Source organism: Armigeres subalbatus, chromosome 1 (assembly GCF_024139115.2).
Source record: "Armigeres subalbatus isolate Guangzhou_Male chromosome 1, GZ_Asu_2, whole genome shotgun sequence".
Lineage (NCBI taxonomy): Eukaryota > Metazoa > Arthropoda > Insecta > Diptera > Culicidae > Armigeres > Armigeres subalbatus.
The window spans coordinates 29,912,015-30,200,372 of NC_085139.1; the positions used below are offsets into that span (position 1 = coordinate 29,912,015).

At 41.9% G+C, this 288,358-nt stretch overlaps 10 protein-coding genes, 2 long non-coding RNA genes, 5 other non-coding genes and 1 pseudogene across 20 annotated transcripts; 7 read left to right on the forward strand and 11 right to left on the reverse strand.

The window, feature by feature from the left end:
* The first annotated feature begins 15,362 nt into the window (after positions 1-15,362).
* On the forward strand, positions 15,363-33,277 carry LOC134206066 (uncharacterized). Its single transcript, XM_062681746.1, has 8 exons — positions 15,363-15,723; positions 23,750-23,907; positions 25,960-26,217; positions 29,977-30,225; positions 30,686-30,949; positions 32,474-32,533; positions 32,622-33,032; positions 33,098-33,277. The coding sequence occupies exons 1-8, from the start codon at positions 15,500-15,502 to the stop codon at positions 33,217-33,219; spliced, it is 1,746 nt and encodes a 581-aa protein (XP_062537730.1). The 5' UTR covers positions 15,363-15,499; the 3' UTR covers positions 33,220-33,277.
* A 3,514-nt stretch (positions 33,278-36,791) lies between these two features.
* On the reverse strand, positions 36,792-37,686 carry LOC134206067 (uncharacterized; annotated as a pseudogene).
* A 5,156-nt stretch (positions 37,687-42,842) lies between these two features.
* On the forward strand, positions 42,843-99,652 carry LOC134223450 (uncharacterized). Of its 2 annotated transcripts, XM_062702605.1 has the most exons (10): positions 42,843-43,732; positions 55,247-55,560; positions 55,626-56,214; positions 56,321-57,631; positions 57,729-58,542; positions 90,620-91,765; positions 91,835-94,360; positions 94,596-95,192; positions 95,263-95,677; positions 97,911-99,652. In XM_062702605.1, the coding sequence occupies exons 1-10, from the start codon at positions 43,131-43,133 to the stop codon at positions 98,630-98,632; spliced, it is 9,036 nt and encodes a 3,011-aa protein (XP_062558589.1). In that variant the 5' UTR covers positions 42,843-43,130; the 3' UTR covers positions 98,633-99,652. The 2 variants fall into 2 exon arrangements, with proteins under 2 accessions (XP_062558589.1, XP_062558581.1); XM_062702597.1 differs by having other exon boundaries at positions 90,620-94,360.
* LOC134223467 (uncharacterized) lies at positions 75,139-81,713 on the reverse strand. Of its 2 annotated transcripts, XM_062702621.1 has the most exons (3): positions 81,343-81,713; positions 76,184-76,918; positions 75,537-75,660 (listed from the first exon to the last, which is right to left on the reverse strand). In XM_062702621.1, exons 1-3 carry the CDS (start codon positions 81,363-81,365, stop codon positions 75,621-75,623), a joined length of 798 nt encoding a protein of 265 aa, XP_062558605.1. In that variant the 5' UTR covers positions 81,366-81,713; the 3' UTR covers positions 75,537-75,620. The 2 variants fall into 2 exon arrangements, with proteins under 2 accessions (XP_062558597.1, XP_062558605.1); XM_062702613.1 differs by having other exon boundaries at positions 75,139-76,918.
* Positions 99,653-106,026: 6,374 nt separating the features above from the next.
* LOC134206068 (uncharacterized) lies at positions 106,027-107,388 on the reverse strand. The gene has a single exon (XM_062681747.1). The coding sequence runs from the start codon at positions 107,386-107,388 to the stop codon at positions 106,027-106,029; it is 1,362 nt and encodes a 453-aa protein (XP_062537731.1).
* Positions 107,389-112,694: 5,306 nt separating this feature from the next.
* On the reverse strand, positions 112,695-113,941 carry LOC134208228 (uncharacterized). Of its 2 annotated transcripts, XR_009978561.1 has the most exons (5): positions 113,820-113,941; positions 113,504-113,759; positions 113,353-113,435; positions 112,994-113,272; positions 112,695-112,726 (listed from the first exon to the last, which is right to left on the reverse strand). It is a non-coding gene; the product is annotated as an uncharacterized LOC134208228 (long non-coding RNA). The 2 variants fall into 2 exon arrangements; XR_009978560.1 differs by lacking the exon at positions 112,695-112,726 and having other exon boundaries at positions 112,738-113,272.
* Positions 113,942-116,313: 2,372 nt separating this feature from the next.
* On the reverse strand, positions 116,314-148,021 carry LOC134208230 (uncharacterized). Its single transcript, XM_062684268.1, has 6 exons — positions 147,871-148,021; positions 147,701-147,807; positions 146,971-147,403; positions 117,706-119,748; positions 117,409-117,512; positions 116,314-117,314 (listed from the first exon to the last, which is right to left on the reverse strand). The coding sequence occupies exons 1-6, from the start codon at positions 147,940-147,942 to the stop codon at positions 116,630-116,632; spliced, it is 3,444 nt and encodes a 1,147-aa protein (XP_062540252.1). The 5' UTR covers positions 147,943-148,021; the 3' UTR covers positions 116,314-116,629.
* A 5,747-nt stretch (positions 148,022-153,768) lies between these two features.
* On the reverse strand, positions 153,769-155,706 carry LOC134206070 (uncharacterized). Its single transcript, XM_062681750.1, has 3 exons — positions 155,537-155,706; positions 154,469-155,139; positions 153,769-154,405 (listed from the first exon to the last, which is right to left on the reverse strand). The coding sequence occupies exons 1-3, from the start codon at positions 155,704-155,706 to the stop codon at positions 154,275-154,277; spliced, it is 972 nt and encodes a 323-aa protein (XP_062537734.1). The 3' UTR covers positions 153,769-154,274.
* A 3,518-nt stretch (positions 155,707-159,224) lies between these two features.
* LOC134223519 (gustatory and odorant receptor 22-like) lies at positions 159,225-160,752 on the reverse strand. Its single transcript, XM_062702692.1, has 2 exons — positions 159,425-160,752; positions 159,225-159,361 (listed from the first exon to the last, which is right to left on the reverse strand). Exons 1-2 carry the CDS (start codon positions 160,664-160,666, stop codon positions 159,242-159,244), a joined length of 1,362 nt encoding a protein of 453 aa, XP_062558676.1. The 5' UTR covers positions 160,667-160,752; the 3' UTR covers positions 159,225-159,241.
* A 3-nt stretch (positions 160,753-160,755) lies between these two features.
* LOC134223550 (putative hydroxypyruvate isomerase) lies at positions 160,756-182,907 on the reverse strand. Its single transcript, XM_062702727.1, has 4 exons — positions 182,443-182,907; positions 182,242-182,353; positions 161,254-161,429; positions 160,756-161,185 (listed from the first exon to the last, which is right to left on the reverse strand). The coding sequence occupies exons 1-4, from the start codon at positions 182,654-182,656 to the stop codon at positions 160,875-160,877; spliced, it is 813 nt and encodes a 270-aa protein (XP_062558711.1). The 5' UTR covers positions 182,657-182,907; the 3' UTR covers positions 160,756-160,874.
* On the forward strand, positions 177,171-177,647 carry LOC134223558 (uncharacterized). The gene is made up of 3 exons (XR_009982617.1): positions 177,171-177,274; positions 177,344-177,441; positions 177,515-177,647. It is a non-coding gene; the product is annotated as an uncharacterized LOC134223558 (long non-coding RNA).
* Trnag-gcc (transfer RNA glycine (anticodon GCC)) lies at positions 181,942-182,012 on the reverse strand. Its single transcript has one exon. It is a non-coding gene; the product is annotated as a tRNA-Gly (tRNA).
* Positions 182,908-203,767: 20,860 nt separating the features above from the next.
* Positions 203,768-207,156, forward strand: LOC134213652 (uncharacterized). The gene is made up of 3 exons (XM_062692907.1): positions 203,768-205,173; positions 205,288-206,717; positions 206,886-207,156. The coding sequence occupies exons 1-3, from the start codon at positions 203,878-203,880 to the stop codon at positions 207,154-207,156; spliced, it is 2,997 nt and encodes a 998-aa protein (XP_062548891.1). The 5' UTR covers positions 203,768-203,877.
* A 5,900-nt stretch (positions 207,157-213,056) lies between these two features.
* Positions 213,057-213,130, forward strand: Trnai-aau (transfer RNA isoleucine (anticodon AAU)). The gene has a single exon. It is a non-coding gene; the product is annotated as a tRNA-Ile (tRNA).
* Positions 213,131-214,821: 1,691 nt separating this feature from the next.
* Trnai-aau (transfer RNA isoleucine (anticodon AAU)) lies at positions 214,822-214,895 on the reverse strand. Its single transcript has one exon. It is a non-coding gene; the product is annotated as a tRNA-Ile (tRNA).
* A 1,773-nt stretch (positions 214,896-216,668) lies between these two features.
* Positions 216,669-216,741, forward strand: Trnak-cuu (transfer RNA lysine (anticodon CUU)). The gene has a single exon. It is a non-coding gene; the product is annotated as a tRNA-Lys (tRNA).
* Positions 216,742-222,587: 5,846 nt separating this feature from the next.
* Positions 222,588-222,658, reverse strand: Trnag-gcc (transfer RNA glycine (anticodon GCC)). The gene has a single exon. It is a non-coding gene; the product is annotated as a tRNA-Gly (tRNA).
* Positions 222,659-251,399: 28,741 nt separating this feature from the next.
* Positions 251,400-254,990, forward strand: LOC134208231 (neprilysin-4). Its single transcript, XM_062684269.1, has one exon. It carries the CDS (start codon positions 252,127-252,129, stop codon positions 254,890-254,892), a length of 2,766 nt encoding a protein of 921 aa, XP_062540253.1. The 5' UTR covers positions 251,400-252,126; the 3' UTR covers positions 254,893-254,990.
* The last annotated feature ends 33,368 nt before the right edge of the window (positions 254,991-288,358 follow it).

A 288,358-nucleotide genomic window follows, 5' to 3' on the forward strand; every position in this document is an offset into this window, starting at 1 on the left:
ACGAGCTGGGAACCGGTTTCATAGTGCTGGGAAAGATGTGCCAACACGTGATTGGGTGGCAGCCAATCAACGCAAGGATGTGCAAGCTGACCCGACCCGACGCCGAGCAAGAAGCGTTCTATGCACAGCTGGAGCAGACATACGATGGATGCCCAGGCCCACTGCTGGACGTCAAAATCGTCATCGGTGACATGAACGCTCAGGTAGGGAGGAAGGAAATCTATAGACCGGGCATCGGACCGGATAGTCTGCATACCGTATCGAACGACAACGGCCAACGATGCATAAAATATGCAGCCTTCCGCGGAATGGTAGTCCGAAGCACTTTCTTTCCCCGCAAGTATATCCACAAGGCCACATGGAAATCATCTAATCAAGTAACGGAACACCAAATCGACCACGTTCTAATCGACGGCAAATTCTTCTCAGACATCACGCACGTCCGCACTTACCGCAGTACGAATATTGAATCCGACCACTACCTCGTTGCAGTATGTCTGCGCTCAGAACTCTCGACGGTGTTCAACACGCGTCGGAGTCGTCCGCCGCGGCTAAACATTTGACGGCTACAAGACGGTAGACTAGCCCAAGACTACGCGCAGCAGCTGGAAGTGGCACTCCCAACGGAAGAGCAGCGTCTCTTGAAGATGGCTTGAGATATATTCGATCCGCCATTGGAAGCACCGCAACCGCTGCACTAGGCACGGTGACCCCGGATCAGAGAAACGACTGGTATGACGACGAATGTGAGCAGTTAGTTGAGGAGAAGAATGCAGCATAAGCGAGATTGCGGCAACACCGCACCAGGGCGAACGAGACACGATACAAACCGGCGCGGAACAGACAAAACTCGATTTTTCTGAAGAAAAAGCGCCAACAGGAAGATCGAGACCGTGAAGAGACGGAGCAATTGTACCACGCTAATAACGCACGAAAGTACTATGAGAAGTTGAACCGTTCACGTAAGGGCCACGTGCCACAGCCCCATATGTGTAAGGACATAACAGGGAACCTTCTTACAAACGAGCGTGAGGTGATCCAAAGATGGCGGCAGCACTACGAAGAGCACCTGAATGGCGATGTGGCAGACAACGGTGGCGGTATGGTAATGAACCTAGAAACACGCACGCAGGATATACGACTTCCGGCTCCGGATCTCCAGGAAATCCAGAAGGAGATCGGCCGGCTGAAAAACTACAATGCCCTAGGAGTTTACCAACTACCAGGAGAGCAGTTTAAACACGGTGGTGAGGCACTGGCTAGAGTGCTGCACTGGGTAATTACCAAGGTTTGGGAGGATGAGGTTCTGCCGCAGGAGTGGATGGAAGGTGTCGTGTGCCCCATCTACAAAAAGGGCGATAAGCTGAATTGTAGCAACTACCGTGCAATCACATTGCTGAACGCTGCCTACAAGATACTCTTCCAAATTTTATGCCGCCGACTAACACCAATTGCCAGAGAGTTCGTGGGGCAGTACCAGGCGGAATTTATGGGTGAACGCTCTACCACAGACCAGGTGTTCGCCGTACGACCAGGTGTTCGCCGTATTGCAGAAATGCCGCAAATAAAACGTGCCCACACATCATCTATTTATCGACTTTTAAGCCACATATGGTACAATCCATCGGGACCAGCTATGGCAGCTAATGCACGAAAACGGATTTCCGGATAAACTGATACGGTTGACCAAGGCGACGATGGATCGGGTGATGAGCGTGGTTCGAGTTTCAGGGGCATTCTCGAGTCCCTTCGAAACGCGCAGAGGGTTACGGCAAGGTGACGGTCTTTCGTGTCTGCTATTCAACATCTCTTTGGAGGGAGTAATACGAAGGGCAGGGATTGACACGAGTGGTACGATTTTCACGAAGTCCGTCCAGTTATTTGGTTTCGTCGACGACATTGATATCATGGCACGACATTGATATCATGGCATGAGAGGATGGAGGAAGCCTACATCAAACTGAAAAGCGAAGCTAAACGGATTGGACTAGTCATCAACACGTTGAAGACGAAGTACATGATAGGAAGAGGCTCAAGAGAGGTCAATGTAAGCCACCCACCACGAGTTTCTATCGGTGGTGACGAAATCGAGGTGGTTGAAGAATTCGTGTACTTGGGCTCACTGGTGACCGCCGATAACGATACCAGCAGAGGAATTCGGAGGCGCATAGTGGCTGGAAATCGTACGTACTTTGGACACTGCAAGACGCTTCGATCGAATAGAGTTCGCCGCCGTACCAAACTGACTATCTACAAAACGCTTATAAGACCGGTAGTTCTCTACGGACACGAGACCTGGACGATGCTCGTGGAGGACCAACGCGCACTGAGAGTTTTTGAAAGGAAAGTGTTGCGTACCATCTATGGTGGGGTGCAGATAGCGGACGGTACGTGGAGGAGGCGAATGAACCACGACTTGCATCAGCTGTTGGGAGAACCATCCATCGTTCACACTGCGAAAATCGGAAGACTGCGGTGGGCCGGGCACGTAGCCAGAATGTCGGACAGTAATCCGGTGAAAATGGTTCTCGACAACGATCCGACGGGAACAAGAAGGCGAGGTGCACAGCGGGCAAGGTGGATCGATCAGGTGGAGGACGATTTGCGGACCCTCCGCAGACTGCGTGGTTGGCGAAGTGCAGCCATGGACCGAGCTGAATGGAGAAGTCTTTTATGTGCAGCACAGGCCACTCCGGCCTTAGTCTGATAATAAATAAATAAATAATCAAAAATAGTTCCGGTGCTCCAAAAATTCTGAAAAATTGGGGTTAGGCTTAGCTTTCTATGAAGATTCAGAATATGTAAAAACATATACACTGGGGTCTCTTTTTACGCGGTTTTTAATTTTTACGCGATTTTTCGAAAAAGTCTTGAGATCACGTGAAAATTGTAAAAAGTTGATTTTTTTTTCGATTTTTGGAAAAGTCGTTTTTTACGCGGATTTCGGATTTTACGCGGTTTTCAAAAAAAATATTCTAAGTCTTTTTCAAGGGAAAACACTTAGAATATTTAATGGAGGTACGATGCTGGGTCATTAGAGCGAAGGCCGTCAGTCCCGAAGGCCACAGCCGTTAGGCCGAATGAGAAGTGAGAAGGAAGAAGTGAGAAGTGAGAAATGAGAAAAAAGGTGTAATATGTGAGATGTGAGAAGTGAGTAGCAAGAAGGGAGAAGTGAGAAGGGAGAAGTAAGAAGCGAGAAGTGTGCAGTGAGAAGCGAGAAGTGAGGAAGTGAGAAGTAATAAGTGAGAAGCGAGAAGTGAAAAGTGAGAAGTAAGATGTGAGAGGTGACAAGTGAGAAATGAGAAATAATTTGTGAGTGAGAAGCAAGAAGGGAGAAGTGAGGAGAGTGAAGTGACAGAGCGCTAAGTTAGAAATAAGAAGGAAGAAATGAGAAGTGACAAGTGAGATCCGAGAAGTGAATAGTGAGAAGCGAGTAATGAGATAAACATGTGAGATGTGCGAAGCGAAAACTGAGAAGCGAGAAGCGGTAGGTAAAAAGAGGAAAATGAGAAGTGATAAGTGAGAAGTGACAAATGAGAGATTAGATACGATAAGTAAGATTTAAGATAGAAAAAGTGGAAGCGAGAAGAGAGAAGTAGGAAGTACGCAGGGAAAAATGAGAAGTGTGAAGTAAGTAGTGTAAAGTGAGAAGTGAATAGTGAGAAGTAAGAAACGAGTGGTGTGACCCGAGAAACAAAAAATGAGAAGCGAGAAGGAAGAAGTAAAAAGTGAATGAGAAGTGAGAAGTGAGAAATAGGAAGGAGCAAATAACGTAAGACGTAATAACGTAAGTAAGAAAACGGTAGCGATAAGTGACATGTGAGATTTGGGAAGTGTGAAGTAAGGATGGTATGCGAGTAGTGAGAAGTAAAAGGTGAGCAGTGGAAAGTGATTTTTGAAAAGTGAGAAGTAAATAGTGAGAAGTGAGATGTGGGAAATCAGAAGTGAGAAAGGAGAAATGAGAAGTAATATGTAAGATGTAAGAAGTGAGAAACAAGAAGGGAGAAGTGGGAAGGCCGAAATGAGAAATTAGAAGTGAGAAGTAAGAAGCAAGAAGTGAGAAGTAAGAAGTGGGGAGCGAGAAGTGAGAAGTGCAAAGTGAGAAGTGAAAAGTGAGACGCGGGAAGTCAGAAGTGAGAGGCGAGAAGTGAATAGTGTGAAGTGAGAAATGAGATAAATATGTGAGATTTGAAAAATGAGAAGTGAGAAACAAGAAGTGATAAGTGAGAGCCGAGAAATGAGAAGCTATAAGTGAGAAGTAAGATTTAGAAGTGCGAAATTCGATAAGAGAAATGAGGTTTAAGATGTGAGAAGCGAAAAGTGATAAGTGAGACCCGAGAAATGGGTTGAAAGCGACAAATGAGAAGTGAAATTGGATAGTGAGAAATTCAAAACGAGGAGTGAGATGTAAGATGTGAGAAGTGAGAAACGAGAAGTGAGAGCCGAGAAATAGGTTGGAGGCGACAAATGAGAAATGAGAAATTCAATACGAGAAGTAAGATATGATAAGTGAGAAGCTAGAAGTAAGAAGCCAGAATTGAATGGAGAGAACTGGGTTGTGAGATGGGAGAAGTGAGGAGCGAGAAATGAAAAGTAGTAAGATGTGAGAAGAAAAGGCAAGAAGGGTGAAGTTAGAAGATAAAAGTGGGGAGTGGGAAGTAAGAAGTGAGAAGTGAGAATTGAGAAGCGAGAAGTGCAAAGTGAGAGGTGAGAAATTAACAGTGAGAAGTGAGAAATGAGATAAAGATGTGATATGTGAAAAGTGAGAGCCGTAAAATGAGAAGCTACAAGTGAGAGTGAGATTTAGAAGTGAGAAGTGAGACATTTGATACGAGTAGTGAGAAGTGAGAAACGAGAAGTGGTAAGTGGAAGCCGAGAAATGAGTTGTGAGAAGTGAGTTATGGGAAGTGAAGAGTGAGAAACAAAAAGCAATTTTTGAGATGTGAGTAGTGAGAAGGGACAAGAGAGAAGTTAGAAGAGAGAAGTGAGGTGAGTGAAGTGTGATGTGAGAGGTGAGAAGCAAAAAGTTGAGAAGTGAGAATCGAGAAGTGAGAGGCGAGAAATGAAAAGTGAGAGTGAGATGTAAAATGTGAAAAAATGAGATAAAGATGGGAGATGTGAGAAGTGAGAAGGGAGAAGTGTACCAAGCGAATTTGACGTCACACGTTTCATTGCTTGGATTGTAATCGAGGTGCTCGTTTAGTTACTCTAGTTGAGAGTTCGTTTGGCTACCCTCGTCTTCGCCTCAGCTCGTCTATAGAACCTACAGTGTCTATAATCTGGACTTTCCGATTTGGGTACAATATTTAGACCACTACCCGGGATGTGGATGGTCGTCGAGTAACTCGATAATATTATTGAGTTCGCAAGCGAAAGGCAGAACATCATCAATAAACTGAAACAGAACCAGCTGGCGTTCGAGTCGTAAGACAAGAACAGGACGCTTTTATCAGCCACCCGGGAGAAGCGAGAAGGCCAACAAAGGTGCCACAACTGAGGCCTTCTCCTTCCTTGGAACATCGACTATGGCAGAAGAGGCGATTGATTTCGCCCTGACGGCCAACGAGGAAAATATTGCGCCTAACCACAAACGGCTCAAGCAGCAAATTGGCGAAGGTGCTCAGAGCAAAGCCAAGCAGTAGGCGACAGTAGGCCATACCCCGAGCAGCACAAGTTAGACTATATTGGTTGCAGCAACTTGATTGTGACTGAATCCGGTCACATATAAGTTGCAGTAATCTATGTGGAACATGTGTGTTGCTAGGGACGTCGTCTTGACGGAGCAGATCGGGATGTAGTGATTCCCGAAGGGTGTTGACCCAAGAAGGCGACTTCTCGGCCCAAAAAAGCGAAATGCACCAACCAAACGCAAGTCGCCAGGCCGCAAGAGGGTATCTGCCGGCCAGTGCCATCGGCACAAGGGACCGAAAATCCCTGGCAGCTGGTCAGTAGCTCAAAGCGGAAGTCGAGCGCATCTCGATCCGCAAAAAAAGTTAAGGGCAGAGTAGAGTTCTTGCTGCTCAAAACCGATAAGCATAAGTACGCCGACGTCGATGCAGGCGACCGAAAAGCTTTCGGCGCTGGAACAAGACGCACGAAGCGTCAGACGCACCAAGACTGGTGAAATGGTCTTGGTGTTGAAACGTGGAGCTAGCGGGACTACTGGCCCAACCCCAGCAGCACACATGCTTCATATAGGTTGCTGCAACTCATAAGTGACCAGATTTAGCCACAATCAAGTTGCTGCAACCATTTGTGTCTGACTTCTCGGGAAGAGATCTTGGGTGACGGCGCCGAGATGAGGTCGTTAGGGACGGAAGTGACCTTCCAGTGCAAACAACTGGACGAGGTCACGAACGCGGACGACGTCGTCTCTGCCGTCAGGGCGCAGTGCGGTACAAAAGTCGTCTATTTGGCACGCAGCTAACCTACCCTAGTTAATGGAGCGAGGGATGTTGAAATCGGCTGGTCAGTAAGCTTAATAAGCAAACTGGACTGGTACTAATGGTGCTTATAGTCGGGACATATAAGTCCTACGACTTTAAGGGCCCAGACCGTAGCAACCTGCGTCGCCATTGTGGTTGGGAAGGGCACAAGGCGCAGGAATGCGATAAGTTACCAAAGTGTCCATTTGCCCCAGCAAAACGCAAGCATGTAATCACGTTATGGGTGGACCTCCGTGTCCCATCGGAGAGGAAAACAAGAAGAAGCCATGCAAGCAACACAGTTGAATCTTAACCTGTGGCAGTCGGTCTCGGAGTCGAGGACAGATGTCGCTCTCCGTTCCGACCCGTACAACGTCCCTAATTTGGGTCGTTATTTACGTGACTATTTTCGCTCGGAATTTATTCCATTATTTGCTCCAGGAATTTCTTGGAGAGACAAGAAACTATGCTGTGTACACATTATATTCTATCTACAATAAGGAACATGTACCATATATGTAACAGGTCGACAGACCTTTGGTTACGCGTGTAGATCTTAAAGCCTTACTTAAGGATTTGTTTTGATAGCCAAGAAATTAACCAATAGCCGAGGGTAACCAACCCCGGTGGGAACTATGGTCGTATGCTGACAGGGAAAGGGGGGTTTGCTCCTCTCCAAAGGTGCAAATCTTATTGAGCGTCTGTTCTCCATGTCAGGATCGGCTCACAACAGCGTCTGTTCTCCATGTTAGGAGCGGCTGATCATTGTCCGAGTGCCAGCAAGGGACACTAAGTGAAACTGTGCACCATGGTCCACCGGAAATAAGGAGGAATGGTACTCCGGAAATTTAGGGGGTTTGGTGTCAGGCCCTGCAAGCCAGCCAAAAAAAACTCACGCAACGAACAATCAACAAGAGAGTACGGACCGGAACCATCGGCGAAGACCACTGCAACGAAAAGGGACTAGCGATTGGAAACTCGGTTCGTGGAACTGCAAATCTCTCAACTTCATCGGGAGCACACGCATACTCGCCGATGTGCTCAAGGACCGTGGGTTCGGCATCGTAGCGCTGCAGGAGGTTTGTTGGAAGGGATCAATGGTGCGAACGTTTAGAGGTAATCATGCCATCTACCAGAGCTGCGGCAACACACATGCGCTGGGAACAGCTTTCATAGTGATGGGCGATATGCAAAGGCGCGTGATCGGGTGGTGGCCGATCAATGAAAGAATGTGCAGGTTGAGGATCAAAGGCCGGTTCTTCAACTTCAGCATAATCAACGTCCATAGCCTACACTCCGGAAGCACTGATGATGATAAGGACGCATTCTACGCGCAGCTGGAACGTGAGTACGACAGCTGTCCAAGCCACGACGTCAAAATCATCATAGGAGATTTGAACGCTCAGGTTGGCCAAGAGGAGGAGTTTAGACCGACTATTGGAAAGTTCAGCGCTCACAGGCTGACGAACGAAAACGACCTACGACTAATTGATTTCGCCGCCTCCAAGAATATGGCCATCCGCAGCACCTACTTCCAACGCAGCCTCCCGTATCGGTACACCTGGAGATCACCACTGCAGACTGAATCACAAATCGACCACGTTCTGATTGATGGACGGCACTTCTCCGACATTATCGACGTCAGGACATATCGTGGCGCTAACATCGACTCTGACCACTATCTGGTGATGGTTAAGGCCCAAATTACTGTAATCCAGTCATTGACAAGAAAACAGCCACGTGCTTGTACCACCCCCAGGAAAAAATCCGCCCACGGAGGAGAAAATGCATTCCCCAGCTGAATCGGGGAAGCACGCTTGTTTTAAAACTACATCAACATATAGTGGTGACTTCAATACATCCGTGGGATGCTTCATTTGAATGAATTTCGTAATAATATTTGAAAAAACTGCCTTTTGCAGAAAACATTGCAAAGTAGAAAAAATATTTTTCCAGGAGGGGAAACCGTCGATTTACTCTCACGCTCTCTTATACTTTGCAGATACTCGAAAATCATCGTTCAGTGTTGCGTGTTGATTTGTTCTATATGTTATGCTTGTTTTCTCGATATGTACGTAAACATCAAGCAATAATCTATGAAAATGATGCTTTTCATGCTATATATTGACATTAAATATTAGATATGAGCTAGAACTGTAAAAACGCAAGCATTCATAAGCAACGCAGGTTATTTATTTTTTCATAATTTAAGTGTTGATAATGTAATGTAATGCTAAAATAATATTGTAATGCTAAAACGGCATCACTTTTCATGTACACAGAGAGAAGACCGATCATATGGTCATGTAAACAATGCATTGAATCTGGACGAACATTTGAGAAGGTAGTCAGCTGCATCATAATTTTACATTCATGTAAAATGCATGTAGGAAATTGTGTAATTAGAAGAAGGATGCACAACAAATCAATCTCAGATGCATGTTTGAGGTTGTTTATGCGTATCACTATAAACTGTGCGCTGTACAGGTATTGAAAAGGACGTTAATATTTTGTGGAAATATATAGAGTTTGATACCTTTTGAAATGTTTGTGTACTTTGTACAAAATCAGATCTGTGCGAATGAGTAGGCTCTCCGCAAAAAAAGAAGCGAATAGCAAGAAAAAGAAGTCAATTTGATGTATGACATTTGAACCTTAAACTGCGCCCAAAACTATCCGTCATCAACAATGTTCGGTACCGACGACCGCCGCGGTACGACCTAGAGCGACTGAAGCAACCTGATGTCGCCACTGCATACGCGCAGCATCTCGAGGCAGCGTTGCCGGAAGAGGGTGAGCTCGATGGGGCCCCTCTTGAGGACTGCTGGAATACAGTCAAAGCAGCCATTAACGACGCAGCGGAGAACAACGTCGGGTATATGGGTCGAAGTCGACGGAACGATTGGTTCGACGAAGAGTGCAGATAGATTCTGGAGGAGAAGGACGCAGCGCGGGCGGTCGCGCTGCAGCAAGGTACCCGGCACAACGTGGAATGTTATAGACGTAAGCGGAGAAAGCAGACCCGCCTTTTTCAGGAGAAGAAACGCCGCCTGGAAGAAGCGGAGTGCGAGGAGATGGAACAGCTGTGCCGTTCTCAAGATACACGCAAGTTCTATCAGAAGCTCAACGCATCCCGCAAAGGCTTCGTGCCGCGAGCCGAAATGTGCCGGGATAAGGATGGGAGCATCTTGACGGACGAACGTGTGGTGATCGAAAGGTGGAAGCAGCACTACGAGGAACATCTGAATGGCGCTGAGATACAGGCAGTGAAAGTCAAGGCAGCGGAGGAGATTACTACGTCAGTTCAACGGACGATGAAAGCCAACCAGCCCCCACCTTGAGGGAAGTTAAGGATGCCATTCAACAGCTAAAGACCAATAAAGCAGCTGGTAAGGATGGTATCGGAGCTGAGCTCATCAAGATGGCCCCGGAAAAGCTGGCCACTTGCCTGTACAAACTGATAGTCAGAATCTGGGAAACCGAACAGCTACCGGAGGAGTGGAAGGAAGGGGTTATATGCCCCATCTACAAGAAAGGCGACAAACTGGAGTGTGAGAACTTTCGAGCGATCACCATCCCTAATGCCGCCTACAAAGTGATATCCCAGATCATCTTCCGTCGTCTGTCACCATTAGTGAACGAGTTCGTGGGAAGTTATCAAGCCGGCTTCGTTGACGGCCGCTCGACAACGGACCAGATCTTTACTGTACGGCAAATCCTTCAAAAATGCCGTGAATATCAGGTCCCAACGCACCATCTGTTCGTTGATTTCAAGGCGGCATACGACAGTATAGACCGCGTAGAGCTATGGAAAATTATGGACGAGAACAGCTTCCCTGGGAAGCTTACCAGACTGATCAAAGCAACGGTGGATGGTGTGCAAAACTGTGTGAAGATTTCGGGCGAACACTCCAGTTCGTTCGAAACGCGCCGGGGACTAAGACAAGGTGATGGACTGTCGTGCCTGTTGTTCAACATTGCGCTAGAAGGTGTTATGCGGAGAGCCGGGTGTAACAGCCGGGGTACGATTTTCAACAGATCCAGTCAATTTATTTGCTTCGCGGATGACATGGACATTGTCGGCCGAACATTTGCAAAGGTGGCAGAACTGTACACCCGCCTGAAACGTGAAGCAACAAAAGTTGGACTGGTGGTGAATGCGTCAAAGACAAAGTACATGCTTGTGGGCGGAACCGAGCGCGACATTAGTGCTGTGGAGCAAAATTGATTTTTTGAACCACCCTACTCATTATATTTCATTATATTCGATTTTTCAAGTGATCTTAATACCCTTCTTAGGGTGTAAGAAGGGTAAAAACGATGTTGGGTATAGAGTGCCCACTGCCCATGTACCGCGGATGACAGGGGCACAGAGAAACAGACGTCTCACTTAGAACGAAATGCAATCAAAATCATCGTCACGGAAACATTGCCGCCCAATACTGAAATCACTGTGTGTGGCCAAGCGGCAACCAGATGGCGGTAGTGCGCAAAGTCAAACACAAGCAAAATCGATGGAAGCGCCATCGGTGGCCGATTGACCACCTACAAAAAAATAAATCAACCGTTAAAAAGGTGAACGATATAACATGTGTTGAGTGCGACGTCTGTTTCTCTGTGACAGGGGTTTCACCCTCCTGGTCAATGCCGCGAGCCGAGGTTTCTAGCTTAACTTTTCAAAAGGACCTAAGTAACATTTTTTTCATGAATTAATTTGAATACTGCAATCAACAGCTTTTTTGTTGTTCTGTTGATTGTGCTATTCAAATTAATTCATGAAAAAAATGTTACTTAGGTCCTTTTGAAAAATTAAGCGAGGTTTATGCTTTATTCTATCCCGATGTGCTTTACTACAGGTGTGGGCCAAACCCCAAAGTAGTATTTGTTTATCGAAAATTCGCTCTTTTGAGAGCGAAACTCTCAGCTGGGTTGCCGAAGATGGCCGAAGGTGGCCGAATGTGACGTCACGTCTGGCACACTCAGTACAATTTTTATAACAGACGTGACGTTTCATTCTGCCCACCCACTGTGGGTGGCAATCAAGGGGTGGGGCGCAGAGCACAATTAAATTTGTGTTCATTTTATTCTTTGTCTCGGGAACTTTTTCAAATCGGCGTATGTAACATTTTGATCAAGCTGAGAAAATGAGCTTGAAAGTTTTCAGATTTCATTTTTATACCTATTTAGAAACTAATCATTTTTATTGCAATTGAATACACCTCAACGATACATTATGAAAAGGTTCATCGTCACTGACCTTGAAATCTGCACTGCGTGTGAACATTTCAGTTATTTTGATAAAATGTTACAATGTTACAACGTTCTGCAACAGATAAATCACATACGTCGTTTTGATACGTCAGTATGACCGAGGTCATGCTACTTTCGTCGAAATGTTACGCTGCTCCGTACGCTGCATTGTTGATACGTCGAAATGTTGCGTCAAGTTGAAACGTTTCACGCACATGCGACAAAAAATTGCAACACTTACAACACGACGTAACAACATTTGCTGCAGAAAAACAACGTAAAATGTTTTTCTTAACGAAAATCAGAATATTTAAGCGACATGCTTAATTTTGAAATCAGTGATGAAAAAGTACAAGCAGATGCACGTTTTAAACTATTTAGTTGTTCGAAAAAACTTTTTAAAGTACATTTTCTGCTAAGCGGTGTATGTGCAATATTTTCAACAATGATGTTACACCGTTTTGCAAAATATTGATTTACATTTTTAAAAACACATTTTCATGTAGCTTTGAAGATATACACATTTTTAGATGAATTTGATGCCATATGCTGTTGAAAACGGGTTTGTTTACAATTTGCGACATACGTCGTTTTGAAAAAGTACCCGAGTTGTGACTATTGTGCCACAGATTGTGTCACATTGTACCATAAAGTTGTGCCCCACCTTATTGTCGTAACTAAGAATCGTAAACACCGATTGCCTGTGTGCAATCTGCTCAAGGTTCGCCAACAGAATGACAACTTTTTCTCCGCCGCCAAATCACCTCAGCCTAATCCTTTCAATAACCGTCTCTTTCTCTCATACGGAGCAGTCACAGACTCGAACGATGCATTGCCCGCGAAGTGCTTGCGCTCGAAAAATGACATACACACAGTTACCTCACCGCCTTTCATTTCGTAAACAATCATCATCATCATCACTGATTCAAAATGAGCTCAACATACGAATAGATCCAGAATTCAAACTGAAATCAATTATCCCATTTTCATCTATGACTCATTGCTAACTATATCTACCACATTATCCTTTACCTCTACTCTTACAAGTAAAATAGCAGTCAATACTAAACAAATGTTTCAATAATTCGCAACTCAGTTATTTTATGTGTCTTCAAAATTCAATCCAAATCCATTCCAAACCCAATCCAAACTTTATTGAAATACAATTCAATCCAAATCCAAGCCAAATCCAATCTAAATTCAATCAAAATTCAATCCAAATAAAATCCAAATCCAAATGCAATATCAATCGAAATCTAATCTAAATTCAATCCAAATCCAAACCAAATTCAATTCAAATCTTATCCAAATCCAATTTAAAAAAAATCAAAGCTTATTCAAATCCAATCAAAACTAATTCAAATCTTATCTTAATCCGATCCAAATCCAATTAAAATCCAATCAAATTCCAATCCAAAACCGATCCAATCCAAATCCAATCCAAATTCAATCCAAATCCAATCTAAGTCCAATCCAAATCCATTCCAAATCCATTCTAAATCCAGATCCAAATTTAATCCAATGACAATCCAAATCCAATCCAAACCTTATCCAAATCCAATCAAAACTAATCCAAATCAATCTGAATCCAATCCAATTCGAATTCAATCCAAATCCAATCCAGATTAAAAACAGATCCAATCCAAAACCAATACAAATCCAAATCCAAACAAAATCTAAGCCAAATCCAATCCAATTCCAATCCAAATCCAATTTAAATCCAATCCAAAACCAACCCAAATCCAATCCAATCAAAATCCAATCCAAATCCAAATGGAATACAAATCTTATTCAAATCCAATCTAAATCTAATCAAAATCCAAATTCAATTAAAATCAGATCCAAACCCAATCAAAATCCAATCCAAATTCAAATCGAATACAAATCTTATCCAAATTCAATTCAAATCCAATCTAAATCTAATCGAAATCCAAATATGATTCTACTCAAATCCATTCCGAAAATCTAATCTAAACCAAAATGCATTTCAAATCCAAATGCAATCGAAATCCAATTCAAATCCAATCCACATTGAATTTGAATTATTCATATCATGTCATTTTTCTTTTTTTGTTATTTTTATCTTCTATTCTCTTATCACATACTTTGAAATTTTGTTTTCTTTATTCGACATTGAACTATTTACAGCCTACTCATCACGAGAAAATGTGTCATGATGAGCCTACTGATGGAACTCCTTTGCTTTGGTTTTGCATTTTTTTTGCTTTGGCCTCGGATCATTCACAGCCTACTCATCACCGCAACTGCGTCATGATGAGCCTACTGGAACTCCTTTACTGTTTTTTTTTTTTACACTTCAATTTTTTTTTGCTTTGGCCTCGGATCATTCACAGCCTACTCACCACCGCAACTGCGTCATGATGAGCCTACTGGAACTCCTTAATTTTGTTTTTCTTTATTCCAGTGCAAACTTTTTTTTTGCTTTGGCCTCGGAACATTCACAGCCTACTCACCACCGCAGCAGCGTCATGGTGAGCCTACTGGAATTCCTTAATTCCCATAACGCATAAACTGAATAGGCTTTCAAACGCCGTTCCCATGTAGAAACCACAACAATACTCACCGACTGCGCCAATTGTCGTAACTAAGAATCGTAAACACCGATTGCCTGTGTGCAATCTGCTCAAGGTTCGCCAACAGAATGACAACTTTTTCTCCGCCGCCAAATCACCTCAGCCTAATCCTTTCAACAACCGTCTCTTTCTCTCATACGGAGCAGTCACAGACTCGAACGACCCAGCAAACAATCTGTGAGATGTTAGACGCTGGTTAGAGACTGTTAGCTATGTTACTTCTCGAAAACATAACTAAAATATGTTTCCACTGGAACATCAATTCGATTCTATGCTTGTATGTTCGAATAAGTTGCCTGGACGCCATTTTATTTCGATTGAAAAAAACAGTCGTCTCGCCGCCGCGATTGCATCCGCCACCGGTAGAACAGAGAAAAAGTGTCTTTTCCAGCTTTTCGTCGTTCCGGATATCATTTATCGGTGAGAAAATCTATTAACATAATATAGGGCGAGAAGTGTAGTGTGGAGTGTTAAGTATAGGAAATCATTTTCCACTTTAAAGTGATTATTTGGAATTTTTCTGCTCCGATTTCGATGATGCGTACCTACCATGGCGGAAACGCGAAAAAATAGTTGTTGAGACAATTATGCGTGTTTATTCGACTGTTCAAGTTGGAAAAATATGTGACACACCGATGGGAACGAAAATGAATCTGCTTATAAGAAACATGAATAAAATTATGTGGATATGTTGGCCGTTCCCTTCCTTAGCCGTGTAGTAAAATGTGCGGAATGATTCAATTCCCGGTTCAGAAACCTCGCAGTTAGTAACGATGGAAGTGCATAATAATTACTAAGCTGCGAGGCGGGGGTGTAATGCCAGTAAAAAAGAAGTGATGGATTTAATAAAAGGTGGCTCAGTGAATTGCATTTTTGAGCTAGAAAAAATGTGTAGAAAATAAGCATGAAGAATTTTTAATAAGGCTTGTGCGTCGGGATTTATTAAAAAAAAAAGTATAATGGTGGAAATGTTGGGCACGGCAAAAACGAATTGTGTTCATAGAATGCTAAGCATCAACGTATTGAAGTTATATCTAGAGTAATGTTGCGTATAGTGGATGTTCACTAACTGGAATATTTTTAGCTGGGGCGCTATTCCACGGGGGCTTGTTAATTGGGGTGCGACCATTTACTAGCTTGGGGTGCAGTCGTGCTCCAATTAGCAAAAGATCACTGTATTACTGATTGTTATCCGTATGTAATTGTGCATATATCTACGGAATTACAGCAATGCAGCAGAGCAACAGCAGCAAAATTGGGTCGTCCGGTCAGCTTCCGGTCAAATCAACGGCCACCACTAGCACGATTCCGTTTCCGGAAAAACCCTGTTCAGGTACCGGGCAGACAGATTGCCACGGTCAGAATCGTCAGAATAGGTGCCGGGCCGGGATACCTAACAGTCGTGGTGTTGGTGATGAACGGTGCATGACCACGGATAAAGACACCGAGAACTGGTATGTAAAAAATAATGTATTCTCTTATAATTTACTAATATGGAACATTCGGTAACATCAATTTAAACATTCTAACATTATCTTATTCAAATACGAGGGGTGCGACACATCTAGATTTTGCCCATTTTAACGATATCAAAACACATCTTCATAAAATCTTCTTTAACGTTCTATCATTTTTTATCTGTGACATCTCCATCAATCTTCTCGTATCTTTTATCATCCTCTCGCATCTTTGCACACCGCTTGGCATCATCATTGTTGAAAGCGTCCTTTTGCATGAGTGTCGTCACAGCCAGTTATTCAAGTTAATTCAGGTATATTAAAATTATTCATGTATTTTTAAAACCATTTCAGTGGTTCAGCTTTTGATTTCTTTCTCCGTCCAACATCCAGTGAGAATAGGATTACAAAAACATACTACGGACTGCAATTTGTATTTTGAAACCGTAAATTATGTAGGTACTCCGGATTTAATTTTGTCTGTAGTTTAAAATATGTTTAGAAATATTTTGAATTAATACAACATTAGGTATAATATTTTTTTCATTTCAAGAGATTATTTATAATACAATTAAATCAATTCTAATTTAGGCCCAAACTATTTCATTGTTTACAGACTACAATTTGGCCCTAATAGTTCTTTTGTAAGCATTTACTCAATCATAAAGGCAATCTTGTCTCTACCCCATGCCGACAAATTTCCTAAGTTTACTTTTATCGCCTTATTGCCTTTCAACCTCATCGAATTTTTACTGTGGGTAGACTATTAGTCATGTAAAAGCATTCGTGGATATCAATTTAGACATAAAATCTTAAATTAAGTAATAACGAAATTATAAGAAAAGTCGAGTTACAACCTAACCAACCTCTAATCAATATTCAAAGGATTATTTAGGTTAAAATAAGGCATATTTCAGTTTCATCACCCTTTTCCATTATAGTGCATCTTCCTTCGTATTAATAATGTAAATATGATGCTTGTAAATGTCACAATCGTTGTTGGCGGTCTTGCTATTTTTGGTTGCTTTGCAGGCTATATGGCTGTATGTATATTGGAACACAGGTAGAATTTCTTCGTGAATGACTGAACGGCATTTAGACCTTCGTCCTTTCGCTGATACAATAGTGGTTGTTTTATTTTTTAACAATTTTCGAATCGTCTAACAGTTCCACACAATTTCGATGACGAACTAATCAAGTGTGTACCTTGGGCTACTTTCTTTTATGCCACCAGAGCATTAACGGTAGAAGTTTCCGCAAGGTCCTTCCAACGGTTCCTGGAATTCTGAAAATAATTAAAAAGTTTTATTAATACTGTATTAGGAAATCTAATAAAAATAATAATGATGAAGCAGAGATGCATTCTGAATAGAACATGAGCCAAGAGCGTGCCTTGGTACTCTTTGGAGGCTTTGCTAACTATGGAGGCTGAAAAACGTTCAATTAAGTAGTGATCCGTATTATGTTCTAACAAAGTGTTTCCTGTGCTCATTACATTTCAAAATTACTGCCCCAATTTTCCGATTCAATCGATTCTGAAATTAGTGGGACAAATTGACGCGAGTTTGATTGTTTCATCAAAGGTAACATGGGACAGTGATGCGTAGAACGGCAGATAATAAGTAGCGAGAAATGTGTAGCATTCCGACGCTTGAATATGTTTTTCTAGGATACGAGTTGCTACCTATGTTAGGTTAGTGCTCTTGAACAGTGTTCAGTATGTTGTGAACACGCATTCTCGTGTTCAAAATGCATCTCTGTGATAAAGGCTGAAACACGATTTAATCTATTATTGTCGGGATTCTAAACATCACCCTTATAACCTACTCGTAATACGCGGTTAATGACATATTGAACTTGGGATGAACTAGGTCTGTAATAAACAAGAATGTTTATCTTATAGTTGCCATACGAACTCCATTGAATAACCTTATGAAATTTTCCTAAGTTGGTTTCATGAAATTCTTACCATATTAATATATTATCCATATTTTTTCTTCGTAGTATGTATTTATTAAGACAAAGTTGATTAAATTTCATGTTTTAAATATTGCATTTATTCATCAATAGTTCTTGGTCGTTTGTTTTTGATTTTTTTGTTACATTCATTGCCTCATTTATAGTGTTATCCCTAGAAGTTTTCTTGTTACACCTCGACTTATAAGTTCTGTTCACTTAATTTCAGTTCTCTCAATGGGATGAAATGCCTCTTCGACAAAACAGCACCATTCATGTTGTCGGTTTCAATTAATAATTTAGAATCAATTAGGAAATAATTACAAATTTTACATTCACACTAAATTTGAAATCGTTATACACGGATGAGTAAATTATTCTAAAATCTCTATAAGAATTGTTTTTTGTTTCGCTAATTTTACCTACGCCTTATTACTTTATAATTTAGATAGTATAAAATTTTGGCATTGTGTTCTCGTTTATGAGCAAATCCCTTCTCGATATAAATTTATAATAACTCATTTTTCATTCAGCCTGATACGCCTTCTAGAGAGCCTCCGGGAAATAGGAATGGGGGAGGTTCCTTCATCAGTGCTGCCACCTGGAAAAGTTTAGAGAAAAAGTTGAACCATGGAAATTTGACATGGCATGGTATAGAAAATGAGAATTAAAATGTCTCTAGAACGTTAAAGATTTTTTTTTTATCAAACAATTTTAAGTTTGTGGGGTTAGAAATTCAGCAATCTTAATCATTAACTGCTTATGCGAAAAAAATATAAAAATCGAGATATCATGTCTATTTTGTGTGCTTTTAAAATTCTAACCCCGTAAAGCAAGATTTTGTTGAGAAACGTCCTTAATTTTTGTTTTATAACAAAAATATACTTCATTTCCTATACCACAACGTGTGAAATTTCAATGGTTCTATAGCAAACGTGGTGTTAGATTCCTCATCTTGTTGTTGACGAGCACGCAGTAGTCGAAAGCGGAAACGAAGTCACAGTAAAAGTTTTCGGAGATTCAGTGGTTGCTTCCGCTGGGCAGTTTTGACGTGACGTTCTAATAATTTAGCATTCTTTTTAATGCCCTGATCGCCAATAATACTGACAATCTCAGCCAAAGAATGCATCGCGAGAGAATAGTAAGAAACATGACGCCGACAGCCAAAACGTGGTCGACGGCGGTTTTATCCGGGAATTTCAACAAAACTTTCGGCGCACGTTGTCCTTTGGCTCCGGAACGGAATACCTGTATTTCTTTCTTCACCAGGTAAATGTTGCATACCTGACTTTTACCGAAGCATCTGCATACAGCGTCAAGCTTCGCTGCAGCACTAATCCAAGTTGAGTTGCTGCTTCTACCTTGCCACCTTTATATTGCTACTAATACCCAGAATGGTGGATTTGACTTGCCGCACAAGCCGGGAGCTTTACAGATCTTTTGTTTTATTCGAGAGCTCCATCGTGAGATGATTTGATTAAATTGTTTTAATATCGTTTAAACAACACTGGTGGTGGTTGTTGCTCCTGTTCCATAGCGCTAATAACGTGAGTTTTATTATGATCCAACTTATCATGCAGTTTCCTTTTTTTTGCACTTGCACAACGGCATCCGAGTCCTGTGGATTTCCTTCCGTTGCATAGCCCGAAAGCCTTCGTTTTCCCATCTTTTCTTTGCTTCAACTAATGCTTCTCTGACGCCTCGGTCACTTATATCCTGAGCCAACCCGAGAGCAAGAAAGTCTGCTTCTTTGGAATTGTACAAGAAGTTGCTTGGCTCTGATGGGACACATTAAATTCATGTACCCACTTAAAAACAATCAAAAGATTCTTCATGTGCAATTGAGCATCAGTCGGTGTCATTTTATCGAATTACACTTGGAACTGATCATGGGTGATGAATGACATCACAAATGCTACCTACTCCAGTCGGCAGAGGCATAAATTAATATTGCTAGCCCCAGCGATAAACATACATCTCAACTCCTTTTCGATACGACTCGGGTGATTAGTAGGAACCAGATGCTTGATGGCAGACAGTTTACGCTCCTCCTTCTGGAGTCGGCATTTCAGTGTTCCAAGGAAAAGCGATGGATGTTAAAGGAATTGTCGATTTTGGAAAACACAAATCGCTGATATTCAGGTTATGCGCCCCTGTGCCGCTCCTAATCTACTTCGTATTCTTGATAGTATGGCCATGGTCATGGACCTGCTGCGAAAGATGGGCATGTCAAAGATGGCAGATAGCGTATTCCATACACGATTCTATTCCTCCTAGCCTTTCTGAACAATAGACTGACCACATCATCCACCCATAGTTCTGACGATGCAACCGAGTATGTAGACGTGATGTAGATCGTAGCTTGTCGAATGGCTTTTCTATAATTCTTGAGCACAACGGAGTCGCAATAACTTTTTAGCTAATACATACTCCATGATCGGTCTCCATCTTTCTCAGGACGATTCTTGAACACCGTGTTCTATCGAGATAGTAGATTATAGGAGGGCTCATTCTATCCCCCGACTAAATTGATGATGGTCTTGAGAGTGCAGAGAGAAAATGGAATCCAACACTTTTGGATATTCTACGATGAGATTTTCGAAAATGACTACGGCCATCACCTTTTTCTCTTAACAGGTTTTCATAACAGCAATACAGCCTGAAATTAGAAGAAAGAAGAAGTTAGCATTAGAAAATCCACAATTCAATAAAATTGAATCAGACTCACTATCTGTCTTGTTCAGTTGGTTCGTTCATAGCATGACTATGTCATCCGTGGTTTGCTTGGATGTGTACAGATATCGTAGAGTAATTATTTATTCCTCCAAGTGCGTTTTGATTTTGGTCACCCCACACAATTTTCCAGGAATGGTTGTCATCATTGCACCAACTTTGTCGGATCGAAACGTCGTGTCCATCCAACTGCTCATAAATTCGCCTATCCAGCGCCATTCGGTGATTTCATGTTTTAGAAAGTGCGGCAAAATTTACTCTAGATGTACTGCGCCTCCGCAGCGTTATTCCGTGGAGTGTTCCGCGACATTCAATGTAGACTGAAATGCAGAAATTCCTCTTCCATCGACTGGTACTCTACGATCAACATCAACATTACTTCTCTCGTAATAATTTGGATACGCTTCCAGGACGATGCCGTAATCTTTCGTCTTTCTTCGACCAATTCGTTCTCAATCATTCCACCATCGAAACCAAATACGGTAAAATGATATCGGTGTGCAGCGCATTCCAGAACTTTACACACGGCTTCCAGGAGAGGCAAAAGCAAAAGATTTGCGAGAGTGACGTAATCACTGCGGTCGGAGGATTGAGTTTCACAGCAATCTCGCGAGCTTTTTTGGTGATTTGTAGAAGCGCTGCCGTCTGACGGTTTTCCACCTGGAACAAAAAATCAAATAAGAAAAAAGACAACCTTGATTGGTATGTAATTTCCGTTTCAAAAATAGAATTTAATTTTCTTTAAACAAGCTGAAAACGGTGATCGTTTGTTAGATTTATTATGAACACATAGTATAAACACATCGTTCATAGCTTAATAATTTAATTTAAATCTCTTACTGCTTTTAAACTAAAACAAGTAAGTACATAAGCTTACTCTATAGGTACTGGTCCGGATGAGTGGTTTTCAGCCGACTACAATTGCTATGAGGTAAGCGCCGAGGTTCCCAAGCCAGTGCTCGCAACTGATCCAATTTGGTGGAATAGCATGGTGGTGAAAATGTTCCATGGACCCGGACGAGGAACCGGAAGGTGGCATTCAACTCTCTATCACCTCCCATCCGAATTTTAACCAAATTGATCGGAACTTGGTTTTTGGTATGGCTTTTGCGATTGTAGTAGGTACTTTTTGAAAATTACAGTCAAACCTCCATGAGTCGATGTTCTATGACTCGATATCGACTCATGGAAGCAAATTTTGCTATGTTGAAAAATATTTTCTGGGTTACTGTGATGGTCCCTTCAAACAGCTTCCCAGGGATTTTCTATTCCACATCTCGATATTTCCATTAGTCGATGGTCCCTTCAATATCGACTCATGGAGGTTTGACTGTATTTGAATCAAATGCAAATTCCGAGACTACCGAAATGAAAAAACAAGAACAACCAAGCACGTTTTTCTTTCATATGAACACTTGTTGTTTCATAAGTTTTGCCTTATGATGTTTGTTCATAAGGAAACATATTGGGATTCATAAGGCATATGTATGTTATCATTACTTATGTTATCATTGCTTTCTGCAGTATAGTTTCACGTCTAGTAGTTTGGTAACTGTTGTTACACGTAAAAAAAATTAATGTTATTTATTATTAATATTTCTAATACCTTTTTGCCAAAGCAGGCGCCTAATGATATGTATAAGAAAAAACTTATACATCGCATTAGTCACATACATTCCGAAACTTATACTTTTCATTAACTTATGAATGTTATTAGCTTTTTGGTATGGGATCATTCATTAGGTGGCATAATAAAGAGTATAAGTATTTTCGAATGGTTTTTCGCCAAAACATATAAGGTTATTTTTTTACGTGTAGTTTATATTTCCCAAACGTTAGAATGGTATCAGGTTCTTCATTATTGACATAGTATGGATCTCTAATTAAAGCTTGAGATTTCAGCGTATTCAATTCTACTTATTTTCTTGAAACGACGGTGTAGATATTATAATACTTAGAAGGACTAGTCTATGTTGAATACTGGTAAATCTAAGTATTACGTAGTGGCAGCTATACACGAACATCGAATGCTTTTGGAATAATTAAAACGTTGAGTGTAGGGTTTCTTGGGGATGACATTCAATAGATCGACCCCAGTGTAATTCAAGCATTTAGTAAAGTCATTCAATCCATTGAAGTCTAATTATTTATGTATTCCTATTTTATGTACCACACCAAATCAATTAACAAACTAATTTCACTCCAAAATCGAACTTTTTATGAACTTTCTATGAATTATTTTAACCGGCAAGAGCGACTGAGATAGACGAAACCGAACGGAGAATACTCGCGGAGAAACGGCTTATGGGTAGAAGTGTAATAATACTTATAGGGTTTCGAAGCTGTTATAAAAAGTTGTGTTACTCGTTTGGTGATTCGTGTTGATTCGTCGCTTTTGACTAGACAAATTTAGATTTGTAAACAAGTACTTAAGGTCACTCCTGACGGAATCCAAGTTTCAAAGTGCTCGCGTTTTCGGGGGCACACCACTCGATACGGAAGCAACGCACAACTGTTATTTTTGTTGATTTAGTTTTGCTGCGTCGCAGCATGCGTAAACAAATAAAAATGACAGTTGTGCGTTGCTTCCGTATCGAGTGGTGTGCCCCCGAAAACGCGAGCACTTTGAAAGTAGGATTCCGTTAGGGGTGACCTTAAACATCAATAAAGACACAAATGGATATGCAACATATCATCAAACAGTTTGCTTTTAAACTTTATTTGACAAAAAAAAACTACTTCGAAATGATCCTACGAGCCGTTCAAATGAGTCGGCTCATTCAAGTGAATGTTTCGCTCTGAGCCGCTCGGTTAAATGAACCATTTTGCCCATCTTTGAACCATGATGCATAGTTCCATGAACCATGAACCATCTGCCTATCAAAAACTTTGCCTAACCGTCGCATACTGAATGTGATATTTTCTTGCTCTGAAAGCAGCTTCTGAGAAACCACCATCCAACCGTTCAAGTCCTTGACCTCTACCGACTATCACGCAGCAGACATTGCGTTGTGCCGTCTACCTCAACTTAAATTATTTCCGGAAGAATTCAACATTCGCTCTGGAGAACGTCTCCCATCATCGAAATAATTGAAATCGAAGGTCGAAAAAGAAGGCATCATCCGTGTCGACTCGAAAACGTCTATGAAGCAGTACCATCAATAGAGGTAATAAACCATAGAATATCGAAGAATATCGCTGTTCTCCTCGTGAGGTTGTGTAATATGTTTGAGGACGAGAACAAAAGGAACCGCAGCGACAATCTTCATCTATGTTTTATTACCTCTATTGTACCATCGTACAGTCATTTATGATAAATAATTTTCTATTTCAGCATGTATAATTACGAATTTTTGAACGCAGAACATGAAGAAGAAAACATGGAGCCAAAGCGAAAAAAGGGAAAAACGACGAAACCAATAGTGGTTGACTCTGCTACTTTAAACAAAATGCGGCTTACGTATGAGAGCATCAGACAAAAAAATGATTCAGGTATGTCGTGTAATTGATATCGCTAACACTAGTCGACAGTAAAATTGTATTCGTGCAGTATTTGAAGTTCACGACCTTTGAAATCGATTGCTGACTGGAAATAGCTGAATGATTGGGAAAATTCCGAGATTATTTGGTCTCAAAATAGGGGCGTTCGACGCTTCCTTGACGTCGAAGTCGCCTCGTCTCTTTTCAGCAACCTAGAGGAACAATTGATTTCAATTGCAGAACAAAGTGGAGAACGTAGAACATCTGTAATGGACTTATTTTAATAGTGAAGCATTCGCAATGGCTCAAGGAACTCACATATTAATTATTTATTTAGCTTGAGGCTGGGAGGGGGGGTGTGGCTTGCGGTATATAACAGTCGTCTCCAAGCCACTCAGAGTCTTCAGAGGATCCGGTTTCCCATCTGTTCGATCCATCTTTCTCGCTGTGCACCTCTCCTTCTTGTGCCCGTCGGATCGTTATCGAGAACCATTTTCACCGGGTTATTGTCCGACATTCTAACTACGTGCCCGGCCCACCACAATCTTCCAGTAATTCCAGTAATTCATTCGCCTTATATACGTTACGTTCGCCATCTGCACCCCCCATAAATGGTACGGTTTCCTTTCGAAAACTTCAAGTACGCGAGCATCGTCCAGGTCTCGTGTTTGTTACGGCGGCGAACTCCATTCAATCGGAGCGTTTTTCGGAGTCCACAGTACGTAAGGATTCCGCCACGATGCGTCTCTGAAATTGTCTGCTGGTATCGTTATCGTGAGCCCAATACACAAAGTTTTTTAAATTAAACTTCATCGAGAGTGTTACCAGTGACCTTTAGTATTACATCATATGCGAAGATTCCTGCTTACTACTTACTACCTACTACTTACGGCCCTTACGGAACCCATACTGGTTGCTTGATAGGCCACCAGCACACTATGTATAGGCGGACAATTAATTCAGGATCACCCTCTCTAGCAAATTACCAGTCATGTCTAGTAGGCAAAATGTTCTGTATGTCGAAGGGTCCCCCGGTGGTTTCCCGAGCTCAGGCAATAGCACCTACCTCTGCTTCGTTGGCTTCGTTGGAGGCAGCTATTAAAAATATATGGCTTGGCAAGAATCGCATGTTTAAGGACCAGGTTCGGAATTCCATCCGGACCAGGAGCCTAGTTTTGCAGCGACGATTAACTGACTCGTACGGTGTAGCGGGCCAGTACGATGAGTCATGTTTCGGAAACAACCCATCAACGATCCTGGCTAACATCTCCGGGGACTTTTCAGAAGGTGTGCTGGTCCTAGTCATCACTATCCTGTATGCATCCCCCACGGAGTGTCATTGCCATCCTGCACAGCTATTCAAAGCAGGCTCTTAATCTAATCAAAGCTCTGCTCGTTGTCTGAAACATTCGGCGCCTATCAGGCCTTTCTTTCTCGGTTCTAGCACTTGAGAATACATAGGTACAGCTATTTAGATGTGTTAGCAGATATGTTGGAATTGGCCCAACAGGTTTAGTTAGTCATAATAAATTGATGCACCACTGCATAAATGTACCATGCGTCGCCGTATGCTCTTTAGCTTACAAGATCATACAGTTTTCTAATATCCCTAAAAATACCCCTGCGGACATAAACATATCATATTGTCGAAATAAGTCGGTATTTTAACTTCTATAAACATAAAACATGCAAGTGACTTCAACGCCAAGGAAGCGACGAGCCCCACTATTTAGTGACCAAATAATTTCGGTATTTTCCCTATCAATCTGCTATCGCCAGTAAGTCTCAGTATTTTTGAGGCGTAAACTACAAATGCGGTATATGAGCATCAAAATGTACGTTTTTTCGATTTTCTCTTCAAATATAATAATATCACAAATAATGAAAATATTGACCATCGTGATAATATCATACATTTAATAAATTATTAAATATTAGGTCAAGTGAGTATCTGTAGTTCTTTTGTCTGTTATGTTCTAAGCTAACTAGACCAGACTAATTATGGAAAAACAGATGACTATTATGTTTGTGATAAAAATTTTAAATGACTCTAATGTATTTCAGAATTGCAGCCAAGCAAAATCCCACTGAGCGTTTCCGTTAAGCTGAAACCTTCCTGCGTCGCATATGATTGCCGTGTGAAGGCAGAACAAATGACCACCAGCTCTTCACTTGACCAAACATTACAAACCACAGCAAACACCTCGACCACCTCCGGCATATACAAACCCATGGCTGGTATTTCGGCTAGAGTGGATAATTGCGTCGAACAATTTTTAAGGACGAATACTTCGACTGCCGAACATGTGGCCAGTTTTACGGGTAACTATGTTGTATATCACATTAACAAACAAAAGTGTTGTTTAAGCAACAGAATGAAACAGTTCCGAAATTTTAAACAGGTTTATTATTACCATCGTTAAAGTTTCCTGAAATTATACATTTTTATCAGTTATTTTATAATTCAATTGTGGCATACTCAACTCACGTTTTATAATTTCTTTGCTATTGTTTTAACCCGGAAAAGAATGTCTGAGGCGCTTTGTAATGGTATACCTGTACAGAACATTTTCATATTTCACGCAATTAACGCACAATTCAAATTGTTTAAAAATTTATTAATTTAAAATTATGTTTAAAATTAATCAAATTAGAAATTAGGAATTAATTAGAGCAATAATATAAAATTCAATAATAATTGATGTCGTAGCCCGTGACTACAGTGTAGCTTAACCTAGGATTTTGTTCTGCAAAACACAATTCACATATAAAATTTAGTGCATTCAAATAGGATAATTATATGAGTTTTAACTTACTACTCGAATGGGGAAACAAATTAAGCTTTTAGCCTAGGTATAATAAATTCTTTCAATTGGATAAATTTGTAATTATATCAACTAGAGAACGTGAACATTCTCTCGCATTTAGCACTTATCATCAGTCCTATTGTTCTGCCTCGTCTTGTCAGTTGAGTTTTCAGTTTGGAGTTTGGATGTCACTACAGATGTCAGTGTCTATAAACCGGCACGCTATAATCGAGGTGCGATTATGTGTGAGGGGCGGTCGCCACACAAAAGTATGCAAGCCACTGCACTGCCCCCACTAGCATAACAGTCCTATTTGATTTTAATCACTTTTGAGTAAACGCAATAAATAGTGTTCGTTTAAAATGTACTACCAGAAATCATAATGAAAATTGCGATTTTTTATGTTTCATCAAATTTTATTATGACTCATCAATTTAGAGGTCGTTGAGCGTTTCTTTACAAAGCCATGTTGGTCAACGTCGGTTATGTGCTGGATCGTCAGGTACAGTAAAGCCAACACCATGCTCTCAAAAACGGTTGGAAGACAATTTAGAATGGATATCCCTCGGTAATTTTGAACATCATGAACGTTTCCAAATTTATGGATAGGTGTAATTAACGCATCTTTCCATCTTGAGGGGAAATAACTTTCTGCAAACGAGCGTCAATTCCAGTTCGAGACAGCACCACGATCGGTCGTGCTTTTCAAGTTTTCTTTCCATCGCCCGTTTTATCGTGTTTGCCTCGTCGCGTTGCCGTTCTTCTCTCCTGGTCTCGTTATGGAAGATTCAGTGGCTGACTCGGTCGCTGGCATGGTGACGAAACGCACCACACATGGAGGCGTGGGAAACCCCTTCCAAAAACATTCTGTCAAGCAACGTGTTCTCGTCGTTGCCACTTGACGTCGTGGAAATCCTCGAAGTCCACAAATATGAGTATTACACTCATGACCACCCCGGCACGAAGCCGGCCAATTATCAAGGCCAGAATGGTGGACCACAGAAATAACGATTTTTCGAATAAGATCCGCGCTCTCCCAGACTGTACTAAGGCATTCTGGAAAATGACCAAAATACTAAAATCCAAGCCAAATACTAATTTCACTTTAACCCAATTAGACAATAATGGCTCTAAGGATCGATTGTTAACTCCTGCAGAGAAGGTCGCTGAAATAGGTTGTCACTTCGTCAGCTCACATAATCTTGGGCAGAACATCGTCAGTCCACACGAAGCAGCCGTCAACGAGCATGCTAACAACATCTATTTGATTCCCAACGACTGTTCGGAGGAGTTGGAGATCTTAGCTGGCGAATTGACGGCCTATCTCAAATCATCGAAGAACACGAAGTCCCCAGGCTTCGACAGCATCCTGAATCTCGACCTCAAACATATGAGTGCTCCGTTCTTCGAGCACCTCTCGCTGATCTTCAATCAGTGTCTCAGACTCAGCTACTTCCCATCGACCAGGAAGTCAGCGAAAGTCATCCCCATTTTGTTTTTACAAAGAGAATGCACCTACGCACGACCCAGCATACGTGTTTAGTATTTGCCAAGCTACTACACGGAAGTGTATTGAGTGTGGGACTCGACCAGTCATATCATGACTGGTAATACCCTCTAAACTCACTTGGGCTCCGCCATCGTTTCCCCCAGGAACTGCCTCCCAGCATTACTTCTGGGGGATAGGCAGTACTTAATGTACTCACACACAGGCATTCACACCATTTGAGTCTTACTTGGATGCTCACACTGACGCTCCACTGCCATGCTTCGAGGTGACAATAGCGGTTACCCGCTACGACACTCCTGCCAGAGCATGAGCAGATCAATCACACCACTGCCGAAGCAGGGACACTCCCCATGCACCACATGTGCCCCGCTGACTCGCAGAGGCCATGGGGAGGGATCGTAAAGCCCTTGGACATAGCCCCTGCCGCCCCCACCATCTGGCCGGGTTGAAAACATTACATGAACGCATTGGTGAGTGTAAAGAAAGGTTTAGGGTCCGTTGCTTATCCACGGACCAAACTATGATTAGGGCGCTGGTACTAAATTAGGATATTCTAATTTATAGTGTATATAGAAAAGTTAGGTTATCAAATTGTAGTTTTACGATAAACCAAAAATCAGAGCCTTTAAAAGGTCATCTTGTCTTGTCATCATTACCTTGACATATCAAGGTAATTGCGAATTTTAAAAACCTAGGAAAGAAAAAAAATATTTGTGTATAGATGAAGGGCTTTTAAATGCCAACCACTTACAATGTATAAAAACATATTAAAATTTAAGTAAGCAAGCAAGCGATTTTATTTTTTTTTATATCTTTATTAGTGTGTTTTTTTTTAGTTAAATCTAAGTTCAACACAAAAAGCAGCGTCGTAGATAAAGCTAGCAATTTTTGATGAACGATGATGTAAGCTTATCCGATCCAGGTCCCGTAGATCCATCAACATCTAGTAGTTTTCTGCTTACGTTTCAATCATACAAAATCGTTTAACGATAATCTAACGAATAATGAATAACTCAGCAAAGTTTCAACAAGATCCGTTGAATTTTCAATGTATAAGAGTTTTTTGAAGGTGTAGATGCGATTTTAAACTTCAATGGCTATTAACTCCATATGCAAAAAAAACCGTATGTGACTGATATGCGAGTGGGGGTAGTAGTCTTTCTCCAAAAGTGTTCGTGATATCTTTGCCACAACTGAAATAATTGTTAGGCCCGATGCCCACGTAGCGTCTTTTCAACGCTGCGTGTACACTGTACACGGCGTTAAAAGGACGCATGTGTGCATCGGGAAAAAGCGGTAACGCAGCGTCGCCGCACCGATGCACACCTGCGTTTTTTCAACGCCACGTGCACGCAGCGTTGAAAAAACGCTACGTGGACATCGGCCTTTAATCATCCCAATTTTAATATGTACAGCTTTTGAGCCCGATGCCCACGAAGCGTCTTTTCAACGCAACGTGATCGCAGCGTTTAAATAACGCGTGTGCATCGGCGTGGCGACGCTGCGTTATCGCTTTTTCCCGATGCACACCTGCGTCTTTTTAACGCCGTGTTCACGCAGAGTTGAATTGACGCTACGTGGACATTGAACCTTACACTTCTAAAATGGCTTTGAAATTGAAACTTAATTTACAATTAATTTCCTGATAGGGAAAATGATCTTGTGTCAACTGGCACCCTTAGCTAGCTTGACCAAACTAATTATGGAAAACAGATGACTATTATGTTTGTGATAAAAATATTAAATGACTCTAATGTATTTCAGAACTGCAGCCGAGCAAAATCCCACTGAGCGCTTCCGTAAAGCTGAAACCTTCCTGCGTCGCATCGGATTCCCGTGTGAAGACAGAACAAATGACCACCAGCTCTTCACTTGACCAAACACTACAAACCACAACAAACACCTCGATCGCCGCCGGAATATACGAACCTTTGGCTGGTTTTTCGGCTAGAGTGGATAATTGCGTAGAACAACTTTTAAGGACGAATACTTCGACTGCCCAACCTGTGTCCAGTTTTCGGGTAACTATGTTGTATATAGGGCTTCGACTAATTGACATACATTTTTTTATAGACTTTTGAATTATACTAAACTTCTTTGTCACTTTTCAACTAAAAGCTTTATTACCAATTGTTACCAGAAGAATCATGATGTCAAAGATCACAGATTTTATTTTTCACTGGGAGTATGCGACGTTTCCTTTCAAAATATCTTTTATTGAGTGATAAAGCTCGTAGTCTGAATAAGCTATTAGAAGCCTAATGCAGTCCAACAGTTAACTGCTCTAAATACAAAATCTGAGACAAGAAATCGAAATTGCTACAAAATATCACGTGTCATTCTATTATTTGAATGATATTTCGGATTTCACGTTCCAGATTCCGATTTACAGCAATGATTCGTTATACATCGTTATAAGCATTTAAGCAAACAAATTACTGTTATGTGTGTGACTCAGTTTTATATATTTCAGAGCTACATCCAAGCAAAATTCCTCTGGGTGTTTCCGTAAAACTGAAACCTTACTCTGCTACATCTAATCGTCGCGTGGAGACAGAAAAATCAAACGCCAGATCTTCAGTTGATAAAGCAAAATCACTTGTAAAAACGACAAATAACTCGATCACCGCCAGCTTATACGAACTCAAAGCCGGGGTTTTGGATGATATTGGTGATCGCGAAGAAAAATGTTTATGGACGGATAGTTCGACCAGCGAACCTGAGGCCAGTTTTTCGGGTAACTATGTCTAATGGGTCTTCGGACAACTATAACTATGTAACTATTAAAGACGTCTATTGTTCATTAGGTCATCACATTATTACAATAACAGTCAAATTACTTCGAAATACTTAAATATATGTGCTGTAAGATTTAAGAGCCCCGCACACAGGATACGTTTGCGATGCGTTTGACACATTTCCCATGGGAAAACTGTCAAACGCAACGCAAACGTATCCTATGTGCGGGGCTCTTTAGCGTACACCAAATATGTTGCTATGTAACATCTTCGTATAATCATGAATAATGCATCTGAATGTTGTTTTCCCATGACAAGGATTATGATAACGCACAAACGCTACACTATAATCCATTGTTTTGAAATGATCTAGTGCTGATAACTGTTATAGTCAATACGGCATGCGAAAGAGAAAAAATAGGCAGCAACATTTCAAAAGGGCGTAACTGCTTTTGTAAACAAATGCTTCTTACGTCGCTTGTGGGCTCATTTCAACACCACTGATGGAAGCATCGAATACTCTTCTTTCATTAAATGACGCTGGATTGCGTGGGTAGGCACAAATTAGCTCACCAGCGACGTGAGAAGCTCTTGTTTACAAAAGCAGTTACGCCCTTTTGAAATGTTGGTGCCGAAATATCAATTGCTGCATTTAAAAACAGATGGGGTAATTTGTTCTACCATTAATAACATCTTCCTATAATCGTAACATTCTCAAAAGAGACTTTTTTTTTCTGTAGTTTCTCATTGTTATCAGCTGAAAGATCAGAAACATGTCAATTTCCGCTTTCATTGTTTTAAATTTTACATATTAATTAATTATTTTAGAGCGTGTTAGGGGAAATGCTACAAGGTTAAAAGACTATTATTCTTCCATTGACTTCCACTATTAACTTTTTATGAATTAACAGATGCGTATTTCGTTTTCTACTTGAAAACTTCTTGAAAAAGATTTTACCGAGCTGCAGAAATAAAAACTAATGCTAAGTTCAGACAAGGTAAGTGAATTGAACAAGTCGCTTGAATTGAACGCAACTCACCTGCTCTGTCAAAACGTAGCATAAGTGTGTACTGTTAGGCCGGAACAAATATAAATTTCTTCTTTTGTCCTACTGGTCTTTGGATAACGAAGGAGGTGGTACATAAAAATAAATCGTTAAATTGATAAAATCGTAAAACTCTTCAGTTTTCTTAAAGAATTTTCTGGAAAAGTTCAATATTTTATTAATTTTTTCAATAAAATTTTGAATTCCCCTTCAAATAATAAAATAAACCCACAAAAAATCGAGGGGGGTGGAGTCAGAAGAAGAGAATAATATTTGTTCATTGATAAAAATTCAAGGATCAATAATCCTGCGGATAACAATTCAATAATCAATAATCCTAAGTTGTAGCGGCCACCGACATAGTTTATTAAATATATTGTACGCTCAATTCTTAGAGCTATACTGGTATACCGTATATTATTATATATTATAATATAGATTTATGATTAAATATAACATAACTTTTCTTTATTTAAGGTCAACAAAAATCTTGCACAGTTTCCAGTTTTGATTTCATGGAGAAATTGAACAATATCAGTGAGTACAACTATTATAATATGATAAAACAACCCCTATAAAACTAATTTGAACGTAATATCTACATTTTGTTTTAACCAATTTACAGCAACACATTTGCAGACCATGGAGGTAAACATTGGTAGGAAACTAGATGCGGTAAACTCGAACGGCCAAACAATAAAGAGAATATTAGGAACGCTTAACGAGGAAATAAAAGGTATTAAGAAAAACCTCCCGAATGACGTCGACCCAGTTAAGATATGTTTTCCAATTACAAATGATGATACATTAATGGAACTTGATGTCGGTTTAAGAGAAGAAAATCGCGAAAAGGAACTGAGGCAGCTGTTCTTGCGTCAAGGGCGGCAGAGTATGTACGATTTTATGAGGGCGAATGTTGACAATATTTTTCGTAACACGAGCCGTTACACATATAGCGGCAAAGCGGCAGTCAACAGCCGCCATCATGACGATGTAAAAAATGCGAGTAACCTTAACATAGTTCGCATTTTACTGGGTGAGTAAATTTGCTCTCTCTTCTCTTGGACATTTTTCTAATGGTCTGATTTCCCGCTATTCCAGACGTAGCTATGGAGCTGTTCAAAGAATCGAGGGACAGCTGTATTCAAACGTTCAAGAAAGCGTTGCAGAATTTTAACGCTGCTAGGCACATGCAGGAAGTGCGCCACAAGCCGAACGAATGAATGGAAATCATCTCGAACCATCGATCACACGTTTCAAACAGAGAAATAAAAATAACAATTGTTGCACAAAGCGTGTTATTTTTTATTGCCTAGAAGTCAAACCGATAACCCAACACGGATCTCTATAATATATGTGGACTTTGATGTCAAGCTACTCTATATCAAGTGATATAGCTCACAGTTTTTTTTCTTCCTAAACAATGGAGTCAACAGACATCCTGGGTTGTCCAGGAAGTGCGGGATTAGGGATCACCTCCAGCAGCAAACGAGGGAGGCAGGACTACATCCTCGACCCGCTAAACCGTTTCCATTGCCGCCAAGCCCATAGTCCCTTCGGTACAACCAGAAAGTAATGCTTCAAAGGGGGGCCTTCATAGTGTGGAAGGAACATTGCCTTCCAGACTACGATCTATATCACTTGATATAGAGTAGCTTGGCATCAAAGTTCGCAAATCTAATTTTCACTGCAAATAATTCGTATGATGTCTCATGTCAAGATCCTCTATATCAAGTAGCTATATCACCAATCTGAACGTGGTCTTAGTCTAGACCAACATTTGAAAAGGGCGTAACAGCCAAAATTTATTCCTTCTGATTCCTCGTCTACATATAAAGCTATATATGTAGACGAAGAATCAGAAGGAATTAATTTTGGCTGTTACGCCCTTTTCAAATGTTGGTCTAGTAGTGGTCTGAACCTTTCTGAACGTGGTCTAAACAAATGCACAACGCTGACATAGACACAACTATCATAGGCTGGATACTTAGTGGAATAATTCTATGTAGACTAATATTCTGGGTAGTAGAGAGTTAGTTAAAATAAAAGGAATACATATTGCTCTTCCTAAGAGTATCGTTGAGGTTTCCAAGCACTGCCTTGTCTATTCGTCTGATGAGAATAATTAGGAACATCACAATGCATTGTGAGCCTAATTTGATGCAGGACATTTTGGGTTGAAAAATGCGTTCGAATGTTTCAATGTTTAGCTTAAAAGGGAAAGCTTACCCATAATGCTTAACTATTTGTAGGTAGCGGTGAAAGATTCTCACAAAAGTCATTTTGCGTAAAAAAAATATTATTCGATCCTTGGAACTGTGGCTAAGAAAACGAAAAATTGACGCTTTATGTGTATAACTTCCATATATTTTAATCGGGTACGTTGGTTCCTCATCAATAATTTGTTTTAATAATAATTTTTAATAATAATAATAATTTTTATGTCATATATGCCAAGAAGGAGAGCAAATAATACTATCTAGCTTGATTCTTGGAGCTATCAGCTATTGAAAGTGAATTTAGATTCTGGGGCCCCATAAAAGATATAAAAGGATTCCGATGAAAAAACTAAAAATATCATTTAATGGAGGCACTCTAGATGCTCAGTATTTGACTTAAATGAAGTACATATCAAAAGCATCATAACAGATTACCAGTATCTTCTATTCAATATAATTTTAGTTTATATGAAGTACCTATATGAACAGGAAGTGGCTCTACATTGAAAAATTCTTGTTTTAAGTCATTATTTCACTAACCCACAGGTACCTAATAAGAGCCTTTTCTGAAAGCATTCATATAATCTGTTACTAATAAATGTCTGGAAAAAATCATCTTCTCGAATATTTGTTTTCCAACTTCTGCTAGATACAATATGCGGTTACAGCTAGTACTGTCCTTAAGATTACGATCTTTATCACAAAATAAAGTATAATTTGATATGCAACAATAAAACGTAGTATACATCATCCCCATTGAAAATTGACATCAAGTATCATATGACATAGCCCGTACATAGTTTATATTGGATATAGAAGTTTCTTCAAGTACCGTAAAATGGGACGCAATGGACCGAATAGAAACTCCCTAAACTTAACAATACTTTAACTAAATTGTAAGCATATATAACATTCTTCGAGAAAAAGGCTTTTCACTCATTTAGATACTAAATGAGTGACACCAAGTGGTTACTAAGCTATTAACAATTAAAAATCAAGAAATTTGAGGAATATATAACACGTTTTTGTTTAGTACAAAAATTATTCTGAAAAAGTTGGTTGCAATTGCTTTTAAAGTGATAATTATGTACACTCCAAATAATCTGAACGTTGTTTCCACCTGAATTTTCAGGTACATTTTACGTGCACACGTAACGGAAAATGCTTCAGAAAATTCAGGTGAAAGTTACGTGTCCAGCACTGAAAATATCCTACACGCTAACAATATATTATTTTTCATGTGAATCGAACGTGTTTCACCAATCCGTATTTTCACTACCCATCCACGTCAAAGTAATAAACAATAAATATAAATTGACACCACTAGAAAATACTGTTCATTATTACGTGTTTTGAACATTGTTCTATATGGCAATTGAGATGGCAACGGTGAAGGAAATTACGCCAAGAGAAAATATCGGTTGAGCCGTGAAAGAAAAAAGTGAATGTCCTAAAATCAATAATAAAATTGTGGATTTGGTCTCAATAGCGTGATGGTAGCGTTCAGGTAAAATGTAAAGCAGAATCAATAGGACATTTAAATATTGCTAATACATAATTAGTAGTCTGAATACCCCATAAGGATGATGAAAGAATTTATTCTTTTGTCTTCACATACATAACAGCAAAGTCCCTAAATTTGATAGTGAATTTTGTTGGAAATTGCTCCTGTATATCAATCTATTTTTTTCCATTGAAACATCGAGAAAACATTGTTTATTGGTAAGTGTTTCTATTCGCCCCACTGCGGAGTGAATATAAATATCCAACAAAAAAAATATAGAATTAATGTATTTGAATGGCATTAGCTTCCATAATAAAGGAAGATGCCAGCCTTATTTTAGACAAACTGAATTGAATTTATAGACCGCAGTTATTTTCATACAACTTCAAATATACAAAGTACAAAGTGTTTCTATTCACACCGTTTTACGGTTAATTAACAGTTTTGTGTGATGTTTTCTGGTCCTATGAAATTACTTTTCAATTTATTTATGAATCATTTTTGTTAAAGCATCGAAAAAATGCTTAAAAAAGGAGGAAAAAAGGAATAGACCAAAGAATTTAAAAATTTAACCGCGTAAAAAGCGACACTGTCTAAATCATGTAATATCAAAATTCTGTGTAGTTAGACAAAAACCAACTCACCGTAATTTACGTAGTTCGTCAGTTTATATTATATAGTTCTCTCTATTCCAACAAGAACTTTATCAGGAATTCATTGACTTTCTGGTGGCGTTCAGCAACCACATCCACTGTCTGTTGTAGATCGGAAATTGTCGCTGACATGACGCTAACATAGTTCTCCGACAGCTGGTTAGACGCTTTCCGTGGGTTAAATGCTTTTCATCGGTTACACCTCATCCGCCCGTCTTGTGAGTAAATGGCCAATAGTTCCTTGACGCAATTGGCGTATCACAGCGTGTTCAGCGTGTGTCCTGATGATGTCCTCAGTCCTGATGAAGCCATTGCAATCATACAGATTTGCTATTTTCGCCAGTGCAGAAATTTCTCAGGATTCGGATGAGCATGCTGACTCGGAATGACAAATGTGCGTTTTAGGGTACTGTAACACTCCTAACGATTAACGATTTGTTTATTATAGCACTTCAAGTTTGTCGAAGATGTGTCCGCGTCGCGTTCATTAGTTGCAAGATCGATAAACTAAAACTTGACTTGAAATTAAATAGATCCCTTAGAACCAGCTTAGAACGAACAACCATCTGGAAAACGGCATGGTATCGAGACCAGTTGGCGTTAGCCGAGGTTCGTCCAGATGTTGATAATTTCTAAAACTTCTTCGACAAAAATAACGACCTATTCTATGAGCCCTATTACTTGTACCTACAGTTTGCTGGCCACGAGTACACACAACTTCCGTTTGTTCAAGTGAAGATTTAATTCCTGAGCAAAAACAATAGTTTTTTTTTATTATTTAGACGTGATTCAGAGAGAGCAATCCAATTTACCTTTCCGCTGTTACTTTCGAAGAAACTCGCCGGAACTAGTAGATTGAGATGACTATACTAGGGGCTATGCAGATAGCTAAAAACATCCTTGGCGGCCAATACGTGGATATCATTTCTGCAGTCCTGTAGCTTGCCATTTAAATCGCCTCCCATAGTATGTTTTTCCGGATCTTGTTTGACCGTAGCCAAGCGAATAGCCTTGCCTTGTATTTAAATGTGCGAAGAAAGACATTGACATCTGCTAGGGTACTATCGGAACGTTCTGTGGTCGTGGAACAAGCCGGTTGTCATCCCGAACAACGATGGGTGAAGAAGATGCACTTTGCTTTCACTTTATCGGAGCTTATTTGCGGAATATCACGAGCCGCTCGGGATGACCACTGCTGCTGGACGGAACTTTAACTTAATTTCCACGCACTGGCAGAAGCACTTAGATATATAAATAAAACTTATTGAAATACGGAAATCACTTAATTTTTTACCTTTTTTACATTCGGTTGTCATCGCATGACAACTGAATGTAAATAACCCAGCATAGTTTCCTTCACAGCATACACTAACAGCATCTAACAACCCACCGCAGAACATATATAACATTAGGCTCAAGTTAGGCTCACAGGTTATTCGAAATTAAAACATACCTAACAAAAGTGTGTCATTCTAGCGTAACTTTAGCCTCACTTTACCCTAACCGTTAGTGAGAAAATTAGGCTCACCATCTAACAGGTTACACGCACATTCGGGTCAAGTTAGAGTAACCTTCCTTGCTGGGGATGCATTGCCCGCGAAGTGCTTGCGCTCGAAAAATGACATACACACAGTTACCTCACCGCCTTTCATTTCGTAAACAATCATCATCATCATCACTGATTCAAAATGAGCTCAACATACGAATAGATCCAGAATTCAAATTGAAATCAACTATCCCATTTTCATCTATGACTCATTGCTAACTATATCTACCACACTTATGTCTAGATTGCTTTGAGAATAGGTCGTATGTGCAAAAGAGAGATTCTCTTTGTTCACGCTCTCTTTCGCTAATAGTTCGGCAAGTTTAGCATTTTCTGCTACATTTTCACTTTAGCACGCTAGACAAAGTTATTGTCTTTAGATATCTGCCAAAAATTCCAACATAAATTTGTGTATAGCTTTGTAATAATCGAAAGAGAATGTAACCGAAGAGAGGCTCTCTTTTGCACATACGACCTATTCTCAAAGCACTCCACTACTGAAAATCCACACATATTTATTGGCAAAAATCCATAGATTTAACTTATGATTTATATCAGCGCACACATAACCCTTCTCCACGCGAACTACTAATAAAATATATATCCAAATAAAGTTTATGTGTGATGTCGAATTAGCAATTATTTATTTTATGTGTGGTTCTATATCGATTATATTAGGGTGGCGCTATTGCAAAAATTTATAACGGCTTCACATATATCTTATATAGATATTTTTGGTAGTGTCTAGATGTATGACACTTTGTCATTTTGACAATCGGAAATTTCGGCAACATTTCCAAATGTCAACATCAAGCTGCCTCTCGCCGCGATTGAAAAAAAAAACAACAAAATCATGAACATATGCGAATGCGACGCGAATCGAATTAATGCAACGGAGGATCGTAAAACGTGCACAGGTAGGCTCGATGAATTGATTTCAAGTATCTGGGGCTTAACCGGAAACTGGTGCTTGGGGAGAAGCTGGACTGGATTGTAGCAGCGGTAACAAGTTGGTTCCGGATGAAAAGTACAACACGAAAGGTATTTATTAGCAATATAACTTTAGTGTTATTCTTTACATTTGAATAACGGGTTAATCGCTACTACAATCCGAAGAATTTAGCTATAATGCGGCTCACTTCGCAGCATCCGGAATTCCGGAAGTTCGGTGGTGACAAATGTGATGATAGGGTACAGTATACCCCCGCTGATCCGACAAATGTATGGCCGGACTATCGGGGTTTCTGTCGTTAATCCGACTGTCAAATCCATACAAATGAATCAAAACAAAATCACAGCACAAATTTGAAAACTGACAGCATAATGTGTTTAAATGGGTGTTGATACTTTTTAATCCGGAAAATTCCGAATAAGCGAGATCCGCACCCAAAAAAATCTGCACGTTGTTTCCACCTGAAAAAACACGTAGATTTTTTCCACCTGAAATTCGCGTAACTTTTACCTGATTTTCCGGTAGAATTCTTATTCTACGTGATAATCAGGTAAGTTCTACCTGAGTTAGCAGATAGAATTCACTGGACACGTAACTTTCACCTGAATTTTCTGAAGCATTTTCCGTTACGTGTGCACGTAAAATGTACCTGAAAATTCAGGTGGAAACAACGTTCATATTATTTGGAGTGCGGACTAACGAGTCGTCGGATTAGCGAGGTCCGGATAAGCGGGGGGATACTGTAGTAGATAAATATAAATATAAATCACACAGATATTCTCCGGCAGCGGCGGTTTCTCTCGTTAATCCGACTGTCAAATCCATACAAATGAATCAAAACAAAATCACAGCACAAATTTGAAAACTGACAGCATAATGTGTTTAAATGGGTGTTGATACTCTTTAATCCGGAAAATTCCGAATAAGCGAGATCCGGACTAACGAGTCGTCGGATTAGCGAGGTCCGGATAAGCGGGGGGATACTGTATTTAGATGGAACAAAAGTAGACATTCCGTTTGAGCGAGGGATTTGATTCAGGTTATATTTATTCTATGTCAAACAGTCATAAAGCTCGTCATTAGGACACCGCTTAAATCCTGTAAATTGATGAGTACTTCATTCATGCCAATGGGAATATGAATCAAGGAGCGTCCGATAGAAAGAGAACGATTTTAATAATGTTTTGTATTCGAATATCACCAGTGCAGGGGTTTCAATTGAATTTTATTATTATAAAACTGCCGCTGCCGGAGAATATCTGTGTGATTTATATTTATATTTATCTACTACAGTATCCCCCCGCTTATCCGGACCTCGCTAATCCGACGACTCGTTAGTCCGGATCTCGCTTATTCGGAATTTTCCGGATTAAAAAGTATCAACACCCATTTAAACACATTATGCTGTCAGTTTTCAAATTTGTGCTGTGATTTTGTTTTGATTCATTTGTATGGATTTGACAGTCGGATTAACGAGAGAAACCTCGATAGTCCGCACACTTAGAAAAAAATACCGAAGTTGGTAATTCGTTTACCGAATTCTCAACAGCTGAACGTTCGGTAATGAGTTCGGTAATTGAAAAAATTACAGAACGGTCGGTAAACTGCTTCGAAGAGCACAATTGTCAAATTTACCGACTTTTCGGTAAATTGTCTTTGCTGATTTTTCGGTAGTACGTTACCGAAAAACTGTAAATTAGAAAAACACGTGGTAGGAAAGCGATTTTAGTTTTGTTTGTTTTTTTTTTGCAGAAAGTTAAAGAAAACACTATTTGATATGAAATGAACGTTTTTATTCTCACCATATGGAATGCATTTGAGAAAGAATTCATTTGATTCATTTGAGAAAGAATTTAATTCATTTTAGAAAGCGTAATCACCTCTTCTGTTGCATTTTAAAATGCGGCACTGAATTAGAGCACTTGCTTCCAGCAAGTAACTCTCATGGATGCTGAAGAAAATCGTGTACAGTGATCGTTCGCTAATTGGGGCACGACCTCACCCCAACTAGCGAATGCCGTTCGCTAATTGGGGCGCTTTGACAAGCGTCAATGTTGTTTACTTTTTGCATTGAACAAAGGAAAATTTTACGCGCCAGAAAATATCGATCCCGCCAAACACGGAAACAAAACGTCAACGCGTTTTTGACATCAGATTCTGACGTTTAGCTGCTTTTTAATTGGGTTTCGCCCCAATTAGCGAACCCCCAACTAAAAAGCGCCCCAACTAGAAAAACCCCAATTAGCGAACGTTCACTGTAATGCCTTTGTCCGTTCAACTCTGCCAGTGGTCATCAGGTCACCAACTGAAAATGAAGGATGTTTATATATAAGCTTAATTGTACTATCTTTTTTCATTTTATTATATTTACCTCTCCATTGTACGCAATGTGCAATTAAAAAAAGCGCGGTGTCCACACTTCTAATTCCTCGAGCAACAAGACTGCGAAAAAATGGTAGATGTCACGTTCAACATTACCGAACTGACCAGCAATTTATGGAGTAAATTACCGAAACATCTGTTAATTGAAAATTTACATTATTTTTCGGTAATATTTTTGACAGCTCGTAATGGGGAGAATGCCAATTACCGAAGTTCAGTTCAAACCTATGTCAACAAACGAGAAATTACCGAAACAACGGTGAATTTTAAAATTACCGAACTGAACAGTGAAAAAAGTTACCGAAGTCAGAAGGCCTGTTTAAGTGTGCGGCCATACATTTGTCGGATCAGCGGGGGTATACTGTACTATGAATCGATTCGTCATTCTCACGTCCGAATGCAACTCATCGAAACTTAATTGAAATGGGTTAATTTGCATATATTTTTTTGACTCCTCTTTAATTATTGTGATGATCGATCAATTTTGAGGTTATGACCAGAAGGAAAACAAACGTATATGGCGTCTCTCAAACGTCACTCATCTCAATACGTCAAAACAGGTGAAAACAAGCGTTGGCAAGGTTGCCGGTATTTCATGTCCTGGATCATTCAAACGTCAAAAGTGTGCCGAGTGTGCCACACCAAGAGCCACACATGTGAATCAAATCCAACAAATGTGTGCTTGGAACATTGTGCTCAGCGTCCCACCCCTTGGTGGCAATGTTTACGTTATTTTTTCGACTACTACAGACATAGAGGACTTTGGCCCACACCTTTACTGAAGCACATCGATTCTATCCGCCGGACCTGGGAGGGAGCTCTCGATACTACACATCAAATAAATAAATATTGTTGTCAGGCAACAAGCAAATTTTCAACAAGAATAAATAATCAATGTAGGCGCCACCTGAAAAGACTAAATTTCGTTTTGTGTGTTATTGTTGTTTTATTGCCTTAGACAATTTTCTTGACGAGAGTTTTGCTCTCGGCTCGCACTGACATATCATGACAGCTAGATTTCGGCTCGGCTTGACACACACATTTTTTGAATCTGTTTCTCCCAGCCTATTGACATCCTATTGTTTAGCCCATCGCCAGATCGTAGCCAGGATGTCCCGGGCTATAATTTTTTTTCATACTGCGTTTCAATGATGACAGCGGTCTATGTCTATTGATGATGATGACACCGCGCTTGTCACCGGCTCGGTTTCTCCCTCCCAGCGCCGGACTATAAATTAAAGTGACTATAATTGACATCCGCGTACCCCTTGCAAAGCAAAACCAACAACAAGCGATACATTTGAATGACTCCTAAGTTTCGGTTGAGAAAAAAATGGTTCTTTTTTATTTTTTCCTATTGCATCGAGTTAATTTTTTTGTAAATCAAATCTTATGAAGAAAAGGATAACTTTAATAAGGTTTCGTCTAATATACATGTCGTCACTTTATGAAAGATTATCAATCCCAACTAAATTATTTGAATAACAGGTTCTTTTAGTATGTTACACTGCATATTGCTCAAAAAGTTGCTCAATTTGTGACAGCTCCCTCCGTTACTGGTGACAGCCAGCGCAGCCAACCGTTGCGCACACGAGACGAAAAATAAAAAATCCGAGACGGCAAAGACGAGTTTTCAGAGGTTCTTTGCGAGAGTCGACGACGACGAACTTTACTGAAAGTTAAAAAGTTATTTTTTCTCATTGTGCGCCTCGATAATTTTGATGTGTTTGCATCCGGAACGGGATTCGCGCCACCAGTTCGTTGGTTGAGTTTCGATTACAGTGAATTGTGCGACGATTTCCGGCGGCGGAAAAATTCGCGACTCGCGCGACGTCAGAAAGTCGGGTCTGAAGGTGCGGCGGCGCGGCGGTAAAAAAGATGTCTTCTGTCCTGCTACACCAGGAAGCCTCCTCGGCGATAGCGGCAGCCGTGCTGGATTTGCCGAACGGAACCAGCCCCGGCAGTCCCGGCGGCTGCCACGAAAAGGACATTTCCTACTGGCAGCGTTCGCTGGAGGTGCTATCGCAGAAAGTGATTGTTGGCGATTCGGTTGTTGTGAAGAAGGAGAAGAAGAAGGAAGAAGAGCAGGTGGACCAGGTACGGGATCAGCGGCAGAATTCTAGTGATGGCTCGCAACCGCAGGACTCCGATGGCGAGCCGCTGGATGCGGCCGTTCCGGTGGACTTTGTTGTGGGCGACGACGCCAATGCGATCGATTCGTGCTGCAGCGACGGTGGCAACTGCGATGAAGATAACGACGGGGAAGATGGCGATGACACTTCTTCTGAAGAACAACAACAACAACAGCAAAATCAGCAGCAGCAGCACGACAGCAACCTCTTCCGGCTGAGCTGCTGCTGTGGGGCCTGTTTTAATTACCGGGAAACTATCATTCAGCTGTTTGTGGAGGACTTCGAGTATAACACCCTGTGGGAGCGGCTGCAGTTGCTGATCAAGAAGTTCTACGACTTTATTCCGGAGTAAGTAGATGAAACTTTTGTGAATAAATTATTGTTTTGCGATACTGCGAAGCGATTCAGTGTATAGAATCATATTGGATTCTTATATTGGGTTTTAGCACATAGTTTTGAGCTTGTTCAGCTTTGTTTACATTCGATTTAGTGCTATTGTTATGTCGGATCCTAATTAAAAATGGTGCATTATTGTTATCATATTGTGCATTTGCTGACAAAATGAAAAATGCATAAGGGGTCACATCCGTAAACAACATTATTGTTTTTGTCACTACTTTAGGACTTTTCAGATGGTCCTGATAAAAATCGTTAATATTTAAAAACAAATCTTGAATAATCCACCTAGTGGTGAAGGTGCTTTTCTCATGCATGTTGAAAATTGAAATTTGGCCGACTTTGCATGAGTACCTATATATCTTGTATAGTAAATACAATGGAAACACTATTCCCAGGGAGTCAAGAATGTTTCCTACACCAGACCTAGAATCGAACTCGCCATCTCTGTCGAGTAAAATGGAGAAAATGTTTGAGTTCAAAAGATAAACTTGTAAAAAAGTTGGCAGCCGGAATCGGCCGATTTCATAGGGAAAAACGGTTGCAACCTACGCTTAGGAGATTTTATCACAGGCGTAGGTCACCATGTTAAATATCATTCTGACGAAATAATTTATTTAATAGTTGTTACGGCTCGGGGGTTGATTAGGACCTCTTTCAGCAATCTCTTGTTTGATGGTGATTGAGTAAGCTTTAAGCTGTAATAAGTTATAAATTTTAGTTTAACTTTTTAGGTTTAACTTACAATATAAGTCTTTCACTTCACTTCCCTCGCGGTAGCAATAGTTTAAGCTTTGTATAATAGCTGTAAGTTCACATAGTTTGTAAGGTGTTATGTTTAAGGATTTATTTCATTTGCGATTATTTACTTTTCTATAGTTTCTTTATATTTTAAGTTTAGTGTTTAGAATAATTATAGCTTTTAATTTAGAATCAAATGTAACGTGTTTTTCACCTTAGAGTATTTTTTCATTGTCCTTGTTCTATTGACATTCTATGACACATCTATCCTACCCTGTCACTGCAGCTGTCACAAATTGTCAAACAACCCTATTTAGCCTCTACTGTTACTACGCTGGGCTCTGTTGCCAACATGCCCCATCTATTTTGCACGAAGCTCCTTCAGCTATACCACTGTCAGGCTTTGGAACATCTAGAACAGCGAGTAGAGTCGCAGGCCGTTGAGTGATACTAGTGGACGTTTGAACATCCGCTTTTCGAACATAACAGTCTTTCCCAGGCTAAACTCGTACAATCTTTCCTCGCGTCCAGCTGTTCCTCATGCTATTCTGAACAATGACAAGCAAGTCTCCAACTTGCAATGGTCTGACTTCGTTGAACCACTTGGTACGTCGCGATATACAGGCAAGTATTCTTGTATCCACCTTGTCCAACCAAAATCGATCCAACATAATGCGTGCAAGGTTCCAATTGGACCGTTAGTCGGAACGGGGGTCGACGGGTTGTGACGCTGTTTGACATACACCTGAAGAGCTCAGGAGCAAGAAATGGTCAGTAGGTCAGGGGACGAGTGTTAACCATACTCTCTACTTCCATCAGCACCGTCAACAATGTTTCGTCGTCCGGATTTCTGCATACTGGTAAGAGCCACTTTTACGGAGCGAACAAGCCTTTCCCAGGTTCCTCCCATGTGGGGAGCATATGGTAGATTGAACTTCCACTGCGTATTGGCGTTCGTAAACGTACCGGCTAATGACGTGTTAATGTCAAGGATTTCTTTGCGAAGTTCACGACTTGCTCCTTGGAAGTTTGTCCCCTGGTCTGAACAGATTTCTATCGGAGCTCATCTCCGCGCAACGAATCGGCGAATGGCCATCTTGTAAGACTCAGTGCAGAGACTGCAAGCAACTTCCAAATGGATCGCACGAACAGTCAAGCACGTAAAGAGTGCCACCCAGTGGCGTAGCCACGGGGGTGGTTTTGGGTATAAAACCCCCCCCCCAGAGACAAAATTTTTGGAAGGAATTTTTTTTTTCGAAAAAAAAAATGTTCAGAAAACCCCCCCCAGACCAATTTTCTGGCTACGCCACTGGCCACCTATCGTATTGTATTACTGTGCCCGATCTTCACAGTTACTGGGCCAAAGTAGTCCAAACCAACAAACAAAAACGGACGAACGTACGGAGTCAGACGGACCGCTGGGAGTGGTTACACCAGAGCTACACCAATTGCAGCGAGCGACTACTTTTCGAAAAAGCACTTTTAGGACAGAAATAGATTACTTCTGTAATATCTCCTTCACCACGGTTCCCGCATTTGCATGGCGGTGTAAACGATGATAAAAATCTACTAGCAAAGTGGTCACATAATGTTCTTTGAGTAGAATCAGGAGAATCGTTGGAAATCCATTCGGCGTCTGTTTACTGTTGTTCCATACGAATCAACCCACCATCGCCAATAGTCGGGGACTTGTTGTAAATTTTGCGGCTTTTGTTGATTTTGAATTGTTGATTTTGGATGTAGGCCTCTCGTTACTCTTGTGATGATTCGCCCAACGATAGTTCACGCTGTGACCAGCTTTCTTCTTCTTCGTAAAGAAATGTTGGTCCTATAAACCAGCGGCTTTTCGGTCTTATGTCAGGCCCTGCGACCCATCATTTGGTGGCTTCATCAGCTACATCAATTGCGTATGGCGTCGTGGGTCTGATCTCAGCCAAGACAGTATTGTTGTCGCATCGCCCCAGAGAACAGAGCGTTGTATTTTTAATGTGTGGTGGTAAGCTACAGTTTTCAACAAGCGTGCTCCCAAAACAGCCGCTTGAAAATCCAGCCGTGGAATGGATAATGGTTTGAAGGGAGCCACCTTGGTTTTGGCAGACACTAAGCAACAATGAATGATTCCTCGATCAACGATCCGAAAGTATGCGCACTCTGCATATGCTGACTCACTGGCATCGACGAATATGTGCAATTCCAGTGACTCGTAAGCTTGAGACCCGTAGCCTGGAAAATAGCACCTGGGAATGATCACTTCCTTGAGATGCTTCAACTCCTGCGTCCAGGCCCTCCAACGAGTGAATGTATCTGCCGGAATCGGTTCGTCCCAGCCAATACCTGATCTCCATATCTCTTGCAGTAACACTTTCCCGTGAATTAAGAACACTGCAACTAAACCCATGGGGTCGAACACGCTCATTGCGAGACTCAGAGCTTCCCGCTTGGTTGGCACTATATCATCCAATATGAGACGTTGAAGGTTATCACGGAGTTGAATAGAGAAAGAGAATGTATCGTTCAGCGGTTGCCACGTCATCCCCATTATCCATAACAAAACGTTTAGTTGTGCCCTCTTTGCGTTCGCCAATTCGCTTGATCACTTCTGATGAACTTGCATTCCGGGGCCGCATCTCGAAACCTCCCTGTGCATGAACAGCTCTCACTTCTTGTGCTAGTTGAACCACTTCGTCGACTGTATCAACACTGCCCAAATAATCGTCGACGTAGTGGTTTTCTTTTATTGCCCTTGCTGCTTCCGAAAAGTATTTTGTATTTTCATCCGCGTTAACATTTTTTACATACTGCGGTGAACATTGAGCAGGAAGAACCAAATGTTGCCACGTCCATGACGAATACTTTTGGGGGTTCCGACGGACTGTATCGCAACAAAAACCGCTGCGCTTAACGGTCTTCCCGGGGGATTAACATCTGGTGGAACATCTCCCTGATATCTCCACTGATGATTTTTTTATGGATCCTGTACACCTCCGGTGGTGCAAAGGGCCGGCTTGAAAGATCTCCATCCTGAGCGTTGCTCGGCTATCGCTTTAACCTGTTGCCAGGTTAGATTTCGGTCGACTTCTTTTATTTCTTTATTGAGGCTTCGCCGCTATGATCCTCTGGGTCTGCCTCTGCTGCGATGTCCCGCTGGGTTCCAGTCTAATGCTTGTTTACAGATTTCGTTTCCGCCCCTACGTAGAGTGTGGCCGACCCAGCCCCACTTCCGATCCCGAATTTCAGTTGCTATCGGCCTCTGGTGACAACAACGATGGAGCTCGTTGTTTGAGATCCAGTTGTGAGGCCCCCAGGCCCGAATTATATACCGCAGGCATCTGTTAATGAACACCTGCTGCAGCCGTTGAGTGTTCTCCACTGATACACACCATGTTTCGCTAGCGCAGATTTTACGCTAGCACAGATTTTACGTTAGAGTTGAAAATTCGTATTTTGGTGCGTTCACTTATCTGCCTGTTTTTCCAGATATTTCTTAAACTCGCAAAGGCAGCCCTTGCTTTCTTTATCCGTGCGCCTATGTCGATCTTGGTACCGCCGTCTGACGCCATTTGGCTACCAAGATATTGGAAGCTTTCAACATTCTCCACTGGTTGCCGTGAAAGTGAGTCAGCATTTGCATTTCGGCGATTAAATTCAACGAGTGGGTACCAAACACACATGTAAGCGACTTGGGCCAACATGAGTCCTCTGTATGATAACGGCTTACTACGAGTCGGAGGGCGATTGGATCGCTCTAAATTGCCGTTTGCATTATCATTTCCGACATTCCCTGTAATAAAGAAAATGATTAGTGCGTTGCATGTAGAACATCTCCACGTTGAACAAGATGGTTTGATCAGTTTTATTCGCCAAAAATACTGGCTCCTGAACGCGAATCTATGTTTTCGTGGTAATCCCGTTGAAATCAAGCAGCTGATGGGGAATCTACCGTCGTCAAGAGTCATGCCATCACCACCTTTCGCAGTGACTGGGGTGGATTATGCCGGTCCGTTCCACGTGTGACAAGATTCACATCGTCCGAAGCTGATGAAATCGTACGTTGCGGTTTATGTATGTATGGCAACGAAGGCAGTGCATTTGGAAATTGTATCGGATTTATCAACTTACGTCTTCCTGGCGTCGAAGATTTGTTAGCAGAATAGGAATGGTACAGCAAATACATTCGGACTGTTCCTTCGGATAATCAGTGAAATTAGCACTAATAAACTATTTTTAACAAGTTTATTTAGCGATAAGGAAAGCGTAATGATCGCAATGCTGTACGTAAGATAACTAAAAAAAGTCCAAGCGCTGAGCCCTTTCACCAATCATACGTTTATACTCCCTTGCGGTGGGTTTTTCTAATAGGAGTCCCTCAATCCTTTTTCGCATGTCAGGCTTCGTCATTGAAAGGGAGATCAGCTATCTTTGTGGTCGCCCGGCGATAGACACCAGTGCTCGTGCGTACGTCAACTACTTTTGTAATGCCGTTATTGCCAGGGTAAAGTCGTCGGTCAGTTGTACTAGAGGGCGAGAGTTCAAAATTCCTTCTATTTGAATTATTGAGGAATTCATTTCCTCATAAGTAACTCTCGTTGAGTATCTTGTACAAGTGAGTTTTCATACACTTTACGTTTGCTTCCCATAACCCACCGTGGTGCGGTGCGCGTGGGAGATTAAACTTTCAAGTTATTCCTCGTGGTTAGCTGAAATCACTTATGCGCTGCTTCAAACACACACACACCACGTGATGCTAAATCCGCAGGAATTTCCTTTGTAGGTACTAGTTCCACTTAACAATCGGCATCAGGCTACGAATTTTCATCACTCGATTTCTCACAAATACTGGAGCCTTAAGGTTCCATTTTCTTATCCAACATAACACCTTAACACTATTTTCGAGTCGGCCCATAGCACCACCTTTTCGGTGTCAAATGTTAGAGCTTCGCACACTCATTTGTTCCGCACAAGTCTCGGGATAGGAATTTCTTCTATTTCGGCTCCAGGCTTCTCAACACGCTTTTGTTCCTTCATGGGGGCCACGCTTCCATACATCTTCACGCTTTGTAAATAAATGCAGCAGCGATACGCCATCATAGACGCATAGGCAAATCCGTGGAGTTCCTGTGTCATCACTCGTCGATTGAATGAAATGATACTGCAAAGCTCCGAACGCACCCTCATCCAGCTATGTAACTGATCTGCTGGCAGTTGATCATCCCAATTCGTCTTCTCGCTCGGCGCCAGGAAACCTAGCGGGTCGAACAACTTGGCTGTCTCGGACAACACTAATCGCTTCGTCGGTTCAGAGGCATTCTCATCAACTCGCTTTACTCGGAACATGAAGGCGTCCTCGGTTGGGTCCTACAAGATACCTAAGGTCTTGATTACACCGCTTTCATCGAATTTCAGCTGCTTTTCATGTGCGTGTGCCGGTATGTCTTCGAGAAGTGTGACGTTATTCGCACAGCACTTATGCAGTTCAAAACCTCCTCTGGCGAGTAGAGCTACCAAATCGCGTTGCAACTGTTGAGCATTCTGTAGTGTATCTGCGCCATCAACATCGTCCATAAAGAACGATTTCATTATCGCATCGTTTGCCGCCGGGAACTTTGGTGAGTTGCACGATTGCACGCGTAGCAAGGTACGGAGCTGCTGCTGTTCCGTATGTTACCGTGTTCATTTTTATTTCCTTCAGAGGCTCGGTCGTGCTCTCTCTCCACAGATGCACCAGCACCTGCCGATTCGAAACCTCACCATAATGTCGAATAGGGAAGGTTGCACGGTTGAGCCAACCATCGTTCAGAGAGAGCTCGGTGCTGCTTTTCGCAGAAGCATAGAACACAACCCTGAGTTTTGTGGTTGAACTATTCGGTTTCATTATGAAACGAAGCTATTTGTACCCACTACCGTTCAACAGCTTATCTACACTCCGGCGAGGAGCTTCCACGTCGCTAGGTCGAAGTAGGTGGCAGGTTCGTCGTTCGTTGACGATCGCTTTTCCCGAATAGCTGGTGCTTACAGTCTTGCAGTTGACTACGCATAAACCCACACTGGTTGAACCCACGGCCGAAACCACTGGTTGAAACGAAGCTATTAAACTCGGTCGGCACTCGGTCAGTTTCGAGCACGCCAGATGAACGGGCGTAGAAAGCTTTTAGTCGACTAGATTTTCCTGAGTGACCACCCTCGGGGTGGAAAACGCCGGATGAACGTCGTGTCCAGGCGATCGATAACTGACTAGGACCAATTTCGAGTGAGGTGCGCGTGACGACGTTTTGTGCATACGCTAGTTCACGCTAAGCTTTTCGAGCACGTGTTGGTTGATTGGTTGGTCTCCAAATAGCACACAGGAATCGATAACGGTCGTTCTGCTAGGCTGTAAGGGTTTGTATGGACCTGAACTGAAGGTCCCAAGCATTCGGGTCGGTTCGCAGTCCGAGTCAAGGCTCTTGCACCTCCACAGCTAACACCGCTCAAGGCTGGGTGCATCGAATCGTGTCCGCACCGACACCCCACGTCGAGTAGGGGTTCCTATTCAACGGGACTATTGAGATTCTTCCACTTTGGTTTACAATATTAGCCTTACCTGAGCCTAACTGGTTCTAGCCTAACACGTGGATTATTGAAACACGTGGATGATTTCAAAATACGAATGGTGCTGGGCACGAGAACTAGAAAGTCAAAGCTTAATTTACTAGGTTTCAGAAGCTTTTCTTACGATTTTACCTGCTCAAGTGGCTACACCAGTTGTCCCCAGCATGCTTACTATCTAGGGCTGCATAGCAATTTTGAGCAGTTGAAGCACGCCGCAGTACATTTGCATGAATTGTTTTTCATTTCATGTAGAATTTTAAAACTTAATCAAAATTATTTTTAATAATGTGAAATAGAACATTTCAATTAAATTTGTTGCGATGAATCTATTTAAATAACATACTGGTAAGAACATTTTATTCTACGGGTTTCATCAACGTAGCTGACTTTTAGTTGATACTAACAGATACTTTTGTGGTAGCGGACTTGACACGAGAAAAACCATTTCGCATCAACATGTTTTAGCATAGTTTGCAAAATATATATTAATCTATTTTCCTAATTGATCATATGTCATCCGATTCTAAGATTCTGAATTCTGATTCTGAATCTCCCAATTCTGTGCCAGGTACAAATTAAGATATCGAGACATCATTGAGCATAACTTGTGTCAAATAACAATAAACATGTTTTCAAAGCCAGGTGAACTTGCAAGTAGCTTTAAATAGAAATCAAATAAATCTGAATTCCGCACTATTTACGTGTGTCCAGATTTTCGATCATCTGAATTTTACAGAAACCTTTCATTCATCAAGTAATCGGAACATGAGAACATTCTTGACATTGTTAAATATTTTAGGTACCATCGTTCGAGGGTTCTTTTGACAAATCGGGGGCTACCTACTTTGGACATTTTGAATCAAGGGTTATAACGTAAATTACTCTGAAATTGTCATAATAAATTGTCGTGTTCCGTTTAATTTTTTTTAGAAAATCAAAAATCCAAAGTTGCCCCCGAAGTCAAAAGAAGCCTTGCACGACGGTAGCGTAAAGTACGTTGATATTCAGCTTATGTTCTGGAGTTAAAAATAAAGCAAATTTAAATTTTGCCGAACCCTAACTTGTATTGAAAGATTCCTCATTTCAGATCACTATATAACAACATTAGTTTGACCAGAAGTTGAACATTTAGCCCGTGGCAATACCATTTATGTTGTTTGCTGTTGGCCTACGTTACATCTATGAAGTGAGGAATTTATTTAATCATGCTGGTGCTTAAAACTCCGCAATGATGTGAACTTGACAGATTCCCTGAGTATAACAAAAAACTGAGCATGATGAAAATCGTTTCATGTCATCTAATGCTTATCAACGGGCCACATGTATTGTATATTCTGAAGTCCTTCACGGGCCGCAGGAAAAGTCTTCGAGGGCCGCATGCGGCCCGTGGGCCGCACTTTGGGGATCACTTGGCTACACGGTATTTATTTGCTTAGCACACTTTAGGTATCTCACTATAGATAACGCTTCACTAGTTTAACGACCAATTCGATACTATCGACAATCTATGGTCAAATGTCATTATAATACTCAAAGGGACTATTGTACCCCTCTGTATAGGGAACTCATCATAGGTAGGAAAAGACTACTCGGTGGACCGAGGATTAAAAAGATTTCCTTTTGAAATTTTGAATAATAGCATTCGATCCCTCTTTGCAAACCGTATTGCTCAAGTATAATCAAACGCACGTTTTAAAATATGCCTTTGGATGATCGGATGACTAGATGAATCGTTGTGAGTGGATCTCAATACAGTACGCGAATTAGGTAGGTGGCAGCACAAGCTTCCTGAAAGCTTTGTTTTATTTTTCCATGTTTCAGATAGTTTTATCCATGAATGAAATATGAAAAAGTAATTAGGGTATGACAAATTTTCGTTACAATTATACAATGATGAGGAAGATAATACGCCGATTCTGATTCATCTTCCGCTTCATTCACAATCCGACAGTGGTCTAGTGTCAGACACTCGTTAACAAAATCTACGTACATTCTCTTCGTTTCAGGAAATCGCTCAAACCGTCGTTCTAATGAGTGGAATCTTTTCTGCGCCCAAATTACACACATTGTCGTGTTTGATAGTCGCTCCATTTTGCTGATCGTCTATCGTCTTAAATCGTTGAAGTAACTCGCTCAGCTCATCATTGCCAGAGTCCATTTGGGTTTGCTGAACGCAGTCGCACCACCCATAGGTCCTCCTGCCTAACGAGCCTAAAGAGCTTTCCTGTAACACTGGCAACTCTGAGGCAATACAATATTTACCTGGTCGAAACAAATCAAAAAACAGCTCCGCACCTATCAACATGTCGATCAACGTGTCGAAGAACTTGGAATCTGCAAGTTCCAGTTCACTCGGAATCGGCTAGCTCGGTTATTAGGCCAGTGAAGGTGCAAAGAGCTTTTCAGTAACTGAAATATTGGGAATTATAAATCTCTTTGATTGAACACACTTTTTGGAACCAACCAGTTGGTCATCAACCTTCGTGTTTCCCAGGATTTCAATTCCATTTTTATGGTACAGTATGATTTACCGCAGAAAGGTTCTGGGCCAATAAATTGTGTGTTTGAACCTCGTTTTTGCGAACTCGCCTGCCTTTTCATTACCTGCAATGCCACAGTGTCCTGGAATGGATACCAAAACTACAAAATAAAGCTGCTGGCAGCATCTTACAGTTCTTGACAGCGACTGACTGGCAATAGGGAGTGAGTGCTAGTAATGGACCTCTTGGACCTGAATGGACCTGAAATTTACTTCAGTCGCTCCGCTTGAGCGAGCCTCTTGACAAATTGTACTTCTGCTGCACCAGATGGCAAGCTACAGGTATCAGCATCGTGTTTCGTACATAAAACTAGTTTAAACATTCATTTCTGCTAAAGCAAGCATTTTAAAATGATGTAGCTAGCATGCCCATTATGGCCACCCCTGGGTCCATAATACGCAACGTCGAGTTTGTTTATATACGTGTTATGGTCCCCCCCAGGGCCAGATTTAGGCGGGGGCCGGGGGGTGGGGGGGGGGCTGGGCCGTGGCCCCGGGCCCCCACAAATCTTATATATCAAAACCAACCTTTTTTGTACATTTTGGGGCCCCCACAAGCTGTCGGCCCCGGGCCCCCTTCCGGCTAAATCCGGCCCTGGTCCCCCCATTTGATTTACATGTTCTATTCCCACATGTTCCTTGTGTCTATTATGGACCCCCCTTGAGTGCTAGTAATGGACCCTTTAGCATATTTACATTTATAATTAAGTTAATAAGACTAAATTCCTGTTTCCCTCTTCATAACAAATGTATGACACTGCAGTACCGACGGAAGTTTGCAGAAAAAAGTCTATTCCAGCGTTTAATTTGAGATTTTGTTCAGGGGGTCCATTATACGCACGGGGTCCATTACTACCACTTATTACCTAGATAAAGTTACATTTTTTTCCTCTTTACAAGTCTCGTCTCAGCTTTGTATATGGATTCACTCTGATAAGCGATACGACCGGGCTATGTACTTAGCATGAACACTGCCCGCCCACCATGCATGCCAGACGGCATATGCAAACTATGGAGGATCTGCGTTTTTGACGACGGAAACGATGCGCAGCACTCTGTACTTACTTGCCCGATGGCTACTAAAAATTATGGAAGCTCGCACTTATTTCGACCGGAGCAAGGCGCAACACAAGCGCATGATCCATCGAATACCAAATAATGGAACTGTTCTGTTTTCCATCTCACTGAACGTATATTAATTGATCGCAGCTGCAAGTGAAACAAATCTCTGCATATGAATAATAATTATGAAATTACAAAATATCTGATCAACAGTCAATAGATGAAATGAAATCGAGTATCTTTAAAAATTTAATAAAATCACATACCGTCAATTGATCAAATGGGCTACCATTCCAATACTTTTGAATGCATGTAAAATTGAGTGACTGCATCTGAGGAATGATTTTTTTTGTTTTTTGAATGTGTTCTATCTGACTGTCAGCAAAAGCCATAATCTATTCTCAACCTCTAGACCCATTGTCACTCTTGTTGACGGTAAACCAATAAACGCTAAACAACAATTAAATTTCATCATGCTTATGACCCACATCGTAAGAGAATCAAAAATAAATTTCGACACTTCTTTGCCCTTACAGACAAAATGATTCGCTCCTCTTCAGCCGCTACATGGAACTGATGGACAAGTCATCCCTCAAGTGGCTCACGGACGGTCGGATCAACACCAAGAAAAACATTCAAATCTCACTCGGCTCCAACTTGCCCCTGTCGAACGAGATGACGTTCATTTTGGTGTTCAGCATGCTCTACACTCGCGATCCGCACCAACTGTTCGAACTGCTCTGCCTACAGCTGCGATCGATCGTGAAGGCCTACAGCCAGGGACTGCAGGATCTCATCACCGAGACCAGCGACGGTGAACTGCAGTACAACCCTACGGAGCTGCTCAATTGTAAGTGACCGTCGACCTATTTCCTTCACATGCAGGTGCGTTCAATGGTTGTCCCTAACTTTCAGATATTCTCGACGGTTACGATAAGCTGTGTCACTCGGCCAAGTCATTGTCTCCCTTGTTGTTCGAGCTTCAACGCGGCCATCTGCAGCAGTTCTCGCTAACGTGGTGTCTGATCAACAAGCGCATGTACCAACGGTTCGTGTACCTCGAGGTCCAACGGATCATTCCGGAGTGCATACTGAAGCTGAAGGAGCTGCTATTTGACGAGGAATACAAAACAATGGTGTACCGATTTATCCAGTTCGACGACGAAATGAACTCAACGTCGCAGATTTGGCGGGACGTGTGGTCTTTGTTGCATGACTACCACAAGGCGAAAGAGGATTCAGCCCGGAGAAAGCGCATCACCTCGGCTCACTCGCTTCTGGTGGCCGTGCGAGAGTCGGAATTCAACTTCGACGCGGAAGTTCTGCGCCAGAAGGAGCGTCCCATCGTGGAGTGGCTGGCTCTGGAGGATCGGCATTTGGTTTGGCAGTACGTTGTGCATTGCCTAAAGACGAAGTGGATCGCGTGTACAAATCCACGGATGGTGGCTTCCATTGAAAACATACAGTGCCGGAAGTGTAACTTCGCGCTGGCGACTCACTACGTGTAAGTATTTGGAATGTATGATTCGTTGATGACCAAAACGGCATTATTCTCTTTCGGGACGATCAAGTTGTACACCTCAGAAAATGATGCTATTTTCTCGTTTCAGTGAATGCAACTGCTGCACGTGTCTAATAGCCGGTGGAACCTGTTTGGGAAAATCCAAGGAGCAACTCTACTGCGCCAAGTGTTCTTTTTTCAAGAAACTGGACCGCGATTATCTGGACTACATTGGAGAATTTTTCAATAAACCGCTGAACGAAAAACAGGCCCTCGAAAGGAAGCACGTAAATGGCATGACAAATTCGTCCCAGTCCGGTGGCTCGTCGTCCAGTTCTATAACGGAAATCGCGTTACCAGATTCGTCCGAAACGGAGCTGCAGCAGCCGGCTGCCGAGCGTGGTTCCACTTCCTCGTCGTCGCCGGTAAAGGACGAGGACAATTCGAGTTCAACTGTGGTGGCTACCAGCAATGCATTGGCGGATAATACTAGTCTCTACCATATCTCGTGGGCTATCTTCAAACACCTACCGGATCGGGTACCGTACACATGGACGACGCTCGAGCCCAAACGATTTTGCATCTTCCAGAGCGAACCATGCAGGATCAATGCATGCCGGGTTGCGATCAATATCATCGCCATGCTCTACCCTTTGAACCTGTCCAAGTTTCTCATCAAGTCGTACCATCCCCTGAAGGAGGAGGAACGCAAGAAGATGGCCGAGAATTGGAACATCGATGTTAAGAACTTTATGCAGAGGTTCTGTGATGATATCAACAAACGTTGGCGAACGGAGGTAGCCGACCGGATCCATCCGCTGCACTTCCTCGATCTTCTCTGGGAATCGGACGATTCGGAGTCCGCTCTGCTAAGTGACATGGCATCCGCTTTCGCCGAGTGGTTCCTAATAGATTTCCAGTTTCCTCAGCGCAATGTCATCTATCAGTATTTCACTAAGTTCTTCTTGGCGAAGGGTACCGACATTGAGTTCGACATGAAGTGTTTCGAGAGCGTTTCCGGTTCGCGGTTATTCAACTGGAGCACACCTGCATCACCTTTGAGGCAGCTCATAGCCAACGACATGCAAACAAAACTGCTGGGCGTGAACTGGAGTAACATCTTGCCGGAAGATGCGCTGGCAGCAATCAACGGCGATGAGCTTCCGATCTCAGCCAAGCTTGAGGGAGTTACGACCGGGGGAGTGCTGGTGGCTACAGCTACTGGCACGGTAACCGGTGGCAGTTCAGCGGCAATGGCGGCTGCGGTCATTGAGCCGATCGTAAAACTTTGTAGCGATGATGGCGCCATCTGCAAGGACTGCAAGGAGTGTTTCACCGACACAGTCACCAAGTCGGAGATTTTTGAAAAGGAAATTAAGAAGCCGTTGGTCGAGGCACTGAAACTAGCGGCGAGTAACAAGTGAGTATTTTTCTTGCAAATGTAACTAAAAAAGTGCGGTTCCATTCAATTTCTCTGGTGATGAATTAAAATGTTTGTAATATTTCTCCTTTTACAGAATACTCGAAACGGAACTCAAAACGCTTCAAAAAGAGCACAGCATGCTAAAAGATATGGTGCGAGATTTGGAGCAAATACATGAGCAGAAACACAGCAGTATCACACAATGCGGCAATGGAAACAGTAGTAATAGTAACAGCAACACTGGCAACAGTAATACTAACAGCAGCAAATCAACGAGCACCGCTCCCAAAAACAATGGTAGCAACAGTGGCGGCTCTTGCGCTGAACATGGAAATAGCGCCCAAACGAAAAGTTTACCTCCTGCCAGGCTTGCAGAGATAGGTTTGTTGCCAGCAGGAACCCCTGGCGGGATACAGCTTAACAAAACCTGCGCTGCCGCCACTCCCGCTGTTAAAACCATTCTGAACCAAGCCACCAATACTCTCTCCAAGATCGTCCCGAAGGGCAATGCTTCCACAGGAGTAACCTCGCAGCAACCGACGGGCAAAGTGGTAACGAAAGCCACCAATACGGCGCCAAAGGCGTGTGCGGCTGGGGCTGCTACTGGGAGCGTAGCCACCACCACCACCAGCACCACTTCGGGTAAGGTAAGCTCAAAGTCTACCAGTACACATCCCTCGCCAGCCGGTACTGGTGTAGGGACATCTCCTGCGGGGGCAACAGCTGCAGCAGCTGCTGCCACCCCGTCGACGAGCGCCAGCAATGCTTCCGCGGGGCAACAACATCTTATCCAGTCGAAGGAGGAACACAAGAAAACCTGCCATCGGGGCGGCGCCAACGGTGGCGAGAAAGGGGACGGTTCCTGTGTGTGCTATTATTGCACATTGTTCGGACAGAGCGTTTGTTTGGTGAGTAATGACTATTACATATATTTGGATTTGTGAGTTATGATTGGGGTGGTATGTGAATCTTCTATGGGAATAGCGGATTTAGTTGATATTTTCCCTCCATAAACCAATCGCTTGATAACTATTCTACAAAATGATGTACAGCTGAATAACAATTTGATCAAAACAATATTGGAATATTGGTCTCGTAGCCGAAAGGTTACGACTGTTCGCTTTCCCAAGCGGATGATCATGGTTCGATCCCCAGACCCCTTCCAATCGCCTCTGTGCGTAACTTCATCTCTCTGAGGTGATGATATTCCACTGTGTGACGAATCCTGTGTGACACCACTGCCCTTCGGGGTTAATGCTTGGAATCCAGCATGTTTCTGAGTATAAAAGGCGTACGGATCCCTTGTGGAAACAACACCTTCTGGCTTAATATGCTTATAACCTATATGGTTCTCCCCTACAAGGGATAACCGCCTTGTGCGGAAAAAAAAGTACCCAGTGGCGGGTAGAAGAGAATTCTGGGGTTTATAAGAAAAAAAAGAAAAAAAAATCGCTTGATAACTATTCTACAAAATGATGAACAGCTGAACAAAAATTTGATCAAAACAATATTGGAATATTTTATTTTTTTCGATATGTATTTTTGGCATCATAAAAAATATTCAGGTATAAAGGGTATTTTTGGAATTTGATTCCTCAAATTGGGTATTATCAGCACCTGCATTTTTTGGCTCAATCTCCTGCTCCACATACGATCTTTCGCCCCCACACTACCTAAGTAAACCTCCTCAGGTGTCTTTTTTGTTTGTTTTTAAAGGTTTTAACTTTACAGTTATTCATCCTTACTTATTATTTAAATTATTATATTTTGGAAAGTAATTTTGATTCCCTTTAATTTAACCAGTTTCTCGCATAACTCCGAAAATAAAGCAATTTCCGAAAGTTTTATTAGCTGTAACATGAGATATATCCCTTACGCTTCTTCGCTGTGGAAACTGATATACCTATAGTTTTTTTTGTAAAATATGCATTTTTCAGGGTTGGCCAAATTAGGGGAGCCCTGCAGAAAGGGTTTCTGTGAGTCACATTTGTATGGCCTATCCTTAGTCTGCTTAATGTTCTTTGCTCGGTTTAGGGTCATTTGGCCGAATGCCATTTGGCCGAAAAGGTCATTTGGCCGAAGAAAGAAGAAGGAAAAAGGGAGAAGGAAGAAAGAAGAAGGAAGAAAGAAGAAGGAAGAAAGAAGAAGGAAGAAATAAGAACGAAGAAGGAAGAATGAAGAAGGAAGAAAGAAGAAGGAAAAAGGAAAACGAAGGAAGAAGGAAGAAGGAAGAAGAAAGAAGGAAGTAGGAAGAAGCAAGATGCAAGAAGGAAGAAGGAAGAAGGAAGAAAGAAGAAGGAAGAAGGAGGAAGGAAGAAGGAAGAAGGAAGAAGAAAGAAGGAAGAAGGAAGAAGGAAGAAGGAATTAGAAAGAAGGAAGAAGGAAGAAGGAAGAAGGAAGAAGGAAGAAGGAAGAAGAAAGAAGGAAGAAGGAAGAAGGAAGAAGGAAGAAGGAAGAAGGAAGAAGGAAGAAGGAAGAAGGAAGAAGGAAGAAGGAAGAAGAAAGAAGGAAGGAGAAAGAAGGAAGAAGTAAAAAGGAAGACGAGAGAAGGAAGAAGGAAGAAGGAAAAACGAACAAAGAATAAGGAAGAAGGAAAAACGAAGAAAGAAGGAAGAGGAAGAAACTAAGGAAGAAAGAAGGAAAGAAGAACTAAGAAAGCAGAAAGAAGGAAGAAGAAAGAAGGGAGAATAAAGAAGGAAAAATGAAGAAGGAAGCATAAAGAAGGAAGAAGGAAGGAGGAAGAAGGAAGAAGAAAGAAGTAAGAAGTAAGAAGAAGGAAGAAGGAAGAAGGAAGAAAGAAGAAGGAAGAAGGAAAAGGAAGGAAGAAAAACTAAGGAAGAAAGAACTAACGAAGAAAGCAGAAAGAAAGAAGAAGGGAAAAGGGAGAAGGAAGAAAGAAGAAAGAAGATAGAGGATGGAAAAAGAAGAAAAAGGAAGAAGGAAGAAAGAAAATAGAGGATGGAAAAAGAAGAAAGAAGGAAGAAGGAATGAGGAGGAAGAACGAAAGAGGAAGGAAGGAGGAAGAAGGACTACTCGTAAACTGAGGTAAATTTTTTTACTATTCGGCCAAACGGCATTCGGCCATACGACCCGTTCGGCCAAACGGCATTCGGCCAAATGACCTGACACCCTTCGCTCTGTTGCTACATTACGATCAATTCACGGAAGAGTGGAAACTTGTATGGTTCTTAGAAATCTTAAACTGTTATACCATTCGTTTTCCCATTGAAGACGGATGGCTTTTTTGCAGTATCGCAGTACATCTTCTTCGGGAATAGTAACTTCCATTTTGCGCCGTTGTTCCTTGTTTTGCTAATTTATCTGCCTTAGCGTTACTTTCTATACCGACATGCCCTGGAATCCAGCACAACACCACTAGCTTTGTCCTCAGTTCATTTTCTAGCTGTTGAATCCATGGGTGTTTAGAGTTGCCCTTCTGAAGCGCCTCCAATGCACTTACTGAGTCCGAGAAAATCACGGTTTTTTTCATTTTCTTGGCGAGGTGTTCAACGGCGTATAGGTCAGCCATTGCTTTTGTGAATAATATTGAACACTCTTTCGGTAATCAATTGAAAGGTTGTTATCGTCGTATGCTATGCCAAATCCTATGTTTCCTGCGTCGACGGAGCCGTCCGTGAAGGTTTTTTTTGGTGTGAATCAACTGTTGATAAATCTGGTTAGCATTGGCAGTCGGCTGCCCAACCCTGTACTCCGTACTGATCAATCAATGCTAGGCTTTTTGTCACACCAAGATCTTCATTTAACGCAAGGTAAACGAGCAATGTTAGGGAGTTCTGCTGGCCGGTGAGTTCTTCATAGTCGAATCTAGCTCTTCGAACGGAAGTGTAACTTCTGATAGTGATAATTGGTTCATCATCTTCTTATTGTTGGTTCGAATTCTGTCTACCACATAGAAGATGCTCCCTCTCCAATAAACGTATAGCTTTGAATATATATTGCTGAACTACTAGATGAGAGAAGGGTATTTGACCTGATTCTACCATAATCGATTCGACAGGGCTTGACCGAAAAACGCCAATCCGTTGGTTACTTGCAGCATTTTTTCTTGCTCCTCCACCCATGCCATTTCCGACTGTCTTTATTAAGTTTATTGCTGTCTGGCACTTATTTCGTATTTCTGCCACGCGTTTTCTAACAATTCATACAGCGGTCGACCAAAACACCTAAATTTCTCGCATACTGAACTTCTGAATATCTCGACGCTTGATGGACAAAACGGATGGACAAAAAAGGTGCATGAAGTTTGGTTTTTCGGTCTATATAGTCATCCCAATTTGATCGCTCCACTTGTCTATAGCATTTGCAGCTTTCTGTAGTCTTCTCCTCAGGTGTATATTTGCAGATTTCCGTTTACCCTTGCTAAAAAAACGTACGGTCTTTTGTTCGCAAATTACCTTAGTATTGTCCAGGTCTCATGTCAATGTGAGACCGGTAATGAGCATTTTGTAAATGGCCAATTTGGTGCAACGCCGATCTCTAGTCGTGTTTTTTTTTTCCAATTTCGTTTATTTGGTAGGCTCAGGCGTGTATAACACTTTACGGAGCCATTGTTCTTTGTGATATATACAATCAATATCATTTTATTATACGGTTAGTAAGAGGGGGGTAGAAGCCAGCGTACTCGTGGTGACTCGAGGTTAGTTAACAATGTTTAAGGATGGACGGGGCTTAGGATTTGGGATCAGGAAATTTCAGTTTCTCATCCGGGCATTTGGCGTCAGTGGCGATGTGGCGTGTCGTCGTGCTCGAGGAATGGTTCGACTGGGAGCATCTTCCGGATGGCAAGAGCTATGGGGCTCTACGGAACAAAAAGGCAGAGACAGAACAAAAAAAAACTTTAAAGAAAGAAAAAAAACAAAATGTTAGATTTTGATGTCAGAAGCACAAAGAAAACTATAAATGGCCTGCATATAGACAACATCACGATCTCCCAAAACACCGCGAACTTCCCTGAAGGGTTGTTTACCTCGGGCCACAAGGGTATCCAATAATTGCTCTCTGGAGGCGTCATTTTCCGAGCAGGACCAAACTACGTGATCGATGTCATCATAACCGGCTCCGCACCTACATAAGTTGCTATCGACAAGGTTTATTCTGTACAGATGTGCGTTTAGTGAATAGTGATTAGACATAAGTCTCGACATCACGCGAATGAAGCCTCGACTTAAGTCCTCACCTCTGAACCACGCTCGCCCAGAAACTTTTGGAACTATGGAAAATAGCCACCGTCCAAGTTCGTTGTGTGTCCAATTTCTTTGCCAACTTTGAAGAGTACTCTGACGGACTAATGGGAAAAACTCGTTGCTCGAGTATTGTCTATCATAAACTTCACCTTCCTGTGCGCCCACCTTTGCCAGCGAGTCTGCCTTCTCATTGCCGTAGATTGAGCAGTGAGATGGGACCCAAACAAAGGTAATCTTGAATGATCTTTCGACCAAAACACGCATCTGCTCTCTTATGTTTGTAAGAAAGTAAGATGCGTGCTTAACAGGTTTCATCGACCGGAGTGCCTCGATAGAACTAAGACTATCCGAGAAGATGAAATAATGGTCTACGGGCTGATTGGAAATTATCCCCAAAGCGAAGTTAATTGCTGCCAGCTCAGCAACATAAACCGAACACGGTTCCTGAAGTTTTCGGAAGGTGGTTGAATTTACATTGAAGACACCGAAGCCAGTGGATCCGTTGATGCGAGAACCATCAGTGAAATATCTGTTGTTGCAATTGACATGTTCATATTTTTCTGAAAAAGGGAGGAATAGATATTTGTCGAAGATGATCTGGTATTCCTTGAATAGCATGTTTCATGGACAGATCGTATACAATTGAGGAACTGTCGTTGGTGAAGTGAACTCGAGGTGGATTATAACACGGAAGACAAAGATCTGAAGAAATGTAGTTGAGATAGACTCTAAGGAATCTTGAACGACAAGTCAGTTCAAGCATTTTATCGAAGTTATCTAGGACAAGTGTGTTACTTGTTCCACATTTGATGAGTATTCTTAGTGAGAGCTCCCAGTAACGGTGCTTTAAAGGAGTGACTCCAGCAAGCACCTCCAGGCTCATGTTATGCGTCGAATGCATGCAGCCAAGGGCAATACGCAAACAACGATACTGAATTCGTTCCAATTTGATCAGGTGGCAATCGGCTGCTGAGAGGAAGCAGAAAGAGCCATACTCTAAAACAGAGAGAATAGTCGTTCTATAGAGTTTGATGAGGTCTTCCGGGTGAGCACCCCACCAGGTTCCGGAGATAGAACGTAGAAAATGGATCCTTTTCCGGCATTTTTGTATCAAATACTCAAAATGGAGTTTCCAAGTACATTTAGAATCAAACACGACCCCAAGGTATTTAGAAGATAAAGATTGGTTGATGTCATCATTCAACAGTTTTAGTTTCAGTTGAGCTGGGTACCGCTTCCTAGTAAACACAACCAACTGAGCTTTTGCGGTGAAAACTCGATCCCTAGATGTCTGGCCCAAACAGTCAGATTATCTAGGGTACTTTGCAATGGTCCTTGCAAGACAGCTGCACATGGACCTCTTAGAGAGACCACGGCATCATCTGCAAGTTGTCTGAGCGTGCATTGTCCTTCCAAACAATTGTCAATATCTTTAACATAGAAATTATAAAGCAAGGGACTTAAACACGATCCTTGGGGAAGGCCCATGTAGCTATTTCTGGAAGTTGTCAGAGTGCCGAGTGTGAAGTTCATTTGTTTTTCTGACAACAAATTATACAAGAAATTGTTCAAAATAACGGGTAATCCACTACTGTGCAGATTGTCTGACAGTACTTCTATGGAAACTGAATCAAAAGCGCCCTTAATATCCAAGAATACTGAAGCCAATTGCTCCTTGTGCGCAAAGGCCAGTTGTATATCTGAAGAAAGCAACGCTAGACAATCGTTTGTTCCTTTCCTTTTCGAAATCCAAACTGAGTATTTGAAAGCAATGCATTTTTCGACCCAATGGTCGACTCTTGAAAGGATCATTTTCTCCAATAATTTTCTCATGCATGATAGCATGGCAATCGGTCGGTATGAATTGTGATTAGACGCTGGTTTCCCAGGCTTTTGAATAGCTATTACTTTGACCTGTCGCCATTCAGGTGGCACAATGTTGTACTCCATGAAACAGTTGTACAGGTCAAGTAATCGTCTTTTGCGATATCTGGGAGGTTTTTAAGAAGATTGAATTTGATGTTATCGCATCCCGGAGCAGAGTTATTCGATGAAAGAAGAGACATAGAAAGTTCCAGCATTGTGAATGGTCCACCCAAAGAACCGGGATCAGTGACTGATTCTCGAAATAGCGGTTCTGCTGGTACGGAATCTGGGCAGACCTTTTTTGCGAAGTTGAATATCCATCGATTGGAGTATTCTTCACTCTCATTGGTGGAAATGCGGTTCCGCATGTTGCGAGCCGTTTTCCAAAGTGTTGTCATTGAGGTTTCTCGTGATAGTCCCTCAACAAAACGTCGCCAGTAGCTACGTTTTTTGCCTTGAGAAGGTTTTTGAGTTTTCTTTCGAGCCTCAAATACTCTTCAAAGCTCGGACCTTCCGTGTTTACGGAAGGCCTTGAAGGCATCAGATTTCTCAGAATATAACTTAGTACATTCATCATCCCATCCAGGAGTGGCTGGTCTTCTTATGACAGATGTACTTGGAACGCGTCGTTTCTGAGCTTCTAGTGCGCTTTTTGAATCAACTCAGTAAGGAATCGATATTCATCCAAAGGTGGAAGAGTATCAGTTGATTCAATACCAATTTTTACCGCCGATGCAAATTTTTGCCAGTCAATGTTCTTCGTGAGATCGAAAGGAACATTAACTGGCTCAGATTGTTGATAGCCACTCTTAATTGTGGTGACTATCGGCATATGGTCACTACCATGGGGATCTTGAATTACCTTCCACGTGCAATCTAATGATAGTGAATTTGAACATAAAGACAGATCAATACGGCTTTGTTGACCATTTGGTCCTATTCGAGTTACTTCACCAGTGTTCAAAATATTCAAATTGAAATCGTCACACAAATCATAGAAAATAGGCGCTCTATAATCGTCATACGTTTCGCCCCATCCAATACCATGTGCGTTCATATCACCCAATATCAATACTGGGGATGATAGGAGGGAGACTGCGCTCCAAAAATGTCGACGATTAATAGAGGCATTTGGAGGAATGTACACTGAAGCTATGCAAAGATCTTTATTCTTTACATTTATTTGGCAAGCGACGATCTCTAGGCCATTAACAGTCGGAATGGGAATTCTGTAGAAGGAGTAGCACTTTTGATCCCCAAAAGAACGCCACCATAATGATCATCCCGATCTTGGCGAATAATGTTAAAATCGTGGAAGTTGATTTCATCTTCAGAAGAAAGCCATGTTTCACAGAGTGCAAATATATCGCAATCGGAATTGCGAATCAAAAACTTGAACACGTCTAATTTATTTTTCAGACTATGACAGTTCCACTGCAGCACAGTGATTGTATCTTGGGTATTGGCCGTATTATCCATCGAAAGATACAATTCCTGCAAGAAGGGCCATGAAACAGTCAATTGCTTCAGATAACTTTCCACTGTTGGTATGAAAAGGTCAATGATAGGCCTCAATGAATTCGGAATATTGAATAAATTCAAAAAACGGTCCACAAGGTCCTTAAAGGAGATCAATCCTCGCTTGGACGGAATACTTTTACTAGAAGTGCGAATTACTTTTTTCTTTCGTTGATTCTCCTAGGCGGATGTTTCTTCGAAACATCGGATTTTAACAATGGCGGGAATGCCTTACTGCAACTAGGATCAAAAGAAGCAGTAGGGACAGGTTGCTTCGGGATTTTAAATAAACCCCATTACCTTCAGATTTTGCCAAGCTTTTATGGATGATTTTTGTTCTCTTGCGGCGCGATCCCGGGAAGACGGTTGCTTCCTCTTTTCGGGCACGTGTACCTCCGCAGGATCATCCATATCGGCTGCGTCAGAGTCCAATTCATCAATGGATATGGAATCATAATAATCACTTACACGAACGGTGGCTGAAATAGCAGTCGATGCAGTGGCTGTGGCGGATGTGTCTTGCGACTTAACCATTTCCGCATACGACTGCTTGGAGCGCTGTACCAACGAGCGCTTCACTTTTTGGGTGCGCTTTTGTACACCGGGCATTCCTGCAAACCATGGGGAGGATTCAAACCACAATAAGCACATTTTGTTGCCTGTTGCTGGCAGGACTCCTCCCTATGCCTTTCAGAACATTTGCCACAACGTGGTTTGTTGTCACAAAACTCGGCAGTGTGACCAAGTTGTTTGCAATTGGTACAATTAAATACCCTTGGCACAAAAAGACGCACCGGAAATAGCATGTTTTCAATATCAACATATTTTGGGAGCATCGAACCGGCGAACGTCACCCGAAGCGAACCTGACTTGGAATATACCTTCTTTCCATCTACCGTGGCTGCTGAATGCAATTCCTTGCAGTCCAGAATATCCACGGTAGACTCAATTGCATTCTTTAGGCGGCCTTTTCCCGCAAGTACATCCTTGCAAGTCAGGCTCGCTGCGTTGATCACACCTTCAATTTCGACCTCTCGCGAGGGGACATAAACCATATATTCAACATTGTACGCCCTGTCGCCAGCAATTTCATTCGCCACCTGGTATGTAGGTGCGGTGATGCGTAGTTTGTTCCTGTTGATCTGGCTAAAATCAAGCTTCGGAAAACGACGCGTCAAATCTCGTTTAATGCCGAGAAAATCTAGGCTTTTACTTTCTGCCGAAAGTAAACAACCCAAGGCCCAGGCGAAGCCGCATGGTACAATCGAGTGCGCCCTCCATTTTTAGCAGGCACATTGCCTTCTCCAGTCTCCTCCTCCATTCTCACCCCGCAAGGTGGAAGGATAATTTTGCTTATACTAACTTAGAACTAATAGCAAATTAGAAAAAAAACTTAAAAAAAAACTAATTCGATTAATTCTAAGCAGTCCCACTCTGTATCAAACAGAAGGGAGAACAATAAAAAGTTTTGCCACTTATCTGCCCCTGCTGCTGTAGGTAGCAGCAGTAGCAATAGCCTGCTTCACTGGCGTCGCCAGAAGCAGCTACTTCACTCGCCGACAGCGATCGCCTTGGATCCGTAGGTAGGAGCACCACACAATAGCCTTTTCACTACCGAACACAATCCGCGATGAGACACAGCACACACGTCTGGCTCGTTCGAACTATCGGCACGGAATGATCTCTAGTCGTGTTGAGTACTTTGAGTCAAAGTAAGTGCAATTTCCTACCATGATGCGTCTCTGGATTTCCCTGCTAACAATTATTTTTAAAACTGAATCTAGACAACAGTACCGGATCAATTTCATTTAAAACTACAATAACAAATATCACAAAATTCCCGGAAAAAAAATTTCAACGCGCATTTTATTTGAATAAACGGACAGTTTCGTTTTTCCCTTCTGCTTGTTTATTCCACCCAGTTCCACCCACCCACGTGATTTTGACGGTTGCAGTACAGTTGTATTGGTGAACCCGGTGCGAAACCGTGAAACAACACAGTGTGAACCCGACAGCTTTGGGGTTGGAAATAGTACTGTCCAATGAGCAGCTCGAAGTAGCTCGAAGTTGTTCCCGTCTTGCTCGTTCTTTTTTGTCAACAAATGGGCATGAGCAGGACAGGGAGAAACTTCGAGCTACTTCAAGCTCTCATTGGACAGCACTACTAGTGCGAACCTAGTTCCAACCTGAGCGAATAAAAAAACGTTTTGACAGCACTTAGTTTGGAACTGGTTCCAACCTAGGTTGGAACTTTTTAAAAACGAATTCGACACTAATATCTTTTAAACGCAACGGTCGATCGTTATCTAATTCAATAGTGATCTACAAGGCGTTACTACCTTTCGAATGCAACTTGTTGCGAGAAAATCGGTTTAGGATTAATATATGAAAAGTTGTCTAATGTTTTTCCTAGATTTTGTGCAAACACTTACACACACATACTCAGACACATACACACGGACAGACGGACATTTGCTCTGCTCGTCGAGCTGAATCGATTAGTATATAACATTATGGGTCTTCGAGACTTACATAAAAAGTTCGGTTTTCGGATAGAAATGAAACTTTGTTGTACGAGAAAACAAAACGTTCTGTTTCCATTAGTTCTTGCTTGGTCAAACTATATTGAGAAGAGGTGGGAATTTGCATTCGGTGCATGTAATTATGATGCGCTCTCTGGTCGAAGCTTATGCAAATGATGGATGAGGCAACCTCTCTTCCTGTGTATGCATTGCCTTAGTTTTGCTTGGTTGACAATCGTCATTCGGCTCAGTACCGTATACTTCATCGAATTCCTTATACTTTTCTCCTTCGAGTTGAGGTGTCGGTAGCCAAGGGATGTTGATGGTTTGGTCCTAAAAACCAACCTTGTGGAATTTGCAATTTGCATCATCGCATTTCTTCACCCAGAAATTAAAATTTTTTTTTAGATCAAATGCATTCAAGTGCATATAATAATTTTTTTTCATTTTCAAATGTTTCATTTTCACCTAGACGATTTTTAAACAATGAAACTCCAATAAATGCTAAGTTAGCTGACGCCATGAATCGTTCTGCTGGATTAATAAAAGAATCATTTGGAAGCGTGCGCACTGCACACAAAAAATCCAAGTCAAGCTTGAAAAATATAGCAATGTAACTCATCATCACCATGATGGAAGTCACATTATGATCAGGTCCTCCATCTGATCCGATAAACAACATTGGTCGATCGAGATCATCTTCCGAATATCGCGTGAGAAGTTCAGCAACATGTCTGAATGCAGTAGAGTGCTCGAATATGGCGCCTTTGTGGATGATGCACGGTTGTCCTACGTACCAAGCATTAGATAAATCCGTAGGAGGAATCAGTTTAATTGATATCGAAGGGGCTAGATGCTGTGGTATGTTATCGTGATCCAGTGGCGTAGCCAGAAAATTGGTCCGGGGGGGGGGGGGTATTTCTGAACATTTTTAAATTTCGAGGAGGTTCGAAAAAAAAAAAATTTCTGGGGGGGGGGGTTATGTCCAAAACCACCCCCGTGGCTACGCCACTGTCGTGATCTAAAGTGTTCAATCCTCGATTATCCAAACCTGCCTTAAGAGCTGAACGTTGTCTCCTTGTAGCACTAACTGGAGCGCCTTCAAATCCCACCGGAATTGCTGCTTTGTCATCCAGAAAGAAAACTAGACAAGAAGTAGGGTATCTGTTCCCATATTAATAACAGCCCATATATTAATCTCAACCGTCGATAAACCAAATAAAAAATCAATTTGATAACAATTTCTCACATCGTATGTACACAATAATGAATAGACCACCTTCTCCAATGTTTGGAATATTATTTAAAATTCCGTTTGAGTAATGTTTTAGTTCACAAGACTCAAATTATTAAAAACAAAATTATGAAACACATTCATTTTCATTTTCCTACCTCTGAACTGTTGATTTGATGCTCTGCTCGATTGCTACTAGCAGATTCATCTCATTTCACGCCGTTGTTTTCCACTCAATTTCCAGCTAAAATGAATGAATCCTTTCAAAATAAACTTCACAACACATAGAGCACATCACAATTTCACTATAAATATAATCATACTTGAAAAACTAACGCGATTTCCTATAGTTTGATATAGGTTTATTTCGAACAACGTCTAAATTATTCTTGTCCGTATTCCAAACTATTTACATGGCTTGCAGCATCGGCAAGGGTTGCCGACCTAAATTTTTATTTCAAAAATGCTTAAATGAACTTTTACTGTGGAATTCAACTCTCATGTTTGTAAAACAAGGTATATCGAAGAGATAAGCTATGATAAACATAAAATTAAACTGATAAGTTGGAAAACTACAACGAAAACTGGAATTTTGTAATTATATTTCAACTCAAATACAAAACATTGAAGAATTCGGCATCACTGCAATCATATCGTTACGTATACACACAAGTAATAGTGTGCGTATTTTATGTTGGAAACAGTATTATTGATATAGGTACAGGCATAGGATTAACTTTTTTTGAATGTTATTGAAATAGGTGCATGGCAGTGATAATGTTTTTTAGCTAAATACTCCTAAATTGAGATAACAATTTCATTTTTGAAGTTACCAAATTGTTATCAATTAAAAATGACGTGAGCCGAGCATAATTATTCTCATGTTTCTTGATTATTGGGTGAGAAATAAATGCATTTCATATGCGCATTGGCTTATTGTTATTGATATAGGAACAGATACCCTATCATGGAAACGTGTTAAATCAAGCATTTAGTTTCTAATAGATCATACCTGCCATAATTTTCATGAACTGAAATTGCTTTGATCCATAATGTTGATCAGGATGTGCTTTACGTTGCGTACGCACTTGCAATCCATATTTGATATCAAACCTACTATAGTAGTACCCCGTTGCTGACATACACACACAAGCTGTGGTCAAAACACCTCTCTCAGTTGAAGTCAGGCAGCCCACCTGTCGTCTTCCTTTCAGCGCTAGCACTTTTGATTTTTTGGTTTGCACCTATACAAATGTTTGTGATGAAAGCGACTCAAGTCGCAAGTGTCAATCTTTCGATCCGGATGTTTCAAATAGTTAATCAGCGTTCGACGAGGAACACCGTGCTGGATAGATGTTCGCTTCACCGGAATTCCGAATTCGGTTACCACTTTTATGGCCTCGGTCATGCTGACGGATGACCATTGTTTCCGCGTCGAAATTCGCTTATTCTTACGAACCATCATCGACCAGTCGCTTTGAAATCGTATAACAATAACAACAGTTTGACAATAATTACAATACGCTAAGAGAAGAATGAATTCTGTCATCAAAAGAAAAAGTAGAATCATGAAAAAAATTTCACAGCGAGGTATGGAATGCAGCTTTTAAAATAATTTTCAAAATTTCAAAATAAAATTTATTTATAAATAATTTATAGCATGAGATTATAATTTTTATTATATACATTATACATATATTAATTTGATTGTTAATGACAATGAAGTTTTTTCTTGAAATGATATCGGAGATGGTACTACTTTTAATCTTAATTGAATTTCTAATCTCGCATAATAAATCATTTTCAAAAAAATCTCTGTTTGTAATTTTTAAAATTATTTTCAATTCCATTGGCTATACCTTGCCGTGTTAAATTTCAGTGATTATACTTTTCCTCTGATGACAGCGTTCATCCACTTCTCCTCGCGTATTATTGTGTGCAAGGTTATGTTCAATCCAAAGTGCGATTCAAAGAGTGACCCTTTTGCCCCGGATCATCAATAGTACATTAAAATGCATATTATCGCAAAAAGGACATCACAAACAGTAGTGTTGTGTTGGAAATAGTAGTAATTATTGTAAACTTTTTTCCTACTTCGATAAACTCTAGCCAGCGGTTCTCAACCTTTTCCTTCCGTGGTACCCCTTCAGACCTTTGCATGGCTTGAGGTACCCCTTGGGTTTTTTAATTTATCTGAAGGCATGTAAAAGTGAATAATTGATTTTCGCTTGACTTCTATCAAACCGATTCATTCAATCGAATGAATTTTCAAAAAAAAAAAAAATTCCCTAGCAGCACAATTCAGACCAATTTGGTTGCAGAAACTATAATATGACTTGATTTGGTACCACATGAGTCACATAAACTCATCTATGACAAGTGTGCTAATCGGGTTTGGGCTTCCAACGATTTTACATACGAGAATAAACGTACTTCGACTTAGCAATTGTTAACTTTGCTAACACTAATAATTTTCCTTTTAAAGTGAGTTAACTTCAAATTGTTTCAATTTCATTATAACACGAATGCGTTACGAACAGAAAGTGAAATTTCAGACATCCTCAATAAAAGGGTGGAAATTGAGATGTTTGATGTTTAAAAACTTTCAATCTTCTGATGCAAGATCACGGAGGAGGCTTACTTGTCTACAACCCTGGGCATGGGATTTTCATAACTGGTTTTCGATATGAGTCATTTTTTATGCCTAGAGAGGTCAAATATGTACAGGGGCCAGACAAAAAAGTAAAGATAGAGGTCTATCTATAAATTTAACGAAATTCAAATTAACCTAACTTTGCATAAAACCGGAACAATCGAACGCAGAACGCAGGGAGGAGTAAGAGGTTTCTCTTTCGTTCTTCATAAATTTTGAAGTTTACTGGCTTTGTTGTTTTCTAATTTCTTTGCAGCAAGAAAGAGACAAAGCAGTCCGTGCAGTGCCCTATAAGTATAAAGCCTCTACTTATAGGGCACTGCACGGAAAAATCTCTTTCTCTTTCGTTCTTCATGAATTTTGACATTTACTGGCCTTGTTGTTTTAGAATTTCTTTGCAGCGATAGAGAGGCAAAGCAGCTACTATGTTCGTTTTGTAAAACAGTGCCAATTGTATCGATGTTTCAATTTTGAAGAAATTCGTGATGCACTCCTTTCTAAAAGTATGTCAAATTGACGCCCAGTTTTCCACAAAAAGCGTGGTAATTAGTTCCTTTTTGTCCTATATGGACAAAATGGATGTGATAGAATCCATTCCAAAGTTTACTGAGCAGATCCAATTGCCAATTGCAAAGTAGAAATTATGATTTAGTCAACATGCTTAATATTTTTGAAATTAAATTTTCAATAGGGGAAATGACGGCTTTGGCAGGTTTTGTTCTATTATTGTCAGGGTTTTTTTTATAACCAATTATGCTCAAATTTGGCCTAAAAAAGATATTTTAGTTACCAGATAAAGATTGTCGCTGTCGTCGCTATCCGGAACATCTTTTGCTGGCGAGGATAGGGGAGCTAAATGTCAAAGAAGGAAAATCCATACGATTTGACAGCTTGGTACCCAACATGTTCCGGACAGCAGAACAAAGGGAACCGAAGCGACAATCTTTATCTAGTAACTAAAATATCTTTTGGCCTAAACATTCTTTGCATATCAACGAATATTGTGGCCGAATTTCATAAAATTTGGTGAACAAAAACCCCCCTGACAATAATAGAACAAAACCTGCCAAAGCCGTCATTTCCCCTATTTCAATTGATGGAGTTTTTCCAAATGGGTTAAATATGTTTTGTCCTTAAGCTTTTGCACAGCTATAGAGATGAGTGACGTTTAGCGCTCGCACACTAATGTGCAATTCGTCATGTGTAAAAACATGTTTATTTTCCTTCTGCTCATAACCTCAAAAGTGATCGGGTCATCACAATGATTTCAAAAGAGTCAAAAAATATATGGAAATATACTCATTTTTACCCAATCTTTGCTGAGTTGCACCATCTAAGATGTTTGTTTTCCTTTTATCGCCACTCACACATTCGGACGTGAGAATCTCAATTGTAGAATATCACCGAGACCCAAACCCTAGGACTATGCTCTTTATCCAGGACCACAAATGTCCTCAATAAAAAAAAGATTCCGGTCCATCTGGTAGGTCATATGAACGGAATAGACTGAATAAAACCCAAATTTATCCACCAGTGGTGATTATGCCCACAGATAACAGATATTGAGGCTGGCATACGATACGTGTGTAAACATCCGCAACCGTTAATTCAAATGTATTTTTAATTGGGACCGCGTTTAGCAATCGATTGGAGATGGCGCAAGGATCATTGTTATTGATAACGCAGCCCGAATGCGGCTGTCAAATGCATTGGCTGCATTCGACGGTTGTTAATCAGCTGCGTCCGTATGTACTGCCGCAATCAGTTGAGTAGATGGCAGTAGTGGGCTAACGTATATCAATTCAAAAGTTTACACAGGATTTTCAATAAAATTTGTTCTAGCCTAAATATCTGTTATCTGTGTTATGCCTTTCTCGATTTAATGTGTTGAATTCGAACTAGTATGGTAAATGCAACGTAAATTGCCTACATTTTGGCGGTTAAAAGCTTTGATGCGATTATATCACGCTACTTAAGAATTACTCAACTATGAGAGTAATGGATTGCGTCACGGCTAAATTGATTAATGACTTAAGGCTCTATAAACCGTAATCAATCCGGTAATGACGATGATTTCATTCGAATCCGCACTAATACTAATAAAGTTTTGAACTAAATTCAACATTTTGGGGCTTTTTACGGACTTACCCTCCATCATAATATATTCATGGCATTTCCACATTAATTTTGCACTTTCCAAAACTAGCAATTACTGAGGAACTGCTGGAAAAACGCTGAAAACTGCGTTTTTCCTAAGCCGATATTCTTATGTTCATCGAACGCATACTAACGTTCGAACGTTCGAATCAAACACATACACACTCACTTGATTTTTCACTTGATTGTTTTCCCATTCTTTCCTTGATTTTATTACTCCTAAAACATATTCACTACCTAAGGTTCACATTTTTCTTCAACCTTGACTACCAATTAATTCACTTCACGCCCAAAAACTGTCGAAAACTGAGTTAAGGATTTCTTTTGGTAAAATGATTTTTTTAAAAAACTACACTTTAAACACTTTGTATTACAACACAAACTACCCTATGCACTGAACGTTATGTTGCCGCAGCTGCTACCGATGAAAAGAGGTCGAGCCGCGTGCTCGCGTTGGTTTTATTACTTATTCCGCTGACTCTGCATATCTCGTCCATTGCAACGTGTATTGACTGCGTGGCATGGACTGGTTATTCCTAACGGCTTCCCTCTTGGTTTGAAAGTCGTCCTCGACTTTCGGGTGTTTCTGGTTCTACTTGAGGAATAAGATGGTCTCCATGGTACGTGGCAGTTTTCAACGAATTCTTTCCCGTCTCCTGGGTTGTCTCCTGATAGCCATGTTGAATAGTGATTGTTGTCTTCCTGGTAACTAACGTTTTAACTATATAGCCTAGCGTAATTCCAATTGCTGCGAGGGTCGTAACTGATATAGAACCGAAGGATATCCAGTGGAGTAAACGAATCTTGGTGTGAATACTTTCGTTTGTAAGATTCAGATGTTGAATGTGGTCCCGATTCGCCATGTGGAGTTCCTGTAAGTATTCCAGAGGAATACGGTCTATTATATTAGTAACATTTACCTTTAGACCAGTAGTTGGGATGAAGGTCTTGCCGGGAATTTCCATATTGATGTTTGTAAACTGATCTCCGCCTAGGTTGATTGCGCAGTTCGAGAACTGGATAAGAAAAGATCCTTCGAGCTTGCTGTTATGCATACTGCAGTTAGATTTCAAGACGATACTCGCTTCGTTGATAATAATAGTGGCATCGTTGATTCTCTTGATAATATTGCGTCCGTAAACCTTTTCTACAGGGCAATTTGCCGATGATCCACTCATCAGTTTCTGGATACATTTTGGTGGTGGTTCGAGCTGTGAAGAGTGGCAAATAAACTGTTCTACCCTTTGCTCACACATTGACCTTGTAGAGAAGGAAGTAGTTCCGTTCAAATAGTAATGACTGTTCATTTGAATTCTGGTCCCATTCGATATGACAGGTTCGATTTGGTAAAGAGTATAGATTTCATTTGTAAGCTTGGGAACTCTCAATACATACTTGATGGATCCTTTGGTAGTTATTATGTATGCCCTCGCAATCTCTAATACGCTTTCTGCAGTGGCTACATCAAGTCCTTGAGTTCTAAGGAAGTCCTGGGCTGCAGTTAATTCAGTAAGGCTAATCAGGCGACTGCTAGGAATGTTCCATCGAGCCAAGGTTATGGCTTCTCCAATTGTCTCGATCTGTTGAGTCAGCTCGTCGATGTTGAATAATAGATTCACAGATGAGAACCCTTCGCTTAACTCTGATGATAGATTGTTGTTCTTTGAAATGAGTGCATTTATAACATACGTAATGTTCCTAATTCTTGTATCAAGTCCTGAATTGATTTTCATTTGATTGTTCTCCTGATTAATAATTGTGTTTATAGTCGCGTTAACTAGTCTTATGTCGTCAGCGTCTGGGCTGCCTGATATGTACTTCCAGCCTTTTCCTAAGGTATCCCATCTTTTAACTCGCCTTTCTGATGTTCTGATTTTCTTAAATGTTAATGACAATTTTTCAATCTTTGTTTTTATAATTGGATTCAGAATTCTATCGTGAATAATTTTTTCATGTGCTTTTGATGATAGTTCATTGATGACTTGTTCTATAGGCTCTAGTTCAATTGGGTGTATGATCCTCAGATAACTATTACATATTTTAGCGTTTCCTATAGGGATTATGATGATAGGGTTTTGCCTCACGTCATGTATGTAAATGTCTGCTTGTCCTGGTGTCAGCAAGAATAGTCTGGAAAGAAAGATTGTCTACATTACAAAATTCGTTTCAAATATTTTTTGTGCGTTTTGATGTTGTTTCTATCTGTTATTGTTTTAGATGTCTGATCTACTACTTCTGCTACTCTGTAACGATGGCTAGATAATGATGGTTTCGCTTTACATTTAGCATACAAAGTTTTCTTTTGAATTTCTTTATACTCTTCCTCGTCTAGACAAGGAATTTTGGAATTATGAGAATTAACATGCAGTTCAATGTTATCAAGAGCTGTTTGTAATTTGTTTGTAATATCAGACGTAATTTTGATTTTGTTTAAGGAATTGGAAGTGCCGTAAACTAGTTCTCTAGGTGCAAACTTAGTAACAGAATGTTTGGTGTCATTGTATAGTGCAACTACTAATTTTAATCCGTCATATAAATTTCTATCTCTTGTTTTCTCCTGATTAGCTTGGTACATCTCGATTATTGTGCTGTGGAACCTTTCGACTATTCCGTTGCTGTTACTGCAACTAGCAAAATGTGGAAATATATTTAAATCTTCCAGAAATTTAATCATGGCAGGGCTACGGAAACTTGTAGCTTGATCGCAAATTATTTGCTTTGGGATTCCAAATGTGAGAAAGTATCGGGTTAGGACTTCGATAATAGTTTCTGTTCGTTCGTTGTCTATCTTGTATAGTTGTGCAAATTTGGAGAATGCGTCTACTATTGTCAAAAATTTCTCTGTCTCTTTAACGAAGACGTCCATGTAAACTGTATCTAGAGGTCTGTCATATATACGTCTTGTTATGGGTATTTTGAAAGGATGTCGTTCGTATTTTGAAAGTCTACAGTCCTCACAGTTCTTTGTAAATTCGTTTAGTTGTTTGTATAGTCCAGGGAAGAAGACGGATTTACTTATTTCGTCAAATACAATTTTGCAGCTCCGATGACTGTAGTTATGACTTCTTCTAATAAATTCTTCTTGTTCCCGTTGTCCTATTATGTCAGGTAGTTTTAAATTGCAAAATTCAAATTCAACGTTTTTCGGAAACCAGATGTCTTTGAGCATAGTTTCGCGACCTCCTTTGGAGCTAATATGCCATTCGTGCTATTCGGGTTTACATGCTCTTTAAGCAGTTTGGCTAAACCGGCCTCATCATAGCTTGGTCTGTGGTATACATTCCGGGTGTAATCTGGAAAGATTTGAATAATTAAATATGGGCATTTCCGTTTATTGTCTGTTACTCTAAAAAATATCTGATTTTTAAACCTGTTCACCGGATGCGGTCCATAAATCTTGTCAGCCTGATATATTTCGTTCTCCATTTCTTGGTTATTGGTTTCCGCTCTAGGGATCCTGGACAGTCCATCCGCGACCACGTTCTGTTTACCTTTTTTATAAATAATTTTAAAGTCAAATTGTTCGAGATAAAGGCGTTGTCTTGTTACTCTTCCCGTAGCGTCTGTTAGTCTTAGCTCCTTTGTTAACGGCTCATGGTCCGTATATATGGTGAACTGTTTACCGTATAAGTACGACCGAAAAGTTTTCGTTGCGAAATAGATTGCCAGCAGTTCTTTTGACGTTGCAGAGTAATTTTCCTCTGCTCTTGATAAAGTGCGTGATAAGTAAGCAATTGATCTTTCCTTTCCATCAACTAATTGACATAACACTGCTCCAATTGCTACATTGGAGGCATCAGTTGTTAAGATAAATGGCTCCTCAAAATTAGGATAAGCCAACAACAAATCTGTGGTCATTATTTCTTTCAGTCGTGCAAATGCTATCTTGTATTCGTTTGTGACAATTATATCCTTTTTCTTACCCCTTAGTTGTGCTGTCATAGGTTTTGCTATGTTAGCAAACCGAGGTATAAACCGGCGGTAATAACTAACAGTACCGAGAAAGGATTTTAATTCTTTTGGGGTAGTGGGAATAGGCCAAGTTTTGACTGCTTCGACTTTCCGAGGGTTGGGTCGAACGCCTTCAGTGGTTACCACATGGCCTAGAAATTCGACTTCCTTTCTAAGGAATTCACACTTATCACATTGGATCTTCAAGTTGGCATCCTTCAATGTTTGCAATATTTTTGAAATGTCTTGAAGATGAGTTTCCAGGTTTGGGGAGTAGATGATTATATCATCCATATAAACGAAACATCGGATTCCTAGATGTTTTCTCAAGACGGAATCCATCAGCCTTTGGAAGGTGGCTGGAGCGTTCTTCAGCCCAAATGGCATACGAACAAATTCGTATTTACCATGGTCTACATTGAACGCTGTTTTGGGTATATCAGCGGGATCCACTTCAATTTGATGAAAACCGCTAGCAAGGTCGATGACGCTAAAATATTGGGCTTTACCTAGACGGTCAAGTATTTCACTGACCTCAGGAATGGGATATTTATCAGCTGGAGTTTTAGCGTTTAACTTTCTATAGTCAATTACAATCCGATACTTCCTTTTCCCGGAATTGTCGACCTTCTTAGGGACTACCCAAATGGGTGATGTCCACTGGGATGATGATTCCCTAATTATTCCACTATCAAGCAGTTTATTGATTTCGTTACTTACTTGATCGCGGAGATGATAGGGGTATTTATAAGCCCTCTGGTGAATCGGAGATTCGTCAGTGGTCTTAATAGAATGTTTAATTTCGTGTGTGAAGGATAGCTTTTGATTATCCTTCTGGAAAATGTCCCTGAACGGTTTGAGGGTTTTGATAAGAAGCTCTTTCTCCTCCTTATTCAGGTGGTCGGAAGGAATATTAAATTTGAAATTACTCTTCTGCTTCTCCACTATCAGACCGTCATTTACCAGAGGTTCAACGATGTGAAGCCTTTCAGGATTTTTGGTTGATAAATGTACAAGGGCAGAATTATTACGCGCTCGGTACATACCAGGTTTGACTGTTACTTCTGGTGTAAGATTAATTTCATCTTCCACCAAAAATCACCATTGGCAGTAGTGACTATGCTGCAACCGTTTTCAATACATGCGTTGAAATTCAATGCTGATAGTGAATACTTTGACATAGGGAAAATTTTGTCAGCAATAATAAGACAATTACTTTTCGTGTCAATTTTCGTTCCCATTTTAGATAGATTCTCATAGCCGATGAGGCCATCGAAGAATTTGTGAAATTTAAACACGTAGTATGTTAAATTGCACTTTTTGAAACATTCTGGGAAAAGATTGGCTTTAATGAATTTGTTAACCACAAAATTCCCATTTTATTAGAGATAATTGCTGGATTTGCGGAAGTCCTAAATCTATCTACATGTGTAGGGTTAATGTAAGATTTGTTTGCTCCAGTGTCTACAATGAAATTCAGGGTTCCTTTCGACGTGAGCAATTTTATGTACGGTATGAAATTTAAATCCGTTTTTTCATTCTCCGTACCCTCTGAAAATTTACTTCATTAATTTCGCATTCGTCATCATCGTCCGTCGTCAGTGGCGTAGTTGTCTTTGGTGCTGTCGTCGTAGTTGGTGCATCAGCTGAATCAGCCAATTCCTCGTATTCGTCCGAGTCGGCTACTACTTGCAGTTCATTGGTATTATTATCGGTTCTGTTTTTCCAGTGTGATTGCTTAGTGGAGGATTTTATGAATGGTTTCGTTGGTTGCTTCGCATATGTAGATTCACTATTGGGGGGTTTGTCTCTGGAGAATTTAAATTTGTTAAACTTTTGGCTGGTCGAAGCTCGTGTCTCCGCGTTTTGATTAAGAATTACAGCCTGATGGGCGGTTTCGAGAGTTTGTGGAGCACTATTCCTAATTATTGATGCCAACGGTTCACCGATATTGTCTAAATATTTGGTTATTGAAATAAGATCAATAATAGCTGGAGCCGATAAATGATTTTGTTGAAGGTTGGATTTCAGTTTCGTGTTAAGTTCTTTTATTTCGTTGTAAAATTTGTTGACGTTTTTATCCGCTCTCTTTATGTGAAAGAGTAAGGATAAATTGGTTGGGAAATCGCGCTGATCTCCGTAGTTCTCGGTGAGAACTCTTTTGATCCCAGGGATCGTGTTGGGGTCGCCGTTTGCGCAAAGTATGGCTCTAGCTTCACCCTTGATTTTATTTTTGATTGCTCTCACGTGAAAGCTTTGAAGGCAGTCGGGAGCACCATTCTCTCCCTTCACCTTGAATGCATCGAAGATGTCATTGACTTCCTCGAGCCATGCGTTAAGTTCCCGTTTATTCCCGGAGAACTCAGACAAATATTTAATTGGATCTGGCAGCTGATATTTATCAGCTTGCCTGCTCCGTATAAAAGCTTCTAACTCGGCCACTGTGGCCCGAAGCTGCTCAATTTCGGAGGCGTTAGCACGAGTTTCTGGCATTTTGGTTTTTAGGGTAATATATTGTGTTTGTGGAAGAAATTATTGGTAATTGAATTTTATGATCTGAATTTTGATGTAACAAACTTTAAAGATAATTCGTATTTACTTACAAGATGATGATTATGATTATCATTGGTGAGAGTAGGCCGGTCCGTGGCTAGCACAGGTGTCGGTTGCTGCTTTTTCCCTCGTTGGGTCTGCTGTCGCACTGTACTATTTTTTCTACACCACACAACCGTATCCTACCGGCTGCGCCAGTTAAGGATTTCTTTTGGTAAAATGATTTTTTAAAAAACTGCACTTTAAACACTTTGTATTACAACACAAACTACCCTATGCACTGAACGTTATGTTGCCGCAGCTGCTACCGATGAAAAGAGGTCGAGCCGCGTGCTCGCGTTGGTTTTATTACTTATTCCGCTGACTCTGCATATCTCGTCCATTGCAACGTGTATTGACTGCGTGGCATGGACTGGTTATTCCTAACGCTGCTTTCCAAAAATCGAAGTGAGAGACAAATTTGACGATCGTATTGTGAATGCAATAAAATGCGGAAGACTCAAATTCACTAGTGCAATAAGTGGTGTGAATGGTGAGTACAAAATCTACGCGATGCAACTTCATTCATTCCGAACAATACAACGTATACGCCAGCCAACATGCAAACAAAGATGTGCATACACAAGAAAATAATCATCTCTTCATCGTTGCCAGATTTATTTATTGGAAAAAAAAAACATTGATGTTTGTCGGATTGAATAATAAAACCACAAATAAATATTTAAACATGCTATGTAAGCTTCTGTTACATTCCAAGTGGTGAATATTTTTAATTTAAACCGATATCTACCCATATATTTGATACACCGTGAACATGTGTTATGATATAAAATAAACATTTCGTCAAGTCTGGCAACATTACGCATCAGCTGGCATATATTTACCACCCCATTTCCACCCACCTCAGTTGTAAACAACATTTATTTATCGCTGCCGCACTTTTCCGTACCAATTGCATCACTATTACAAACAAGTGATACAGTCATTGATTTTCAAAACATTGTGATGGAGCCTTGAGCCTTAAAGTGTGCATGTAAACAGCGTATTTGTTAAAAGAAAAATAGAAATATTATTCAAACCGAATGAGTTATTAACAAACAAAAACAATAGTGTCCAACTAGGAAAGTTTCTCCGTCGAATGAAACTAGTTGCACTCGAATCGGTCAAGTCCATCTATATGAAACGTGTTTAACATTAAAAAATTCCCGGGGCTACAGACACACCCACCCACACACACACACACATAGACGGACATTTGCTCAGTTTTTCGAGCTGAGTCGATTGGTATATAACACTATGGGTCTCCGAGCCTTCTATCAAAATTTGGCTTTTGGAGTGAAATTATAGCCTTCTGGTACAACTTTGTTGTACGAGAAAGGCAAAAAGCATTAGTCGTTTCAAATTTAAGGTCAATCAGTAAACTTTTTTTTTACAATTATAATACAGTCGACTCTCTACATCTCGATGTTCTATATCTCGATATCTCTATCTATGTCGATAGTTTTCTTGGTCCCTTCGATCTACATACATTTGGGCATTCTACATCTCGATAACCTCCCTATCTCAATGTCTCTTTATCTCGATGTTTTCTGATAATATTTTGCACTGGATTCACCTTCCATATGTCGATATGTTCAAATTTTTAGGCTACTAGACCATCTTTGCAGGGGCGACTCGTCCATACGTTCTACCTGTTCATGGAACAGGTAACCATTTTTAGGTCAGAAGTAAGAAATTAATGTCTTGGCAAATAATTATAATATATAAATAATTTACAATGATTTTAACATCTAAACATCTAAAGAAACAAAATATTTCGTAGGCAGATCAAGTTAACGCCACATGCTTGGCGTACAGTCAAATTGCAGCTAAATGTGTGTTTCTCTGAAAAACCACACCCCATCACATAGAAAGCTTCTGCCAGTCGTGCGATCTATAATGAAGAACCAACAGCAGCACTGCCAGAAGTCAAATTTAAAGTTTTGCGCCATGACAAATGATTTGAAATAATTTCCTCCTTGGTATGCTCACTCGTTCTTCGCGCGCAGAGAACCAGCGTGAGCGTTGCCAGCTTTCTCCGTTTTCTCACATCATCCTCTTTCGCATGCGAAACAAGCACGTTTAGATGCAAGTTCTGCTATGCGCGCAGGAGTCAAACCCGTTCGACGCGCTGCGAGAACAATCAACGACGCGACGCACCTTCGGTTAGACTCGATCGTAGTGTCGGGCTGTGCTTTGCCGAAAGGTGCACCGCGCACGCTTTCGCGCCGATGATTAGAAACAGTTTGTTTTTCTTTTTTCTCGTGATGAATATGCAATACATCAAGAACAATGTTAAATTAATGTTTGCGTTTTCAAAAGAGACTTTAAATAATGCTTTTTTTACGAATACTCAAAATCAATCAACATAGAGAAAAAGGTATAGTTTTCACTAAATTTGAAAAATTAAATAACTGGAACATATTTCAGCTTCTAAATGTGACTCATTGGTCGTTACAATCTGGGGTCGCATCAAAAAATAATTGTATAATTATATACTATAATTATTACACTAATAATGGTTAATAACATTTCTTTCATAGCAACAATATATGTGAGAGTTCAAATATTAGCGGCGATGGGACCAGCGTACCCTGAATGGTGGAATGAGCCGATATGAAAGATCTCTATTCTGAGCAATATCCAGTTATTGCCCAACTGTTACCAAGTTAGATTTTAGACGATTTCCGAGTCTAAAATTTTAAGTGCATCTAAATTTAAAACATTTTTGTAACAAAAGAGAAAAATAAGTCATTTATTGTTTTGTAAATCTTTTCTATTTAAATTGTTTTTTTTTCTTCTAATATTTGGTTAAGTTGTACAAGAAAAGGTTGTAATATTAGATTAAATGCCCAACTTTCATTCGAAACCACTCAGCTTGATGATTTTTTTTTATCAGCATGGTAGAACAGGTGTAGCAAAAGTCCACGAGACGCCCCTGCATCTTTGGATAATAACAAACACATCAACAACAACATGTTTTGTTGACGTTTTTCATAGCAACGAGCTTTTTTGGATCTTGTACCCATTTCAATTTTCCTTCCATTTCTCGATCACTCCCTATCTCGATGGTCCCATCAATATCGAGACGTGGCACAATGGTCGGATTCGTCAAATTTCACGACATAAATCAATAACTCGAAAACCATCAGTGTTAGAGTTTTGACGTCTTCAGAAGAAATGATCTACAAGAAGATATCTCTTTTTGGTGTAAGTTGTCATTAGGGTGGCCCTCCGGTGAAATTTTTTTGGAAATGTATTTTTTTACCCTTTTGAGTTAGGAGTTCATACAATTCTACAAAGTTGTAGAGAATTTAATTCTAAGCATTTTTGCTAAATGAACATTTATTTTATCTCATATAGGTGATGTTTTATGACAAAATTGCTAAATTTAGATAGGGTGGTCCGAAAAAAATAGTTTTTAGCTTCCACTTTCATCAATTCAGAATATTTTCAAAAACTGTCTTAGCATCGCTTCACGGTCTTTGGATGGCGCTTCTTTTGGTTACATAAGATGGTTGATAGCTTCATTTTCAAGCATATCATAAGCGTTTTTTCATGAAAAAGTGATATTTTTCTGAGCATTCTACTGCAGCTAGTAGCAAATATTAGCAAAAATTTTAATAGTTATCTGAAAGTATACATGCAGGCCCATCAAATCCATGGTAATTCATTTGTCCATCTTTGTCCACTTTTGTTTGATGATAGTATTATTTTTGTACGAAAAATTAGGGTGAAACACATATATTATCTTTTGGATTTTCGCAATATTTGGTACAATAAAAGACAAGAACACCGTCTTCGACCAGGAGTCGTACAGACTGAACACTTAACACCTAGACAACTGACAACAAAGCCCACAAAGAATCGATTTTTATCTAAAATATTTAAATCAACTCGTGTAAAAAATAAGTCGAAAAAATATTTTCACATTTTAACTACTGGAACGATTTTCAAGGTGTTCTCATGAAATAAATGCTTAAGAGCGCTATTTTTGTGGCGAAATACAAAATCATAAAATTCTAGTTGGTTTTTCATGGCTAATTCGCAGAATAATTTAATTTTCACAGTTTCTAAGTGAGGGTCGCCAATGACTACATGAGATTCCATGAACATTGATATTTGGTCCAGTAGTTCAAAAATTATGTTTTAAAAAAATATTTTTTCAAAAGGTTGATTTTTTCGACCACCCTGGATCGAAATCTGACAAAATTAAAAAGTGAGTTTATTTATTTTCGAAAAAGAATTATTCTACCAAATATTGCAAAAATCAGAGATATGATATATGTGTTTCCCATCGAAAAGCTGATTTTTCATACAAAAACTAATATGATTATCAAACAAAAGTGGACAAACATGGACAAATGAATTCCATGGATTTGATGGGCCTGCATGTATACATTCAGATTACGATTGAATTTTCTGCTAATATTTGCTACTAGCTGCAGTAGAATGCTCAGAAAAATATCACCTTTTCATGAAAAAACGCTTATAATATGCTTGAAAATGAAGCTATCAACCATCTTATGTAACCAAAAGCAGCGCCATCCAAAGACCGTGAAGCGATGCTAAGACAATTTTTGAAAATATTCTGAATTGATGAAAGTGGAAGCTAAAAACTATTTTTTTCGGGCCACCCTATCTAAATTTAGTAATTTTGTCATAAAACATCACCTATATGAGATAAAATAAATGTTTATTAAGCAAAAATGCTCAGAATTAAATTTTCTACAACTTTGTAGAATTATATGAACTCCTAACTCAGAAAGGTAAAAAAATACATTTCCAAAAAAATTTCACCGAAGAGCCACCCTAATGACAACTTACACCAAAAATAGATCTCTTCTTGTAGATCATTTCTTCTGAAGACGTCAAAACTCTAGCACTGATGGTTTTCGAGTTATCGATTTATGTCGTGAAATTTGACGAATCCGACCATTGTGCGTGGAGAGGCGACTGTACAACATCCGCCATTACGCATTTTTGTCTCAGGTACCCCCTGAGACCTGGAACATGGTACATGTACTCCAGGTTGAGAACCGCTGCTCTAATGCCTTTCGAAAATCCTTATTTTTTGAGATGTCATTATTATAATTTTTACCTAGATCCAAGAAGCAAAAATTGTTTCAGCAATTTTTAGCGGTTGTATGTCAATGCCCAGAATACCAATCCCCAGAATCAGTTCCCCAGAATGGTATTTCCCAGAATTCCATTTCCCAGAACGACCAATTCTCCAGAATGATATTCCCCAGAATGCACCATTTCCTTGAAAAGAAATCCCCAGAATGACCCATTCACCAGAAAAAAAACCGAATGACGCATTCCCCAGAGCCAGAAACCAAAAACCCAGAATGACACGTTCCCCAGAAAAAGGTATCAGTCTAAGAAACTATGTTTTTCGCTGTCATTTCTATAAATTAAAAATACTAGATACTATAGTTCTATGCAAAAATACTTATATTGAAGTACGCATTTGCCAGGGATTAAGACTCCTTTAAAAGTACGCATTTGCCCGGGATAAAGCAAAAGAGTAGATGACTCTTTCTTTGAAAGTGCACATTTGCCCGAAATAAGGCAAAAGAGTGGACGATTCCTGTGAAAGTATGCATTTGCCCGGGATGAAGCAAAAGAGTAGATGACTCCTTCTTTCAAAGTATGCATTTGCCCTAAAAAAGGCAAAAGAGTAGATGACTCCTTTAAAAGTATGCATTTGCCCGGAAAAGGGCAAAAGAGTAAATAACCCTTTCAAAAGTACGCATTTTTTTCAAAAGAAGGCAGAAGACTAGATGATCCATTTTTTTAAAGATCGCAAAAGTCGAAACGTATATGATTTCTTTTCTACGCATACGAACGGAATAAGATAAATGACCTGATGATTCCATCTTTTAATGCTCACGATTTCTCCTTATAACGAGAAAGCATGCACGCATTTGGTTTGGAAGAAATCTAATGAGTAAATCATTCCTCCATTCAAAGTACGCATTTGAAAAAAAAACTTTAAACAATCACAATTTTTCAGGAATAAGGCAAATTAGCACATCATTTCTTCATTTAAAAAAGTTAAATTTAAATTTACCCGGTATTAGCTTCTGCCTAGAGTTTTTATGATTCTTTTAATTTGTATGCCAAATGCCCTAAAATCATTATGACTGTTTTTCTTGCCAAACGGTCGTTATGTCAAATGGTCTTTATGCCAAATGGCCCCTGGCCATTCAACTCGGTATGCCAAATGGCATTATGCCAAACGACATCGTATTTAGTATTCATACGAACTTTTTGTGTGGTATTTAGTCAAATCTAGGAAATGTTGCATTCTGGGGTATGGTATTCTGGGGATTAGGACATTCTGGGGAATGTCTTTCGGGCGATGGGGGCATTCTGGGGATTGTGGTATTCTGGGGAATGGTTTTCTGGGGAGTAGTGCATTCAGTGGAATTAATTTCTGGGGAATCACTTTCTGGGCAATGGGTTTCTGGGGTATGACATACAATCATTTTTAGCAACATTTTTAACATTCAATACAAAATATGATCAATATTAGGTACATTATAAGACTGCGAAGAAGGTGCCGAAGTCATTGATCATGATATATTGTTCTGTTTTACAGGAAATCAAAGGGTGTCCATCTTGCCCCGGTGTGGTTTTTTGCTTCGGGTTCCCCTAAGCCCCCGTGCTTCTTGCGTACCAGCTGCATAATGGGAACGCGCAGCAGGCATTCCTCTCCACAGGAACGTCCCAATAGTTGCTGTGATTTTCGCCGTGTGAACACCGAGCGGAGGCAGTGCAGACGAATGGTACCACAGCCTCGATGTGCCAAACGTGTTCAGCCTTCTGGTGAAAAGTTAGTGTGCGCAAGGAATGCAGCCACATTTGCTGCATAAACTCAATCCAAAAACTCAAAACAAAAATCCGATCTTTCAAAGTGAGAGTGGCCTGGAAGATGTTTCGTTTCTGTCCGTTACTTAGGACGTGGTGGGCCTGCATAATGCGTTCCATCCTGTTTTTCAGGATGCGGAAGACCAATTTATAATCGCTGTTAAACAGCGATATGGGCCGGTAAGCTCTGGCTGTGTTATAACTCCCCTTCTCCTTCACTAACACTATAACGCCCTCCACGAAGGCATAAGGAAGATTGCCGTTGAGTGCTTCATTCAGAAGCATGTTCAACTCACGGTGGATGACATCAAATATCCGGAGATCGAATTCTCGTGTGATCCCATCAACACTGGGGGATCTTTTGGATGCGCTCGCCCTGATAGCCGCCAGAATTTCTGCTGTTTGTATCTCCTCCATGCACGCTTCGTTCAGCGGGTCGTTCGGTGAGATAACCCCTTCGCAAGCAAAATCGTTCCCGTTGTTGGCATTCCCGTCGTTTTCTCGATTGCTTGAGTTGAGGCTCGACGATGATTTCATCTTCTCCCGTCTGTAACTGCGTGATCGTGGTTTTCTTCCGCCTTCTATCCCCTAGTTGTTGCGCAATTGAAGCGCATGAACATGCGGGAGAAATTACGCTGCAGTGCCAACATTTCTCCTTTCAGACGGTTGCTGGTGGCTATGGTTTGTGGCTGCAGATAATAGCCTTCGTACGCTAGCCGTAGTTGCACATAGAGGTGCTGGTGGGCGTCGTGGAATTCCTCGAAGACGGTTCGAGATTTCCACTTGAAAAAGAACTTGATTTTTGGCTTAGCGTACGACAGACACCATTCCATCCACGACTCGTAGTATCTGCGCTGCCGGGTCCAATATTGCCACTAAATCGTAACTCTGCAACGTTTTCTTCGGGCTGCGCCCGGGCTCCAGTCCCAGTGCAGCGAGTCAGAGTCTGAGCGCTTTATGATCTGTAAAATAACAGACGTACGTATGGCCGGACTGCCATTTGTCGCGAAGACAACGGTTCATGTAGATCCGATCGAGGCGAGATCGCGCGCTTTGACAGACATATATGTGAAGCGTGTGGTGGTGGAGATAATAGGCAAGCGTGCCATTAAAGAACTCTTGTTTAGCAGCGCGCTGTGCAGTACCGGAGGGAGCGTAGACGTTGCATGTCGTTCGTTGTGTCGTGCACTCGCAGCGCGATTAGTCGGCTGTCCAGACTCTTCTCCACGTAAGTGACATGGATGTGCTCCTTCACCGCTGAAGCTGTGCCTCTCCTTGTGTGGTCCACATTCGCGAAAACGACAAATCCAGGCAAGGAAAGCTGTTCGTGCTCGACTTCCTGCAGCAACACGAAATCAAAATTTTGGATGCTTATGAAAGTTCGGATTACATACAGTTCTGTGGGGTTCGTGATCGTGCCGATGTTGATGAATGCGAGGTTATACGTCGTGAGAGCCATTTAGGGAAGAAAGTCCACATCCTGCTCATCGTCACCATCGTGGCATCGTTGTTTCTTGCCGGGCGGGCGTCCTCGTTTTCGGCTACTTCTCGTCGATGCGGACAAATCGTCCGTATCGCTGCCGGCGGTACCCTTTTTCCCATGTTAGCTCTCGCAGCGAAAACACTTCATCGAACAAATTCCACGATTTTTTCTCCGTGACGTTTTCTGGCTGGTCGTGGACTTTAACCTCTACACATCCATCTTCCAGGTAAGGTAAGTGGTGTCACTCCGTTGCAGGACAGGGTGACCACAACACTGATTGAGGACTATCTGGGCTTCGAAATATCAACAGGTTGTTACTGCCTGCAAAGCACCTGTCCGAGACCCTGTTGGCAGTATCAAAGCCCGGGTAGGTGAGTGTTAGGCACGCGTGACGTTCCAGATGTTTCAAATATTTTTTTCATGATTATCAAACTTATGCGAATTAAAATAGAAAGAACAATACCTTGATAAAGATCTAAGACTTTGGATTGCTTTAAATTTGAACAAGTTTTACGTTCTATAAATCTGTGATTCCATCCGGTCTAAATTGTCTATAGCATAGTATATCATTTTGAATCGGCTTATAGGTATAGGTTGTATGAACTAGTATTTGTGAGCAAATCGTTAATAGAGCCCTTTCGATTAGCAGGCAAGTTTTGCTTGCATACAAACATAACAAATGAGACTGTAAGCAAGCATATATTTACCTATCTTCATTACGTAAAGCAAATAATAATCTTGAAAAAATTGCAATAAGTCAAAAAAATATTGAATTGATAAATAATTAAGCGTACATCATGATCTGCAACGAAGGGATATGTGATTGCGTTAGTATTTAATCTTCTTTCTACAAATTTTCCCAGAATATTTACATGATTACCCTTTAAATGCGTTTATTCTTCTAAAACTATTTTTTCTTTTTCTACCAGGAATGCAACCACAACCAGCGAACGAACGAAACACGCGATCGATTGCGAAAGAAAATCAAACAGCTACAGAGCAACAAGGACAATCAGCAGCTGAAGTCGCTGAATCTGAAGAACATCAAGATTCCTCACGGAGGCCTGCTGAAGAAAATTAACACCAATAAGAGCAACTCAACGAACGCGGTAACTAACAACAATAACAACAGCAGCAACAACAACAATAGCAACAGCGGTAGCAGCAGCAGTAGTACAAACAGTACCACTAGCACCGGCAATGGAGGCCAGGCTTCGGCTACGGCGAACAAGGACTCGTCGTCGGGGGGCCTCGCTTCGAAAATGGAAGCCTTAAAGATCAGCGGTAATAAGGCGTCAACCACAGCTTCAGCTGGTCTTGCAACGGTAATCAAATCCCCTTTGGTGACGAAGGCTGCCGTGAACAAGATGAACATTGCGCCGACCCCGGCCAAACCACCGGAAGTGGCCCTTGGTGCCCGGGAAGTACCTCAGGTTCCACCGCCATCGGTTCAGCCATCTCAAAGGGTAAGCGTAAACAATGCGGCGGGCATCAAGGCACCACTCAAACCGGTGGAGGAAACGCTAGACGCTTTGGTGCGCTACATAGAAGGGGATTACGACGATGACAAACAAAAGGACAACAAAAAGACAGCGAAGAAGGTCAAACAGAAGCACAAAAAGCAGGAGCTCAAGAAGATCACCGAGCTGGGAGAACTCAAACAGAAGTTCTCCGAGTTCAAGGAGGAAGAGAAGAGGGCGCAAAATCGGTTACAGTTCCAGCAGAATCTAAAGAAAAAGGACAAACAGCAGCTTCTAGAAGACATCAAGGCTTATGAAGCGAAGAAACTTCAACTTCAGACGGATATCAATAGTTTGGTGACGAGTATAAAGAGTAACAATCCGGAATTCAGCTTCAAATTGGACGAGAGTTCTGGCGAGAAGAAGAACGCTAAAGATAAGCCCGAGACGGGGAAGAAATCTGCGCCGATAGCCCTGGAGTCTACGCAGCAGCTTCCTCCCAAATTGCAACAGAATATCAATCTACTTCAGCAGCAGAAGCAGCGACAGCAGCAGCAGCTCCTTCAACAGCATCAGCAACAGCAGCAACCCGCGATGATGATGCCACAGGACAACGTAAGTATCGATCCAGCGCGAAGGATGGTTACTATTAAGCGAACTTTCCTGCCCCATTCGGAACCGCAGGTAACCGTCACGGCGAAGGGGCCATCTCCCGATCAGGACCAGTTGCTGTACACCTTCATCAATGGTCAGCTGGTATCGCCGGACTCGTCTTCCGGTCAGGGTCGGCCGCCCACAAAACAGCAGATTCAAAACCATCTAGATCAACTGACCATGAAGATGGCTGCAGGTGATGCGAAGCAACTGAACGAACTGATTGCTAAAAGTCAATTCTCGAACGATACGGATGTGTGGATCACCGAGAAGCTTCTCAGGCTCAGTGTTAGAGAACAGTCGCAGAACCAGCAGGCGCAGTCAACGCGAGAAATTGACGAATTAATGCAAAAATTGAACTACCACACAACAGGCGGTCCTACCATGGACAAAAAGAAGAAAGAGGAAATTATTTCTTCGATCGGTAGGATGTCCGATCGATTGAGTCAAGTACGCAATAAAGGAGCGAATTCCAAGAGCGAAGCCCAAGCTAAGGCTGCTACGCAGATGCTGCAGAAAATAGTGAAGAAGCTTGAGCAGGACTACGCCGCCATGTGTGGAGAAGAGAGCAAAAAGAAGAAGAAGAAAAAGAAGAAGGACAAGCTGGCCGACGAGATTGACGAAATCGATGAAATTGTTGCAAAGCTCGACGGATTAGAGGTGGGAAGCAGTGGGAAGCCGAAGGCTGAAGCTAAAAAGCTGCCAGAAAAGGCACTTGGCAAGGTGCTGAACCGGAAACTGAGTAAGGATTCTATCAGCTCTAGCGGCAGCTCACAGAAGGTAAAGGAAGGAAAAGAAAAGCCTGCGAAGGAGAAAGTCAAAGCTGAAGGCAGTCAGGAGCACGAGAAAAAGGTTTCTGTAAAGGAGAAAGAAGCAAAGAAGAAGCTTGTGCGGAAGAAGAGTGAGGCCTACATTGATCCGGAGTTCGATAATAATGCTTTCAAGTTGTTGAACCTGGAGGATACCGAATCGGACGAAGAAGAGATGGGAGTCGAAGAGGATGAAGTGGCAGTCAATGAGTCAAAGCAAAGCGATTCCTTCATGAAAGAGCGAACACCTTCACCAGTTCCGGTACCAGTTCCTGAGAAAGTGGAGGAGAAACCAATGCCATCCACGCCACCTCCAAGTTTAGTTCCGGCGCCATCTACCATTGCTGCAAATAAGAAAACCAATAAAAAGAAAAATGAAAAGGCAAAGGTACAGAAACCTGTTCCCGTGCCTCCTGCGGTTAAAGACGGTAAACAGAACAGGAACAAGGAAAATCATGTACCGTTGCCAACAGCATCAGTTCAAAAAACTCCAAAAGCGTCTCTCAATGCTTCCAGTTCGCAGCTAAACACCTCAAAGAGCGACAACAATAGCAAGAAGATTCCTGCTAGAGAACCCGAGAAACCTTCACTCGATAATTCGAACCTTTCTAAGCGTCAAAGAAAGCTTCTTTTAAAGCAGCAGGAACAGTCAAAGCCCGGATCACAACCAGCTCAGACCCAGGGCCATCAGCAGAAGAAACAGCATCAGCAGACGCCACCACCTGCGGCCAACCGCCACGTTGAGAAAGCCATCAAGAGTGCAGATCGACTGGCAAAGGGACATAATGAGCGCCGTTCCAAGGTCAACATTAGTGCCGATACGACGCTGGAGCTGATTAATGAACCGAACCAAGCGGTGTCTTCCAAGGCTATGCCAGCTGCTACTCCTCCGAAAATTCCCAACACCTTCCCACCTGGTGACACTTCCTTTGGGGCAAGCATCATGGACCAACTGAGCCGGGGAATCCGAGTGGAGGGACTGCAACTGCCACCTGGCATCACGCTCACACGAGTCGATGCCGCCCAAGCTGAAGCTATCAAGGCCAAGCGTGATTCGATCAAAAAGATTTGCGAACCGATGCAGGCGGTTCAACCGCCGGAACCTCCACCGATGATGATGCCACCGCCGATGATGATGGGTTCGTCCGGAATGTACATGATGAACCCGATGATGCAAGCACCAGTGGTGATGAATGCCGCACCAGGTCAGGATTCCGTCATTATGGTCGACACCAACAAGCTGAAGGGATCTTCCACGGAAGGCGAGAAAAAACCGAGCAAGAAGAAGAATCGCAAAAACAAGAGCAAGAATAAAAATGACGCCGCGAAGGATGGCGGTCAGCACAAATCCGACGGGAAGCAGAAGAATCAAAAGGGCAACAACAACATTGTCACCCTTCGGAATCCAATGTTCCAAGGTGGATCGGCAAGACCACCTCCGGCAGCTGACCCGGCGGCTAACCGCCATCCACTTGGGTACGATCAACGGGCGACGATTTTCAAGAACGACAACGGAATGTTCACCATTCGCAACCCGGCCCTGCATCAGGCGCTGGCCGGCGGAACACCACCCTCCACCAGTGGATTCCGGCCGTTCAACACCAACTATCTGGTGGAGAATGGCATAGTCCCGCCGCAGGTGTCGGGAGCCCCCAGCAGTGTCACCACGGCCAACTATCTTCAGCAGCAGCAGACGGCCAAGGAGATGAGCCTGCTGGGGGAGGGATCGTCATCGCACGTGGGAACGGTGAGTACCCTTTCATTAGTTTACGATCTCTCTAAAATAATTAACCGTCTGAAGTCCGCTAACAGGCCCTATTCGATTTTGTTATCAAAATCGAATGATTTTTGCCTTTTCCAAAATACTCCAATTTTTTGTTGTGAGACTAGAGCCGCTTTTCACAAAATTTTAATCAAACGGATTCTTTTGTGCAATTTTTTCACTTTATAACTTCCGATTATTTACTACCGATTATTTACAGCCGTTCTCTGCTACCATTGAGCCGCCACGGAAGTGTAACTCAGCCATTGGAAGTGAGATGAAGAATGCTCAGAAGCAGAAGCAACAGCAGCAGCAGCAGCACCATCTCCAACACCATCACCAGAACTCTTGGCAACATCTAAACGGTGGCCCGGTGGATAGCTCTGGAATCGGCGGAAGCCTTTACAGTCCTTTGACGGCAGTAGGCAGCTCCGGTCAACCCCAGCGATGTTACTCGCCGTTTGAAAATCTTCAATACGGGCTAAGCGGTAGCCAAGAGTACGGCGGTAACTCGCCAAACTCTTCAACCGGCTATTTCCCGATGAGCTCGCCGTCCACCGTCAGTGCAATTGGATCCGAGCGGTCGCAGGCACGCGCCCAGGCGGCAGCTGCCTTATCAGTTGGTGCTGAGCATAGCTGTAGAAGATTGTTTGGTGGAAACTGTTCGTCGGTGGGATCCTGCGGAAGTGTTCATTGTAACGATTCCAGTGGCGGTCGCTTCTACGATGGCTTAGACGCAGGTTCTTCAGCTAATCACAAATACGATGATTTGTCTTTTCTGCAGAACCTTCAGCCTGGTCAACGTTTAAACAGTGAGGTAATGAGAATATTTCCAAAAACCGCTTCCATCAAGATTGAATCAAACAATTCTCCCTCGTTCCTCACAGGTTACCATCCACAACATCAACGAGTCCAAGTTTTTGCGCCAGCAGAACCAGAACCTCTCGAATGACATTGAAATCACGCGGATACCGGGCCCGGGCAGTGCCATGGGTGCACCCGGTTTCGGCCACCCAACGCAGTCGACGCATCCTTTGCTAATGTCGCCGGCGGGTTCCACCATAAGCAGTGAGGCGGCTGCCGGTGGTGTGCCGTCCACTGCCGGAACTGCCACCAGCAGTGGAACCGCCAGCGACGCGGCTAACTTGCTTGCCCTGAACGACATCGAGACCAGTTTGTTCCTGCAGAAGTATCAGCAACAGCAGATGCATCTGCACCAGCAGCTGCAGCAGCAGATGCAACAGCTCAAGCTGCTGCCAATCAGCAGGCAGCAGCAGCAACAGTTACTCGGAGAATACGGAGGTCAGTAAAAATACCGAACTAAAAATGCTGATTTGTTTTTTTTTTCTTTCGCTTCGGTAGCTTATGATTTAGACACTTGAATGTGCAAAAGCCGCCATTGTGAATATTATTTTGAAATTGTACGATAAAACTAATTAATGGTAGTCACTAGCAGTCATTCGCTGGGAAAGCGTCTACAATTATTCTTATCCCAAGTTTGCTGTAAGGAAACTGTTCCGTAAACTTTGAATAAAGGATTGAGAAATCATTAATCGTGTGAACAAAAAAACTAGTTGTGTGTTCCGTTTTTTCGACTTCTATTGCATTCCAAATTACCATACAACAACTCGTAGAATAAATCTTGGTTCGAGAAGTAATTGGAGAGGTGCTTCCAGGGTATGTGCTTCGGGGGTAATAAATAGCTTTGTTCTCTATACTTCTGTAAATGGTAGTGTGTCTTCTTCTGCTAAATCTGTGCCTTTTCGTTGCTTGAATTTTCATTTTTGTCGAGATGTGCGAATGCTTTTTCTGTGAGGGAAGGTGTGCCAATAATTTTGTATGGTCGCTCTGTCAACTTAGGGTTCGGACTTGTGTTGGATTGTGAATTGTGTATTGTGGGTTGTTTAATAAAATATTTATGCCAAGTCGCAATTTATACACTAACCAATTATTTTTCGCGGAATTGTTGAAGGTTCTAGGAGAATCCTTGTAGGATTCGAGCAGAATCCTTGCAGGATTCGAGCAGAATCCTTGCAAAATTCTAGCAGAATCTTTGCAGGTTCGAGCAGAATCTTTGCAGGATTCGAGCAGAATACTTGCAGAATTCAACCAAAATACTTATGGGGTCGAGCAGAATCGTTGTAGGATTCGAGAAGAATCCTTGTAAAATTCGAGCAGAATCCTTGTAGGATTCGAGCACAATTCTTGCAGGATTCGAGCAGAATCTTTGTAAGATTCAAGCAGAACTTGAGCGGAATCCTTGCAGGATTCGAGCAGAATCCTTGCAGAGTTCGAGCAGAATCCTTGCAGGATTCGAGCAGAATCCTTGAGGGTTCGAGCAGAATCCTTGCAGGACTCGAGCAGAATCCTTGCAGGATTCGTGCACAATCCTTGCAGGATTCGAGCAGAATCCTTGCAGGATTGATTTTGCGCAAATACTACAAACGAATTACTGGTTTCCAGAAAGCGAGCAGAATCCTTGCAGGATTCGAGCAGAATCCTTGCAGGATTCGAGCAGAATCCTTGCAGGATTCGAGCAGAATCCTTGCAGAATTCGAGCAGAATCCTTGCAGAATTCGAGCAGAATCCTTGCAGGATTCGAGCAGAATCCTTGCAGGATTCGAGCAGAATCCTTGCAGGATTCGAGCAGAATCCTTGCAGGATTCGAGCAGAATCCTTGCAGGATTCGAGCAGAATCCTTGCAGGATTCGAGCAGAATCCTTGCAGGATTCGAGCAGAATCCTTGCAGGATTCGAGCAGAATCCTTGCAGGATTCGAGCAGAATCCTTGCAGGATTCGAGCAGAATCCTTGCAGGATTCGAGCAGAATCCTTACAGGATTCGAGCAGAATCCTTGCAGGATTCGAGCAGAATCCTTGCAGGATTCGAGCGGAATCCTTGCAGGATTCGAGCGGAATCCTTGCAGGATTCGAGCAGAATCCTTGCACGATTCGAGCAGAATGCTTGCACGATTCGAGCAGAATCCTTGCAGGATTCGAGCAGAATCCTTGCAGGATTCGAGCAGAATATTTTGGGGATTCGAACAGAACTTTCACATGATTCTAACTTATTGCTTGCTGGATTCGTGGCCTCGAGAATAATTTTTGCTAGATTCCATTCTAATGCTTTCTGGAATCCAGTAATTCGTTTGTAGTATTTGAGCAAAATCATGACAGCATTCAAGCATAATTCTTTTTACTGTTGTAACAACAAAATGTTGCTGAATGCGAGTAGAATTTTCGCAGAACTCCTTGTTACAGGTGGAAATAACTTATTGAATCAGATTAAAATGCTTGCAGGATTCCAGCAAAATCGGGTAGAATTTCTGTAGGATTCGTGTAGAATCACTCCAAGCTTAGAAAAGCGCAATTAACTTAACCTACGTTGATCATAATGCTTGTAGAAAATGTATATAAGCTAGCCGATTCCGTTCCAGTGATTTCTAGCTTGCATTAGTAAAGCTCTCTTAAATTCTCTTGGCTATATCAAACGTGCTTTTGTTTTTAAAAATAAACCCTTTGCTTGCCTAATTCTAGAGAATATATTCGCACCCAACCAGATGGTCAACCTGAACGAGCTGGAATCGGAAGAGCGGGACATTGAATCATTCAAGCGTTTCAACTACTATTTCGATCCGCCGAAAACAAAGCCTAAGATCAATCTGAACGTCAAAGACATTGTGGTGGCGAACAAAAAATCGCCAGTTCCGAGTACAGCGGCCAGTGGCAACAGCCACGGTACCAACGGCAGCAGCGGAAGCAGCAGTAGCAGCGTCAGCAACGATAACAATCCCGGCGGGGTCAGCATTGGCGAGGACATTCATCCGATTCGACCGCAGGCTCCGATCGGAACACCCTCGCAGAAGGGTCTCCATCAGCAGCAAACAACGCCGGTGTCGTCGGTGGGAACGGGTGTCTCAACCGTGCTCTACCCGGCTACTTCTGACAGTCCGGCTTCGTCGGCGTCGATCTTTGATGGAATCTCCTCTTCGATGAGTAGCCATGCCCATTCTTGCGATGACCTGTACAACGATTTGCTCAGCTCGACGGGGAATCTCAGTTTGAATTTGAACCTTAACTTGACCCAGCTCCAACAGTCCAACTCGGACCCGATCGCTTACGATAATGTTGGGTTCGGTGCTGCGATGGGAAACAGTGTGGGAGCCCACAGCTTGGGCAGTGTTGGCAGTACATCGAATGTAGCCGGAAGTGGCAAACCTTCGGCGGCTGATCTGGCCCAAGGCATCATCAGCAATTAAACTCTGCCGCGTGGTGAATGTTCAGTTTGGAAAATTCCCGTGTCCGTTCCTAGGAATCCGAAAAATAACCCATAGAATAGTCGTATTGCCGGTTGCAAGTTGCCTTCATACAGAGAGAAGTGCCATAGAATCTTTTAAATCATTGCCAACACTCAGTTAATTAGTGCAGCACACAGATCTTTAGGAAGGATTCGTAGGAATTGTGGGGGATCAGTACCAGATTGATACACTGAATTACGCATACATTAACTGCCACTAGGCGGAATTTCCGCCGACTAGGGTCACCCAGAAAATATCATCTGAGAAGGATCACATTCAGGGTTGTGAACTTTCTGAGGTGATATTTTCCTTAGTGCGACCACACTTTGAATTGAAATTTGATCACATTAACCTTCCCGGGAGGTCTTATTGTCCTATTGTTCCATTTATAAGATCAGTTTGGTGAGATTGAGCTCAAACAGATGGCCCGTTGATCACACTCATCATTCATGTATTTTTGGTGCAATGTACCCAACATTGAGAGACGAAGCTGTAGAGGCCGGTAACGACAATGGCGCATGCCGTGTTCCTTGACTCATTTCGTTTAAACTGTTGAGTGGATCACCGGGTTTCGTAGATGACTAGATATTGAAGTACTCCGCACTGCTGCTACCGTAGATATATATCATAAGCGTTAGGGGTTGCACAGCATTCTGTTTACGGGCGGTTGACCCAAATAGCAGCTGCTATTTCTCGAATTGAGTCCACGCGTACGTACTACTCCATTGATATTCGTCGTTCGTTGAATAAGCAAATGCTCCGTTTGTTGCGCGGAGGCAGACATCACTCACGTGAAAACTGGTGAAAACAGGGCGAACCATGTGCTGGAAGCGTCCCTTTCATTTGATTCAGAAAACCATTGCAATGTTGCTCCAAGTGTTGCTCTCACTATTACTACTACAACTACAACATATATTGTACATACCTTCATTCATAATTGAGGGAGAACAACAAAATGAAAAGAAACAGTAATGCCGAATAGATGCTATCGAGGTCCATGTTCGTTGATAGAAAGATGAGAAATCCTTGGGGACATGTTATTGAGATTGTTATGCAGTCAGTAGATTTTTCTTTAGTTTAGTAGTTCTATTATAGTAGGTAGTTCTTTTAAATTAATAAATTTATTGTTCAACTTATCTAAATCATTGAATTTCATAAACTATCCTAAACCAGTGACTTTAGCATACTGTAGCAGTTTTTATTTGTTTATTTTTATATTGTAGCAGATTATTTGTTCGACTCTCGTTGTTACTAGAGACCGAGTATACCTCTGCATCTCCGCGATCATCTCAGGATAGGATATTGTGTTAGTAAGAAGGGATATATTATTTGGATTCACTTTGGTAAGTGATCCGATCTATGGGATGGGAATATTTGAATCAGGATTAGAAGTACTAGAGCAGCGGTTCTCAACCTGGGATACATGCACCCCTGGGGGTACCTTCGCTGACTCCAGGGGGTACCTCGGACAAAAATGCGTAATGGCGGATGTATTACAATTTTGATAAAAAATTGACCTTTCCCGTAAAAAAAATTTTATTCGCTCGATCGATTCTTTATTTTATTTAAGAAAAAACCCATATTTTTTACGACTCCAAGTATTTTTAAAATTTAGAACAAAAAATCAAAACAGAGCTGTTTTTCAAAATTGGCCTAACATTTGCCCGACTTTGAACGAACATCGGGTGAATTTTTCAGACCGGTTCACACGTGCAGCACTTTTTTGGATTTTGTTTTCAATTTTTAAAATAGTTAAAAGCTTAAACAAATATGAGTCTCCTTTCAAGAGGCTCGGGAGCCTCCTTTCAAGAGGTTCGGAAGCCTCCTTTCAAGAGGCTCGGAAGCCTCCTTTCAAGAGGCTCGGAAGCCTCCTTTCAAGAGGCTCGGAAGCCTCCTTTCAAGAGGCTCGGAAGCCTCCTTTCAAGAGGCTCGGAAGCCTCCTTTCAAGAGGCTCGGAAGCCTCCTTTCAAGAGGCTCAGAGCCTCCTTTCAAGAGGCTCAGGCCTCCTTTCAAGAGGCTCAGGAAGCCTCCTTTCAAGAGGCTCGGAAGCCTCCTTTCAAAGAGGCTCAGGCCTCCTTTCAAGAGGCTCAGAAGCCTCCTTTCAAGAGGCTCAGAAGCCTCCTTTCAAGAGGCTCAGAAGCCTCCTTTCAAGAGGCTCAGAAGCCTCCTTTCAAGAGGCTCAGAAGCCTCCTTTCAAGAGGCTCAAGCCTCCTTCCAAAGGCTCAGAAGCCTCCTTTCAAGAGGCTCAGAAGCCTCCTTTCAAGAGGCTCAGAAGCCTCCTTTCAAGAGGCTCAGAAGCCTCCTTTCAAGTGGCTCAAGCCTCCTTTCAAGTGGCCTCAGGCTTACTTTCAAGAGGCTCAGAAGCCTCCTTTCAAGAGGCTCAGGAAGCCTCCTTTCAAGAGGCTCAAGCCTCCTTTCAAGAGGCTCAGAAGCCTCCTTTAAGAGGCTCAGGCCTCCTTTCAAGAGTCTCAGAAGCCTCCTTTCAAGAGTCTCAGGCCTCCTTTCAAGAGTCTCAGAAGCCTCCTTTCAAGAGGCTCAGGCCTCCTTTCAAGAGGCTCAGGCCTCCTTTCAAGAGGCTCAGGCCTCCTTTCAAGAGGCTCAGAAGCCTCCTTTCAAGAGGCTCAGAAGGCCTCCTTTCAAGAGGCTCAGGCCTCCTTCCAAGAGGCTCGGAAGCCTCCTTTCAAGAGGCTCAGAAGCCTCCTTTCAAGAGGCTCAGAAGCCTCCTTTCAAGAGGCTCAGAGCCTCCTTTCAAGAGGCTCAGCCTCCTTTCAAGAGGCTCAAGCCTCCTTTCAAGAGGCTCAGAGCCTCCTTTCAAGAGGCTCAGAAGCCTCCTTTCAAGAGGCTCAAGCCTCCTTTCAAGAGGCCTCAGAAGCCTCCTTTCAAGAGGCTCGAAGCCTCCTTTCAAGAGGCCTGAAGCCTCCTTTCAAGAGGCTCGGAAGCCTCCTTTCAAGAGGCTCGGAAGCCTCCTTTCAAGAGGCTCGGAAGCCTCCTTTCAAGAGGCTCGGAAGCCTCCTTTCAAGAGCAGGCCTTGGAAGATTCGTTCAAAAACGAATGAATGCTTCGTTTTTAGCCCGCAGTGAGGTTTTAATTTCGGTGCACCGATTGATGTGCGCTCGACGACGTGCGGCTGGCTGCACGAACAAGGGAAGAGGCAAATACAAAGCATTCATTTTATACATTAAAAGTGGGGAGTTGTGAACGTGGCCTCTTCACAAGCCGGGTGGTGCTGAGGCGGCATCGTTCAGTAGGGCAGAGTGAAATGAGGATGGTTTCTTCGTTCATCGGCAGTGTTTCAGATGCAAGTGAGTGTTGGACTATGGTCCAGGATACAGATTTACGCGGAAAGATGAATTTTACGCCAAAACTATATTTTTTAGAAAAAACTGTTGTTCTACAAAATTGTTCGAAATAGTAAGGCCATCATTATGGTTTTACCAAAAAATAGGGTGGCCCATCATATAAAAAAAATTAGAAAATATTTTTTTTATTTCTTGGAATATTGACATGTTATGTTCTACAAAGTTTTAGCGTAGCTTATTCCAATCAATTTTGCTAAAAAAACTTTTTCTGTAGCTCTTAAGTTGGCTGATTTAGAGCAATTTTACCTAATTGGATTAGGGTGTACCTCACAAAAACAGTATTTTCGATCTAATTATTTTGTTTTAGATTTCTCGAAAAAGTCGTCTTCAGGTGACTTTTAGAGCTCAAAAAAATGCAACTTTTGATGGGTAAATATGCACAATATCTTTTTCCGATCAAAAGTTATAATCGTTTTACTGTCAAAATTACATTTTTTTCATAAGTTGATATCTCCGGTTAGGGCAGACCAAAAAAATATGTTTACACGGCATTTGAAAGATAAATAAATATTCTTTATTATGTCAAAAAATTGGGGATATGTTATTTTTTTATCTCTAGTTTTACCAATTTTACTAAAATCATGTTTTTTCAAATAAATTAATATAACTCGACAACGGAAAAAGATACAGACGATATTCTTATAGCAAAACACGCGTTTTGAAAAGCCCCAAAAGTCTTCAGAAGATGACATTCGTGAGAAATGAAAAATAAAAAATCTACAGCTCTAACACTTTTTATAAGTTTTATCATTATCATCGTATTGCAAGATTTACGAGAAAAGATGCATTTTCGGTCTGAAGCATACTTTTAAGAAACAAAATTTGTTCTACAAAGTTGTTCTGGATACTTGGACCCTTATTATAGAGTTACCGAAAAATAGGGTGGGCCATTTTAAAAAAATGTGAAATTTTATTTTTTTTATTTTGCGGAAAATTGACATAAAATGTTCTACAAAGTTATAACGCAGCTTTTTAAATCAACTTTGTTATATAAACTTTTAATGTAGCTCATAAGCTCACTTGTTTAGAGTAATTTTACTTACCAGGATTAGGGTGTCCCTCAAAAAACAATATTTATGATCTGCTCATTTCATTTTTTTTATTTTTCACGGATGTTACCTTCTGAAGACTTTTGGGACTTTTCAAAACGCGTGTTTTGCTATAAGAATATCGTCTGTATCTTCTTCCGTTGTCGAGTTATATCAATTTATTTGAAAAAACATGATTTCAGTAAAATTTGTGAGACTTGAGATAAAAAAATAACATATCCCCAATTTTTTGACATAATGAAGAATATTAATTTCTCTTTTAGATGCCGTGTAATAATATTTTTTTGGTCTGCCCTAACCGGAGATATCAACTTATGAAAAGAATGTAATTTTGACAGAAAAATGAATATAACTTTTAATCGGAAAAAGATATTGTGCATATTTACCCATCAAAGGTTGCATTTTTTTGAGCTCTAAAAGTCACCTAAAGACGACTTTTTCGAGAAATCTGAAACAAAAAAATTAGATCAAAAATACTGTTTTTTTGAGGTACACCCTAATCCAATTAGGTAAAATTGCTCTAAATCAGCCAACTTAAGAGCTACAGAAAAATTTTTTTTAGAAAAATTGATTGAAATAAGCTACGCTACAACTTTGTAGAACATAACATGTCAATATTCCAAGAAATAAAAAAAATATTTTCTAATTTTTTTTATATGATGGGCCATCCTATTTTTTGGTAAAACTATAATGATAGCCTTACTATTTCGAACAATTTTGTAGAACAACAGTTTTTTCTAAAAAATATAGTTTTGGCATAAAATTCATCTTTCCGCGTAAATCTGTATCCTGGACCATAGTGCACTGGTGTTGTGTAAATACAAAACCATATTAGCGAGAAAGAGAGAGAATGCACCATATACCTCTCTTTCACACATTCATTCCAACTGAAATGCGCAACTCAGTATAAGTGAGGCAAGAGAGTTAAATATTCTCTGCACTAGTGGGTGTTTGATTTCACTCTCCAGCTGGTTCGTACAGCAGTGCTATATGGAGGGAGGAAGCATTCTTCACCAAGCACTTTGAAACTGTTCTCTCATGAAGCTACCTTCCTCGGGAGTATATCTGGTGCTGAAGCATCGGTCCTCATCTTCATTGCTTCATTCATCCAAGCATCCTTTCAAGAGGTTCGAAAGCCTCCTTTCAAGAAGCTCGGAAGCCTCCTTTCAAGAAGCTCGGAGGCCTCCTTTCGAGAAGCTCGGAAGCCTCCTTTCAAGAGGCTCGGAGGTCTCCTTTCAAGAGGCTCGGAGGTCTCCTTTCAAGAGGCTCGGAGGCCTCCTTTCAAGAGGCTCGGAGGCCTCCTTTCAAGAGGCTCGGAGGCCTCCTTTCAAGAGGCTCGGAGGCCTCCTTTCAAGAGGCTCGGAGGCCTCCTTTCAAGAGGCTCGGAGGCCTCCTTTCAAGAGGCTCGGAGGCCTCCTTTCAAGAGGCTCGGAGGCCTCCTTTCAAGAGGCTCGGAGGCCTCCTTTCAAGAGGCTCGGAGGCCTCCTTTCAAGAGGCTCGGAAGCCTCCTTTCAAGAGGCTCGGAAGCCTCCTTTCAAGAGGCTCGGAAGCCTCCTTCCAAAAGGCTCGGAATCCTCTTTTCAAGAGGCTCGGACGTAATGCCACTAAGAAGAAGAAGATGAGTTACTTTTATTTTCATTTACAGCAAAAAATAGGGGATACCTCAATGAATGCAAAAGACCGAAGGGGTACCTCTCTAGAAAAAGGTTGAGAACCGCTGTACTAGAGCAATTGGAAAGTATCAAAGTGAATTCTAATGGGATTTAATTTTTACAATTAGAATTTGACTGCTATTGTATTCTTCTACCCGGTTCGCGTCTACCACACCACCGCTACCCTACAACAGGCCTTACATGCTTTCGTACTTGTGTGAGGCCTGCTCGAGAATAATTTATAGCATCCGTATACAGGTAAATATGAATACCAATTTATTTTACATTTATTTACTGCTACTAAGTAACAGGCAGCTTGTTATATCAATTCTATATTTAGAATCCTGCTTGATAGCAATGAGAATTTGCAAAGAGATTGAGATTATCCAATATGAAATTAGAAGCTGCCAGGGATCGATCCTTTGATCTCCTGTTCATGAGGCAGAAGGAAAGGCACAAGTTCACCAAGCCCACTGTTAATCGTATAGCTCAGGAATTTGAATTTTCCGACGGAAGTGATTATGTAGCACAATGAAAACGCGTGTATTAGTCTTTAACAAAAAAAAAACACTTGATCAGCAGCATCAGAAGGAGGTCGACGAATTTTGTGCAGTAAAAGGCATTTGTTGGCACTTCATTCCACCGAGAAGTCCTCATTTCGGAGGTATTTGGGAGACTGGTTTTAAATCTATGAAATACCACCTCAAACGAGTTGTCGGTGAAGTGAAATTGACATTTGAAGAGTTGACAACATTCTTGGCACAAACGGAGGCTGTTTCGTCCCAAAACTGGCTGTTGGGAACTGGAATAGGGCAATCGTTGGAATGGAATGATGTTCTTGAAACTTAGGAGACGATTCCCTTCTTAGGTGGTCAGTGGACTGTAACACTGGGATTAATTAGGAAAAACACCACTTTGCACTACTGAACTACTTCACTTTATTCACCTTTCAATACACTACACTTTGTTAACAATACGGTTATCGATTATATTCGCGTCGCGGATGGTAAAATTATACTGACTCGAATTGTGCTACAACACTGCTTATATACTCATTTTGATTATTTCTAGAAATTTCATGTATATTCCTTTCAGCGTGTGCAACATGATTTGTTGTTGCATCGATGTCACGTCGTATGGTGATGTCGCATCGTACGATGATGTTGCGTCGATATAGTTGTCGCATCCAAATAGTTTCATAGGGTTCTAGAGACTTCTAGAGCAGTTGGGTTTCGGATTCTAGAATGTTCTCGGACATTCGTCCTAGACGGAACATACTCCCCCCGGTTGAGGCGTTATCGGCTCAAGGTTTCAGTTGTCGCCATCAGAGGTTTGTTGTCTTCAATAGGAAGGATGGATATCTTGGTGATCGGTCGACGGTAAACTACACCATTACTAAAAACATCCACTGTTCTCACCAAATTGTCTTCTCCTGGATAAACAGCAACAATTCTTCCTAACTTCCAACAAAGAGGCGGTTGATTCTTGTCATGGATCAGAACAATCATAGTGGATTGAACATTTGGCATCATTTTCAAGTTCTTCTTTATTGGCTGTAGTGAGGCGAGATAGTCCTTTGTCCAAGCTCGCCAGAAGTGCTCGCGCATGAGCTGCAAATGTTGCCAACGTTCGAGACGATTGATTTTAACGTTTTCAAGTGACGGTTCGGCGGGTGCTGTGAGCGGGCGTCCTATCAAGTAATGTGCCGGAGTGATAACTTGAGGATCAGATGGATCGTTAGAGAGAGCAAACATCGGTCTTGAATTGAGTAGTGCTTCAATCTCTGCCAAAACAGTTGCAAGCTCCTCAAACGTAAGAGTAGCATTTCCTACGATACGTTTCAGGTGGGTTTTTGCAGATTTTACTGCCGCTTCCCAAAGGCCACCGAGCTCTGGGGCGTCGGGTGGGATGAAATGGAATTCCACTTCCCGAAGTTGACAACATTCTTGGATGCTTTTGTTTGTCTGTTGGTCTTGAAACATACAATAGAGTTCGTGAAGTTCGTGAGTGGCTCCTTTGAAGTTCGTAGCATTATCAGAGAAGATGTGATATGCCATCCCACGACAACTGATGAATCTTCTCAGTACAGCCAAAAAGGCACTTGTAGTCAAGTCCGAAACAGCCTCTAAATGTATGGCTTTCGTGGTCATACAGACGAAGACAGCAACGTAAGACTTAATCAGCTTCGCTCTGTATGTGCCTTGTTTTACGACGATAGGGCCAGCGTAGTCTACTCCTGTCATTGCAAAAAGAGGCGATGGTACAAATCTAGATTTTGGAAGGTTTCCCATCAGCTGTGTCGTTCCGATTGGGTTGGTACGGAAGCATTTCACACACTGGCGAGTTACTTGCCGGACAGTAGACCGTGAATTCAGCAACCAATACCGTTGACGCAGAGCACTGATGAGTCCTGCTTGACCAATGTGTAGCAGCTCGACATGCATGCTTCGAATGAGTTTCTTTGTGAGTTCGTCCTTATCGGGAAGGATAATCTGGTGCTTCGACGCAAATGGTAAATTAGAACGATATAGTCGTCCACCAACGCGGAGTAGTCCATCCTCGTAGAATGGCCGTAGATTTGCAACACGCTTGCATGGTTGGTTGGATATCACTCGTTCTATTTCATCCGCTAGATGAACACGTTGAATCACCTTCATGATGGCGTTGTTGGCACGATGTAACTCTTAAATAGTGAGGTAAATGTCGTATTTCAACGTGCCTGCACCAGCCGAATTGAAACAGATGATGCAACCACTGTAGAAACAACAAGCACGAAGCGTTCGCCTCAAAATCAGTCAGTAAACTGAAACCCAACCTTCGTTGCTTCAATCCCAACGGCGCATCCGACGTTCGAGTTTGTGACAAAAGTTGTGGTTGGTTTGGATCGCAAAGCAATCCTAGCACCTTGATGACATCGTTCACTCCATATTCATGTATAAAAGACATCTGTTTTCCCGTTCATGCGGTGGTATATGTTGCAGAAAATACTCAGAATTCGAACACCACTTGTGTAATTGGAAGCCACCGCGAGCTAGCAGAGCCTTCAATTGGGAGTGACATTCGCTGAGCTCATCCAACGTATCGGCTCCGGATAATACGTTATCGACGTAGAAATCTTCCCTCACGATCCGAGAAGCGACAGGGAAATCCAAAGCTTCATCTTCAGCTAGTTGCATGAGACAGCGCGTTGCTTGGTACGGAGCCGAAGCTGTTCCATATGTAACCGTATTTAGTTCCATTACTCTTGTGATGGGTCCTCTCGCCAAAAGATTCGCAGAAATCTTTGGTCCTCTGGCGCAATGAGCACTTGACGATACATTTTCGATATATCAGCGGAAAAAGCATAGGAGTATTTTCGGAAGCGCAGCATGATCGAGTCACTCTGTACGACAGGACCTATCTTGATAAGAAAATTATTTTGAGCTTTTTAGTGGAATGTCTTCACTTGTCATAAGACAAGTTTTTACAATCCCATTGAATTCCACCACTTAATTGTCTCGAGACACTGAAGACGGCCTTACTGTTGAGGTCGAAATACGTATCTGTCAAGATACAATTAAGTGGTGGAATTCAATGGGATTGTAAAAACTCGTCTTATGACAAGAGAAAAAAGGACCTATCTGTAGTATCTCGTTCAAAGATAGTTTCGTAAGTTCCGACTTCGCACTAGCATAAAAAACCATTCGACATTTTGTACTAGACTTCATAGGGCTTAGAACTGCGTGGTGCGGTAGGTAGCACTTGGCTTGATGTGGAGGGTCGTTGGCTTCATCAACTTGATTATTTTATTATTTATTCAGACTAAGGCCGAAGTGGCCTGTGCGGTATATAAGAGTCTTCTCCATTCGGCTCGGTCCATGGCTACACATCGCCAACCACGCAGTCTACGGAGGGTCCGCAAGTCATCTTCCACCTGATCGATCCACCTTGCCCGCTGCGCACCTCGCCTTCTTGTGCCCGTCGGATCGTTGTCGAGAACCATTTTCACCGGGTTACTGTCCGGCATTCTGGCTACGTGCCCAGCCCACCGCAGTCGTCCGATTTTCGCGGTGTGAACGATGGATGGTTCTCCCAACAGCTGATGCAACTCGTGGTTCATTCGCCTCCTCCACGTACCGTCCGCCATCTGCACCCCACCATAGATGATACGCAGCACTTTCCTTTCGAAAAATCCAAGTGCGCGTTGGTCCTCCACGAGCATCGTCCAGGTCTCGTGTCCGTAGAGGACTACCGGTCTAATGAGCGTTTTGTAGATTGTCAGTTTGGTACGGCGGCGAACTCTATTCGATCGGAGCGTCTTGCGAAGTCCAAAGTACGTACGATTTCCAGCCACTATGCATCTCCGAATTTCTCTGCTGGTGTCATTTTCGGCAGTCACCAGTGAGCCCAAGTACACAAATTCTTCTACCACCTCGATTTCGTCACCACCGATGCAAACTCGCGGTGGGTGGCTCACATTGTCGTCTCTTGAACCTCTTCCTATCATGTACTATGTCTTCGACGTGTTGATGACTAGTCCGATCCGCTTAGCTTCCCTCTTCAGTCTGATGTAGGCTTCCTCCATCTTCTCAAAGTTACGTGCCATAATATCTATGTCGTCGGCGAAGCCAAATAGCTGGACGGACTTATTGAAAATTGTACCACTCGTGTTAATCCTTGCTCTTCGTATTACCCCTTCCAAAGCGATGTTGAATAGCAGACACGAAAGACCATCACCTTGCCGTAACCCTCTACCCGTTTCGAAGGGACTCGAGAATGCCCCTGAAACTCGAACTACGCACATCACCCGATCCATCGTCGCTTTGATCAACAGTGTCAGTTTATCCGGAAAACCGTGTTCGTGCATTAGCTGCCATAGCTGGTCCCGATCGATTGTATCATATGCGGCTTTGAAGTCGATGAATAGATGATGTGGGCACGTTGTATTCGCGGCATTTCTGCAGTACTTGGCGAATGGCGAACACCTGGTCCGTGGTAGAGCGTTCGCCCATAAATCCCGCCTGGTACTGCCCCACGAACTCCCTTGCAGTTGGTGTTAGTCGACGGCATAAAATTTGGGAGAGTACCTTGTAGGCGGCGTTCAGCAATGTGATTGCGCGGTAGTTACTACAATCTAGCTTATCGCCCTTTTTGTAGATGGGACACATACCTTCCATCCACTCCTGCGGCAAAACTTCCTCCTCCCAAATCTTGGTAATGACCCAGTGCAGCGCTCTAGCCAGTGCCTCACCACCGTGTTTAAATAGCTCTCCTGGTAGTTGGTCAACCCCAGGGGCTTTGTTGTTCTTCAGCCGGCCAATCTCCTCCTGGATTTCCTGGAAATCCGGAGCCGGTAAAATTATGTCCTGCGCGCGTTCTCCCAGGTCCATCACCATACCGCCATCTTCGTCTGCCACATCGCCATTCAGGTGTTCTTCGTAGTGCTGCCGCCACCTTTAAATCACCTCACGCTCGTTCGTAAGAAGGTTCCCGTTTATGTCCTTACACATATCAGGCTGTGGCACGTGGCCCTTACGTGAACGGTTTAACTTCTCATAGAACTTTCGTGTGTTATTAGCGCGGTACAGTTGCTCCGTCTCTTCACGGTCTCGATCTTCCTGCTGGCGCTTTTTCCTCCGGAAAATCGAGTTTTGTCTGTTCCGCGCCCGTTTATATCGTGCCTCGTTCGCCCTCGTGCGGTGTTGCAGCAATCTCGCCCATGCTGCATTCTTCTCTTCCACTAACTGCTCACATTCGCCGTCATATCAGTCGTTTCTCTGATCCGAGGGCACCGTGCCAAGTGCAGCGGTTGCGGTGCTACCAATGGCGGATCGAATATCTCTCCAGCCATCTTCAAGAGACGCTGCGCCTAGCTGCTCTTCCGTTGGAAGTGCCACTTCCAGCTGCTGCGCGTATTCTTGGGCTAGTCTACCGTCTTGTAGCCGCCCAATGTTAAGCCGCGGCGTCCGACTTCGACGCGTGTTGTACACCGTCGAGAGTTTTGAGCGCAGGCATACTGCAACGAGGTAGTAGTCGGATTCAATATTCGCACTGCGGTAAGTGCGGACGTTCGTGATGACGGAGAAGAATTTACCGTCGATTAGAACGTGGTCGATTTGGTTTTCCGTTTCTTGGTTAGGTGATCTCCATGTGGCCTTGTGGATATTTTTGCGGGGAAAGAAAGTGCTTCGGATTACCATTCAGCGGGAGGCTGCGAAGTTTATGCATCGTTGGCCGTTGTCATTCGATACGGTGTGCAGACTGTCCGGTCCGATGACCGGTCTATACATTTCCTCCCTTCCTACCTGAGCGTTCATGTCACCGATGACGATTTTGACGTCCCGCAGTGGGCATCCATCGTATGTCTGCTTCAGCTGTGTATAGAACGCTTCTTTCTCGTCGTCGGGTCTCGATTCGTGTGGGCAGTGCACGTTGATGATGCTATAGTTGAAGAAACGGCCTTCAATCCTCAGCTTGCACATCCTTGGGTTGATGGGCTGCCACCCAATCACGCGTTGGCGGATCTTACCCAGCCCTATGAAGCCGGTTCCCAACTCGTTGGTGGTGCCACAGCTTTGGTAGAAGGTAGCCGCTCGATGCCCGCTTTTCCACACTTTCTGTCCTGTCCAGCAAATCTCCTGCAGCGCCACGACGTCGAAGTTGCGGGGATGTAATTCATCGTAGATCATCCTGTCGCAACCTGCGAAACCTACCGACTTGCAGTTCCATGTTCCAAGCTTCCAATCGTGATCCTGTATTCGTCGCCTAGGTCTTTGCCGATTATATCGAGTCGCATTATCTCTTATATTGTTCGTAATGATTGGTTTTCCAGGCGGCTTATTGGGCCCCCGGATAAAAAATATCATAAAAATATTATTAAATTTATTGTTACAAAACCACACAACACATTAGTATTACTGTTGAATAAAATGTTATTTTACTCATAGAATCACATTAGAATTTATTGTTTTCCACGATTCATTTAATGGTAAATGAGACTTTTACAATAAAAAATGGGGGTTGTTATGTATCTTTACAATAAAATTTTCGTGAATTTTCCATACAAAATTTTTAGCAAAACAATTGATTTAGCTGTTCTTCTATGGGATGATTTTCATGGAGAAAACAATAAAAAATACAGTTTTTCTTATGTTTTTGTTTATTTTTCTTTATTGTATTACCATAAAAGTACAAATACTTCAACAATAATCGCATATTAAAATGTTACAAAAGAAATACAATAAAATCTGATATTCTTTTTCAATAGTAGATATATTTGATAACTGATGAGCTGCTAAAATTATTGCGTATTATTAACCTGCCAGTTTTAGAAGATTTTCATCCTATGGTATATGTTTTTCTCGTGTCTTGAATTTAAATTGAACTACTAAAAGATCAAAACCTTCCTTAATTAAAACTTAATTAAAGTTAATATAAAATCAATTTGTTTAGTTTAAATAATTCCACATTTTTCCACCCAACTCTCAACGCTGTTCTTTGCCGACTATTACCGTATATTACGTAGCCGGAATGTCGGACAATAATCCGGTGAAAATTATTCTTGACAACAATCCGGCAAGGCGTGGTGCGCTACGAGCAAGGTGGATCGATCAGGTGCAGGACGATTTACGGATCATCCGTAGATAGCGTGGTTGGCGACTGTTATGTACTATAGAGTCTAATCCGGTCTTTGAATAAATGAATACATAATACCGTATCCAGTTTTCCGCGAGCGGTAATGGCCGCCAGCTTGCCTGCGGGTTAGTCTCTGATTTGACATTTCTGGAGGTCAACTGCACCCACCATTCGAGCATTTTGATCAATGTGGTATATAAGAAGGCTTGAATTCACTGAATCAGCACCTTCTTATATGCTACATTGGTCAGAATGCTCGGAGCGATGGGTGCAGTTGACCTCCAGACACGTCAAATCAGAGACTGAACCGCAAGCAAGCTGGCGGCCATTACCGCTCGCGGAAAACTGGATATTACAATGTTCCAGAATGGAAGAAAGCAACTGTAACACAAACAAAAAAATAAATTAGTGTTCATGTAATTGAGAAAATGTGTGTAACAAAAGGTGTTTTTTCATAGAATATGGAATCGACAGGTATTCGGTAGACTATTGTGCTTCGTCACATCTTTTTAAAACGACTTTTTGGGCACACATGATTACTGTTTCGGTGGATTTGATAAAATGATTATTTTTCCTTGCTTTTTGAGCCTGTGGACTCTGTCGGTAACATCTTTCGTTAGCCTATCAATTCAAGTGAACGATACTTACTCCACAGAAAAAGAGTTTCCCGGAAGCAAAATCCTGGAAGATTTTTTGCTGATGCCTTGGAGTGTATCGTCTAGCAGTGACTTGGTGACTTCTCAAGCCTATCTTCTTCCTTCTTTGCACAGCTACTAACCTTGTTCGACCTTTCGGCAGTACCCAGCCATGAGAAATGTTTCACCCAATCAGTGAGTATTTCATGGCGGTGGAGATAGCAACTTATGAAAAACCTGGGAGTGACAGTATGGGTTTTCTATCTGCATACTTCCACAGCTGTTCTCTATTCTGTAAACAAGAAGAGAAATATGTGTCATTGCGAATTGTCATAAAACTGAATAGAGAATGTAGTATGTTATGATACATACGGTTTTATCTGTTGACAGGGCGGGTGGCTGCTGATTCGACAGCATACTTTTTCTCCTCCTTCCGGTGTAATATATTTCGATACCTATATGGATAAAATGAACAAATTGACAATTATAAACTGGATCGTAAATGACGATATTATTTACTCACCATTATCACTTCCGGGTTTTCCTTCTCCAATCCTCCGGTTGCTGTAGTAGTGAAAATTGTTCCGTTACCTGGTACAGCATGAAAGGTGGCTGTCGATTCGAATTGTCCCGGATGAGCTGGTGGTTCGAAGTTTGTTGTAGGTTCTCCACTGCTGCTGTTAGAGATGCGGAACAGTTTTTCTTCTATCTTCCGGCTGTAGGTTGAGTAAACTTTGCCACCCTACCTACGAATAGATTAAAAAACAAATTCACGAATGCTAAATAAGCATCATTGGATTATCAATGAAAATACGGAGAATATGTAATAGTATACTTACCATTGTCAGTTCTGATCTGTAATTCCGACGCCCAGTCCACTTCCGCGGAGAAAGAAAACGATGAATCTAGTCGAGCTCGTCGTAATTTGAAAACAAACGGCGCTGTCAAAGTTAAAAGCCAGCATACACTCTCAATGGAAACCACGTAACAATCATTTAAAAATATTACTCAAGAAAAAGGTTATTTTTTTGTTTTTAAAATATGTACTAGCACTTAAAAATAAACTTTATATAATATTTTCAGCATAAGTGAATGAGTGTTTTTAGTGCCAACAATGAAAATTATTGTTTTGAAATTGTTTTTAATTGCCGTTGGATCAATAAAAAACATTTTTTTAGAATCATTATTTTATCTTCAAAAATAGCTTTCCGATTGAAGAAATAGTCTGTTCTGATTCATAATGAAAAACTAAAGTGAACATTAAAAAATAATTAAATATAAGTAACATTAAAATTAATTGTAAATACGACGTAAGTACAATAGAGTGTTTGTCATATAATGAATAACCTACAATAAGCTTTCAATAGATTTTATTGTTTACCACACAATCTATTATATTTCAATGGATTTAACCATACAAGTTGCTGTAATTTTTTATCCGGGCCTGCGCAAACCTCCTGTCTCGCCGGAGGGCCGTCGTGTCAGGGCTGTTTAGCGTCCCACCTAACACCAGGACTTGGGCTTGTGCGCTTTGAGCGGCACACGGTCGCTTTGGTGGGGCCTACTTGCGGATACATGCAGCTTTTTATAGAGGTTTAACAGGGCCCACTGTCAAAGTGTCAAACCCCACCACATCCTAGGCAAGCCCCACAACTCGCAGATGGCCTGGGGAGGGATCGTCAAGCCCTTGGATATAGTCGCTGCTGCCCTATAACATCAACTTGATGGCAGTGCCCAAATGACTCATACTCACGAAGGAAATCAATATATTGGCTTCGTAGCTTGTGATCACGCTTGAAACGCTTTTCCAACATCAGGAATCGTTTGAGTGCTAAAGCGCGACAGTCGTCAAGTTGGTCCAGATTCTGTTTGAATGGAAGCTGCACTACAAATCTTCCGGACGAATTACGCTTATACGTTGACAAGAAATGGTCCTCACAAGACCTCCTGGAAGCGGTTGGCACTTCTTCGAGTTTCCAGAATCTGTGTACCAGATCCTCAACATCTTCAATGGTTGCAATATTGGAATGAAAAGCATTTGCACTTGAATCTCCTGATGTACTGATGGTTCCTGCGACAATCCATCCTAGGTAGGTTTCACGAAGCGTCGGTAGATTTGGACCTAGTGCGATGTGACCGGACTTGAAAATGTCGAAGAAAAGCTCTTCTCCAATGAGTGCATCGATCTTGTCTGGAGTATGGAATTTTGGATCTGCTAGTAGAATGGCATCGGGAAGGTTCCAGGAACTCACATCGAACTTGGCAGAAGGTATGGATTGTGTTACCTTAGGGGCAAGCCAGAGTAAACGCGACGAGCGATGCGACGCGACGATTGAGTGCGATTGAGAACAAACATCATCTTTTGAACTGTAGTTGACGCACTTTCGTAGCGATCCTCGAACGCAGTGTAAATTTCATCTTGTTCTTCCTCAGCAGCATCGGGAATCAAGGCCATAATCTCAGTGTGGAATTTACTGAACTCAGTGTACGCTGCTGTAAGCTTTCCACTGATTACGTTGAGTTGGTCATGTGTGATCATGATCATGTGTCTTTGATCTCGCAAAGTAAACTGAATGCGTACAACCTTTTGCTCTATTTGGTTGCGCTGACGGAAGAGTCCATTAAGCTTTTCCATAATCTCCGTTCTCACCTGAGCTTGCCAATCAAATACAAGGAACGATGATTGAGAATCCTCCGAACGATTCTCCTGATTTGATGGAGGATTTGGCAACGATATTTGGTTTTGTATCACTTCGTGGTTCTCATTCACTAGCGGGTTTTCATTTACAGGTGTGGTAGTTTCCGGTGCGGTGTGTTCAATCGGCGAATATTCTACTCGTGGCATTTTTCCCACTAATAATTAGGAACACTGCAGTAGTCAAAACAGATTCACAGGATAATCTCCGGTACATTATCCAGTTCGGTGGACCAATGTTTCGTCCTAAAACTGGCCGTTGGGAACTGGAATAGGGAAATTGTCGGAATGGAATGATGTTCTTGAAACATAGGAGACGATTCCCTTCTTAGGTGGTTAGTGGACTGTAACACTGGGATTAATTAGGAAAAACACCACTTTGCACTACTGAACTACTTCACTTTATTCACCTTTCAATACACTACACTTTGATAACAATACGGTAATCGATTAATCGCGTCGCGGATGGTAAAATTATGTATACTGACTTGAATTGCGCTACAACACTGCTTATATACTCATTTTGATTATTTCTACAAATTTCATGTATATTCCTTTCAGCGTGTGCAACATGATTTGTTGTTGCATCGATGTCACGTCGTATGGTGATGTCGCATCGTACGATGATGTTGCGTCGATATAGTTGTCGCATCCAAATAGTTCTATAGGGTTCCAGAGACTTCTAGAGCAGTTGGGTTTCGGATTCTAGAATGTTCTCGCACTTTCGTCCTAGACGGAACAATATGTTTGTAACATAAAGCAATCATATTTTATTAGTCTAAAAACACTACAACAAAGATGCATCAAAAGATTTTGTTCATTTATAAATGCACAATATATGAAAAATGATCATACAAAAACAACGAATTACAACAGCACCAATAATTACAGATCATTATCTGGGTTACATTTATACAACCTCCCTATGCTCCTCCCTAGTTCCAAAAAATCCCTTCAAATTGTAACCGTATCCGAAATGGTAGACACATTATCCCCATTCATGTTGTGCTCGTCCTGAAAGCGGGCGTAACGCACCGGTAACGAGTGGGACCGTGCCCGGCTGACAATGCCTTGCAGTTCTTCGGTCAGGGACGTAGTGTGCCGCCGCCGGCGGTAAAGGACCATAGCTGCCACGGTCAGTGCGGCACAGAGCAACAGGGCACCTACGATGGAGTACCCAAGCGGACCCGCTCCACCTCCTATGCCGCCCAGGTGACCACCGCTGAAGTTCGCTATTAGCTGATCGACGTCCAGTAAGGTCCCGTTGGGGCCGTTGACGGTGTTCACTGGATAGATTGTGGAGGTTGAGGCGTTAGCGGCGGTGGTGGGTGGTTGAGCAGATGCTGATGTGTTTGTGGTGGTGGGTGGAGTAGTCCCGGTAGAGGGACTTGCCGTGGTTTCCTTCGTTAACGATGGAGTTGGTGTAGTCGAAATTGTGGTTGGTGGGATTGGAGTGGTTGTAGATGTTGTAGGCGTAGGATTTGTTGACAGTGGAGCAAATGTAAACATTTCATTGGGAGCGATTTTTGTTGATTGATCTACTGTTGTTGACAATGTTGTTGTATCATCTGGTGCGGCGATTAGGGTTGTCAATGAGGTTGTTGTCACAGAAATTTCGTTCATGTCAGTGGCTATAACCCTATTTGTAAGAAAATGAAGATGAGATAATCCTGTACTTCAAAAAATTCTAGTGTGTTACTGGAGTTTTAAAATAGATAGTTTAAAAGGATTACCTGAGAAAATTCATCTGCCTACAGTTGCATAATAGTAGTCCATCACTAGGGACACTCTCACACAGGTTAGCTGACCATATAAGGTCCTTAGTCATCATTTCGCACTAAAATAAATATTCAGAATTAAAATGTTGCTGATAAGGAAACTGAAAAAGGAGAGCTTCTCAAATATTTTGCATCCATTAAAAAATGAACCACTAGAAAGGCACATTTAAAGCGATTTGAACTTTATTTGCAATGCAGTGGCGATATCAGGAAACTAAATAAAAAAGTTTCTTTCAGAGATCGCCTCCATACCTTATAATTTCCAGTCGAGTTCCCAATTGGTAACGAAACGTTCCACTGATAGCTTCCGTCATTCCATTCCACAAGCTTCCAGACCTCATTTTTGTCGACCGCCAATACCAGCGCCTGAAACATCTCCACCATCGGTTTCGAAGTGAGTAGATCCGTTGTGAGCCAAACCTTCCCCAAGCAGAAGTACGCCACCCCGTTCGTGGCACCGTTAATCGTTGGAATTTCCGATGTCTTCATTGTCGCGTGCCCGGTATTGGTCACGTTATCCGGAATTTGAATACCGTCCAGGAGCGGATTTCTCGACGAAGCACTCCATCTTTTCACGTCCAGGACAATAAACTTTCCGGAATAGCCAGGCTGTTTGTTGCTGCAGAACTGCTGGGTCGCCGTCGGGATGTAACTCAGCAGCTGTCGTTTTGCTTCCGTTCCATTATTCGATGCAATTTGGCTTTCGTAGAGATCCAACTTTACTTCGGCGGTGGGCGCTGTAAGCGAAGAATGCGTTTGGCGAGTTACACGAGCTGGACCATGTTCGACAGCGTCGATCAACTTCAGCAGTTGATCCAGTAAGATACCATTGGAACCACTTTTATCGAAATCCATAAGGATCTTCACGTGCTTTGCGAACTGAAGAACCGTTGATGCCGGAAGATATCGCGACCGTTCGACAAACGCTTTAAGGGCCAATGGAGTTTGAACTTCCAGAATGGCCATCACTTTGGTGTAAAAGCTGTTGAACTGTTTCGAGCCTTGGTTTTTCAGCGTTACAAGAGTGTCGAATGCGGTTTTAAATGCCTCTTCGAGACTACCCCGTAGAAAACTGTTCTCAATGGCATCAATTCGATGATTCAAATCTTCTTCGTTCAGTGTTGGATTCGGTAGTACGGAAACCTTAGGTCCATCGATTCGAGAACAAGCACTCCGTGAGTCACAAACTTCGAAGAAGGTGGAAATATTGTCCTTCGAATACGGTAGTTGCGTTTCCGCGGACATTACTTCGTAATAACTGGCGAATTTCACCAACGTCCCTTCAACGGAGTACCAATAGGAGTAGCTAAGTGGGTAATCTGTTTCTCGGTCTTTTGCCACCCCAGTAGAAAACGTGAAAAACGTGTTAAGGGCAGTCCCATTTCCGTCGGGTGCAACCTCAAGGGGGAATCCCTTCGGTGGAGCGTTGGTTTCCAAAATCATATCCCAGTGACTGGTAACTGTTCCACGTGGTGCTTTCGTTTCAACACTATCATCGATTGGTTCAGGACATTGGGTGAGCAGGCGGAATTTGTATGACGAGTCAGGAGCCAGCCCGTTCCAGCTCGTACCATTAGCAGGAATGATCAACGCGACTTCACGAGTCATTGTATCATTCCCGTAGTCGACCAGCTCCGAGAGGAAGTTTTCCTCTATGTCGTTGATCTGAATATTACCAATGTCGCCTAGTTTTGTAGGATCAAAATGAGCGAACCCATCTTCCATCACAACGGTCCAATTGCAAATGCACTTAGGAAAAAGCCCGCTTACATCTGCCGGAACTTCGTAACGTTGGCCGGGGATTAGATACGTTGGAGGTGGCACTGGCAATGTTACTGTAATCGTTGACTTTGGATTAACCTGTACGATGGAGTCTAAGTGGAGGCCTTCGTATGAGGCTGTGATTGTGTATTTAGACTCTTTCATGAAGGAAATAGTTGCACGGTTTTCCGAAATTAGTAAATTTTCTGAACAACTCGCGTCTCCGGATGAATCAAGACAGGCCCAATTAACGTTGGACACTTGTTTATCATTGAACAACACACTTATTTCAGTGGATTGCGCGAACCCGGTGGTTGCATTGCGTGGAAATATGTTGCCTTCCAAGGGACGTTTCAGAACGTTCAACTTCATCCTAGCCGCTACGATGTTTGCTTCGGTGCTAGATTCGACAACTGATACGCCAACGATGTAGCTTGTGTTCGGGAATAGGTTTCCAGTTGGGACGGTCAGCATGTCTGAGTTGGTGCTCACAATTTCTGCTGATTCGTTCAATCCTTCTACAAGCCATATGAACTGGAAGATGAAACAAATAAAATGCGTTACTAAACTTGTAATTTGTTATTTACTAACTCTAATCAGACATATCGAATAGTAATCAGATAGTGTGGGGTACCATAGACATTGGTGAGCCACTACGGGATTATAGGAAATCAAAATCTAATCCGTTCTCCCCCCTTTAGCCACCAACGAAGCAGTACTTCAGAAGAAAGGCATGAAGAAAATTCGTGAATCGTGTCCGTACATTATCCGTAACATGTTAGTCGCGATGACCTCTATGTTCTACATGAACGGGTACAACCTTTAAGGTCCACCAGCTGCACATAGAAAAAATATAGTATCATGTAATCCACCATGTAGAAACCCGCGGTATGCGCGTTACCGGAGAGGACTTAGCGGTGTCAGAGCTCTGGTAATGTTGGGGCACCAGCTTTTAGCTTATGGATCCTGTACACCTCCGGTGGTGCAAAGGGCCGACTAGAAAGATCTCCATCCTGAGCCCGGCTTTCGCTTTAACCTGATTTCGGTCGACTTCTTTTATTTCTTTATTGAGACAGCAGAGGCAGACCAAGAGGTTCACGGTCAATCGCATCTACCAGAATCTCATCGATTACGATAAGGAACAGTAACGGTGATAGAATACATCCTTGCCTCACACCAGCTACGATCCGGATAGGGTCGGACAAGACCCCATTGTGCAGCACTCTACACGAGAAGGCCTCGTACTGTGCCTCTATGAGGCCGATGATTTTCTCAGGAACTCCCTTGCGTCTCAGGGCGCCCCACATATTCTCGTGATTAAGACGGTCGAAAGCTTTTCCGTAGTCAATGAATACCAAGTAAAGGAACTAATGGAATTCGTTGACCTGCTCCAGAATGATGCGGAGCGTGACAATATGGTCCACACAGGATCTTCCGGAACGGAATCCGGCTTTCTGCCGCCAGAGAGTCGCATCGATCTTCTCCTGAATTCGGGCTAGGATAATTTTCACAGAACTTTGAGAACGGTACACAGCAACATAATGCCTCGCCAGTTATCGCATACAGTCAGGTCACCCTTTTTGGGAACCTTCACTAAGATACCTTGCATCCAGTCGACCGGGAAAGTTGCGGTGTCCCAGATATTACGAAATAAACGATGCAGTAGTTGAGCGGATGTCATGGGATCAGCTTTGAGCATCTCGGCTGATATGCGGTCGACTCCTGGGGCTTTATTCGATTTCATGCTTTGGATGGCTGTTTGAATCTGTAGCAGTGATGGAGCTTCGGTATTGACGCGTGTTATGCGTCGGATCCTAGGCAGATCATGCCGAGGTGGTGATGGCCTGGCTGGCACTTGAAAAAGTTGTTCGAAGTGCTCGAACCAGCGTTTCAGCTGGTCAGTTGGGTCGGTCAATAATTGATCATTTGCGTCTTTCACAGGCATCGTTGCATTCATCTTCGCCCCGCTTAAGCGTCGTGAGATATCGTAGAGGAGGCGAATGTCCCCGGTTGCGGCGGCTCTCTCTCCTTCGTCGGCCAGAGAGTCTGCCCACGCTCGCTTGTCCCGTCGACATGAGCGTTTTACTTCTTTCTCAAGAGCCGCGTATCGTTGACGGGCTAAGACTTTGGCTCCTCTGGTTTTCGATCGCTCTATCGCGGCTTTGGCTTCTCTTCGCTCCTCTATCTTCCTCCAGGTCTCATCGGTGATCCATTGATTTCTCTGGGTGCGTAGTTCGCCCAGATTGTTCTCGCTGGTGGCGATGAAGGCATTCTTGATTCTGGTATTCTGCAGCACGCGTCTCCAGTTCTTAAACGAAGGACCGTTTCACCGTGGCATCTTCCAGTCGGCGTGTGTTGAATCGTCGTCCAACTCTTTCCTCCTGCCGACGAATCCGCGCAATGCGCAGGCGTATTTCGCCGATGAGGGGGTGATGATCAGACACGATATCGGCACTACGTTTATTCCGTACATCAAGAAGGCTCCGTTTCCATTTTCGGCTGATGCAGATGTGGTCGATTTGATTTTCTGTAAAGCCGTCACGGGAGACCCACGTGGTGAACCGGTCGATGAGGGAAGAGCGATCCCCCGATCACCATGTCGTTATTACCACAAAATTCTGCGAACAGCTCTCCGTTTTCGCTCATTTCTCCGATACCATGGCGTCCCATAATGCGCTCATGGTTCGAGTTGTCGGATCCGATCTTTGCATTGAAGTCGCCCAAACAGATCTTGATATCACCCTTCGAAATTCTATCTACGACGGCATTGAGTTGACTGTAGAAGTTCTCTTTGTCTTGCAGATCGGCAGCATCGGTTGGCGCATAACATTGGATTATAGTAAGGTTTCGGACCCGCGTTCTAAATCTGGCAACGATTATCCTTTCACTAATAGGTTCCCACTTCATAAGCGCAGAGTGTGCCTGAGCGCTTAGTAGGAAGCCAACTCCGCGATGCCGGGGAGCGTGTTCACCTCGTAAACCAGAGTATAGCAGAACTTGTCCCGACGGCGTTCTGTGTTCTCCAAAGTTTGGCCAACGGACTTCACTTAGTCCCAGGATCTCAAGCTTCATGCGGCGTGCCTCATTGGCAAGTTGTGCCAATTTAACCTGCTAGGCTAGGGTTAAAACGTTTCGTGTTCCTATTCGTGTCCGTTGTTTCGCGCTAAGAGTTGTCGCCGTAAAATCAGTCCGTATTGTTTCATTATCGGATTCTCGAACAAATTGATGTTTTGGGAACAGTAGGTTGTTGACCCAAGGTTCCCTATCCACCGGGATGGGGCTGCCATCTTAGGTATAGCTTCCGGGGAATAGCATTTCATACTCAGCCGCTGGATGCCAGAACAGACGCTGTTGGAGCCGCACCTCCTTGGTGGACAGACGCTCGATCAGTCGGGTCAAATTTGTTTAAAGTCCCACCCAACACCAGGACTAGGCTAGTGCGCTTTGAGCGGCACACGGTCGCTTTGATAGGGCCTGCTTGGGGACACATGCAGCTTTTTATAGAAGCTCAACAGAGCCCACTGTCGAACCCCACCACATCCTAGGCAGACCCCACAGGACGCACCCTCTCACTCTAGCTGATGTCAGAAGGACAACAGTGCCCAGGCTGCACTACCAGCTAAGTACGCAACCCTTAGCTGGCGGTCAATTGTCATCGGAAGACCCGTGGAAGCGTGAGTATTGGAACTTGTGAGGACCAGAGCTATGTTAGGCGCCCCTTCCCGGATGTCAACTCACCATTTCGCAGCCCACCACAACGAATTATGAACAACAAAATACTCTGAAGGTTCAGGTTTCTGAAGTCAATTTCACTAAGTAAAGGTCTGTTCAAATATTACGTAACGCAATAGGGGGTGGGGGGTTGTCAAATTTTTGTTACGATTTGTTACGCAAAATATGGGGGGTGGGTGTCCTTCGGAATATTGTTACGCGTAACAAATCAATTGCATAGCGAAAAAAAAATTAAAAATGTAAAAAAATGTTTATTTTCTTTAAAACAGCATAAAATATACAATACATAATAATTCATTGTAACATAGCCCATAGTCCCTTTGGTACATCCAGAAAGTAATGCTTCAAAGGGGGGCCAGTGCACAACGCACCCTCGAGGTTAGCTACGTGTCCTTGCAGCACCGAACATCGTAACTCGCTTTTTTATAAGAACACCATGGTATCGTGCCAGCGCGTTGCCGGCTTTCCAGGTGGCCTTACCACGCCCTATGTCCTCGGAAGGTGGGAAGGGTCGACTTCGCGCCTGCTTCCCTCTGCACGACTGGTATCAAGAATGATGATGCCGCGTGCACCCCAAGCACACAGCACACAGAGGGACTTGCCGACGCGAGGCCTACGCCTGCCCCAGCCTTGACGAAGACCCCTTTCCGACCTCGGGCTCGGAACCCGCCCGGTTGACCAACGCCGCGAAAGCGACGATACCATGTTGTTCTTCGCGCGGCCACTTGTTCGATAAAAGGATCGAGTTCGACCACAGAGCATGACCACCGGTATGATCCATGAAGCCGACTCCGATCCCTTGGACCACCTCTTATTTGCGCCTGAACTTGCCATCCTTGAGTCCACGCGCCACCTTCTGTGTAGCTTCGAGACGATTTGGGCGATAGCCGATAAAACGGCGTTCCAGTCAACTTCATCTTTACACATCCTCCGAACTAGCTTGTCGGGGATAGTGTCCAGACCACATGTGGCAAGCATGTGGTCACGCATTGACGCGAAAACGTGAGCACACGAACAACACGTGTTCCGCCGTTTCCTCTAAACCTGCGCACACCAAACACTCGGGCGAGGCCGAGCAAGCCAGCTGCGTTACCTGCACTGTGATTTTGTAGCACGCTCAAACGCCGGGCACATCGAACCCCCCATGGGGTGCTTGTATTGCATACTTTTGTATAATGAGTAGTTATTAAGAGAACGCGACTCACAAGGGTAAAAATAAATACACCACCACTAAACGCACCTCGTTATGACTTCAACGCACAACCCTGTAAACGATCGTAAGTAGACACACGATCTGAACGAGGGCAACACACAGTCCGATCCAGCACCTTCTATTCTTCTGATTCGGAGCATCACTTCCGCAATTTAGTCCGATCCTACAGGACAGAAGTGGAGAGTGCTCAGTGACTGCCTAGGAAATCTAATACAAAGTGCAACTATTAGGCCCGACACGACGCATCACACCGTAAGGGCACCTGAGGAACGACTCGCTTCTGGATCTGGATTAGCTCCGGCACGTGGAAGATCTAATATCACCTGGATTAATAAGAACACCTGAAGGGTGTGTACGCACATAGGCCCTTGACATCCTGCACGAAACGACAGAGATCGCATTCACCCAGAATGTCATCTACATAGTTCAAGCATCAGATTTGACCCGGCGGCCCTAATAGAAACGTGTACATTTGCATACCACGGCATTAGCAAGCAAAAGGCCCTCCAAAGAGGGCTCTTTTATGTACAGCCGACCCACAGTGCAACCGACGCTCTCGCAACACTATCGACTCGTTATGTCACAAGGGCAGCGTCGCAGAGCCTAGTGACGATTCAACGTAACAAGTCCGTCCACCGTCGGCGAGTGTCAGTGTGTGCGTACGTCTCATTCACCGAGCCGGAGTCGTATAGTGGCTTGGTGTGTATCGCCCGCTGGAAGAATAGTGCCGAGTGTAAACAAACCACGATTTGTGGGTATATAGTGCCGCTCTTCTTGCGGAGACCGTTGAGTGAATTGTCGAGTGAAGGAGGAAAGAAGCTACGCCTGGTGTGGTGAGAAGGTGATTCCCGGGCTTCCCCGTAGCAGGATCGGGTGTGCATGAAAGATAATTATACGGAATAGGAGAAGAAAGAAGTGTGAAGGACGAGCAGAGCAGCAGTGAAGCGATGGTAGCCTAGTGGTGTGTGTGTGTGTTTGTCCGTGCACAAATGGCATATTGGATCGCACGAATCGTCGAAAAGTTGCGCTATCGAATGCGTGAATGTGTCGCCACAGGTGCAGTGGCGTAGAAATTAAGGGGCCCCTAGAAGAAGACTGGCGAAGACGTTCGTCGAAGAAAAGCTTTGTAAGCTGGAAGGAGGTAGGCTTAGGATGTAAGATTAACCGTTGTTAAATAGAATGTTTTCCCTAAATGTATATGCCATTATGACGTGTGTTTAATTATTGTTTCGACGCGAGAGAAAGACAAGATTTCTCGTTGCACACTCCATTCATTATTTTGAGTGAAGATTTTGAGCTTTATTTTGGGTCTTTTGCCACACTGTTTATGGGAATTAGAAAATACCGTAACATGGCGCCCAACTGAAAATCCCACAAATTATTTTCAGTCAAGTCAATTTTACGCGTTCAATCGTCACTAAGTGAGTGAGTCATCAGTGAGTGAGTGTCATAGAGGATTAGTGTAGTAAAATGGAGTTCAAGCATTTAACCGATACGGAACTAGACTTCGAGTTAGCAGTGAGGAACGTGAAAAATGCTGAATTAATGAACCGCAGTGACAAGATAGAACATCTACAGCTGACAGTGCAACATGAACGAGACGCATTGACTGGTCCCACATCAGCAGTGCATATACTTAGCGATGGAGATAACATCAACTATTGTCAACACATGATCAACCGATTGATGGAGAGGCTCAACAAAGTACTGGATGACGAGGATTTTTGTGATATTGCAATTTGCCGTTCCAGATTATTGTATTACCGAGAAAGAATATCCATCATTTCCGACCCAGTATACCGTCCATACGTGCAGGCAACGGAGAGAAAAATCGAAATTTCCTTGGAGAAAATATCAAAGTTCCTTCAAAGTCAGACGAATGTTCCGGCACCAAATGATCCGCGGGAAGAAATTCTACCGGATGAAGAAGAAGCTCTACAAAGACTAAGAAATTCCTTCTTACAATCGAGTGATAGTTCTGGGAGTAAAGGAAACAAACGATTGGTAGCAGCTTCCTCGCAACCTACAGATACAGAATTACTGAACGAAGCAGCAGGGGGACAAATGGAGGCAGCAAATTTCCCAAACGCAGCAGATGCACGTGAAGGTCAATTTCGATTAACACCACGAGCCCCAAGTGTCCCAGCAGGCACATCATCTCCAAGAATAAATTGCAGAGAAGCACCTGTTCAAATAGCACCATCGGACACAAACCAGGACATTCGCGATGACATCATACGATATTTGTTGAGAAGGGAGACTCCGAGACAAGTACCACGCAACAACACGAACTCAATTCACACCGGACATCGACAACATCTATCGCAACCCATGCATAAGTGGCCGTTTTCTTATGCAGGAAAGCAAAACATCTTAGAGTTAGCGACATTTCTCAATAGAGTAAAAATCTATGCAGACACAGAAGATATTGAAGAAGGGACCTTAATCAAAGGAATCAAACATCTGCTACATGGACGTGCGTTAGAGTGGTACACCCGGAATTACAACTACTTTTTGACATGGGCTAGCTTCAAGCAGCAGATAAAGGCGGAGTTCCTTCCGTCCAACTTTTCACAGCTAATTAAACGAGATCTCTATTGGCGCTTCCAAGGTCAAGACGAGCAGTTTGATCGATACTATCAAGACTTGCTGGCGCTTTTCGAGGTGGTAGAGCCAACACTTTCGCAACAGGACAGATTCTTTATCTTGAAGTCAAACTTAAATGCTGAGTTCGCCGCCATCGCATCAGCTTCCAGAGTTTCTACCGTTGCCGGGTTAGTGGAAGTGTGTAAGGACTACGACAATGCAAAGATGTTTACTAAAAAAAACAGAGCATCACAAATTCCTAGAGCAGCCCTTGCGGAACCAAACCTTTCGACACCAACAACAAACCGCTTCAACAAACCAATGGATCAAGGATATTCGTGGAATCGTCAGAATCCTCAGCGCACGCAGCATGTAAACGTTATTGCAGAAGATCAGTTGGACAATGTGGCAGGCATACGAATCGGTGAAGAAATAGCAGACGCTGATCATCCAGTATGTGCTTCAGACAACTTACCTTTGGGAGAATACCAACGAATGGAAGAAGAAGTTAATGCAGTGGGAGGAAACACAAGCCCTTTTCCAAGGAACCCGCAGCAAAACAACTCAAGACCGGAGCGGAAAATGATCATAACTTGCTGGCAATGCGAGCAACAGGGACACACATTCCCTGTATGTCCAAATCCCAAGACGTTCCTGTTTTGTTACCGATGCGGCAAGAAGACGTATACGTCAAGAAATTGCCCAGATTGCTTCGCCAGGATGACACAGGCTCTACCAGACACAGAAATGAGAGCACTACAGGGAAACGGAACAAGGAGATTTCTACAATAAGGGACAGGGAATCTCCAAAGCTTTCAGCAGTCCCTGAATTACAGAATATCACGCACTTCCCAAACGTAGCTTCAATCGTTTTCGACACCTCAACTGGGGATAACCGTCCATACGCTGATGTTGACCTTATGGGGAAAAGGGTTAGAGGTCTCCTGGATAGCGGTGCAACTTGCAGTTTAATTGGTGGAAAATGTACATCGATCATACGTGAGCTAGGCCTAACCAAGTATCCTGTTCATGGTAGTATTAGAACTGCGGACAATACGGTGCACAACGTATCATACTACGCGTTTCTCCCAGTTGAATACAACAATCAAAAGCACATATTGCCTATAATCTGCGTAGAACAATTACCAGATACGCTTATCCTAGGGATGAACTTTTTCAACCTCTTCGGTGTTAGCATACAGGTCTGCGCGATTAGCGGTCCTGGAGATATGAACACATTAGCAAGCCAAACACTCTCCGACGCGCAGCAGAAGGATCTACAGGAGGCTATCAACTCATTTCCATCATCAAAAACAACAGGAAAGCTGGGCAGGACCGATGTGTACTTTCATAAAATTGAAACAGGAGGAGCACTACCCTTCAAATTAAAATATTATCCTCTCTCAAAATTCTTGCTCGATGATTTGAACAAGGAAGTGGATCGTATGCTAGCAATGGACGTTATAGAAGAAGCTGTATGTTGCCCATGGAACAACCCAACTGTAGCTGTTAAAAAGAAGGATGGTTCAATGAGGCTCTGCTTGGACGCGAGAAAACTTAACGGAATTATTGTTCAGGAAGCGTACCCCATTCCGCATATAGCTACTATAATGAAAAACCTAAGTGGTTCACGGTTTCTATCATCCATCGATCTGGAAGCGGCTTTTTGGCAAATACCATTGGAACCAGAATCCAAACAGAAGACAGCATTCACCATTCCGCAGAGAGGACACTATCAATTCAAAGTTGTCCCGTTTGGACTTTCCACGGCAAGCCAAGCACTGTGTAGGGTCATGAACCACTTGTTTATTGACCTAGAGCCCAAAGTATTTGTATACTTAGATGATCTCATCATAGCTACTGATACATTCGAGGATCATATCAAAACACTCAAAGAAGTCTCCCGGAGACTCATAAACGCAGGATTGACCATAAACTCGGAAAAATCGATCTTCTGCAGGCGAAGTATCAAGTACTTGGGCTATATACTTGACGAACAAGGCTGGAATGTTGACAAGGATAAAACCGAAGTAGTCAGCAATTTCCCAACACCTACAACCAAGAAGGAGATCCAACGCTTTCTGGGTATGTGTGGATGGTACAGAAGATTTATTAAGGACTTCTCCAGAATAGCCACGCCTTTGACAGAGCTCACTAGAACCAAAACCAAGTTCGTTTGGACAGAAAAGTGTGAAGTTGCGTTCAATACCTTGAAACAGCTTCTATGTACAGCTCCGGTTCTATGCACACCCGACTATACACGGCCGTTTGCCATTTCTTGCGATGCTAGTGACGTTGCTATTGGAGCAGTGTTGACGCAGGAGAAGAACAACAACGAACAAGTAATAGCCTTCTTTTCGCAAAAGTTGTCCCCAGCAGAGAGAAAATATTCCGTCACCGAAAGGGAATGCCTCGCCGTCATTCGAGCTATAGAGCATTACAGAGGCTACGTCGAAGGCAGCAGATTTGTTGTGTTTTGCGATCATTCTAGTCTAACGTATTTGAAAACCATGAAGAATCCCACACCATTAATGGCTCGGTGGATACTTCGTCTAAATGCATTCTCTTTTGATATAAAATATCGCAAAGGCTCGTCAAATGTGGTGCCAGATTGCCTGAGCCGTATTGGCCACATCAGCACCATTATAGATACGTCTACAGCGAATCCTGACCCATGGTACGACGACTTACTTAAGAAAGTTCAGCAAGAAGCAGATAAGTTTCCTGATTTCAAAATAACCACTGGGAAACTCTTCAAAAACTGTAACGTTAAAGACGAAAGGGGTAACCGAGGACATAAATGGAAAGAGGTGGTTAAAACAAACCAACGCGAGGAATTGCTACGAATGTTCCACGATCTACCAACAGCGGCACATTTGGGATACGATCGAACCCTTCACAAGATCCAACAAAACTTTTACTGGCCAAAAATGGCGATGGACGTGAAACGGTACGTGAGAGCTTGTGGTATCTGTAAAGCGAGTAAGGCGCCTAACACCGTTTTAACACCTGCGATGGGAGGTGTGAAACCTGCAAAACACCCATGGAACTTCTGTCTATTGATTGGGTAGGGCCAATGGTGAGATCCAAAACGGAAATACCGTCTTATTGGTCATTATGGATTGGGTGACAAAATTCATTATTGTAGAACCCTATCGCACTGCAAGCTCTAGACAAATGACAACTTTCTTGGAAAAGTATGTATTTCTACGCTTTTCAACCCCACGCATAATCATCACAGACAACGGCTCCCAGTTTCTTTCACACGCGTTCCGTTCCCTTCTTCGAAGATACAACATTCAACATATGAGGACAGCATTCTACACCCCTATGTGTAATCCTGCGGAAAGAACAAACAGAACGCTCATAACTTGCGTTAGAACTCTATTAGAAGAGGATCAACGAGAATGGGATCTGAATCTACAGCAGATAGTCTGCGCAATAAATACTGCCAAACATGAGACGCTAGATTGCACTCCATACTTTGCAAACTTTGGACGAGAACACGTTCTTTTTACGGATCAGTACACACGCGCCGACCTCAACTCACCGAAAGATGTACGAGAAAGTCAAAATTCTCGCCTAAAAGGAGTCGAGAATATTCGCTCATTCATAGTCCATCGCATCAATGCGGCACACAACAGAAGCAAGCAAAGATATGATCTTCGTACACGCACAACTACTTTCGCGGTAGGAGATCTGGTATGGAGACGCTCTTTCACAACCTCTTCGACTATCGAAGCTCGTACTAAGAAGTTAGGTCCCAAGTTCATCCCATGCTACGTGAGAGAACTCAGAGGACAGAACAACTACTTGCTGGAGGACGTCAAAACTTCGACAAAAGGAGTGTACCATGCTAAAGACATAAAACCTGACTAACAAAATCGAATACACAAGCTATGTATACTACTTTACAGTAAACAACGAACATCAAGTTCAGTAAACACGCTATGCGGAATCATCTTTGAGAAGCAGCATTGGACCACTTCTCGGTCTTGACAATTGTGATAACCACTGGCTTTGTCGTCGTAGTTGCAAACAGGACATGCTCCACGAAACAAAGGAGGACAAGAACAGGACCAGCACTCACAGACCAACCAGACTGCGATCTCCAATGTCTGTGATCAATCCGCGAATCGAGGAAAAATCAGTTGCTTCATGTCATCACTTGCATGGAGGATTTCAACGAGCTATGTCAGCGGTAACCTTGAAGGCCCGCCAACAACGAGAAATATTCTCAGCAAAACACGTTCAACGGACACAGCTAGAGGACCAAAAACATGTAACGAAACCTCGCTAAGTCATTCCAGAAGAACTAAATGTGGATCAAACTACAGTCACAACCCACGGACTGTTACATCCACTACTACATCAAGCGAAAACAAGTAGACTCAAGACTCACTCACGCGCGTTTGACCATTATAAGCTCAAAATTTATTTATTAGCTAAATCAAGCGCTCAGAAAATCGCGCTTTCGAACATAAATAAGGCAAAACAAAGCACGTCCACCGTAAACGAAGACAACACTGTAATGTAGTACCAGAGCAAAAGGCTCGAGACATCGTACAAACAAATATGTAGCGCTCTTAAACTAATCCGTAAGAATATTCTCTCTGTAGTGGTTACTATAGACCAGCAATATAGATCTTGCCAAATTTGTCACTTAAGAGAAGTGAAAGCAAGCATTTTCTCATTTTGTTCATAGCTGTAAGATTTAGTTTTTTTTGTTGGAAAGCTGCAATCCTAGATTCGAGTTCCAAAGTTGGAGATAATTTGTTGAATCTAAACACACGCTAGAATAAGTAATGCTCCAAAAAGTGCTACCTAAACAAAGTCCACGAATTTTTTGTGAATGCCACACTGCTTGTCTCATTCACAAAAAATTCGTTGCGCCAATCCGTACGTTGTATTGCATACTTTTGTATAATGAGTAGTTATTAAGAGAACGCGACTCACAAGGGTAAAAATAAATACACCACCACTAAACGCACCTCGTTATGACTTCAACGCACAACCCTGTAAACGATCGTAAGTAGACACACGATCTGAACGAGGGCAACACACAGTCCGATCCAGCACCTTCTATTCTTCTGATTCGGAGCATCACTTCCGCAATTTAGTCCGATCCTACAGGACAGAAGTGGAGAGTGCTCAGTGACTGCCTAGGAAATCTAATACAAAGTGCAACTATTAGGCCCGACACGACGCATCACACCGTAAGGGCACCTGAGGAACGACTCGCTTCTGGATCTGGATTAGCTCCGGCACGTGGAAGATCTAATATCACCTGGATTAATAAGAACACCTGAAGGGTGTGTACGCACATAGGCCCTTGACATCCTGCACGAAACGACAGAGATCGCATTCACCCAGAATGTCATCTACATAGTTCAAGCATCAGATTTGACCCGGCGGCCCTAATAGAAACGTGTACATTTGCATACCACGGCATTAGCAAGCAAAAGGCCCTCCAAAGAGGGCTCTTTTATGTACAGCCGACCCACAGTGCAACCGACGCTCTCGCAACACTATCGACTCGTTATGTCACAAGGGCAGCGTCGCAGAGCCTAGTGACGATTCAACGTAACAAGTCCGTCCACCGTCGGCGAGTGTCAGTGTGTGCGTACGTCTCATTCACCGAGCCGGAGTCGTATAGTGGCTTGGTGTGTATCGCCCGCTGGAAGAATAGTGCCGAGTGTAAACAAACCACGATTTGTGGGTATATTGTGCCGCTCTTCTTGCGGAGACCGTTGAGTGAATTGTCGAGTGAAGGAGGAAAGAAGCTACGCCGGGTGTGGTGAGAAGGTGATTCCCGGGCTTCCCCGTAGCAGGATCGGGTGTGCATGAAAGATAATTATACGGAATAGGAGAAGAAAGAAGTGTGAAGGACGAGCAGAGCAGCAGTGAAGCGATGGTAGCCTAGTGGTGTGTGTGTGTGTTTGTCCGTGCACAAATGGCATATTGATCGCACGAATCGTCGAAAAGTTGCGCTTATCGAATGCGTGAATGTGTCGCCACAGGTGCAGTGGCGTAGAAATTAAGGGCCCCTAGAAGAAGACTGGCGAAGACGTTCGTCGAAGAAAAGCTTTGTAAGCTGGAAGGAGGTAGGCTTAGGATGTAAGATTAACCGTTGTTAAATAGAATGTTTTCCCTAAATGTATATGCCATTATGACGTGTGTTTAATTATTGTTTCGACGCGAGAGAAAGACAAGATTTCTCGTTGCACACTCCATTCATTATTTTGAGTGAAGATTTTGAGCTTTATTTTGGGTCTTTTGCCACACTGTTTATGGGAATTAGAAAATACCGTAACACTTGCTGTTCACATCTTTGCTGGAACAAATCAAACAATTGGGAGGGTTCGTGCAGCATTGTGCCTTATGTCCCTCCAATCCACAGCGTCGGCAGAGATTGCTTCTGTCAGGGCCTTTGCAGTCCCATTGCTTGTGCCCCGGTTCCAGGCACTTGAAGCAAACTTCGGGTTGCTCGTATATGCCCACAGGGCATACCGACCATCCCACCTTGACGCTCCCTAACTTGACTACCTTGGAGGCGTCCGCTGCAGATAGCCGAACCAATGCTACCTGCGTCCCTTCCGATCCTTTCCGTAGCCGAACGGCTGCGGTGGGCGTCTCCACTTCACACTGTCGCCGCAGTGCCGTGACGAGCTCTTCGACTTCGGTGATCTCGTCCAGGTCTTTAACCCTTAGATTCACCTCCGTAGTGAGTGCCCTCACCTTGACCGTCTCGCCTAGAACTTCCTCCGCCAACTTCTTGTAGGCGGCGCCCTTTTGCGAGACGCCCCGCTTCAGCTCGATGATCATCTCGCCCATCCGGGTACGTTTTATTCGACGTACATCGTCGCCGAGTTCATCGAGCTTGACGTCACTCCTCATCGCCTTCAAGACGTCCGAGTACTTAGCCTCGTCCGCCGTGATGACTAGGGCATCGCCCCTGTAGCGATTGGCGCCTACCCTAGACTTCTTGCTACCCTCACTCGCCTGGGCCTTCTTTTCGGCCCTTGACGTCTTCGGTTTCCTCTTGTTCTTGACCAGGGTCCAGGAGGCGTCATCCCCCTCTATTTCCCTGGTCTGGTGCGGCTGAGAACTCTCAGCATGCCGTAACCCCTTACCACCGTCTTTCCTGGGTGGGCGGACCTTTCCAGGTCCTTCCTCCTCCGGTTTTGGAGGTACCTGGCCGGGGTTCAGCTTCCCAGCTCAACTACCCTTGTTCGGGGTAGTAACCCTCCGCGTTTTAGAGCGGCCCCAGGGAGCTCATCCCCTGGAGACTGTCTCCCCCGTTTTTGTGTCTGCTCCATTGGAGCAGTCACCCCCGACGTACCCGCAAATACTTGAGCCTCAGTCTGGGTAGACTTTGGTACCACCGTCTTCGCTGGCACGCCTTCGGTCGATTCGACCTTGCCCGAGTCCGCGAATCCTTGGGCCTCAGTCTGGGTAGACCTCGACTCCACGGATTTCACGGGTTTACACTTGGCCGTCCCGACCGCCCTCTCCAGCTTGGCGTCCAGCATCGACTTTCGAAGTTTCTGCAAGCTCCTCTTGTGGTCCTTATTGATACAGTCGACTCTCTACATCTCGATGTTCTATATCTCGATATCTCTCCCTATGTCGATTGTTTCCTCAGTCCCTTCAATTTACATACATTTGAGCTTTCTACGTTTCGATATCCTCCCTATCTCGATATCTCTCTATCTCGATGTGTTCTGATCATATTTTCTCTCTCTCTTCATGTCGATATGTTCAAATTTTTAGGCTACTAGACCATCTTTGGACAATAACAAACATGTCAACAACAGGAAACGACATTTGTTTTGTTGTCGTTTTTCATGGCAACGAGCTTTTTTGGATCTAGTACCCATTTCAATTTTCCTTTCATTCCTCGATCTCTCCCTATCTCGATGGTCCCTTCAATATCGAGATGTGGAGAGACGACTGTATTATGCTTCGATGATGGCGTACAGCTGTTCCGTCGCCACCTTGAAGGCCGGAAGCCCATCGCGTTTGCGGTTCATCGCCTCCACAAGCCATGGGCCGTCAAGAACTCCTACCGGCGTTTTTTATAGCCGAGATGAAGGTTAAGCGACCCACGCTGGCGCTGCGCACTGAGCTGCCGACTATTGCCTCTGGCCTCCTAGGCGGAGACCTGAACAACCCACCTCTTGCGAAGGTGTTGTCGCCTACACTACTACCACTAATTGAAGAATTGACTTGGTTTTCCATTTTGGTCCCACGAGTTGCTCGGGAAAAGAGGTCCACCACGCCAGAGCCCAGCATGACGCGGTAAGGGACAATTACTGTGGAGGGTGCCCAGGTACCCCACAGGCTCCGTTAAAGGCCTAGCCTAGGCGGCACGGGCCGCTTGACGCCTTGGGATTAGGGGTTAGGGACGATGGTCCCGGTCTAACTCGCAGTGGCCATGGGGAGGGGTCGTCAAGCCCTTGGACAAAGTCCAAGCTGCCCCTTATAATGTGTATGTATGTGTGTGTATGTGTACATTTTGTAGACACACTTTTTGGAACTTAGCATTGCCCGATTTACTCGTAACAAAATGCATTCGACGGGGAATGCGGTCCCATTGTTTGCTATTGAAAATTGGCCCGACCAGACATTGCATTTCGGAATTATTGAAAAATCATTGTTTTTCCCAAAGGTCCCAAGGAAAAAAAATTTGAAAATCGAAAAAAAAATTTTTTCAAGAATGGTGGCAATGCATAGTAATTAATGCAAAAACATGCAACATGATAGAAAATACGCGATCTATTCCCCTAAAGTGCTTTTTTGACATTTCTTACCTTACCTTGACGATTTTTTCAGTACATTTTACGATGCACGAGGTGGATTAATCTGGGTTTCGCTCTATCTTATTATAAACTTTATAAATATGAAAAATGATTTTTTTATATGTTATTACAGGTTTGGTCTATTTCTGAATGTAGGACAAAATTTCAGGGATGTCCAAGAAAGTTTACGAACGAATTGCTAATGGAAGTCCTGAAGGCATCTCCGACATCAAATTTGTCCAATTCTAAAATAAATTTCTTTGGAGATTCCCTCAGACATACATTCATTCCCGCAGATATTCCTAAAGCCATTTCCAAAATAAATGATAACAAAAATCCTAAGGAATTCTCCTAAAGAAATTTCGAAAGATTTTCCTAAAACAATTTCCGTAGATATTTACGAAAAAAAATTTCGCCGGAACTCCAACCAAATTTTCATAGCAATTTCTGATGGAATTTCTAAACGAGTTACAGAAAAAAAAAATCTTTAAATATTTCGTTAAGGAATTTCCGAAGCAATTCCCGATGGAATTTCTAAAGAAATTCTTAAGACGCAAGTATTCTTTAAGGATTTTTAAGGTTTTTTGTTGGATTATTTTGATGTATTTCTAAAAAAAATCTGGAACTATCTCCAAAGTAATTTTCTGGGAATTAGCCGAAATAATCCCTGGAGGAAATTCCCAAGAAATTCTTGAAGGATTTCACAGAAAAGTTCAAGAATTTCGGAAATTCCTTTAGGTGTTCCGTCGGAAATTCCTTTAAGGATTCGTTCACAAATTCCTGAAAGAAATTCCATCGGAACTACGGGAGCTGATGGTATGGAATATCCGATGGAATTGCTGTAAGAATTTCTGAAAGTATTACTAAAAGAATTCCTGAAGAAAATTCCGGAGGGGTTTCTAAAATTATTCTTAGACAATTTTTTGAAGTAATTTTCAGAATAAATTCTTGAACAAATTTCCAAAGCAAAATGATTTCGGGAAGATTTTGCAAAAAAAAATTCTGAAAGAATTGCTAAAATTATTTCCGAAGGAATTCTTACAGGAATTCACGAAGGAATTTACAATAGAATTTTCGAAGAAGGAAAACCTAGCAGAACTCCAAAGAAATTTGAAATTTTTTCCAAAAAATCTTTCTGAAATAACCAAAAGAAAATGTAATTTTCAATCAATATAATTAAATTTCAGGGAAAATCTTCGATTTGGTGCCCCAGCTTAGCTCCGCCAGTGGGACTTAGTCTATATTGCAGTTGCTGTTGCGACTTGAACGGGATTTGTGGTCATATGGCTACCACTTCTGCCTCATACGCAGGAGGTCGTGGGTTTCAATACCAGGCCCGTTCCATTCCTACTACTTTGTATCTTTCTATATATTACTCATGTTCTAGCAATCGCTAGAATTGGAAATAGGCTTTCATACCGTTTCCATCTTCTATCCCTAGCAGCATACATGCTCCACATAGGTTACTTACTTGATGGGCTACAGCTCTTCGATGAACATACGCCGAATGGACTATCCTTCTCCACTGGACTCGATCCTGGGCCAATCGCTTCCAGTCGCCCTGGACATTGAGCGCCCTCAGGTCCTCTTCAACTGCAAAAAGCCATCGTGTACGCGGCCTTTCACGAACCCTGCGGCCTCTTCCGGGTTCTCTACTAAATATTATCTTCGCTTGACGTTTTTCCGGCATACGAACAACGTGACCCGCCCAGCTTAATAATATCCAGCCCTTTATATACCTGGTACAATTTGTGATTCATGCGACGCCGCCAGATACCGTTCTCTTGTTTACCCCCGAGTATTGTCCGCAGTACCTTACGCTCAAACACTCCGAAAGCTCTCCGATCAGCCTCCTTTAACGTTCATGTTTCATGGCCGTATAAAGCCACCGGAAGAATCAGAGTAGTATACAGCGCGAGTTTTGTTTTCGTTTGCTGACTACGGGACTTAAGCTGGTTAAGAAGTCCGTAATAAGCCCTATTTGCAGCTGCAATACACCTTTTCACCTCGCACGTCACTAATGTTCCAAGATACACAAATTCATCCACCACTTCAAATTTTTCACCACCCAACACCATTTCACTACCACCACCACTAATGAACCCACGTTGATTGCCAGCGACCATGGACTTCGTTTTGCTGGTATTGATCGTGAGTTCAATCCTCGCTGTCTCCCTCTTAAAAGGCACAAAAGCCTCTTTCACGGCACGGCGATCAATTCCGATAATATCGATATCGTCCACAAATCCCAGGAGCATATGCGATCTTGTGATAATGGTACCGCTTCTTTGCACGCTAGCTCTCCTAATCGCTCCATCGAGCGCTATATTGAACAGTAGATTTGAGTGTGCATCACCCTGCTTTAATCCATCTAAGGTAACAAATGACGTCGACATTTCATCCGCAACCCTTACACTTGATTTCGATCCGTCCAATGTTATACGAATCAGCCGTATCAGTTTCGCCGGAAAATCATGTTCAAGCATAATTTGCCATAATTCATTCAGTTCACTGAATCGTACGCCGCCTTGAAATCAATAAACAGATGATGTGTCTGCAAGTTGTACTCCCGGAATTTATCAAGGATTTGTCTCAGAGTAAACATTTGATCCGTTGTTGATCGGCCCTCACGAAAACCTGCTTGGTATTCGCCGACGAAGGACTCTTCAAGCGGTCTCAATCTGTTGAACAGAATACGGGACATAATTTTGTACGCCGAATTAAGGAGGGTTATTCCTCGGTAATTGGCGCACTCCAGTCTGTGCCCTTTCTTAAAGTGCCCTATCTTTGAGGCCGTGAGGCCGTCCATCCAGCTAGCAGGCATTTCCTCGTCTACCCATATTTTCGACATAATATGGTGCAGAACTTCATATAGCTGCTCACTGCCATGTTTGAGAAGTTCAGCCGGGAGCTGGTCCTTCCCCGCAGCCTTATTGTTTTTCAGCTCTTTAATAGCTTTTTTAACCTCATCTAGGGTAGGTGACTCCACAGCTTGTCCATCGTCGCTAACATTTATTCTGTTCACCGATGCACTGTCACTTCCACTATTCAACAAAGTCTCGAAGTGTTGCTTAGTTGCAGTTTTATCTGTCAGCAAATTCCCTTGTTGGTCGTTGCACATGACGGGAGATGGCGCTATCTTTCTCCGCACGCCATTGACAGACTCATAAAACCTCCGCATATCGTTCTGTTCCATTTTTTCCTGCGCCTCACTAATAACTTGTTCTTCGTACTCTTTCTTCCTCCTGCGGTGGGTTCGTTTTTCGGCTACTCTTGCTTTCTTGTACCGATCTCTGTTCGATCGAGTACCCGACACCAACATTCGGCTTCTGGCAACGTTCTTCTCGTCTGTCACTCTCTGACACTCCACATCGAACCAACCCGTTCTGGGTCGCCTCTGTGCAGTGCCTACCACTTCTCGTGCTGTTGTGCTCACCGCTCCATGGATCGACTCCCATAGATCGTTGATGTTGTCGCTAATGTTAATTGCACTTATCCGTTCGTCGAGCTTCTGGCGGTACTCAGCCGATACTCCTTCCACCGACAATCGCTGGATATTGTAACGCATCGTTTGCTGTGATCTTACTTTCGATACAGTTGACAACCGTGATCGAATTTTACTGACAACGAGGTAGTGATCAGAGTCAATGTTCGGACCTCTGAATGTCCGCACATCGATAACATCCGAGAAATGGCGCCCATCCACCAGAACATGATCTATCTGGTTGCAAGTTTCACCATTTGGTTGTCTCCAGGTGTATTCCGTGCAAAGTAGGTGCTACTGATGGCCATCCCTCTGGCAGCAGCAAAATTTACTAGCCGTAGGCCGTTGTCATTGGTAGCGGAGTGAAGACTCTCTCTACCGATTATGGGACAGAAAAAGTCCTCTCTACCGACCTGGGCGTTAGCGTCTCCGATAACAATTTTCACGTCATGCTTTGGGTACTCTCCATAGGCTTTATCAAGACATTCATAAAACGTGTCCTTCACGTCATCGGATTTATCGTTTGTCGGGGCGTAAACGTTGATTAGGCTGTAATTGAAGAATTTGCCCCGTATCCTCAACACACAGATTCGTTCGCTAATGGGTTTCCACCGCATCATTCGCTTCATCTACTTGCCCATCACTACGAAACCAACTCCATGCTCTGCTTTTCCGCCGCCGCTATGATAGATGTTATACTTGAATGCAGTGTTGGTCGTGGGGTCCACGGCTCGGAATTCACGTTCTCCGGATCTGGGCCATCGGACTTCTTGAATAGCGGCCACGTTCACTCCAACCTTCTGCAGTTTGCGAGCCAGAAGGCTCACTCGTCCAGCTTCATTTAGGGTCCTGACATTCCAGGTACCGAGTTTCCAATCATAGTCCTTATTTCGTTGCCGGGTCGGTTGCCAAAAATAACGTTCTCTTTTTCTTCTATCTCAATTTTTCGTGGTATATGAGAAGCTTCAGTAAGCTACCTTACCGGGGTCGCGTTACCTACATCGCGCTGGTGGGGCTGCCACCTTAGGTATAGCTGACGCGATACAGCATTTCGTTGATCAGCCGCTGGGTACCAGGCAGACGCTGTTTGAGCCACACCTCCTGGTGAACAGACGCTTGGGGCGTACCTTCTCACTCTAGCTGATGTCAGAAGGACAACAGTGCCCAGGCTGCACTACCAGCTAAGTACACAACCCTTAGCTGGCGGTCTTTTGTCATCGGACGACACGTGGAAGCGTGAGATAGGAACTTGTGGGGACCAGAGCTCTGTTGGGCGCTCGTTCCTTGATGTCAATCCACCATTTTGCAGCCCACATAGGTTACTGTAACTCATATGTGACCAGATTAAGTCGCAATCAGGTATCAGAACGTCGGCTCCAGAGGCACGTTCACCTCAATTTGGGAGATTTGTGCCATCACCTTCACAGCCTTTTTCATCATACACCTGACGGAACAAGAAGTGAACAAAAAAGAAAGGAATATTGATGGGAGAGCAAAGGGAAAGTTTGGAAAAGGGCCCTTGAAGAGGGCATACCATGCATAAGCGTACAAGAGCTTATAGCTCCTTACCACAACGGGTTATGAACAGGGTTTCAATCCAAAGGAGAATGGGAGAATCTCTCACTTATCATGTCTGTATACACTCTCGATAGGTAGCATACCGTGAGAGACGTTTTTCTGATACCAGATGATAAAAAGTTCCATAATCGGATTCATAACTAATACAAACAGATGATTCAACGCGTTGAATATTTGCCAGGTGATAGTTCAGTCGGCAGTGACCTGTCAAGGCCTTGACCAAGACACTGCAATTCTGTTTAGACAGATTTGTAACTGCCGGTTGCTCAGCGGGGAGCCTTCCTGAAACTCCCTGACATCAATACACCTCAGGGTCGGCATGCTTAAAAGAATATTTCGAGATGCAAGGAATGACCGCATGGAAGCACAGAAAAACTCACATTCTTTGGTTTCGTTGGCTACATTTATTCGGACTTTTCCGACACTCTTCCACGCTATCCCACTTTCTTAGCCTACGCCAACCTGACTTCGTCTATTCGGTGGGGGTCCCATCCTTTGCTTCTTTCCCGCCAATCAGCGGCTGGCTTTCTTCCACGCTACGGCTTGGTGTGACTACGGTGCAATGAGGGTGGGGCTTTCTTCTCGCCAATTAGCGGTTGACACTTCTTCCCGTAACGACTTGGTGATGGGATGCAATGGGGTCCTCGGCAGACTCATACACCATCCTGGGCCTCTCCGAGTATGTTGACGGACTCGGTCGTGGGCCTGTATCTCCGGAACTGTCACCAATGGAAAAGGGGGGACGGGGTTCACCAACTTGGTTTTGTACTCCCGAACGGCGGCGCACTCTACAGTCCCGGACTTCACTCGAGGTATCAAAAACGATCCTCTACCTTTCGCCATCACCGTGTTACTCTCCTTCCTTTTCCTTCTCTTCTCCCATCTCCCCACCTGCCAAGCGTAGATCATCATGGCGTATTCCTTGCCATCCTTTTGCTACCAATATGGAGTCCGTAGCGAACTCTAGTGGTGGGATTTTAAAACCCATAAGGTAGCGATGGCTGCGTACTACACAGTGGGTGGACAAAATACCAAAATACGGAGAAACTGGACTACATACACGGACACTACTTGTTCGGATTAAACATTTCACGACGTAAGGATCACAAAGTATCAAAAACACTCAACACTGAACTACGAACACTTACAGATTAGCTAAATTACTTGCTACTACCGGAGATGGCTCCCGGATGTACAATTTTGTTTGATGACATGAATCCAGACTACTCCAATGCCATTTGTGCTGAGTGACAGCCCAAGAGTTGATCAAAAGGATTACCCATCACTTGGATGTTGGAATAGCTGGCTCAGGACAAATAAAGTCATGTGATGCTTTATTACGAGATAACTCATCAGTCAATTCGTTTCCAGCTATGGAAGATATAAGGTGTAAAGTATTAACTGAATTCAGTTCCTCAATTTGAGTTTAAAATGCGATTACTAACTTCGACCTTGAGTTGGCCGAAGCGAGAGCTTTAATAGCTGCTTGGCTGTCTGAACAGAAGTATATTACTTTGCCCATAATGGAAGATCCATAAAGTACGTCACGCAAAAATTGGCAATTTTCAACCACCCCCTCTTCCTCCCTTGGACACACTTTTTGTATTAAAAGTTTTAAAAGCCCGGCAGAGGGTTCCGAGCAGCGTGACCAGTCATACAAAAATTTTAGAGTTTTAAATTAAAACTCTAAAATTTTTGTATGAGTGGTCACGCTGCTCGGAACCCTCTGCCCCCTAGGAGCGTGACGATTTTTGTGGATGGCCCCTAATGTGTTTCTACAGTGCGGATTGCACTCCACACATAATGGCAAATATTTCTTCTTGAAAGACAGTGTAATGTTTACCCAGTGAGTGTGACTGTTCCAATCTCAGCTCACGCAAAAAGACGCCTGCACCTGCTCTACCTTCGAGGAGGGAGCCATCAGTGTAACAAGCAATGCTGTCCGATATACCTACTTCTCTCCAAATAGCCAGATGTCCACTCATCCCGCGAAGGGAATTGTGTTGAAAATGTCCTATAAGGAAAATTACTAACGTGTGTGAGATCTCTTGGAGCGAGGAAAATTTTTGTCCCAATTAACCATAAGCGGTAACAACGAAGTGTGTGTAGAACTGCGGTTTAAAGGATTCTCTTCCATAAAACTGAGTACCCATAATCGGTAAGTAGGGGAACGGTTCGGCACTTCATCCCATAGCTCCTATTTCCATCCCATCAAAAACTAAGCAATGAAAAGGAATTTGGTTTGTTTCTTATTTTTGTGTTTTTTTTTCACCAGTGAGCACGCGTGTTAGCAAAAAGAAGTGACGAGAATGGTGCTGTATTTCTTTGTTTTGCGAAGAGATGAATATATGTTCAGTGAGATGGAAAACGGAACAGTTCCGGGACAGAACGGGACAGAATGGGATAAATCCTCCCCTGGAGATTTGTAGGGAGCAAAACTATTAAGTACCCATTGAATCGATTCAGTAGTTATGATTCTACGTGTTTGAGCCCAAGACCCATAGCTACATGAAAAGACATCAGGAACATCCGAAGATGTTATATCGATACATCCAGGGAAGTGCGTATCAAATAAGTGCTCTAACGATTCTGTTCCAACTCCTTCTACACTGCTTCTTGAGCTTAGCCAAATCGCAATTCCACCACAATGTGCAACGTTGTAGTATCAACGGCATCATCCAAGTCGGTAGGAGTTTCAATGGTTGGTAGATATTCATGAAATTTTGTCGAGAGCAACTCTGTATAGAGATCATAGTTGGTTGAACGAGAATTTCTAAAACGTAAGGTCTGCAAGTAACATTCAAATGATTCAATTCGTCAACTCGTGCCTGATTCTATTGGAGCAAAGGGTTATGTCTAACACCTCTGCTCTATTAGATACCATAAAGATGAGCGCGAAATTAGCACAATGTAAACGCTTATTAGCGAGGACAATTCCTGTTTACATTGTGCTAATATCGCGCTAGTGTTGTCGGATAGTGCATTGTCCGCTAGAACTAGCACATATGTAAACGGGCCATAAACGTATTTTCTGACGGGCGTTCCACCAGTTACATCAATTGGGTCCTAAAATGAAGAATCGATATTCGTTTTTCTTTTAGGGAACGATGCAGGTAATCATTCTAAACGTATCAGTTTTTCTGTTGACTCGAAAATCGAAAAGCACATTGTTTAATTTGAAATTGAAAAATAGATGAAAAATGCTTCCTCGACATTTTCGGTCTTGTTTGACGTACGGATTCAAACGCACTAGCAAAACACCGCAGGGCACTTGACTCAACCTTTGACAGCTAATATATGGGGCTGACGTTTTGGGCTGATGGTTCATTCGTTCTGAAATGTTGCACAGCCCAAAATTTGCCTTAAAATGTCTTAAACACAAAAATATTATTTTTACTGATTTAGAATTTTACCAGAATTTTTATAACAACGGTACAAGTATTCTTGACCGATGCACTATCGTTCGCAACCATAAACGAGGTAGGGCTTTAGGACCCAATTGTGACAGCACATACATCTCTGGTTGTTAGTTCAGAGATAAGTGTAGCAACGATAGCGTTCTTAACAAGCACACACGCACGCGGATTGATCGATTGTTTGCTATTTCATTACTGAAAGCAGCAAAACCCGGATTCACAAGGTTACCTAGGTAGAAGATACCCTTGCGAAAATCGGGTTCCTGCAACAAAGCCACTTGGGATTTGCCATTTTACACAAGTCTACAAAAATTATTCGTTGCTGTTCTTTTATGCTGAAGATTGATTAGAGCTATCTTAACTGTGGTCATTGCGAATTAAGATAATACAACTTCAACGTTTATGTGAACAGCAACGATGAAACCAAGTTGGTATCGTATCAAGATCGTCAAAGACGAAACACAGAGTACACTGTAAAAAACGCATAAAACGGCAATTTGATAAAAAAAAACTAAACAAAAACATACTCATAATTCCCAGCCCCTCCACCAAACCCTCGTCAGTCGCCGGATGCGCAGCCCATGCGGTAGCGTATTGGGGAACGCGTCATACCGTACGGCTGCCTCAAGACGACTGACAAATTGTTCTTCTCGGAGGCATTCCTCCAACGGACCCGGCTTAATGGCAACTGAACAATGCAACGATCACTGGATGCACGACATGGACAAACGGACACAATGGACTCACGATGAGATGGACTGGCAACGACAACAATGATGAGTAATGGAAATCTAATAATAGATTCTGTGTGGATTCTGTACGGCAGAATACCACAGTAGATCTCGGCACAGTAGCGGTTAAGTAACACAGAGTGCCTAACAAATAAAGGAAGAAATAAAAAAATACTCATAATCCCACCCTTATTTAACCGCAAGTTGAGATTATTTCGGAGAAGCAAAAAGTCAACTACGCCATAGATCCGTTTAGCTTTAGATCCGGCTCAATCCTGTGAAGGGTGCCATGGAGCTTCACAGGCTCCGTTAGCGGTTGGGTTTTCATTAGACCCCCCTAACCATTCATTCGTAGGCACGGTAAGCATAAAGTCGCATTATACCAAGGATTAGGGGTCACCTGTATGGTAGACTTCTACCACTGGAACAGGCAATCCGTAGCGTTATTCTTAGCCAGACAACCGGCTGCCGACACCACACGGCTATCTTGGCTGTTCGAGGAGAAAAGTTGACATTGACTTTACGTCAAGCAGATTTGATTGGTATATACCAGTCGGCCCTCCGGGTGTATAGTCTTTTCGTTACAACTTGGTGTACGAGAAAGGCAAAAATCCACACTCACTGTAATATCGTACCGACCAACTACGCCGAATTGTTGAGTCTTGTCCTCCAACCAAACATTCAAGCTCGCTGTTCGCTCGTTTGTTTATCACATCACTCCTCGCCTACTATTCATTGACAATTACGTATAGCTCTCAGTTTAGCCTTCTCTCTGGTGTCTATGGAGCACCATCACATTTTGCACCTTCTAAGCTTCATAGAATCTTTTTGGATCCATTAGATGGGAAATATAATCAATTTTGAGTAAGATCTTGAAAAACTTAACTTTAGGAAAGTCGAGGTCCAAATTAGTCCAATTAGGTCTAAAATAGCTGCTACAGTCAAACCTCCATGACTCGATGTTCTATGACTCGATATCGATTCATGGAAGCAAATTTTGCTATGTTGAAAAATATTTTCTGGGTTACTGTGATGGTCCCTTCAAACAGCTTCCCAGGGATTTTCTATTCCACATCTCGATATTTCCATTAGTCGATGGTCCCTTCAATATCGACTCATGGAGGTTTGACTGTAATAGAATTATACTTACTTGTAACTTGTTAACAGACTCCGTAATATTATGCAAAGAATATTTAAACCAGGGGCGTCGCGTGGAATAATTGGGAACCTGTTCAAAAATGTTCAATAATTAAATAACATTCTTATTAACCCTTCAGCACGTGCGCGGTCCTGAAACACCCGTGCTGGCTCGCTCATATGAGGTTTTTTCATTAGTGTTGTACACTAGTGGTTTAAGAGGTGGGGCGACACGTTCTTGCACCAAGTAGTGCCCTACCAAATAACTATGACTGGCGCCACCAGTGACCATCGGAAAATATCTTTATAAAGCTCTCTTTTCGTTGTTGGCCGTTGGCAAGGGAAAAGCACCATGCAACCATTTGATAACGAATAAGTTTTCATTAAAAGAGTGAGATTATGCACATCATTACAGCTATATTCAAGCCACATATGAGACATCCACACCACATGTACTGTTATTACTACTGGCATCCGTATCATGTGTAGTTTTGTATTCCGCGCATATTTGAAGCGACAAAAGCACATGTCGTTTGCTCGTTCAGATTTAAAGTTGAACGAGTTGCAACGAAATGTGAGAAGGCGTCGATATTATGCTCGCAGTGTGTTGCAGCATTTCGTTTCAAAACAGACGAACAGAGAGAAATTTTTTCTCAAAGTTCTCTCTCATATTTTCTTCTTCGTTCACGCCGTAAACTTGAACGAACTGCGACACGTTTCGTTGGAAGGTTTGTTGCATCGCTTCGTGTTCTACATGCAGGCGGGCAGAGACAAAAGGCGTGTTTTGACGCAGGAGTGTCTTTTTGTGCATTGGAATGATGATACAAACAATCAAACGCCTGAATACAAAAAGGAAAGCTACATATTTGCCTATGTTTCAAACGTGTGGAGTGGTTCAGAAACAAAATTGAACATAGATGTTGCAACAGCTCTGTTTTTTGCCAACCAGTGCAACTATGTTTTTGAACACGAGATCAAAATATAATCTTCATTAGTTTGCCTACCTGTGCAATGAACAGGTTGAACTGGCCGATAAGACGCCACTGATTTAAACATTACCGAAAATGATATTAATTACCTTATAGTCATTCCTCGGCTTGCAAAAAATCACCTTCGCAGTCACAGCAAACGGCACATCCGGATAAGTCACCTCCGATCCCAGCAGCAACAACGAAACATCACCAGTGGATGTGGAACCATCCTGAACCAGCGCAGCCTGAGCGTTCTTGCCCCGATAGGTCACCGTGAAGTTCTGATCCTGACTAGCGGCTCCGTTTCCATCGATGGCAAGTATGTTAAAGGTGTAAACAACTCCTGGCACCAATTCTTCGTTGGGAATCGTAATCTGATTGCCGTCCGAAATCGTTTCCCGTTCCGTCTTGAACCGCTTCTCCAGTCGACGAACGCTCTTCCAGAGCATTAACGTGTGGTGCTGACTAACGATCCCATTCAACAGTGCGAAGTGCACCTTCACATCATAGCGTAACCTTTGACCTCCCTTCGTCTGCAGACTGCATTCGCCGCATGTGTAGTGGTAGAACAGAATGAAGGGGGTTAGTACTTTCACCTACTAAACATCACTTACCACTCAATTAGAGTGCACTGTGAAACGAACGGGTGAAACCGCGGTCAAGCAGCAAGTGGTGAGTGCGTTCCTTGCGTGCAACACGGATGGTATCAACTGTTAACCGGACATGAATAAATCACGAGGTTAAAAATCGATAAATTCAATCTACGCTGTGCACTGGTGGGAAAGTGTTGTGTCTGATTATAACTATTTTTAAAACTTTTGTCTGAATTGCGACAACCCTATGGTGATTTGCTGAGGAACCGCACTTCCAGTTTCGTTCGTATTCGAAGTTTTCGTCTGTCCACAGATGAACTCCGGGGCTAGTATCCGAAAACTGGGCTTTGCCTATAAAAAAAAACCTTTTTTGTTTTTGATCCATTAAGATTGCAGCAGTTTTGAAATACTTACTCCTGCGAGTGTTTCAGCATTCGCAAGGAACAAAGGTGTCAAAATTACGACTAATCTCTGTAACTTCCTCATTGTACATATTCCTAGTACGAAGCAAACTCAAACAATGAACTTCGTTTGCTTTTACTCGGTACCATTTGAAATTTTTCCTGTCCGCATTAGTCTAGTGTCGGTAGCAAACTGGACACCACGAATATGAATTCATTTCAATACTAACTCCTGTTTAGTAGCGATGGTGTGAGACCACCTCGGTCACGTGATGAGTGTTGTGGACGTTGGGCTATCCTTTGAGCCAGGAGTGGGAGGTGAACACACGTAATAGTCAACACAGGTCAACACCACAATTCTTATGGTTCGATTTGCGTTGAATTTGTATCAAGTGGAAAAAGGAACGGGAATGGCGTTTCCGGAAGAATACGAAGTACATTATTAAGGCGACTACCTGTTTGATGTAACTTACGGTTACTGTTCTTTTAATACATAATATGTACCAACCCATATACCAATAACAATTGAAACATAGGTTTGAATCTTGGAGCCTTATTCCATCCAGAACAAAGTATAGTTCAACATACTTAACATCGATAAGTTTTATTAAATACAGTAAATTGATATTAACATAATCTTCAATCGAAGAATAAATGAAGTTTTGAAAATAGGTACTCAAGAAATCACCGGGCGTAAAATCAATACATACTGTTCGATCTACTATCCAACTTATACTTACTTGATACTTGATGGGCTACAGCTCTTCGATGAACCTACGCCGAATGGAGTATCCTTCTCCACTGGACTCGATCCTGGGCGAATCGCTTCCAGTCGCCCTGAATATTGAGCGCCCTGAGGTCCTCTTCAACTGCAAAAAGCCATCGTGTACACTGCCTTCCACGAAGCCTGAGGCCTCTTCCAGGTTCTCTACTGAATATTATCCCCGCTTAACGTTCTTCCGGCATACGAACAACGTGTCCAGCCCACCGTAGTCTGCCGTGTTGTATAAGCTTAACAATATCCAGTCCATTATATACCTGGTACAGTTTGTGATTCATGAGACGCCGCCACATACCGTTCTCCTGTTTACCGCCGAGTATTGTCCGCAGCACCTTACGCTCAAACACTCCGAAAGCTCTCCGATCAGCCTCCTTTAACGTCCATGTTTCATGGCCGTATAAAGCCACCGGAAGAATCAGAGTAGTGTACAGCGCGAGTTACGTTTTCGTTTGCAGACTACGGGACATAAGCTGGTTACGAAGTCCGTAATAAGCCCTATTTGCAGCTGCAATACGCCTTTTCACTTCGCGGGTAACAACGTCACTAATGTTCCAAGATTTAAAAATTCTTCTACCACTTCAAATTGTTCACCATCCAGCACCATTTCGCTACCCCCACCACTAATGAACCCACGTTGATTGCCAGCGACCATGTACTTCGTTTTGCTGTTATTGATCGTGAGTCCAATCCTCGCTGTCTCCCTCTTAAAAGGCACAAAGTCACGGCGATCATTCCCGATAATATCGATATCGCAAATCCCAGGAGCATATGCGATCTTGTGATAATGGTACCGCTTGTTTGCACACCAGTTCTCCTAATCGCTTCCTCAAGCGCTATATGGAACAGTGGATTCGAGAGTGCATCACCCTGCTTTAATCCATCTAAGGTAACAAATGACGTCGATATTTCATCCGCAACCCTTACACTTGATTTCGATCCGTCCAACGTTATACGAATCAGCCGTATCAGTTTCGCCGGAGAACCATGTTCAAGCATAATTTGCCATAGTTCATACCGTTTCACTGAATCGTACGCCGCCTTGAAATCAATAAACAGATGATGTGTCTGCAAGTTGTACTCCCGGAATTTAACAAGGATTTGTCTCAGGGTAAACATTTGATCCGTCGTTGATCGGCGCTCACGAAAACCTGCTTGGTATTCGCCGACGAAGAACTCTTCAAGCGGTCTCAATCTGTTGAACAGAATACGGGACATAATTTTGTACCACTATTTAAGGAGGGTTATTCCTCGGTAATTGGCGCACTCCAGTCTGTGTGAAGAGAGGACAAATGAGGCCGCCCAACCAGCTAGCAGGCATTTCCTCGTATTTTCGACATAATATGGTGCAGAACTTCATTAAAGCTGTTCACTGCCATGTTTGAGAAGTTCAGCCGGGAGTTGGTCCTTCCCCGCAGCCTTATTGTTTTTCAGCTCTTTAACAGCTTTTTTAACCTCATCTAGTGTAGGTGACTCCACAGCTTGTCCATCGTCGCAAATATTTATTCTGTTCACCGATGCACCGTCACTTCCACTATTCAACAAAGTCTCGAAGTGTTGCTTCCACCTGACAGCCACTTCGGTTTTATCTGTCAGAAAATTCCCTTGTTGGTCGTTGCACATGACGGGAGATGGCGCTGTCTTTCTCCGACTCATAAAACCTCCCCATCGTTCTGCTCCATTTTTTCCTGCGCCTCACTTATAACTTGTTCTTCGTACTCTTTTTTCTCCCTGCAGTGGGTTCGTTTTTCGGCTGCTCTTGTTTCCTTGTACCGATCTCTATTTGATCGGGTACCCGACACCAACATCCGGCTTCTGGCAACGTTCTTCTCGTCTGTCACTCTCTGACACTCCACATCGAACCAACCCGTCCTTGGTCGCCTCTGTGCAGTGCCTACCACTTCTCGTGATGTTGCTCCATGGATCGACTCCCATAGATCGTTGATGTTGTCGCTAACGTTGATTGCACTTATCCGTTCGTCGAGCTTCTGGCGGTACTCAGCCGATACTCCTTCCGCCGACAATCGCTGGATATTGTAACGCATCGTTCGCTGTGATCTTTCGTTCGATGAAGTTGACAACCGTGATCGAATTTTACTGGCAACGAGGTAGTGATCAGAGTCAATGTTCGGACCTCTGAATGTCCGCACATCGATAACATCCGAGAAATGGCGCCCATCCACCAGAACATGGTCTATATGGTTGCAAGTTTCACCATTTGGGTGTCTCCAGGTGTGGTTTCGGATGTTCTTTCGTGCAAAGTAGGTGCTACTGATGGCCATCCCTCTGGCAGCAGCGAAATTTACTAGCGTAGGCCGTTGTCGTTGGTAGCGGAGTGAAGGCTCTTCCTACCGATTATGGGACGGAAAAAGTCCTCTCTACCGACCTGAGCGTTAGCGTCTCCATAGGCTTTATGAAGACATTCATAAAACGTGTCCTTCACGTCGTCGGATTTATCGTTTGTCGTTTGTCTGATCATTTTAAAGCAACTGCTGCTAGGCTTGCCGCGCTTGTGTCTAGTTGGTCAGGACATATCGTCCTGCCCACACTGGGGCGTTTTGACCAGTGAAACATATTTTCGAAAAACGTTACATTTTTGCCTGGTAGGGTAGCCTACCGAAAAATCTGCAGTTACCAAGAAAGCCAAAACAAAAGTAGAGCAAACGGTTTGATTCAACGGCAACGAATTAAAAAAAAACGATTAAAAAGTCGGATCTTAGAACGTGAGAACTTTGAATGAACCCGCACGTGTTGGGCTCCTGGCTCGTGAGTTGCAGAAGGTCGGCGTGAGTTTGGCAGCAGGAAATACGGTGGCCCAGAACTGTAGAACGTAAATTCCGGGCGGTGGATCCCATAGCGGACACTTCATTCAAGTACCACATCTACTATAGCGGCGGTGACATAGCAGAACGAGGAGTTGGCTTCATGGTGATCGGTAAGCAGATGAAGCGTGCTATCCGGTGGAAGCCGATAAGCGACCTCATTTGCACTACCCGCACTACCTTGTAGTTGCAAAAAATCGTGCGCAACTTTTCAGCGTCACGAATTCACGAAACAACAGAACGATGCGTTTCAATATCCAACGCTTGCCAGTTGAAGGAGTTGCTGAACAGTACCACCAGAAGCTGGATGACAATATTCACGAAGCTGTGACTACAACAGCGCAGACAGTGTAAGCCACTGCACAGCGACGCCAACGAAATGGTTGGTTTGATGAAAAGAACCAGCGAGTGACGGACGAGAAAAATGTTGCTAGGAGTCGAATGCTAGTGGCTCGTACCCGTCCCAACAGAGAGTGGTACAGTGTAGCAAGGGCAGAAGAGAAACGAATCCACCGCAGAAAAAAAAGGTAACACGAAGAGAGTGTGTAAGCTGAAGCGCAGGAGAACATGGATAGAAACGATATGCGGAGGTTTTACGCAACTGTCAATGGCGCGCGGCATAAGACTGCCCGCCGTGTGCAATGACCGAGAGGGGAATTTGCTGACAGACACGACTATGGTGGCAACTAGGTGGAAGGAGCACTTCGAAGGTTTATTGAACGGTGAAAATGAAGGTGTATTAAGGAGCAGGATGGACATAGTCGGTGACGGTCAAGCTGTGAAACCATCAACGCTGGACGAGGTTAAGAAGCTGAAAAACAGTAAAGCAGCTGGAAGGACGAGATCCCGGTCGAGCTTCTCAAACATGGAAGTGAGCAGCTGCATCAATCATCCCATCACATTATTCAGAAAATATGGGGGATGAAGAACTGCCTTCCGGCTGGTTGGATGCCCAATCTATAAGAAAGGGCACAGACTAGAGTGTGCCAATTACAGAGGGATCACCCTTCTGAGCTCGACGAAAAAAAAAACCTGTCGCGTATCCTGTTTAACAGACTAAGACTGCTTGAGGAGTCTTTCGTCGGCGAATACCAGGCAGGCTTTCGTGTGGGCCGATCAACGACGGATAAGATGTTTAGCCTGCGGATGATTCTTGATAAATTCCAAGAGTACAACTTGCAGACTCACCATCTTGTCGTAAACGGATGAAGAACTGTGCGCTTCTTCTCCTTCATCGAGTTCTTCTTCTATACGTTCATCCGGGAGCAGAAGAGCTCCAGATGAATCGTCTCCAGTGGAATATACTATTCCAAGTGTGGGCCCATGATCAGCCGAATGCTCAAGGGCATCGGCCGAATCATGACCGACTATTTCGGCGGAACCTCCACCAGCGGAATCGCTTGGATTAAACTCCATATTGCGTCCGTTACTGCCAGCTATACTTGTAAGACTGCCTGACTTTTTGTCCTGGCCACCTTTTCGCCACCGATTTTTTTCCAAACTCTCCAACAGCCGAGAGTTTTTTTAATGGATCGTTTCTCTTTCACGAACCATTTCCAGATCTCTACACAACTTGGAGTGCGTTAGCATAACATTTATTTTATTTTTCTGGGGCACGTTCTGTGAAGAAGTATCATTTTCAGGAGTAACATTTGAAAAGGAACTATACATAGCTTTGACATTAATTTATTTATTTATTATTTCTTTTAATATTTATTCATTTGGATCATAATAACTTTCGCATGATACTATTCCACAATTCCCCTCTCCTCTACTCTTTTGCAATCATTTTTGCAAAAAAAAATATTGTCAATGTCTCATAGATTATTTTTATTCAATCATCTAATGTACGGAACTTGTTAAAATCTACTGTTGGACTACTACTGCTATCATCGTAATATGTTTCCACAAGAAATCCAAATTATAATTAACTAAAAATGTAGCGAAAAGATTAACTTCTCAATACAACTATTCTCATATTTCCAGAGTTTGTTGAAACAAATAAACTCTAGATGCCCACGTTTCATTCGAAAGCAACAGCTTTCGTTGGCGCTATTACCCGATTCATCTGCCAACAGGGAGAACAAAGGATTTTGACATCTCACACTCATTGGAAGTGTGGAGTCCAACGAGGTGGGAAGTGCGCAATAATTTCAGCGTCAACTTTATTTTTGTGTTTGAAGAGTTTCATTATACCGATCACCAGAGGGCCGTTCCTGGTCTCTGATGAAAAGGCCTTTTTTTGCTCGTTTTTTCGAACATGACATTAACGTCAATATGTCAAAACTGAGCCTCTGAAGCAGACAAAACGCACAAAACGCTTGCCGCAGTCCAGTCCAGTATCGCCGTTGTTTTTGCTTTTCCGACAATTTTATATCTAGTTTTCCGATAGTTTCGTGCAGCGCTGTATTTCTAAGCCAACCTAGCATTGCAAGAATGGCGTATTCATGATATCTTACGTCCTGTGCGGTTTCCTGCTCTGCCCATGATGTCGAATCTCCTCAGATTCACGGGCTGAAAAAAAACCCAGAACACAGCATTAGCTTTCCAGATTAATAAGAATATGTCCAACTCAAAAAACGACCGAGAAGAAGAAAATCCTAATTATACCCTGAAGAAAATATGAGTGGTGCGGATAAACAAGGCTAAGTAAGCATGGAGCAAAAGGATCTGTTTATTTGCCAGCCATGAAGAGCGATTTCAGTTTAGCAAGGAGTAATGGTTCCAACAAAATGTATTAGTATGTATTTGTTTTCTTTATATTTTATTATGATGACAGTACATAATTATGGTAATGACCAGAGTTAAATTTCGGTACTATTCAAAAATATTGTACAAAATCATATCTTCAAATTTGGATGGCATTTTAGTGGTACGCTTATTTTTCGGTCGCCCTTGTTGGTTCGCCGTCTGATGTATGTTATGGTCATCCTTTTCCTTCGATGAACCTGTATGAAAAATGAAGTGTATGAAGCTTTATTAGGCACAGATTTAAAGTCAAATATTCTTACCGGTTCCTTCATCTTCTGCTACAATATTTTTAGGATCTTCAGTAGATTCATGTCCATCGTTGTCATCTGGAAGATCCTCATTGAGAATCTCAGTCGCCCTTTTGGCGTCCCCGACATTCCGTGAATAGATTACTCCACGATCACTCCTGATAACTATCTTAGCCCCATCTCTTGCTAATATGGTGAATTTTTCAGTTCCAAATGTCGGGTCAGATTTTAGTCGTTTTTGCTGAGTAAGCACCACCCTGTCTCCTACGCCCAAATCCGATTCCTTGGCTCCTCGTCTCCAATCGGTATATCTTTTGCTTTCTTGCTTCGAAAAGGTGTCTTTCTCCCTAATTTCCTCAAGGTCAAGTTCTGTTATGGAGCTAGATTCCCACAGACAGGGAAACGTTCCGCGAAACTTCCATCCGACTAATAATTCAAACGGCGTTACTCCAAGCCGTGAGAGGGGTCTAACCTTATTATGATTGTGAACATAATTATCGAGTGCCAATCTCCAATTAGAGTTGTCTAACTTCGAGGCAGCCAGTGCTTTTTTTACACCTTGGTTCTGCCTTTCAATTGCCCCATTGGATTGGGGACTCAAGGGTATTGATTTCTGAACTGCGATTCCTCTGTTTTGCCACGTGTTGATGAATTTCTCGCTTTGGAAAGGTGGCCCGTTGTCACTTTGTATGACCAACGGGTACCCCCACAACAAAGATCTTATTCAAGGCCTCGATAGTAGATTCTGCTGTAATTTTTTCATTTCCGTAACATGTAGGTATCTGGAGTATGTGTCAACTACCACCAGGAACTCCCAAATCCAAATTCTTTTTCCGTGAAAAAGTCAATCTGCAGAATTTCCCAGGGACCTCTGGGAAGTTCTCTGCTCGTCAGGGGAATTGGTGGGTTCTTCCTTGACAACAACAAGCAAGTTTCGCAAGATTTCACGTATTTCTCAATTTCACTACTCATACCAGGCCACCAGAAATATTCTCTCATTATCCGCTTTGTGGACGATATGCCCATATGGCCTTGATGGGCTGACTTAATAGCTTTCTGACGCAATGCTAGTGGTAGAACCACTCGATCGTTTTGAACACCAAATCTCCGAGCGAACGAAGATTTTTAGCTTGCGATTCATATTGTCGAAGTCCGGTGTCCCACAACCCGGTTTCAAGCGCAACCCTGACGCTATGCAGCTCGTCATCTTGTTCTGAAAATGATTCTACTTCCTCCCATGTTAACTCCATCGCACCTGCGTCGAGAAAGTAAAGCAAGTGCTTGTGTTCTGCTTCGTCGTCAAATGATATACTCGGTGGATTCTGTACAACAAGTCTGGAGAGTGCATCGGCCAGATTCAGGTTCCCTGGAATTCTTTTCACATTGAAGGTATAAGGCTGCAATCTCAAAGCCCATGATTCTGCCCTGGTTACTGCTCGTTTGCCAATTCTATGAAGACCCCCAAATATAAATTCATTGGCTTCGGCATCGGTTCTTATTGTGAACGTTATGCTCATCAAATACATTGAAAATTTCTCGACTCCCACACAACCGCCAAAGCCTCCTTCTGCGTTTGGGGATACTTTTGCTCCGCAATAGTGAGGGTTTTGATGCGCAAGCAATCACACGTGGATTATTCTCCTTGTCGAACTGCACTAATACGGCTCCTAATCCATATGGCGACGCATCGACAAACAACTCCGTCTCGTCATATCTGTTGTAGTAGCCTAGTGTAGTTATTGCTTTCCATGAATCATTTTTAAGGTATTCGAACTCTTCTTCTAGTTCCGAGTCCCAATAAAACCTCTCCGATTTCGCCAACTCTCGCAATCTCCATGTCCGTTGTGCACGGTGAGGAATAAATTTCTCGATGAAATTCACCAACCCCAAGAAACTTTTAACCTCTGCCAAGGTTTCCGGGCTCCGAAAGTTCTTGAGTGCGACGATTTTTTCCTCTGCCAATTTCCAGCCATCCGCTGATATGACGAATCCTAGGAAATCGACTGACTGTTTCCCAATAAATTAATGTCAAAGCTATGTATAGTTCCTTTTCAAATGTTACTCCTGAAAATGATACTTCTTCACAGAACGTGCCCCAGAAAAATAAAATAAATGTTATGCTAACGCACTCCAAGTTGTGTAGAGATCTGGAAATGGTTCGTGAAAGAGAAACGATCCATTAATAAAACTCTCGGCTGTTGGAGAGTTTGGAAAAAAAATCGGTGGCGAAAAGGTGGCCAGGACAAAAAGTCAGGCAGTCATTTACAAGATTTTGGTAATTAAATCGTACATACAAATATTTCTGTTGTACTTATATTTATTCTAAATCACTGAATACTCGCGAATGATAATTTAAATCAACGAACTTATCACCTAACGAGATTGAACAAAAATGTATACCTATTATGATCTGAACTAACGATTTTCTTACCTTAATCATACGGCGAAGGAAATCCAACATCTTCTCCTAGGAAAGACACCCAGGATCGCCATGAAAATCAACACATTTCACTCATTCTCACTGCACTTTTATAAGTTAGTTTTCCACCATGCACTAAATGAAATCAATATCTATTGCTGGAGTGAATAATTATTCGAAAAAAAAAAACTCCCGAAAAAACCCTATAAATATTTTTAATTATTTGTTCTTCGTCGCCTTGTGTGCAGTTGGAAAACGCTTTGCCAAACTGGCGTTTTGAACTGAAATAATCTTATGTCATTTAATTTATTTATTTATTATTTCTTTTAATATTTATTCATTTGGATCATAATAACTTTCGCATGATACTATTCCACACATCTGTTCATTGACTTCAAGCAGCGTACGATTCAGTGAAAAGAAATGAGCTGTGGCAAACAATGTTCGAACATGGTTTTCCGGCGAAACTGATTACTGATACGTGCAATGCTGGATGGCTCGAAATTAAATATTCGGATTGCAGACGAAGTGTCAACCTTGTTTGACCTTAGACGGACTGAAGCAGGGTGATGCACTTTCGAATTTATTGTTCAACATTGCATTCGAGTGTGCTATTAGGAGATCTGGCGTGCAGAGGAACGGCACTATCATCACACGGTCACATATACTCTTGGGCATTTCGGACGACATCGACCTCATTGAAATCGATCGCAGAGCAGTAGTGGAGGCTTTTGTCCCACTGAAGAGGGAGACGGCGAGGATTGACTTAACAACTCTGCCAAATACATAGTGGCAGGTAGAGATAGGGGAAGATCTAGTAGTGTTGGTGCTGAGCTAGTGCTTGATGGGGATGTGTTTGAAGTTGTTGAAGAATTTGTTTACCTTGGAACGCTTGTGACATGTGACAATGACGTTTCTCGTGAAGTGAAAAGACGTATTGCTGGACGAATAGGGCCTTCGTCCGAGTGCCAGCGAAGGACTCTAAATGAAACTGTGCACCACGGTCCACCGGGAATGAGGAGGAATGATCCTCCGGAATTTTAGGGGGTTTGGTGTCAGGCCCTGCAAGCCAGCCTTTGGAAAAACTTACGCAACGAATAATCAACAACAGAGAACGGACCGGAACCATCGGCGAAGACCACTGCGACGAAAAAGGGACTATCAATTGGAACTCGGTTCGTGGAACTGCAAATCTCTCAACTTCATCGTAGCGCTGCAGGAGGTTTGTTGGAAGGGATTAATTGTGCGAACGTTTAGAGGTAATCATACCATATCTACCAGAGCTGCGGCAACACATACGAGCCGAGAACAGCTTTCATAGTGATGGGCGATATGCAAAGGCGCATGATCGGGTGGTGGCCGATCAATGAGAGAATGTGAAGGTTGAGGATCAGAGGCTGGTTGTTCAACTTCAGCATAATCAACGTCCATAGCTCACATTCCGCAAGCACTGATGATGATAGGGACGCATTATACGCGCAGCTGGAACGTGAGTACGACAGCTGTCCAAGCTACGACGTCAAAATCATCATGGGAGATTTAAACGCTCAGGTTTTGCAATGGTGGCAGGACTGTACACCCGCCTGAAACGTGAAGCAACAAAAGTTGAACTGGTGGTAAATGCATCCTAGACAAAGTACATGCTTGTGGGCGGAACCGAGCGCGACAGGGCCCGCCTGGGAAGCAGTGCTATGATAGACGGGGATACCTTCGAGATGGTCGAGGAATTCGTCTACCTCGGATCCTTGCTAACGGCTGATAACAATGTCAGTCGTGAAATACGAAGGCGCATCATCTGTGGAAGTCGGGCCTACTACGGGCTCCAGAAGAAACTACGGTCAAAAAAGATTCGCCACCGCACCAAGTGTGTCATGTACAAGACGTTAATAAGACCGGTTGCTCTCTAGGGACATCAAACATGGACAATGCTCGAGGAGGACTTGCAAGCACTCGGAGTATTCGAGAGACGGGTGCTTAGGACCATCTTTGGCGGCGTGCAAGTAGACGGTGTGTGGTGGCGAAGAATGAACCATGAGCTCGTCCAGCTCTACGGCGAACCCAGTATCCAGAAGGTAGCTAAAGCCGGATGGGTACGATGGGTAGGACATGTTGCAAAATGCCAGACAGCAACCCTGCAAAGATGGTGTTCGCTTCCGATCCGGCAGGTACGAGACAACGAGCGAGGTGGGCAGACCAGGTGCAAAATGACTTGGCGAGCGTGGGGCGCATTCGAGGATGGAGAGATGCGGCCTCGAACCGTGTATTGTTGCAATTAATGAATGTCTAATGTTTAGTTTATTAATTTTCTCATCAAGCTTTTCGTTCGACTTTAACACGTTGTATTCAGTGCCCGTATAACAAATCTTTCATGCCCTTTTTTGTCCTTGTTTTACACTCTCTATCAGTTCGATTGGTAATTGTTGCGAAATCAACGATAGTTTGAACTGCAACAATACGATCAAGTAAATGGCGATGGTACCAATACTCTGAAAAAAAAAACAAATTTTAAATTAGGTCGTTTTTTATTTCATCGTTTGCACAAATCTTACCGCTGTCAACAGCTCCCGGTTCACTTCGGCATAACCCTTAAGACTTACGATGGCTGGATTCATTTCGATCGCTTGAATAAACAGATCGATTTCCTTCTGAGTCGGATGATCTACCGTCATCAGATTGATTCCGAGTAGCGTGTCCTGTACTCCCTGAGCCACTTGCAGCGTTGCCCGGTGTGAACAATCGCAAAATATAAACAACAATGTTGAACAATAGACCGTATCTACGATCAGTCCAATTTCCTTAAACGAGAACCCAAAACCATGATCGATCACCTCCGACAGCGCTCCGTAGATGGCAATTGTAATGTTAGCAAACATGAAAAGACAGTACGTGGAATAGGTCCGGGCGTAGGCGTTTCCCAGGGCTTGCAGTAGTTCACTGAGGTTCAACCAGAGGAAGCGATACTGAGATATCATGGCTGCGGTGCACTCAATGGCGACGTCCTTGCGAAAACGGTCCGACAAACTCGAGGAGGCTACCCGTATTCCGCGACAGTTGATATACCACAAAGCACTGTTCATGTTCAACATAGTCATGATGTGGTAGTAAGCGGAAGTGTGCCACAAGGTGAACCCTTCCAAAAGGTAGCTTAGCGACATGAGAAACACAATTGCGCACACTAAGCAGCCAATCGACATCATGATAATGAGAAGTTTCAGATGTGGAAATTGCATGTTCGTTCCGGTTACGCGGTAGTAACGAACCTGGAAGGCACCCCACATAGTTTTGTAGACAGCAACGTGTTTGGCAACTCCCCAACCAACGAACGGAATCCAAAAGTGCGGCACCAAAAAGATCACAAATAGTATTCCGTAGATATACTCGTCAAATTTCTTGGTGTCCTGCAGTATCTTAACGCGTTCGTATCCCACAACAAGCACAACCGCCGTGCTAACAACATAGAAACAGTACGCATAGATTGAAGCCCACGATCTCCAGTCGAAAGTGATTCTACCAGGTGACGATCTGAGGATGGGCATCACCGCAAGAGCTCGGAACAGTACTAGCAGCAGTTTATGGTCCCGATAGAACTGGTCGTGAAGTTCACATGTGTCTCCGTCCGCTGAATTCAGCTGTGCTCGGGCGGCCCTATCTTTGGCTCGTTGGATGATTTCCGGATTCAAAGTTCCGTTCACTACGCGTTCGTCTTTGCCAGTGTCCCAGTTGGAACCCATGTCGCCGCGAAGCAGTGCGAAGTTTAACGAATCATCAAACTCACTATCCTTGATAACCATTTTGCTGACCAGTGCGATAAATTTAGACGTGGTAGAAATCGAATGACTGAGGAAGGCTCTACCCTTTGGGTTTTATAGCAATAGAAAACTTTTCCCCGTTTTAAAACTTGTATTTCCCTTACTAAAATATTAACAATTCTTTTTGTTTATTTTCGCTGGACAACTGAAAGCCAAGTTCACGTGCACGTGCAAAACTTATTATCGACCACTACTGGCTCCAGTAGCCAAAGTCGCGTAGCCAGCCGAGACCTTGAACCGTGCCGGTCTTGGGTTTGTACTCACAGCCGACCCAATCGGTGTAACCATGGGACTCCAAAGTGCGCAGTACGTACGGATAGTTTATCTCCCCTTCGGTGTTGGGCTCGTTACGGTTGGGTACTTGCGCCAGTTGGACGTGTCCGATATGCGGCGCGTAGCTTTGTATGGCTTTCGTCAGGTCACCGCGAATGTGCTGGGCATGGAAGATGTCAAACATAAGCTTCAGGTTTGGGCTGTTGATCGCTTGTAGGGTTTTGATGGCTGAGTAGGAAAGCAGAAGAAAATGTTTACTTAGGTCTTGTTGTTAGAAAGTTAAAGTATTATCGTACCTTTCTCGTAGCATGATAAGTAGTATCCGGGCACGGAGTATTTATTGATTGGCTCAATGACGCCCAAAAGGTTGTTCACCTCAAGGATTGTTGCGGCAGTCTTCAGATTGTTTAAGTACGTTGTATCATGTTCGACGGTTGGTGGACCGCTCAGCTTCCCTGCCATTATGTGGATTCTAGATCAACAAATATAAGATTGTCATTTGTTTGTAGAGTAATATCGTAAAAGTGATTTAATATTTAAATAAAAAAACTCAAAGGTGCAGCCCAATCGGGTTGTACGCAAAGGTGACGTAGGACTACGTAGCTATTCGAAATTGATGGTATATGCCATGATAATTTGTGTCTCTTTATTAACATTGAGCAAACTGCTCGAAGGACAACTGAATCAAGAAGTCGAATAGTTGCTCCCAGTTAGATGGACTTTGAGTCTCCAACCGTGGAATTAACATGACTCATCGGCCTCATCGCCGCTGAAGCCACTCGACTGGTTTTCATTGGAGGACATTGCAATCCTAGAAGACACCATCCTCAAAAATGTCCGGAATAAAGGAGAAATAAGACGAATCAGAAGTAGCGTGAAACCAAACGCAAATATTTGTATTTGAAACGTTTGGTTTTCGCCCGCGATGGAAGCGTATACTCACAGTTTTTATTTTTGCAACTCGGCATAAATCCGCTCAGCTGTGCGCCAGCAAAATAAAATGCTGATATTCCGGCAAAATTGACGTGTGTTAGCTGATTTTCGTCAAATTGTTTGCTACCCACGCTATCATGCTACTGTGTCCGCTCCGCTGCATCAAATTTTGTCGAATCGCTCTTTGCGGAATCCCGATCAAAATGGCTCGCGCGCGCCGGAAAGCAGCTTTCTTGTATTCAATAAAATAAGCCCGTTAGCCCCGCCCCTTTGTGATCTGTTATGGGTGTAAATATGATGTGCACTCATAACGATTAATGAAGGGGCGGTGCTAATGGAATTACTTCATTAGATACATATACGAAAGCTGCTTTCCGGCGCGCGCGATACATTTTGATCGACATTCCGCAGACAACGGATCGTTCCACAGAAGAGTAACTAGAACAAAATCGTGGACAAAACCCCGAAAAAAAAACCCAGATTAATCCACCTAGCGGTGATGGTGCCTTTCTCGCGCAAAAAGGTAATAAATGTAGCCTTTACGCTTACACCTAGATGATGTACAAGAAAGGCAAAACAGTTACACCGTCTAATGTTATGATAGAAAATTTACACTAGTAGACGACAGATGGCGCTGCCAAAAGTTTCTATGTTCGAATTTTGACTTTCGGACAATTTCATAGTACTATGAAACTGAACGAAGAGCATGCTTACGCCTAAATGCGCGCAACACGAGTATCTTTATAGTACGATGAAACTCGTAATGGGAGCAAGCCACGGATAAACACGGAGCAAGGAAACGGATAAAAAATATTCATAGATGCAAGGCATTTTTCATAACACATTATTGTTCTATGTGATTATGTCTCATCAATATTTTAATATTATCTATTTTTTACAATTCGCAATTATTATGAAATTCAATAGTGATCAACAGCGTTTTAGTCTCTGCCGGATGCAACTTGTTGCAAGAAAATCAGTTAAGAGCTTCTATGTGAAAATTTGGCTAATGTTTTTTATGGCATTTTGTGCACACACACACACACACACACATACACACACACACACGCACACACGGACAGACAGACATTTGTTCAGCTCATTGAGCTGAGTCGAATGGTATATAACACTGTGGGTCTCCGGGACTTCTATCAAAAGTACGAATTTGGAGTGAAATGATAGCCTTTCGGTACAACTTAGTTGTACGAGAAAGGCAAAAAATTCAACATTTATACATTCTTATATTTTTTTTAGATACTTAAAAACATTCTGCATACTATGGCTATTTCAGAAGTGACCCAATATTTTGTAAAAAAAATATAATTAGGGCTCAAAAATGAGGTATTGAATTGGATTTTGTCTACTTTATTTGTGGAGTATTTGGGAAATCTGATTTTTACACAACATAAATGTTATCAATAAGCTATTATTAGTACACAATGAGTAGACTATAGTTTTATGTCTCCATTTTGTTCATGTTTATGGTCAAATTATAAATTTTATGTTTCAGGTGATGACCACTTGAAAATTACTATTTTTTCTATTTTTTTATGTTTTTCTTTAGAGGAAAACATAATCTATACGGCAAGATCCGGCAAAGATAAATCACTTGGGTGTAATGGACTAAGCATTCCACGTGAAAACTCGTCCGCAAATTAGATTCAGAGCTATTTGAATAAAATGCGATTTTTCATCATTTTAAAACAAAATTTTAACATTTGTTCATAAATTACCACATATAACGAATCCATTTTGTCAAGACACAAATAGAATAATGGGTTTCCCATGAGTTGCGTTGATATCTTTTTGAAAACCTTATATTGAAATCGTTTATCTATAAATTCTGTATTGTAGAGAAATCTGTTACAACCTAGATTTTGAATGAACCCGTTTACATTGAAGTGATCATAATTTATGAACGGTGCCTTATTATGATGATTTAGGCATGCCTAGCTATGCTATTTTGTGGACTTCGACTCGGACATGGTAATCGTTGTTGTTTCAAGCCATGGTATATAGAATACAGGTGATTTATATTTTTTACTACAGGCTTCACCTTTTCAGCGTTCAGACCCTAATTTTTAAGGTTAAGTTTTAAGTTAAGGAGAAAAGAGTGTTCAAGCAAAAAACAATATTTACTTTTGCGCATGCGAATTTATATAACCACTAGCGAAAGAAACCCAGCTTTGCGCGGGTGGTGAAAATGTCATAATGAACTATTTGCAGCACCGCACTCTAGATCAATTTTGATGCGATTGTTTTGTTTTTCTCAACAGCTGACCAAAAAGTGTATTCTTATGATTTTTTACCTTTCCTCGTAAAATTCATTGCCTTTTCGTATGTACAAACCTTGCGGATCTCAAAACGGATCGATTAGTGAGAAAATCTTGCAAATCGGCCAACCCGTTCGTGAGTTAAATCGTCAGGAAGGACATCCAAACTCATTTTTATTATATAGATTTTTATTTTGGGATCTTGGGCATGGGTTAAAATAAATTAGATATTTTTTTCCACAATTTTCATTTACAATGTTAGAAAATCCATTGAAGGATAGAGCTTTAACTACGGGTTTCTTGCTACTTTGTGAAGCATAGCCATTTTAGAATCGTTACACTGTTGGGTGGATAAATTTAGCTAAAAATTGCATTTTCCTGCATAAATTGACGATTATTACTTAGCCCGTTAGCCGTTAGCCCGGACCCTTTGTGATTTGATATGGGTGTAAATATAATGTGCACTCATAACGATTAATGAAGGGGCGGGACCAATGAAATTACTTCATTAGATATAAGAAAGCCGCCTTTGGCGCGCGCGAGCCATTTTGATCGGGTTTCCACAGACAATGGGCCGTTCGGGGAAATGTTGTTTATCTCTGCCTTGCAAGCGGAAAAAAAGTCAAAAACAAAAAAAATAAGAAATTAAAAAAAAAATAGGTTTTACGTAAACAAATCAAAACAAAGCGCTTTATATTTTTAGCGAAGAGTCCTAGTTGGAAAACGCATTATAAGAGATTTTTTTTTTGTTTTGCACTTTTTTTCCCAAGCAATTTCGTCAAAAATCTAAAAACCAAATATACAAGACAGGCAAAGCAACTTTCACGCTAATAACGCAATAATATAACACATGAAACTCAAAATATGTATTACCAATGGAAAAAAGTATATCTTTGTCATCTTTTTTCAACGAATTATAACTGAAAATCCTTTTTGAACGAATTATAACTGAAAATAGCCACTACATGGGAAATAATAAGTGGGGCTCTTGTTAATAAACAGAAAAAAACATATAATTTGTTGGTGGCAATATAGTTGCCACTGCCTTTTAAATGGTTAAACCGCTAATTGCGGAATCCCGATCAAAGTTGCTCGCGCGCCAGAAAGCAGCATTTTTATATTCAATGAATTAGGCCGATACAAATTTTTAAAACAATTCCCCCCCCCCTCGGTTTTTTTTGCCAAAAAATAATATTTTGAGGGGGCAACACAATAAAATTTGTATAATTTTGAGGATTTTCAAAACAATCTGTTACAAATCCCAGCAGTTTTTTGATTTTTTTTTTCATTTCAATATTTATTTTTTATTATTCCCCACCTTGACCTTTCGGAGACCAGTAGGACATAATGTTAATTAAATATTTGTAATGGCCTTACTGTGCCTGCTCCGCGGCGATCGAGGATTCGATATAAACCCGCAAGTTGCTTGATTTTTATGTCTGTGCTAGTGAAAAGTACATAAGATAGGTAAAAATAAGGGCGATAGATTCCATAATTTTCAACAATTCCCATTTGTTTGCACTCGTTGCTAATCATGTTTGCCCCAAACGAAAAAAAAATTTCCCTTTAAACCCTTGGTGAAAAACAGTAATTTGGAAATAACTCCGGAACGCAATGGCCAATTTTCAATAAGAAATAATGGGACCGGATTTCACGTCGAATGCAACTTGTTGCGAGCAAATCGGTACTTAAAAAATGAGTGAGTTTTGTGCACATCAGTGGCGTAGCCAGAAAATTGATGCAGGGGGGGGGGGGGGGGGGGGCTTTCTGAACATTTTTTTTTTCGAAAAAAAAATTTGGTTCCAAAAATTTTGTCTTTGGGGGGGGTTTATACCCAAAACCACCCCCGTGGCTACGCCACTGGCGCACATACATACACACACATACACTTTCTGATATACAATCATCCTGTTAAGGGACGGTTCAAATATGACGTCCACTACTTTTTGGGATTTCTAGACCCCCTCCCCCCCTCTGTCACGCTTTTTTGTATACCTAGTACGTGTACTGTCACAAAATTTTAGACCCCCTCCCCCCCTAAAACCTGTGACATCATTTTTGAACGACCCCTAACACGCATATTAAAAACACCGTTTAAATCACCATTGCAATCACTGAGTACAGTATTCATCTTTGAACTACGTATTTAATACGTGGTGAATATTGCAAAAAATGTTTGCATTTTTATGAAAATGTCCGGCTGCTGTTTGATTCAAACCTCGGACACCGGCGGGGTTGGATTCTTATTCCGACACAAAGATTCAAACCTCGGACACCTGATTGCACAGTACCGGGAAGACACAGTTCAGGCTGTCTTTTAATCATTTCGTCACATTGTTTTAACATGTCTTATTGAAGTGTACCTATACTAAAACAAGCGAAAACTTTTAGTCCTTCCTTCCCAGCTTGACGAAACATTTCGATGAAATATTTCAGAAAATTTCCCATACGAATTGAAGCGTCCGAAGTTTGAGTGTGTCCGAATTTTGATTATCCACGGTATTTTCAACCCCGCTCTTCCCTTTTTTAATCTTTCGTTTATTTGGTAGGCTCATTTGCCATAAAGCGTTACGGAGCCAAAATCATGTTTTTCTATACACTTTATGCGCCACTCCCCCTATGTCACACTTTTTGTATGAAGCATCTGAAAATTTTGTATGAGTTGTCACATCCCCCTCCTCCCTCTAAGCGTTACGTAATTTATGGATGTTCCCTCAGAGTGAACAGACATGGATGCACGAACAAAATTTCGTTAAAAACGTGTGTAAAGATTTAAATCGCACCTCAGCGCCGCCAACGCAGGCTGCCCGACATAAAAACTCAATTCCACTAAGTTATGGCGTTGGCATACACTTCATAAACAATGTAGTGCTGCCTTCTAGGAGCGAGCTTAGGAGCAATTCGGAATGAACACTAGCGCTAAAAAGTAAAACACGGCAAATTTTAACCATATTTATCAGCACACTAGCACCGCGCAACGGGGGCATAACGACATACTTTAAAATGACCAGTACAAACTTTTACACAAGCACGCGAATGAAGATGAACGTCTGTTCTCTGTGGTTCCCTGAAAGAAAATCTTCGGATAAGAATACAAGAATCTCAACAAGAAATGAACATTAATAAAATGTGATTTTAATTCTAAGGCCTGTGAATTTTTAAGAACTTGGATAATATTCACGATTTGTAAAATGATGTCATTATCACTACGTATGAGATAATGGATGGGTATTGCTAAGCTTGTACAACACGGCAGACTCGACATAAACGGCAAGCGAAGATAACATGCACTAGACATCCCAGACATTACACGCGTCGGAGTCGGACGCCGCGGCTTAACATTGGGCGGCTACAAGACGGTAGACTAGCCCAAGAATACGCGCAGCAGCTGGAAGTGGCACTTCCAACGGAAGAGCAGCTAGGCGCAGCATCTCTTGAAGATGGCTGGAGAGATATTCGATCCGCCATTGGTAGCACCGCAACCGCTGCACTTGGCACGGTGCCCCCGGATCAGAGAAACGACTGGTATGACGGCGAATGTGAGCAGTTAGTGGAAGAGAAGAATGCAGCATGGGCGAGATTGCTGCAACACCGCACGAGGGCGAACGAGGCACGATATAAACAGGCGCGGAACAGACAAAACTCGATTTTCCGGAGGAAAAAGCGCCAGCAGGAAGATCGAGACCGTGAAGAAACGGAGCAACTGTACCGCGCTAATAACACACGAAAGTTCTATGAGAAGTTAAACAGTTCACGTAAGGGCCACGTGCCACAGCCCGATATGTGTAAGGACATAAACGGGAACCTTCTTACGAACGAGCGTGAGGTGATCCAAAGGTGGCGGCAGCACTACGAAGAACACCTGAATGGCGATGTGGCAGACGAAGATGGCGGTATGGTGATGGACCTGGGAGAACGCGGGCAGGACATAATTCTACCGGCTCCGGATCTCTAGGAAATCCAGGAGGAGATTGGCCGGCTCAAGAACAACAAAGCCCCTGGGGTTGACCAACTACCAGGAGAGCTATTTAAACAGGGTGGTGAGGCACTGCCTAGAGCGCTGCACTGGGTCATTACCAAGATCTGGGAGGAGGAAGTTTTGCCGCAGGAGTGGATGGAAGGTGTCGTGTGTCCCATCTACAAAAAGGGCGATAAGCTGGATTGTAGCAACTACCGCGCAATCACATTGCTGAACGCCGCCTACAAGGTACTCTCCCAAATTTTATGCCGTCGACTGGTGCTGCAAGGGAGTTCGTGGGGCAGTACCAGGCGGGTTTTATGGGCGAACGCTCCACCACGGACCAGGTGTTTGCCATTCGCCAAGTACTGCAGAAATGCCGCGAATACAACGTGCCCACACATCATCTATTCATCGACTTCAAAGCCGCATATGATATAATCGATCGGGACCAGCTATGGCAGCTAATGCACGAACACGGTTTTCCGGATAAACTGGCACGGTTGATCAAAGCGACGATGGATCGGGTGATGTGCGTAGTTCGAGTTTCAGGGGCATTCTCGAGTCCCTTCGAAACCCGCAGAGGGTTACGGCAAGGTGATGGTCTTTCGTGTTTGCTATTCAACATCGCTTTGGAAGGTGTAATACGAAGAGCAGGGATTAACACGAGTGGTACAATTTTCAATAAGTCCGTCCAGCTATTTGGTTTCGCCGACGACATAGATATTATGGCACGTAACTTTGAGAAGATGGAGGAAGCCTACATCAGACTGAAGAGGGAAGCTAAGCGGATCGGACTAGTCATCAACACGTCGAAGACGAAGTACATGATAGGAAGAGGTTCAAGAGAAGACAATGTTAGCCACCCACCACGAGTTTGCATCGGTGGTGACGAAATCGAGGTGGTAGAAGGATTTGTGTACTTGGGCTCACTGGTGACTGCCGAAAATGACACCAGCAGAGAAATTCGGAGACGCATAGTGGCTGGAAATCGTACGTACAGATATCACTTGAAAAATATTGGCCAGATTCAGAATGATATCTGTCGTTTCTGTAACATGGAACGTGAAACCTCGGAACATCTGCTTTGCAGTTGTGATGCATTGTACAAGAGTAGATCTAAATTTCTAAATAGTGGCTTCATGCAACTAGGAGATATTTGGACTGCAAATCCTGGAAAGGTAGTGGGTTTTATTAACTCAGTTATACCGGACTGGGAAAAGACGCGTCTTAGGTTGTTTACTTGACAAATGGTGATCAACCTACAAGATGCGAATACATAGTTAAGAGTAATCAGGGGTATACCACAAAAGTTCAACTCAGACGCAGTGTTTCTACGCCCCAACAAAAAAAAATGTCAAAGTCGATGATAACTGTATAGCGGTGAACAATCAGATTCACTTCTATTTTGACGAGTGTTGCCGTCTAGAATGTGTCATGTTGCAGTTATCGAACGACTAGTGTATTGTCCGTAAGAAATTCTTAGAAAGTTCCATTGGCCGAAAGCCGTATGTCCGAACTGGTAATTTCGCCGAAAAATTCGTTTTCCCTAACAGGTCGTTTGGCCGAATAGGTCATAAGCCCAAAAATGCCGTTTGGGCGATATGGTCATTTGACAGAATGGGTCATTTGTCCGAAAATATCGTTTAGGCCAACAGGTCATACGGCCAAATGTCAATAACTGAATGGGTAATTCAATCCATAATATCCATCCGTTTGGCCTAATGACATTTACGTTGAAAAGCCTGTTGAACGAAATTTTGTAACCTCTATAGTCGATACTGGCATTTAAGCCAAAAACCATGTAACCAAATCCCATTAAGCCGAATTGGGTCCTAAAATGAAGAATCAAAATTCGATTTTCTTTGAGGGAACGATGAATCTAATTATCCTGAACGCATTCGTTTTTATTCCAAATCGAAAGTCACAAGGAACATTGTTTAATTTGAAATTTAAAAATAGATGGAAAATGCTCTCTCGACATTTTTGGTCTTGTTTGACGTACGGAATTATATGATGCAAACGTACTAGCAGAACACCGCAGGGCACTTGACTTAACCTTCGACAGTTAATATATGGGCCTTACATTTTGGGTTGATGGTTCATTCGTTCTTAAATGTTGCCTTTTCAGCAACAAACGTTGCTTAGTCTGAAACATGTCTTCAAAAGTCTCAAACACAAAATTATCATTTTTACAGACTTAGGGCGAAGCCAGAGTAAACGCGACGTGCGATGCGACGCGATGCGACAGTGCAATTTGACAGCCTGTTGATAATGATTGTTATTCTTTTACGTGAGTCGCGTTGCGTCGCATCGCACGTCGCGTCTACTCTGGCGGGCACCTTACACTATTATCAGAATTTGTATAACATCGGTTCATGTGTTCTTGACCGATGCACTATCGTTTGCAACCATAAACGATGTAGAGCTTTTGGACCCAATTGAACGTTTATCCGAAACTGTTATCAGGTCAAAAATGGTTTGACCAAAAATGTATTTTTTACCGAAAACGACATACAGCCGAAATGGACATTCAGCCGAACTGGTAATTTGGCCGAAAAAAATCGTATAACCAAATAGATCATTTGACCGAAAATGGTGTTTGGTAGGAATGGTGATTTGGCCCGGAAATCAGGGCTGGTAGCGGTCAATGCCGCTCAAAACAGTGACTTTAGTGACCAACACTGTTGAAAAAAGGGACCAAATATTTGACTTTCATCTACAGTGGAATAGTGACTTTATTTTATTTGCAGTGACAAAAACTGACTTTATGAAGCTTAATAAGGCCGATACAAATAATTTTCAAAAATTATGTCTCCCTCTCATATCTTTTGGCAGAAAATTTCAGTTTGAAAATCCACAAAAATTATAAATTGCCTAAACATTATTAAACAAAACCGATGAAAAGAAAATTGTGTTCTTATTTAGTGGAATGTCTTCACTTGTCATGCATTATTTAATTCCATTACTCTGCAATCTTTACAAGTATACGTACTTCGACCTTCGACAGTAATGACGGTAATGACGTCTTTAGTCTTTCAAGTCGAGTCAAGTATGAGACACTAACCAAAGTTTACAAAGTGATGGAATTAAATAGAATAGTTCATCTTATGACAATTGTGACTCAAGTGAAATCTGATGAGCTTTTTTTATTTCATTCTTTTCAATAGGGTAACAGTACCAATAGTGGAGGTATTAGTAGATCCACAAAAGAAAATATTTTTTAAAAATTGATAATTATGGGAAATTTAAAGCTTTAATATCTTATTCAATAGAAAAACTAATAAATTTGCCAACAAAAATGAGATAGATGTCATTTAACATCAACATTTACCAAATATTGCTTGCACCACTATGGGTACACTGTTCCTTTAGTGGTGGTAAAAAATAATTTTGGCCATAGTGGTGCTATCCATTGGTTTCTTATGAGACTCGCCACTATTGGTACAGTTGCACCACTATAGGTGAAAGGGGGTCAATTTTGTTAAGGAAAATCATTGTTTTCAATAGTTTTTCAAGCGAAATCTTAAGATAAGTTGCATTAACCAGGATATTTAAAGCACGACGCATCAACTGAAACCATCGTAACGTGTATAAATATGATAAATCTAATTAAAACCCCACTACCTCTACTATTGGTGCTACCTCCACTAAAGGTACGGTTACCCTGGTTATTTTTGTGTTTTCCAGTGGTAAAGACACAACTTTGAGGCAAGTCATACAGAATAAGGTGCAATAATATTTAATATGGGTTCGGGTTAATATATTGGGAAAATCTTCGCTTGTTTATGAAAACGGCACTTTTTATGATAGAAATTAATTTAAATAATTTTTTGATATAGATTTAATTTGGCTCATAAAGTTTATATATCTGAAACCCAAGAACCATTTCGAAACCTAGAAAAATTGTTTTTGATTTCAAAAAGCCTAAACAAGAAATTCGAAATACGGGAGAGCCGGCCAAGGGCCGAATGTCTCGATAATAAAGACAATAATAAAAGTTTGAGCTACCAACCAGTGAGTCAGTCAAACTTAAAATTATAAAAAATCTTTTAAAATTAACGATTTTCTTGATGGAATATCCAACAATGTCTAAATTGTCAGAAATGTATCTAAAACTTTATGGAGTTGAGATGAAAATATCAGAACTTTATTAAAAAGATGAATCTGAATACTCAACACTTCAGTTGATAAGGTGTAGAGTTTAATAGTTTTCCAAAAGGCTTTAAAATAAGCAGGGTCTGCTATTAGCCTTGTGAATATATTTAGATTCTCAATCATAAACTGTGACACGAAATCCTTCAAATTAATCGTTGTTGTAAATCTAATAAGAACACCGATATTCGTATTGAATTTCGAATCACTAAGAAGTTACGAACAGCTTTTGGGCCAAAAAGTCCTAAGTGGTATTTTTTTATCTAAATCCGTTATTTCATATCTGTCATCAGGGTTGGTTCACTCTGAGGAGTATTCAAGTGAAGGTGTAAAAACTTCTCTTTCTCGATCTGTTATCCGAGTGTATCGTGCAGAAATACACTTTCTCTTTGTATGACAGAGCGTGCGTCATACACACTCGTCATCACACAAGTTAACAAGTGTAAAGAGTACAGGAAAATGCCAATTAGCTGTTTACCAAAATGCATACATTTAGGCTGTGTTCTAAATCTTCCATATAAATAAGTTGTTGAAAACGCCTAAACATAGACCTTTTCTATACACAACAGCAAACCACACACGTTCGAAAATATTCTCACTCTTTATCGATCATGTTTCTCTTGGCTTCAATTATAAAATTGTATTATTTAATTGAATTATTTAATAATGTTTTTTTTTTTCAAATAATCAAATTCAATCAACATAGAAAAAAGGCATAGTTTTCACTAAATTTGAAAAACTAAATAACTCTAAAACATTTCAGTGGACTCAATCTGGGGTCAGATCAAATGATGATACTAATAATGGTTAATTACATTTCCTTCATAACAACAAAATATGTGAGAGTTTTTAAATGCTAGGGGCGATGGGTCCTGCGCACCCGAATGGTGGAAAGAGCCAATTTGAAAGATTTCTATTCTGAGCAATATCCAGTTATCGTCAACTGTTACCAAGTTATATTTCGGACGACTTGGGAGAGTTTTAAATTTTAAGTGCATCTTAATTTGCAACATTTTTAGAACAAAAGAGATCAATTTAGTAGGGAGATTAAGAAGCTGTTTATTGTTTTATAAATCCTTTCTGTTTAAATTGTTGTTTTTTCTTCTAATGTTTGATTACGTTGTACAAGAAAAGGTTATAATATTAAATCAAATACACAACTTTCATTCGAAATCTCAGCTTGATGTATATTTTTTTAGCAGGCCGGTAGAACAGGTGTACCAAAAGTTTACAAGACGCCCCTGCACCTGAACGGCATTTTCAGCCAAATGACCTTTTAGGGTAAACAACATTTTACAAGTCCGTCCAAATTTTTCTTTTGGCTGTACATCGCTTTCGGCCAAACTACATTTTTGGTAAAACCAGTTTTGATCTGATAACAGTTTCCGCGAATCGTTTTGCTAAATGGTACCTGGCTAGATGTCTTTTGGCCTAAAGTCCAGTATCGACCTGAAAATAGAGAGACCACGGAATTTTGTTCAATGGACGATTGACAAAAAGACCATTTCGCCAAACAAGTGGCTATTTCTGACCATATTACCCGTTCAGTACGAGGTTCAGTCATTGAAATTTGGCCGTATGACCTATAGACACTATATAGGTTCCATAGACGAGCGCAGTGTACCACGCAAATTTTACGTCACACGCTTCGTTGCTTGGATTGCAATCGTTACGTCATGCTCGTTTGGCTACACTAACTGACAGTTCGTTTGGCTACACTCGCCTTCGCCTCAGCTCTTCTATGGAACCTATAATGTCTATAGTATGACCCCGTTGGACCAAATGACATTTTTGGCCAAATGGATCATTCTGTCAAAAAACTATTTCTGCTAAATGGCATTTTTGGGCAACGATAGTTTCGGCCAGACGACCTGTTAGGGCAAACTGCTTTTTCGGCCAAATTACCAGCTCGGCCGTCTGTCGCTTTCGGTCTTATTGGAATGGAATGAAACTTACCAAGATTTTCTGAAGAAATTCAAAAACAATCCTCAAAAATTCCGAGAATTTTTCCGATGTTCTAAAGTTTGCTATGCCAAACTAGCCGTTTAATGATGAACTTCTCCCTGCGAAAAAAAATCACTTCAATAAAGGATAAAAAACTAACCGTCTTGATGAATTTAGATTAGTTAATGTTTAGAAAGTTAACGTTAAAGCATCTCTTTCACTAGTCAAAATTTTCTGTTTGAATTTTAAAGAATACTCAACTGAGACTCAATAGGAACTCTCCGTGAATAGTTCTCGAAACTTGAAAGTAGTTCCCGTAGAAAATCTGAAAAAAAAATTCAAACGAGTATTCTGGAAAAACTTGAAGAATTTCTGGGGAAGTTCATCAATTTTTTGAGGCGAAATTCTAAAGATTCTCCCGTTACGACACTTTTGACCGAATATCCATTTTGACCAAATTGCCCTTTCGACCAAACGACTATTTCAGCCGAAGGACAAGTACCCTATTTTTTAGCCAAAGGAACTGTTCGACCAAGTGAGATTCTCGGCCAAATATCTTTAGGCTACATATCCTACCAAAGTCTGAAAACATAATGAGAGCATATAGAATATTTTTATTTTGACATCAAATTGATTCATAATTTGTTTTCAAATATGTATACATATATAAATCATCATGATTGATTGCAGATTTTGATCTCATGTTGCTGCAGATTACTAAATTGAATGATATGACATCAAACTGTGTACTTATTATGCTATCGGAAACCAATATCAAAATTAGTTTTCGATTTGATCTCACCGACAGCAGAAATAGTTTTTGATTTGATGTCACAGTAAGCTAATTCTGCTATACGTTTTGTTATTTTATTTGTTAAAACGACCAAAAAGATATCAAATTAAGTAAACATAATCGATGATTTCACAACATTAAAACAAGTTATCGATTTGCTCTTAAGCTTTGCTCGGGTAGGTTTCTACCAAACAGTCTTTTCGGTTAAACGATTCAACTTTCCTATCAACTTTCAGTCTTGTGACTTTCTGCCGAACAACTCTTTTCTGTTCAAAAATTCAATTAGATTTTTTTTTATTTCAACGAGAACTCCTTCGCAATTTTTACGCTTAGTTTTTAGGGTCTGTTCACAAATTACGTAACGCAAAAATCCAAGTTTTTGACCCCTCCCTCCCCCTCGTAACAAAAAGTAACATTTTTGATACCCCTCCCTTCCCCATGTAACGCGTAACTGTGAAAAAAAAATTCCCTTCTCTGAAGCATTCGGGTTTTGGTATTTTTTGAACACTGTTAGAATAGGGACGGCACATGATTAATAATCAAAGATATCAAGAATGCAGCTAGCAGAAACGAAAATAGAATTTGCGATCATAACCATTTACATAGTTTTGCGGAACTGTGGTGTCGAGAAATACAATATTCGCTTGGTATTTTTACGCATATCAGTCCCGCTATGTTAGCATGCTTGAATTCGATAATGACCAATATCGGGACTGATTTGCGATTTGGGCGTAACTTATTTTGTAAACAAACATTGCTTCATGAATTCCGGAGAATGCAAGCGTTTTCATCCTAAACTAATTCCCTTATCTGGTAGAGGAAAGCTTAATCTATTGGATCCATACCGTGGTTTCCTCATGAAATGCTTGTTTTAGCAGGAATTCGCTTTCCAATGTTTGTTTACAAAACAAGTTACGCCCAAATCGCAAAGCGGTCCCGATATATGATAACGATAAACATCAAGGGCAAAGACAAAGGTGCTGTTTGAACGAGATGGCGCTACAACATTTAAAGTAAAATGAATTTCCTTGTATGGACAAATCATCCGTTCTCATCAACTGCGCATCGCATCAATATGAAAGCTAGGTCAAAAAGCAACAAATAATTTTTAGATTTTTTGTACCCACGACTTGTTTTGCAGTTCTAAACAATAAAAGAGATTTCATTGTACTTCCATACTAAATTCTAGCTGTATACTTTCAATTTCTTCAAGACTGTTCTCCACCTCGTGTGTGTGGAAGGAACATTGAAAGCTTACGATATCGAACAGCAGATGTCACTAGTGTATATGCAATATTACATTAATACAAACACGCAGCAACACCACCTGTCGCCTGATAATGGAAATATTGCAATTATACCATCAGGTGTAGTGGCTGTTGTTAACATGTTTTGAAAGGGCCTCAAGCGGATTTTTTGGTAGAATGCAACTGACGATCTCCTATAAGGCAAAGACAAAGGTGCTGTTTGAACGAGATGGCGCCACAACATTTAAAGTAAAATGAATTTCCTTGTATGGACAAATCATCCGTTCTCATTAACTACGCATCGCATCAATATGAAACCTAGGTCAAAAAGCAACAAATAATTTTTAGATTTTTTGTTCCCACGACTTGTTTTACAGTTCTAAACAATAAAAGAGATTTCATTGTACCTCCATACTAAATTCTAGCTGCATACTTTCAATTTCTTCAGGACTGTTCTCCACCTTGTGTGTGATGAAGGAACATTGAAAGCTTACGATATCGAACAGCAGATGTCACTAGTGTATATGCAATATTACATTGGTACAAACATGCAGCAGCACCACCTGTCGCCTGATAATGGAAATATTGCAATTATACACACTTAAATCGAGAATTTCAGCTCGGTAATATTTTTTACTGATTTTATTCGGTAAAACAAAATTTGAAACGAGATCTCAGTTAATTTTAAAGTTTTTACTGATATCTGCAACCATTTTTACCGATGTGTCAGTTGCAAATATAAAATACTGAGTTCCGGTAGTATATATTACCGAGCCACTCTGTTCTAAGCAAATATCCTGCACTTGTCAAAAAAAAAAACTGATTGATTCAGTAAAAATAAATACGCTTTACTGAGCCTTCGGTAAAAAAAGTACCGTGTCATCAGTTTTCAACCAAATGTCACATCATTCGACGCCATATTGATGTGCAAATCGAAACATCGTGGAGTTTGATGTCATTGTACCAATTTGTATCGAAGGTGATGAGAAAATTTTGGTCTTATCGAATATTCAGGTTAGTTCAAACATGTTCCAGAATACTTGCACTAGTTCGCTAAATAATTGTTTCTTTATAAATTTCTAGGAAAATGAGAAAAAGTATCAAAGTATGCTGCCGCGTCATTACTACGTTCCACTAATACGCTAAGATCTCATGGGTCTGGATCTAGAACAAGATGCCAGGTATGTAGATTCAATAAAATTACTGTACACAAATATGATTTTTTCATTAAATTTCTTTCTACGATTTGTCTAGATAATTGAACCATTGAACGGCAATGAGTTTCCTAACCGCTATATATGTGAATGTCGGGCGTGAGTGGAACAGTGCTAGTGATGCAGTATTGGAAGAAGACAGCCAGTATAAAAATATTCTCCTAAGTTTTCTGACTCAAAAAATAAATATGTACACCTGAAATTGCATGTGTTTTTTTCCTAATTATTAATAATAAAAGTGAAAATATCATTACATTTTATTCAGTTCTATGCATTACTGACGTCGGTAATATGTTTACAGATCAACCAGTATTATTTTACCGACTGCTCAGTAACTATTACAAATCTGCTCGGTATTTTTTGACAGTTCGGTATCATAAACGCTGAACCGAGAGCTCGGTAATTGAATTCGATTACCGAGGTGACTACCGAGAGCTCAGCTGTTGAGAAATCGGTAATCCATCTACCGAGCCCGGTGAAAATAATTAAGTGTGTACCATCAGGTGTAGTGGCTGTTGTTAAAATGTTTTGAAAGGGCCTCAAGCGGAATTTTTGCTAGAATGCAACTGACGATCTCCTATTACTTCAATCAGTGATAAAAAAAAAAAGACATTCAAATAAATTTTTATTCGCGTTATGCGTAACATTTGGTAGTACCCACCCCCTCCCCCACCTTTTTAGTGTAACAAAGTATAACGCAAGTTGGACCTCCCCCTCCCCCCAGAAGCGTTACGTAATTTGTGAATTGACCCTTACCGAGAGCTCTCCGAAGTTTTAACAAGATATTGTATGTAATTTTCATGGAAATAATTGGTATCTTCACGAATAATTCTCTGATTTTCAACGTAATGTTGTAGAAATCTATCAGGAAATTATTCGGAAAATCCAATGAATCTTAGGAGTTTCCACTGAAAATTTCAATCGGCGTGAAAAATTATAGATCAGCGGCGTGACAAATTTTAAACGGCGGCGCGCCGATGCAAAAATGTCGGCGGCGGCGGCGTGCCAAAAACTGCCGGCGGCGGCGCACACTTCTACCCGGCAGTTGCAGGTGTAAATATTACTGCGTTTTATCCGGCTTTATCGACCATCTATGCAGCGCAAGTAATCATTATTGTAATAGGCGAATTTGAGTAAAGCTCATCGATCATTTCGACATCTGGTGGTCGTCACAACAACCACGAAAAAAGTGTCGTTGGCCAAAAAAGTGCATTGAGATTCTCACGTCCGAATGTGTGAGTGGCGATAAATGGAAAACAAACACTCCTAGATGGTGCTACTCAGCAAAGTTTGGGTAAAAATGAGTATATTTCCATATATTTTTTGACTCGTTCGCAACCATCGTGATGACTTGATCAATTTTGAGGTTATGCGCAGAAGGAAAACAAACATGTATTTACACATGCCGAATTGCACATCAGTGTGCGAGCGTTAAACGTCACTCATCTCTATTGGCAGCATACGGAGGGAGTACGATTTTCACGTTTTCTGGTTAATCCAACCATTTATGAAAGCTGAAATAGTCGAAAACTGGAAGAAAATTTTGTTTTCTTTGAGATAAGCTTCCATCCGGTGGGTGCTTGCATATGATTTTTTCGATCTCCTATAGGAGATCGTCAGTTGCATTCTAGCAAAAATTCCGCTTGAGGCCCTTTCAAAACATTTTAACAACAGCCACTACACCTGATGGTATAATTGCAATATTTCCATTATCAGGCGACAGGTGGTGCTGCTGCATGTTTGTATCAATGTAATATTGCATATACACTAGTGACATCTGCTGTTCGATATCGTAAGCTTTCAATGTTCCTTCATCACACACGAGGTGGAGAACAGTCCTGAAGAAATTGAAAGTATGCAGCTAGAATTTAGTATGGAGGTACAATGAAATCTCTTTTATTGTTTAGAACTGTAAAACAAGTCGTGGGTACAAAAAATCTAAAAATTATTTGATGCTTTTTGACCTAGTTTTCATATTGATGCGATGCGTAGTTGATGAGAACGGATGATTTGTCCATACAAGGAAATTCATTTTACTTTAAATGTTGTGGCGCCATCTCGTTCAAACAGCACCTTTGTCTTTGCCTTATTAACAGCACAAAAGTTCTAAGCAATAAAATAAATAGCTCTCAGCATTTCGGTAATCCAGAAATGCAATATGATCAATCTGACAATTCGACAGACTTTCTATGTGTCCACTTAAACCAACATCCATACGACTATTGAAAGATTATTCAAATACCATGTGTTTGGATCTCGACGGGTTGCCTATTTCGCAAACGCCCACATAAATGGCATGTTGAATTAATTCTAAAATTAAATTGAGGGAAATCGCGATTTTCGCGAGAGTGTAATTATAAATTCGCGAGTTTCGCGACAATATTTGACGGAACCGCGATTTTCGCGGGTAAATCCGCGACAAATCTGCGAAATTCGCGAAAAACGCGAAATCCGCGACTATTGTAACAGCCCTGCAAATGTGCATGAAAAACGGCAGGACTCATGCAATTTTGTCTCGAAAAGTAAAACAAATCCTGTATAATGTATATGCTGGTTTGCAGCTCGGACTCTCGGAGACTTCCGACAGGATTGTTTTTTTTAATCGGGACGAAATTTTAATTTCTACAACAGAATTCCATAAATCCCGTATGTGTATGTATGTGAGGACCGAAATCCGATCAAATTTTCCCGGGGTTTGAAACTGCCTTAAACTCGATTTTGTTCAGCTGTTTTATAAATTATTTTCCAATGTCGTCGTTTTTTTATAGTGGATGATTTATATTTTGGATTATTCGGAAAGAGTTTGAATGATTCTTAATGTATCCAAAAGAATCAAATGATTGAAAAATGTGTGAAACAGATTTGAACAAATAAAAATTGAATTACGTACTTCGTAAAATCGAAAACGAACCTCATCTGGAAATTAGAATGTCTGTCCCTGCGCTTCATTTTATTGTCGCTGAGACGTAACCTGATTTTCCAGATACACTTGGCTACCAAGTTACCGACTCCATTCAATCCAATGATGAAATTGGCTTAATTTTAATGCCTTCGGAATATGCAGAAAAAAGTCATTGAAATGAAACTGTAAGAAAAAAACCGTTGTAATTAACATTTAAAAACCTTAAGAAAAGTCGATCCATGCAAAATACATAACGGCATAGATAGCATTCTTTTAAACATGCTCAAAAAAAATCCAACTTTGCTAATCCCAAATTTCTGTATTCTACTGAATTAATAATAACATAAACCAATAGGGTTTCTTACCCCATTCCCGGCCTAACATGCGTACGACTGCATTATTTAATTGATATTTATGACAGGAAGCAACTTTTTCTGAAATTTGTAGGCTGTATAATACTGCATTGGGGTTCACTTCTGCTTAAAAAATATCTATTCGTGCTAAATATCTTTCAAAGAAGCTTTTATTTGATTTAAATTAACGAGGTGCAGCACTCATTTCAGTCATAGCGATTCCCAATCCGGCATACAAAAAACCAGTTCCCGGCCTAAGCAAAATTTCACTCAATCTCTCAACATTTTACTCTCATTCTCTCTCGGGACGGTAGAAAATGCGATGTAAACAAAAATATGCACGTTCCACGACAACAAGATGCCAGATGGTATTATTCATAATCATTTTTATTTGGTTGAGAAGATATATAAACTCATCCAAATTTCTTCCAAATACTTTAAAACAATATTTATTTCACCTTAAAAAAACGAGAGAACTATAAATAACATGATAACGTCAACATATTAGACAATTTTCCTATTAACGGTGAAGGATCATTTTTATAATCCTGGCCTTTTGGCAGCACGGTGCGGCTAGAAGTTCTTGGGCCGAGGTGAATTTTTGTTCGGTTTGTGAATACATTTTAAAATGTATTCTAGTATGTTTAAATAAGTTCTAGTGAAACGAACAAATAAGAACAATTGAAGTGCGGGTGTTTAGAATTATGGTGTGGTGATTAACAGCTTCATGCAATGGTTGTATCGAGCACTGTGACGATTTTCAGGTAGGTGTTTATTCGATAATACCGTTTTGTAAAAGTGGAAAGAATCACTCCGGCTCAGTGGTGTGGCATCTGAGAGTGAAATTTTGAATTCTACATTTTTATTTTCTACAATTGAATCAACTAGGAGTAAAACAAGTGATAGAAAAATATTGAGTATTGTGAAAAATAAATGGGAGACATTTTAAAAACTACCAACCATAAACCTACGACTTCCAAACAGTTTAAATCATTAGTTTTCTGTGCAGTGAGCCGGGAACCGGGTCCATACGCCCAAGTAGTGATTTACCCTAGTTACACACTAATTAAGAAATTGGAACGATTTAAACAGCAAAAAAAATCATAAAAACAAAATTCCACGGAAAATGCGAATTCTTGAATCACGTCTAGTCTAGTCTAATATACACACTGAAGAATGTTGAAATTGAATTTCTAAATAAAAAACAATCATTGCATCGGCCGGGAATCGAACCCGGGCCGCCCGCGTGGCAGGCGAGCATTCTACCACTGAACCACCGATGCTTGTGTAAGATAAGGGTTTCAAAGCGTTTCTGTTGCTTCAAACGTTACATGAAGTTTGGATCAGCTGATGGCAGCTATCGTTCATTTGCGCAAAATCTTGTTCGTATCTATGCACTTACTAGCACTAACAAGCTGTCTCCTTCAGAAAAGAAAAAAACATACTCGATTGCATGTTATCACTGATTCAACAACACTATCGTTCTTATCAATGCATCGCTGCACTACTTACTTCTTGCAATGAAGTGCTTTCGCGCACTCTACTGTTTTCTCGAGATTTTTCCTGAAATTGGCTTCCTGTCCGGGGATGGCAGCGCACCCGAACTGGCCCTCGGGGACATCACCTAAATAATGTGATTCGAGTTTCGAATCAATCAAAACAGTCGCATACATTAATTGTTGTAGGTAAGCACCGAAAGGACCATTTTTTTACCTAACGCAATGTTGATCAGTATCTGCTCGAGACCGGTTTCGTCTCGCACTTTCACCAAATCGGCAACGGCGACGTGCTCCGGTGGGTAGACGCCTTCCACTGCGCTGAAACCGGCCTTCTTGGCTAGCCGGTAGCGCTCCAGAAAGTCGCCGGTTTCCGTGAACATGAAGTTCAGATTGGCGCAGAACTTGAGCGACATTTTTCGCGATAGCATATATGTATGACGAAAGACGGCCACAGAGCGGTTGCTGATAGTGAAGTTTAATTATTTTCGGGCCTGTCAGCGATGCCGTTGAGGCGTGAAATGCGAGTTAACTGTGTTGTTATGATTTTTCGAGGGTCGGGCGATAAGCCTTCTTGACAGGCGGATGATGAGTTAATTGTTTTTGAACTCGCGCGCAACCGTAGACCGCAATTCAACTAAATGGCTGGAGTACGGGGGTAGTCTTTTCTGAACTGAATGGGAAGACTTTTGTTTCTATTTCACATTGCGTGATTTCATTGAGTATCCGCAGTTTGAGTGTTTCATATAGGTTTGGATTGGTATACTTTCGCATACATGTAGTCAATGAAAATGTTTGAATACAGTCATGCCGCGAAACAGATTTTAAGGGTCTCCCAAACGCACGCGAAGCGTCTGTCGCTTGGCGACTGCGATAGTCTATCGCGTTCCTATGGAAGCGTCAGTGGAACCCAGCGATCGAGTCGCGAGAACAGTCGGGTCGCGTGTGGGGGAGCCTTTATACAGTTTTATTCGTTTTATTACACCTTTGCACACTCTTTCGAGAAATTCCCCTCCATTCATCGGTATCGTGGAAGTAGTGGTACAGCCACAAGTGATATGGAATGAACACTTTGCCAGTTTGTTTTATTTCCATTTCTATTTATAGATATTCTAACTAAAATTTTCCCAAAATAAACACCAATTCATATTAGAATTGATTTAAAATCAGTCTTATAAGAATTATAATCCCTTATTGGATTGTTATCTTGATTTGACATTCAAATACTGTTATTACCTGAAAAGGTGGTGGTAAATAAAATCACCTTTGCTGTGAACCGGTTCATTCACCGCTTTCTTCGACTGGGAGCGTGGCGTCTCCTGTAACGTGGCTGCTCACGGGTCGGGTTACGGACTGATTTGAGGTTGGGGTCCACTGTGTGCCGGGTAAGTCCATGTTGACGGGACGTCCGCACTAAGCTGACCGTCAATATGGGTGCAATGGGGGAGCCCGATGCATTCAGGTTGGCTAAAGAGAGATGAACCGAGCGAGGGGTGAAAACCAGCAGCTAAAAGTCTCCGCGGTAAGCAGTAGTGGGATCGCGTCCCGGAGTGGACTTCCGGTGCCAGCCTGACCAATAAAGTCACACCGTAATCTTTTTTGCAGCAATATATGTACGTATCGAAACTTATAAACAAGAAATCCTTGATACATTACATATAAATAGCTATATTATATTACATTTTCTTTTATTTTACTTCAATATACATACTACAATCCTTGTCAGATAACAACTTGTTGAGAAACACGGTTAACTATTATTAGTTGTATCACATTTAAACTTTTAAATAATACAGATGTCAGCTTTTTGTGACTTTTAATTGAAGGCGTAGGGCGTTTATCTTCATTAAAATAGTTGAATAAATTTGGCATTTGGAAAGCTCGTCCATCAACTGCTCACGATCCTTCAGTTTGACACGGAAATAGCGAATGCCGCTTCCGAGCTAAAGGAGTGAACATTCGTTTGTCAATTTTTCAAAACTATTAGTTGCCTGAAAACCAATATACTATCGACCAGCATTATGAATCTATGACAAAAGGTCGAAAGACAAAACGTCGAAAGGACAAAAGGTCGAAAGACAAAAGGTCGAAAGACAAAAGGTCGAAAAGACAAAAGGTCGAAAGGACGAAAGGACAAAAGGTCGAAAGGCGCAGAAGGTTGAACTGGACAAAAGGTCGAACGGGACAAAAGGTCGAAAAGGACAAAAGGTCGAGCAGAAATAACACACTCATCACATCAATCAAAGTTGAAGAATGAGCAAATTTCAAAGAAGGAGTAATTACTATGTAGCAATATTATGAATATCTAGATAGTTCTGATAGAGATAAAAAAGATTGTTGATTACGGCAAAAAATATATAATATATAATAATAAAACTTGTATTGCGCGAGACAGAGTTGTCCTATACAGTTGGCAAAAAAGTTGTTCTTTTGTTTTAACTTATTTTAAGCAATTTAATAAAATTCATTCAATGAGTGCAAATAATAGATGCATATCTAGGTTTTCTGAATGTCACTTAGATTTGTCAAAATAGTGCACTTCGCAGCCACGCAGGCGCACGCATTGAAAATACACCGGCGTGTAATATACGCCGGTGCATTTGATGTGCACGCCGCACCATTTTTACAGATCGAAGTGATATTTAGAAAACTCAACATCCATCTATTAGCTGTACTCACTGAATGAATTTTATTTAATTGTTAAAAATTGTTCAAAATAAAAGAGCAGAGATTTTGCTAACTGTGTAGGGCAACTCTGGAGCTAGATTGACTCTCTCCGTTTCAGTTCCTTGTCCATTTCGACCTTTTGTCCCTTTCGATCTCTTGATCCTATTGATCTTTAGTTTCTTTCGACCTTTTGTCCCGTTCGACGTTCTGTCCTTTTCGACCTTTTGTCCCGTTGGACGTTTTGTCCTTTCGACCTTTTGTCCCTTTCGACCTTTTGTCCTTTTCGACCATTTGTCCCTTTGACCTTTTGTCTTTCGACGTTTTGTCTTTCGACCTTTTGTCCTTTCGACCTTTTGTCTTTCGACCTTTTGTCACTAACCCCAGCATTATAAAGAAAGATAGGATTTGGGTTGTTATGCCAAACTGGACATTTTGTACTGGTGTTACGATAATTAGTTTAAACTACGAAGTATAGGATTGCCATTTTATTTCAATGTGGTTTGCATATAGGGGAACTGTTTCGTTTTCCATCTCATTTCTCACATATCATCTTATTGCGAACATGCTAACATGCGTGCTTACTGCAGAAAAAAATCGCAAAAATAAGAAACAAATTAAATTCCATTTCATTACTTTATTTTTGTTGTAGGATGAATATCGTAAAGATGAGATGAAGTCCAGCAGTAGTAACCCTAGATTTGATTCGAATAAGGTTTTGATTTGAATCGGCAGTGCGGCATGAAATAGATCTTCATGATAAATTGCGGGGTTACAAATGATCAATTAATAACATTTTCTCCACTTATTAGGACTACTTTTTATGGTGTGTAGAGAGTTAGGACAAATATGGAGTAAAATTGCACTTAAATTAAGATTAGATCGTGAATTTGGAACGAAAATTTGGTTTAAAATTTTGAATATTTTGGATTAGATTTGGATTATACATATTCGAATTGGGATAGATTTTAAATTAAATTCTCTATTAAAAAAAGGTTTTCGAATTGAATTCGATTGGATTTGAATTGAATGTGAATTGTATTCGGATTGGGCTTGGATTGGATATGGATTGGATTTGGATTCAATTCGAATTTGGATTGGATTTGCACTGAATTTTGATTATTTGGATTGGATATGGATTTGATTTGGAATGGATTTTTATTTATTTTGAATTGAATTTGATTGGATTTGAATTGGATATATATTGGATTTGGATTTGGCTTAATTTGAAAAAGATTTTGATTGATTTGGTTTAAATTTGAATTGAACTTAGATTGGATTTGGATTGAATTTGAAATTGATATCATTTGGATTTGTATTGGGTTTGGAATTGATTTGGATATGATTTGATTTTTTCTTTATTTTGAATTGAATTTGGATTGGATTGAAATTGGATTTGGATTTGGTTTAATTTGAAGGGGATTTGGATTGATTTGGTTTAGATTTGGATTGGATTTAAATTGGATTTGGTTTAATTTGAAGGGGATTTGGATTGATTTCGTTTAGATTTGGATTGGATTCGGACTGAAATTAGATTGGATTTGAACTTGATTTGGATTGCATTTAGACTGGATTTGGATTTGTTTTGAATTAAGATAGTATCTTGTTTGGGATTTGATTCGAATTTGGATTGGATTTGAATTTTTGATGCGATTTGGATTGAATTTCGATTGGATTTTTATCGATTTTAGATTGGATTAGTATTGGATTTGGTCTGCATGGGTTTTGTTTTGGATTAGATGTGTTCTAATTTGGAATATATTTGGGTTTGATTTGTATTGGATTGGCACCAACAAGCGGAATCATCTGATCGCACTCCAGCGGGAAGTAACGAGGCGTTGTACAGTTCAGCAGCGTTGTGGAGTATTTTCGGACCAAGTGAAGGTCCTGGGATATATGGTGTGCCAATATGGGGTCAATTGAGCCCCGCAAAATCCGCATCGCCAATTGGAACGCTCGTTCTATTAGAGCGAAAAAGCTTGAGTTGGCTCTTTTCCTAGCCCAACATAATATTGAATTAGGAGTAATTACTGAGACCCGGCTCAGTCCGAGAATTAATGTCTCACTCCCCAATCATACTGTAGTTCGCCTCGACCGCCCCAACTCAAACAGTGGAGGTGTGGTTATTCTAATCAGACACGGCATCCGCTACGAGATCCTGCCGCATCCTAAAACAAAACTCGTCGAAGCAATCGGTGTAGGGGAGAACGGTCCAAAATGCACCCCTGGGGCAAAATGGCCTCACTCATAAAATCACTCATATAATCTGTTGTAGTACATTTATGAACGAATATTACCATTACAATTCATAATTAGTTATCCAGCATTGAGCTCCATTGGAAAAAATCAGAAAAATCCATTCATATTCACTCAAATTCAACGATTTGCTATTCTTCCACCACATCCATAAGATTGTAGTTCAATCCATTGAGAAAAAACAAACAACCATGCGTTCACCCTCATTTTACATGCAATTGAGTCATTTTAGACCACCATTCGGGCCCATTTTGAAACATTTTTTAAATGCATTAGAAAGACATGAAAACCTTATTGTTTTGAATAGGAGATCATTGTGAAATTTAGCTGGGTATGTAAATTTTGCACCTATACGTTGAAATGGTTGGGTATTTTTGTTCATATGGGCGAAAACATCGAAAAAGCTTAAGGGGTGCATTTTGGACCGTTCTCCCCTAAAGATTCTTGCTGTTCAAGAGACTGCAGTTTTTGCCGTATATCTCCCTCGCCAATGCGATTCCACCTCCTCAAAACTCCTCGAAGAAGACCTTCAAAAGCTTACCGACAACAGATCCCGGTTTATCGTAGCTGGCGATTTAAACGCTCGACACTCCCTGTGGCAAAATCGAAAAAATAACAAAAACGGCTTCATCCTTGCAGATCATCTAAGCTTTGGAACTTGCGATATTCACTTTCCGGATGGTCCAACTTTCCTCTCTCCGACCGGAAACACCTCGACTATCGACATTTTTCTATCGGATATGGCTCTTTCGAAACCAACAATCCTTCAGAAATTGAGCTCTGACCACTACCCGGTGGTCTGCGACTTTGATTACTGCCCTACTCCAGCGGCCCCAATGATAAGGCGGGATTATAATCGTGTCAACTGGGTTGCTTTCAGTCGACTAGTAGAATCTCGCCTTCCGGAAAACCCACACCTGCCTTCCCCCGAAGCCATCGACCAACACCTGAATGATTTCGAAGAAGCCCTACATTCCGCAGAAAATGCTTGTATTCGGTGGGTACCGGTGAAACGAAAATTCGCAGTGATTGACATGCTCACCCAGCAAATCATCCAACAAAGGAATACCGTTAGGAGACAGTTCCAGAGAATGGGTTGCCCACTGAAGAAGCAAGAATTATCTCGCATCTTAACAAGTTGATAGGGGATCGGATGACTGATATTCGGAACAAACAGTTCTCCAACGACATCAAGCAAATGAAAGACTACTCGAAGCCTTTCTGGAAAGTAGCTAAAGTACTGAAAAAGAAGCCCAAGACCATCCCACCCTTGAAGGAAGACACTGGAGAAATCTTTGTTTCCTCTCCGGAGAAAGCCAACGCCATCGCTCGCAAGCTTATCGAAGCACACAACCTCGGTACCAGTGTTGCGAAACTCTTACTCGTGAGTAAAAAAATACTCACTCTTTACTCATTTTGTGAGTAATACTCAGAACGTGAGCTACTCACTAAATACTCATACTCACGCAGTGAGTAGGTCACCAAACTCGTTGCGAGTATTACTCACGCAGTGAGTAACTCGCAGGTGAGTTTGGATACCAATACTCTCATGTGAGTGAGCATAATCGCTCGTCATGAGTATTGTGAGTAAGATTGGTAACATACATTTTTGATTTTGTTAACAGTCAAAATTAACAAAAGGTGAACTTTTTAGGCAATGATGGAAGTGGAACTAAATTGAAACTAGTTGCATAGTAAATTCTGAAGTATAGGTGCAAATGGTTAGTGCGATTACCGACAGGATTGTTATGGGGTGGTTTTGAGGTTAAATATTAAAGCCATTGACATGAGATTATTGTTCGTTACTTTGTGTGAGTTTTTATGTGTATGTGCTCGTGTCTTTATGTGTACTAGAGTGGGGCGCAGTTGTATGGAGAAACGCAAACTACATCCAATCAAGTGAGATCAAGATTTATCTGAACCGTTTTGGGATACCGATCAACTGTGCAAAATATGGGCTCAATTGGTTGCGTCGCGCTTTAAATTTATATGGAGATAAGTATGGGAAATTGAACTTTTTTACATTATTGTCTTTAGCGGCTAAAATTCATCACCAATCACGTAACTCATTACGTCAGCATATACAGCTAATTGGCGCACGACCTCACCCGATATGCCGAAACACTTTGCTGAAGAAGGTATGTTTCTGGAACATCTACAAAAAATATTATAACGCTTCGAATATTTATTGTTTGAACCATATGGAAGAATTCAATGTTTCTGCCAGCACTACCAGGCTAGCTATGGTTGTTTGTGGGTAAATCCCTTTTTCATTCTTGACCCGATTTTAACGTTGAGAAATGATTCCGAATAACTACAATGAGCATACCAGACCTATAAGATCAATATTTTTTAAATAATATTCAGTTAAATTATTGGTCCATGTAGTTCGGCAGTGCTGGCAGAATAATCGATTTTTTGCATATGGTTTGAACAAGCAATCTTCGAAGAATTATAACTTTTTATGTGGACATTCTAGCAACGTACCTTCTTCAGCAATGTTTTTCGGTATTCTTCAGGTTATACTTTGACACAATGTGCCACTTGGTTTACGATGAACTGAAACCCCTAAAAATAAAAATGCAAAAATGTACGTTTTCCCATACTAATTTCCATACAAACTTCAAACGCGATGCAGAAAGCGAGGAAGCAACCAATCGGGCTCAAATTTTGCACAGTTGTTTGGGACCCCGAATGGTATCGAAAAACCATTGATTTGAAAAAATGACCACGATGCCCCACTCTAATGTGTACTCGCAATGTAGTTCCAACAAAAGATATTTTAGTTACTAGATAAAGATTGTCGCTGTCCTCGCTGTCCGGAACATCTAGGATAGGGGAGCTAAACTGCCGCTAACCGCAAGTCGAGCACATCTGTATATGGAGCCCCATATACAGATGTGCTCGACTTGCGGTTAGCGGCAGTAAATGTCAAAGAAGGAAAATCCATACGATTTGACAGCTTGGTACCCAACATGTTCCGGACAGCAGAACAAAGGGAACCGAAGCGAAAATCTTTATCTAGTAACTAAAATATCTTTTGTTCCAACGTACACAAATTAGAAACTTCAATAACACGTGTCTGACAAATCTAACAAATCTGAATTTAAATTATGGCAGAGAATGATTGCAGTTATTAAAAATTGATTATTCTTATAACGTTCTTTTTAAATACCACTTGACTTTCTTTTGATATTTTGTGAATTTTTTCGTTTGGTCAACTCATTGTTTAATTGACGCTGAAGGTCTCAAACGACTAACACCAAACCGTGTGAAAAACTAGGTGTACGTGATAAATTCTAGACAAATTGTAATTATAATCTGGGTGATGTACGATATGGAAATATGTAGTTCAAAAGTCTCGCGCTTAGTTTCATAGAGGCGGAACTGTATTGATCGATTTCTTTTCATCGATGTTTTATTTTTAATATTGTAGCGAATTGCGCTAGTTTGTCGATGATTTAATGGTTTGCTGCCATAAAGGATGAATGTATCTTGCACCAGAATTGATAATCACGGTTGTAACTTTTGAACCAATCGATTTATTAACAAAATATAAAATCGATTAAGAGAAATCGATCAATACAGTTACGCCCCTATGAAACTAAGCGCGAGAAGTACACATTTGGAACAAAGACTAATTAAGACGTCACTGTAGAGCTCACTCGAGGGACCACTTCTAGTACTGCATTTGGTCCCTCGGTACCCAAGTTTGACGTCTTGATGAATACCTTTTCTTCCATCAGCTTTGCAATGCAGTAGCCTATGGCAACAAGCCAAAGTTTGTTATGAACATCAGTTACGATTGTTTTGGTAAATATGTTTCAAGCAAATCCCCAGAAAGAAATACCAGCGCCAAATATACTCTCGATCTCTCGATGTGATCGATATCAAGACAAGATGAAGAGCCCTGATCGATACTGGATTGCATTGAGGAAATGGTACTCTTGCGGCCAGAGATTGGACCCTACGTAGAGTGGAAATCATTGGTTTGGCAGCGGTGGAGAACTAGGGTATCTGTTCCCATATTAATAACAGCCCGTATATTAATCTCAACCGTCGATAAACCAAATAAAAAATCAATTTGATAACAATTTCTCACATCATATGTACACAATAATGAATAGACCACCTTCTCCAATGTTTGGAGTATTATTTAAAATTCCGTTTGAGTAATGTTTTAGTTCACAAGACTCAAATTATTAAAAACAAAATTATAAAACACATTTATTTTCATTTTCCTACCTCTGAACTGTTGATTTGATGCACTGCTCGAGTGCTACTAGCAGATTCATCTCATTTCATGCCGTTGTTTTCCACTCAATTTCAAGCTAAAATGAATGAATCCTTTCAAAATACACTTCACAACACATAGAGCACATCACAATTTCACTATAAATATAATCAAACTTGAAAAACTAACGCGATTTCCTATAGTTTGATATAGGTTTATTTCGAACAACGTCTAAATTATTCTTGTCCGTATTCCAAACTATTTACATGGCTTGCAGCATCGGCAAGGGTTGCCGACCTAGATTTTTATTTCAAAAATGCTTAAATGAACTTTTACTGTGAAATTCAACTCTTATGTTTGTAAAACAAGGTATATCGAAGATATAAGCTATGACAAACATAAAATTAAACTGATAAGTTGGAAAACTACAACGAAAACTGGAGTTTTGTAATTATATTTCAACTCAAATACAAAACATTGAAGAACTCGGCATCACTGCAATCATATCGTTACGTATACACACAAGTAATAGTGTGCGTATTTTATGTTGGAAACAGTATTATTGATATAGGTACAGGCATAGGATTAACTTTTTTTGAATGTTATTGAAATAGGTGCATGGCAGTGATAATGTTTTTTAGCTAAATACTTCTTAATTGTGATAACAATTTCATTTTTGAAGTTACCAAATTGTTATCAATTAAAAATGACGTGAGCCGAGCATAATTATTCTCATGTTTCTTGATTATTGGGTGAGAAATAAATGCATTTCATATGCGCATTGGCTTATTGTTATTGATATAGGAACAGATACCCTATAAACAAGATAAACAATTTACAAAAAAAAATACGGACTATAATTTGCTTTCTATAGGCAGGAAGGACAATTAAACAGATAATACAATTAACGAATGTAGGCGCGCATTTATTTGGCGCGCAGTGTTGTGATGCTGCTTTTGCGCGCACTGCTTGCTTCTCATCATTGCGTTAAGTGAATGGAACAATGAGCGCATTAAGATTTTTTTTATTCCGTGCGCGCTATAGCATGATGTTGAAGCCGTCGATAGTTTGAGTGCAAACAGGTATTCTGTGCAAAACCGTTGAGAAACGTAAGGTAAGAATTATTAGATTATATAAGAAAATCCTTTAAAAACATTTTAAAGCGGCTTCTCTTTTAGGGCCTATTAAAAAACTTTTGCAAGGATGATCGAAAAGTCGTCTACGAAGTCCTTGGAGTAACCGAAAAGAGCACGAAACGAGGCTGCGTTCACACGTGATCAATTTGACATCTTGTCACCCTTACGATGTTTGGTAGAGATGCAATAAACGGCTGATCATTACTAGCCACCCTATAACCAGAGACCGGCGGAGTGAAAAACTGTCGAAATGGCAACGTATGAAAATGCATGAAATCGTGAAAATAATACCGGCATCACTTGAACTTTTTGCCTGCTTCTTATGGATGCAAAAAGTAAACAAGTCGAATTGGAACCGCTTTTGACGGTTCGATTGGAAACAAGATGGCGTCTTCGCCGATCTCTTATTATAGTATTTCTAATCATTACAACTCTTTTCACTCTACCCATAATTGGAATTACACACAGATTCTAAAGCTCGTAACTCGTAACATAAAGTATATCTGATATATTTGCGGCTCCTAATGACTCAAAACAAACGCTTCTCCCCACACATTCACGATAAGTAATGTTTTACAATGTACGTCATGCTGTTCAATTAACATTTCATAAATGGAAAATCAGGAAGGTCACAGTGATGTTTAGAAGGTGTAGCTTATGAAATTGTCAGGAGCCGTCTTTTCGTGCCAGAGTCAGTTTCACGAGAAATCATAAAAAATACAATGACTTTTCTACTGCCGCCCAGAATCAATACGTGGTTGAAAAGGCAGAGAAATCCAAAACAAAGATTGAAGTCTTAATGACGATACATGTATTGTGTGATGCCGCAGATAGATCTATTGAGTCATTTTCAGTCGGAGAAGCAATCGTTTTATGTAAAGATTAAGTGGTCAAACTATTTGAAGTAGTATGTGTAGACTTTTGGTAAAATTTATGAGCAAAATAATGAAAATGTAGGAATGGGTTTTCTGAAGATTACTAAAATTTAAAACAAATTCTTTGAACTTCGATAAAAATATTTTGTTTTACTGTAAAAACGCTTGTAATCTAGTATTTTGTAGCAATAGGTGAATTCGAGAATTCCGTGAATTAACCTCGGGAGAATCTTCGAAGCTGCCAAAAAACGATGGAAAAAAATATTATAATATGATTTTTGTTCATTAATTCATTTTTCATTGATTTCAATTTCATATTATATTAAAGTTTTGGTTCTTACACTGACAAATTGAGATATGGAACTTCATACGCCATCGAGGCTCTGCGTTGTGCCAAATTAGAATTTTCAGAACGTCAGAAAATCGCGATCGTGTTAAGTACCTGTTGCACCATGGAAAAATTGTCTAGTTGTCCAGTTGAAGCATAACCAGGATCGCTGGATATTAGGGAACATGACAAGAAGCAACTCTTTCCCTGCCGAAATGATTTGCGATTGTTTTTGAAAATTATTTCTTAACATTTTTTCTTATGTTGTGATCTGCATAACATTTGGCTAGTCGCCGTAGTAACACATGAAATACTAGTTACTCAGCGCTGTACTTGCATCAAGGTGATATTAAAATGCGGTTGTACAATTTTCTATTCTAGTACATCATGAGCACTAAAATTGCGTACTCTAATATGGGACATGAACGTCTTAATTAGTCTTTGTTTGGAAGCTTACACTGCCAAAAAATATCTATATAAGATATATGTGTCGCCGTTTTAAATTGTTGCAATAGCTCCACCCTAATATAATCGATACAGAACCACAGATAAATTGAATAATAGCTAATTCGAGACTACACATAAAGTTTATTTGGATATATATTTTATTAGTAGTTTGCGTGGAGAATGGTTATGTGTGCGCTGATATACATCATAAGTTAAATCTATGGATTTTTGCCAATAAATATGTGTGGATTTTTAGTAGTGTACCATTAAAACTTTGCATTAAATTTAAATCCAATAAATTTTTATTTTGTTTTTACTAAAAAATTATAGCAGTGCAAAACGGCCAATCTGATTTTACGAAAATATCGCACAGATCTGTCGACTGGCCGTTTTGCAATGTGAGTGACAGTCAAATCTGATATAAACAAAAACTTTGTTAGATTATCAGATGCGATCTTTGTTTCCCTCGGTTTATCCGGTTTAGTTATAGTTTAAATTTGTAATGTTTATTTTATTGGACACGAAAACCTGTTAGTGTGGCATTTTGTATCAGGTGATATTATGAATTAAATAAAACAAATTCTATCCGGATCCGACCTTAAAAAGAAAATCTGTTACTAAGGTAAGTTGTGCAAATAATAATTTTGAAGTGTTTTGCTGAGCTCCGAACAAACAATTACAGATCAAGTTTCGGCATCGGATTAGAATACGTACCAATGTTCCTGAATGGAGGACACACCAAGAGTGGCCAAGAGAGAAGGCTTGCTAGTCAAGCCATCGTGTCTGATGAAGACACTACTTGTATGGAAAAAGGCCTCACATTCAGCACTGTGTAAATGCCATTGTAGAATAACATGGACAACTATGCCAAGTACGTCAGTATAGGAAATACTGACACCCATTAGTAATTGTAATGTTGATTAGTATACAATTAAGTACATAGTGAACGGGGTCTCTAGTTAGCCTTGCGCGCAAAGGAGTAGGATTGCCAATCCGGAGATGGACAGTTCGATTTTCGGTCCGATTCATAGTGCAGGGTTGTTACGACTACGCGGATTTCGCGATTTTCGCGGATTTCGCGGTTTTCGCGGATTTGGCGCGGATTTACATAACGGTTTTAGAGTTTCGCGCGGATTTGGCGCGGATTTAGTTTTAGGTGGACATTTCTAAGAAAAAATCTTGGGAAGTTTATTTGAAAATTAGTTTTATCTATCTAGATGGGCTTTATTTTCATTAGCAAATGTTGTTGAGAACAAATTTACGTTTCATGTTTATTAACATTATTTTTCGAATATGTCCAAGTCCTTATTTAATGGCATTCATTTTTCAAAAGTCGTCAGGAATTCTTTCATAATATTGGAACATTTTGTATTTCCTTTATAACATTCACCTAGTACGAATAAAGGTTTATACAACAATTGAAAACATAAAAATGTTCTGTGATTTAATGCAAATGCCTCATTCTAATCTCATTTCAAGTTCTTCCGCAGAAAGTCGATCAAAAATTAGAAGATGATTCTTAAAAGTTATTTCTGGGTTTTTATGATATTTTAGGTTAACTCCGGTGGTATTTTACAGGATTACCAACAGAAAACGAAGAAACTTCTTAAAGAAATTTCCACAAGAACCCTATGATAATCCTTGTATAAATTCCTTACAAATAAGTTTCCACAGCGTAAAGAGGATTTCTGCAGCATTAAAAACCCGAAAAATTATTAAGACATTTTTGGAGGAATTTCCTGGAGTGGTGAGCGCAGGAATGACTAGAGTAGAGTGGGGCAAGAGTACGCACTTAGTTTTCAATCGATCATGTGGCCCTTATGAAGCAAGCTTCTGCATATCAAATCAGTGGCGATGATTCATATACTCTTCCTTTATGTTACCCAGTGGAAAAAATATTGAAATTATTGAGATTCGTTTTAGTAGAACCCTTATTGCAAGACAAGTGAAAAACGCACTCTTACCCCACCGGTGGGGTAAGAGTGCGCATCGGGTGGGGTAAGAGTACGCATTTATCCAATCATGTGCTTTAAGTATATATTAACATAAATAAGAGTTAATAACATTTAACTCATGTTTAATGAGCATATATTAAGGAATATTTAAAGATTACCTAACTCTTAAAGGGGGAGGGGGTCCTAAAAATGTGCACTTTCATACGAAAAACCATTGTTTTTTATATATACAAAAAACTACAGAGGTAAAAATATATATCAGGTTTCGCGTGGCGTATACAAAGGCATTTTCCTTAAAGAAAGTCCACCAATCACGTAACGTAAAATTTGGCTATTTCATCACCCCTCCCCTCTATCTTACACTATTTGTATGAATCCTCTAAAAATTATATGGATCGTCACACATCTCACAACCCTCCCAGCTAAACGTTGCGTAATTTATGAATGTTTCTTTTGATTAAATGATATTATCATTTAGATGAAATTGTGTTTTCGTACTATGTTTAGGTGTACAACAAGTCCTAATACAATTTCATTATTTCGATTCAGTGCTTTGTTCGCTAAGTCTTTTCTAACACCGAATTACTTCAACTTATCCTAAAAACTTGTGATAGTTTCAAATTCTGTCCCTTTTTTCTTAGTTGTGGATCTTTACGCTTTGGAAGAAATCTTATTTCGGCCAGAGATACGGGTTTGAAAACATAACTTGAAGATTCATATGCGTACTCTTGCCCCACCGGTTCCTGCGTACTTTTACCCCACACTCCCAAAAATTATTCAAGTAATGTTTTTGACTTCTTGGAAAACCAACCGGAGTGGTGTTCTGTACCATAAAGTACTCTTTACAATAGGTTATCGAAATGGTATAATGTTCACCTGATTGAACGTATATATGGTAATGAAATACTAGTTGCGGAAATCCAATTATTTTTAGCAAAATGACCAAAAAGTTATCAAACTCCATATCTCCCTTGTTGTTTATTCAAATCGTTTACAATTACACATGATAATAGTTGGCCAGAATACCTGTCAAACTGATTTAGTGCTGCTAGTTTATCTTTTTTTATTGCTTCAAAAAATCGAAAACGTACTCTTACCCCACGCGCACTCTTGCCCCACTCTACTCTATAGAAAATCGAAAAGAATGCCGCCTTGAATTTACAAAAGAGTTATAGCGATGATCACAGATATTTCTTTAATAAGTGCTCAAAAATAGAACCGGGAGTTTTTCCGCAGGAAGTCACCAATCAATTTCTGCAAGAATTTCTAAAGCGATTTCCGTAGGAATTCATGAAGGGATTTCTGCAAGTAAGCTCTAAAGATATTCCGCAGGTTATTTGTGGAGAATTTACTTGAACTCACGACAAAATTCCCAATTGAATTACAAAATAATTTCCCAGGGGAATTTTTGTAAGAATACTCGGAGGAATTCCCACAGATGTTCTCGGAAGGGCTGTAGGATTTCTGCAAACATTTCCATGAAAATTTCCGGGAGAATTTCCGGAGGATGACCCGCAGAAATCTTTGGGATGAATCGGTGCACGAAAGATGAATTTCTACAGGAGTTCTCGGAGTTTTTAAATGAAATTCCAATAAGAATGGTCAAAATCTGCATGAAAGCTTGTTACAAGGATTTGAGGAGAAATAACGGACTTATTTCTGTTGGAGTTTACGCAAATTATTTTGCCAAATTTCCAAAGAAATTCCTGAAAATATTCCTCTGGACTTTCCAAAGGAATTTACGCTTGATTCTGACTTAAAAGTCAACGCAGCTTGAGCAACTATGTTAGATTTAGTATTATTTGTTTCTTGATATGAATTCAAATATTTGTTTCACAGAAGTTTTGTTTAAAAACGGAGCTTCATTGTTTAATTCCTTAATATCTAAGCAAGTTTGTCTTGTGATCAATAACTACAACAAAGCTCCCTAATTAATTACTTTAAAAGAAATTGCGGTTTTGGCAGATATTTTAATATTTGCCAGGTTTATCTTTAATCAATTATGATCAAATCTCGCCCTTAACATTCATTTGTAATCAACGTTGTGCCGAATTTTATGGAGTTCTATCAACAAAAAAAAACCTGATAATAACGGAACAAAACATTCCAAAGCCATAATCTAATCCAAAAAGCGGTGCTTATGGAAATAGTTTTGACTGTTTAGTTCTTGTTTCCTCAGATTCAGTACTTTTAGTGGCGAATAAGGCCATTTGGAAGGGTTGTAATACTTACTGCGGTTTTATTAGTCCTATTCGTATTTTGATACAAACATATGTTGCAGTTTAAAATCATATTTGAAATCAGTAATATTGTATAAAAAAAGAACTTGAAGAGAAGACACTCAATAAGTTGTTATACAAAAATTGACATTTAACGTGTATTTGCTTAAAATTTACATCTGGATCACACGGATTTGGCGCGGAATGGATTTCATGTCGCGCGGAAATGGCGCGGATTTGATTTTAGTCGGCGCGGATTTGGCGCGGAAAATATTTCAGGATCTCCGTAACAACCCTGATAGTGTAGTGGTCCCCTGGTCATAGTGTATCTATTGTACTTGCCACACAAAATACATATTTATGCAATTCGCGGGCATAGAACAGCTTCCAATTAATAACTGAGGAAATGCAAATAGAACAAATAGAAGTTGTAAATCATGCCAAGTTGCAGTTGGAATGTAGAGCTATTGAAGAAGACATAGTGAAATTGTAGAAAAAGTAGTAGTTCGTTCTATCCTCTACAGGTGAAGATATTCCACTTAATAAGCTCAAACATATTTCTTTTTCAACATTAAAATATTTTCCTCACTTCTTCCTTTTCTGTGACAAAACATTTCAACTTAGTATACTATTAACATTTCCTCAGTTATTATTTGAAAGCCTTTCTATGACCGCAATTACATGAGTATGTATCTTATGTGGCAGGTAAAATGGATACATCATACCCAGGGAGTCGAGAATGTTCCCACCCGCTCGAGAATCAATCGTCATCTCCGCATTGGCAATCTAACGTCTTTATTTAGACCTTCAATTCACTTTCAAGTCAAATGCCTTGATGAGTTAACTTGAATCATCTAACCAGTTGATTCAAAAGTATAAAATTGCTAATGTCATTCCTGTTCGCATGACTAATATCTAGGTGTAGGAGTAAGGTTGTATTCAATGAAACTAAATAAATAATTAACAATATCAGTTGCATTGAAATTCACATCACTTTTTCGACCTTGCAGCCAAAGTACCGGTTCGAATCCGAAGGAGAATGAGAAAATCTCTCACTTATCATGTCTGTATACACTCTCGATAGGTAGCATACCCTATTAGACGTTTTTCGGTAACTGTTACGATAATGAACTGATTCAACCCATGATAAATTTCTTTTCATTATTTTTCTTTAAGCAACATAAACAAGCCAAGTTTGATATTTTTCATCAATTTCCGTAAGGACCTATGTGACTTTGATTTGTGAATAAAGCCCAATATCACAGGTCCCAACTGATTGTTTGAATGCGAAAGGTCCGATGTAACAAAAGTACTATAAAATCCGAGAAAAAACAGGAAAACTGGAAAACAATTAAATCATTTGTTTGATAAACTGCATATATCCATTATTCACAATTACGAGAAAACAACAAAAAACTGTTTTTAGCAAATTGGTACCGAATCTTTTGATTTCTTCGGTACAGAACAATAGTTTTTGGCAAAACTCGACATCCTGAGACACTTACAGTTTGAAAACTGCAAGCAGTACTTCATAATTGCTCTTCAAAGTGCGTGTACATATGTAGTTTCTCAAACAAACGAACAATTCTTCATCGATCAAATTTTTTTTTCGTGTTTTTTGCCAGAACACGTATTTTTGGACGAGGATTCAGAATATATGAAAAACTCATTTTGGCCAAAAATGTCGCACGATATTCAGAATCAAACTAAGATTTTGATTTTGATCTGGCAAATATTCGAACGAAATTTTCTCAGATCATGACACGTGTTAGATTGGACTATTTGAAAAGTTTGAATAGAATTGCGTCAAATAAGACACATGGTGAAATTAGTGCTTCAAGTTAGGCACCTCAAGTCCCACATAAAAAATGATTATAAAACTAAGAAATACACTTATATCTTGGAGTTTCATAATTTGTACATACTCTATGATAGAAGGAAACTAGTTATGCAGAATATTTTGTAAATCAATTTGACAATTATTTAACAAAAAAAATCTTAACTTTAACTTCTTAACTTCTTAACTTAACTCAAATATGGTAAATGTATAATTTGTGATACAATTGTGTCAGCAAGAATTGTTTAATTTATGCACACTTCTTTAAGACGGAATTTCTATCGTTAAGTTGAATTCCACCATACTGCATCTTTAATTTCTAAATACGCACATTGCTAAAAGACTAATATATTATGTGGTGATCATGTCCCATTTGCTTCAAAATTGATCCAGTGTATCCAGTAAGGATATAGCAAGTAGGTAAACGATCTACTTTATGCACAATATTTGTTGCAGTACGAATTCACAAGGATATTGATACAATTATTTTGCGTTGAAGAATTTTGTGAGTAAAAATTACTCGTGAGTGAGTAAGTCATTTCTTCATACTCACTCGCGAGTATGAGTATTTCAGTTCAAACTCACGTGTGAGTATACTCGCAGTGAGTTTGAATTGGAATACTCAAACTCGCGAGTGAGTGAGCAGGTTTCAAGCGATGCTCACTCATTTCTCAACACTGCTCGGTACTTCTATGGTGAGTCCTCACGAACATGCGGTACAGCAGACTATCAACCAACTCAACTCAATAGAAGCCTACCCATTCCCCGGCCGCGTGACGGAAGATGATGTCCATACAGCTATAAAATCTGCTAAAAATATGAAGACTCCCGGTAACGACGGTATCTTCAACCTACTTTTGAAAAGTTGTCTAGCAAAGCGTATAAATTCTTGGCTACAGTTCTCAGCAGATGCTTTCAATTGCAATACTTCCCGACCATATGGAAGCTAGGGAAAGTCATCCCTATCCTGAAACCTGGGAAGGACCCCACTGCACCAGCGAGTTACCGACCAATCACACTTCTGTCGGCAGTAAGCAAGCTATTCGAGCGACTTATCTTATAGCGGCTGATGGCCCACTTTGATGAAAATGACACCATCACACCGGTTCAATTCGGCTTCCGTAAAGGGCACTCTACCGTCCACCAACTTGTTCGGGTGGAAAACACAATCCTACGGAACAAAGCGCTGTCGAACAACACAGCAATTGTGCTTCTGGACGTCGAAAAAGCTTTCGACAACGTCTGGCATAATGGCCTTGTACACAAGCTTGTACAAGCAAACGTGCCCGGATATCTTGCGAAACTGGTGAGTAATTATCTAACAGATCGATCTTTCTCTGTGAGAGTTGCAGGATCCTCTTCAGTACATCAACATGTCCCCGCTGGTGTACCTCAGGGGAGCCTTATAGGACCAATCTTGTACAATTTGTACACATCAGATGTTCCTCAACTACCTGCTGACGATAGCGCGATCATGGCAAATGCAGAACCCCGAAGATATACCGATCCAGGCTGCAGCGAGGCGTTACAGCTTACGTTGCAAGTTGGAAAATCAAAGTCAACGAAGCTAAGAGTCAAGCAATTATTTTCCGACACCGGCCATCGCCAAAGCTGCTTCCAACGCCCGATTGTTTCATCCGGGTAAACGGCTGTCCTGTCGATTGGTCCGACGAAGTCGACTACCTTGGAATCACCCTTGACAACAAAAGGACCTACCGTGCGCATACCGACAAATTAAAGTACAGATGCATTGGGCTGCTGAAAAGCTTATATCCGCTCATTTCCCGTCGATCTCGACTGTCGCGGAAGAATAAACTCGCAATCTTCAAGACCATCATTGCTCCAGTGGTTAACTACGCCATGCCAGTTTGGGGCACTTGTGCAGAAATGCACAAAAAGAAACTGCAAGTGGTCCAGAATCGACTGCTCAGAACCATCCTCGACGCCCCGTACGACGCTCGTATCAGCGACCTTCATCGTGCCGCGGGGTGTAAAACGATTGCAGAACGTATAGATGACAGCATCAACAATTTCATCGACGGTGCTAACCAAGCACAACATCATCTCATAAGAGAGTTAGTGAACTAGGTTATCAAATTTGTTAGGTTAAGTATGTTATAAAATTAAAAATTATCAAATGAACGCATTTAAATATGGAATACACCAGATAGCAAATCAAGACACTTAGATTGAATTTGGAATTAATTTGTATTGAATTGAGATTGGGTTCACAATTGAATTTGATTTGAATTTTAAATTGAATTTGATTGAATTTCGATTGGATTTGAATTGGATTTGAATTTAAATTGGACTTAAATTGGATCTGGATTGGATTTATAATTGGATGCGTATTGTATTTGGATTGGATTTCGATTGGATTTTAATCGAATTTAAATTGAAAATGTCGTAATAGTTTTTTAGCTCGAAGATCGGCTAAATTGTTGCCTCCTATAGAATCTTGGTAGGTCCATACCCACAGAGTGGTTTATACTTGTGTGGCGTGGATATGGAGTCATTAGCTCATTACACCCCTTTTGAGTCAATGACGTATGATACAGTCTAGCCATATGCTCGACCTTGTATACACACACTTTGTGCGTTACCATGTAACGCGCGCGGTAACAGCGAAACCCACACTCTGCGCGCAGCAGCGAGCATCAACGCTTTGATACAGCAGCAGTGGTACAGGTAAGACCTATCGCCTACTCGAGCGTGCTGGGTGATTCCTCCATTTTGGGGTTAACATTTTGGCGATCCTGCCAGGAGGATACATTTCCAGGGGAAAATTCGGTTTAAAAAAATAAACTTTTAGAAAAACGTATCTTGTTTTTCTTTTGAGGAATCACCCACCACGCAGGAAAATATACATTTCCATCGTATATAAAATTGTAAATTCAAATCACAAAAGGTGTGGAAAAGTGTTGGGAACAAAATGGCCGACTCGGTAGATCGCGTTAAGAGTGACAAGTGAAATAGTTAACTTGAGTAAGTTTTTATGTGAATACTCACCATTTTATCATAAATAAGGGAAAATAAGTACGGATCCAAAATGCTTCTAACAGTTTTGGTAGGAAGCGGATGGAGATAATCCTTTTTGTTTATGAATCAAAATGGCCGTGTGGTTCTTGTCGGAAGCGGATCGGGATGACCGCGCTTTTCTTTTTGTGTGCCAGATAAGGCCGCTGGTTTTTGTCGGAAGCGGATCGGGATGACCGCGCATATTTGCGGACCAAATAAGGCCGCTGGGTTTTTGTCGGAAGCGGATCGGGATGACCGCGCTTATTTGCGGACCAGATAAGGCCGCTGGTTTTTGTCGGAAGCGGATCGGGATGACCGCGCTTATTTGCGGGATAGAAATGGCCGCAGCGGTTTTTGTCAGAAGCGGATCGGGATGACCGCGCATATTGTATGTAGAAATGATCCAAAGGGTTTTGTTGGCAAACGGGTCAAAACGATTTTTCTAGTTCGCAAAAACATCGGGTCAGAAACTGACAACTAGAAAATACCATGCCCAGTTGATTTGACCGCTCCCAGTTAAATGGCTATGGTCGATATGTAGTTTCCATTCGAATGAAAAAGTTTACCTGTAAAGGATATAAACATATAATTAGGCCAGAAACAAGATTGGAGTATGATGAAATAGTGAAAAATCATTATTTATCTCATCAGTTCCAGGTTAAAGCACACATCGAATTTTGAAAATGTCAATCGGAGGAAAGTACGTGAGGGCTCCAGAGCCGCACAGCGATTCTGAAGACGAAGACGAACACATCAGCGAATGGCAGCAAGAAGCAGCTAACCATGTCAAGCAAGAACAGTTGGACGAGTGTGACGTTAGTTCCGCGAACGAGACACTTGGAAGTGATGACGACACCGATGATAATGAAGACGGAAACATCGAACCCAGAGAAGATCGTGACATGACGCTGCGAGGAAACCAGGATTACGCCCTTAGAATGGACAGAATGCAGAGCACGCTAAATAAATTGGTACAGGACATGAACACTTACCAAGCTCGTGCTACAGTCGCTCCGATCCATCACGACGATGACCGTAGTTGGAACATTGGAATCGAGACCCCCGGACCGTCAACCAGTTCGGGTAATATTCGTTGGGAAAATATTCAACCATTCCCGAACGACGTCCCTGCAAATCAGATGTGGGAACAATGGAATAGATTTATTGATCGATTTGAAATTGCCACCTCGCTATCCAACGTAAACGATCCCGCAAAACGATCCCAAATTTTGTTTCTCTCCATGGGAGAAAAGCTGCAAGGGATCGTTAGAGCAGCAAGATTGCGCCCAAGCCTACGTGAACCTAATTGCTATGGTATTTTCGTTAAGAGTATCGAAAACTACCTGCAGTCCATGGTAGACATAACGGCAGAACACGAAGCTTTCTCGAACCTGCGCCAAGAACCAGATGAGCCTACAATCACATTCCATGCAAGGCTTATGGAAAAAGTGCGCCTCTGCCGATATAGCAGCGCCGACGAGGATAGATTTGTCCGAATGCAGCTATTGAAGGGTATGCGGAACAAAGAATTGGCCAAGACAGCCCGCACCTTTGGGTATGAAACAGCTTTCATTGTACAATCGGCAACACGTGAGGAGGCATTCGAAGCCGAAGCAGGACCATCCAGATCTTCCCAGGCATTTGCAGTAACACGAAATCGTCAAACAACATACGGTGACAGATTTCCAAGGAAGCGCCGTTTCGTTCCTCCGGGTAATCACCAAATTCATGCTAAGCATCAGAGAAGAGAAGATAATAACAGCTATCGTGGGGTAGGACGACGCTCACGCTGCCCAAAGTGTTACCGTTTATACCATAAGTTTGGAACTTGTCCAGCAAACGACCGCAAGTGCAACGCATGTGGAGAAACAGGACACTTTGCCGTAGCATGTCGCACCGGTCGCAGTAAGGATGCCAATCACATTCAAGAACAGAAGGACCATGTTCCAGGATGGACAGATGACGAGAATGAGAAGAAGGTAAATGGCGATTAGCTTGAGTGATCAACTTGTATTTCGTTTCTTTTTCAATCTTTGGAGAATACAGTATGTTTTCGTTCATAACATGTGTTTTTATCAATTTCCCATTTCCAGCAAATCAATGCGCTCTCACTCACTGACGTACTTATTGAATGTCGAATTGGATCTTCACACCCGATCAAGTTTCTTATTGATTCTGGGGCAGATGTGAATATTATCGGTGGTCAGGATTGGGTCCAATTGAAGCGTCAATTCCACGCAGGCAAGGCTGTATTACAACCGATCGAACTGTCCACTATCAACGACTTGCGGGCGTACGCGTCAGATAAACCTATATCAGTTAAGTGCGCGTTCAAAGCAGAAATCGAAGTAGTTGAACATAATAAGCCTTTGCTCACCACCGAATTTCTGGTTGTAACCGAAGGACGTCGCTCTCTTCTAGGACGATCGACCGCAAGCGACTTGAGACTGTTGCAAGTTGGCGCAATGGTAAACACATGTGAAGTAGTGGACGTATCCAAAATATTTCCAAAGGTTCCGGGTGTATTGGTTAAATTCAGCGTGGACGAGACTGTCCCACCAGTTAGGAACGCCTACTACAACGTGCCCGCAGCATACAGGAAAAGCGCACGTGAACGACTTCAGGACATGGAGAGGCGAGGAATTATAGAGCGTATCACAACAGCACCTAATTGGATTAGCGGCATGTCAGCTGTCGCCAAAGGGAAGGACGATTTCCGCCTCGTCGTTAATATGCGTGCGTCCAATCAAGCAATAAAGCGAGAGTATTTCCGATTACCGCTAATTGAAGAGATGAAAGTCAAACTTCATGGAGCGAGATTTTTTTCAAAACTCGATTTGACAAACGCCTTCTACCACTTAGAGTTGCACAAGGAGTCGAGAGACTTGACAACCTTCCTATCGGAGAATGGCATGTTCCGATTCACTCGACTGATGTTCGGAGTTAACTGTGCTCCAGAGATCTTCCAGAGGGAAATGACGCGAATCTTGGATGGTGTGGAAAACATAATAATTTATATTGACGACGTCCTCATATTCGCGGATAGCTTAGAGAAGCTGCGCGAAACAGTGTCCGAAGTATTAAGAATCCTCAGAGTCCACAACCTGACCATCAATTCAGCGAAATGCGAATTCGACAAAACAAAAATTCGCTTCATCGGTCACCAACTAGATGAAAACAGCTTCAATATCGACGACACAAAAGTTAGGGACATCCGAAGATTTAGACAACCATCTACAGTTTCTGAACTTCGAAGCTTTTTGGGATTAGCTTCCTTCGTCAGTCCGTACATCAAGGAATTTGCAGACATTGCTAGTCCTTTATGGGCAGCGACTAGGGCCGATGGCTGGATATGGGGTTTGGAGCAAGAGAGTGCTTTTCGAAACTTAAAGGAGCAAATTATGAATTGCACCATATCTCTTGGATACTTCTCGGAAAAACACAAAACTTTTCTCTACACGGATGCCTCTCCGAATGCCCTTGGCGCTGTTCTTGTTCAGCAAGACAGCGATCATCCACCCGTGTAATAAGTTTTGCTTCTAAAGCCCTAACACCGACCGAAAAAGATACCCCAGAATCAACGCGAGGCTCTAGCAACAGTTTGGGCTGTGGAGCATTTCGCGTTTTTCTTGCTCGGCAGACCATTTGTGATTCGCACTGATGCTCAGGGTGTCACGTTTATTCTCAACAGAACACGTGAAAATTCTAAACGCGCTTTAGCTCGTGCTGATGGCTGGGCTCTGAGACTTAGTTCCTACAAATTTGATGTTGAGTATGTTTGCGGTCGAGACAACATAGCGGATCCGTCATCCAGGCTATATGAAGGCGAGGATGAACCATTTGCTGAAGATTTTAGCCCCTGGGAAATCGCTGTTCTGGAAGCAAATCAAGCTCTTTTTCTGACGGAAGACGAAATAAGGGAAGAAACAGCAAAAGATCGCCATCTGCAGGAGGTAGCATAACGAAATTAGAATTATCTTTGATTTGAAGTAATCTTATCTCATTATATTTATTTTATTAGGTAACAGATGCGCTTGAATCTGGTATTTGGTTAAAGCATTTGAAGAATTACGAAGTACTAAGCAATGATCTCGTAGTACGTGAAGGAGTTCTCGTTAAAACTGGTTGTGCGATTATCCCGCAAAATCTCAGACAGAAAGCACTTGCCGTTGCTCATGCAGGTCATCCATCAAAAGCCAAATTCAAAAGCATATTAAGAGAGCACGTTTGGTGGCCTGGCATGCCCAAGGAAGCCGAAGCATGGGTGGATTCTTGTGCGGTTTGTGCAACGAATGGAAAACCAGAAAGACCAACTCCGATGCAACGCGTCTTTGCACCGCGGAACGTATGGGAGACAGTGGCAATAGATTTCAACGGGCCTTATTTAAAGTATGGCGGCATCTCGATCCTGGTCATAGTAGACTATCGCTCTCGGTATATCATTGCAAAACCTGTCAAATCTACGAGTTTCGAAAACACTAAGAAAGTACTGGAAGCGGTTTTTGAAAAAGAGGGTTTTCCCCAGACCATCAAATCTGACAATGGTCCTCCTTCAATGGTGAAGACTATAGGCAATATTGTGCAGACCGGGGCATCAATGTTGTCTTCTCTACACCATTGCATCCTCAACAAAATGGCTTGGCCGAAAGCTGCATGAAATTAGTTAATAAAGCTATGAATGCTGCAGCTTCGTGCGGAACGGATTATATCGAAGAACTTAGCTCCGCAATCCATGCGTATAACGCAGCTGCTCATTCCGTCACCAAATTGCCCCCGGAAGAAGTTTTGACGGGTCGTAGAATAAGACGTGGACTTCCGCTATTATGTCACAGCAAAGTAACGATTGATGATGAGTTACTGAACGCCAGAGACCAATACTCTAAGCTACAGTCGAAGGATCGAGAAGATTTTAAACGAGGAGCACGCCTGTGTCGAGTGAAACCTGGTGATACAGTCGTAGTTGAAAGGCAAAATCGTAAGAAGGCAGAATCTCGTTTTGATTCTCGGCGATATACCGTGAGAGAAGAAAAGAATGGGATGTTGGTTTTGATCGATGAGACTGGGCAGATCCTGAAGAGACACGTATCACAAACCAAGAGGGTACAAACCTGGAGAAACATTGATCAGCGAACTACTGCGAATACTGGAAATAGCGCCGTTCAGCCAAAATCGACTGGACGCACCATTACTGAGTCCAATGACAAGGATGGAAATACCGCGACAAATCGTCGTTCAGCGAGGGGAAAGAAACCTCCGGCGTACCTCGAAAGTTATGTTTAATTTGCTATGAAATTTGTTGAAATCTGGAATAAAGAAAATGAAAATACTTTTGAACATTTCAAACTGGCGAAATTTCTATTCTCTTCGTACGTTTCAATCCCATTTTAACGCAGATGCTGTTCACACGGATTAATATGCATTTTTCGTGAATTACTGGAGCAGGCAAAAACAAAAAAAGGAAAAAACGTTTTTTCACTGATTGACGAGTAGAGTCGGACAAGACAGGATGAGACGTACGTCATAGAATTTAAGCCGCACATTTATCGTAGACATTTTCACGGGATTGTTGAAAGTAGCTAACACGGTTAGATGACTTTACCCATTAATGGGTACTATGTTATTGTTGATATTATTCCCACCGTGAAAAATTCACCCATTTTCTTGAAAAAGCGCCACTACCCATCTTAATGAGTAGTGGCGCTTTTTCAAGAAAATGGGTGAATTTTTCACGGTGGGAATAATATCAACAATAACATAGTACCCATTAATGGGTAAAGTCATCTAACCGTGAAAGTAGTCCCACACGTTTTGTTTGTTTGTATTATCTACTAGTAAGTGACAGACGGCTAAGACCGTTCACGGTCCCGCAATAAATTTAGCTTTAGCATGATTTGTCTCATGCTGACGGCGGTGTGTAAACAAAATAATATAAATGACAAGTTTGTCATAATAAAGGCCCATTCATATAAACTGTAGAATCCATCTACTAAATTTGTCAAATGCGATGAACACGGAAAAAAGATTCCAAGCATATACACTGAAAAGGACTATTCACAAATTACACACTATCAAAATTCCATACACTGAAATAAATGTTGGGGTAGTTTTAACCATGATATTCTATTCAAAATTACTATTTCCAAATGTTGTCATGATAAATGATTGTTTGACAAAATAACATCACTGTTGTTAATTTTACCATGCGCATGTTCAAAATAATAACACAGTATGGTGAAGAAAAGCAGCCATATTTTATGCTGTGGTGCTATTGCAAATATTTATAATCGCGACACATTTACAATATATAGTTATTTTTAGCAGTGTATGAGTGGAATGTTCACATGGTTAATTAACTTTAAAGTTGTAGTAACCGTGACAGAGCCGAAATACCAGTTTTTTTTCTTGGGTGGTGTAATTAATCCAATAGTGGAATCAGTGTTATGATGTTGCTATAGTACGTGACGCACATTTTTTTTTTGAGACAGGAGGAGGATGTGTGGCGTGGAGATGGAGTCATTAGCTCATTACACCCCTTTTGAGTCAATGACGTATGATACAGTCTAGCCATATGCTCGACCTTGTATACACACACTTTGTGCGTTACCATGTAACGCGCGCGGTAACAGCGAAACCCACACTCTGCGCGCAGCAGCGAGCATCAACGCTTTGATACAGCAGCAGTGGTACAGGTAAGACCTATCGCCTACTCGAGCGTGCTGGGTGATTCCTCCATTTTGGGGTTAACAATACTGTAGCAGTAGCGCTGAAGAGTGCTTGAACCGAGAAGTAGAGATACATTTCTTTTCGAGATTCTGTAGAGGAGCAACTCCAGACGGGAAAGGCGCAGTAACCAGAAAGATGAGTGCACTTCGAACAACTTTTCCATTATCCAGGACATCACCACCTCGACATAATCCATATAGGGTGAAGGATCCACCGTTGATCCTTCTATACAACAGTAATCCTGTCGATCTCCTTATAGTCCTCATAGTCATAGTTTTATGCCAAGATTGGTCTATATTCCAAATAGGCAAGCTCACACAATCTTGGGCAAAACATCACCAGTCCACATAAAGCTGCTATCAGTGAACAAGCAAGTAAATTTGACCCCCAACGATTTCGCGGAAGAGTGGGAGATTTCAGCTAATATCAAAACTTCTATGAACATTAAGGCCCCAGGTTTTGATAACATCTCGAACATGGAACTCAAGCACTTGTGGACCAGTTCTCCGATCACCTTGGGTTGTTTTTCAATCAGTGTCTTCGGCTCAGCTATTTTCGCCCTTGAAATCATCCAAAGTCATTCCTATAATTAGCCGCCTCTCAGGTTTAGCCAAACTTTTTGAAACGGTAATTCATCGGCGGTTACTTCCATCTGCAGAACAAAATTACGTCTGTATCCCGTCGCGGACGATCCTTCATCATTCATCAACTTACTCGAGTCAGCAACATTTTTCATCCAAAACATCTGTAATGGGTTTGCTGTATAAACTTTAGCAGCACAATTTTCTAAGCTACAAACCCGTTCAAAATCATCAAAAACTATATTTCGGCTAGGATATTCAAATTTTTACTTGTCCCGACTTCTAAAATGCGCATGACATCATTACTCAGGGCACTCGGTGTTCAACCTGTTCATCACCGACCTGCCAGCACTCCCATGGCATTAGGCGTAAAGTTTGTATCGGTTATCTTATTCTCTCACACCCAGCTCATATAGACTCTTTCATGTTAAGGATCTTAAAATTTTCTTGAACGGCAAAACAGTGGAGTGGGCAGACATGACATACTATCTCGAATTGACTGACTATCTGGACAGCAAGCTACTTTTCAGACTACAGAGGTAGACAAAAAAATCTCCATATGCATCACATTGCTGAAAATCTTCGCAAAATTAATCGCAAATCTAAATGGTCCATAAAAATTAAGCTCACTGTCTTCATGCAAATTACTCTTTCCTAATTTATTATGGCTTGCCAGTACGCCAAAACACACGGTCTGAAGATGCAGGGCGTTTAGAATAAATTGCTTCTCCTATAAACGTGGGATATGTGCACATCCGAGGAACACCATAACGATGCTGGAATGAGATATACATACGTAAGTTAGGGTGCGTTCCGAAACATCGTAGTGCCAAGCCGCGTGGAAATTGGTTAATAACAAGTAAAGAAGTTTAAGATTAAGTTAGAAGATAGTATATAGAATCAATCTTGTCAGATCCTAAATGTAAACGATAGCTTAAATCTAGTTTAATTAAATGCAGCATAGGTATAATTTTCCAAGATTGAAAACAAGAAGAGGTTTGTAATAAAGAATTGTTGATGTGTAAACACATTTCATATTTAAGTTATGGGTTTTTGCCGATAAATACTTATGTTTGATTATGAATTATTTTGCAGATTAAAGCTGAATAACCTTTCAAATTATGCAAACAAAAATGAAATTGTGGGCCTTTTTAGAACAGTATTTATAATTGTTATTTGGTTGTGTTTATAACAGAGCAGCAAAAAAGATTACGGTGTGACTTTATTGGTCAGGCTGGCACCGGAAGTCCACTCCGGGACGCGATCCCACTACTGCTTACCGCGGAGACTTTTAGCTGCTGGTTTTCACCCCTCGCTCGGTTCATCTCTCTTTAGCCAACCTGAATGCATCGGGCTCCCCCATTGCACCCATATTGACGGTCAGCTTAGTGCGGACGTCCCGTCAACATGGACTTACCCGGCACACAGTGGACCCCAACCTCAAATCAGTCCGTAACCCGACCCGTGAGCAGCCACGTTACAGGAGACGCCACGCTCCCAGTCGAGGTAGGCAGCGAGATATGGTTGTGTTGAATGCAACGCAGTCGACGAGCACCGTTAGTTGCTTGGTCGCTTGTTACGATGATTGGAGAGGGCGAGCTAAATATAGAATGAATGTGCACGTTTAACAAAATTTGCTGAATTTAGTAATGTTGATTATTTGAATTATGGAATTTGATTATGGAATAAAATTTCAAACATATAATTTTTACTTAGTTTAAAGCGGTATTTGTATTGTTTGAACGATTAAGAATGATTTTTGTTTAAAACAAATCTCAAATGAAAAGTTCTGTTTTTCACGGCTACCGAATAATTTCTTTTAACTGGTGGATAGATTCGATCCTTTTTCTATCTGCTAGTCACTCTCAGTTCTTCAATGGTTGAGGGCAGAGCTCTTCTCTCGTTAAAAATAGTAAATTAATTGAAAAGTGTCTGTTCCATGTTGAAATAAAAGTATAATAGTACAGAGGAGTGTACATATTTTCCTCATAGATTCAGATCAATGAGAAATTATAATTAAAACAAAAAGATTTAAATTCACGGCCTAATACTCGGCTGCATATTTACAGTGTACTGCAGTAGAGGTCATGTGGTTGTGAGCACGTTAGAAAAATTCTATTTTCGGTTGTACGCATGCGCACGCTTTTTATTTACTTTCGCTTCATCCAAGATTCCAAGCACACTGTGTTTCAAACAGTTCATTTCAATGGTAGGGTAGGTAAATTTTTTGTGCATTCACGACTTTCTGATGGGTTGGATATGATGGCAGAAATACGATCGAATTAATGATAATTGGTGATGGTTTTAAAATTTGATTGTATATTGTGTATCGTGCGACATTTAACTTATTTAGGTCAACTAATTGCATTAATGAAAAAACGAACCATTCACCCTCTTCAACCATAGGTTGTACAGATTGATCAATTGATGGGTGCAATTTGGGTGGGTGGTTCATTGGATGTCTTACTTATGTTTAGTGATAATATTATGCAGTTCCTTTCAAACATTGGTTCTGATTATTGTTTCAAAAGAGTACTTTAGCGCCGAAAATCGCATATGGCTCCATAGCTCAGTTGGTTAGAGCGTCGTGCTAATAACGCGAAGGTCGTGAGTTCGATCCTCTCTGGAGCCAAATTTTCTTTTTATGCAATATGTTTCGAAAAATGGATGTAAATCATATTTAGGGTGGATGGATGAATGGTAGGGGAACTGTTCCATTTTCCATCTCACTGAACATATATTCATCTCATCGCAAAACAGAGAAATACAGCAACAATCTCGTCGCTTGTTTTTGCTAACACGTGTGCTCACTGGTGAAAAAAATCACAAAAATAAGAAACCAATCAAATTGTTTTTGATGGGATGGAAATGGGAGCTATGGGATGAAGTGCCGAACCGTTCCCCTATTTCGGGTAAGATCCGTTAATTTCATAACGCAAATTTGGATATTAATCCCCAACCTGTATGTACGAAGCTTCTGAAAAAATTGTGTGAATCGTCCCACTTCGGAAAATCCTCTCTACTCTATAAACGTTACGTAATTTTTTTGATTTTTATTGCTGAAAGCACTGTGTAGTAAGTTGAATAAATCATATTGACTTACAGTGCGTTATCATTCGTTTAATTGTGACTCCCCATGAAATCCGCCTTTTGGTAGCCAATTAATTTGTTACTTTACACGTTCAATCCCCATGGGAAGTTGAGTAGTTTTATCTCGTTAATGAAAACTGGAGTCTGAAAATATTTTATATGATTAAGAGGGTCAAGATCTCACTGTAGGTGGATTAATTATTGTTATTTCGTGGATTAATTATGTACCTTTGGAACACCTCTGTGCCGTGCGACAATGATGCTAACCGAAAAGTGAAAAGGCATATTGCTGTTGCGAACAGGACTAATAAGTGGACGGGTTTCGTAACCAACCCCGTAATGTGCGAATGAAGACAAAATTCGCTCTGCAATCCTAATTCTTCGGGTGAGTTTATACGGTCCTGATACTTGGACGTTGAGAGAAGCTGATCGGAAAGAATGGGACAATATTCGGTGGAAACGAGGAGTATGGGATCTGGCGGCAACGCATGAATCACGATTTGTACCAGGTGGAAACAGCGATGGATTTTGTTAAGATGGACACGGCGACGGATTACGGTGGGCTGTAAAGTGTAAAGCGAATTCATACACCCAAAAAACAAATCTGACAATTATTGTATAAAATCTGGGCATATACGATTCTGTAAGCTTTTTATACAAATATTGTATTAAAATAATACAAATATGTATTATTTTAATACAATATTTGTATAAAAAGCTTACAGAATTGTATATGCCCAATTATTATACAGTTTCTGTAAGGTTCTTATGTCGTTCGCGACTATTACTTTTATCTCCAACGGTTGTTAAACAGTTGACGCGCCCTTCTTCAAACAAACCATCCCGTGGAAAGCTTGATAAGTATTGCAAATTTCATTATTCAATTTGTTGGATCATTCTGCTGGAAGGAGATTCTCATTTTCCCGTGGGTTTCGTGTAAGTGTCTCTGTTTACAGGTCCACCACCCCCATTTTTGGCCCTTCATACAGCAATTTGTTGAATTCAAAATGATATTGAAATTTGACCTTACTGTCAAGTGGAACCGCATGCAGAGCAAGACTCTAGCCAGGATGGTGGCTTACTACATACACATACATACATAGTTTCTGTAAGGTTCTTATGCAGAACTGTATTAAAATCTGTCATCCCCTGGTTGGGTGTATATTCCCTTAGTAGAAGATAATACAGATTCCGAAGATACATTCCCTCCTTGTGAAGCAGAAAAAAGAATATTGGCTCCAGAGAGGATCGAACTCACGACCTTCGCGTTATTAGCACGACGCTCTAACCAACTGAGCTATGGAGCCTATATTTATAGCACAGTTTGCCAATTTGGCTCAACCACCTAGCAAAGTTCTCAGCTGTTTCCGTTAGTCTATTACCAGGAGATCATGTTTCACAGCATTGCATTTATATACCATTCAAATGCGTAATAAATCCCTTTGTCTGCTGTGATGTTGGTATGAAAATAGCAAATGCACACCAGCTAGAAAGTTTCAATACAAATAATCTCAATATTTCACTCAACTCTATAATTTTTCATATTGCACTCAGCTCTATAAAGCAAAAGTTCATATTCCTTACCATCGTTCCAATTTCCTGTAACAAGGCATTACAGTTGTAATACTGATTACGTATGAAATTTGTTCGAACAACGTTGAATTCGATTCTTTCATTGATCATTGTTAAAAACCTAAAGTTTGTATGGTCAAGTTATCAGAAAACGGAATTTTGCGGATAGTTAAATGCATTAAGGGCTGATTGCCGAGTGGGTTGTACACGTATACGTATACGTACACGTATACATAAAATGGGATCTCCTACATTAATAGTTATTCGTGCTGCTACGGTTTGAACTAAATTAATCGAGTTGCATGCTGCAGATCGTGAATAAAATAATACATTCGCATACATATGAGTCGCTGAGAGGTGCAAATTTGATTGCTTATTCTTTATGTGTCACTAAATCAAGTCTTGCGAAAACCATTTAATTTGTTGATACATTTTTTAGTCGTTTTTAAACGTCTAGCTAAGCCTTTATTCTAAAGTACTTTGGTACTACTTACTTTGGTACTACTGAAACTCAGCAATATTTTCCACGAGGATCCTTTTTTTTAGCAGAAATCCCTATTTTGACTAATGAAGTGTTCTTTTCCACACAATATGCTATCAATTCCATATTTAGATGTCTTCCAAAGTTGTGCTTACCGATAGGCGTGAAACTACTGCAAATTCAAGGTGGTTTTATATTGTTTAGTTTTACCTGGGTACTGCGGATAGAGCCGCTTTTTTGCTCTCAAGCGAGTAGAGGGATGTTTTGAAATCAATTCCATAAGCAAAATTATTTTGCAGTTGCTTGGCTGTCAAAAATTTCCCGCTCTTCGAATTTCTCTTTCCACGCTGCATGAGGGCGCACAAATGCGCGAGACTCTACATGACTTTACGATGGTTTACATACATTCCTGCTCCAATCAGCTGTTGTATCTCGTGAAAATTAGTAACGAGTGCTTTTTAATTGCATTCCTACTAATTTTCCACTCGAAATATAATGTGAAAACATTTGTTACAAAGAATAAAAAACTCAATCTAAGTTTATTTTTATTTTTTTCCCAAATAATAACAATACTTCTCAATATAGGATCTGAAACGAACATAACCACAATCTTCAATGTTTGGCTCCGGCACAATAGAAAAGTTTGGCTTCAGTTTGACAACCAAATCGATTCTATTCGCACCACCCAGAGTTTTACCAGCTAATCTCTATTATCTCTATCAGTCTATAACTGACTCACATAATTTCTAAAACATAAAAATATATTAGTCGTGCTGTTTTAAATAGCCAGCCAACTAGAAATTATTTTCAATTGTCTTGTTCAAACCATGGTCCGATTTTGCATTAGTTCAAGTCACGGTTCGGTACCCTCACCCGCAGAGTGAATCGATGCGCTACAGTTCATTATAGCAAACGGCAGATAAGCATACTTCCATTCGAGTTCATTCATCATCTAGAAAAATGAAAGAAAACACACAATGTTTGGCTCGTACCATAAGTAAATCTCTAAACCCAGACATCAACAAGTGCCCGGCTAGCTCAGTCGGTAGAGCATGAGACTCTTAATCTCAGGGTCGTGGGTTCGAGCCCCACGTTGGGCGTGGATCTTTTTATTTGCTGCTTCACGATCATATTACGTAAGCATTTTTTCTAGGTTTTCCGACTCCCTCCCCCCCCCGTAAAATTGTTTTCAAACAAATGATTTTTTATTTATATGGCGCATAAGAAAATGGTAGACCCTCTCCCTCCCTCCATAAGTGCTTTCGTAATATGTGTACGGCCCCTAAGGTTATAAGATAAAGTATTGGAACAGCAACCCCGAAGGTGGTGGCCACATTATGATTGTTTCTTTTGTGAAATTTGTTTTACCATTTCGAAAGAAAAGATAGGCGGCCACTAATTGTGTTTTGACCCTTCCTACGGAAGTGTCTATAATTTCACTTTGTATGCGTTACGCAGGCGTGTTATGTACAGTATCCCCCCGCTTATCCGGACCTCGCTAGTCCGACGACTCGTTAGTCCGGATCTCGCTAATTCGGAATTTTCCGGATTAAAAAGTATCAACACCCATTTGAACACATTATGCTGTCAGTTTTCAAATTTGTGCTGTGATTTTGTTTTGGTTCATTTGTATGGATTTGACAGTCGGATTAACGAGAGAAACCCCGATAGTCCGGCCATACATTTGTCGGATCAGCGGGGGTATACTGTATTAATCGATCAATTATGAAATAAAATGTATAGCAATAGAAACAAATTCACTTTAATATTGAAAATATAATTACAACAAGTGATATGATATGAAAATATGCTTCTTTTTCGGATTTGTTTCAAGGAAACAATTGATTTTAATTGAGGAACAGATAGAAGCATGTACCACAAAACCTTCTCAGAAAAGCAAAAACGTAAAAATTTGAAGGGATTTCAAAAATTTCTTCAGTGAAAGCTAGATAACAAATGTGAGCACGTTTTGAGATACTAATAGACCACTTATATGCATGTATGTGTGCGTATGTGTGCAAATTCTAAAATTTACTACCTTATAAATCTCGCTCATTTTTAAGGTATTAAACATCATTAGTTTTACAAAATTAGGCAGCCATAAGGCAAAATATATGTTATTATTGAACGCTATTGAGTTTCGTTCAGATCAATGACTGATTAAGTTAGTTCTGGATTAATTAATATCAAGGTCTCCGGAAATTACGAGTATACATGCTGCCAGCGTTACGACAGTTTCTAACCAACCATGTTACCACATGTTACAATAGCTATTCAATCCGACGTACAATCTGACGTACAGTGCGGAATCATTCGTTTTGTTGCACTCAACCCATGGAATCCGCCTTTTGGTAGGCAAATAATTTGTCATTTACACGCGTTTACACTTTCAATCGCCGTGGGAGGTTGCGAAGTTTTATCCCGTTTTAAATACTGGAGTCTGGAAATATTTCATTTTAATTAAGGAAGGGTCAACATCTCACTGTAGGTGGATTAATCTGGGTTTTTTTTTTATACCAAGAGCTTAGCTCTTAGAGCTATTATAAACTTTGAGATGCATCATGCCCAACATCACTTGTAAAATCGTTTATACTTCTTTCTGAGGGGTCGTACACTTATTACGTAAGCAATTTTTCTGTCTTTTTCGACAGACTCCCCCTCTCCCTATAAGTGCTTACGTCAGGGCCGTATTTAGCCGTAAGGGGGTCCCGCCCCCCCCCCCTTAAAATGTACAAAAAAGATTGGTTTTGGTACACAAGATTTGTGGGGGCCGGGGGGGCGTGGCCCCTCATAAATTTAGATCTACCCTTGTACAATGCATCGCAACTGCAAAGCAGATGTTCCGAGGTTTCACGTTCCATGTTACAGAAACGACAGATATCACTCTGAATCTGGCCAATATTTTTCAAGTGATATCTGCTCGGGCAGTGTCCGGTTATTAGGCCAGTGAAGGTGCAAATAGCTCTCTTGCTGAGCTCCAAGAGCTTTTCGGTTACTTTAACATTGGGAATTATAAATCTCTTTGATTGAGCACACTTTTCGGCAACCAACCAGTTGGTCACCAACCTTTGTGCTTCCCAGGATTTCAATTCCATTTTTATAGTACAGTATGATATACCGCAGAAAGGTTCTGGGCCAATAAACTGTGTGTTTGAACCTCGTTTTGCAAGCTCGTCTGCCTTTTCATTACCTTCAATGCCACAGTGTCCTGGAACCCAGTACAGATTTACGGAGTTCTCTTGGCACACTTTTCGCAATGAAAGAATGCAGTCCCAGACAAGTTTTGATGTTACATTTAAAGCTACTCAATGCTTTGAGTGCCGCTTGACTATCTGTGAAGATACAAATATTTGCATATCTATATTTCTTCTCTACACAGATATTAGCACATTTCATTATAGCAAAAATCTCCGCTTGGAACACAGTTGGATAGTTTCCCATTGCCACTGAGATCGATATCCCAGGGCCGAAAATTCCTGCTCCCGTTTTTGTTCCTATTTTTGAGCCATCTGTGTAGAATTTTATGGAACCGTCCCGAACAGTGGGACCTCCGACTTCCCAGTCCATACGTGATGGCTCACGTATGTAATAAGGAATGTCATAGTTCTCCACAGGTTTCATCCAGTCTCCACTCATATTCATCACTGGCCCATATTGAAAATTTTGTGAGATACCGTGGATAATCAAAATTCGGACACACTCAAACCTCGGACGCTTGAATTCGTATGTGAAATTTTCTGAAATATTTCATCGAAATGTTTCGTCAAGCTGGAACGGAAGGACTAATAGTTTTTGCTTGTTTTAGTATAGTTACATTTTAATAAGACATGTTAAAACAATGCGACGAAATGATTAAAAGACAGTCTGAGCTGTGCAGTGCGAATTGTTTTCAATAATTCTTCCCGGTACTGTGTAATCAGGTGTCCGAAGTTTGAATCTTTGTGTCCGAAATATGAATCCAACCCAGCCGGTGTCCGAGGTTTGAATCAAACAGAAGCCGGACACTTTTATAAATTTCAAACATTCTTCGCAATATTCTGCACGTATTAAATACGTAGTTCAAAGATGAGTACTGTACTCAGTGATTGCAATGGTGATTTAAACGGTGTGATTTAAAATGCGAGTTAACAGAATGATTGTATATCAGAAAGTGCTTAAGCGTTTGAGTTTGCACGGTACTCAAGTGGCCCACTAAATCGCTTGGCTTGAATAACTTCAATCGTTTAAGTTTTTGCATATTCTTTTCCGCTTCTAACTGCACGAATTCATACAATGGTAGCAGATTTAGAATCGCATCTAACGATTTTGAAGGAGTGCTACGCATCGCTCCCGTTATAGCAATGGACACTAACCTTTGCAGTTTTGTCAGCTTCTTCTGTGCAGTAGCCTCTTTTGTTTTTGGCCACCATACAAGAGCAGCATATGTCAGTTTTGGACGAATAATGGAAGTATAAATCCACTTTATCATTTTTGGTCTTAAGCCCCATTTTCTTCCAAATGTTTTAGAGCATATCCAGAAGGCACTAGTTGCCTTTCCGATCGCACACTCAATATGAGCATTCCAGTTTAGTTTAGAATCCAGAATGACTCCCAGGTATTTGACCTGTTCACTAAGCTGAATGTCTAGTCCTCCAAGCTTTAGAGCTTTTAGATCAAGTTTCCTTTTCCTAGTGAATGGTACAATTACAATTTTTGACGGATTAATGCTAAGGCCTTCCTGAATACACCACGATTGGGTAAAATTTAGAGCCCATTGCATTCTTTCAGAAATGATATTGTCGAATTTTCCCCTCACTATGATGACAATATCGTCAGCAAAGCCTACAACCTCGAAACCTTTTTCTTCTAAGCTTCCTAGAAGATCGTCTACAACTAAGGACCACATTAGTGGTGAGAGGACCCCTCCTTGAGGGCAACCTTTTGTTGCCCATACTGTAAGAGACGAACTTCTCAGCTCTGAAGAGATTTCTCTTTTTGCAAGCATGGTGTGAATCCATTTGATAATGTTCGTGTCGAAGTTTCTTTTCTTCATGGCACGATCCATTGACGAATAAGAAGCGTTATCGAAAGCTCCTTCAATGTCCAAGAAAGAACAAAGTGCTAATTCTTTTACCGAAAGCGCTTTTTCCACCTTAGATACCACTGTATGAAGTGCCGTAATAGTTGACTTACCGGACTGGTAAGCAAACTGGAACTTAGACAGTGGATGTTTAATCATGTAATTTGAGTTGATATAATCACTCAACACCTTTTCCATAGTTTTCAACAGAATTGATGAAAGACTAATGGGCCTGAATGATTTAGGATGCGTCTTATCTCGCTTTCCTACTTTTGGTATGAAAATAACTTTTACTTTCCTCCATGAAGATGGAATATAATTGAGTCTTAGACTTGCCTTGAAAATCTCAATTAACGGCGGAATCAGCACTGATTCTCCGTTTTGAAGCATTGCTGGAATTATTCCGTCCGGTCCGACAGATTTATAAGGCTCAAAAGATCTCACTGCATTCTCTACCCTGACTTTCGTAAAGATATCGTCCGCCAAGGCTTGTGCAACATTTTTCCCATCATCAGACATTTTAGTTGTTCTTGCTGAACATCTTTGACTTTCAAACGAACCACTTGTGGAGGTATTAGTAGATCCACAAAAGAAAATATTTTTAAAAAATTGATAATTATGGGAAATTTACAGCTTTAATGTCTTAGCCAATAGGTAAACTAATAAATTTGCTATCAAAAATGAGATTGATGTCATTTAACATCAACAATTACCAAATATTGCTTGCACCACTATGGGTACACTGTTCCTTTAGTGGCGGTAAAAAATAATTTTGGTTCCCATAGTGGTGCTATCTATTGATTTCTTATGGGACTCGCCACTATTGGTACAGTTGCACCACTATAGGTGCAAGGGAGTCAATTTTATTAAGGAAAATCATTGTTTTTAATAGTTTTTCAAGCGAAATTTGAGGATAAGTTGCATTTAACAGCATATTTGAAGCACGACGCATCAAATCTCATTAAAACCCCACTACCTCTACTATTGGTGCTACCTCCACTAAGGGTACGGTTACCCTACTTATCGAGCTGCAACGTAAATATAGAGAAAAATCTCTTTTTATTTTCACTGAAATTAAACGATTTGCAATTCAATACAGTAAACAAACAAACAACAATGCGTTCTCGATTCATTTCTCACGAAATTGGGGGCTGTCCACAAACCTCATGAACTGATTTTTCGTAGACTTTTCTTTTCCCCCTCCCTTGAAGTCCACGTAGACTTTACCAAATTTTACAAAAGAAAATATATGAAAATCAACCACGTTTTAAGTAATTCAGCTATTCAAGTACATTTTAGTTTGTAAACATTTCAAGAAAATTTAAATTTCATACATAACAAAATAAAACTGAACAAAATCCAATAAAACAAAAATCTATTTTGGGGCCGTAACACTAGTTATGTAAGCAATTTTTCTGGGTTTTTAAACCCCCCTCCTCCCATGTAAGATTTTTCCCATACAAATATTTTTTTATTTATATGGAGCGTAAGAAAATGGCAGACCCACCACCCCCATAAGTGCTTACGTAATTAGTGTACGACTCCATTAGGACGAAAATAAATTTAATCCTCTGTCCACAGCTGCTGAAACCTAATCTCCAAGCCACCAACTAATTGAATTTCTGTTGGATTCCCCTTGCAAATACCAAACAATGTCTTTTGAAAATTAAATTCTAATGTCTTTACTGCTCAACACAGAAGATTTTTCTGGTGCAAACCACGATAGTTTTAAGTAGAAGTAAAATTTAAAGTCTACGTGGACATTTGGTATACCCCCTCGTCACCCTTCATAGACCAACGTAGACTTCTTTAGATCAACAATTTCTTATTTAAGACAGTAAAAAAGTTAAAACTAAGTTAAACACAGTTCAGTGGAGAAAAAATCTTTGCATCGGCCGGGAATCGAACCCGGGCCGCCCGCGTGGCAGGCGAGCATTCTACCACTGAACCACCGATGCTTCATGCTTTCCGGGAAATACGTTAAAATCCGGACATATTTAGGTATTATAACAAATTCTAGTCTAGGTGTAGAATACCGTACTAAATTTCAAGCCTTCGAGTAGAGAGTAAAAGTTCAGTTTTAATCCTATAATTAAAACTTGATTAGAAAATTTGCAATTTATGCTATGAAAATTTATTTAACATGTCACTTTTATTATAAAAAAAACTATCTCTCGCTTAACACTGATAATTCAATTCAGGTCCGATTATTCTTCTTAAATTTGGGCTAATTTGGACAAAACCTAACTGAGCACAAAAAGATTTTCAATGGACGCATTTTCATCCGTCACAAAAAAGGATTCAAATCTGTGTTAAGGTACACTGGGGGAAGTGGAAAAGGAAAAATCGATAGTGCATGTTTGCATTAGTGTAAAACCAGTTTAAATGATCTAAATTCATTCAATCAAAATGGGCTATCAAAAACAGTCAATTGTGCGGTAATTCATACCATTTTGGTTGCTTAAAATTCATGGAAAAAGATTTAAAAATTAGGAGTTGTTTTTTCCACTTAACCCAGTGGGATGGGGTAAGTGGAAAACCCATGTTACCTTGACCTTCAATGGTGATGAGTAGTTACATATAACTAAAATCAAAACGGAAATTGCTCTGAGTGTCTTTCGTCGAATAATTTCATTGGCTTAACGGAATATGTCCCCAAGGAATTCTCGTAATAGCTAGTGAAGGGCTGGTTTTTGTCTTCTCGAACATTAAGTGCGCGTAAAATTTATAGGTTTGCCCCAAAGATGAACTTTTTATAGGAAAAATGGGGCTTACAGTGTTATAAACTAATCGACTTAGTTTAACGAATTGAGAAGATGTCTGTGTGTGCGTGTTTGTATGTATGTGTTTGCGAAAAACACGTACAAAATTATCTCCTATTCTTGTTCGCACAAAAAATTGCATTCAACGGTAAAGCTTGCTTTAAATTTAAATAAATGTGAATTATGGAATATATTCACCTACCGGTGCTATTTTTTCTTTCTCATACATTTTTTCATACGTAAAACATGTATAATTTGGTATTAATCGATAGGTGGATTAATCAGGCTTTTTTCTTATGTACATTAATCCAATCACCACTGAAATCACAATGATAAGAAAGAAGGAACATATTAAGATTCACAGCCATCAAAATAAACCCTGGAGGGAAGGAAATAATTGCGCGATCAGAACATTTTCCACTTCCCCCGTAGTGTTTGATACCAGGGGTAAGTGTAAAATCTTTAAATTATTTGCTTTAATGGTACAAACCACTACAAATTGAATGTGATTAGTTTATTTGTACTAAAATGGTCACCTGTGACATAAATTCACTGCCAAAGGGACAATGTGTGCAAATAAGAATTGATTTTATGAATGCAAAAATTAACTTTTCTCGAAACCTCAAATGACAGCTCAAGCGTTAACTGTGCTAGTGTATGTATTATTCAAATTTTAATATAGTATTAGTGTGGGCATCAAAGTATATGCTTGCACAATGTTATGGTGTGGTAAAAATTGTAGAGTATGTACAATTCCAATTTTTCGAGTCAATTTTTACACTTACCCCCTTTTTCCACTTCCCCCAGTGTACCTTATAGAGTAATGAATCCTTATCCACCGAAGAAAATGAAGCAGATGTTTTGTCTTGTCGCCGTAGTATTGAAAAGCATTTTGAAAATGACAGTTTTCGAACATTTTCTTCTCAGCATTAATATTTGCAGCATATCATAAATAGGGCTACTGCTTCTTTTCTTAGAATAATTGAATTATTCATAACATGTAGGGGAGTGCCTCCGGTAGTGAGCCTTGTTCCGTGTTTTGCTCATCATTTTTTTTTCAAGTCAAAATTATGCAGTGAACACCAATAGAAAGCTACAGACCTTAGCTAACTTTTCTCCGAAATAACTATATAAAAAAATGCGGCTTCTTAAGTGGCGTATCGATTTTTGGCCAAAAAATTGTATTCCCAGGCCAATATGAAATAAAGTGCTAATGAATTGATGAAAAATAACGTTTATTTATGTTAGAAGTCATCAATGGCAGAAAAAACACAATAACAAACAGAAGGAAAATTATTCCTACATGCTATGTTTTTTGGGGTTTCGGGGTAGCGTTTGATATAACATAGAAGTAACGACATTAAGCAATATCGAGGCTAATACAGGAAATTTTGCAAACTGTCGGCTCGAATACATCGGAGGAAACATTTTCTCTCCAAAAATAACCAATTCCATATTTTTGTAAACAAGATGACCCGTCTCACACTTTCAAATTGTAATAGCTTTTTAACGCAACTTTTGTGGAAAACAATATTCCTGAACGTTGACCTACGTTGTACGTATGTAGATCGTAAATCATGCGCAAGGGCCTGTATGGACACCATATGTTACTATTGGTTTTGAATTGAGCCCATTTGACTTGGCAGACCAATTAGTCTGATCTTCAGAATGATTTGGAGGACTTAGACCATCCGATTTGGACATATCTAGATCGTAAATGATGCACATGTATGGGCACTATTGGTTCCTGGTAGACCAAGGCTCTGAAATCAAGAATGGTTTGGAGAATGTAATATCTGAATATCTATCTATTTTTGCCTTTCTCGTACGAATAAAGGCTATATATTCGCTCCAAGAACAGACTTTTTATCGGAAGCCCGGGGACCCTTAGTGTTATATATCAATCGACTCAGTTCGATGAATTGAGGTGATGCCTGTGTATGTTTTTTTTTTCTTCCTAAGCAATGGAGGGGGAATCTGCTCAACAGACATCCTGGGTTGTCCAGGAAGTGCGGGGTTAGGGACCACCTCCAACAGCAAACGAGGGAGGCAGGACTACAACCCCGACCCGCTAAACCGTTTCCATTGCCGCCAAGCCCATAGTCTCTTCGATACAACCAGAAAGTAATGCTTCAAAGAGGGGCCAGTGCACAACGCACCCTCGAGGTTAGCTGCGTGTCCTTGCAGCATCGAACATCGTGACTCGCCTTTTTAGAAGAACACCAAGGTATCGTGCCAGCGCATTGCCGGCTTTCCAGGTGGCCTTACCACGCCCTATGTCCTAGGAAGGGTCGACTTCACGCCTGCTTCCCTCTGCACGACTGGTATCAAGAATGATCATGCCGCGTGCACCCCCAATTTACCTCTCTGCGACAGGGTCTATTCGCCAACACACAGTGGGACTTGCCGACGCGGTGCCTACGCCTGCCCCAGCCTTGACGAGGACCCCTTTCCGTCCTCGGGCTCGGAACCCGCCCGGTTGACCGACGCCGCGAAAGCGACGATACCATGTTGTTCTTCGCGCGGCCACTTGTTCGATAAAAGGATCGAGTTTGATCACAGAGCATGACCACCGAAATGACCCATGAAGCCGACTCCGATCCCTTGGACCACCTCTTATTTGCGCCTGAGCTAGTCATCCTTGAGTCCACGTGCCACCTTCTGTGAAGCTCCGAGACGATTTGGACGATAGCCGATAAAACGGCGTTCCAGCCAACTTCATCTTTACACATCCTCCGAACTAGGTTGTCCGGGGTAGTGTCCAGACCACATGTGGCAAGCATGTGGTCACGCATTGCGCGAAAACGTGAGCACACGGAAAACACGTGTTCCGCCGTTTCCTCTAATCCTGCGCACACCAAACACTCGGGCGAGGCCGAGCAAGCCAGCTGCGTTACCTGCACTGTGAATTTGCAGCACGCTTAAACGCCGGGCACTTCGAACCCCACATGGGGTGCTTGCTGTTCACAGCTTTGCTGGAACAAATCAAACAATTGGGAGGGTTCGTGCAGCATTGTGCCTTATGTCCCTCCAATCCGCAGCGTCGAGATTGCTTCAGTCAGGGCCTTTGCAGTCCCATTGCTTGTGCCCCGGTTCCAGGCACTTGAAGCAAACTTCGGGTTGCTCGTATATGCCCACAGGGCACACCGACCATCCCACCTTGACGCTCCCTAACTTGACTACCTTGAAGGCGTCCGCTGCAGATAGCCGAACCAATGCTACCTGCGTCCCTGCCGGACCTTTCCGTAGCCGAACGGCTGCGGTGGGCGTCTCCACTTCACACTGTCGCCGCAGTGCCGTGACGAGCTCTTCGACTTCGGTGATCTCGTCCAGGTCTTTAACCCTTAGATTCACCTCCGTCGTGAGTACCCTCACCTTGACCGTCATCATCTCGCCCATCCGGGTACGTCTTATTCGACGTACGTCGGCGCCGAGTTCACTGAGCTTGACGTCACTCCTCATCGCCTTCAAGACGTCCGAGTACTTAGCCTCGTCCGTCTTGATGACTAGGGCATCGCTCCTGGAGCGATTGGCGCCTACCCTAGACTTCTTGCTACCCTCATTCGCATGGGCCTTCGTTTCGACCCTTGACGTCTTCAATTTTCTCTTGTTCTTGACCACGGTCCAGGAACCGTCATCCCCCTCTATTTCCCTAGTCTGGGGCGGCTGAGAGCTCTCAGCCTGCCGTAACCCCTTACCACCGTCTTTCCTGGGTGGACGGACCTTTCCAGGTTCTTCCTCCTCCGGTTTTGGAGGTACCTGGCCGGGGTTCAGCACCCCAGCCCCACTACCCTTGTTCGGGGTAGTAACCCTCCGCGTTTTGGAGCGGTCCCCGGGGAGCTCATCCCCTGGAGACTGTCTCCCCCGTTTTTGTGTCTGCCCCGTGGAGTAGTCACCCCCGACGTGCCCGCGAATACTTGAGCCTCAGTCTGGGTAGACTTTGCACCACCGTCTTCGCTGGCACGCCCTCGGTCGATTCAACCTTGCCCGAGTCCGCGAATCCTTGGGCCTCAGTCTGGGTAGACCTCTACTCCACGGTTTTCACGGGTTTGGACTTGGCCGTCCCGACCGCCCTCTCCAGCTTGGCGTCTAACATCGACTTTCGGAGTTTCAGCAAGCTCCTCTTGAGGTCCTTACTGATATTATGCTTCGATGACGCAAAGTCGATGATGGCGTCCAGCTGTTCCGTCGCCACCTCGAAGGCCGAAAGCCCATCGCGTTTGCGGTTCATCGTCTCCACAAGCCATGGGCCGTCAATTACCTCTACCGGCTTTTTTTTAGCCGAGAGGAAGGCTAAGTGACCCACGCTGGCGCTGCGCACTGAGCTGCCGACTATTGCCTCTGGCCTCCTAGGCGGAGACCTGAACAACCCACCTCTTGCGAAGGGGTTGTCGCCTACACTACTACCACTAATTGAAGAATTGACTTGGTTTTCCATTTTGGTCCCACGAGTTGCTTGGGTAAAGAGGTCCACCACGACAGAGCCCAGCATGACGTGGTAAGGGACAATTACTGTGGAGGGTGCCCAGGTACCCCACAGGCTCCGTTAGAGGCCTAGCTCATTATTTCACCCCCTTCACGATGGTCCCTTTGGTCGCACCCCCTCACTCTAGCTGATGTCAGAAGGACAACAGTGCCCAGGCTGCACTACCAGCTAAGTACAAAACCCTTAGCTGGCGGTCGATTGTCATCGGAAAACCCGTGGTAGCGTGAGATTGGAATTTGTGAGGACCAGAGCTATGTAGGAAACAGGAAAACGACGGGGAAACTTGTCCCATTGTTTCCTATTGAAAATTGGCCAGATCGGACTATGGGCTTGGAAGTTATGGCCAAAATACTTTTTTTCATGAAAAAAGCACATTTCAACCGATTTGCTCGCAACAAGTTGCATTCGCCGCAGAATCCTGTCCCACGAGAAAGGCTCCATCACCGCTAGGTGGATTAATCTGGGTTTTCATTATTGTACTTAAGTTTTATTTAATTTACCTAATTTTTAAATCTTGTTGATCAATTTAGTCTCTCTTAAATACTTTACTAATCACGTCATCACTATCGTTTGCTAACACCTCGTGTACGTTATATTTTAAGTTACAATTTCGTCTTTCATATTCGTATTTTCTGCAATCTAACGCAAGTGTTACATGTGTTGGTTTCCCTGTTGAATAGGTGTTGATGTGTAATTCGAGTATGTCCAATACGTAAACGACTTATTGCCTTTGTTCAGAAGATAGTATTAATCGGGCAGGCCAAGGTAAAGTGGTTGGCTTTATGGCCAAGAGGAAGTTTCCGCTGGTTTGCCATTGATTCTCCCATTTCATTCTGAAGCTTGACTCCATGGGTGTAACGATAAACCATTTTCAACTGCTTGTAGTACGCTTGCAGAGTCTGTGAATACCCCAACTTGTTCACCAACGATACTCCTTGATTGCTATTAAAATCGCCATTGCTTCTGCAGAGAAAATTGAGTTCTCTCCTGGTAGTTTATAACTTATATTTTCTCCATCTACAAGAAAACGTACTCCAACTTTTCCAGCGTCCATTCACAGATCCATCGGTGTAGATATATTTGAGTCGACAATATTGGGTATAGCAAAGATATTGGATTATCTGTTTTCCCATGTGAGGTGCTTGCCATGGCCATGGCCAACCTTGTACATTCCATTTGAGTTTTGGGGACTTCGTGTCCCAGGTATGCTCTCTCATACGAATTAGAGCAGCTATATCAGGTATGCTGAGGGGGAGCTGGTCAGGTTACGAACTCTTGTTCTCATTTCTATTTGATTAGATGTTGGCGTACTATTTTAAAAGTATTCTGTTGGACCATCAGATATGCAAATGGTAATCGAAACAACAGATATCTTGATATTGATCTGTTCCATTTGCGTCTTGATAGTATGTAGTGGGTTTCCCGGTTCTACCTTGCTCCTTGCTCATTCTTTTTCCAAACGAAACATAATCGTAGAACGCGGAGTTCTGTTGCATTGGCAAGCAGCACAGACGGAGAGCTCTAGCAAAGATTGGTTCTTGCCATGGAGCTTTCTTAACTATTTTCGTATGGAAATAATGAAAACAGTCACATGTTCATTTAATAGACATTTTTCTATGTCTGACATTAAAAAACGGTAATTTATAAATGCGGTATGAACAGTAATTTATGAATGGTTTGATACTAGAGAAAAAATGATTGGTAAAAACAAAAGTTTAGGAGATCTAGAACTAAAAAAAAGATATGTCGAATATATGTTTGGTTCAATGAAAAATTAAGCTATTTTAAACATGCCTCAGAATACAGATTTTAAACTTAAAAAGTTTTGCTCCAGATATGAAACTACTTAAATTAGGTTTTAATAAGTCAACAACATCATTCACATGTTTTACATCTATGTGCAAATAAACTTACAGCTTTTGAAAGTTGACTTCAATTTTACAATGTCTTCTTGGTTTTGGTCTAATCCAGCCGGAATGTGTAATTGCGTGGAAATATTCTTTATTATTTGCTATATTTTATAAGAAACAAATGTAGGAGATACCTTATGGATAGTTTCATTTTGCAATATAATTCAAATGTTGCATGTTTTGTTTTGTTTTGTGAGATATAAATACAAAATTCGGCTAGGTGGTCCAAAATATAAGCCGCACCGATGCACACCTGCGTTACCTTCACGCTACGTGGGCATCGGCCCTAATATGTTCAGCCATGCGACTACGCGATCGGTAGCTAACAACTGGAAGCTAAAAATGGAACACAAACATGTTATCACAACACAACTGCTTGAGGCGCACCTTCGTACAAAATGTGTGCCACCTACCATCGACAGCCAGTTCACCAATTTTGCCGTCTGTTTTCGACTGGGAGCGTGGCGTCTCCTGTAACGTGGCTGCTCACGGGTCGGGTTACGGACTGATTTGAGGTTGGGGTCCACTGTGTGCCGGGTAAGTCCATGTTGACGGGACGTCCGCACTAAGCTGACCGTCAATATGGGTGCAATGGGGGAGCCCGATGCATTCAGGTTGGCTAAAGAGAGATGAACCGAGCGAGGGGTGAAAACCAGCAGCTAAAAGTCTCCGCGGTAAGCAGTAGTGGGATCGCGTCCCGGAGTGGACTTCCGGTGCCAGCCCGACCAATAAAGTCACACCGTAATCTTTTTGCATTTTTTTTAAACCCAAATAATTCATAACTTTGTCGAGTGAATTTAAGGGGAACGAAGACGGACTTATTGTGGACGTTAAAATGCGGAACTGTAAAGCTGTAATCAAGCCATGGAGTTGAACGAAGATTATTTTAAGAAACTACTAGGGTAAACTCGGGGCAAAACGACTTTTAGGCATTTTTAGTGGTGTTTCGGGCTTATTTTCAAGAATGCTACTTACGCTGTAGTAAAAACTCTGTATAGTTACCCCTACTTCTGACAGCTACTATTAATTTACATTCGGAGATTGAAAAAAAAACTTCAATCTCGATTCCGACCTATAGAAAAGTAAAAGCAATAGTCAACACATTTCCGAAGTGCGCTTTCTAACTATTTAATTGATAAAACATCAAAGCTCTCAAATGTTACAAATCGATGTATTTTTTTTTGAATTACAATCAACATGCTGAATAAAAAGTTACCTAGAAATACCTAGATGGAAGGTGGAAGTCAACTAGCAGTTCTGGATGATAAACTTGAAGGTGCTATCCATGATACGGCCGATTTTTTTTCGAAGAGTTTAATTGAGATCTGTACGAAATGAGATGCTTAATTACTTTTGAAAATTCGAACATTTATTTAATAAAAAATATCAAAAATGCATCATGTACGGTATGCGCAAATTTTGTTTCAAGAAAATAAGTTTTTTGAGTTTTAATTTCGTGATGTTTATATTCAATTTATATTGGTATTTGTATTTTATTAAATCTTCAAAAATTCGTTACTTTTAGGAATTAGGTTGCATTGACATTTTATTTGCCTACGTTTTATGTGTTATGACCATCACGGAGCTGTTCGAAAAATAATTCAATCACACATATTTCATACTAAATCTTAGTCTTATTACTCCAGACCCCCCTCTTGGGATCTTTTCAGTATGTCAGGAGCATGACAAATACAGATCTATTATTATGATTGATATAGACGGCCGTATCTGACACTCCCACTAGAAAGTACAAAGCTCATAATACATGAGACAATTGAGAAAATCCTCATCAACCGAGAAATAAATCTTCATTAATATAAAATTAATTTTTATTAGTTGCAACTCTGCGGTCAACGCTAATGACGTGTCGGTCTGTTCATGAATGACGGACGAACTACCTGTGTAGGTATTCTGCAACCGATTATTGTATCCAAAACGAATTGAAAAAATGATTTTAATCGCTCGTGTTCGTCAATTGGTATTCTCAAACGGCTGTTAACCCATGGTGTAGTCGTAAAATGACAATAAAATCACTTACCACTTAACCATGGTTTAATGATTGTGGAGCGTGGGAAAAATCAGCAAAATAAAAATAAATGTGTAAAAAAGATTACGGTGTGACTTTATTGGTCGGGCTGGCACCGGAAGTCCACTCCGGGACGCGATCCCACTACTGCTTACCGCGGAGACTTTTAGCTGCTGGTTTTCACCCCTCGCTCGGTTCATCTCTCTTTAGCCAACCTGAATGCATCGGGCTCCCCCATTGCACCCATATTGACGGTCAGCTTAGTGCGGACGTCCCGTCAACATGGACTTACCCGGCACACAGTGGACCCCAACCTCAAATCAGTCCGTAACCCGACCCGTGAGCAGCCACGTTACAGGAGACGCCACGCTCCCAGTCGAAAACGGACGGCAACATTGGTGAACTGGCTGTCGATGGTAGGTGGCACACATTTTGTACGAAGATGCGCCTCAAGCGGTTGTGATAGCACTGGCTTGTTTTATTTTTAGCTCCTGTTTAGCAGCTGTTTGCTTGCTGTAATATGCTCAGCCGTGTGCTATCCGTGTGCTTTTTAATCCAGTTGCTATACATTATTAGAAAAGATTGTCTTAAAATATGTTTATAGCATTTTTCAATAAGTTGTACAACTTACAAAAAAAAATCCTATCAATATTTTTGTTCGAAAGAATATTTAAGGATTTTCTTCAGGAATTTCTCATAACTTCCTAACAAAGTTTTTAAAAGTTTTTCTTAAATTAGCCAGCCTCTCAAATAAAGATTAAAAACAAGTTGTTTCAAAAACTTTTAGATATGCTTTAGGAATTAAAAATTATTGCAGAAGTCTATTTGCATAAATTGCTGTGGATTTTTCACTTATTCTTACAGTAATAGTATAACAGTGTTAGGTTTCTTCCAAATACCTCTCGGGAAAGTTTTTTTTATGCACTTGTATAGAATACAAATAAATCAAACATTCAATGTAGAATGTTTGTTCGTTTGCAGAAAGTAGCTTCTTTTTCACATGTCGTTATGTTTCCAATAGTTTTTGCAATTGAAGAAGGAACTTTCTTTTTTTTACCTTTTTTTAGCAAAGGAAAACGAAAACCTACTCTACTACTCTAATAGCCTCACACAACGACATTTGAGAAGAAAGCACAGGTAGTGTGGGGATCAGCTATAACAGTTCCTACCCGATATTTTTATGCTATCGCATAAGGCATGAATTGGCTCAGACTACACAATTGTTCAGACAACACCTGTATAAAGTGGACATTAATCTGACCATGTCCTCTATTGATCCAGCTTGACACATTTGGTATCAGTCTAAGGGTCGAACGACCATCAACGGCTGGAATGCTGTACGTATCTGATTATTGGGAGAGCAACTTTTGCCAGATTTAGTTTTCTTCCTTACTAACCGCATACGAAGCTTTTAGTTTATCTTCATCGAGCGACCTCTAGCATTATGTCATCTGGAAATCCGTTTATTTTTACAACGGGCGGGAAATTCAGACGCAACACTCCATTGTACATGATGTCTGCAGGTCGAGAGTCGAATACTGTGGAGCCTCATCAGACACTTGAATCGATTGCTGACCAGCGCTGGTGTTGGTATTCTCTCTTTTTTAACTAGTTTTAAAGTTTGATCCACTTAGAATTTGGCCGCATGAAATTAGACATTTCTTTGCCGAAAAAGTTCATAAAAAGGTGGGTCAAGTTTTATTATACAGGGAATTTAACCTTCTGTCTGTGCTCAAAAAAACTTACGTTGTCTGTGCTCTGGGGTCAAATTGACCCCAAATTGAAATTGCTATAACTTTTTTAATGTTTGGCCAATTTAGGATTTTTTGGGCTGTTTCGAAAGATAATTAAATCATCTTTCAGGTCGTTACCAAAGATTGACTATAGGTGGGCGGGTACATCGCGGGGAGGGGTGTTAGTAAACAAGGGCTCAAAAACAGTGATTTTTCATGATTATTTTACTTATATCCGAAAATCCTACTCATTTTGAACTGCAACTTTTTTAAAAAGGCTATGCAGGATGGCATGTGCTTTGGCATGAGGCGTTGATAAGTTTAGAACTCGGCCGCCAGGTGGTGGTATATTTGAATTCATTATTTTAGACTACTCAACCCGGATAAAACAGTACCATAGGCTCAATAGTGTAAACAATTGGATTACCATATGCTCTACGGTATACAATAGGATATATTGTGTTTTGATGGTTGCACATATTGTATCAACACCGTGGATATAATACGTCAACATAGTTCTCTAATGTAACAGTACTTGCAATTGTTTTTGGATCATTTTGGTACTTAAGTTTTAATTATTGATAACTTATGAAAACTTTATTCAAAATGCTAAACAATATTCACCCATTGCGTAAAAATGCATTATTTTTCTCTAAATTTCATTGTTGAACGTTAAATCCGTCATAATTAAGAAATTCGATATCGTATTGTTTTACTATAAAATACAATTAAATCTAATGTAACTCGAACGGTTTTCTTTGGATATTTCAACAATAAAATTACGATACACTCTATTGTTTGACAAAAAAAGTGTATGAAAAAATCTCAGATTTTGTATAGTTACGATACTTAACAACCCGTACATTCTAATGCGAAAACTTCATTTACAATTAATTGAATGGTTCATAACAATACATTCTAATGTATTTCTATTATTTCATCTACAATATAATCTATGGTCAATTTATTGTTTTTGATAGTAATGTTACAATAAATTGTATTGTTTTTCTATAATATTTTTTATTCGGGAAGATATTCCGGTATATAGATTTCTCCTCAGTGTAAATATTTTTATCGCACAAATTAAAAACTGAGAAGAAGTGCTCATTATATTGAGCACCGCTTTGTAGTGCTAGACATCCTGAACAATGTTACCGAATCCAACTTTGCTGTATGTATGAGGGATCTCAAGCTTAAGCAATATTTCATATATGCAAGTACACTAACGCCGCCTATTTGTAAATTTCCTTATTATTTATTCCGTCAAATGATAGTCTATTGCCATCAGACGAACTTTGTTACAGACGTCATCTTTACAAATTTCAAAATTGTGCGATAAGAATATTTACAATGAGAAAAAATCCATATATCGGAGTTACTTGAGCAGTGTAAAATAATGAATTCAAATATACCGCCACCTAGCGACCAAGCGCTAAACTAATCAATGCCTCATGTCAAAGCAGACGCCTTCCTGCATGACCTTTTTGAAAAGGTGCAGTTCAAAATGGGTAGGATTTTCAGATATAATAAAATAAGCATGAAAAATCACTGTTTTTGTACCCTTTTTTACGAAAACCCCTCCCCGCGATGTACCCGCCCACCTATAGTCAATCTTTGGTAACGACCTGAAAGATGATTAAATTATCTTTCGAAACAGCCTAAAAAATCTAAAATTGGCCAAACATTAAAATAGTTATAGCAATTTCAATTTGGGGTCATATTGACCCCACAGCACAGACAAAAGGTTAATAAACTTTGAAGGAAAAAATATCAAATTGGCATTTCGGATGAAATCTCGGCCTTTTCTTTCAATACCACCACATGTTGTTCACGGGCCTGGGAGATCGCCTTTTGGATGGAGTGGAGCTGGTCGTCGATTTCCTCCGGTGTGGTCGGATGTCGCAGGTAGTTGATGTTGTCGTCCACACACCTTTTGAACCGGTTCGATGGTAGTTTTGCCGGGACGGCTGATGCCGATTGACCGAGAAGCCCACTTCCACCACCACCACCACCGGGTAGTGATCCGAGCTGAGCTCCTGGTAGTCGACCGGCTGGGAGATTTGTTGTACAAGTGATGTACAAGTCGGTTGTGGAATGGATGCCGGACCGACTCTGTCAAGTGGGGAGATCCGGGCTCAGGATCGTATAGTGACGTTCCTCCATATGGTTCCGTTTTGATTGCAGCGACTATTGCCCCAGGCTTGATGTTTGGCATTTAGGTCGCCGGCAATGATGTACTGACCTTGTCTCCGCATAAGCTTGAAGATGTCCCTTTGAAGGGCGGTCGATGATCCGTCGCGGGCTTTGACTTGCTTTGGATAGTACGTCGCGATGAGCGTGATTGTGCCGACGGAAATGGTAACTTCGACACCGATGGCATCAACAATGCTCAGCTGGAAGCTTGGCAGCAGGCTACAATTGATGTTGTAGCCAAGATCGAGGGCCACACCACCTCCATGGTCGGCCGGTCGAGTCCCACGATTCGAAAGTCCAGAATGATGACGTTCACCTTCGGTTTTAGGTGTGTTTCGGTGATGAACCACGTCTATTTCCTTCTCCTCGAGGAAATCCTTCAGCTTGATGGTTTTGCTCTTCAGTGAGCAAGCGTTCAAGTTAACCAGGAAGCAGCACAACTCGTTTCACTACTGAACATTTCACTGTGTTGCAACTATTTGGAAAGAAACAATCTTTGCGTATGTGCCATCTAAAAAGCGCAAGGGTGAAGCCTACGGTAACATCCTTCAATTGCAGTAAAATTGCAATAATGTTGCAAGATACTACAGCGGACAAAATAAAATAAAAATATAAAACTGGATTCAATTTATGGATATTGTAATTGATAGTCCTTGACTCACCATAAAAACCATACGATTATGAAGTTTTGTACTTGGGTTTCCTGTTACTTGATTGCACCATCACCGGAATAAATTGTGTGTTGTCAAAACATTGAACGATGCTAAATGAAATCTGAAGCCTTCATGATGAAGACACATTCAACTTTTCTTGAACTTAATTTAAACAAACAATTCCATTGTGAAAGACGTATTGAAGTTACATGGCAAAAAATATGCAACTTAATGATTTTGTTTCGTGTCTGCAACATGCAGTGCTGTATTCTTTGGTTGTTTGTTTCCAAATGCCAAACGCGTGCTGCTTGCAATGTTAATGAAACATTGATCACAATTCGCACGTTTTTGACATCTTGATGCAACTTTTTCGTGCTTTGATATTTTTCCAATGCATTTAATGAAACTGAATAGAAACAAGGTGCTTTTTGCAAGATATTGCGTGTGCTACCACGCAGCCGAGTGGCGAGCGGCGCGAATATTGACATCAGTTGCTCCGGGGTGTAGAGCGGAGCAGTTTCTTCCGGTGGCACATTGTCGTTTTTCGGCTGCCGGCGGAATCCAGAAGGAGGGAGCGGGGTCTATTCGCTGGAGGATAGAGCCGGCGGCGCTGGAGCTTGAACCGACGCAGTTGCTGCTGCTAGTCGCTTGTGCGGTTGTAACGGTGGGAGGATTGGAATCGCCGACGGGGAGCCGGGATGGCTGGAAAGTTCACCTCGTTGAGAGCAGGAACACGGTTCTTCTTCTGCAGGGTCCTGGTGGAAGCCTCGCTCCCGGCAGTCAACGACGGTGTAATTTATAACGCCGACCAGCTTCAGGTCCTTCCACGTGGTAGAGCCGTGCTCCAGGTGGACCAGGTAAAACTGGTTGTAATATCTCCTCGTCTTGTCGTGACGAGCGATCTTGTGCACGGCTACTGGCTTCAGGCCGCAGCTATCGAGTTCCGCAATGAGATCTTCTTCCTCCATGTCGTGGAGCCCTCACAGGAAAGCCTTGAGTTTCGTGCCGGGGTAGTCATGAGTGTAGTACTCATACGTGTGGACCTCGAGGAACTCAACGATGGATTGATGATGGTCCTTGTTTGTCGGCATCACTTTCACGCCCTCGCTGCGGAGCCGAAAAGTACATTTCAGCCTCTTAGCGATTAGCTGGCGAATTTTCGAGAGCAAATCCGGCGGATCGCCCTTCACAAACACGGGCGGGCACTTCTTCCTTCTGCTGCGGTTGCACATGTGGCAGCTGCTATTGTTGCTTCTTTTGTTTCTTCGGCGGATTGTATACATATGATGTGCAATCATAACGATTAACAAAGGGGCGGGGCAAAGGGGATTACTTCATTAGATACAAGAAAGCTGCATTCTGGCGCGCGCAAGCCAGTCACGCGCAAGCAACACGACCAGCTTCCCAACCGTAAGGAATGGTGCCCCCTAATCTTCGTGAAAAAAAGACACGCCGAACCTGTTGCCAGCTATTCGAGGCATGATCTCGAAAAAGTACATCCTTGGCACTTTTCGGTTGTGCTAAGAGGGAGTGAAGCTCATGGTCTACAACAAGACGAATTAAAAATCATTAGGAGGTAATTTTTGCCTTTCTCGTACAACTAAGTTGTACCGAAAGGCTATCATTTCACTCCGCAAACGAACTTTTTATAGAAGCCTCTGAGACCCATAGTATTATATACCAATTGACTCAGCTCGACGAGCTGAGCACATGTCTGTCTGTCCGTGTGTATGTATGTGTGTATGTGTGTGTGTATGTGTGTGCACAAAAGTTATAAAAAACATTAGACAACTTTTCGTATATTAATCCTTAACCGATTTTCTCGCAACAAGCTTCATTCGACAGGGGACAAAGCCTTGTTGATCACTATTGAATTTTATAACGATCGGTCATTGCGTTTAAAAGTTATGAAGAAAATGGTACATCGGACCATTTAAACCCCATATAAGGTTGGTGTCTTAACTAAATGCGAGAAAGGCACCACCAACGCTAGGTGGATTAATCTGGGTTTTTATTAGCATTTGAAATGATCTTCAGAAAAATTAAATTTTTGAAGAATAATCGAAAATCATGTTTTTGGAATAGTATTTGTATGAAAGGGCATGAGTTTTTCTGTCCATTTCCGATTAAAACACCTGCCCGACTCTGCCCCATCGCATAAACGACATATGTGGAAAATTTCATTAATTTGCCCTTTTTCCGCGATTAATCACCTGAATTATTTCTTTCTAGCTGGATCACCATCACGAATCATGTATTTTGTCATTATCCTTAATTTTGAATAATATCAAACAGTTAAAGTTTTGATAAAGCTCAATTACTAACCAAATTTTATTGATGGATCTTTCTTTTAGAAATAAGCAAATAAATCATCACATTTTATGGAATTTTGAATGTTTCAAGAAGGCTCATCAATATTAAATGACAAACAACTTCTCTGAAGAAATCACATTTTAAAAACGCTGTTTTACCGATTTGACGTATTGGACTTTTATGCGAATATCGTAAATATTGACCAAAACGTCGGCTTAGATTTATATTGAAATTACGCTGAAGACACCTATGGTCCATTTCATTATTCCAATGACTGAGAGGTTTTTTCAATGTTTGGACAAGGGCTGTCCCAGTGTGCGGCGCTGAATGAGAGGAATTTTTCAGCCATTACGCCTGCTCGTCGACCGATCCCGGTCCTTCCGCCGCTGCAGCCACACAAACGGCTGGCTGCTGCCGCTGCGTCGGTTCTATCCGCGGCACCCGATACCCAAGTACCATCGACTCCCAACCAGTGGCCCCCGCTTTCTCCTCCTGGATTCCGTCGCCAGGACAACGAGCCCCTTTTGGCTGAAGGTTACTCACCGCTCTACACATCGGAGCAGTTAGTTCCAATTTTCATACAACTGGCATCGCGACTACGCGGGTGCAAAACACGCTGCTAGGGTGGGTCTGGTCAATTGAGCGCTTGCTCACTTAAGAGCAAAACTATTCTACCGTAATCTGGAAAAGTGACGTAACAGCCATTTTACAACATGCATGTTTTCCATTTTTCTGTTAAAGAGCTCGATGAGTAGTACTCGTTAGCACCATTTTTGGAAAATAGCGTATACGTCACTTTTTCAGATTACGGCAGTATTGAGCTGGTTGGTTTCCTTGACGAGAGGGAGATCGACGGAACTTTAGCTTCAGAACCACGTCATACATCAGGTTCCATAGTACCAGGTCCAGGATTGACCCTTGCGGTGAGGTGAGCGTATGTATTCCGGACTTCCGTGTGGTGAGACTCGATCGGCCAAACTCCAGGGGAGGAGGTGTGGCCATCGCACTGAGAAGCAACATCAATTGTTGTCTGCTACCAAGTCTTCAACTCAAGTTAATCGAGGCCGTTGGGGTAGAAGTTACTACTTCCGTTGGCGTCATCACCCTTATCGTGGCATACAGCCCAACGCAAGCCAAGGAGATCGATGGGACGCCGGCCGCCCTCCGCAGAGACATCGTCAAACTAACGCGGCGCCAAGGGCTTTACATCATCGCCGGCGATCTAAATGCAAGACATCAAGCCTGAGGAAACTTAATAGGAATCGGAACGGCATGATCTGGAGTAGTGATCTAGGAGAAGGCCATTACACCATCCTGTACCCGGACTCACCCACCCGTTTGAGCAGATCCGGGGTACATTTGACGCTCGATCTGTTCATCACGAACATGGATAACCAAATATTGCAGCCGGTCGTCTATCAGGAGATGAGTTCCGATCACTATCCGGTGGTGGCCGAAATCGGCTCTTCGATCAACCGACACCAACTCTCTAGAAGGAACTATCATCGAATGAACTGGCAGCGCGTCGACAACACCATCGACCATCGCAGACAGTATCAACGTACTGGCCTACCTGCACTCAAAACCCGTTGCAATCACATGACCAAAATGATCAAAGCTAGAATGGTGGACCTAAGAAATAATGATTTTTTCCATTAAGATCAATTCAAATACTGGGAATATAGCCTAAAATAAAAGCATACAGATCCCTTCAGGTTATATATGTACGTAGATTATTTAATGGCTCTAGCAGAAGAGTTTTATTTTTAAATATACCGCCATCAGGGGGTGAGCCATTTTACACGCATTGAAACAGTGACCCATTCTCACCCCCATTTGACCCATTGACATCCCCGAGGACGGTAATATGATAAACACAATGAAATGCATTTGATGGAGTTTATCACTTAGTATAATATTGAAACATCTATCAATCGTTGGACTTTGATTTTTCGTTGTACAAAGTGCAAAGAAATTGAATTGTTGAGTTTCAGTTTGGAGTTTGATGATTATTAACCCATCAACCTCTTATTATTGAATGCAAAACCGTTTTAACTTCCGTAGAAGGTCATCGTTCGCGTAGTGGAAGAACTGCCAGTCCCCCGAAGAAGTTATACCTTCACCGCCTAAGAAGCGCAAACCATCAAAATGCTATCTATTGTAAAACAATCAAACGTCCCACCGAACGAAACGAAACGGAAGAAGCGAGACATGATGTCCACATCGATTCTAACGCAGGGACGCCGACTGATGAACCGCGTGGCCACCGACCGTGCAGGTTCTTCTTACCAACATCTAAACCGCGCGCCGTTCTGCAACGTGACGTGAGGTTGTTGTCCGGTACTTGTTGCGTAAGGAAGTAGCGGTGGACGTGTCTCCGATCGTCGATCGATGGCCAACCGATGGAACTGCCAACCAATGAAATGTGTTAGAAAACATCGTTATTCTTTCTCTTGTTTTCCATAAGATTGATTTGTATAGTTAGTTATAAGCTAATTCAAATTACTGTGGCCATACTGGGGACCGATTCGGTTGCCGGGTGCGCCATCATACGGGAATGGAAGATATATCGGTACGACGTATAACAGCTCACTGTTTAGTATGCTGTTTTAGGTATTGTATACGTCGCTTCCTGTTTTGTGATTTGCGCAATGCAGTAGCCGCATATCTAATATTTATTAAAATATTGACGATATACCATTCAGACATATAGGTTTGATTGAGAGAATAAAACAAAATAATATTTTTGACTTGAAAGGTCAATTGCTGATTAAAACGTTGTTCACTAACCCAAAGGTACATACATCGATTTGATTATCCCAACTCGTCAAATATACCCCCAGTTCTGCGATATCTCAAACTCAAGAGTGCCATAACAAAGTCAAATATTATGATAATGAATGTCTCATATCGGGTGATCTATTAATTACTGGTTCTCAATGTCATATTAAGGTAACCCTTCTGCTCGTCTGCGTAACAAATTAGAACACCCATGAGGCTACCGACCAGCATGGTTCCCATCATTTGAATAGCGTCCGTACCATTTTCTCTGATCTCGGTGCGTGGGTTCATACCCCGCGAGAAGTAGGCAAAACAAAACAGTCTCTGCTCCCGTACTCCAATTTGACACCAGATGGAACGTAGGTATAGTATAGATGAGTTGCAGCACGAGTGGGTTTGTCGTCGTAAGACATTGTACCTTCAGTAGCATAGGATCTCGGCTGCAGAGCCAATCGTCGCCGTTAAGATTATTATCATAATTTATTTCCTGCACCCCATCGGATGAATCTTCTCCTACACGGACTCGTGCGGCGTGGATCATCAAGTAGCGCCGATTTCAAGGAACTTTCGGACCGCTAGCGATGCTCGTAGAGCGATAAATTTATGACCTGGGTTTTCAGTCAATTATTTCGACAACTTCAGCTATTAATCATCGCAAATGTATTTTAATTTACACCACACATGTAATGAAGCATAGCGCTGGGCGAATGCTGTAATAAGAATGATGTCTACAAGTTTGATAAGAACTGTTGCTCGCCACTGAACTGAAACAACCGTCTAAACAGGAATTCGTATGCTTCGTTACCATGGAAGCTCGGAAAGATGAAACATATTAGTAGAAAACAAAACAAAACAAATATTTTTATTTTAATAAACCAAATTTTAATAAACCAAAAATAAAATAAAATATAATAACTTATTCCGTCAATTCAAACTCCCGCATAAAATTCTTCAGAAATTACTGAAATGCATAAGCAAGAATCATTTCATAAGATATCTAAACCTCTTAAACGATACACTATATAAACATCTAAACGCTTATCGATATGAAGTCCTAAAATCACGCCCACCCAAGCTTGGTATTATCAAGCCGATGTATGTTTTGGTTGGAATTGATTTAAATTAATTTCAATGAGTCTAAATATTCGTGCGCCTCGCTCGTTGGAACTACAGAGGAGTCCCCTTTCTCTCTCTTTTACTTTCTGGCGACTAGTAGAATCAAGAGAGCAACACATCACTTAATGCACATTGTACAACGTTGGATGGAAAGTGGCGAACTTTATGTGTTGAACTCTGTATTGCAATAATTCACTCTAACTATATTCAATCATTGATGTTGAGAAAAAAGGCTCGGGTAATGAATTTGAGTAGAAATATTTTTTGTAACTGGTCTATGTTTCTAAGTATATTAGCAACAGAGTATCGGTTGGTATATTTACTTCAGAACATGCCTTAATGAAATTGTCATTCGTATTTATAGTTTCTCAAATTTTATTTCTTGCTTTAAGAACACGCGTCCTTTACTGAATTATTGTATTCATATTAAATAATGTTACAACTATGTGATCATTGGTAGTTAATAAGCTTTCATGTTCACAAAAAAAGAGAACAATTTGGTCATGTTTTCTAAGGAGTCGTCTTAATGTGAAGTGATAAGATTCTAGATGCAGCCACTGCAGTAACTCTCAACGGCATCATATACGTACCATGGCCATATTGCAAATTAATTCATTACAAAAATCCAAACGTGATGAACTTATAACCTAAACAAATAATAAATCGGTGACATGAACGCTCAGGTAGGAAGGGAGGAAATGTATAGACCGGTCATCGGACCGGATAGTCTGCATACCGTATCGAACGACAACGGCCAACGATGCATAAACTTTGCAGCCTCCCGCGGAATGGTAGTCCGAAGCACTTTCTTTCCCCGCAAGAATATCCACAAGGCCACATGGAAATCACCTAATCAAGTAACGGAAAACCAAATCGACCACGTTCTAATCGACGGTAATTTCTTCTCCGACATCCCGAACGTACGCACTTACCGCAGTGCGAATATTGAATCCGACCACTACCTCGTTGCAGTGTGTCTGCCCTCAAAACTCTCGACGGTGTACAATACGCGTCGGAGTCGTCCGCCGAGGCTAAACATTGGGCGGCTACAAGACGGTAGACTAGCCCAAGACTACGCGCAGCAGCTGGAAGTGGCACTCCCAACAGAAGAGCAGCTAGGCGCAGCAGCTCTGATGATGGCTGGAGAGATATTCGATCCGCCCTTGGAAGCACTGCAATCGCTACACTAGGCGTGGTGGCTCCGGATCAGAGAAACGAGTGGTATGACGACGAATGTGAGCAGTTAGTTGAGGAGAAGTATGGGCGAGATTGCTGCAACACCGCACGAGGGTCAACGAGGCACGATACAAACTGGCGCGGAACAGACAAAACTCGATTTTCCGGAGGAAAAAGCGCCAGCAGGAAGATCGAGACCGCGAAGAGACCGAAGAAATGTACCGCGCTAATAACGCACGAAAGTTCTATGAGAAGTTGAACCGTTCACGCAAGGCCCACGTGCCACAGCCCGATATGTGTAAGGACATAAACGGGAACCTTCTAACAAACTAGCGTGAGGTGATCCAAAGGTGGCAGCAGCACTACGAAGAGCACCTGAATGGCGATATGGCAGACAACGGTGGCGGTATGGTAATGCACCTAGGAGCACGCGCGCAGGAGATGCGACTTACGGCTCCGAATCTCCAGGAAACCCAGGAGGAGATCGGCCGGTTGAAAAACAACAAAGCGCCTGGAGTTGACCAACTACCAGGAGAGCTATTTAAACACGGTGGTGAGGCACTGGCTAGAGCGCTGCACTGGGTGATTACCAAGGTTTGGAAGGATGAGGTTCTGCCGCAGGAGTGGATGGAAGGTGTCGTGTGTCCCATCTACAAAAAGGGCGATAAGCTGGATTGTAGCAACTACCGCGCAATCACATTACTGAACGCCGCCTACAAGGTACTCTCCCAAATTTTATGCCACCGACTAACACCAATTGCAAGAGAGTTCGTGGGGTAGTACCAGGCGGGATTTATGGGTGAACGCTCTACCACAGACCAGGTGTTCGCCATACGTCAGGTATTGCAGAAATGCTGCGAATATAACGTGCCCATACATCATCTATTTATCGACTTCAAAGCCGCATATGATACAATCGATCGGGACCAGCTATGGCAGCCAATGCACGAAAACGGATTTCCGGATAAACTGATACGGTTGATCAAGGCGACGATGGATCGGGTGATGTGCGTAGTTCGAGTTTCAGAGGCATTCTCGAGTCCCTTCGGATTGACACGAGTGGTACGATTTTCACAAAATCCGTCCAGTTATTTGGTTTCGCCTACGACATAGACATCATGGCATATAACTTTGAGTGGATGGAGGAAGCCTACATCAGACTGCAAAGCAAAGCTAAGCGGATTGGACTAGTCATCAACACGTCGAAGACTAAGTACATGATAGGAAGAGGCTCAAGAGAGGTCAATGTAAGCCACCCACCACGAGTTTCTATCGGTGGTGACGAAATCGAGGTGGTTGAAGGATTCGTGTACTTGGGCTCACTGGTGACCACCGATAACGATACCAGCAGAGAAATTCGAAGACGCATAGTGGCTGGAAATCGTACGTACTTTGGACTTCGCAAAACGCTCCGATCGAATAGAGTTCGCAACCGTACCAAACTGACTATCTACAAAACGCTTATTAGACCGGTAGTTCTCTACGGACACGAGACCTGGACGATGCTCGTGGAGGACCAACGTGCACTGGGAGTTTTCGGAAGGAAAATGTTGCGTACCATCTATGGTGGGGTGCAGATGGCTGACGGTACATGGAGGAGACGAATGAACCACGAGTTGCATCAGCTGTTGGGAGAACCATCCATCGTTCACACCGCGAAAATCGGAAGACTGCGGTGGGCCGGGAACGTAGCCAGAATGTAGAACAGTAATCCGGTGAAAATGGTTCTCGACAACGACCCGACGGGAACAAGAAGGCGAGGTGCACAGCGGGCAAGGTGGATCGATCAGGTGGAGGACGATTTGCGGACCCTCCGCAGACTGCGTGGCTGGCGAAGTGCAGCCATGGACCGAGCTGAATGGAGAAGACTTTTATGTGCAGCACAGGCCACTCCGGCCTTAGTCTGGTAATAAATAAAAATTGTCGACCGGCTTACGACCCATTAAGTCGGACGATAGCCTATCGATCATCTGGTTGAACTATTCTAATGGCCCCCTTGGTGGGGCATAGCAGCTGCAATAGAACACACCATTGATCTTGGCTATCACGACACCCTCAGCATAGGAGTGTACCACTTCTTGGATAGGGTACCGCCCCGTCGTTCAAATAGCCGCCATCCTAGACCGTCCGCCACTCAATTGCCGTTATTGACAGGGACGTTGTACGGGTCAGACAGGAGGGCAATATCGGTCCTCGACTCCAAGACCGACTATCACAGAAGCTGCTGGGCAGTTGTACAGTGGTTAAGATTCAGCTGGGTTACTGTTACGGCTTCTTCTTGTTTGTCTCTCTGATGGGACACGAAGGTCCATCCATAACGTGGTTACAGGCTTGCTGCTTGCTGGCGCAGATGAGGCACTTTGGTGCCTTATCGCATTCCTGCGCCTTGTGACCTTCTTCACCACAATAACGACACAGTTTGCTACGGTCTGGGCCCTTACAGTTGTAGGACTTGTGCCCCGACTCTAAGCACCGATAGCACCTGTCCACTGAAGGCGGTTGAAGTTTGTTCACTGGGCATACTGACCAGCCGATTTTCAACTTCCCTCGTTCCATTACCTTTTTGGCTTCCGCAACCGGTAACCTAAGGTAGGCTACCTGTGTGCCAAAGGGACCGCTTTTTAGGCGTACAGAGGTCTTCTCGACCTTTGTACCGCACTGGTCTCTGACGGCAGAGAAGACATTGTCCGCGTTCGTGACCTCGTCCAGTTGCTTGCACTGGAGGGTAACTTCCGCCTCCAACGACCTCACCTCGGCGCCGTCACCCAAGACCTCTTGGGCCAGCTTCCTGTAGTCCGTCCCTCTAACTTGCCCTCCGCGTTTCAAAAGCAAGATCATCTCGCCAGTATTGGCACGTCAGACGCTTCGCACGTACTGACCCAGCGCCGAAAGCTTTTCGGCCGCCCGCGTCGATTTATGGACTTCGCTGTACCTAACATTTTCAGTTTTCACCAACAAGCCCTCGCCTCTGTCCTTAGCTTTCTTTGCGGGTCGAGATGCGACTTCCGCTTTGCACTACTGACCAGCTGCCAGGGATTTTCGGTCCCTTGTGCCGGTGGCACCGGTCGGCTGGTACCCTCTTGCGGCCCGGCGACTTGCGTCTGGTTGGTGCCTTTCGCCTTTTTGGGCCGAGAAGTCGTCTTCTCGGGTCGACGCCCTTCGGGCTCCTCTGCACCCCGATCTGCTCTGTCCAGACGACGTTTGGCCTTTATGGTCGCACGTTTCGGGCTAGGCGAAGACAATTCTTCATTGGCCGTCAGGGCGAAATCAATGGGCCATAGTCGCTTCTCCAAGGCAGAAGAAGGCATCGGTCTGGGCACTTTTGTCGGCCTTCTCTCTTCCTACCACCCGCCTGATAAACGCGTCCTGTTCTTGTCTTGCGACTCGAACAGCCTGGCCTGGAGCATCCGATGGATCTGTTTCAGCTCCTTGCTGATGTTCTGCCTTGTGCTCGCGAACTCGATAATATCATCGAGTTGCTCGGCGACTACCCATCCCGGGTAGTAGCCCACCGAGCGTGCTGATAGGGCTGTACCCCATCAATGCTGGAGAGACCCTGGTGCTGCTAATTGTAGCCTCCGTCACTCCGCTCTACGCCTCCCTTGGAGGGAACCTCGCCAAACCCCCCTTGACAAAGGGGTTTACCACCTCCATGCCTAACGCATTGTCAAAAGAATTATTTTTAGCTTCACTCATTGTAATTGGGTCCCCCTTATGGCTGCCGTCGAATCCTACCGGAGTAGTCGCCTTTAATGATCCCATGGTTATCTTTGCATGCCTTACGAGGCCATGCAAGGGTTGACACTTACGTGTTCAGAGCCAGATCAACGCAAGTCAGAAAAGGGCGTCTGAGCCTACTCACACCCAGCAGGCAAAGCTTGTTGGTAGAATTGGAAAGCGTGCTACAAGTCCCGGCACGGTTTTAGGGGACGGAAGACAGCCTAGCCATTAGCCCACTCGCCGTTTTGAGTCAGTGTCATCCGGATCTACTAAGAGTGTAGAATGTCAGGCTGCCAGCCCTCACTTTAACAATATTACGATATCCAAGACAAGGTCCGTTGACACGCGGCCAGAATGCCATAATCAGGATCTCGCTGGCATTGATGCTGATGTACCAATTGACACTCCCTGGGCTCCTGTGCGCTTTGTGCGGCACACGGTTACTTTGATAGGGCCCGCTTGCGGCGTAGCTTTTTGTAGAGGTTTAACAGAGCCCACTACCAAACCGCACAACGTCCTAGGCAGGCCCCCTCGCAGAGTCCGTGGGGAAAGCCCTTGGACATAGTATGTTAACTACGCCCCGTCGATTGGTAGCAAAGCCCCTACTGGCAACGCACGCTACTGATGTAGAAACCACATCGGCCTGCTTGCGCAGGAACGATTCGCGAAGATGAAATGTAAACAAAACGACTACATGGTATTACAAACGTGAATTGGATCAAGGGATCGCGCTAAATCTAAAATAATAGTTAAAAACGCTCTTATATCTCTTATAATTATTATTGCTAGTGTTCTTATTAACTAACTATATCCTAATCTTAATTACTATTCATGCATTAGAAGGTAGGGATACAATGAATTCTAAGTTACTAGTGGAAAAAGTCATTAAATCTGCTATAACCTCCAAATATATATATACAGATTGTTAGGGAACACATATAGAAGAACTGCATTATCATCCACTTCCATAAATCACCTGCGGCTCGGAAAAAAGGTGAGCTAATTTAACGTAAACCTAAACAATGATCCTAAAATGAACATACAACCCAGGTTCCTAAGATTGCGACAGACAACAGAGCACAAGCTGATTTCTAGTGTTCGTTACCGTCAATAGGTGAAATATTGTGTACAACATGTAGAACTAGTAAACAGTACAATAAAAACTAACTGATTCTACAGATATTTGCTCCTTAGTAAGCTAGAATCATAGGATTCACCCCCTACAATAACAGCAAGAATCACTAAAAGTAAGCCTAATAATTTAAACATTAAAAAACAATGTCTAATCGAATATTATTCTAGGAATTTTATAACTTTGCTGAATAAAGTTTATGGAATTTTGATTCTTTCCCCTGTTAATCGGCCTGCGAGTAACATAGTACATGCTGTCCCATTGTTTTGAGGGGTAGGCTTATAGATTTCCACCACTGGTCATGGTCATCGGCCATTATTTGAGTTGTTCAAGACCACACCGGGAGCTAAATGGCTCACCAGTAAGCTAGTAAGTCAGATCCACTGTCAGGGGCTGGATCGAGTAGATCGTGACGCGTTGTAGGAACGATTGCGAGTCGTTGGATCGGACGCTATGTTCCACCTGAAATTCATTTAACAGGACGCTATGTTCCTCCTGAAAACTCTGGACCATCTTCGGCAATCGACCGAAGGACGTTCGGCCACTCACAGAAGTGAAAAAGCGCACTGCATTGCGTTGACTTGATAAACGCCAAGAGATGCAGCGGATTAAGCAGTAGCCTTCACGAAAACGGGTAGTTAATTTTGGGGAAGATTTCACCGACAGCTAGATCCCTGTCGGTATAAGAATGATCCACCGGCGGGGATTAAATGAGTAGCTCACGACCAAATCGGGAGTTTAATGGACCCAAATTCCACGAGAACGGAGCCGAAGGGGCCCGTGAAACCGTCCGAAAAGAGTTTTGGGAATCAAAGAGCCAATAAACCGTCAAAATGGGACAGTATAGAGTGTGCTAAAGAATGCTAGATGCACTAAGAACTTACACGCCTTTCCTCCACATTCAGAAGTAATACCGGTTGAGGGTTGAGAAAAGAGTGGTCAGAGTGGGTAGCCTTCCGAAGATTATCTTTCTGTACCATGAATGGGAAACAAAAGTAGAGAAAACGGATGGATTAAACGGCATTCATGATTCGAAAGTCAGATCTTGTGTGAACAATTTGAAGTAACCCGTAGAGTAGAGTGGGGCAAGAGTACGCACTTAGTTTTCAATCGATCATGTGGCCCTTATGAAGCAAGCTTCTGCATATCAAATCAGTGTCGATGATTCATATACTCTTCCTTTATGTTACCCAGTGAAAAAAATATTGGAATTATTGAGATTCGTTTTAGTAGAACCTTTATTGCAAGACAAGTGAAAAACGCACTCTTACCCCACCGGTGGGGTAAAAGTGCGCATCGGGTGGGGTAAGAGTACGCATTTATTCAATCATGTGCTTTAAGTATATATTAACGCAAACAAGAGTTAGTAACATTTAATGAGCATATATTAGGGAATGTTTAAAGATTACGTAACTCTTAAAGGGGGAGGGGGTCCTAAAAATGTACACTTTCATACGAAAAACCATTGATTTTTATATATACAAAAAACTACAGCGGTAAAAATATATATATCAGGTTTCGCGTGGCGTATACAAAAGGGATTTTCCTTAAAGAAAGTCCACCAACCACGTAACGTAAATTTTGGCTATTTCATCACACCTTCCCCCCCCCCCCCCTATCTTACACTATTTGTATGAATCCTCTAAAAATTATATGGATCATCACACATCTCGCAACCCTTCCCAGCTAAACGTTGCGTAATTTATGAATGTTTCTTTTTATTAAATGAAATTATTATTTAGATGAAGTTGTGTTTTCGTACTATGTTTAGGTGTACAACAAGTCCTAATACAATTTCATTATTTCGCTTCAGTGCTTTGTTTGCTAAGTCCTTTCTAACACCGAACTACTTCAACTTATCCTAAAAACTTGTGATAATTTCGAATTCTGTCCCTTTTTTCTTAGTTGTGGATCTTTACGCTTTGGAAGAAGTCTTATTTCGGCCGGAGATACGGGTTTGACATCATAACTTGAAGATTCATATGCGTACTCTTGCCCCACCGGTTCCTGCGTACTTTTACCCCACAGTCCCAAAAATTATTCAAGTAATGGTTTTGACTTCTTAGAAAACCAACCGGATTGGTGTTCTGTACCATAAAGTACTCTATATAATAGGTTATCGAAATGGTATAATGTTCACCTGATTGAACGTATATATGGTAATGAAATACTAGTTGCGGAAATCCAATTATTTTTAGCAAAATGGCCAAAAAGTTATCTAACTCCATATCTCCCTTGTTGTTTATTCAAATAGTTTACAATTACACATGATAATAGTTGGCCAGAATACCTGTCAAACTGATGCAGTGCTGCTAGTTTATCTTTTTTTATTACTACAAAAAATTGAAAACGTACTCTTACCCCACGCGCACTCTTGCCCCACTCTACTCTACTTGTCATAAATCGTGCAGAAGCGAACTTTTATTCGGAACTTTTATTGTCAGCGTTTAAAACATTTGAGAACCGCTGCGATTAAGTGACCGCAGACACTCTACTGTACATTAGAGTGACTCGCCTAGTGTCTCATATATACTACCGCTGCTTTTTTCTACCCAGATCGGCAATTGAACTGCAGCAGCATCGTAACGAAGATGATGATGATGATGCTGCTGCTACTATATAAGAGAGAAGCCCATATCTCCTCGAGATGCTGCATGCTCGAGAACCGTTTGAATAGATTCTGGTCCAGTGGTGTGCGCGCGCAATGAAGCAGCATCATCGTTCTAACGCGAGGAGGGAACCTCCAGTTTGGGAGGAATCTTTTGTGCGACTGTATTTACTGTAGTTGAACCGCGCGAAATATCTCATCGGGAGCGTGCGCTGCTCCCGGTCATCAAGCACGCGGCCGGGTCTACTTACTTGTTCAACAATAACAATAAATTTATCAACTGTTAGAGTGTCGCGAGATCGCAGAGGAGAAATCATTGCGCGACGTAGCTTGCGCAGTTTTACGAATCCTGACTGAGAGCCCTTTGGATGAGCCCCAGTGCGATGCGGATTGTTGGGCGGTTCTGAACGCAATTCGGTATTTGGCGTTAAACATAAGGACGTGGATAAAGACTACTGGAATCATAATAATAATAATTAGTGGTGGTTGCTGGATAGACACGAAAGTCAGCAGTATCGCGTGAAGAAGTGGTGATTCAATTTGCATAACCCAGTCGTTGAAAAGTGTGCAAATCTTTAATTGAGTCAATTGACACAGTCCCCAACGGGGACATCAGAGTGATCGAGCAAGTCATTCGTCTGTGAGCATTGCTTACTCTCTTCATTAGGTGGTAGTAGGCTAGTAGAAAGGGCATTGACTAACTGAAGTGTAAACAATGCACCCCGATCACGTCAACATCGTGTAATGTGAAAACAAAAATAACACAAAAATTCGAAAATAAACATCCATTGATAGACGGAACCTTTTTGCGATTGATATGGAGTTGAAGATTGCGACGAATGAACCCAAGAAACGCTTACCAGATAAAGCGAGCCGGTGTGAGCTGGGGATCGACGAACGAACAGGTCGTTTGCAGTGGTGCCCAGGCAGTCGATACGCGAAGGTGTTGTTTGTGATACCGGCCGCCATGCTGCCGTTGGCGCTGTTATTCTTCGTACTCACACGGCTGCACGTGGTGGGCTCGGTCAAGCATTCCACTATGCGGCGTCACGACCCACTCCACTACTACTCTGATCAGTCGAACAAGCTGGACGAACTGCACCAACCGCTGTGTAAGCAGGTGCGCAGTTCCCTGTCGGAGGTGTTAGAGGTCGAGGAACGTGACATTTTAAAAGACGTGAGAACTTCGTTCGTACCGAGCAGTTCGGTGATCCACTGTGTGCCGGATAATGAACACGATGATCTCACAATACCGGACGATGTTGGTCGATCGGATGTTGTCAACTTTTTCCGGCAGAAGCGGTACTCAACTCAACGAAGAAAGGCCAAGAAGTCCGTGTTACAGAAAATATCTTGGAGTAGTGACGGTAGTTCGGACAGCATAAGGACGGCACAGGTCGAGATTATGAAAAAGTATATGGACGTAAAGACAAACCCTTGTGACGACTTCTATCAGTATGCGTGCGGAAAATGGGAAGACGTAAACCCGATTCCCAAAGATAAGGCAGGTTTGGACACATTCGAGATGTTGCGTGAAAGCCTGGATAGTGTTCTGAAGAATTTGCTGCTAGAATCTAGTGATGGCAGTTTGTTGGAAATAGAAAACTCGTTAGCGACAACTGTGAACCCTCCGGAAACTGAACATTTACGTAGGGTCAGGAAGCGTATCATCGGTAAGCGAGCTGTGTTGAACAAGCTTGTCCTGAAGGCACAGATCAAGAAAACTAAACGAGAATTAGCTTCGCACGTGGCACTGGAAAACGCGGTGGACAATGCGGAAAACAAAGCACGTCATCTCTTTATTTCGTGCATGAATTACTCTCTTATCGAGCAACGGGGGCTCCAACCGTTGTACGACCTGATTGATTCTTTGGGAGGTTGGCCTGTGCTGAACCCTGATTGGAGCGAGGAGAATTTCGATTGGCTTAACTTGACGGCGCAAATTCGCAAGTATAATAATGACATCCTGATTGTTGAATGGGTCGGCCCCGATATCAAGAACTCCGATGAAAATATAATCCAGTTTGACCAGACATCACTTGGTATGCCAACTCGTGATTACTTTCTACAATCTTCCAACAAGAAATATCTTGACGGATACAAACAATTCATGATCGATGTTATACGACTGCTTGGAGTTCAAGCGGAGGCCGCCAATGTTGCTGCAGAAGAAATGGTGGATTTTGAAATACAGCTCGCAAACATTACAAGTTCCGTCGAAGAACGCAATAATGTCTCTATCTTGTATCGAAAAGTTATCCTGGAGAACCTCCATGAAGAAATCCCCGAAATCGATTGGACTCGTTACCTTACGATTGTGATGGAGAAACCGATCAACAATTCTGAGTTTGTTGTTATGTTCGCCGTCAACTACATGAAGGATTTAGTACAGTTGATCAACGAAACTGAACCGAGAACGGTGGCCAACTATATTCTTTGGAGATTTGTAAGACACCGCATAAACAACTTGGACGATCGTTTCCTGCAGGCGAAACAAAAGTTTTCTAATATCCTCTTCGGTCGCGAGAAAAGTCCTCCCAGATGGAAGAACTGCGTCAACCAAGTGAACGCCAATATGGGAATGGCGGTCGGGGCCATGTTCGTTCGCAAGTACTTCGACGAAAATAGCAAACGTGATACCCTTGCCATGACCCATGAATTGCAGCAAGCTTTCCGAGAAATACTTAACGAAACCGACTGGTTGGATGCCCCCACCAAGCACCTGGCAGAAATGAAAGTCAACGCGATGTCCCTCAGAATCGGATACCCGGACTTTATCCTTTCGCACAAGGAACTCAACGAAAAATACGCCGACTTGGAAATCCACCCGGAAACATATTTCGAAAACACCTTGAACGTGCTCAGCCACATCCGACGAACCGATCAGAACAAAATCGGACAAACCGTGAACAAAACTGCTTGGCATACCGCTCCCGCCGTCGTCAACGCCTACTACAGTCGCAACAAGAACCAGATCATGTTCCCCGCCGGAATTCTTCAGCCACCCTTCTACCATCGCTACTTCCCCAAATCGATGAACTACGGCGGCATCGGAGTCGTCATCGGGCACGAACTGACCCACGGATTCGACGACAAGGGACGATTGTTTGACCGCGACGGAAACCTCTACCGCTGGTGGAGCGATCATGCCATCGAAGCGTTCCACGAAAGGGCCACCTGCCTGGTCCAGCAGTACGGTAAGTACACTATCGACGAAATCGGAGTTCAGATCGATGGCGAAAACACCCAGGGGGAGAACATTGCCGACAACGGTGGAATAAAGCAGGCCTTTCGGGCTTATACCAAGTGGCTTTCGGAGCAAACCGACCCTCACGTGCTGGAGCAGGAAACCTTCCCGGAACTGAACGTCACCAGCAGCCAGCTGTTCTTCCTCAACTTTGCCCAAGTGTGGTGTGGAGCGATGCGACCGGAAGCGACGCGGAACAAACTCAAAACTGCCGTTCACAGCCCTGGGAGGTTCCGGGTGATCGGAACGTTATCCAATTCGGAGGATTTCGCCCGGGAGTATGGCTGCCCGGTCGGAAGCGCCATGAATCCGACCGACAAGTGCAGCGTTTGGTGACGAACGCAGCTACGCAATGCAGCGGCACTTGAAATCGATTCCAGTGAAAGTCATTCCACTTGTAAATGTAACTAAATAAACGATATTACTAGCTTTAACCGCGGGCGGTTTTGTTATTCGATTAGCTCACAGGCGCCCTGACCCCCCTTGGGAATGACAGTGCAACAGTGGGTGAGAGACAGCACTCCGACTTTTGATCTTGAAGTACTTCAGCAGTAGCTCCCGCTTACATGATTGCAATTTGATAGGTTTTGTTTGCCCCGATGCGAGTTGTTTGAATTACAATTGCATCATTAACATCTAGAGATGGCTGGATGTGGCGCGTGCTTTTAAACGAGTAGCTTGAGTGATGAAATTTAGTCGTCTGGTTTTATCAGATAGAGCAATTAGCTAGTGCTATTCTATGACACATCGTGTAGAGGTAGATGGGGTACGATTTTGATTACTGATGCAAACTACTTATTGTAAATAATTAATTAACACTCAATCGTAAAAATAAATAACGTGAATGAAGAAGCCGTTTTTGAGAACAATTCAATAATAGTCAATAGCTAGCAAAACAATTACCAGTTGACGTTTTAGTTTTGATTTTGAAACAAAACTAAGTATAATCGTCAGTAGAAAAGTTTGAAGTATAGTTTTAAGCAGATTAGAAGATTCTTTTGAAACGTTTTTTTGGACTAATTAAAAGTTGGAATTATAAATAAATTTGGAAAGTTGGAAAATAAATTTGGACTAATTAAAAGTTGGAACCCAATTTAACGGCGCCTGCTTTCAAGTTATTCTTTGAAATTTCTAAATTATGAAACGATCCATAGTATTATTGATAAACTTTAGGTTTGTGATGCCGTTTGCACTAAAAACAACTCAAATTATAACATTATTCACAGTCGCTCGTATTTTTTTCACATCCAATTCTGTTGTTGGACTGTGGCATACCCTCATCAGTCCGTCGGTCCCGGAAAAGGTAACAAATTTTCTTGTCCATGAATATGACATTGTGGCAGTCTCGGCGGCTCAGCCACACATTTTTTAGCTTATTCCAGTTTTTAGGCTTCTTCCGTGATTTACGACTATCCAGAGCTACATACTACTATATTACTAATCGAGACATGTTCGCAAGATTGTCTTTGTTTTGTTGTAGGATATATTTTAGATAGAAGCGGATGCAACTTTAGTCCGGTTTGAAGAAAAGGAGTATTGGTACACCGGACATACATGAGGGGAAAAGAACAACGTTTTTAGCTCTCACCACCGAATGGTCTTGCTCCTCTAGACTCTATTCCTGAATTGTTATTATTGGCTGTGTGTATAATTTTATCAAAAAACTTACGGTGTCTGTGCTCTGGGGTAATATTGACCCCAAATTAAAATTGTTATAACCTTTTGATTGTTTGGTCAATTCTGGATTTTTTGAGATGGATCAAAAGATAAATTAATCATCTTTTAAGACGTTACCTAAGATTGACCATAGATGGGCGGGTACCTTGCTGAGGGGGGTTTTCGTAAAAAAGGTACGAAAACAGTGATTTTTCGTGCTTATTTTAGTTACATCTGAAAATCCTACCCATATTGAGCTGCACTTTTCAAAAAGGTTATGCAGGAAGGCATGGGCTTTGTCACGACGAAAACCCCTGTTGCGAATCAGCTGTGACCGATCAGTGCAAGTATCAACAGTGAGGCCGATTGTCAGGTAGCTTGGATGTAGAGGAGAGAATGGATAGAGTAGATCTAGATACGCTTTGCAGTTCAACCTCCGTTGATAAGCTTAAAGTAACTTAAAGCTAGCATCTATTCTAAATTAACTAATATTACTGAACTATTCTTATATAAGTTAGAGTGAAATCATTAAATTGTATCCTACGGGCATTGAAAGTGTCCTACTATTGAAATTAGTTCAGGATCCTAAATAGTAATGGAAGATGGGTGACGTTCTTAAAACCTTAAAACCTTGCTAGGGGAACTAGGTTTAAAATGCGCCAGTCAGCTAATACGAGCCATTGCATTTTCTGGGTTAATAGGCTAAATTAAGTTACAAAACCGATGGCAGCTGGCGCCTAAACATGGTTCAAGATCAACAAACTAAAAATAATAGTCAAGACATTTATAATGAAATTTTTAAAAATAAATTTGTTTTTTTCCGCTTTTTGATAAAATTTAAGCTTCCGTTCCCTTAAGGATTTTCCACTAGATAAAAACATTTTTTCAATAATCTTTGCACATGTCTGGAAAAACAAATTAGTAAAGATTGTGCCAAGTTACTAAAAAGTTAACTTTACTACATTTTTCATAGAAAAACTCACATTTTATTAAAATCTCTGCATGGAGGATAAAACGCGCCCATCTAATGTGCTTGACTATGGATGTCATAGTTTGAGAAGGGCGTGTGCCGATAATAATTTATTTTTGAAATATTATCAATTAAAAAGTAAAAAAGTAAAAATTGAAAAGTGATAAAATAAAAGTGAAAAGTGATGAGTAAGAAGTTATGAGTGATGAGAAGTGAGAAGTGAGAAACAACAAGTGAGAAGTAGGAATTCAGAATTCGACTAAAAAGCCCTAAATAGTTTTATAATCAATCGTGAATTGTAAGCTGGATTTGGGATATGAGAACTGAGAACTGAGGTGGGAGAAGCAAGAAAAAAGAATGAGAATTGAGAAGTGAGAAGCGAAAGGCAAGCAGTAAAAAGTGCGAAATAAGATGTGATCAGAGAAAAGCGAGAAGAAAGTAGTAGAAGGGGAGAAGTAGTAAGCGAGATACTTTGTGTGAGAAATGAGTAAAAAAAGCATGAAGAGGAATATGACAATTGATAAATGGGATGTGAGAAGTGAGAAACGAGACGTGAGAGATGCAAGGTACAAGGAGTGAAATTGAAGAATAGAGAAAAAAAGCAAGAATAGATGCGAAGGGAGAGAAGTAAATAGTGTGGAGACAACTCAGAATAGAGTTTTTTTCAGCATAGATTTTTGGACATTCAATAAATCCTTTTGGATGTGTAGATGTAGAATATTATAAGTCAACGGCAGAGGTTCTCGGTCATCCAAGAAATCCATGGAGTTAGCTCCTCAGATCTACAAGCGTAACTAAAGATCAATCGGACTGTTTTAAATGTGGTACATGCCCTTTTGGATGTGAAAAATAGAATAAGTCAACGGCAGAGGTTTTCGGTCACCCAAGAAATATCTGGAGTTAGGTCCTCTGATCTACACGCGTAACAAAAGTTCAGTTTCACTGTTTGAATTATGGCACATGTCCTTTTGAATGGTTAGAATAGAATGAGCCATCGTAAGAGATTCTGGGTAATTCAAGAAACCCCTGGAGTTAGTCCTTAAGATCTACACCCGTCACTTTAAGATTTATCGGACCATTTTAAATCTAGTACTGCAAAACCTCTTTTTGCGCCCAAAACGGGGGAGCGTAAATTGAATCGGAGCGTAAAAAGGGGAACCGTTATTTCGAATTTAGGGCGTAAAAAGAGAGAGCGTTATTTGTAATTTTGAGCGTAAAAGGAGGGAGCGCTATTTGGAATTTGGAGCGTAAAAAAAGTTTGCAATCTTTAAGGTAAGCAAAGTTTGATATTTAACACACTTTTAGTCTTAAGATGTGTCTTTTACCTATTTCGGTATTAGGGTCGTCCAAATTGTTTTCGTTATCATGGTCGTCCCATTGTTTGAGTGCTGAGGCCTTAAGATGTTCTTAGTACGCCAAGAAATCAAGAAGTCATAAGTGGTAAAGATCCTTGATGACGCATAGTAAGACGTTCATTATCATTTTCAAGGCTTTAAAGTTTTTCGAGAACCTCCTGGAGCTTGGACCTTTGTTTTGTGATACATTGGATAGAATGCAACCATTGCATATGTTCATGGTCATCCAAGAAAACTCTGGAAAAGGCCTTAAGATCTACACGCGTAACCAGAGATCTTTCGTCTTGTGTAGAAAGTGGTACAACCCCTTTGTGGTACATAGAATGAAATGCGTCCATTGCATAGGTTCATGGTCATTCAAGAAACCCTGGAATAGGCCTTAAGAGCTACACGCGTAACCAGATCTCTTTCGGCTTGTTTCAAAATGGTACAACTCCTTTATGGTACATAGAATAGAATGCGTCCATTGCATAGATTCGCGGTTATCCAAGAAAACTCTGGAATAGGCCTTAAGATCTACACGCGTAACCAGAGACCGTTCGTCTTGTGTAGAAAGTGGTACAACCCCTTTGTGGTACATAGAATGGAATGCGTCCATTGCATAGGTTCATAGTCATCCAAGAAAACCCTGGAATAGGCCTTAAGAGCTACACGCGTAACCAGAGCTCTTTCGGCTTGTTTCAAAAGTGGTACAACCCCTTTGTGGTACATAGAATAGAATGCGTCCATTGCATAGGTTCACGGTGATCCAAGAAAACTCTGGAATAGGCCTTAAGATCTACACGCGTAACCAGAGATCTTTCGGCTTGTTTCAAAAGTGGTACAACCCCTTTGTGGTGCATAGAATAGAATGCGTCCATTGCATAGGTTCACGGTGATCCAAGAAAACTCTGGAATATGCCTTAAGATCTACACGCGTAACCAGAGATCTTTCGACTTGTTTCAAAAGTGGTACAACCCCTTTGTGGCACATAGAATAAAATGCGTGCATTGCATAGGTTCATGGTCATCCAAGAAAACCCTGGAAAAGGCCTTAAGATCTACACGCGTAACCAGAGCTCTTTCGGCTTGTTTCAAAATTGGTACAACCCCTTTGTGGCACATAGAATAGAATGCGTCAATTGCATAGGTTCATAGTCATCCAAGAAAACTTTGGAATACGCCTTAAGATCTACACGCGTAACCAGAGACCTTTCGACTTGTTTCAAAAGTGGTACAACCCTTTTGTGGTACAAATAATAGAATGCGTCCAATGCATAGGTTCAAGATCATCCAAGAAAACCCTGGAATAGACCTTAAGATCTACACGCGTAACCAGAGCTCTTTCGGCTTGTTCCAAAATTGATATAACCCCTTTGTGGCACATAGAACAGAATACGTCCATTGCATAGGTTCATAGTCTCCCATAAAAACTCTGGAATAGACTTTAAGATCTACACGCGTAAAAAGAGATCTTCCGACTTGTTTCAACAGTGGTACAACTCCTTTGTGGTACATGTGGAACCTCCTGGAGCTTGGACCTTTGTATTGTGATACATTGGATAGAATGCAACCATTGCATATGTTCATGGTCATCCAAGAAAACTTTGGAAAAGGCCTTAAGATCTACACGCATAACCAGAGATCTTTAGGCTTGTTTCAAAAGTGGTACAACCCCTTAGTGGTACATAGAATAGAATGCGTCCATTGCATAGGTTCACGGTGATCCAAGGAAACTCTGAAAAGGACTTAAGATCTACACGCGTAACCAGAGATCTTTCGTCTTGTGTAGAAAGTGGTACAACCCCTTTGTGGTACATAGAATGGAATGCGTCCATTGCATAGGTTCATGGTCATCCAAGAAAACCCTGGAATAGGCCTTAAGAGCTACACGCGTAACCAGAGCTCTTTCGGCTTGTTTCAAAAGTGGTACAACTCATTTATGGTACATAGAATAGAATGCGTCCATTGCATAAATTCATGGTCATCCAAGAAAATTCGGGAATATGTCTTTAGATCTACACGCGTAACCAGAAATCTTTCGGATTGCTCAACGAGTGGTACAAGCCCTTTGTGGTAGGGGCCCTCCTTAGCCGTGCGGTAAGACGCGCTGCTACAAAGTAAGACCATGCTGAGGGTGGCTGGGTTCGATTCCCGGTGCTGGTCTACGCAGTTTTCGGATTGGAAATTGTCTCGACTTCCCTGGGCATAAAAGAATCATCTGTTAGCCTCATTGATATACGAATGCAAAAATGGTAACTTGGCTTAGAAACCTCGCAGTTAATAACTGTGGAAGTCCTGTCTCGTCAGAGGGCCGTCGTGTCAGGGCTGTTTAGCGTCCCACCTAACTCCAGGACTTGGGCTTGTGCGCTTTGAGCGGCACACGGTCGCTTTGGCGGAGCCTACTTGCGGATTCATGCTGCTTTTTATAGAGGTTTAACAGGGCCCACTGTCAAACCCCACCACATTCTAGGCAGGCGCCACAACTCGCAGATGGCCTGGGGAGAGATAACATGGGGAGGGCCTTTTAGACCTGGGGAGGGCCTTTTAGATTCACACGCGTAATCAGAGATCTTTTGGCTTGTTTAAAAAATGGTACATGCTCTTTGTGGTATACAGCGTCCATTGCATAGATTGATGGTCATCCAAGAAAACCCTGGAAAAGGCCTGCACGCTTAACTAGAGATTTTTTGGCCTGTTTGAAAAGTTGAACATGCCCTTTATGGTACGTAGAATAGAATGCGTTATTTCAAATTTCCATGGTCATCCAGGAAAACCCGGCAGTAAGACGTTAGGATCTACATGCTTAACCAGAGATATATCAACCTGTTTTAAATGTGGTACTTTTCCTTTGTGGTCCATAGAATAAAATGCGTTCATGGCATATGCTAATGGCCATCCTAGAAATTTATGGAGTAAGGCTTCTTGGCTTACACGAATATCTATAATAACACGGTACATGATCTAATATAGCGCCGTTTTTTCTTTACGTTTCTATCGTGAAGTTATCTCGTTCCAATTTATTCACATTTTGCATTTCCAAGAAATAAACAGTTTCGTACGTGATATGAATGAAGTTAGTATACTACCTGGAACGCATGACAACAAGAACTACTTGGAATGCGAATATATCAAAATGAGGTTGCACACCTTGTCAAAAGCTGCCTAGAGCTAATGACAACAACTTGAACTATTTGGAATGCAAACATATACCAACAGCCTCCCGTTCGGGGTTAATCTGCAAATCATAACTGTATCGAGTTCATACATAGTTCCATGGAAACAACTAAAGCTACTTGGAATGCATACATTCACTCAGATGAGGTTGCACAGCTTGTTATTTTTTGATAAATGGCTTCATCACGGAGGTTAATCAGCAGGCCCTAACTCTACGAATTTCGTAGATTACTTCGAACCTATGACAATAACATGCACCACATGGAATGCGAACATATACAGTATTTACCCGATTTTGTCATTCTCCGACTTTGTCTACCCTGATTTTATGGACCCCGATTTTACCACGTTTTCGACCCGATTTTATCGCCACAAAAGTTTTTAATTTTTTTGTCGTTTGTATTGTTTTCAAATAATACCGAAAACAACAATTAATTTCATGAAATAACTTTCACCGCCTGTGGTTTAGTATGGATCATTACAGAGAATCTGTCAAGAATTTTGTAAGCCTGTTCGACAAGAAATTACGGGTTCCTTTCACGTATTTTGCCTTTTTCTATTTCATCCCCCCAAAATTTACTAGGATTGAAAAAATCGGGATATTACTGTACCAAGAAGGGGTCACAAAAAGTGTTTAATGCTCAATAACTACGTCCATTACGGAGCCCACGACAACAAAAAGAACTACTTTAAAGACAAACATATACCAAGAAGGGGCCACACAACTTATTTGTTTTCAAATAACTGCCTCCATTAAAGAGGTTGATCCACCGACCTTGATTCTATGGAGTAGACTACCTGGAAATCATGACGACAACAAGAACTACTCGAAATACAAACATATATCAAGAAGAAGTCACACAATTTGTTTATTCTTCAATAACTGCCTCCGTTTCGGAAGGTGATCCACAGACCTTGACTCTATGGAGTTTGAAGACTACCTGGAGCCCACGACAACAACAAGAACTACTTGGAATACTAACATTTACCAAGAAGGGGTTACACCACTTGTTTATTTTTCAATAAATAACAATAAATAACTGCCTCCGTTACGGAGGTTGATCCACAGGCCTTGACTCAATGAAGTTCGTAGACTACCTGGCACTAATGACAAAAATAAGAACTACTTGGAGTACAAACATATACCAAGAAGGGGTCACACAACTTGTTTATTCTTCAATAGCTGCCTCCATTACGGAGGTTGATCTATAGACCTTAACTCTATGGAGTTCGTAGACACCTGGAGTCCACGACAACGACAAGAACTACTTGCAATACAAACATATACCAAGAAGGGTTCACACAACTTGTTTATTTTTCAATAACTGCCTCCATTACGTAGGTTGATCCCCAGGCCTTGAATCTATGGATTTCGTAGACTACCTGGCATCAGTGACAACATCAAGAACTACTTGAAATACAAACATATACCTAGAAGGGGTCACACAACTTGTTTATTCTCCAATAGCTGCCTCCATTGCGGAGGTTGATCAACATACCTTGAATCTATGGAGCTTGTAGACTACCTGGAGCCCACGACAACAACAAGAACTACTTGAAATACAAACATATAGTAACTAGGGGTCACACAACTTGTTTATTATTCAATAACTGCCTCCATTACGGAGATTGATCCACTGGCCTTGACTCTATGGAGTTCGTCGACTACCTGGCACTAATGACAACAACAAGAACTACTTGGAATACAAACATATACCTAGAAGGAGTCACACAACTTGTTTATTCTCCAATAGCTGCCTCCATTGCGGAGGTTGATCAACATACCTTGACTCTATGGAGCTTGTAGACTACCTGGAGCCCACGACAACAACAAGAGCTACTTGGAATACTAACATATACCATGGAGGTGTCACACAACTTGTTTATTTTTCAATAACTGCCTCCATTATGTAGGTTGATCCCCTGGCCTTGAATCTATGGTGGTCGTAGACTACCTGGCATCAGTGACAACATCAAGAACTACTTGGAATATAAACATATACCAAGTAGGGGTCACACAACTTGTTCATTCTTCAATATCTGCCTCTAATACGAAGGTTAATCAACAGACCTTGAATGTATGGAGTTCGTAGACTACCTACAAACCATGACAACAGGTAATACCACTTCGCATCCAAGTAATCTTTGGTTCCGCGTGTAGACCGAAAGGCCTATTCCAGGGATTTCTTGGATGACCAAGAACCTATGCTGGGTACGCATTCTATTCTATGTGTCATAAAGGGCATGTACCATGTTTAAAACCGTCCGATCGATTTTTTGTTGCTTCTATAGACTTTATAGCCTTAATCCAGAGATTTCTTGGACTATCAAGAACCTATGATGTGAACACGTTCTATTGTACGTATCACAAAGGGCATATATCACATTCGAAGCAGTCCGGTAGATCGTTGGTTACTCATGTAGACCGTAAGATCTCACTTCTTGGAAGTGTGATACATGTACCATGCACAGAAAATCGTGATTTGGCTCCGTAATGCACAAGGTCACATGCGCCCACCAAATAAATTAAATAATAAACATATCTTGTATGCACACATCAACTAGTTACACGAAAATTTAGCAAAAAAAAATTAATTAACATTTCATTGCAGTGGAAACGAGAATAGGACTTTTCATAAATTGATACTTGATTCTTCTGTCAGTTCACTGCTGTTTGTTTACATTTTCAGGCTGGCGCGTTTTAGCCTCGGGGTGGCGCGTTTCAACCCGCATGGTTTGAAATTGCACGAAAATGCAGCGCTTCAAAATAAAATCGTTTTATCGGAATATAATTGGTTTTTCGTCCAAATTTTTATTCCGTATCATAGATGATAAGTTAAATTAGTGGTTAACACATTGGAAGTACATAATTTCGACCATTATCATCGTTAAATTCGAAGATTTGCTTAGGGGGCGCATATTGAACGTCCCTCCCCTACATCTTCTTCTTCTTCTTCTTATTGGCATTTCATCCCAACACTGGGGCAGAGCCGCCTCGCAGCTTAGTGTTCATTAAGCACTTCCACAGTTATTAACTGCGAGGTTTCTAAGCCAGGTTACCATTTTTGCATTCGTATATCATGAGGCTAACACGATGATACTTTCATATGCCCAGGGAAGTCGAGACAATTTCCAATCCGAAAATTGCCTAGACCGGCACCGGGAATCGAACCCAGCCACCCTCAGCATGGTCTTGCTTTGTATTCGCGCGTCTTACCACACGGCTAAGGAGGGCCCCAAACCTTGCTACATAGCTATAACGAAACCAGAGAGGCTCGTAACTGTAGCTTCAGTAATAAGGCACAAACAGTTGTGATCGTAAGTAAAACGAATTATATCGATATTGAACACTTATGACAATTAACTAATGCAGGGAAGTTACTCTACGCTATCGACCATACCAGCGGTTCTCAACCTGGGGCACATGTACCCCGAAGGGTACCTTCGCTGACCCCAGGGGGTACCTCGGTCAAAAATGCGTAATGGCGGATGTATTCTTCTTCTTATTAGCATTTCATCCCCACACTGGGACAGAGTCGCCTCGCAGCTTAGTGTTCTTAGAATTTTCACAGTTATTAACCGCGAGGTTTCTAAGCCAGGTTACCATTTTTGCATTCGTATATCATGAGGCTAACACGATGATATTTTCATATGCCCAGGGAAGTCGAGACAATTTCCAATCCGAAAATTGCCTAGACCGGCACCGGGAATCGAACCCAGCCACCCTCAGCATGGTCTTGCTTTGTAGCGTCTTACCGCACGAATAAGGAGGGCGGATGTATTACAATTCCAATAAAAAAATATTGATAAAGTTTTGATAATTGTATAATTTTTTTATTTCAAAACTTTGTATCGTACAAAATATACTCGACAATTTGTAAATCAAAGCCTATTGAATCCTGCCAACCACTACCCGCATAGTGTATGAAGGGCTCTCTGACAAAAATTCAAAAAAACCTTCAAATACAAAATATTTGATCGAAACAAAATGTTGAATAATATATTAAAAATATGTTTCTGAATTGAAATCTTGAATTTAAAAATTTGGAAACCTTCATTTGAGAGACTTGATGGCTTTTTCCAAAACGCTCAGTTACTTCGTTGCAAGAGGTTGAAAGCCGCCTTCTATGCGTCTCGAAATCCTCCTTCAAAAGGTTCGAAAGCCTTCTTTCAAGAGGCTAATTTCAAGAAGCTCGGAAACCCCCTTTCAAGAGGCTCGGAAGCCTCCTTTCAAGAGGCTCGGAAGCCTCCTTTCAAGAGGCTCGGAAGCCTCCTTTCAAGAGGCTCGGAAGCCTCCTTTCAAGAGGCTCGGAAGCCTCCTTTCAAGAGGCTCTGAGCCCCCCTTTCAAGAGGCTCAGGAAGCCTCCTTTCAAGAGGCTCAGGCCTCCTTTCAAGAGGCTCAGAAGCCTCCTTTCAAGAGGCTCAGAAGCCTCCTTTCAAGAGGCTCAGAAGCCTCCTTTCAAGAGGCTCAGAGCCTCCTTTCAAGAGGCTCAGAGCCTCCTTTCAAGAGAGGCTCAAGCCTCCTTTCAAGAGCTCAGAAGCCTCCTTTCAAGAGGCTCAGAAGCCTCCTTTCAAGAGGCTCAGAAGCCTCCTTTCAAGAGGCTCAGAGCCTCCTTTCAAGAGGCTCAGAAGCCTCCTTTCAAGAGGCTCAGAAGCCTCCTTTCAAGAGGCTCAGAAGCCTCCTTTCAAGAGGCTCAGGCCTCCTTTCAAGAGGCTCAGAGCCTCCTTTCAAGAGGCTCAGAAGCCTCCTTCAAGAGGCTCGGAAGCCTCCTTTCAAGAGGCTCAGAAGCCTCCTTTCAAGAGGCTCAAGCCTCCTTTCAAGAGGGCCTCAGAGCCTCCTTCAAGAGGCTCAGCCTTCTTTCAAGAGGCTCAGGAAGCCTCCTTTCAAGAGGCTCAGAAGCCTCCTTTCAAGAGGCTCAGAAGCCTCCTTTCAAGAGGCTCAGAAGCCTCCTTTCAAGAGGCTCAGAAGCCTCCTTTCAAGAGGCTCAGGAAGCCTCCTTTCAAGAGGCTCAGGCCTCCTTTCAAGAGGCCTCAGCCTCCTTTCAAGAGGCTCAGAAGCCTCCTTTCAAGAGGCTCAGAAGCCTCCTTTCAAGAGGCTCAGAAGCCTCCTTTCAAGAGGCTCAGAAGCCTCCTTTCAAGAGGCTCAGGCCTCCTTTCAAGAGGCTCAAGCCTCCTTTCAAGAGGCTCAGAAGCCTCCTTTCAAGAGCTCAGAAGCCTCCTTTCAAGAGGCTCAAGGCCTCCCTTTCAAGAGGCTCAGAAGCCTCCTTTCAAGAGGCTCAAGCCTCCTTTCAAGAGGCTCAAGCCTCCTTTCAAGAGGCTCAGAAGCCTCCTTTCAAGAGGCTCAGAAGCCTCCTTTCAAGAGGCTCAGCCTCCTTTCAAGAGGCTCAGAAGCCTCCTTCAAGAGGCTCAGAAGCCTCCTTTCAAGAGGCTCAGAAGCCTCCTTTCAAGAGGCTCAGAAGCCTCCTTTCAAGAGGCTCAGGAAGCCTCCTTTCAAGAGGCTCAGAAGCCTCCTTTCAAGAGGCTCAGCCTCCTTTCAAGAGGCTCAGAGCCTCCTTTCAAGAGGCTCAGAAGCCTCCTTTCAAGAGCTCAGAAGCCTCCTTTCAAGAGAGCTCAGAAGCCTCCTTTCAAGAGGCTCAGAAGCCTCCTTTCAAGAGGCTCAGCCTCCTTTCAAGAGGCTCAGAAGCCTCCTTTCAAGAGGCCTCAAGCCTCCTTTCAAGAGGCTCAGAAGCCTCCTTTCAAGAGGCTCAGAAGCCTCCTTTCAAGAGGCTCAGGCCTCCTTTCAAGAGGCTCAGAAGCCTCCTTTCAAGAGGCTCCAGCCTCCTTTCAAGAGGCTCAGGAAGCCTCCTTTCAAGAGCTCCAGAAGCCTCCTTTCAAGAGGCTCAGAAGCCTCCTTTCAAGAGGCTCGGAAGCCTCCTTTCAAGAGGCTCAGAAGCCTCCTTTCAAGAGGCTCAGGCCTCCTTTCAAGAGGCTCAGAGCCTCCTTTCAAGAGGCTCAGAAGCCTCCTTTCAAGAGGCTCAGAGCCTCCTTTCAAGAGGCCCCGGAAGCCTCCTTTCAAGAGGCTCAGAGCCTCCTTTCAAGAGGCTCAGAAGCCTCCTTTCAAGAGGCTCAGCCTCCTTTCAAGAGCTCAGGAAGCCTCCCTTTCAAGAGGCTCAAGCCTCCTTTCAAGAGGCTCAGAGCCTCCTTTCAAGAGGCTCAGAGCCTCCTTTCAAGAGGCTCAGAAGCCTCCTTTCAAGAGGCTCAGAAGCCTCCTTTCAAGAGGCTCAGAAGCCTCCTTTCAAGAGGCTCAGGCCTCCTTTCAAGAGGCTCAGGCCTCCTTTCAAGAGGCTCAGAAGCCTCCTTTCAAGAGGCTCAGAAGCCTCCTTTCAAGAGGCTCAGAAGCCTCCTTTCAAGAGGCTCAAAGCCTCCTTTCAAGAGGCTCAGAAGCCTCCTTTCAAGAGGCCAAGCCTCCTTTCAAGAGGCTCAGGAAGCCTCCTTTCAAGAGGCTCAGAAGCCTCCTTCAAGAGGCTCAGAAGCCTCCTTTCAAGAGGCTCAGAAGCCTCCTTTCAAGAGGCTCAGAGCCTCCTTTCAAGAGGCTCAGGCCTCCTTTCAAGAGGCTCAGAAGCCTCCTTTCAAGAGGCTCAGGCCTCCTTTCAAGAGGCTCAGAGCCTCCTTTCAAGAGGCTCAGCCTCCTTTCAAGAGGCTCAGAGCCTCCTTTCAAGAGGCTCCAGCCTCCTTTCAAGAGGCTCAAGCCTCCTTTCAAGAGGCTCAGAAGCCTCCTTCAAGAGGCTCAGAAGCCTCCTTTCAAGAGGCTCAGAAGCCTCCTTTCAAGAGGCTCAGAAGCCTCCTTTCAAGAGGCTCAGAAGCCTCCTTTCAAGAGGCTCAAGCCTCCTTTCAAGAGGCTCAGAAGCCTCCTTTCAAGAGGCTCAGAAGCCTCCTTTCAAGAGGCTCAAGCCTCCTTTCAAGAGGCCTCAGGAAGCCTCCTTTCAAGAGGCTCAGAAGCCTCCTTTCAAGAGGCTCAAGCCTCCTTTCAAGAGGCTCAGGCCTCCTTTCAAGAGGCTCAGAAGCCTCCTTTCAAGAGGCTCAGAAGCCTCCTTTCAAGAGGCTCAGAAGCCTCCTTTCAAGAGGCTCAGAAGCCTCCTTTCAAGAGGCTCAGAAGCCTCCTTTCAAGAGGCTCAGAGCCTCCTTTCAAGAGGCTCAGTAGCCTCCTTTCAAGAGGCTCAGGCCTCCTTTCAAGAGGCTCAGAAGCCTCCTTCAAGAGGCTCAGAAGCCTCCTTTCAAGAGGCTCAGAAGCCTCCTTTCAAGAGGCTCAGAAGCCTCCTTTCAAGAGGCTCAGAGCCTCCTTTCAAGAGGCTTGGAAGCATCCTTTCAAGAGGCCTCAGAAGCCTCCTTTCAAGAGGCTCAAAGCCTCCTTTCAAGAGGCTCAGAAGCCTCCTTTCAAGAGGCTCAGAGCCTCCTTTCAAGAGGCTCAGAAGCCTCCTTTCAAGAGGCTCAGAAGCCTCCTTTCAAGAGGCTCAGAGCCTCCTTTCAAGAGGCTCAGAAGCCTCCTTTCAAGAGGCTCAGAAGCCTCCTTTCAAGAGGCTCAGGCCTCCTTTCAAGAGGCTCAGAGCCTCCTTTCAAGAGCTCAGAAGCCTCCTTTCAAGAGGCTCAGAAGCCTCCTTTCAAGAGGCTCAGAAGCCTCCTTTCAAGAGGCTCAGAAGCCTCCTTTCAAGAGGCTCAGAGCCTCCTTTCAAGAGGCTCAGAAGCCTCCTTTCAAGAGGCTCAGAGCCTCCTTTCAAGAGGCTCAGGCCTCCTTTCAAGAGGCTCAGAAGCCTGCTTCAAGAGGCTCAGAAGCCTCCTTTCAAGAGGCTCAGGCCTCCTTTCAAGAGGCTCAGAAGCCTCCTTTCAAGAGGCTCAGAAGCCTCCTTTCAAGAGGCTCAGAAGCCTCCTTTCAAGAGGCTCAGGCCTCCTTTCAAGAGGCTCAGGCTTCCTTTCAAGAGGCTCAGGCCTCCTTTCAAGAGGCTCAGAAGCCTCCTTTCAAGAGGCTCAGAAGCCTCCTTTCAAGAGGCTCAGAGCCTCCTTTCAAGAGGCTCAGAAGCCTCCTTTCAAGAGGCTCAAGCCTCCTTTCAAGAGGCTCAGAAGCCTCCTTCAAGAGGCCTCAGAAGCCTCCTTTCAAGAGGCCTCAGAAGCCTCCTTTCAAGAGGCTCGGAAGCCTCCTTTCAAGAGGCTCGGAAGCCTCCTTTCAAGAGGCTCGGAAGCCTCCTTTCAAGAGGCTCGGAAGCCTTCTTTCAAGAGGCTCGGAAGCCTCCTTTCAAGAGGCTCGGAAGCCTCATTTCAAGAGGCTCGGAGGCCTCCTTTCAAGAGGCTCGGAAGCCTCCTTTCAAGACGCTCGGAAGCCTCCTTTCAAGACGCTCGGAAGCCTCCTTTCAAGAGGCTCGGAAGCCTCCTTTCAAGAGGCTCGGAAGCGGATGCAGCATGGGCGAGATTGCTGCAACACCGCACGAGGGCGAACGAGGCACGATATAAACAGGCGCGGAACAGACAAAACTCGATTTTTCGGAAGAAAAATCGCCAGCAGGAAGATTGAGACCGTGAAGAGACGGAGCAACTGCGCCGCTCTAATAATGCACGAAAGTTCTATGATAAGTTAAACCGTTCACGTAAGGGTCACGTGCCACAGCCCAATATGTGTAAGGACATAAACTGGAACCTTCTTACGAACGAGCGTGAGGTGATCCAAAGGTGGCGGCAGCACTACGAAGAGCACCTTAATGGCGATGTGGCACACAACGGTGGCGGTATGGTAATAAACCTAGGAGCACGCGCGCAGGACATGCAACTTCCGGCTACGAATATCCAGAAAATGCAGGAGAAGATCGGCCGGCTGAAAACAACAAAGCCCCTGTAGTTGACCAACTACCAGGAGAGCTGTTTAAACACGTTGATGAGGCACTGGCTAGAGCGCTGCACTGGGTCATTACCAAGATTTGGGAGGAGGAAGTTTGGCCGCAGGAGTGGATGGAAGGTGTCGGGTGTCCCATCTACAAAAAGGGCGATAAGCTGGATTGTAGCAACTACCGCGCAATCACATTGCTAAGCGCCGTCTACAAGGTACTCTCCCAAATTTTATGCCGCCGACTAACACCAATTGCAAGAGAGTTCGTGGGGCAGTACCAGGCGGGTTTTACGGGTGAACGCTCTACCACAGACTAGGTGTTACACGTACGTCAGGTATTGCAGAAACGCCGCAAAAATAACGTGCCCACACACCATATATTTATCGACTTCAAAGCCCTATATGATACAATCGATCGGGACCAGCTATGGCAGCTAATGCACGAAAACGGATTTCCAGATAAACTGATACGGTTGAACAAGGCGACGATGGTTCGGGTGATGTGCTAATTTCGAGTTTCAGGAGCATTCTCGAGTCCCTTTGAAACCCGCAGAGGGTTACGGCAAGGTGATGGTCTTTCATGTCTGCTATTCAACATCGCTTTGGAAGGGGTAATACGAAGACCAGGGATTAACACGAGTGGTACAATTTTCAATAAGTCCGTCGAGCTATTTGGCTTCGCCGACGACATATATATTATGGCACGTAATTTTGAGAAGATGGAGGAAGCCTAAGACTGAAGAAAGAAGCCAAGCGGATTGGACTAGTCATCAACACGTCGAAGACGAAGTACATGATAGGAAGAGGTTCAAGAGAAGACAGTGTGAGCCACCCACCGCGAGTTTGCATCGGTGGTGACGAAATCGAGGTGGTAAAAGGATTGGTGTACTTGGGTTCACTGGTGACTGCCGAAAATGATACCAACAGAAATTCGGAGACGCATAGTGGTTGGATCGATCGAATAGAGTTCGCCGCCGTACCAAACTAACAATCTACAAAACGCTCATTAGACCGGTAGTCCTCTACGGACACGAGACCTGGACGACGCTCGTGGAGGACCAACGCGCACTTGGACTTTTCGAAAGGAACGTGCTGCGTACCATCTATGGTGGAGTGCAGATGGCGAACGGTACGTGGAGGAGGCGAATGAACCACGAGTCGAGTTGGGAGAACCATCCATACTTCACACCACGAAAATCGGGAGACTGCGGTGGGCTGGGCACGTGTCCAGAATGTCAGACAGTAATCCGGTGAAAATGGTTCTCGATAACGATCCGACGGGCACAAGAAGGCGAGGTGCGCAGCGGGCAAGGTAGATCGACCAGGTGGAAGATGACTTGCGGACCGAGCCGAATGGAGAAGACTCTTGTATAGCGCACAGGCCACGCCGGCCCTAATCTGAATAAATAGCTACCTTAAATTCACGGAACTTGATGAGCACTGTGAGCAGCGATGTCAATTGCTCTGGGCCCTTTAATAAGACTGAGTTCGGGGATACTTCGAATGCGTGAGCTGCCGCATCTCAGACTAATTTTATTTTGCCCGGTTTGTTTGGGTTCCAGTCTGGAAACATTGGTAAGTACCAAACGCGAGATCTAGGAGTTGAAAGCTCTCCCTCGGATAGTTTCTGAATGTAATCCTTCGCAATGTAGTCGTCAATCTAGGATCGAATGGCTTTAGTCAGAGACAGATCTTTCTTCATGCACCGGTCCTAAATTGTCCTAAATTTGCTTTGTCAAGTACTATAAGGAGTCCAGCACTAACGTTGTGATATGGCTCCAATGGCAGGCCTGCAAGATGTGGATATAGTTCCTGCAATATGGATACTTGCAATGTTTGCTGTCGAATTTTCAAGCTTTCCACCGTGCGTTCGTCTGAAAGACTAAACTGCTTGTCGGGGTTTTGTGCGGAAGATATTTGAAGGCCCAATTGTTGCGACGACTTTTCTGTTCGGCAGGTATCGCCGGTTCATATCAGACACAAGGGAATTCTGGTGCCCTCCACTCCAAGCTCATCGGCTAGACTTTGATCGACGAGCCTTAACAGGAACAGGAAATCCAACTGTGCTTGATGCTCGTTGATGCTGGTAGTTTCAGTTCGTCTGGCACCATGCAAAATTGGATGCACCACCATCGTGGAGGTAAGAACAACCGTTTACTCAACACTGTTGCTTTAGTCTGCAACTTCCATTGTGTTTTCGGAGGCATCTACGATGTTCCTTGATGGTTGCTCACTTTGAGTCGAAACTAAACTCATTGAACCGCTTACAGTTCGACAGTGAAGAGCAATTTTCTTTACACGCAATGCACAATCGAGGATATTCTCTTTTAATCAACTATTCTGCAGCTGCCATCGTGTTTTTTTTTATTTGCTAATTATCTAATACATGCATTCATCTCTTAGACTAGGTGTTCCGTGTTTTCTTAACACTATCATCCTTATTTGCTATGTTATAGTTTTAGTTATTATTAATACATTTCAATTGCCTCTGGCAGTTAGAATTTTTCCTCTGGTTGAATTGAACCATGTAGGAATTACAATGTTTTCAACTTAAACTAAACTTAACCTATTTTATACTAAGGGTACAAGGAGTTAATCGTTGCAACAGAAGATTGCAACGATTTTCTTCTAAAATTGGAAATTATTTTGTTGGACATTTGTTGCAATGTCTCAATATTAGAAATTCTATGAAGTTAATTGGTACTATACCACGGAGGCAACTTCAGAATCATTTTCAAAATTTTATTTTGAATCCTCTGAAGTGCCTTCTTTCTAGTATTGCAGCAACTAGTCCATATTGGCACAGCATACAACATGGCAGGTCTAAAAAATTGTTTGTAAATCAGAAGTTTGTTCTTAAGACAAAGTTTTGATTTTCTGTTTATAAGTGGATATAGACACTTAATATATTTGTTACATTTGGCTTGAAGGCCTTCAATGTGATTTTTAAAAGTTAATTTTTGATCTAGCAGAAGTCCTAAATATTTAGCTTCGCTAAACCAATTAATTGGAACCCCATTCATAGTGACAATATGTCTGCTAGAAGGTTTCAAATAAGAAGCTCTCGGCCTATGTGGAAAAATTATAAGCTGAGTTTTGGAAGCATTCGGGGAAATTTTCCATTTTTGCAAGTAAGTGGAGAAAATATCCAAACTTTTTTGCAATCTACTACAAATGACACGAAGGCTACGCCCTTTGGCTGAGAGGCCCGTGTCATCTGCAAACAAAGATTTTTGACACCCTGGTGGTAAATCAGGTAAGTCAGAAGAAAAAATGTTATACAAAATGGGCCCCAGTATGCTGCCTTGGGGAACACCAGCTCTTACAGGTAATCTATCAGATTTAGAATTCTGATAGTTTACCTGCATTGAGCGATCTGATAAATAATTTTGGATCAGTTTAATAATGTACAGAGGAAAATTAAAATTCATCAATTTTACAATCAAACCTTCATGCCAAACACTGTCAAATGCTTTCTCTATATCAAGAAGAGCAATTCCAGTCGAATATCCTTCAGATTTGTTGAGCCGAATTAAGTTCGTAACTCTTAATAACTGATGAGTGGTTGAATGCCCCTGGCGAAAACCAAATTGCTCATCAGCAAAAATAGAATTGTCATTAATATGAACCATCATTCTATTTAAAATAATCTTTTCAAACAGTTTGCTTATTGAAGAAAGCAAACTGATTGGGCGATAACTAGAAGTCTCAGCTGGATTTTTGTCCGGCTTCAAAATTGGAACAACTTTGGCGTTTTTCCATTTATCTGGGAAATATGCCAATTGAAAACATTTGTTAAATAAATTAACCAAAAAGGATAAAGAGCTCTCAGGGAGTTTTTTGATAAGTATGTAGAAAATACCATCATCACCCGGGGCTTTCATATTTTTAAATTTTCTAGTAATAGATCTCACTTCATCCAAATTAGTTCCCAACGAAGGGTCAAAAACATTATCTTGGTTGAGAATGTCTTCGAAGCTTCGTGTAACCTGATCCTCAATTAGACTAGTGAGACCTAGACTAAAATTATGGGCACTCTCGAACTGCTGAGCGAGTTTTTGAGCCTTTTCGCCATTTGTTAATAAAATTTTATTTCCCTCTTTAAGCGCTGGAATTGGCTTTTGAGGTTTTTTAAGAATTTTCGTTAATCTCCAAAAGGGTTTCGAACTGGGATCCAACTTTGAGACATTATTCTCAAAGTTGGTATTTCTCAGAATAGCGAAACGTTTTTTAATTTCATTTAGCAAATCTCGCCAAATAACTTTCAACGCGGGATCGCGAGTTCTTTGGTATTGCCTTCGCCTCACATTTTTAAGACGGATCAGTAGCTGAAGATCGTCGTCAATAATAATGGAGTTGAATTTAATTTCACATTTAGGAACTGCAATGCCTCTGGCTTCGACAATTAAATTTGTCAAAGATACGAGAGCATTATCAATATCACTTTTGGTATCGAGAGGAATATCAACATCAAAATTCCTATCGATATACGTTTTATATAAATCCCAATCAGCCCTATGATAATTGAAAGTAGAGCTGATTGGATTATAAATGGCTTCTTGTGAGATTTCTAATGTCACAGGAAGGTGATCAGAGTCAATGTCAGAATGAGTTACCAATTGGCCACACAGCTGACTTGAATCCGTTAAAACCAAATCAATTGTCGAAGGATTTCGAGTGGATGAAAAACAAGTTGGGCCATTGGGATATTGAATAGTATAATATCCCGCGGAACAATCTTCAAATAAAATGTTGCCGTTGGAATTGCTTTGAGCATTATTCCATGAACGGTGTTTGGCATTGAAGTCACCAATTACGAAGAATTTTGATTTGTTGCGAGTCAGAATTTGAAGATCAGCTTTCAACAAATTCTTTTGCTGCCCATTGCATTGAAAAGGCAAATAGGCTGCAATGAAGGAAAATTGACCAAAATTTGTTTCAACAGAAACTCCCAAGGTTTCAAAAACTTTGGTTTCAAACGAAGAAAATGATTTATGTTTGATACGACTATTAATGACAATCGCGACCCCACCACAGGCGCTGTCAAGACGATCATTTCTGTAGATAAAATAATTTGAATCTCTTTTAATGGAGAGTCCGGGCTTTAAATAAGTTTCTGTTATAATGGCAATATGCACATTATGAACTGTTAGGAAGTTGAATAATTCATCTTCCTTACCCTTTAGAGAGCGGGCATTCCAATTTAGAACTTTCACACAATTATTTAGATCCATTAAAACGGAGTCCGACAACAATTTTTTTTTTGTGTGTACTTTATACCAACCTGAACAGCTTCTGGTATGGTATTTGCTTTGAACATTGCATCAATCATGTGATGCAGTTGTTCAGTTAAAAAAATCAAAATCGGAAGCAGTCATGCTACCTGTATCGGCAACATGACCGTTATTTTCCGTAGGGACATGGGTATAAACCTCATTTTGAGAAGAGAAATTTTGTCTACCAGCAGCGATGTTTGCATACGTAGGTACATTCGAAAATTTGGAATTTACTGAAGTGCTTGCTACCCGTTGACGAGCGGCAAAATTTGTTTGTGAATTGTGGTGGGTATGAATTGCTCGACCGGTAACTGGTTTCGAAATTTGAGCGTTTGAAAAATTTCTACCCGTCGAATCTGGGATCCGATTGAAATTTCCCGTCATCAATTTTGCACGGGAATTCAAAACTTTTTTGCGTGAAGGGCATTCCCAGAAATTGGATTTATGATTGCCCCCACAATTTGCACATTTAAATTTATTGGAATCTTCTCTCACAGGACATGCGTCCTTGGCGTGAGAGGTTCCACCACAAATCATGCATTTCGCATCCATGTGACAATGTTTGGTTCCATGACCCCACTTTTGGCACTTACGGCACTGTGTGGGGTTTTGGAAATTTCCCCCAGGCCTGCGGAAATGATCCCATGTAACACGGACATGGGACATAATACAGGCCTTTTCCAAACTTTTCATATTATTTAGTTCACTTTTGTTAAAATGAACTAAATAAAATTCTTGAGAAATGCCCCTCTGGGAAGTACCAGAGTGGGATTTCTTTTTCATCTTAATTACTTGGACTGGTGAAAATCCAAGTAATTGAGAAATTTCAATTTTAATCTCATCCAGTGATTTATCATCACTGGGGAGACCTTTCAAGACAACTTTGAACAATCGCTCAGTTTTGTCGTCGTATGTGAAGAATTTATGGCGCTTCTCAGTTAAATACTGAAGAAGACGTTTGCGATCGTCAAAGGATCCCGGCAAAACGCGGCAGTCACCCTTCCTAGCAATCTGAAATGAAACCTTGATCCCCTGAAGGTTACTCAAAATCTCATTCCGGAAGCCAGAAAACTCGGCAACAGATACCACAATTGGCGGAATCCTTTGCTTTTTCGCATGAATCGAATCACCTGGGCTAGAGGTATATTCGATTTGCTCAATTTCATCATTAATCAAATCGAACTGATTGCTCAGTTCGATTGGAGAAGAATTATTTCCGATATTAGAGTTAGAAGGAATATCTGAATTCTCCAGCTTCCTTCTATTTTTTCCGCGCTTTGGCAGGACGGTCTTGAAACCTTGTTTCTTTGAAGGAAGTGGAGAATTCAGAGACTCCCCCTTCCTCTTGTTTTATTAATGCTCATTGCTGAGCGTGGAGACGTGACCTTCTAAGAGGTTTTTTCCCAGAACGGTGTCCCTGCAGGATTACCACCGCTTGTCGGAATTTTACTTCCACAAACGGGTCCAACGTAAAACGAAGGCACGGGTCCTTGCAAAGATCGTAACGGGATCAGTGGGTACAAATAGCGCTAAGAAGCACCGTTGAAATTAAAATAGCTACGGGTAGTATTAAAAACTTCCTTCCGCAAAGAGAGAAAGAACCGCACAGCACGAAAGCACGATGCGGTCTGGAATTGAGATTTCTAAATCCCCTCTCTTACCTCTGTCACGCTTTTTTGTATACCTAATATATGTATCATCACAAAATCTTAGACCCCCTCCCCCTCTAAAACCTGTGACGTCATTTTTCAACAACCCCTGTTCAAATAAATAAGTTTGATACCCATATTCGCACACCCATTTCTGGATATATCTTTTAAGTGTCCTAACTATAAAATTTTGGTAAATTTTCGGCTACATAGGAAGACAAGCGTGAGCGAGATATGCCATTAGAATGTTGATTATCAAGATGATTGAAAAGGATTTTGTGAAAAATAGACTCAATCAGTAGTTAGGATGATATCATCATCAAACTGTGATCTACGAAGAGTGTAGTCAAATAAGATCGATTTATTTCGCTAGCCAGTAATTTTAGAATGTTTAAAATTCCTAAAGTGGATAATTCATTAAAACCGATACGCTTCTTGCGATTTCGATGTTCGGATTATTTATAGTAGCAACAAATGTCACCTGTGGTACGCGTGTTTGAAGCATCTCAGGTCTTACCAACCAGCCATCGTGTCGTTAGACTCTCCTCTCCCGACACCGACCAACCGCTAACTCCTCTGATTAATGATTCGGTTGATCGCGGGGAAGGCCGCCCCAACGAAGCTACAGGAACGTGACGGAAATATTTCATCGCAGATTAAGCAACAAGTGATAAATGCCATTTTCAGTCGTCGAAAGGGATGTTGTTTTGTTATATTGGCTTTTGTTGGTTGGTCGCGTGGTAAGTTCGCTTTTATAGCGCGCGTAAAACTGCGTCGATGTCGCCGGGGCTGTTGTGGGCGTTGTCATTTCACTTTTTAATCGCGCGAACATCGTTGACTGTCGTAGGACTAAACAGCATACGTAGCTAATAGAGAGTCAGCGGTGAAGAAAAAGACGCGACCAGGCGCTTCTTGTCGTTCGCGAACGACTGCGTGTCTCGTAGTCATTTATAATCGATTGTGGGGTCATGTTTTTCATTCTGATTAAGGTTGAGAACAAATCGAACATTGGAAAAGGTTTGCTGGCAGCAGATACTTTTTTGTTTCACCTCATGCGTATTAACACATCCATTAATTTAGATAGTTATTTGTGTTGATTAAAGACGCTTTAACACGTCCATAAATTTGTTTTCCTCAAGAATATTAAAGTAGTTACATACGTGTGCTCCTTGAACCTGATTCGAGTTCATTCGCAAATTACGCAATTCTGAAATTGTTAATTTGCATACCCCTTACCGCTTTTTGTTATAGAAGACAAAATATTGTAAATCTTTCTTTGCCATTTTAACCAGAAGCTCAGTAGTTAGTGCTTGTAATTAACTCCCAACGCAACAGGTGAAGACGACAGCATGCAGTGATGATGATACACATTCATCAGGTTGATTATTGTTACTGGTCCAGTCGTGATCACGACTCAGCCTTGGCGAACGAATGAGTAACCTACTCAAGGTATTTAATCCGTGTAGGTGTGGGATGTTTCGATTTGTTTGTTTGTTTTGATTCCGAGCAGAGCACACTAACCATTTAAAGCGTCGGAGGTGTTTCTGCGAGTGAGAGTTCGAGAGCACAGCACGACTTCCTTTCCTGTTGCAAACACAATGCAAACGCATTCACCTCGAGGCGATCGATGAGTAGGCATCGAAACTACTCGCCCGTTGAGGTCAAAACGTTCAGCTATGTGGATCTTGATGGGCCCGCTAACGATGTTGATGCAGAACGTGCTTTCATCGGCATTTCGTCGAGAGTTTCCTATCCAATTGTGGAAGGTGAGTAAACGATTGATGGATGATGTGTATGGTTGAGGATTAATTCAACTTGAATTCAAGTTAAAAATAGGTGTGATTTAATGCTCCGAATTCTCATGGAAATCAAAACAAAACACTGCGCTTTAATCCCAGTTATATTTGCATCCCATACTCTGTTGGTAGTTCCATATAAGTCTCATATTGTTTTTTGTTCATACTAAGGCAATGACCGTTGAAGTTCCAAATCGCATTTCATATGTGAATCTTGAAATCCAGATTAAGCCATCTAACGATTATGCAGCTTCGACTCCAACAGAGAATCACCCAACACAGCTCGATATCCTTGCACTTTGGATTCCTCCTTACAACTGCCAGTGTGCAAGAGCTTTCATAGACTGATACATGTTATAGACTGATTCATACCACACAACGATGATCGTCTTTCTCTGTATCATGTGACCGATGAGTGTCTTTCACGTGTATTATGAAATGTAATGAAACCCGACTTAATCCACCTACAGTGAACTAAACTGTTCTTACACACCCACACACGTACACACATACATACATGTGCTCAGTTTGTGCTCTCCATCCTCGGATACGCTCGCCAAGTCGTTTTGCACCTGGTCTGCCCATCTCGCTCGCTGCGCTCCACGCCGTCTCGTACCTGCCGTATTGGAAGCGAACACCATCTTTGCAGGGTTGCTGTCCAGCATTCTTGCAACATGTCCTGCCCATCGTACCTTTCCGGCTTTAGCTACCTTTTGGATACTGGGTTCGCCGTAGAGTTGGGCGAGCTCATGGTTCATTCTTCGCCGCCACACACCGTCTTCTTGCACACCGCCAAAGATGGTCCTAAGCACCCGTCTCTCGAATACTCCGAGTGCTTGCAAGTCCTCCTCGAGCATTGTCCATGTTTCATGTCCGTAGAGGACAACCGGTCTTATAAGCGTCTTGTACATGACACATTTGGTGCGGTGGCGAATCTTTTCGACCGCAGTTTCTTCTGGAGCCCGTAGTAGGCCCGACTTCCACAGATGATGCGCCTTCGTATTTCACGACTAACGTTGTTGTCAGCCGTTAGCAAGGATCCGAGGTAGACGAATTCCTCGACCACCTCGAAGGTATCCCCGTCTATCGTAACACTGCTTCCCAGGCGGGCCCTGTCGCGCTCGGTTCCGCCCACAAGCATTTACTTTGTCTTTGACGCATTCACCACCAGTCCAACTTTTGTTGCTTCACGTTTCAGGCGGGTGTACAGTTCTGCCACCTTTGCAAATGTTCGGCCGACAATGTCCATGTCATCCGCGAAGCAAATAAATTGACTGGATCTGTTGAAAATCGTACCCCGGCTGTTACACCCGGCTCTTCGCATGACACCTTCTAGCGCAATGTTGAACAACAGGCACGAAAGTCCATCACCTTGTCTTAGTCCCCGGCGCGATTCGAACGAACTGGAGTGTTCGCCCGAAATCTTCACACAGTTTTGCACACCATCCACCGTTGCTTTGATCAGTCTGGTAATCTTCCCGGGGAAGCTGTTCTCGTCCATAATTTTGCATAGCTCTACGCGGTCTATACTGTCGTATACCGCCTTGAAATCAACGAACAGATGGTGCGTTGGGACCTGGTATTCACGGCATTTTTGAAGGATTTGCCGTACAGTAAAGATCTGGTCCGATGTCGAGCGGCCGTCAACGAAGCCGGCTTGATAACTTCTCACGAACTCGTTCACTAATGGTGACAGACGACGGAAGATGATCTGGGATATCACTTTGTAGGCGACATTAAGGATGGTGATCGCTCGAAAGTTCTCACACTCCAGCTTGTCACCTCCCTTGTAGATGGGGCATTTAACCCCTTCCTTCCACTCCTCCGGTAGCTGTTCGCTTTCCCAGATTCTGACTATCAGTTTGTGCAGGCAAGTGGCCAGCTTTTCCGGGCCCATCTTGATGAGCTCAGCTCCGATACCATCCTTACCAGCTGCTTTATTGGTCTTTAGCTGTTGAATGGCATCCTTAACTTCCCTCAAGGTGGGGGCTGGTTGGCTTCCATCGTCCGCTGAACTGACGTAGTCATCTCCTCCGCTGCCTTGACGTTCACTGCCTGTACTCTCAGCGCCATTCGGATGTTCCTCGTAGTGCTGCTTCCACCTTTCGATCACCACACGTTCGTCCGTCAAGATGCTCCCATCCTTATCCCGGCACATTTCGGCTCGCGGCACGAAGCCTTTGCGGGATGCGTTGAGCTTCTGATAGAACTTGCGTGTATCTTGAGAACGGCACAGCTGTTCCATCTCCTCGCACTCCGCTTCTTCCAGGCGGCGTTTCTTCTCCTGAAAAAGGGTCTGCTGTCTCCGCTTTCATCTATAATGTTCCACGTTCTGCCGGGTACCTTTCTGCAGCGCGACCGCCCGCGCTGCGTCCTTCTCCTCCAGAATCTGTCTGCACTCTTCGTCGAACCAATCGTTCCGTCGACTTCGACCCATATACCCGACGTTGTTCTCCGCTGCGTCGTTAATGGCTGCTTTGACTGTATTCCAGCAGTCCTCAAGAGGGGCCCCATCGAGCTCACCCTCTTCCGGCAACGCTGCCTCGAGATGCTGCGCGTATGCAGTGGCGACATCAGGTTGCTTCAGTCGCTCTAGGTCGTACCGCGGTGGTCGTCGGTACCGAACATTGTTGATGACGGATAGTTTTGGGCGCAGTTTAACCATCACCAGATAGTGGTCAGAGTCGATGTTAGCGCCACGATATGTCCTGACGTCGATAATGTCGGAGAAGTGCCGTCCATCAATCAGAACGTGGTCGATTTGTGATTCTGTCTGCAGTGGTGATCTCCAGGTGCAGGGACAGAAAAAGTCAGTTCAACTACACTCAAACAGCTGACATTGAACACGCAATCAAGTTGCTAGTCCTTCCCGAATTTGAATGTGCGAATGAATAGGACGGCATGCGCACGAACAGCAGCAAGCATCGATTCTCGGTGTCAGCCAATGAAAATAAATACTAAGGTATGGAAATCCATATATTGTGTGCGTGCCTTTCGTGTATGGCGAAAACGCTTTCACTACTACATTCGAACGAGCTCCCATAAGAAGCCGTGCAAATATGTACGTCACCATTTGCTGTTTACATTTTTCATTATCCACTAATACACTTGCATTTGGTCTTCTTCCTCACCTTCTATCTATTCTCATTGGGTGTCAGCGTTGTTTTGTGCGGTGTCAAAATGAATCTTCAGCTTGGCACATTGATATTACAATGATATGGAAATGCTAATATCATCTTCCAAACTTGGACGTACATGTTCATGATAGCATTAGAGGCGAAAGTATAGAATTGATAGTTCCGTTAGGATACGGCAGGCATGAAGAATGTTTTTATAGAAGTCGATTTGAAAGCGAGCGGAGGGCAATATTTGTGATGGCACATATCGCACGACCTTCCTTCTGCCAAGCTCCCGTATGAAGGGATATTGATATTCAATTTGAAATCTCAAAATATGAATATCATTTCATACTGCGGTGCATGGATTCAACATTTTGAAGTCAGATTCCTAAAATATATGCATTTGTTTAGTATATAAACTAAAATAATCATTATTTATCGGTGCAAATTAACCACAATTCAAAATATTCATTTCAGCCCCGGTAGATATTCATTTTTTGCGCTCGATTATCAATCGGCTATTGAAGATCGGGCGGTAAATTTGGTATGGAAGTTTGACAGCATGCTGCGAGATGTTCGTGCCTGCATCGCCGAGCGTCTGATCAAAACAAACACGAATCTATGACGAAGCTGCCTACTGGGCATCGATGCAACTGATAGTAAAACGAAGATTTCCGTCCTTGTCCAGGTGTACCGATACGGGAGGCTGTGTTGGAAGTAGGTGCTGCGAATGGCCATATTCTTGGAGGCGGCGAAATCAATTAGTCGTAGGCCGTTTTCGTTCGTCAGCCGGTGAGCGCTGAACTTTCCAATAGTCGGTCTAAACTCCTCCTCTTGGCCAACCTGAGCGTTCAAATCTCCTATGATGATTTTGACCTCGTGGCTTGGGCAGCTGTCGTACTCACGCTCCAGCTGCGCGTAGAATGCGTCCTTATCATCATCAGTGCTTCCGGAGTGTGGGCTATGGACGTTGATTATGCTGAAGTTGAAGAATCGGCCTTTGATCCTCAACCTGCACATTCTTTCATTGATCGGCCACCACCCGATCACGCGCCTTTGCATATCGCCCATCACTATGAAAGCTGTTTCCAGCTCGTGTGTGTTGCCGCAGCTCTGGTAGATGGTATGATTACCTCTAAACGTTCGCACCATTGATCCCTTCCAACAAACCTCCTGCAGCGCTACGATGCCGAATCCACGGTCCTTGAGCACATCGGCGAGTATGCGTGTGCTCCTGATGAAGTTGAGAGATTTGCAGTTCCACGAACCGAGTTTCCAATCGCTAGTCCCTTTTCGTCGCAGTGGTCTTCGCCGATGGTTCCGGTCCGTACGCTCTTGTTGATTGTTCGTTGCGTGAGTTTTTTTTTGGCTGGCTTGCAGGGCCTGACACCAAACCCCATTCCTCCTTATTTCCGGTGGACCATGGTGCACAGTTTCACTTAGAGTCCCTCGCTGGCACTCGGACGATGATCAGCCGCCCCTAACATGGAGAACAGACGCTGTTGTGAGCCGATCCTGACATGGAGAACAGACGCTCAATAAGATTTGCACCTCCGGAGAGGAGCAAATCCCCCCTTCCCTGTCAGCATACGACCATAGTTCCCACCGGGATTGGTTACCCGATCTTCCCTAAGGTTGCTCGTATCTCGGCCAGCACCGCGGGGAGGTAGGGATAGGAGTTGCTTCCGGATCCGATGTTAAGCATAAAGATCGAGAGTTCATTACTTCCACTTGGCTGAGCGCGGTAGCGTATTCCTCAAAGGATACTTAGCTGATTTCACGGCGCTTTCCCACAGGCCCCCGAAATTTGGAGCTTCGGGAGGGATGAAATTCCAGAAGATCTCTTTCGGTTGGCAGAAAGCTACAATTTCATCAATTGCCTTGCGGTTTTGAAATAGAAGATAAAGCTCGTGTAGTTCTGATTTCGCCCCCTTTTAAGTTGGAACAGTTGTCAGAGTATATTTGCTGACAAAGGCCCTTTCTACTCACGAAGCGCTGTAGAGCGGCTAGGGAAGCAGCGGTCGAAATATCCGAAACTAATTCCAATGCAGACATGCAGACGGTTTCGGTTTGTTTCGTCCTTCTCGTACAATCACTTGTCCAGCATAATCAAGATGGCAAAATGGAAGAACTCCCATCATCTGGCTGGATCCTTTAGGTTTCGTTCGAAAGCAAGTAATGCAGCATCTGATAACTTTTCCTATTAACGACCTCCCGTCCAGCAACCAGTAACGAGAACGAAGTAGTACCAACAGAGTTGTCGGACCGATGTGCAGATTTTCTTCATGGTATGTCCGAGTGATGTGATCGGTTATGAAATGTTTAAGAAGTAGGTAAGGATGTTTTGAATCAGAAGATTTCCAGGAGTATTAGTCTTCCTCCTACGCGCAGCACAAAGCAGCAATCTTATTACACGGTTCATTTGATATTACACGATGAATTTCATCACCCAAAACTCCATGCTGAATTATCTTGATAATAACATGGAGAGCTAATCGGAGTTCTTGAATTGTAGGATGTTGTTGCAGAATTCGATTGTTGCTAGATTTTTGTCGACAGTTACTGATGAATCGCATGACTAATGCAATCACATGCAAGTTTTCTAAAAGAGCTGAACTTGGAAAACACAGTTAACGTTCTGCTTTGATGGCTGGGATGACGATCATATCAGCTTTTCTCATTTCCAGAAAAAAATCACTTATATGAAGATTAAAATAAAAAGAGATTATATGTAGAAGTTCCTCATCAGGAATGTCATCAGGAAGTTCTGTCTGGTACTTCGCTTTGCTTAGAAATGATGGACCCTTCCATCAGAGTTCACTGCTGCTCAAGATGAGTGGGATTTGGCCTCTGGATATTGTGTGGCGTTGGACAGGCCTATAAACACGAACAAGTCTAGTATACTGTTCTTCAGTCACATGACAGATCGTAGCAGCCATCACATGCAAGAGACACATTCGCGGTCAGTCAATTCTTCCTTCATCACGAGGTCAGTCGCGAGTGCAAGCAATGTAAACATGATGGGTGATTCGTATGTGCGATGTTGAATTGCACATTTGGCGATCCTGCCAGGAGTGTGTGCTGGCGTTGCTTATGGAATCACCCATCATGTTGTGTAAAGATGTGTGCTAAGCAGTTTCGAACGAACTTCACGGGAAGCCGAAAAGAGGTTGGAGCGGCGAAGCACTTTTTTGCATAGGTAAGGAGTAATGGTTTCGTTATATTTGTGTGGATGCCGCTCTCGGGCTGGGAGCCGCGGACTCGAGAGATTCTAATTTTCAAAATGTTTTGCTACAGACCCGCAACTCTCCTCTCAGTGCACACATTGCGATTTTTTTTTTACACGTGGAATTGTCATTGTGTTGTTTATATTGCGATTTTTTCACGTGGGATTGTCATTGTGTTGTTTTTTAATTAGTTACAACTATTTCTTCGATTTGCCGCATTGCATAAGTGATTGCGCCGAATGTAAAATTATTTCATACCGTTCACTTATTGAGTTTTGTTGGTAGTTAGCTATAAGATATTTTATGAGACGTATAGCGGCAGCCCGATAAGTTACATTTAAGGTTTTGTTTTGATATGATTCTGCTTGAACATTCCGGTAGATCCGAACACAAAATGATGTTTGTAACGTTTTACTTTTTATTAATGTTTTCTTCAGCATTTTATGCCTAGAATGTAATGACAAGAATAATCTAGCAGCAAACAGGCAAGACCGACATTTCTAACAGAAAACAGAGAAATGCTTTGTAAACAATGATGATGATAAAAACCTCAATAAAATGAGTTTATTTTCACGTATACTCACTGTCTCAACTGCGCTCAGAATGCGACTTAGATGTTTTTTTTTTTAAATCTTTATTTAGGTGTTTTTTTAATTCTAGATTAAGTTCAACACCCGACTTAGATGTGTATCTATGCAAAGAACACTTTTTTACAGCTTATAACGGAGGTTTTCTGACAATGATTTTTGATGTTTTGATTTTATCCATCGACCCAGCCGTTATGTGCTGTTCTTGGACATTTGAAAAACATCGGATGTTTGGGACGTTTATGTGCTGGCATTTTATGGTTTTATGGTATGTAAAACAGAGTAACTTTCGTAAGGCTTTCTTTAGATTAGTTGAATAGAGTAGTAGAAGAGTAGAGTAGGATTTGTTTGTTGATGGATTATTCCAAGTGTGCGATGGGTGAAAAAGGATTAACTTCGGAGTAAGGCGATATGAACCGGTTTAAGTAAGGCTTTTTAAATTAAAGTATGATTATCAATACACACACAATAAAATTATTGATAAAAATGAAAGTACCGTTGAAAAAGTATAGTAGTGATTTTCAGTAAGACGAATGAAAATTTGAAATTTACTTATGAGAAAGAGTTGTTCCATAAATTACTATTTACAAGTTCCATTTTCAAAACTATGTGTTATGTTCAATGTTGTTGTTTTCAGAATTTTCTTCTTGATTGCAACAGTTTTTTTTTTTTATCTTTATTAAAGAGATTTTCAGCCCTAGGCAAGGATTGCAATAGTTGAATTTACCGAAAATATGCAATCTCAATGCTCCTTGTATCTGAGTGTAATGAAATCGAATGATACTGTGACATAAAATATCTGCAATGCCGTGTGGATTGGATGTATTGTGCTTAGAAAGCAATATTTCCATTAGGTGAATTTTGTTGGTGGCATGTGTTGCCAAAAAAATCGTTGAATTACTTTTTGAATGTTGTTGATCTTTCTGTTGAAAAATTTAAGCATGTTAGTTCAGCAAGGAGTTCAATAAAGAGAGTTTTACTGTTTTAGTTAAGCGTGAAAAGACGTCCGCATTCAGTAGATTCTTCCTCTGCGTTGGTGGGACGCCCGCAAGAAGAATGGCGTTATTGTGGATCGGAATGATCACAATTCAGCGTGGTGGGACGCCCGCATTCAGTAGATTCTTCCTCTGCGTTGGTGGGACGCCCGCTAGAAGAATGGTGTTATTGTGGATCGGAATGATCGCAATTCAGCGTGGTGGGACGCCCGCATTCAGTAGATTCTTCCTCTGCGTTGGTGGGACGCCCGCAAGAAGAATGGTGTTATTGTGGATCGGAATGATCGCAATTCAGCGTGGTGGGACGCCCGCATTCAGTAGATTCTTCCTCTGCGTTGGTGGGACGCCCGCAAGAAGAATGGTGTTATTGTGGATCGGAATGATCACAATTATGGTGGAACGTGGTGGAACGCCCGCATTCAGTAGATTCATCCTCTGCGTTGGTGGGACGCCCGCAAGAAGAATGGTGTTATTGTGGATCGGAATGATCACAATTCAGCGTGGTGGAACGCCCGCATTTAGTAGATTCTTCCTCTGCGTTGGTAAGACGCCCGCAAGAAGAATAGTATTAATACAGACCGAAATGGTGAGAGCTCTGTAGTAGAACGTCCGCATGCAAGATTTTAATTTCTCCACAATGGTAGAACGCCCATAAGAATTAAGATTTTATCGTGGATTCGTAAGGTGCTCTTGGAGATTGATTGCATTGGGAAAAGATATCCGCCTATAGTTAAGAACAGTTTATCGATACTATTCCGGATCGGTTTCTAGTTTTTGTTGCTGGTTGTTTGACATTTATAGTTACATATTGAAATAGACGTGTGCTCAAAGAAAGTAAAGGTAGTATTAGTACTGATGATTTTTACTAGAAGCAAAAAAGGGTTATTAAAAATGGTGTACCAGTGCGAGTTACCACTGCACGGGAAAGTCTTGAGAATTATTTTCCATATTTAGTTGGGCAACCATAATGATGGTTTATCCATAGTGTTTTTCGATTACGAAATTAGACGCTCGCTGTACAATAATGCGCCGGAAGTGATCGTTTGTTTCAAGATGCCTTTCTATCATTGTGAGAGACTATTCCTATCATTAATAATATGTCGGTTAAGTTTTTTTTTCTTTAAACACAGATGCCAGTCGTTATTTTTTTAGAGAAGAGGGGAGA

What these genes read in the sequence shown, in the direction of transcription:
- LOC134206066 (XM_062681746.1), top strand. Translation starts at nt 15,500, where the DNA reads ATGCAGCAGAGCAACAGCAGCAAAATTGGGTCGTCCGGTCAGCTTCCG. An exon ending in ACATGTGGCCAGTTTTACGG is followed by an intron (nt 26,218 to 29,976) that starts GTAACTATGTTG and finishes AATGTATTTCAG; the next exon opens with AACTGCAGCCGAGCAAAATC. An exon ending in ACCTGAGGCCAGTTTTTCGG is followed by an intron (nt 30,950 to 32,473) that starts GTAACTATGTCT and finishes TCTTTATTTAAG; the next exon opens with GTCAACAAAAATCTTGCACA.
- LOC134223450 (XM_062702597.1), top strand. Translation starts at nt 43,131, where the DNA reads ATGTCTTCTGTCCTGCTACACCAGGAAGCCTCCTCGGCGATAGCGGCA. An exon ending in TTCTACGACTTTATTCCGGA is followed by an intron (nt 43,733 to 55,246) that starts GTAAGTAGATGA and finishes TTGCCCTTACAG; the next exon opens with ACAAAATGATTCGCTCCTCT. An exon ending in AAACTAGCGGCGAGTAACAA is followed by an intron (nt 57,632 to 57,728) that starts GTGAGTATTTTT and finishes CTCCTTTTACAG; the next exon opens with AATACTCGAAACGGAACTCA.
- LOC134223467 (XM_062702613.1), bottom strand. Translation starts at nt 81,365, where the DNA reads ATGATAATCATAATCATCATCTT. An exon ending in ATAATCATAATCATCATCTT is followed by an intron (nt 76,919 to 81,342) that starts GTAAGTAAATAC and finishes CTTTCTTTCCAG; the next exon opens with ACTATTCTTGCTGACACCAG.
- LOC134206068 (XM_062681747.1), bottom strand. Translation starts at nt 107,388, where the DNA reads ATGAAGGTGATTCAACGTGTTCATCTAGCGGATGAAATAGAACGAGTG.
- LOC134208230 (XM_062684268.1), bottom strand. Translation starts at nt 147,942, where the DNA reads ATGAGGAAGTTACAGAGATTAGTCGTAATTTTGACACCTTTGTTCCTT. An exon ending in ATGCTGAAACACTCGCAGGA is followed by an intron (nt 147,808 to 147,870) that starts GTAAGTATTTCA and finishes TTTTTTTTATAG; the next exon opens with GCAAAGCCCAGTTTTCGGAT. An exon ending in ACTCGACTGGAAATTATAAG is followed by an intron (nt 117,513 to 117,705) that starts GTATGGAGGCGA and finishes TATTTATTTTAG; the next exon opens with TGCGAAATGATGACTAAGGA.
- LOC134206070 (XM_062681750.1), bottom strand. Translation starts at nt 155,706, where the DNA reads ATGGAGTTAACATGGGAGGAAGTAGAATCATTTTCAGAACAAGATGAC. An exon ending in GTGTTCAAAACGATCGAGTG is followed by an intron (nt 155,140 to 155,536) that starts GTTCTACCACTA and finishes GGTCATACAAAG; the next exon opens with TGACAACGGGCCACCTTTCC. An exon ending in AGCAGAAGATGAAGGAACCG is followed by an intron (nt 154,406 to 154,468) that starts GTAAGAATATTT and finishes TTTTTCATACAG; the next exon opens with GTTCATCGAAGGAAAAGGAT.
- LOC134223519 (XM_062702692.1), bottom strand. Translation starts at nt 160,666, where the DNA reads ATGGTTATCAAGGATAGTGAGTTTGATGATTCGTTAAACTTCGCACTG. An exon ending in ACCGGGAGCTGTTGACAGCG is followed by an intron (nt 159,362 to 159,424) that starts GTAAGATTTGTG and finishes TTTTTTTTTCAG; the next exon opens with AGTATTGGTACCATCGCCAT.
- LOC134223550 (XM_062702727.1), bottom strand. Translation starts at nt 182,656, where the DNA reads ATGCTATCGCGAAAAATGTCGCTCAAGTTCTGCGCCAATCTGAACTTC. An exon ending in ACTGATCAACATTGCGTTAG is followed by an intron (nt 182,354 to 182,442) that starts GTAAAAAAATGG and finishes CACATTATTTAG; the next exon opens with GTGATGTCCCCGAGGGCCAG. An exon ending in AAAGCACTTCATTGCAAGAA is followed by an intron (nt 161,430 to 182,241) that starts GTAAGTAGTGCA and finishes TTGTTGATCTAG; the next exon opens with AATCCACATAATGGCAGGGA.
- LOC134213652 (XM_062692907.1), top strand. Translation starts at nt 203,878, where the DNA reads ATGTCAATCGGAGGAAAGTACGTGAGGGCTCCAGAGCCGCACAGCGAT. An exon ending in ATGACGAGAATGAGAAGAAG is followed by an intron (nt 205,174 to 205,287) that starts GTAAATGGCGAT and finishes TCCCATTTCCAG; the next exon opens with CAAATCAATGCGCTCTCACT. An exon ending in GACAGCGATCATCCACCCGT is followed by an intron (nt 206,718 to 206,885) that starts GTAATAAGTTTT and finishes TATTCTCAACAG; the next exon opens with AACACGTGAAAATTCTAAAC.
- LOC134208231 (XM_062684269.1), top strand. Translation starts at nt 252,127, where the DNA reads ATGGAGTTGAAGATTGCGACGAATGAACCCAAGAAACGCTTACCAGAT.